The following is a 286819-nucleotide window of genomic DNA, read 5'->3' as shown; positions in this document are numbered from 1 at the left end:
CTTTCTGCTTTTTCTCCATGGGTGGAGAGAACACTTTGAAGTACAAAACTAAGAGTAGAGAAGAAGGACCATTAACCGGGTGCAAATCTTTTCCAATCTTACATGATATTCTCTAATAGCCTTTGGACATTTTTTTTTTTTTTTAAATTTCCATGTTGGTAAACAGCCAAGGAATTCTATCATGTGACACAAAATGTATATGTATGTGAGTGTTTCTATGCTTTGGCCCAGGTGTAGTTCTTTATGTGCTAAACTTCTGCTTGATGGTACATCAGCTGTTGAAGAAATATATTTCCTTTTTCTAATCATTACACTTTTTGCTGCTATGTTTTTAACAAGTGAAATGGTGACATTGTTCATTGTTATGAATTCTTTATAATAGAAGTGTCTCTCAGAACGTATTGTGGTACAGAGTACACAGCTATTGAACAAATTGTCTCCCAAAAAGCTTGTCTTCAAAAGTAGGGGCCCAGGGATGAGCAGTGGATGCAGACATATGGATGAGGTATCCAAAACAGCATGCAAGGCTGTGGTAGGCTCGGTAGTTTCATTACTGTTTTCATACACATTGTTGGAAAAGGACTTTTACGAACTGCTTTGGAGAACGATTATCTTGAATGTTCACTGCAATTCATCTGAGGTGTGAAGTGCAGCATAAGGAGAAACATCTCAGTTCACAAACAGATTTTTGGAAAGCAAAGACCTTGGCAAAAAACTTTTCATATCTGTCCTTGAAAAAAAAAGTTACATTTAGACTCTAACTAATGTGTAATTTTACTGAAAAATGTGGTGTCCATTTAATTCTATGTTTGTTTTATAAGGATGTTCCTGTTTAAGCTTTGAATATTACTTTGATTACTTTGATTATTGTAGCATTTTATAAACAGATATAAACCATCTTTCTTGACCAGGGCAGGCATGTCAAATATGTATCTTTTGGCAACAGCTTTCACAGTTTTACCTAGCATTTGAGAAAGTGCCTGTCTTTGCAACACAACTATAGGCAATGGCCAGTTTGGCCTCATCCCTTCTATTTTGCTTGTCAGGATGAGTTCAGCTCTCAGGGTATCTTTTCCTGTTTTCTCTCTCTTTTTCCTTTTAAAAATATTTGTAGTTTAATCTAAAAGTATCATGTAATGATTATAATACAAAAAACACTTCACATTTTCAAAGAGATAAATTACCAGGAGTTCTATTAATTTCTCTTGTAGTTTTATTGGGATTTTTACAGATGTATACTTCAAATATGTTATTTTCTTTTCAAGATCAGTATTGAAAATCTTAATGATTTCAGAGGAGCTGTGAAAAGAATCTTTTATTTTACCCTCACATCTCTGTGACATACCTGGGGAATTGCTGTTCTACCTACTGCTGTTCTATTACCATTTCACAGATGGGCAGAATACTGGCATACAGAAGGTCAGATGGGCTCTCAATATTTGTTTGTATTAGAAATGAGGTGTAAAAACAGTGGCTGCAGCCATCCCCTGACCATGCAGCATGGGTGGAAGGGAGAGGCAGCTGCACAGCTGAGATTTCAAGAACTGAACCAGGCGATGTTAGTGGAAAAGATGCAACTTCTTTTCCCAATTTTCCTTCTGATAAATTTATGCCTGGATATAAATCCATTTGAAGGAAGCAGTTGTAGAGAACTGAGAAATTTGTGGGGCATTCAGAGATATGTGAGATGTGTTAAAATGAAACCAACCCTGAAGGGCCTTGCAAATTAAAGATATTGATTAGAAGCTACATTTTCTTATTTATACAGTGGGCAGTTTAAATATTCAGATTTCACACACAGAGAGGTTTAAACTGCAAATGCGAACACATTGCCTTGATATAGCCATATCTGTATAAGCTTAAAAAAAATTAAAAAGTCAAATAAATTGCATGTTTGAGGAGTTTGCATAGGAAAACCTGATGGGAGACTTTTGGAAAAAGTGTGTAAATCGTATGTATCCTACTTTGTCTGAAGCAGATGAAGTGAAGCAGTGACCTTTGACTTGGTCCATTAAAAGGATAGTGAGATCCTGTTTCTGTGTATGGAAACTCTCTTATTCTCAGTTGCTTTTCTTGTCATTTTTTGTCCTGTGGAGTGTAAAATTCACTGTTTTCAAATGGCCAATCAATGCAAATAAATGTAAGCCATTTATTTACAATATAAACATTTGTATTTAATTTGCTGAATTATATCCATTCCTGCTAAATGTAGTCAAATGCTTCTGTGAAGATTTTATATGTGTTGAGGTGAAAGCTGCTTTAAGAGTCAGAATAGAGTTGACATGAAAAATATGTTCAGGCCAAAAACTGGTTGTGGAAATGATTTTAGGACTTTCTGGATCTGTCTTTTTTAGCCAAGCTAAGTTAGTGGTGATAGATATGTTTATAGTAGCTTTCAGAATAGCTTCTGATTTCTAATATGAGAAAGGAAGAAAGCAAGTACTCCCATGAGGTCTCCTGAGTTGCTGTTTCGATGACTTAATAGTGCTCAAATAGTCTCCACTGAGGGATGAGAGATTTTGCTGTTTAATACCAGCAGTGGGAATATGGTTCCTAGTGAGCAGATAGGGAGCACGGGGAACAGCAAAGGGGCTGGGCTCAGACATTTTTAGCTGCTTCTTTTTTCTTTTCTCCCACCAATAGAAGTTTGGAAATGTTTTCAGTGTGTTTTCATAATTCATTCTTGTCAGCTTCCAGTTTTTTAAAATTTTTGCTTCTACCAGCAATTTATAGGATGTATCATCAGAGCTGTTATTAATATGTCAGTATATGTTACAGGGTAAAACTCGCAGTGATTCACTGAGACTCGGATTTGAATGCTGAAAGGAGTGAAAAGTCTAGTGAAAAGTTTCCAGGTTGGGACTAGGAGGCTTATCTGTATGTATGATATGTATTAAATCATAGAATCATTGAGATTGGAAAAGACCCCCAAGATCAAGTCCAGCCTTTGACTGATCACCACCATGGTAACTACACTGTAGCACTTAGTGCCACATCCAGTAATTTCTTGAACACTTCCAGGGATGGTAATTCCACCACCTCCCTGGGTAGCCTGTTCCAATGCTGGACCACATTTTCAGGGAAGAAATTCTTCCTGATGCCCAGTGTGAATCCCCCTGGGTGCAGTTTGAGGCCATTTCCTCTTTTTCTGTCTCTGGTTGCCTGGGAGAAGAGGCGGGGACTCTCACCTGGCCACAGCCTCCTTTCTGATAGTTGCAGAGTGGTAAGGCTAAACCACCCAAATCCTTCAGCTGCTCCTCATAGGAGTTACTCTCAAGCAAGACCTCTCATCCACTTTGTTTTCCTTCTTTGGACACCTTCCAGCACCTCAATGTCCTTCTTGTAATGAGGGGCCCAGAACTTGAGGTGTGGCCACGCCAGTGCCGAGTACTGGACAATCACTTCCCCAGACTTGCTGGACACTTCAATGTTTACAGCATTACAGGGGCTGATATAATCAATGTTTCCTCTGTGTTTAAGCATAAGACTTAAGGAAAGTATAAGACACCCTAATGGGGTTCCTGCTCAGTGGGCCAGCTGCCCTTTATAAAAGGTTGAGAAAGGGTTGTAGGGTATGAAAAGCTACTCAGCACTGAATGACAACTCTCAAGCCTGTTCATGCCCCAGCCGTGCCAGAGCTGGGGAGCAGAACTATCTGCTTTAGCCTTGCAGCACGGTGCTACAACAGCTGCTACTCTTCAGCTGACTGGTGGTAGCTTGTTAAAATGTGTAACTCCAGTGTTTATGGCTGTTTGCTTATATAAACAGAGTAAAAAAAGACATTAAAGCAGTGTAGTATGAAACCAGAACCTGGAAGCTCATCAGAGCTTCAGAGCTTGGTCTCTTTGTCCACTGAAATGAAAAAGGAAAAGGAATATTGTGAAAGAAATATGGAAACAGCTTGGGTGCTTGTGGGATTTGCAGGAAGGACCAGGTGATTTCTCTATAAGCATCCAAGTTAAACCAGATTCTGATGAAAAATCATTATAAAAGCAGTAACTCTTCTTGGATGGTTTTTGTTGCAAATGTCATGTCTTTAGTTGTCAGTGATGGAGGATCCTTTACCTTGGACGACACTGTATTTTTTGGAGATTGCTGAATGTTCTGTTTTAATTAGGACTCTGCTAATGGTTGTTTTATTCTTTCTTCTGTTGATGAAGTGTTGCTTTGCAGGAAGCTATGTCTGGTGGGAAGCAGGTGATGAGTGGGGATGTGGAGCAGTGTGCTATTGTTGATTGATGGCTTTTATAAAGATAAAAATCAAACTCCTGGACTCTTCAATAGTTACCACAAGCGTAGGTGCTTTCAATATTAAAAAAACCCAAGACTGGGTAATTTTTTTTTTCTGAAGATGCAGATTTCTATCCATTCAGCAGCTGGATCAAATACTTCTCAGGTCTGGTTTTAAAAGCCGTCTACCTGAAAAAATGTGAAAGTCACTAGATTGAGACTAGAATTGGTTAATTTGTATTTCATAGACTAAACTACATTTCAGGGGTTTGCTGCCACTAAGTTTTCCAGATGTTTTCTACAACTTGCTGTTTAACAACTCTCTATGTGAAAATCTCTTTGTTCTTTTCAACAGTTTCTGCTCTTCTTATGCTTTGTGTACAGAAGAAGAATACTGACCATATTATGCTTGAATTATGTCATTTTTTTCTGTAGTTCCTTTAGAAAAATATTTAGGGTCTGATAAACTACTTTTGCTAAGATTGCATTTTTGGTCTGTTTGCAGTATGTTAATGAAAATCTCAGAAAATCTCTGAGGTGTTTAGTACGTTCTTATCCATAAAGTAGACAACAAAACTTTTTATTTCTTATTCCTAAAATATAGAAAAAAATTTTCCATTGTTATTCATGACATAGTTTTAAAATGGCTTATTGGAAAGCCAGAAATATGTATAAGTCAGCTGTACACAGAATAAAGAATTTTTCTTTTCCAAGATTTTGGCCATTCCTACGCTTGGGACTTGTAAGGATCTGACTTTTACTTGCCCAAGGAATGCTTCACATACATGATTATTTGGATTTTTTTTCTGTTAAATCTAACTTTATTATCTTTCTATAATCTGATAGCTTGATTAAATCTTGACTTCTATAGGTAAGTAAAGTAATTTCTGAGGTAAAACTCTTCCTTTATGAAAAAGGATGCTCCTCTGAGAAAAGCAGAATTTGCATGATACTTTTTCAAAGGGCATGCAATTAAAAACAATTCCTACTTGGAAAACTCCACTGAGAAGAGATGACAACAGAACACAAATGCCCTTGTGAGCAATTGATATTTTTTCTAATTATTTTGAGTCAAAGAAGTGTAGTTGAAGAATGTATTATTCTTGGAGGTGCACTTGGATTACATTCCTTCTCTCTGTAAGACGTCCCTAGTATGACTTGGCCTGCCCCTGTGGTGTCAAGTGCAGCTATCCATGTTTTACAGCACAGGTATGTGTAATATACATGCACATTATATGTGTGGGTGTATGTCTGTTACAGTGTTTGCTCTATCCAGGTTATCCCAAGAAAGGAGATTGGGGCAGATAGAATGCAAAGTTACTTTCTAGAGAGGAGGTATATTTTCAATAGTCAAAGTCTAGCAAATTGTGATTAACCTTCAATTGGCTACTTCTGGGGTTTTTCCCTCCAGGCCACTCCCTCCCAAGGCTACGTGCTCTTCCTCTTTCTGTCTGTCTTTTTATTAAATCCAGGGGGAGCAGGGAAGCTATGCTTGCATCTCAAAATTTCCTTCAGTGTTTGTGCTTTTGGTAGCAGTGGCAGAAGACATAGCAGAGAACAAGGACTAGGTTAAGGATTGGTTTGTTCTCAAAAACTTTTGACCAGGGCTAGATGGTCCTTGAATAAAATACTAGCTACTACTCTGTTTTAGTAGTAAAGAACACTGAACTATGCAGATGAATTAATAAGAAGGGGAATAAGAAATTTTTAAGAGGCCTACTGTAGACAGGTCTGGGAGAAGAGAACATTGTTAGTGTTACACTAGCAGATCTTTTACACATTCCATGCTTGAGGTCTAGTTCAGTCTACTTTGGAAATCCAAAATGCTTTTTCTTTTCTTATTCAGTTTCCCTTTCTATTTTATCATAAAAGTCCCTCTTTTTTTGTATTTGTGCTTTCAGACTGTAGATTGCTGTATCTCTTTAATTGTCATACAGCCAGTGTCTTAAAAATTCATTTCTATTTTAGTCACTCACTACGTATCAGTCTCTCCAGCTCTCTGATCGTTTTTGCTGTTTTCTGGACTCTCTGGACTCCTTCCATTTTCTCACTTGGTCTTTTTTGATAGTTAGACAGCTATAACTGCATGTAAAATTCCTGGCAGGCACAGAGGGAATAAAGTAATCTACAGATAGATTTTAACCTTCCTTTTTTTGTCTTGTTGTGTTTGTGAAAACAGCTCAAAACTGTTTTATTTGTACTGCTAGCAATGAATTTATTTTAATAGCACATGCTCTCTCATTAATTATAGCTTTAAGATTTATCAGTATTGTTCATAGCAGCTGAGGGTCTGCCCCTTTTATTTTCTGTAGTCTGCTTCAATTTATAGCTGGTTTTGTTATTTTGTATGTGTGCCTGTGGGTTCATGTTTGTTCCTTGAGTCTATTTATACATTTTCTATGACTCTTTCTATGATTCTCTTATTTTTCTCTTTGAGAAAGAATTCCATGTAAAGACCTCTATCCTTCAGATGGAAACCTGTAGATAATGCAGCTGAAATAAGTCAGAGCTCTGCCTCTTCCAAAGGAACCTTTGGGAATAAGGGCAAAATCAGAGACTTGAATGTCAAAGTATTTAAAGACTGTATCCTGGCTATATATGGTAAAACAGCCCAGGCAATACTCTGAATTCTAGGCCACTCCTGAGGCTTAGCCCACTCTTGCTCTTTGAGGTAGTGTTCCCTTGACATGAGCTCTGGTTCCTAGAAAATCCTGCTCATACTGGGCCAAGAAATGCTCTGAGAATGTTCCTGGGGCCCTTCTAAGGAAGCACCCAGGAGGCAGGGACAGCAAATGTCCCAGCAAAGCACAAGGACAGCAAAGGTGCATTTTCATGTTGGTAACTGTCTAAAACATGTGCTGGGTACTGTGAATGTTTGAATATCAGGTTTGTTAGAGAATATTGGCATATACTGAGAGAATGGCAAGCCCGAGGCGTTTCTTGGATTGTGACTCATTCTGTTTTCCATTTCAGCAGCTCCAGGTTTATATTGGTGCCTTAAGCAAAGATTTTAGATTTGTTTAACTCTTTTAATTATAAGCTTTCTAGTTTACTTCAAATGTTCTAGTAAAAGAGAAGTAAACTAGACTAGAGAATACATCTCTTGAGGACCTTCTGACATAAATATAAAAGTATCACTGTGGTTGTCTGAACACTGAGACCTGGTAGACCAGGGTTGTTTTTCTCTATATATAATTTCTGGCAAGACAACTGGGCTTTTTGTGCTATATTGTCTTTGTCTGTCTAACTCGTTACCATTTTTTTTTTTTGTGTGGGAATGAAATGCAGTTTTGTCAAGCTCATGTTTATTAATCCTGTGAAGCATATCAGTGAACTCATTTACCTTTATAAGTGTCCAGTGTACCATTGAAAATCTGGTTAGCATGTGCTGCACAATATTGTATACATCACTTCCAGCTGTATCATGAAAATTTAAAACTTTTAGAGAGACTCTCCTTTTCTCTCAATTTTATAGTCCACATCCTGGTGGCATTTTATGAGTACCCAAATCCTCAGGAACAGTAAATTAAATCTTTTTAGCCACTTAGTTTTCTTCATTGGTATACCCTTTGCTTCTGGAACTGATGTGTAATAAGGAAAAGCATAGTTCAGCACATTTGGTAGGAAAAGCTATTAGAAGTGTGAAAGCTGTTTTAAATAGACTCTGCTTGTTGCATGTGATGAAATGGATGCAACCTGCATTTACACAGTGAGTTTGAAAACACAGTACAGACTCAGCTTCGGGATCACCAAAAGTCTCATGAAAAAGCAGTATACCAGGATGTTTCTTCTCCTGCTCCAGCAGAGGTATATTTTGCCCAGTCCTTGATTTGTAGTTGGTCAGGTCAGTGGTATGGGTAGGGTCAAAAAAACCATCACACTTTTCCTAGTTCGCTGCCTGCCCATCCCATTGATAGGAAGCAGGCGACTGCTTTCAGTGCTGAGTTGTTTCCTATGATAATTGCTGCTGCTGAAAGGAAAGCTGATGTGTAAAGGGACATGGAAGTGTCCATTACTACCCACAAGGAGTGCACAGGATTAAGTACAAACCTGCCAAGAACTGTTAAAAGCAGAAATAGCAGGGAAACCCATAGGGCCAGGAATTCTGCAGAGTGACTGGGATGTATTTCATTGAAAATGCTCGGTCTGCATCAGAAGACTTCTTGTGATAGGCTGACAAGGAGGGATCTAAAAAAAAAAAATACAGTTGCAGAACAGGGGCTGCGCAGTCAGACTGTCCCTCTAAGAGGTGTCAGAAGGAAAAGAAGTTCACTGTTGCCGGTATTAGAGAGAATTATTCTGATATTTTTAAAAATCCCATTTTGAGACAGGCCTGTGAGAAAATATCTTTTCTTCCCATTTTGTTCCATTCAGAGACATTATTTCCAGATCACTGTGACATGAAAGAGAATGTGTTTACACAGTAGTACAGAGTGCCTCTGACAGAACATAGCTGAGGGCAATGTTATATGGAGAAAGATGCCTCATAAATTCCATCCCATTTCATGACCCATCCAGAAAAGGTGGTTTTGTTCAGACACTGATCAAAAACCAGCTGTCATCATGTAGGCAAGAATGATTAACAATAAACAATGAGAGCATTTACCCAGAGCTCACCAAGGAGTGGGCGGTGGGCAAAAAACTAAGGAAAATTCAGGAACAGAGCTGAAGCTTGACATGATGAACAAAAGCATGTTTTTGTAATAAGTATGCCCTTAATAGCCTAAATAATTTGCTGCTTAGTAAGTGCTCTGTACAAGCCAGTTTGGCAGTGGTTAACGGTGCCCAAACATTCCTGGTTTACAGAGAAGTGCCACATGCCTTCTCTGTGTGCAATGTTTGAAGGTATTGCAAAGTTATTGTCCCTGTAACATCTGCAAACTATGACTAACAAATGAAGAATCAGAAGTACAGTGCTGGCTATGCCATTCTTTCCACTGACAAACTCACTCTCTCTTATCAGCCCTGGCAGCATCTGTGCTCTGGGCATCCAAGTCCTGATGGCTGCAAGAAAGCTGACAATATAGCAAAAGAAGGTAAGCAGCACAGCTCAAGCTGGAGTGGTAGAGAATGAGTGAGAATGAAAGGAAAGAAAGAAAAAAAGCCTTATATCAAAACAGTGTTGTTTTTTCCCTTTGAATATTATAAAAATCTCCTCTAAAAACCTCTGCAGCAGGAATTTATAGAACACAATCTCGATGGAGAGGAGTTTTGCCACTTGTGCACTCTGTCTCCAGTGGCTTTTATATACAATGTCCAAAAGAAGTTGAGCTCTGCCCAAGTTTTATGTTTCCCAGGTACAGAAGTTACAGGAACTATGAATCTTATCTGTGTTTTTTATCTCAGCATGCTTGGAAGAGAGAAGGGGTCTTGGCCTTTGGAGTCTACACATAGCTAAGCCAAATACTTCATGTCAACTCAAGTTCAGGGAAAGAAAAGAGAGACATTCAGCACAAAGAAATTGTTCGCATTCTGGCGCTGACCTTTTGCAGGTGGAAATCAGGGCGGCTCATTCTTTTGAAAGCCTGCAGAATGGAGGGGTTAAAAGGCTGATAGCATGTATCCCTATTCTCTGCTAAGACAGACTTATTTGGTCTGATTTCTCTGTGAGGAGGATTTTAAAGATACTGAAGTAGAGATCCATATGGTAAAGGCTTTTTGTGAAAGAAGTTGTTTGTGGTTTATTAGTTGTGTAATGTAATAATTGAGGTTAACTACTGAAACAATATTTGTTTCTCTGTTAATGGTCAAAGAGTTTGGTAGTGAAAAAAAGCTGTTAAAGTCATTGCTTAATATTCCTTATATTCACATCAACTTTCAAAGCAGGGTGTCAGTTCTGCCAGCACCTCAGTTACAGCCATTGACAGTTACACCTCAGTTACCTGTTCCTGTGCAGCACCTCTTTACAATTTGAAAGGAGGAGAACCAGGGAGATGTATGGTAACTAAAGCAGAAACTCGAGCCCAGGTGGGTGCTGGGCACAGGGCAGCAGTGAAGTCCAGCATTACAAGAGAAACACCTATCACTGAATTCTGGTTTTGGATAGTAGGAGAAAGGGAAAAAGCATTAAGCACTTTTCTCATCAAAACTTGCCTAAGTTAATAGTCTAGTAGATGCACTTTGGAATTAGTGATCTACCGAAGTCCAGTTCCCTTGCTACTAACTACTCTCACTGCTAAGGGATACTGGTGGTTTTTAAAGAGCTCTGCATGTAAAGCTCAGGTTAGATAACAATTATGCTAACATCTGTCTGGTGGTTGGTTGAGAATTTCAATTCCATTCACAGATCAGAATTCAAGATTGAGAACTCAGTGCATTCATTGAGGAAAGGCAATCTCTCTGTCCATGGACCCGATCTACCAGCTCAACTTTGCAACCAGAACAGAAGCCCTTTTGTGACTCTAGCAGTGCACTGTGCACTTTTGTGACAGGCAGGTAATTGCTTTGGGTATACCATTAGATAAAAATTTAACAATTTTTGACCAGATTAGAGAGATGTAAATATTGGTGGATAGGAGCTGGCCAAGTGCTGACCTGCAACATGGTTATTAATTAGGATTAACTCCAAGGACTTAACACAAATGTTCAGCCATTGCCAGGAAATCATAGTGGCAGATTCAGGGGTGGCTGTTATGGTTTCTGGTTCCTCTGCGCTCATTTGCACCCTTATTTTTAGTGGTGGGGTTAAAGTGTCATTTTGTGGAACGTAAAAATATTTGTTATTTTTTTTATGTGGTTGTATGACACCATTCACACCTAAAATTTGTTTTATGTGGGTTTGATAGATTGCTGTACTCACAGGCTTCTTGGATATTGGTTTCTTGTTAACTCCAGTTGCTTTTATTTGTCTAAACCATTTTGGCTCAAAAATCAGCATCTTATATACTTTTGCTAAAACTAGGTCTTTTTAAAATTTTCAGGGAGGTGGTAATAAGATTATTTGTCTTGTGTGCCAATAACAACCACAATATCCTGCTTCTTCCCCTGTGGTGGCTGGTTAGTGTATTTCCCTGTGATTTTCAGGCTTTAATTTTCAGCCTGAGGCTGAAAAAGCTGAGAACACAGAACCCACAGCTTATTTATGGAGTGGTTCTGCTAACCACAGTGGCATTGTACAAAGGTAGGCAGCACTGCATACTGTTCTACTCTCAAAACTATTAATATGTGCTGACTGCAAGGATATCTACTTCGCAAATTGTGAATATTTTAGCTGGATATATACCAGCACAGCTAAGCCAGATAATAGTATTTTTGGGTGAGAATAAATGAATAGGAAAAGCTAGATACCAAAAGTATTCTAATAATATACTGCATTATTTTAACTCACAGAGGCAGCTTTCTGTACTTTTTTGTTTAAAAATTTAGCAGAAGGATTTGCTTAGACTGGGAATTTGTCTTCCTGCTAAAAAAAAGGGGAGACAAGCTATGCTCAGCTCCTGATTTGAAACATCTTCAGAAACAATGATAATTTTAAAAATGAACTAAACCAAATATGTTTTCAAAATTCTGCCTTTCACAGTATGAGCAGAGTTGTCATTACTATGGCTTTTATACCTGGGTGCCAAGATTTCCTCTTGGCCAGTTCCTTAGCATCTTGTTTTACAGCCTCTTGTCACCATGCAAGGAAAAAGAGAAAGCTTATTGCTCCTAATTCCTTGTTAGAAGGAAGAGAACATAATTGTCTTTACAAGGGCTTTCCCTCTGTTTCATTGCATCAATCGAGAACTTTGTTGTCTCCCAGCAAAAAAGTATATTATATGTGTTTCATTTTGTTTTCCAGTTTTATAAAGTGGAGATACATGAAGTGTGTTTTAGGATGGACAGCTTTTAAAAATTGACCTTTTTTTTTTCTTTTTTTTTTTTTTTTTTTTTTTTAAACTAGCAAAGCCAGCAAATCCTAACTGGAAATGAAAATGGATTTCTATAGGTATGAACCATGCCAAATACTAATGCCTAGTCTGATTTTGTATTTCTGTTTACTTTATCACTGGCATGCCACTGGTTTTTGAAGTTACCTTCTGTCCTGCAGGATAAGATAGTAACATACTTCCCTTTGGCTTTTAAGCTGTAATTAGGTTTGGCTTAGTTTACCATTTTAATGAGGAGAACTCCCTACACAATTCTCTGTATCATGAATAAACACTGATTCCTGTTTATTCACACTGAGAGATCTGTTAGTATTTTATTATACTAACATCTGTACCTTGAAACAAAACACACCCATTTTAAAAAATCTGTGAATGAATAGATTTGTAGTTGGGTTTATGGAATATTAAGCCAGTGAAAACCTCAAGGGTAAACAATCAGTGAAAGCCACCTGAGCTTATTTAATTAACACTCTGAAAAATGTGAATCTGTCAGGAGAAGTATTCCTCCATGTTATGACACATTTCTTTGTTCTTCTACCCATCAAGATACAATCCCTACACAATAGGAGCCTGGCTGTTGTTTAATGTCTGGGTAACTGAGAATAGAATAAGGGCTATACTGCCCTCATATTCTGTTTATATGTTTTATATCTTGGATCTCTCAGGAATGTGCTGCAACCCCTATCTAGCCAGCTTAGGTAGGCTGCCTTCCCGTGGGAGCAGCATTGTTGTGGGAGGGACAGGGCAGACTCAGCATCCTCCTGAGTGGGGACTGGGTGTGTGGATCCTGCAGCTTAGAAGCTCTTCTTGCTCCCATGGATGAAACATAACCCTCGTGAGCTGGACACACCAGCACTCTATGTGGGAGGCAGTGCTCATGCAGACAGTGAAGATGTTTCCATCCTGTATTGGGGCCAACAAGAGGAATGGTTTGAATTACAGTTCTTGCATTGAAATGAAGCCAGGGACTATTCCCTAATTTAATGTAATATGCTTGTGTTAAAATTCAGAAGAAAAAGTGCATTGCTTCATGAAATGTCCTGTAATGGAACTATCTGGATTTACCATAGGAGCCATGGCTGTGCTTAAGTGGTAATATCTATTCTAAAGAACCTGCTTTTACCAGACAAAATTTTTATTTAGAGACACCTGAATAATAGGAAAGCATTTTCAAGTGGTGGTATATGTGATATTCCCTAAGAATGCACGTAGTCACATCTGAGAATATTTTTATTGAAATGACAACATTAAAGTAAAATACTGAACTGGTGAATCTTAGAGTGTGAACAGTGGCTTAAAAATTGTCTTCTAGTGAGAAAATGAAAGATAAATTCCATTTACAGGAGAAAAGGGAAGGCTTTATCCAATGCCTTTATTGTAGAGTGTGTGTCTGTTTCCATGAAATGACTTTTGGAGCATCTGGAGAACTATGACATGGATACCTCTGCAGAGCCAACATTCCCTATAAGCATATGTTTAATTTAACGTTTTGCCTAGAACATGTTCACTGATTGAACACTGGTAACGTTATAACATCTGTAATGCTAATTTGTATCTGTGGAACATTTTTAATTGCTTGATAGGAAACAGCCTTGTGGTTGTACAATGTGAGATGCCTGTGTAACTTTCCTAGGGTCCTGTAAAAATAGCAAATTCATATTTTTCGTGAAATTTGGGTGTCTCTTGGGCAGACATTCACTCACTTCACAGTAAATCAGCTCCAGTACCTTTGGCACACAAGAATTTACCAAGAACATCTCTCAGAAAGGTCAGCAAATTGCTCAGTCAAAACCTCTTTCCAATTTTTAGATTGCTCAAGCTTCAGTCTTGAGAAACATTCCCTTGAGTGAGTCCCCTGTTTCTATTAATATTGTGTGGATTTAACGGTGAAGTTTCAGTATGTTTCTTCTTGAAACAGGTTGCTAAGACAGACTATCCTGATTTGTGTTCACCATTTGGACAATGCTTCACTATACACAAGGAAAATTACTTTGAGGAACAGGGGCTGCTGATTGATCCATCACCAATGAGCTGCTTGCCATGAGCACCTATGGCACGAATGTCTCCACCAAGAAGGTGGGTGGCAACATGACTTTATTTAGATTTTGTTCAATGATTGAGACAAATATTACATTTTTATCAATGTCTTGCATGGCAATGAAGAAATCCTGGGTCCCACTTCAGTCAGTAGAAAACACATCTGGCAGTTCAGTGCTGACACTGTAATCATTATTTCCCAATGGCCTGTTGCAGTACTTTCCAACCTCTCATTGTTCATGACTTAATCACTTCCCATCTTAACTATTTCTGCTGCCACTTTTGTGCTCTTAAGCCTCAGAGCTTCTGAGTGTCCAAAGTTCAGAGGCTAAATAATGAATTCACTCAAGGAAATGGTTCCACCCTTCTCATTCACTGTATGCTGGTGCTCCACACAACTTTAAGGACAATTCAGACTTTGCCCTTTGTCTTTCAAACCTTTCCTCTGTAAGCTGAAACAGTCTGATGTCTGTGAATACTCTGATGGTGACTTTTAATGCATGATGATCAAAGGGGCTCTATGCTATCGCATTTCATATGTTTAATTGTAAATAAAAAGTTCCCATGAACTACAAGCATTGCGTTAGGCATCATTGTGAGAAGGAGTTCCCAAGGGGTCTGTGAACATTGTCTTCTACACATGGTTTTCAGGATGGCAATGAACTCCAGATATCATCTGGAAATCCCTAAAGAATTTAGTTTTCAGTGGTATTGTGAAACTATGAGATCCTCTTGGTGGCAACAGCTACATATTTAAATATACACAGCCGTTTCAAACAAAAAGATCGGGTAAAATTGTGGCCATCTCCAATTCAATAATAAAACATAATAATTCAATATTTATCTTTTCCAGATTTGCCTATTGTAAAAGTGGAAATACTATAATCTAACCTAAGTTAGTAGTTTTAGAGTTGGCAGAAAGAGAGGCTCTTCAGAAGGAGATTTGGCTAGTTATTTTAGATGTGCGTTTTACAGTTATAATATCCTTAGCAGCTAATTTATCTCTTCTTACTGTAGACAGTGTAAGGGATGGACTCAGAACACAACCCAGCTCTTGCATAGCTGTTTTGACTTTTGCCTTGTCTTTCCTGGTTTTGTCTGCACAGCTCAGTTCTGCAGTGTGCATGGTGTGATCCTGCCCAGAGACACCTTGATTTCAATGCATGAGCAGGTAGGGAGTTGGGTCACAATCCAGGTTGCATCAACCAAATTATCTTTTCCCTATATTTTGCTTAAAGCAAGTGTAAAGGAATTTTAATACTATTTTATTAGAATATGCAGGAACATCCTGATTCATGGGAAATAACAGGAAATTTTAAGGTTCTGTGTTTACACTTCTAACCACATTTTGTATGATTTTCCACCAAATGGTAAACCTCATAAATGTAAAGCCCTGCTCAAGATACTAACCTTCTTAAATGCTTTAGTGTGAAAACCATTAGCAATTAAAGAGTACACAGAAATTGGTACAGGTTACTTTAGTTAAGCTGTAGTTGCTCTGCAGAACTCTTCCAATTTTACAAATATTTTTAAAATTTAGAGTATATCAGAAAAAAGATGTCACCCATTACAATCAGAACACCTTCTATCAGCGTGTGTTGCACTTCCATTGGCTTTCACTTTTCAACTTGTGTTTCTTGGTGGTTGTTTCTCCCTTACCTCAACATTTGTTTCTTATTTAGGCCATGATTTTGTGAATAAATTATTGCAAACTAGGTGTCAATTGACACTCAAGAGTTATTTTTTGGTGGATACCCATGTGCAACTACCAACCAAAAGTAAATGAACAGTGTTTTATCAAATTTCTAGCAATACCTAATAAATTAATTAGTTAAAGAAAATTTTAGAAATGAGTGAAAATGGAAAATACAAATTTTACTGTGAGAGATTCAGGAGCTATTGGATTATTAGGCTTTACAAAAGTGTTAAGAAGGGGCAGATTGTAGCAGAATGTAGAGGTTCCACTTGTTTCTATCATCTTGTGTTCACAAAATTAGTCATCATTTGCTTCCCCTAGTTTTGCCTTACACAATAGATATAGAGGAATCCACTGGGATAACCATGGAGTTCCAAACCATTGAACTATATTTATTTAGATTACAAAAACAAAAGCAGCAAACCTGACTGATGAACATCACAGACTGAAGGAACAATGCCTTTAGAAACATGCAAATAGATTTCCTTTAATTCTGGAAGGAGGTCTTTGAAATAAACAGGGTGGTAAATTATTTAGACTCTATTTTTTTTTGAGATTGAGCTTACTAATGTTCCAGATGTGAAAGAACAGGAAGTTCTATCATTTCCTCAGAATATGTTGTGTGTGGACTATTATTATAAAACTAAGATTGATAAAATAAGAGGAAAAAAAAGATTCATTTTCTTATAAAAATGTGTTATGGTATTAGTATTATTCATAAGACCATATTTTTTTCTACTTTTTTTTTTTTTAATAACATAATTGTTTTCTCATTTTAAGAATCAATCCAGAAGTAGAACCCAATTTTTACTGCAAGTGGGATGAGAAAACATTAGGAAGGTATTTTCTGAACTTAACTACACTGATTACAACTACAGTAATATTAATGATAAACAGTATTATTTAAATCTGTGTTGAGTATTAATGGTGATTATTAGTACATATATGGAAATATATTTTCCAAATACTTACCATAAAATCTTGTGTGGCATCACTGATTAGACAGATGTGTGATTAGAAAATACGTGCTTGAAAGCAGAAAAGAATAAAATTCAAATTTGTATAGGTAACTGTAGATTTTTTTTCAGTGTGATAGCAGCTAAAGCAGAGCAGCTGTTCATTCAGCAATCTCCCCATTAATTCCTTTTAATGATGAATTTGTGAAGTTTTTCTTGCCTGAATCACTGAACTCTTCAGCGTTGTGCACTTTTCTTAAATACAGACATTGCTACAGTAAACTATTTTCCTATCAATATATATATATCTATGTTTATGTAAACTTTATGTATTTTCCTCAAGAAAAGTAGTTAACATGAGAAATTCTGAATGTCATGTTTTGATCATCCTTTTTAGGGTGCCATTCTGCACTCTGATTCTGGATCTGTCAATAGGAAAACAGCCATGGTTCCTCAGGGGAAAAAAAAGCCTGTTAAGCTTGGACAAGTTAGTAGAGAAAGCAGGACAGGGGAATCTCTGCAGGGACAGCACTGTCTCCAGCTGTCCATGAGATACTGAGTATTTACAGAATATGCAACACAATATGAAAAATAGTTGAAAACAGTGACATTTGGTAAGTTTTGCTGTGCAGTTTTTCACAATCTGGTAATTTTACTAATTTCTAAAGTGTTAAAAAATCCTTCAGGAAAGGTAAAACTTGAATTATGAATGAATTCACGTATCCTGAAGAGCAGAAGAGGCAAGCCAAGACCTTCCAAGGACACCTTTCATTGGATTCTATTTTCAAAAATACTACATCCTAGTATCAGTCCCTGTTTGGTCTTAAAATACATTCCAAATAAATGTTGACCTAGTGAATAAACACATTTCTGAGAATGGTTTCTAGGTAAAGACATGAGAGAGTGTCTCAAACACAGGAATCAAACTAATTCTCCAGTAAATCTTTAAGAGCAGAGATTCCCCTGGGTCTAGTGAAATTTAAACCTTATCATTATTCCAGACAATTTGTGTAATTTAATCTACTGCACAATACTTAGATTTTGTTTCCTGCAAGTGTCATTGTTAATGATTAGACATGCTACAATTGAAGTTATGTGAATTTTGGGCAGTACTGAAGTCATAAGAACTCAAAATCTAGTTCAGGTACAAGTGACACAAAGAAAGATGGGCTGTAGTCCAGCTGTAGTGCTGAGCCTGCAAGAATGTCATCCTGTAAGCGTGACAGCAGCTATGTGACACCACAAATAAAGCAACTAGGTGGAAAAACATCAAGAATAGGCTTCCTAACTCCCATTTGGAGCTATACTCAGCCCTAAATTGCACAGTTCCTGAAAATGAATCTGAAGTCTGTAGTCCTGTTAATCTGTGGGCTGTTTTAGTACAGAAACAAAATTTTATTTTTCTTCACCAGCAGAAACCTCAGCCCAGGGCACTTCTATAAGATAGAGTAGCAAAATGCTTATGTAAACAATGTGGAAAGGGATGTAATAACTCCGTGTTACATTTGATGATATCAGAATATTGACTATGAGGATAAATATCACTTAATGATTTAGGATTCTTTCAAGCTGTATACTTGCCTGCAGAAAAAAATTTGCTTAGAACACTGCAATAAGACAACATATTCATATTTGTCTTGAGTTCATTTCAAAGGGACCTGTGCACTGTAAGTAAATCCATCAATTTACTGAGATGTGTTTTGAAAAAGCTGCTTCAGACAAGCACCTAAAAGACTATCAATAAATTAAAGGGCCATCAATGAAGAGCATATCATAAATTTCTTGTCTTCTAAGAGCTTACCAATAGTCTACTGAAAGTTGTGCTGTGGTAAGGCACCTGTCAAGTGTTAAAAAGTGCCTTCTTGGCATGACAGAGAGCAACACAAAAGATGAAGACACGTTTGGACACCTACTTCTGTCTCAAGTGGCACCTGCAGTCACACTGATCACTCCAAAGACTTCACAAACCTGAAATTGTTCCCAGCATTGCATATCAGCATCACAGCTGCATCCACACTTCAACATGCATCCAGTTACTTTGTGTTGTTTCATAAAATATGAAAGAAACTGGGCCATGGTGACATAAACGAAGCCTAATTTAGGGAAATCAACAAGATCACTCTGAAGTTAGTGCAACTTTTGGAACAAGCTGCTTCCCCAATGGTCCACTTTTAAGAACAGTCTAAAAACAGGAAACTGTATTCTGCAATCCTGAAAACACCTTGGACTATAGCAAGGAAATAAATAGCTCTTTTCCACTCCAAGTTCCTGGCTGTGCTTGTGCGTTGCTTCTTTGGCTGGGCAACAGCTGTGAAGAGAGGAATACCTTCCAAATGCAAATATTGAAATGCCCTTAAGATGTAGACATTTTTATTGCTCTTTGGTAACAGTGCATTCTAGTCTAGACATTAACAATTCAACATAAAGTACATAGTTTACACCTATTAACTAGATTTCTAGTGGTGTTTGGCCTAAACAGGACAGTACCTGGCAAGGGTATAAGAAAGAAGACTTGATGGAAATTAAATGACCTCTAAATATATGGTCTTCACAGAATTACATTTAAATATTCTCATTCTTTTTCCAGTCCTTCTCCAAGTGAATTCAAAAACTCAAGACTTCAAGGACACACAGGCAAAATCCTTTGCTTTTAGCACATTATCTTGGAAAAGCTCCATGTCTAAGACATTAAGGCATGTTTTATTACCATGTAGAAGAAGATAAAACACCATGAGTCAGTCTTCTCTACATTCAATTTTCTTCTTGTTATGAAATGCAATGTTCTGCAAGCACTGAGTCATTAAAAATGAGAAAGATCCCTAGTACAGTATTTGTTAAACAGTCAAAAAAGAAGAAATTATTTAATTTTTAATGGAATTCTAAATTTATTATCTGGTAGATATCCAGATATTTTTAAAGAACAATTGAGAAATTACTCATTAACTATTTTGTTCTGATTAGAAATGGACTGAAATTATCTGAAGAATAATTTCCAAGGTAAAATATGACGTAATGAAATTGAAAAATATCTGAGAAGATTTTTTTTCAGTTGAAACTACTAATGGAAGCTAGACTGGCTTCCAGATTTTTATCCTTCTTTTTGTCCCATTCACTTTATACTATTCACTACCTCTTCAGCAGCTCTATTGAGCTGCAATTAAAAAAAAAAAAAAAAACGAACCAAAACCAAACCAACCAAACATCTTTGCCATCAAGAAAACATTTGCTTTTCATATTTTAACATAATGCAGGGAAGAAAAAGGAGATATATTTAGCTTTAGGGAGTTATTTTTTTTTTTTTTTGCAGAAAGGAAAGTGAAGATCCCATATGAAAATATTTGCTAATCCAGAATGTTAAGAAGACCAAGATTAAGAAGACCTAGGGCATTCTGGACCTCCATCCAAACTTGGCTTTTAATCTCAGGTTAAAATTTGGAAGGAGATAAGAAAGGAATGTTAGTGTCAGTAACTAAAGCTCCGTAGTCTTAACTTCTTTATCTCAGATTTGGTATCAGTTCAATTACATTACCCCAGAAAATGGTAGGGTAACTGTGTGGCTTCTTGATATAAATATTTTGTTAGAGAAGCTGTTATAATGTGCCTTTAGAAATTAGAAAGGGATTGAAACACAGAAATCTGTATTAGCATTTAATCTGGCAAGTGCTAAATTACAGAAATTCTAGAAAATTATCAATTATAGTTGACTTTGTGGCTACTTTTAGGTTTCTGTGAAAGTGAGCCAACTATTAGCATTAATGGAGACACTGCCTCTTCACTGGCTCCCACAGCAAGGCTCAGCACACCAAGGCTCTCACCCAAGCTGTGAGCCATGAAAAAAAAGCTCATATGGTAAGATTCCTATTGCAGGTGCATTTTGCTGATGGATTCCAATCTTCTCCTCTAGCATTCCTCAAGTGTTACCTTAAAGTAATTTCTGGGTCTGAATTCCATATATGCTTAGGCTCATACTTTTGCGCAGTACATGGATGAAGTCAAATAAATTTATGGCAGACTCACAATTCAGGCACCAATGTTTCTTTATAAGCCCACTTTAAGGAACTAAACTTCCCTAGACAATAAATGTCAAGAATGCCTGGGCTGTGTAGATGCTCCAACACTTATCTTAGACCCCAAAGTTATTTGGGTACTTTTAGTGGAATTACAACAGATACCAGGGCCTCAGTTTGTGGTTAAATGGATCAGCTCAGGGCTTTTATCTAAAGGGCTTGATTTGCTAGAAGTGGTTTGAACACTCAGGTCTGCAAGGGAAGAGGGAAAGGCAGTGGCCATGTTGTTCTGAAGACCTGGGGGAAAGCACTTCCCTGGGAAGTGGAAGATCTGATTCAGTTTCCTCCATATCCTGAGGAAGGGACAGCCCTCTCCCAGTCTTTTCCCTAGACAGGTATGGGGTCACACTCCATCCTTCCTATTGCAGAAAGACTACTGATAGTCCAGATGAAGCAAGCATGAACCCAAAGAACAGGCAGGCAAGAGAACCCCCATGTGACTTGTAACGTGTGAGCTGCAGGGAAACTTGGCTTCCCTCTTAGGAGTGAACATGTAAACAGCTTGGGAAACCTCTGATTAGCTGTGAATGTTAAAACAGCTTGGGAAGTGGGAATTGTAGTCTAAGTTACCTCTAAATGAGTAATATGTTTTCTGGGCAATGCCACCACCTGTGTTTTGGGTTGATATGAATGATTCAGTGTGACATCTGCAGTGTGCACTCTTCTGAATACATCATTGTTATCAGTGGGATGAATATGTATGTCCATTTTGGCCCATTTAGCAAATTAGCAAAAGCTTTGAATAATGGCCATGATACAAAAACATAAGATGACTAATCAGTTGAAATTTTTTTTGGCAAGGATGTCAAAAGGCATTAAACATTTTTTAGATATAAGAAATGTAATAAGCCTCTGGACTGCCAGTAAAGGGCAGTGCTAAGGCAAGTGAAAAATAAAATACTTTAATGCTTATTGCAGAACAGAGGGTGCTGAAAGGTTCATACTTCTCCTAAGTTAATGAGATGAAGGAAACCCATGCTGAAGAAAAGAGAAATAAAGTATCAAAAGGACGTCATTTTTGGAGACAATTTATTTGTTGGGATCCATATTATTTTCTTCATCCTTGTCCTTCTTTCCTTCTGTTCCATCTTCCTCACTGGAGTGGAGCAGGAGGTGGTTTGATATCGTGATTAGTCCAGAATATGGAGCAACTTCAATCTTAAATGCCTCTTTGTGTTTATGCATGTGTGCCTGTGAGTATATTAATTCACTTGTACAATATTCCATCTGATGCTGACAAAATACCTCTAAAGGAAGGAGTGATGGTATTTCCTTCTTTTGTTCTTGAGGAGGCTAAGACACATTTTTCTGCACATAAATGCTCTCCTGTTCCTGATGCAATCACTTTCAAAATGTGCTGTCCCACCCAAATGAGAATTGCATCCTACTTTTCTCCTCTGGGGACTGTGAGCTTTAACTTTTAGGGCTTGTCTCTACAAGCACAGTCTTTACTTCCCTCTGCCCCCATGCAGGCAAAGAGATCAGACCATCTGGTCCTGCATCCATTGCACCACCCACAGTCAACTGTTTATGTTGAAAAACCAGGGTACCTCTTACAATTGGATGGAACCTCAAGTTGTGTAGGGGGAAGAGTCTGTAACTTTAAAATTGTGCCTAATAAATAACAAAAACTTAACTCTGAAATTCAGTGTTGTTTTGTAATGTCAGTCTGAAATATCTGTTATCTTTGAGCTCATGTCTCCAGGGACCACAGTGGTAGGTGCTGAGCCTGGGGCTCTTTCTGAGTCAGAAAGGCACAGGGCCAGGAAAAATGGCAGTTCCCAGCCCTTATTAATGAGTGCATGGGGAGATCTTTCTGTTTGCAGGATCAAAGACCAGCTGACACTTGCTCTGGCACTGAGAAGATTATAAATAAGGATCCTGCTTTTGTGAGTTCCTGAGTACCTTTAAATCTCTTTGACCTTGATGAAAAGGAAGAAGAAACTGTAAATATAACTCTCTGAAGATTCTCTGTGAAGTCCTTGCACTCATGTGGGACAGCAGCAACAAATGCAGGAATCTGAGTGTCCCCAAATACCACGACCTCAGGACTCTTACAATAAGACACTTTTTTCCTGAAACCAGCATAATTTTTTTTCTTTTTTTTAACAAAAAGTTGTCTCTTTTTAAATGACCATTGGAAGTAATGATCTTGTGATATGGGTGAAGTTGTATTGAGTACCTTAGATGATGAATGATGATATATTGTATCCTATTGCATAGTTCCTGAAGAGGAATAATGTTAGTTTGTCTATAGGAAGGGTATTGGCTTGGATATTTGTTTCCTTTTCACATTATAAAAACAAAAAATATGCAGATTGGATGTCCATGGTTCACATAAAAAAATGTGCTTCGTTTTCTGTTATTCATTCATTAAGTGTTATAGATATTATTTACAAAAAAAATCCTTGTCCACGGATGAACTTTATGCAGTTTTCTGCTTTCCTGATTTGTGGCAGGAAGCTAAACAAAAGCCTTATCTGGGTTTCTACCAGTAGGGTAGCATACACCCTTTGGTAGCTTGGTGAATTTTTGTCTTTAGTTTATTTAGTGTTCTAATTTTTTTTCCAATTGACTGCCATTGATTATTAACATTTTAATTAGTAATAACCTCATAAATTATTTTTTATTTGAAATGACCTGAAAACAGTAGGCAGAACAGAGACGTAAATCATTCCTGAGCCTTCAGTTCCTTCTTCTTTTGACATCTGCCTTCTGCAAATGAATGTTTTGCACATAAATACCTTTAAACTGCAGCTGTAAGATTTTTTCTAATCTATTGAAGATTGAATGATTATGCATTTCATAAAAATGCTGTTCAACTTAGTTTTTTAAAGAAAGAATGTTTTTTTTAAAAATAAAGTGGGATTTTTTAAATTGTCAACCCTCTTTTTACCAGCAGCAGCTCAGCGGCTTTTTTACTCACCTGTCCTGTGATTCTTTTGCCTTTTTTCCCTCTCTATGCTTACTTCCTGCCTCTTTTCCCTGCCTTTGGAGTGTCTCTATAGCTTCTGCTCTGCTCCTGAAGCCCCTGCATGTGAAGAACTATTGCTGTGTGGGAAAAAATTCTCTTCACCAGGGCAGCTTACCTGGTAAGTGGGGAGTAGTAGCACCGTAATTCCAAAGAAGGGAAATGCAAGCACAGAGGTGGCATTTGGGAGCCGTACAAGAAGTCTAAAGCACTGTGTGGAACCAGACTGACCTCTATAAACAACAGCGAGATTTTGTGTCCCTTCATCTCTCCTCCCACCTTCTGAGAAGATGATCCAAGAAAAAACAGCCGTTATATTGGCAAAGCCTCTGGCAAATTTTGGTTACATCAGGGTATTTGGAAAACTCTGTAGAGCCTGTAAGTAAATTTGCAGATTAAAAATAACATTCTTTCAGGTTCAGCTCCTAAACAGATCAAATTATCTTAATATCTGCCTTGTAAATGTTTATACTGACAAAAATCTGTAAAGTAAAGTTTGAATTGCAAATTCACCTGTATTAAATGCTGACCTCCTGGAAAGACACTTAAATACACTTTCACAAGCGAACCTTGTTTATAGTGCTGGAGTGTATAACTTGGAGGATATTCAAATGAAATTGTTTTGGAAGACCTTTTTGCTTCCCCAGTTTTCTGAGCAAAACTTGCAGCAAAACTATGCAGTCAAGTACAAATGCATTTTTCAGTGGGAACAGTTTATAATAGCTTCGTTCTGATGCAAATCTATACCGGCTTTGCGCTGGTGTAACTGCTGGCTGCAGATGAGCAACAGCCGAGGAGAACACACAGCCAGTCCCTGGGGATTTGAAATGGGGAGAAAAAAGTGATCGTGGTGTATATGTTTAATAAGGCATTTATATAATACTCTCTGTGTGTTTATGCAGTATATATGATTTTGGCAGAGAGATCCTATATCCATACATTGAAGCGCTGTGCATTTATCTTGTGTGGAAGCTCGCTGCTGGCGCTCGGCTCCAGCTGAGACTGGCGGCAGCTGGAAGCAGCGGGCTCGGGAAGGCTTTTCCCTTCTCCCTGCAGGCTCGGGATGCTTTTCCCTTCCCCCGGCAGCCCGGCGGGCTCGGGAGGCCTTTCCCTTCTCCCGGGAGGCCTTTCCCTTCCCCCGGCAGCCCGGCGGGCTCGCTGCTCCGGCCCCGGGCCAGGGTCCGGCCGCGCAGCCCCGGCGCTCCTGGCAGGATCGCATCCATCCCCGGCACCTGCTCCCTCTGACTCCTGCTTGCCTCTTCGGGGGCAGCTGGCCCTGCCAGGCCCGGACTTGTGAAGAATTAAGCCTTTTTCTGCCCTTGAGCCGAATCCATGCCAGCCGGTCTGAGGGAGCTCGCCACGGCTGCTTTTCAAACATCTCTAATATTTTAATCCATGCATAATAGTTCATGTTACTCCAAAATCAATCTTATTCCCCATCCCTTTTTCTCTCGTGGTCGCTGTAGGTTATTTTCCGTTCTCGCAGCACTCCCATCTACTCCATGCTGAATTAATGTTCTGTTTACCTTCTAGTTCAGATTGTTACCAGCATGACCCTGGCCCATACAGTTCAGTGGCTTTTATTAGGTTTAAATCAGTTCTTTAATCGGGCTGCTCATTTCTATTAAAGCCTGGCAGATTGACTTCATTTTTTTCCTTATATCCAAAGAAGAAAAATCAGAAACACCCGTTACCTCTAGCACAGTTACATTTCAAGTAAAAACAGGTTGCTTTTATTTCTGGGATTTCCACTAGGTTTTTCTGTCATAACCCCTGGCTCAGGCAACAGTTTTTTTGGTTTTTTTTTTTTTTTTTTTTTTTTTTTGGAAAAGGTAAACAGACTGTTTCCCCACCTCTCCAAGTCTTTTATACAGACCATAATTCCTTCAAACCTGCAAGATGTGAATGTCAGAGGACCTGGATTGTTCCCACTTACTGGAATGACGCTGCTAATCTCTTCCTGCATCTGATTTATATGTAAATGGAAAGGAGGTGGCTTGTAGGGAGGCCAAATAGGAATCCCTTCTGTTATAGGAAGCCACAGCTGTGAGTCATTCCAAATGAAAAGCTTACTAAAAACATCAACATCCCTAAAATATTTTTTAGGAAAAAAAATGCATGCAAGAGAAAATTAACCTGCTGATTCTAAACCAAATTTTGGAGAGGTTTCCTCTTTTTTTCTTTTCCTTTTTATTTTCTTTTTTCTTTTTCTTTTTTTTTTCCTGGATGTTCATTCCCTTTGCTTGAGGTAATAACAGTGCTTTACTGCAGAAAGTGATTTTAAATTGTACCCAGAGCCAAGTCTTTGAAGTTTAACAGCAGAGCAGAGATGAGTGAAGCTTTCATCTACTGCACACTCAGAGGTCCACTGACAAGAGCAAACACTGCAGAATGAAGGTGATAAGCAGGACAGGAGAATTACAGAGCTGCTATGAAGTTTGTGGCTTTATTAAGATGCCAACACTTACACAAAAAAAAAAAGCCCAACTGCAAATCTTAGTGCCTTTTTACACTTCTGAGCTCTCTCCATAGGTAATTCTATTTACAGTCTCAAGCTACTCTTCTCCTGGGCTCCTCACCCCTATTTATCATTTATCATTATATTTTCCTTTTTTTTTCCTCTTCTTTTTGATGTGGCTACTGAGAGGGCCTGGCTGTTCTGGTGTTCCCCTGCAAGGACAGCAGCAGCTGTGGTTTTACCATTCTGCCTCACTGTTTTGTAGCTGAGTGTTCCATATGTCTGCTTCCACAGGTTTCTGTTTACTGGGTTTATGTTACTTCAGTTTTTGTTTGTTTGTCTCATTGGCCTAGAAGCTTTTCCATACACAAGGGGTTTAGGGGACAGCATTTCATGTGTAGTAATATATATTATTATATATATATATATATATAGTCATTACAATTTTTTTGTTATTTTAGCAGGGTGTGCCCTGACCTTGAACTATGAACAGACTGCAGAGAAGACTAAAACTTCAGCTTAAAACCAAAACTGAAAAATAGCAGGGGAATTCTCATCCACAAGGACATAAGCAGCAGGCTCCATGAAGCTGTGTGGCTCATGGCAGCAATCTGCACCAGCAGCAAGTCCTTCCCCACATAGAGACAGAATATGAAATAAAGCCACCAAGCCTCTGCCTGGGATTTTAGTGCTCATATAGGTATTATGTGCCTGTTTCCTAAATTTGTATTAATTTCCTTCTGCCAGTTTATTTTTTTTTTGTATAGTTGCTTCTTATTCTTCATATTTGACATTATATAAAATTCTTAACTTTTGTTTAATACAATATGCAACCAGGAAATGTCTTATCTTTATAAAGAATAAGAAGTGACTCCTATAAATGTATAAATGTGTTAATTGCAGTTTTCCAGTTCCCTGCAGGGGACTTTGCATGTTATGCAGGAGGAGTGCAACACCTTCCAGGCATTCAGCCAATGTCACCTGAGTTCCATACATTTGTGTAAGTAATCATCACTTGGAAGCAACATCAAAACCAGGCAAAATCCCCAAATAAATAATCCTTGTTTTTTTTCCAGGTTAATTATATATCATTAATCTGATCATTTATTTGGTTTATATTATCTTAACCACCAGATAACCTGAAGCAGAATCCCTCTGGCTGAGGAAAATGAGAGGTCAAATAAAAAACTGTAAATCTAACAAAAGTTTCCTGTGTTACAGCCACTGCCATTTAAGTTTGTTCTAGGTACATTTACTGTTTAAACATCCTTCCTAATTTGATTATCAGCAAGATAAAATGTGGAGTTATTTACCTGCCTTTGTGTGTTGTATAGGTTTGTTTTGGCAACATTTCACAGAAGGCGCATCTTTAAAAACATTAGCGACTGTTGTACAGTGTCTTAATGAACAAAGACTAGATAAATCTAGCAGGTTTTATCTACTTTCCATCTGAATCACAGCTGTAAAAGGAGGCAAACTCAGGACTTTGGCCAAAACTTACTTTAATCTGAAATGGCCAGCAAGCAAACCCTGAAGGTGAGGAATCCAGCCTCATGGTGACAACATGGCCTTGCAAAACCCAGAGGTGTGGTTTGAAATTCTTGTACGTCTCCTTCTTGAACAGCAGTATTGTTATTCTGATCTCAGTTTATTTTTCAGAAGTCCAGTTTAGATGCAATCCTGTAAAATATTTGGGACTTCTACTACTTTAAATTGTTCAAAGAAGCCATGGAATGAAGTTTAGGTCCTTAGAGTAGCTGTTGGCTTATGGTGATGGCAGGAGAGTTGCTTCAGGAACCAAATAAGTTTGTGGCAGTTTTGATGTAATACTGTCTTCTTAGTTATTATGCTGCTCATGCCTGCTAATAATTGACTTTTTTTTTTTTCCTCTTGCTTTTTTTTTTTTTCCTTTCCTGTGATATTAAAGATTGCTTTAGGGTTTCAAGTAACAACAGTTTGCTAGATGTTCTGTTTGTTAAATGTTCTTACCTGGATATTTGGACTATGTTCAGACTGTTCCTAAATCCTTTATTTGGTCATCATTTCCGCTTTGGTTTGGTACTCTCAGTGAGTGATCTGAAATGACACTTTGTCACGCGTTCTGTGGCTGAGCAGTAGCTGTGCCCCAAACAGAAGGAAGGTGTAGCTGGTCACCCGTGGGTCTCCTGCTCCAGATTTGCAGAGCGAGCACTCAGTGTCATCAGCCAGATCACCTGCACAGACATGTTTGTGTGAGAATGAAGAATCTTTCCTGTCTTCAGATTGTCCTGTCTGTATTCCTGCAGTGGCAATTGTTCTCACAGGACAAAAATTTTTAATTAGCTCTACTGTCTTGTAGAATGTGTCAAATCAATGCAGTGATGTATAAGACAGGACATCTACAACGTGCAGCTTTTTCTCATGCTGTGTGGTACATTATCTGGTTCCAAATCTGACTGAAAGGGCTGGTCATTTGTTCTCCTTGAAGGCCTGGAACTTTAGAGGTGGAAAGACAATATGCATTAATTACTTTAGAAGACAGAGGAGATGATCCAAGGGCTGGAGCACCTCCCCTATGAAGACAAACCAAAAGAGTTGTTCAGCCTGGAAAAGAGAAGGCTTTGGGGTGACCTCACATGGCATTCCAGTACCTGAAGGGGGCTTATAAGGAGGGAAAGAGAATTTTTGGATGGGCAGATGGTGACAGGACAAGGGAGACAGTGGTTTTAAACTGAAAAATGGCAGGTTTAGGTTAGATGTAAGGAAGAATTTCTTTACTCAGAGGGTGGTGAGACAGAAACAGGTTGACCAAAGGTTGAAGCTGTGGATACCCCACCCCTGGAAGTGTTCAAGGCCAGTTTGAATGAGACCCTGAGCTATCTGATCTAGTAAATGGCATCCCTGCCATGGCCCCAAGAAAAAAGTGAAAAAGGATCTAAAAAATCCATTTATTTTGTTGCCAAAAATTGTCAATATTTCCACTAATTTTCAATTTCCCCTAACATTTCAAGTCTCATAAAGGTGAATTTCTTTCTCCCCTTCTGTTCTTTAAGTCAAGAGTGTTTGCTGTTTCCCAGCCTTCCAACACAGATCCAAACATTTCTGCTTTTTCCTCTCTATCTGCAGTGAATATGGTAGTTTAAGCATCTCTTCATGACATGCTGGCAAAAATTCTATTGCGCCTGGTAAGATTGATAGAAAATTAGCGTGTAGGTAAAATCTGTGTTAGGACAAAAAGAGCTAGGAGCCTCCTCCTGGAGAGAAGCCTTCCTACACTTGCCCTGCCAGCCCAGACACATGAATGAGGCCTTCCAAGTTCTCTGGCTGGATTCCTCCTGGTGCCCCAAGCTGGGTGACACAGTTTGCAAAGACTCCTCTGTTGCTCTCACATTTTAAATTGCAGGCACTTCAGCCTGACCACAAATGCAGCAGAACTATTCTATCAGGAGTAAAGCAATCCTCCAGAAAATGCCACAGGGAAGCAGCTGCAACAACATCAGTGGTGGTGTCCCAGGAGGGAAGGACCAGTTTTTCAGCAGGACGTGAGTCATATGCTTTTTGCTTCAAAGTGCTTGTTTGAGAATATTGCCCACAGATTCTGCTTCTGACTTTACTTTCTTCCTACTTCACAGTCAAATGTAATAGTAAAATATTCCCTAAACTCTTTGGGATTTTAATTAATGTGTTTGCCTTATGAAAGTAGAATAAATAAGCTGTTACAACTGTTTGTTCCAGTAAAATATTACTTTCCAGATGGGAGGCTCTCTGTTTAGTCCATAGCTTTAAAATCTCTCTTCTGGTAGAGAGATGCTATGTGTAAGTGATGGCTTTTAACTTTCTTTCCTTAGCATCAGTGACTAGCAAAACCATTTAAAAAGGAGACTTCACAAAATTCCACCACAAAAACAGCAATAGCAGCACAATCTTCCAGTCCCCCTGCAGAGCCATGCAGAACACAGCTGCTGCACATCTCCAGCTGCTGCCCTCTGTTCCACAGCAGATTTTTGGGTTTTCTCTTGACCAGCTTCTTGGAAAGATCCTCTTGGGTATCTTTGTCATCAATGAACATAAATTTTAAAGGGATCAGCAGAAATAGTATCAGAAAAATTATTTGGAGCAGAGAAGGGAGAAATTTCTTGGCTGAAGAATGGCTTTGTCAGAAAGGGGTATATAGTCATGCATAGTAACTGCTGAAGAGATAGATAATATGATTTCCTTATACAGCAGTGTGAATCAGAAGTTTTTCTGGCAGAGTCAGTGTCCCAGATTCAATAGCAGAATGCTGGTGGTTAACATTACTGTGAAGCAGACTAAAGTAAAACACATAAACTCTATGGAGAATCTTAATATACTGAGTTCTGGTCACACATTACATCTTAATATTTTGACTTATTGCCATTTTTAGCATTGATTGCTGTAAAACTACAATTTTCTCACAGAAAAGATTAAATAACCCTATTATATATGGCTGTTTGCTCTCTACCAGCTCACCCAAAATGTCTGCCAAATGAGGAGGAGGAAATGTTGCATTTCATTTTAAGTTGAATAAGTGAATTTTAAAAAGTTCAGATAACAGATGAGAATTTTCTGAATGTGGGTCAAGTATATCAGTGTTATTTAGTCCAGTAATGAGTAAGGGCAGAATTAACTGCATTTCATAACTTGTGTATCTGTGTCTATGTGTATCCATGAACACAGATCCTCTGTTGCAATTTTGAGAAATACATGGAATTCCTTCCTGCTTTAAAATTAGTGATGTCTGTGACACATTTATTTTCTAAGTACAGTATTACTCAAGGGCAATGTTTTGCTTTTGCTAAATGTGTGTGCACTTGCTTGCAACATGATCCCTGTCATTAGCAGTGGCTGGAGGCTCCATCTGTAGGAGCAGTGTGCCTGGACACCACTCTTCACTTCAACCACTTCCTTGTAAACACTCCAATGGCAGCAGAGGGGTTGGGTGATTTCTTTTCCCTTAGTGATTTGGTGATTTCTTTTCCCTTAGAGAGCTCAGAATTACTAGTTTCTCACTTTGTTTTAGTGATATAAAAAAACAGAGGTATGGAAGGCTCCAAGCAGTATTATCAGAAATAGCAACATCTGTCTGAAAGCACATGCCTTGCTCAGAGAATCCTAGAATCATACACACATGGAATCATGGAATCACAAAATGGCTTGGGCTCAAAGGGACCTTACACATCATCTAGTTCCCCTTTGCCACTGGCAGGGACACCTTCCACTAGAGGAGGTTGCTCAGAGCCCCCATCTAACTTGGCCTTGAACATCCACAACTTTCCTGGGCAAATTATTCCAGCATCTCACCATCCTCTAAATAAGAATTTATTCTCCATATCTAATCTAAACGTCCCCTCTTTCAGCTTTAAGCCATTCTCCCCTGTCCCGTCCCTACTTGCCCTTGCAGGAAGTCCCTCTCCATCTCTCTTGCAGGATCTATTTAGGGACTGACAGTCTACTCTGAGGTCTCACTGAAGCCTTCTGTGCTCAAGGATGAGCAGCTTCAACTCTCTCAGCCTGTGTTCACAGGAGAGGAGTTCCTATCCTAGAGACATTTGATCTTTGTGTCCCTCCTCTGAGTTGTTCCAACAGGTCCATGTCTTTCTTGTGTTGAGGGCCCCAGAGCTGGATGCAGTATTGCAGGTGAAATACCAGACCAGGTCTAACATATATTTTTGCATTTAAAGCTCACAGAAAGTTTCCTGCGTTATTTTGGTTTCCTTGCACTCTTAATAATTCAGAAATGCTTCTCCTGGGACTGTCCCTAGCTGGCTGGCTGGCTGAGAGTGGTCCTGGCACAGGAAAGATGCAGCTGAGATAAGCAGACTGGGAAGGTTTGGAGAAAGCCTTCGCAAGACAACTGAGCTCTGGCAGCAGGTTGCCACTCCAGGCTGCTTGCCCAGGCATTTTTCAGGGTAATACAGGGGCAGCTAGGGACTGAAGGCACATTCAGGTTTTGCTTTATCTCCCTGTATCAGCATGGGAAAAAATATGGCACTGGTTTAGTGATAGCAGTAACTAAAGGAAGATACTGCTCCAACTGAAGCTCTCATTTCTGTGAGGTGCACTACAAATCATGAGTAATCCTTAGGACTGTGAATTCCTTGTGAATGAATAAAAATCCTTCCTTTGCTGTCCAAGCTTCATGTCAGTCTGGGGCTTCAAGACCATTAGTTGCAAAATGAATTCCAAGTAAATGGAAGGTTTCATTGTCCTTCATTTTCTTGCCAACCCACAAGAAGCCTACCCAGTTTTATTAATGAACTGGAAGATAAAAGAAAAATTAGAAGGTTTTATCTTACTTTCAATAACAAAAATCACTCAATCATTTGAGCCAGTTCTACTGATACACTCTACAAGGATCAGCATGTGTCACCGTATGGAGCAAAATGATGGAGCAGATCAAAGATTTTCCAGTTTCCTTCTCAATACTGAGGAATCATGAAAAAAATTAGAGCCAGATGGTGGAGAGCCTTATGTGTTGGTTTTGTGTGCATTTCCATATAGCACACTGCATGTATCAAGCACAAATAAGCAGCTAAGGGAATGCTACTATATATCTTAAGTTATCTTTAAACCTGCATTTCTGAAAAAATATACCACAAAGAAAGGCAGAACATACAACAAATGCTCTTGAATATTATCTTTTCATCAAGTCACCCAAATCCAAATTAGATTATAGACAAATGTGTTTACTAAATTAAGGAATTTCTTCTAATCTGGCAAATATAATCTGTAATTTGCTGTTTTACCTTCCCTTTACTTCTGTACTTCTTTCCTCTTAAAGAGGAAATAGGAACTCAAGTGGGCTACACTCCAGTGTTTTCAGCATGTCCTGGTGACTGTACAGTTCCACCGAGCTGGGAGCACTGATGTGGCCATGCTGCCATGCACAGCTGATATGGCCAGACACATGCCACCCCTCTAAAGCCCCACACCAGTTTCCACAATCCTCTTTACAGGTCTTTTCCAACCCAAATAATTATTTGATTCTGCAAATATGAATTGCTGTTGGAATTCTGTCACTGCTACTTAAGGGAAAAGGAAAGAGAATAAAGCAAGACTATGTGAGGGAACATTTTACCAGTTTATAAAGGATGAGCTATCTGACAACTAGTTTATAGGCTGTTCTAGATTGCTGATCCTCAGTTTCAGTCAGTTTGAAGTGTTTACACAGTGCAGGTCACCAAATTGCATCAGATTGAGCCATTAGGCTTGGATCCCAGTCTGGAACATTTTGAGAAGAAGACACTGGTGGCCTTTTAAAATCCTATCTCTTGGAAAGCCTTCAACAAGAGAAAGATTCTGTTCTACATTTTTTACATTTAGATCATATCTGGTGTTAGAAAGAGCCAATTTTAAAGACCCACTTGGTTTTCACACATGACACTTCATCAGTCATATCCCTTGCTCTCACAGCTTGCCTTCTAAAGGCTCTTTGCATATGTATCTCCCATGGGTCTCTCACATACCCAAATAGACCACTCACAAAGGGAAGAGCAAGGCACATCCAAGAACAAGCAATGCTAAAGGTCACTGCTTTTCCAGGCCTTGATTCAGAAAATTGTAATTTAGAAATATTTCAGATTCTCCCATTTGAACTTTCTGAACGAAACTTCAAGGAAATAAGATTTGGCACTGATAGTAACATCAGACTGGTGGGCTGGCATATGGACTTCCCACCCACTTTCTCATCACCCTTCTCAGATGTCATGGGACCTGGTGGCAAGGGGATCAGTTGCTGGGGGGCTGGGCAAGGCTGCTAATTCTCTGCTTAGTGACAGAGAAGATGAGAATTTTTGATTCCTTATTCTCAAGAGATGTCATTTATATCTTGGGAAGATCTGGAAGAGTGGACCAGAAATGATCTCTTGTGAAAAGTAATATTTTTATATCATGATGCTCTCAGATGGCTGGCAACTGAGAATTTCCCCTGTGATTGTCACTGCAAGGCCAATGATAAGCCAGCTTAGGATTTTGGTCAAGGGCATGAGGAGGACCCTGTCTTTTACCAGGTCATCTTGGCTTTGTTTTCAGGCCACACTGCTACAGCAGTTCACATTGCACTGCTGTGCTCTAAGAGCAACAGTAACTGCATGGAATAAATATGGTTAGTCCATTGTCCAGTTTCTCTAACAACCACAAGACAGCAAGAGTTGTCTGACTCTCATTAATGTGTTACACTTACGTTGACTGATCCAGACCTTCTGGAAAGGCACAATGTTCTTACAGATCTTTCACTGTGAATGCATATCATCAGGGACTTGGTGAGGGTAGCTACTTTCACCCACATATTTGCAGTGGCATTCACAGGAAAGAGCCTTGTCTATAAAATCATAAGCCCCTATACTCAAAATGAAGAATACGGTACCGTGAAGTTTGCTAAACACCCTTTCAGTTTCTTTCTTCTTTGCTCTGGTTGAATGTTATTTTTGTGTACACAGATACAATAGAGAATGTACTCTGAATTCTGTACTTCTCTTGAGGCCTTTGCTCTGTGAGCAGGTGTGATGGTTTGGGATCTGAACTGAGCTAAAAGAACACATTTGTTTTTCTTCTCATCATTACTAATCACTCTTCAATCAGTCATCACTAATGGAAAGAAACTCATTTAGGATGCTAGACCTGGAATCTCAAAACCTGCAGTTTTGGTTGGCCTTGGTACTTCTGTTCAGTCCTGTTCAGTCTGTGGGACTGTTGTGTTTATAAGTCTACAAACACTCCAACATCAGCCCCTTGCTCCTTCTGTAGAGTGAGTGCCCCCAGCATCTTCCCAGTTACTGGGTACAGAGGGTTTGCTGTCACAGACATTTCTAACAAACATGAGGAAGGACATGAATGCAGCAGCTTTGCCTCTGAGGCACTGGCAGAAATGGAGCAAACAGATGCTGGGCTCCCCTTGCGCCATGCTAGTGGGAGCCAGGCAGCTCCAGGTGGGTGGGGAAGGAGCCATTCCCAAGGGAGACAGGAGGGACAGAGACACCTGAGCCCCTCCTGTGGATTATTGGAGATGAATATCAAGGCAAGTGACAGGATCAAGGTCTGAAGTCTTGCTTCTCGTGGCAGAAGCAGGATATTGGCATCAGCTGAGGGTGCAGGGCAGGACACTGCAGCCCAGGAATGGGCAGGTGCCCAGTCCTTAAGCGAGGAGGAAGCTCCTCCCAGTGCTGCTGCATCTGCTGCAGATTGATGGAAGACCTGTCGTTCTTCAGTGAGGGACTCCAGGGAGAGTGTGCAGGGTCTTGTTATAAAAGCTCACTGAAAGGGGTGGGGATTTCACCTGGTATAAAGCTGAGCAGTTGAATTTTTTATAGCTAAAATGTGACTGATTTGCAGCTGCAAGTTTTCCATGCAAAGCCAAATAATGTACACCTTAGAAATCCTGGAGCTGCAGTGTGTGGCAGGTTTTATAGCCTGTGAGATATGGAAATTAATTACAAACAGGGTTTGCAATTCTTTTGGGGTGGGGAGACAGTCGTGTGTCAACATTTTGACTTGCAAATATTTTAAAATGTCTCACACCACAGAAGAACTAAATCTGATTTTTCCAAGCATATAATTACTTGTTCTGATTAAAGAACACTGCTCATATCTGGGTCCAATAAAAGTGAGTGAACAAAGCAAATAGACATGCAAATAAAAAAGAGATCTGATATGGCGTGGTGTAAAGTTTAATCCAAATAAGGCTATGAATGGGTTCTTCCTAGTGCTTCATTGACAATAAAAAATGTATTTAAGGCAGTAAATGTACAACAGCTGGCAAATATCATGTGCCAAGTCTTATTATAGATTAGTAAGAGAAAACTGTGGCTTATTAAACTTCTGCAGTGATTCCCAGGAGAGACAGTTGGATTTTTAGAACTTCTTTCTGGTGCTACTAAATTAGTACCCTACTTTAGGGAACCTGTGGCCTTGAGAATAAAAGAATACACAGAAATTGTTGTATTGATGAAAACAAAGGAAAAACTAACCTGAGAAAGGCAAATAGCCCATCCCAGCCTCAGTTCACTTAAAATGACTGAGAAGCAGGCAGGCAGGCAATTCATTATGTAGCTCATCATCCTTGTGCAGACAGGAGAGTGTGACAGGCAGTTTAATAGCCTCTGAAATGTTTTAATAAAATTTCTGCGTTTAAGGGCTATTTACCATCTGCTTGCAATGGCATGCATATTAGAAAATTTATAGGTTTTTAAATCTATGTATATGTGATAATACATATTTTTAATTTTAATTAAAAAAAAAACCCAGATGAAAATAAACCATGCAGAGAAAACAAAAAAAATTCTTTTTGTTTGTTTGTATTTTTAACTAATAGAAATAGTAAAACAATTCAAGTTACAACTCAGACCCTACCAGTTAAATGGAAATTATTTTTTTAAAAGCACATTTAAATTTTTGCTGAGATGAGCAGTGTAGCTCAGCCTGCAAAGTGACTGAAGGGATGGATCATGGGGTCACAGAATCACAGAATATTTTGAGTTGAGAGACACCCAAAAGGATCATTGAGTCCAACTCCTGACCTTGCACAGGACAGTCCCAAGAGTCACACCACGAGCCTGATGATGATATGATAATAATGCCAAGTGTATCAAGCAATGAAGAAGTCCCTGTAAGATTTGTAATCAGGTTTGGTTGTGTACAACCTCACTGAAGTCTACATGAAGGTGCTGCATGTAGAGGTAAGGAAGTTCCAGATTTTTCCATGCAATAGTTGTTATGTGTCCTGCAGCTAAGGGAAGCTCGTTAGGTGAACTCTCCAGTGTCTGAATCTGCAGGTTTAGAGCAGTCAGGCTGTGTGGTCACTCAGGGCTGGTTTTGCTTGGGATGCTGTAGAGAGCTGGTGGCCAAGGAGCTGCCTTGGTCCCCTTGGTGGCTGGTGCTGCCTGGGACACTGCCTTTCCATGCCTGGATTCTGCTCTGAGGTCTCACCTTCCTCTTGAGGGGTTTCTTGTCCTTGCTTCTGGTTTTTCTACGGGTTCATCCCTCTAAACTTTATGGTTGTGCTCTGCAATTGTGCTTTAATTTTGAAATGAGTAAACAGCAATGCTGGAAAATTTTCCGGGAGCAAGCCTGACCTTGAAATTTTCCATCTCTTAACCTGGCATCTCTTAACCCCTCCTTTCAGCATGAATATGCCTTGCAATTCAAAGGGTTTTTAGACAGCAATATATGATTATAAAATCTGGGTATCTTTGGTTTTCTTAGATATGTGCACAATAATGAATTGGGGCCCTAAGATATTTAAAAAGTGCTTGTAGCAAGGACTATGTGTTTTCAGATATAAATACAAAGACATGACATGAACATTATTTTATTTTTGTTATTTATTTCCTTTTTTTTTTACAGCTTTACAAAGCAATAAACCCCTAACTTTAGAAATGTGGGTAGGAAATATAAAAATAAGATTCAATCTGAAGAGTGGGCTGATACATCAGATGAGAAAATAATTCAAAACATATATATTCAAGAATAAAAATGAAAGATAATTGAAAAGCAGTAATATAGAAGAGACCTAAGGGTAGCATCAGACAGGAAATTACAAAGCTATTTCAAATGCAATGTAATCATTACTTACATGAAATAATAATAATAATATTTTATCTATCTGACTGAAGATCTCAAAATGATTCATGGGTTTCATACATTGCAATCATTTTTTTCCATCACTGTGAAACTTTGGTCTTCAAGGTGCTTTGTCTTATATTTAATATTTTTGCTCCTCTTGAAATGCATGTGATCATTTGTTACCATATTTTGCCGCTTGGGTTTCTGCTGCAGATGGTGGGAGTCACGGCAGTGCTGCTGGAGGGGTGACAGCAGTGACTGAATTTTGTTGAAGCCGTGTTTGTGTGTTCAGAAGAGCTGCTGGTGGGAATCACCCTTCCAGGGACTTCCCAGTTTCCTTTTAAAGCTGCCTTAGTTTTGCAGAAAACATTCAGTGGGAGCTTTCCCTGGAAGCTCAGTGTCCTGTTCCTGCACACAGCTGTTCAGGGAGCCCTGAGGGAGAGGGGGTTTCATTGGCAGAGATTTTCAAGCAAATACTGGGCTGGTTTGGAGACAAAATGGCTTGTGCCAGAACATTATGGGTTTATACTTGACAAACAGACAAGCTTTGAGCAATTTTATGGCACCTGGGTGATCCATGAACAGAACTCATTAATTAAAAGCTTACCAAAGGACCAATTATTATTATGTATTTAAAAAAAAAAAAAAACACTCCAATTTGTCTTTTTTGGAGGTGATGAACTCTTGCTGGGTATGCTTATTCTTAATTCAATTATCATAGAGCCCTCTTTGCCTATATGGATATCTAAATCAACCACTCAGAAAACGGCACCAGGGTTAGAGGGACAGTTACTACAGTTTCTCTCTGCTACTTCATGGGATTTCAGTTAAGGTATAAGAACACTTTTAAATGCCTTCACTTTCTACAGTCATTCATTTTATCCATAATATTCAAACAATATCCTGTTATCCTTCTCATCAACATTCTATGATTTTATCAACTGGCCTGATTTAGCTTAAATGCATGAAAGTATATTGTAGAGCACACACAGAAATAAAACCTACTCACTTTCTCATGTGATTTTTTCTAGGATTCTTTATAAGCAGAGAAGAACAAGACAGAAAATATGACTCTTGACGAAACACCCAGTGTTCAAAGACAGCAGCTGCATGCACACTGCTGCAATGTAGAGTAGAAGCTGTCAAATGGTTTATTCTGAGGAAAATGATTGTTCTGTGTATCCATAAAAAATGTAAGGAGAAAGATTTTCAAATACCTTTGTGAGTATCTCATCATTCCTCTACGGGTGTGTTCCTCTGCGTGTACCTACGCACTGCTTTCCGTTTGCGTGATGGGGATTTTCCAGAGGGAGGAATTCACCACTGAACTATTTGGATCCTGCAACTGCAGGTACAGCTTTGGATTTAGAAGCTGGAGAGAGCCCAGATGCTTCCAGCTGTCGTCAATTCCTGCTCTCTGAATTGCTCTGGGTGCCTACTGCAGCTGCTGCAGTTAACACATTGCCCTCCTTGATGTTTAGCAAAGGACAATCTTGACACTCTTCTACTGGGCTTGCTTTGGAAGATACAAAGAGTAGGAAAAGTTTTGTCTTGCATGTTGAAATAATAAGGCCTATATAGAAATAGGGTGGCCTCATATAGAAATAGGGTTTTCTGGAGTGCTTGAAATGCACAAAATAGCTATGGAGACAGATGGGCTCTCAAATGGGTGGCCTTTTCTTCTGGAGGTCTTCCAGTGATCTGTCTAGTTCCTTTCTAACCCCCTGAAAACTTGTAGCTGCAGTAGCATTTTCACAGCTCAGGAAGGCATTTTCCTGTTCATCCTCTCCATCACTGGTGACTGTAGAACAATTATCAAAACTCCACCAGTATTCTCTGTTCTCAAGCTGAATTGTGCTTGTCTGTTTAAGTGTCTTCATTCCTGATACAGGAGATACTCCCTATGGCTAGGATCATACATGTAGCATTTCTTTGCTTGTTTCCCAGTTCTCCTATACCTTTTTAAGACTGGGAAATCGGAAGTGTCCACACCATTCATGAAGTGGGCACTGTAAGGTTTTATTCCAGGGACACACAGAGCACTATGATCACCTGAGTGCCCGTGCTCTGTGCAGGGGGCACAACCTGTGCTGCTCATAGAGCAAGCAGGTTGTGCTTGTACAGAAAGGTGTTTAACCCATCTTCTTCTCACAGTGCCCTTGTTGTGGCAGGGTCACTGCTGCAGATCCTGCTCCATGTTAAGCTCCACACTACAACCTAAAAAAAGAGAAGCATCCCTCATATAAAGAAAGAAGCATCATGAGGGAAAACACTATGTCTTTGAAAAAAATTATTTGAAACCTGAGTTTGTGTGGTCAGATAATTTCTAAATTTTCTAAACCACCCACAAAACCACTCACTTCTAACTTCCCTGTGGAAAAGAAGTACTAGGACAAAATGAATTAAGAAAGTGAACTTGACAGTGTCATATTTTATGTCTTTATGTTTTCATGTGTGCATTTTTCTGTTGACCACAAACTATTCAGCAATAAATCACACATCTTGACCTTAGATGTCTTTTCCTGTAAGTTAACCTCTTTCAAGAAATGCTGCACATTGGGCCTGCCTATTTGTTTTATTTTGTTGGTGTTGGTTTTTTGGTTGTTTTTTTTTTTTTTTTTTTTTTTTTCTTAGTTTGTTTTTTAAATCTGTAGTGCAATTTACAGTGTGGTTGTACACTTTTAACATCATATCTGTCCATGTTAGGAGCTTACCTTTCCCCCAGATGGAGGTAATAGAAGCCTGTGGTGAAAGCTTTTAGCTGTCTTTCCATGTAAAAATCAAATGCAATTCACCACAGCAGAGAATCCAAGGCTGTGTAGATGTTAATGTGCTTAACAATTTTCTGTCATCCAAGGCTACTAACTATGTCTTTCCTGCAAACTGCTTACATGTCCTACCATAATTCCTGTAAGGTAGATATATTTATTATATGTTTTATCATCTCAACTTTTATGGCTAGCAGCAATTCAGAAAAAAATGATTCATTTAAACACCTGATCCTATGATAAAATATTGGATCCTACTGAAGACTGTGTCCCTCGAGGATATAAGGCTTCCCAAGATGGCAAAACAGAGGTGCTGTCTCTTCTCCATTGTGACTTTGGATGTACTCATCAGAATTCCCAACCATTTTTTTTTCCTCATTTTTCTACAGAACAAAAAACTAAGGATAATATATTTAAGAGGGGCTGTAAGTGGCATTTTGATGGTAGAAAAGCTTTTACCTTTTTATCAGTCCAGCAGGCCTTGCCTCTTCTCTTATCAAAACTGTAAATAGAAGCAAAATAATGTCAGTGTTAATAATACCTGTCTTTATTAAACTCAGGTTGAAATGGCATGGTTTCCTATTAATGTTACGTAAACACCCGAGTTAAAGGAATACCAGCTAGCAATGCAATGTGAAACACTTGGAAGTTTGGAGCCATTTCAGGGAAGTTCTAACATGGACCCTAGATGTGGAAGATGAAAAAAAGATTTTGAATTCTCCTGTTCAGCTGCCTAAACTCTGCCTAAACTGTGGATGCCCAAACACCACTGAGTGTTGAATTTTTTACTCCAGGGCTCCCCAGGGGCTTTCTGTGCAAATGCAAAACATCTTGGCATCTGTCTCAGGACTGAGTAATTAGTGATTATGTATAGAGAAATTCCTAATGGTATTTCTCTGCTGGGTACTCTCAGTGGGGCATCTTTACAGCCAATCCATGTGTTATGTGAGATGGGAGAAGGCAGGAGTGCATTTTACCTTTCTTCTTTAAACTGTGTTACTGCACAGAGGGGTGGGGGTGAGGAAGAACTAAGAATCTGTGCAACACAGTGTGCGAGAAGCCATAAGGACCAGAAATGAGGTTTTCCCTCTTTCCTGCACTCTAGTTGAGTCATCTTGCTGACAGCTCATTTCCCTCTTTCCTCCTTTCTTTTCCCATGCCTGTCTCTGCTCTTGCCTGCTGCACTACAACTCTCCTTCTCACATAATTCTTTATTACTGCTCTTTCATTATCAGCTCTCTACCATCAGCTCACTGCTTCTACCCTGCCTTCAGATCCCAAGCATTTGAGCAGTGGGATCTTAACATGCACACAGCTTTCACATCCAGACCTATGGGAGTATGAGGAGCCAATGAAAAAAATCACAGTTAAGTCCCAGTAAAACTCTGTGGACTCATGGGAAATGGAATTTGTCAGGGGATTGTAACACGGTGTAGTAGTGATTTTCTAAGGGACTTCAAAAAGTACATCCTACCTCTTACCTTTCTGCTAAATTCACGTCCCTCCTTCCTACTAAGCAAGCAGAAGAATTTCTCAATACAAATACCTTAAAAAATTCTTTAACATAGAGAGAACATGTGTTTTCCCTTGACCTTATCCTGGACAACAGCCACAGCTGGGATTTTAAAGCTTGCGTGTGGAAAATTAAAAAGGGATCAAATTCCCTATTGACTTAAAAGTGCACAGTAACTGCATCTGCTTAAGCTATTGGCAAAACTGGCCTCTCATATCTTCCTCAAAAATATTTCAAAATGATAACACTTTTTAATATAATTCTCAGTATGGTTAGTGAAAATGACTACTTGAATCATGTTGATTTAAGAAGTGTTTGTCACATAGCACTGGCTGTTATGAGTTTTTCTGTAATGGTGTGTAGCAACCTATCCAAAGCACTTTAGCACAAAATGTGTTCCAGACTCTCCCTATTGCTCACTTCTGAGTTTCAATCCATTGAATCATCTCACATGGTATCAGGATGCATTTTTTGCAATCTTCATAATTTTGCCTGCTGCTTTAACAGCATATCCCCCAGTACAGTTCAAGCTGTATGGAATTCAGGAATAGGTGGTAGGACAAGATGACCCATCAGAGATTTGTGCTGAGATTAGAAAACCTGAGATTGTGCAATGAATGTCTGTACAAAACTGTAAATACACAATAATAATTCAGCTGAAAATGCTGAAGTTAAAAAAAAGTAATTAAAAAAAATCTTCAAATCCAATGTGTATTTTTAAATTAGTAACACTTTTAAAAAGCAGCAAAGAATAGTTGATTTTGAGAGGGTAAGGTGAACAGGGAGTGTATTGCTGCTCACTGGGACAGTGTGAAGGTCTTTGGTGAATAGGTTTTGTTCCTTGCATGCCTCACTCAGCTGCTTTCCTGGTCTGGCATAAGTTAGCAGAAGTGGAGCTGCGTGCTTTGCTTCCTTTCCAAACATCTGCCCTCGAGGATGTTTGTGTTTGTGCCTGCCCCAGGAACGCGGGAGCACGGAGCTCCAGCGCTGTCCCCTCCCGAATCCAAGCTGCTGTGGCGCAGCCATCTCCTCCCTGCCTTCCCCTCTGCTCTCAGGGCTGTGTTTTCCTGATAGCCCCAGCGGTGGCCCTGGCTGGCAGCACCTCAGGGCTGTGTTTTCCTGTTCCCTCCGGGCAGTCCCGGCCGGGCAGCAGGACCTCGCTCTGACTCGGAGGGAGAAGGCTGAGTGGCAGAGCCTGTCCCTGCATGGGAAGAAGGCCCTGGCACATGTCAGCGCAGCAGAGGTGTGCTGGCACTTGCACCAGATGCTTCTGGCTCCTGGCGAGGGCTTGCACCAGCACGGCCTGTGAAGCAAGGTGTCCCAACCCTGCAGGGAGGTCACAGAACAAATTCCTTCCTCCGGGGCACTGGCACAGCCTGGCCCAGTGTGCCAGCCCTGTGCTGCTACCAGGGAGTCAACAGACATTTTGCAATATCTGCTCTCAGTCCCAAACCTGGCAACACATTTTATGTACTGCAATCCAGCAGCACTCGGCAAGCTGTGCCCTTGTCTGGCCAAGGCTTTCCCTAAGCAAGCTGGCTTTATGAAAATATTTGGGTGAACTTCTGCTATGGAGTTGGGCTTCAGTGGTGTTAGCTTTGTTTAAATGTAAGAATGTTATGAAGAGCAATGCTGGGCAGAGCTCTGGTGGCCAAGGGGTGTGAGGTGTGTACCAGGGACACTGACGGGGAGGGAAGCAGTGGTGCTGCTGCTCTCTGCCTGTCCCCTCACTACTGCCGATACTTTGCTGTGTTTCCTTTCTGTTTGTTTTTCTGCTTCCCCTCTGAACTTTTTGCATCATGCTGGCTGCTTTGCCGAGCTGAGGCTCAGCCCCTCGTTTGCTGCTGGAGTCCTCCCTGTGCCCTGGTGCACAGGGGTTGAGCTGTTGCCATGGGAAGGGGCTGTTTGTTACCTGTTGCACCAGGCTCCAAAGCTGGTGAGGACAGGTCCCGGTTAAGTCAACACACTGCTGGAAAAGTGCGTGAACTTTTGTGATACACACACTGGGGAAAAAAGAAAAAAAAAAAAAAAAAAAAAAAAAAAAAAAAGAAGGCGGATTTTGGCAGCTTTGAATGCACTTGAACTGGGCAGTGCCCATACCATGGCTCTGACTAACCCGCTTGGCATGGCCAGGATCCCCAGGGCTGGGTTCTCCTTGGAGGTAAAGCACAGCACTCTTGAAGCAAAAGTACCTTGGAGGTACTGGAGAGGGTGGTTCCAAATGGCAAAGGTCAGGCACCTGAGCAAAGCTTTTGTTCATCTCGTGGTTTTCAGGGTGTTGAGGAAAGCCCAGCTGGAGCCTGGCAATGCTCCCTGCCTCAGCCACTGCAGCTGAGTGGGGAGCACGGGAGGAGGGAGATATTGGGTGCAAAAGCTCTGATCATGCTGAAATTTTACCATGGAAATTGACTTTGTGCAACTAATAAGAACAGGAAATACTTCTTGTTTTCTCTCAGGAGGGGAACATTAAGTAATGGCTTTATCTTAATTTGTCAGGCTTTGCCCTAGGGACCAAAATTAAATGGCTGGAAGCCAGCAGAGACTTGAGAACTGAAGCATTAACACTCCGATAAATAAAAAAGAATTCATTTTAATTAGTTTTCCAGCTGAAAAATAATGAAGGTCTTCATGCCAAAAAGCTGTAATGGAGTAATGGAAAGGCCTGTGCTTATACAATGGAGCCTGATTGCAATCTCAGGGCTCCATTTGTATTCATTTGTAGCATGAAACAAAGGAAGGTGTTTGGATTCTCTCTCTTTATATAAAGCCTCTGCTCCAGCACTCTGGGCTGGTCTTCAACCAGGCTTCCCACAGTCCTACTGCCAAATCTACAAAATTTTCCTGGCTGACATTCAGGAAAGTACTGCTCGGGCTGTAGGATGGAAAGTTAAAAGACTTTGCCTGGTTACTCTGAAACACACAAACAGTACTTGACGTATGGCGCTGATTCATCCTGCACAGGCTGTCCCTGCTATGTCCCAGGGGGATACAGCATTGTAAAGTTCCCTGAAAGCCTCTCACTCACTAGTGTTAGAATCTAGTGAGATTCTAACTTGCTTTCCCTTGGAGGATTAGCAGCATGTAGCTGGACTGTGGCACTCCTCAGATCCTGGGTGGGATTAGCCTGGGATAAACAGCCCAGATGCATTTAGAAAAAGCAGTGCTATGGTCAAAAATACCACTGGTTACTGTGACTAAGAGGCTGTCCTGACTGTTGGAGGAGTGATAGACACTTCAGTGCTCAGAGCTCCTATTTCCCATTGCAGAGGACTGGTGGAGCTTGAGTCACAAGCTCATATTTATTTACTGAACTGCTCTCCAATTAGTAACAACAACAACAACGACAACAAAAATCTCTGTTCAGGGAAGCAAATAGAAAAGGAATAGGAAATGTCTCACTGCCTTGAGCAGTCTAACAGATATGCACCTTGTTTATAAAATAACATTGTCTTTGTGAAGTCAATGATCAGCTGGGCAAACGCATCCCTGCCTTTGCCGAGAGATCACCTCCTAGGAAGCAGGACTTGGAGGCTGATTCTGTGGCTGCCCTGCTGCCCTGCTGTGTGCTGGTGTCCAGTGGGGAGGTGCACACTGGAGCAGGGACGGCATGCCTACAGCTGCCTACTTCTGGAGGATTTGTCCTGGAAGGATGACAAGGACTGTTCCACCCCCACCATGCAGCCACCTCCACAGAAGAAGAAATGTACACTGTGCTCTTTGCAGCACTCCTCCCAGCCAGGACGGCCTTGGTTCCTGCCATATGCCTCAGCATTTCTGTTTGCTTCTCCATAGATGGCCTGGATATATAAAGACAAGAATTTATGCTTTGCTCATCATTGCTTCAATCTACCTTCTGCCCACAAAGAGCTATGTTTTTCACACTCAAAAAGCACTTGTGTAGTCTATTGTCAAAATGACACTGAAGAGAAGAGCCCAGTGCAAAATCAGATGTTTTTCTTAACCAGGACCCCATGAGAAAGCACAATGCAAGGTGTTGTCCATACTCAGAGCTAAAAAGCAAAGTGAGTTAAGCAGCAAAAAGCATCAGACTGGCTTAAAACTGAAGCAGTGCTGGTTTTTTAATTTTTTTTTTCAGATGGAATTTTCAGGCTTTAGCTTAAGTTGTCAGACCTCTCTGGTCTTAAACCTCCTCTTAAAAGTGAATTCAGTGTCTTATGGACAAACTACGTAGTTCTGGAAGCTAGGACTCTCCAGATTAAAAAAAAAAAAAAGCTGTTATTGAAACACTGATGTCTGGAGCAATCACCCATTTTCAATTTGTTAGGAGTCACTTTGGATTGATTTTCCCAGCTGCAAGCTATGATGGAGAACAAATACAACTTGTATACTGCTAGTCCCATGGCAAGGGAATAGAATCCTTCCTGTATGAAGCTGCCATGTGCAGAAACCAAGCAGGAAGAGATAATCATCACTTACTACAACAAGCAAAAGTCAGTCAATAAAGAAGAAACCCTCTGAAGGTCAAGAAGATAGAAAAAAATATTTATCATAGAATCATGGAACGGTTTGAGTTTGAAGGGACCTTAAGCACCATCTAGTTCCAACCCACTCGCCATAGCAGGGATGCCACTCACTAGGCAAGGTTGCTCAAAGTCCCATCCAGCCTGGCCTTGAACTCTTCCAGGAATTGGGAATCCACAACTTCTCTTGGAAACCTATTCCAGTGCCTAACCACCCTCACAGTAAAGAATTTCTTCCTAATATGGAATTTAAACCTCCCCTCTTTCAGTTCAAAGCCATTGCCCCTGTCCAATCACTACATGACCTTGTAAGAAGTCCCTCTCCATCTCTCCTGAAGGCCCTCTTTACATTGTGGAAATTGCTCTAAGTTCTTTCTGGAGCCTTCTCTTCCTCAGGCTAAACAGTCCCAACTCTCTTGCCTTCTTTTCATAGGAAAGGTGTTCCAGCTCTCTTTGTGGTCTCCTCTGGACTTGCTCTGACAGGTCCACATCTTTTTAAAGTTGGTGGTCCCAGATCTGGATACAGCACTCTAGATGGGATCTCACCAGAGTGGAGCAGTGGGACAGAATCCCAGAATCCTCAATCTGCTGGCCACAATGCTTCTGCTGCAGACCAGGATATGGCTGGCATTCTGAACTGCTGCACATTGCTGGGTCATGCTGAGCTTCTTGTCCATCAACACTTCCAAGTCCTTCTCCTCAGGACTACTCTCAGTTCCTTCTCTGCTCAGCCTGTACTTGTGCTTGGGATTGCACCAACCCAGGTGCCACGCCTTACACTTGGCTTTGTTGATCTTCATGATCTTCACATGGGACCACCTCTCAAGCCTATCCAGGTCTTCCTGCACAGCATCCTTTCCCTCTAGCATGTCAATAGCACCACACTGCTTGGTGTCATCAGCAAATTTACTGAGCAGGCACTCCATCCCACTGTCATGTCACCAACTAGGTATTAAACAGTGCTGTATTACCAATCCAAGAGACATGAGCACAAAGCAAATAAACAACTGTATTCATAAAGTCAAAAAAGGATGAGACATTAGTTTATAGCTTTACTAGGCTGCATTTCAGTGGGGTGTTTTATTTATTTATTGTGCAATATTGTTTGTGAGTGATGGCTGGTACCCAAAGTTTTGAAAAAGCACCTTTCTGTTTAAAATCACAAAATATGAAAATAAAAGACTGAGCAGCTTTTAAAGGAATAATGAGCATTTAGGGACAGAAGAAAGCCCCGGAAAAACTGTCCTCCTTAACACAGGCTAAAGTGTTTTGTCTCATTGTTTTGCAACTGATCCTACAGCTTGTCTTTTGTTGAAGCACACGCTGAAAGAGATACAATCTTGATTACAGATGTGGACAGATAATTTATCACTTGATGTGATGACTTCTTTAAATAATTATGTGTCCCGATTTTAGACTATTTTTTTCAAAAGCTACATTTTTCTTTTGACTTGTCTGACCTTCTTCTGTTGACTCTTGTTGTGTTTGGCCTCTTAGTACCAGGAATGTCTTTCAGTAAGATGTTTATGCCCATGTGTGGCAAAAGCATGCTGTTTTTTCAAGGCTAGTGTTTCTCTCAGGGGAAAAAATAGAAAATAAGTAATTTTCAAGCGGATTGAACTAACCTGTCATGAGGAGCCTTCTGTGTCATGTGTATGAATAATCACCTTCCTGCCACTTTCAGCTCTAGAAAATCTAAACCCTAAACCAACACAGAAGATGTGTATGGTTGTTATCCAGTCAGTGGCCGTATCATTTAGAACCTGTCTTCATGGATTGAAAACAGACTAAATGCCTTCTACACGATAGAGATCTGTTGACCAAACTGCCTGCTTGTCAGATGTCATAGAACCACAGAAGATGCTGAGTTGGAGTGGACTCACAAGAAGCATCAAAGTTGAACTCCTGGCCCTGCACAGAACAACCCCAAGAATCACAATATGTGTCTGAGAGCATTGTCCAAATACTTCTTGAACTCTGTCAGGCTGGTGCTGTGATCACTGCCCTGGGGAGCCTGTTCCAGTGCTCAACCACCCTCTGGTTGAAAACCTTTTCTGGATATCCAATTTAAACCCCTCCTCACTCAGCTTCTTGCCTTTTCCTTGAGTCCTGTCACTGGTCATGAGAGTGAAGAGATTGGTACCTGCCCCTCCACCTTGTGAAGGCCCTGAAGATAGTAATGAGGCTTTGTCTTCTGTAGGCTGAACAAACAAACAAAATTGTTGTGTTTAAGCAGACAGGTTTTTTATACTGTTTCTACAATTTAACCAGTGTTCTCAAATCAAATGTTGCATGAAGCCTTGTTATTTTATATGAAGGTGTTTAACAACCCAGTATCAAGCACTCCTACAGATCTAAAAACATGTTAAAAGTCAACTGAAAATAGTGGAACAATTTTCGACTTTTGTTTCTTTGTACAAACAATTGCAATGAGGACATCATGTAGCCTTAAATAGAAACAGTCCATGGCACAGCACAGAGAAGGATCATAAGCTTTGAGCCAGAGCTGCTATTTAGTGCTCTAAGTTGCAGCAGTAGAAGTAAAAATATCATGGGTGGTATAAGTCTAAATATCATAAAAGAAAGATTAAGAAAATGGCGTTTTTATTATAGGCTGTTGCTATTGCACTTACAAAAATGGTATTTGACTCAAGACAAGTGTAATGCTGCTCTGGATATTAGAGACAAAATATGGAACAACCATCTCCTAAATAATTGTGATTATCTGGTAAGATATGTAAGTCAAATAGTTAGTTTTGATTTGTAATTGTCATCTTTGTGACTAAAGCAGTGAGTTCCATGGATAAACAATAAATTTCAACACCACCCTCACCTTCTACCTTCAAATTCTTGGATTATGTCAGAAAGCCAAGTTTGTAGGAAATTATATAAAAAGTTCCCAAAATCAAACTGAATAAATGAGAGCAGTGGCAGGCTTTGCTGACATATGTGTCACAGTATAAGCTGCAGTCCAGACAGCCACAATACACAGAGCATCACCATACAATTTCAAAAAGCTTTAAGCATTCACGCATACAGAGTAACACCAAACCACATCAGAAGGCTTCAGGTATCAGTGTCTGCACAGACAGACTAACATAACACCACTTCAGAAGGCTGCAGCCATTTACTCCTCTTGTTCCTTAGCCCAACATTTTACACCCCTCATGTTCACACATTGCCCCTGTGTGCCCTCTGCTCCCTTTGGTGGTTGCTCAGTGCCCCTGGGCACTCCATGGCTCATTGCTGTCGGTGCTGCTCACCTGCTGCTCACAGCTGTGCCCACTGGGATGAGGCTCAGCCCCAGCCCCACTCCCAGTCACCACAAACTGTGTGCCTGCAGCTGTGCCCAGCAGGTCTGTGGCAGGGTTACCCTGATATTATTTGTGCAAAACGCCATGTGTCAGTAAGGTGAAATATTCAGAGAAGGTTCTGGAGTCTTATTGCCATGTGAAGCCCATTATTAAACCTCCACCAAGACCTATGCCAAGGCACTGTAATTCAAAATTCTGTTTCTGGAGTGAAGCAGCCTTCCGGCTGATACTTTGAGAATCAAAAGGAGCCTTTTTCTGGTTCAGCCAAACACTGCCTTCCCAATAAATTGATGGCAGCTACAAAGGCTTTTGCTCTTTCAACAGAATGTTATGGATTCTGGATCCCACAACACACATATATGAATGACAAGTTTTTAGAATGGGGCATGTCTAAATCATTTACTGTCTTCAAATAGGATGCTAAAAAGTTGAGACAGTAAGCACCATAAAAATAACCACTGAAGTCGTTAACAAGAGGAAAAAATTGAACTGCTAAAGAACAGGAAGTTCTTGAAAATGCTTGTATTTGTAACTACCATTCAAATTAACAGTAGACTGAGAATGTGTCCAGTATAATAGCTGTCAGGAGTATCAGATACAGAAAGGAAAATCTGCTGCTGAATCAGAGGTCTGTCCCAGCAATTTTCAGCATGTCAGAGAATTCATTTCAGTGTTCAGTTTTGCTCACCATTTGGTCACCATTGCCTGACATCTGCAAGGATCACCTCCTATCTTGCAATCTACAAAACAGTGAACACAGTTTTCTTGCTATTGGCACCTCTGTCATAAAGGAACATTCCCATTCAAAGTCATCTGAGGCGCCAGTGTAACTGAAAGGCCAAACAAGTTTGGTGTGTTTGTGGCTGTAACCAAAATGTGTTTACTGGCTTACCAGACCTCACTCTTGTGGTCTTGATGTCATCATTTATAATCTGCTTTTGCTCTGTAGCATTCAGCTGCGAACACTTTTGGCACAATACTTTCATTTATCATGTTTTCACAGCACTTCACAAAATCTTTGGTTTCTTAATGTTTTATTAAGAAGGAAGGAAGAAAAAGACATAATGCATAAAGTGCCAAAATGCAGCATTGCTTAAAATTGATATGAGTTGGTATTTTTAAATGTGAATTTTCTATTTCGAAATTTGTGAATTTTGTGCCTGTGTTCCTGAACTCACAGGTTCTGTGTCTCATTCTGCTGTTGCATCCTGCATTACCATGGGCACTTGGACCTGGACTCATTCTCCCTCTGCTAGCCAATGAGCAGAGGTGACAGGATTAGGAGAACATCTTCCCTAAGATCCTTGTATGATGGGGAGAGGTGAAGAGTGTGCTTGAGTTCTCATGTCTGTCCAAAAAGTCTCTGAGCAAGAATCTGAGGAAATGTCTTACGTTATCCTCTACCACAGCGATATAGTTAGTGAGATTTATGTTCCTGGATTTCTACTACCAATACATAAATATAGTCATAGTGAGGTCAGAAATTGTGCTTGTAATATTTAGAACTTTGGCATCACTGCATAATCTAGTAACTTTAAAAATTTTCAATAAAAGAATGTTTTAGTGCAAAGTTGCTTGGTATATTTATTTGAAAAAGTATTTTGTATTATTGACTATGTATAAAAATCTATTTACAAAATTAAAAATCTTAAAAATACACAAACAAATTATGCTATTTTGAAAGAGGAAATTTTGCTAATTTAATTGAAAATTATTTGATGCAAAATATTTTTTTTTAATTTGAAACTTCAGTTTATAGAATCTAAACTATCTGTTGGAAAAAAAGTTTCCTTTGAGACTTTCAGCTGCTTATATCTATAAGCTTATGGTTTATACTATGGAGAGGAAAGAAATTAGTTAGAAAACCTTGTCAGAGCCACTCTGATAAATTCCTGTTACTGAATTTTAGTCCATGGGAAAGGGAATCTGTTGGGAAAGGATGTAAAGTAATCCAAACCTGTGGCAGTACTATCATCAGTCCAGTGACTGTATGCTACACTGTTTTGCAGGTCAAACTAATCTGTGTAGCTCAGGCTGTACATCACCAGAGGCTCTCAGGCTTGCCATCCATCTGTCAGCAGGCTGAGACCAAACCCTTCTCCAGAAAGTGAACGGATTGCCCCTACGAGCCTGTAACCTTCTGCCAGATTGATTGACTTTGTGTGCTTCATTTGAAAGCAATGGATGAGTTTCCTGAGGCCAGAGCCACAGTCCAAACACAGGAGGCACAAATGGGATTGATGGCACTTTTAGTTAGGATCACAGGACTGATAGAAATTGCAGAGTTTTGCTGGTGTTTGGGAACATGCACGTGGTGAGGATGGGGTTACCAGCTCAGTGTGTCTGAGAACATCTGCTCTGGCTGAGACATCACAAGAAGCATTGCCACTGCCTAGCACTACACAGGTGACATGAGTAACCTGCTTCCCCAGTTGTCCTGATACTGAGGAAAAAGGTACATCCAGAAAGAAAACCAGAACAAAGAGTCTAATGTGTTGAGGAATACGACACTCTGATTATTGTTTTATTTCTTTTATGGAATTGAAATGGTGAGATAAAGTTCAAGGACTACACTCCTTTCCTAATATCCAAATTTCTCCAGTGTAAAATATTTCATTGAAAAAAATCTTAATAAGCTCTAGAGAAAATTTGCAGGTCAGGGTAAATAAACCACAGAAAAAATTTATGGAGCAGGCTTCTCATAATTTGCAGCCTTTAAATCAAGAAAACATTTCTTACTAAAAGATATATGATGCTTTATCTCCAATTAATGGGATTCGGTGCAAGAATTACTGGGTAAAATTTGATAGCCTATGCTATGCAGGTCAGACTAAATGTTCACACTGGCCCTTGACCTTTGCAGCTATTAATCTTTCATGAGAGCAAAGCCATAAAAGACAGATGAATGCAATAAAAGGGAACTGCTGTCTCTGGAGGACTATTCAGAAGGTTCTCTTGAATTAGCTAATGTGAGGAAAAGACGTTTTCTGATAGAAAGGCCTCCAAATCCCCAAAGTTACACAGATTATCTTTCATTTTGACATGAGAGGAAATTGCATTTTCATTAAAGATATTGTTTACTAATATCTTCTTGTTTCTGATCATTTGGAATGTGATCAGAAAGTGGAGAATATTTAATGAAAAATAAGAAAATTAAAATGTTGCAGGGTTTGCCCTTTCAGAGCTGTAAAAAATTTTTATCTCTCAAAATACCGAGTCTCTTTGGTGATAAAGTAGAAATGCTCTCTCTCCTCTGGTGTGACCAGGATTTATAGATGCGCTTAGGACACTGGCTGTCTCTTTTGTCCTCTCCATCTCAATCCAGTGTCCTTGAGGTGGGGTTTGGGTGGGAGTAGAACACAAGTGCTTTGCTCACACAAATCCCCAGCCAGGAAGGCACTGCCCTGTGTTCAGGGAAGGCTCAGGCAGTAGGTGCTCACGTCCTTCGTCCTGGTCGTGATGAGTGGAAGGGCACCTGAAGTGTTGCCCAGAGCACTGTCAGCCATATCCTGAGGAGGAAAGGAGCCTCAGGGACTGCTAGGATGTTTCTTCCCTTAAAAAACTTTCTCATATCTGTAATTAGGGCTTTATTAATTAAGCTGCCTCTGTTACTACTTGTCCCTTTTGTTTTTATTTCTCTGCCATGAATTACACTATAATTTGGATATATATGTTGCAATCTAGAGGACAATCTAGTACTATGGCACCTGACAAGAAACAATGCATCTCTCCATAAGAAGCATACATCAACACCTGGCTCTTGAGATTAATTTTCATCTTCTCATGGAATTTTTATAATTGCATTGAAACTCCTTCTGGGGTGATTATTAAGATTTCTGAATGTAGTGGTACTTTGTAGATAAGTATATCCCAAACTGGTGCAACAGCTGGTTCTCATGGAGCACGTGGTCTGACTAATACACAATTTACCAAATAACCATGGTCAGAGACAGTGCAGGGAATGCAGGTTGCCAGCTGAGCTCATTGTCTGACGGCTGAGGTAGAGCTGAAAGAAGTTTTCTTTATGACTCTCCCATCACTAGCCAAAGACCACAGGAGACAGCTCAGGATTTAGTCCCACCACCAGCACCTTGGGCCCTCACTGATCCCAAGGCTGGCTTTGCTCGCTGCAGGCTCATAACCCATATATCACTTAGGAGAACAAAACCATTCTTCTCTGCTCATCTTGTGGTCCCTAACCACAGAATTTCCACCATGACTCTTACATATATTATTTTCTAATACCTGTGTTGCATTTTTCAGTTGTTACTTAAATAGTGCTCCTCCAGTGAACTGTGCTTAAGGCATTTTGCTGACTCACAGGTAAAGCTTTTCCAACAGGGATGTTTAAATGTGCTGAAACAAGAAGACCATGTTAGGTGAACAGCTTTTCTTTTCTGCCTGGTTTCAGTTCAATTCTGGCTGCAAGTGCACTTGGTACATGCTCAGCTCCTCGCTCGTGTTCCTGCCCTGTGGGTCGCTGACTCACCCTTGCTGGCTGAGTCAAGGTGCAGGAACTGTTACTGAAGGCTGCCAGATGGACTAATAGGAAAAATACTTAGGCCAGAGTTTTACAACAAATACCAAAGCAGTTGAGCCTGTTTTATTTCTTATCCTAGAATAAAAGTTTTCATTGTTGAATCAGCTCTTGCACTATCCTTGTGCTTCTTCACCAAGGTTTGAATCTTTCTTGTTCTGAAACAGAACAGAAAACACATGGCGAGACTGGGGGAAAGATTTCCTCCAACAAAAATTAAGTAATAACTTGAAGGCAAAGAATAAAAACTGTTGCTGTCCTTTCTTTGCAGAATATTTACTTTCACCCTCCATGTTGCCTTTTTTTGATCACCACCTAATTTTGCTCTTCTCCACACAATATGTGGGTGAATGTATGCCTCAGACTGACTGTCTATGGCTTTATTCACATTTAGAGGTTATTGAAATAAAACACATAAAGAGAAAAGTTCTTCAAAGAGTGGCAAAAGGCTGGCAGTATCATTTTTCAGCAGGGTGAGATTTCTGTGAAATGCTTGTGACAAGGCTCTTTCCTCAGAACGCTTTTCATAATGGGGTGAAGGCTCTGGCTTTTCATGTATAATCCATCTCCAGTGATTTGTTGTTCTCCTCTGCAAAGAACACTAGATTTCAGACAGGGCTGCATGAATCTTACCTTGGTTAACGTCAGCAAATAAGCCTGTTTCTTTTTCAACTAAAGACAGAAATTTTATTCCTTAAACTGAAGAGCTGGTAAATTAATAATTTTTCCAGGCTCTCATCCTCTGTTATTTTGGAGCAGTTACACACATATACCAGTGACTTACACAAATAAAAAACAATATTGAAACATGATTCCCATTAATCAGGACCTCCAGATTATTACCCTGACTTTGGTATAGGTCCATGGTTTATAGTGGGCAGAGCCTGAGCACTCACAAGTGAATTTATAAACTGTGCATAAGTCTTCAAAACTGGCATGATACTGTTAAAACTGAAAAACACACATAGCTGAAAGACGTTCCTTGCAGAGAATAAATTCCATGTAAATGGTCTTCTTATGAGTTTACACAAAGTTTTGCAGCATTACATGCAGCATTTGGGCCAATAAATTACATTGGTCCAGACTTGACATGTTTAGAGACCTCTCTAATTATTGCCTTTGGAAAGTTAGGTACCTACTAATGGAAATCTGGTTTGGTTGCAAAAACTGCATGAAAAATCCTGTTATCCTGAAATCAGTGAGGAACAAGAGGGGACAGTTTTCTCTCTCTAAAATGTGCAGCTTCTCTAAAATAAGCCTCTTCTGGCCTTTCCCCCTATGTCACACTCTACTTGCTTGCTCACCTCTCTCATCCTGGCTATTTCTGCGGTACAGACAGGGTGTTTGAACACATATGGCTCCAGTAATCAATGTCTGTGCTTCCCCTGCAGAAACCTGTCACCTAGTTTCTTCCCCCAGCAGTAGCTTGCCCTTGTTCAGAGCTTGGCTTTGTTCTTGAAAGTGCTTGTCAAAGTGAAAAGCAGAAATATGCTCAGGATCTGATCTTCTTTCTGCTCTTCTTCCCCTGCCACTATAATCTGGACTTGAAAATTGTACCATGGATCAAATCTGCAAAAATCCAATGTCAGGTGTGAAAAATATACTTGGTAGGAGTCAGCCCAACTAAAAATAGCAATAAAACCAGTAATATGTAAGCTTATTTTGTTCTATTAGTAATTGGCTTTGTCATCATATTATTCAAAGTTGGCTTTAATTAATTTAATTTTCTTTTCTTCTCTTGAGTATTGCTCAAGGCAAATTGTTAGTACTTCAACACTGCTGTTGCTGCTCCTTCTGTTTGCTTTATAATTTCTTTTTTCTTTCCTTGCCACTGCCCTCTCCTTGTGCCAGGGCCTGGTCTGATCCTTATTAATCAGTCCTTTTTCAGTGTTATGTTTCTGGCAGTGTCCATTCAAATGAGCCCTTGCAATATGTTTCCAGTTCTCATGTTTTCTCACATGTACACTGTGATTTGAATACTCCATATTCTTTTCCACTTTCTTTGCCTACAGCTACAGCTCATTTTTTCCTCTAAATGTTCTTTAACTTTCATCCCACTACTGTTACGTTACAAAAGGATGAATCACATGTAGTGGTTGCTTATAGAAATAGTTTGATAGAGTTTGATGTCATGCTGATCTCTGTGTTCACTACATGTGTAGCAATCTTGTTTTCTCATGAAAGAGTTTGCATTTAATGTTTTAAAGAACTTATTAAGGACATATGGCTTTTCTCTTCTGCTAGACCCTTCAATGAAGGTGTGAAAACTCTTCATTTTGTTACCTTTCTTTTAATTTCCATTGCAATTTCACAACTTCGTGGTACAGAACAATTCAGAAAGCTAATGTCCCTGTTTCCATTTCATTTACTTAAGTCAGGAAAATGATATGCCACACTGTGTTTCCCCCTTTTTGTCCCTATTTAATTTTCTAAGCATCCCAAAAGAATCCTCTTGTCTCAACAAACTGTTCAAAGGCAAGGGAGAAACAAAAGCAAGAAAAAAGAGAAAGGAACTTGAAGGCAGTCAATCAGTTCAGTGTTAGCTGTACATTTTATACTGTTACCACTAGTGAATGTTACTCCAAGCTCTCCTCTCTGATTATTGGGCTTTATTAAGGTTTCTGGGGCCTTGCTGTGTCACACATACAGAGGTGGAATTTACAGTTCTGCAGACAGAAGACTAATCTAGCTAAATTTTGTTTGGCACAATTTCAGTGGGAGACTTTTTTTTCCTTTTTGTTTGTGTGTGTCCCCATGTGTTTATTTTTTCTTTTTCCTTTATGTATGCTGCAGTAATCATTATTCTGCTTATATTACCCTTTAGGCTGCCTCTCTTTGGTTATTGTATGCAGAGATCACTCCTCAGCTTCCATTGATCCACACTGCTCTCCTGCTTTTCTCATTTAGACATTGGTTGCATGTACTGCTTTCTTCTTCTGTTTGCTTCTTCTTGATGGAAGCTGGGGGCTTCTGAGCCACAGACACTCGGTGGTATCCAGGTGCCAATTTCAGCATAGAGCTTGAAGCCCTCCAGCTTTGTGCATTATCTGGATTTACAGTGCAGCTCTTCAGGGGCTTCTGTCATCTGAAACAAATAGTAGCCAAAAAAATTCTAAACCCTATAATTTAATCCTCACTATAAATAACATAGAAGTGTAGGCACACAGTCTGTGGTGATTGGGAGTGGGGCTGGGGCTGAGCCTCATCCCAATGGGCACAGCTGTGAGCAGCAGGTGAGCAGCACTGACAGCAATGAGCCATGGAGTGCCCAGGGGCACTGAGCAACCACCAAAGGGAGCAGAGGGCACACAGGGGCAATGCATGAACATGAGGGGTGTAAAAGGCTGGGCTAAAGAACAAGAGGAGCAGCTGCTTGCAAGCTTCTGAAGTGATATGGTGTTACTCTTTGTGGGCAAATGCCTGAAGTCTTCTGGTGAAGTAAGGTGTTACTCTGTGTGGGTGAATGCTTAGAGCTTTTTGAAATTGTATGGTGATACTCTGTGTATTGTGGCTGTCTCAACTGTGACATAGAAGTATGTCATCATTCGTACAAAGCTGTAAGATAGGACATAACTTTTTCTATTACTGGTATTTTGGGCTTTATCTCTCCCCATTCCCAGGCCTTTTCTAAGTTCAAGTCAGATCCCTCTGTGCATCTCTATGCATCTGTGATCTTGCCCCTGCAAGCACTCTGAGTTTTGGGCACAGCCCTGCTCCTTTAAAGACTCACAGCCTTGTCATGCTCCATCCTGCTCCATCCCAGCCCTCTGTGTGTGCCCACACATCTGTCCAGATATTCCGTTTGGGAGGAGAGGATGGGATGGAAACAACTTTGAAATTTCCAATGAAACGTGGAAAAATGAAGTCAAGTGACTGAGATCAAGAAAGATGAACAGAATAATGAAAATCAGAAAAAGGTTTCTTTTCAGGTCAACTCCTCAGCAGTAAACCCATGGTTTATTTCCTGTACCATAGGTCTCTATACACAGACAAGAAGATGAAATTTGAAATTAATTTAACAAGCATCATTTTATTTCAGTCAGTGAATCACTGCTATCTGCATACTTATTTTTATGGCTGCTTTCATCATTGTATACGTAAACCTCTCATATAAACATGATTTGTCATCACAACACTTCTCCAAGGCAGAGAATGATTATGAGCTTATTGTGTCTGGAAAACTGAGACGCAGAAAAATTAGCCACTTGCACAAGGTTAGGGAAGGATTTCAGACTCTGCCCCATTTCCATTTCACTGACTTTCCTCCCCCATTTTTACAGATAAATATATATATATATATACACAAAATAACATTTCATTCATTTAATAAAAAAGTAGAACTCTTAGTACTGCTGATAGATCCATTGAATTGAGATTCTTGGCATATGAGTCACAAATTACATGTATTATTCAGAGGTTCATAGACAGGAATATGACTGCAGCTTATAACCCTGCTTTCACAAGGGATTTATGCTAATTTGTTCTGATGGAACCACAAGGCAAAAAAGGTAGATATTTATATCTAAACTGATGCTGGCAAGACAGGTGGATTTGGTATCTGAACTTCTCCTACCTTTTTGTGACTGCATAGGCCAATATGTTTCTGTGCTTTTTTGCATATTTCTTTATATTTAATTACATACCCAATTGTCACTGTTACAGTAGCTGTGGAAGATTGAAATAATGGTGAAAGATTGAAACTGTAGAATAAACATGGAATTATCTACTTTTTTACTTCATTCTCCTCGGTCTAAGGAGGAGATTTAGTGCTAAAGATGAAATCACTAAAAAAAAAAAAAAAAGTAGCTTTAATATAAAGTTTCTGGGTTCCCAAGAAAAGTGTCCCAATAAAAATTTACCAAATGTATGGGGCTGTGCATATAATTTTTTTAAGGGCTGAATTACAAAATTTAATCATAAAACCCTTTAACAGGTTCATGCTTTAAGTGGCAATAAAAATAAAATTAAGTTAAAAGATTTAAATAAAAAGTAAACACTTTGTTGGATTAGAAAAATGAATAATATAAGGAATTTTAAAGAAAACTAAATTAAATTCAATAAAATAGGGTAGTCTTTTCCAGTTCAGCACTTGTAACCTTGCTCTCCAAAGTTTACAGCATTCAATTACAGTGCAGCAGAGAACATAAAAGTACCTGCTCTAACCAGCTTTGAACATCAATTGCAGCTCTTCCACTCGGGTACAGGTTGACATTATTCTGCTGTTTAGATTCATGTAAGGCTTAAAAAAAGTGTGCAGGTATTTGTATTCTTCCCTGTTAATGATTCAGTGTTTGATACAGTGTCATTCTTTCTATTTTTCTCATTGGTACATCTTCACCAAAATGGTTTCTATGATTTTCCATGATAAGTCTTGCTGTAAGGGGTCCCAAATGCCAGGCTGACAATATAGATGTTTACCTGGGTATTGACAACTACTTTCATCCATAGGCAAGAGGTTTTTTTTTCTCATTTCATTTTAGTTTACTTTAGGTGACTCTTCTTTTGTGTAATTTCTAAGGATTATCTGTGGACTCTGAGCATGCATGACTGAGGATGTAGGAGTTAATTTTTGAAGTAAAACATAGCTGAATTAAGAATTGACAAAGATTTACCTTATGTCTTTGAAGACTGTTTCTGTTGAGTTGTGATGTGTCTTGGTGGAAAGAACTGTACTTAAAAACAAAAGTCTTACAGCATTAGTTTTGATAAGTTACTAAAACTTGCATTTAGGGGATAAGTGCAGGTGGTGAAATTCTGGCACAGTTACCATCAACAGTAATTTTGTCAGTGACTATAATGGACTTGCAAATTCACCCATTTAAAGAAATGGAATGAATGAACGAATCCTTTTTATTCTTGTTGTCATTATTTTAACATTTTTGTTACATAATATTCAAAATTCTAAGTGACCAGTTAATTTCATCCCGTTTTCTCCAGCCTCTTGGAGGGTACACTTTGCAAGAAGATCCAAAAAAGCCCCCAGTCTTTACCTCTGTCTTTCCCTGGACGAGGCTGCCTGGGTTTCCCTGTTGAGAACCCTCCTGTCCGCATCCAAGTGCGCGTCACCGGGCTCCGGGAGGAGCCTCTGGCCATGGCATGCTCTGAAGGCAGCTGGCCCAGGGCAGGGAGGAGGGAGGAGAGGTGGGTGTTTATTTCCATAGTGGCTGATTTGCCAAATGAAGAACTTAATTATTCATCTCCCTTGGTGAGTTTATGCCTGTGAATAAAGCAAAACTATGTCAGTAGCTGTGATAGGAAGAGCCCCTGGTTCTGGAGAGCAAATGCTGGGCTGGTGCCTGCTCTGGGGCTGTTGAGGTACCCTTGTGTAGCACAAAGGGAGGTTATATTTTTGGGTACATTTTAATTCTTGCTGGTAGTAGTCATAGCCTCGGTGACTCATCAATCTGGCTCACAAAGTAAAAACAGATTTACCCTTTATAGGGTTTGGCAGTTGGCAGATGATTGTTTCCCCTCTATGAATCAGACTTTTATTTATTTAGTGTAATCAAGAAGGAACTGTCTGTTTTGTGACCTTCTAGGTTAGTGAAAGGGAACAAAGGATTTCTCTTTATTATTATTATTTTTTGGCATCATGCAGTTAGCAGAACAATGCAAAACTATGATAAAGAATCATGCTCTGGTTGGCTGGCTGCTAGGACTGTAGCTGCCTGCCACATTATTATTCCAGTTGGTCCGAGGAACTCTTTTACATGAGCAGAAATAAGCTATTTATGACAAATAAAGTGGAATCCATACGCTGTAGAATCAGTCAGGAAACATTGTTCCCTTTTAACAGATACCTAGATAACCATTTAACATTAAGGCACTGAAAGTTCCTCGAATAACTTTGCTGAGCTGGACAAAAATAACAAGAGGCTTTTGCAACATGCCTGGCTATTGGATAGAGTACATCCTGCCAGATTACAGACATATCTCATGCAAATTACAAGAAAAAAAATTTGGATGGCAGTCAGGGACTCTGGTAAGCAACTCAAGGACAGCAATTTGCCTAACAGACCTAAAATACATTTAGAAATTGCTCAATGATATTGGAGCTGAAAGAAATTAGAATAAGCTAAGCATAACTAACCAGAAATTATAAATTGGTTACTGCTTCTTATCCAGATAAGGAGAAAACACCATTTGGAAAGTTCCTGCCATTCCTAAAGTTTGTAATTTTTTTAAAGAAAATGGCTTCACCAGCATGAAGCACACTAATTCACTCCTGGGCCTGGCGCTCTGTAGGAATTTTGCTGAGACCTGTAAATGATCTGCAATATGTTCAGAGAATGCCAACAACTATTATTCCTTACTGGAGCTGCGTTTGTTACATACTTTTCTAAGCTGGCTATTTCTAAACGTTTTTCCCTCCTGCATGTAGCCAGCAGAAGGTTTCACCCGCCGTGGAAACGCTGGGTGCCCCGGGAAGCTGCAGTGGGGCCCTGCAGGCTGGGCTGGCAGTGCCCTTTCCAGGAGGGGGACCCTGGCCTCCCGGGCGTGGGTGGCACTCTGAACATTGCACCCATGAGGAGACAGCTTCTTGTCCTCACCACACTTCTGTGCTGCCACGCTGTGAAGGTTATAAATGTTGTGCTGGTTTATGAAGAGCCTCGGCTAAGGAAGGCTATGCTAGGAAGAAAAGTTAGAAAAGCACTAAGCTCAAGTACATGAAAAGGTACATTGCAAAGTAACCCACGCTTCTTCCAAGTCAGCACTTTCTAGGGTATTAAAAGTCTTCGAGTTTGAGATGGGAAAAAATCTGCATTAGTTTTAAATAAAGCATGACTGCCCAATCAGTTTAGCTGGGTTGGAGGCATTACAATAAGAGCTTCCATGAGCAATTTCCTTCTTAAGAAAGGTCTTCCTTAATTAGCAGATCTCCAAATTACCAAACTGAGTAATTTGTCAGCAAACAGTGTGCTTTGCTTAGCAGTGTATGGTCAGTGAGTGACATAGATGACCAAGGGATGCTGCAGGTTCTTTCTTTGCACTGGGATCTGCAGGCAGGATAAACAATCACCTGTGGGGAGTGGTTTCAGTGGAAGGTGAGTCAGTGATATCTTGACAGCTCTTTCATCACTCTGTTTTTATCTATCAAGGGAGAGATAAAATGATGGAAACCATGTTTGTTGGTCTGAATTCAGAGATGCATTATTTGACATGAAAGATTGATTTCATTTCTGTTGGAAGTCAATGCATCTTTGTCTAGACCCCAATTCATTCTCAAAGCTATAGTGTTATTGACTTAAGAGAAGACATAAAGAAGTGCTTATCTTGAAGAATGTACTTATGGCACATTCCAAGATTCTTCACTCTGACCCTGATAATACCTTGACACACCACTGTGACCACAATTTTACTGTGGCTTCACCTGAAATACTCCCAAAGCAAATGCTCTTGAATTTCACAGTGTGAGCTATCTTGCAGTAAAATGATCATGAATACAGCTAGACCAAGGAGAAAATTACTTGCAGACACACAAGTGTACTTTACTCTTCCAGTTTCTTTTCCTCAGAAGCATAATCCTCCTGAGGCCAGCTACTGTCAAAAATAAAACAGAAAAATAATATGCCATTTTTGTGTAAAGATGAAGTGATTGTAGTTAGTGATATTTATGATTTGATTATAGCTTTCAAGCTTTTTAGTGTTCTTCAAACCTTCTTTTCCCTGATTTTTCTTGTGCCATGTGAGTGCCAAGACACTGTTTCTTAATAAAAAAGATTCTAATTCACATAACGCAAAGAAAGACCTTTAGAGTTCATAACCAGATGCCGAATAGAAAGAAGACAGATTGTTTTTCTTTTTCATTTAAGTATTTAAATTTCAAAGTCAACCTAAAAGTTTATTTGTCCTTCCTCTGGATTTGGGGTCTCTGTATACTAAGAAAAAAGCAGACTCGCTTCCAGTGAACCATTCTGTGTATATATACAAGATAAGCAAAGGGTGGGGGAAGCAAGCTATTGTTAAGGATGTGGAAATTAAACTTAAGGGATTAAACTTCCAGTACTTTCAACACTTGGTTGTACAGATAAGGTACCCAAGAGGGCAGAGGCAGCCTGCAGGAGAGCTGGGAACTGACCCCAGCTATTCCTCAGGAGGGGACACAAGTGGCATCAGTAAAAAAAAAACACAACAAAAAACCCCAGCACCCAACGGTGATAAAACAGCTGCAGAGCTTAGTACTGTCTTAATGAGTCTTACTGTGAAAAATCTCGATGGACTGCCACAATTGTCCGTGGTTTTGTCTCTAGGTTAAGGGACATAGATGAGAAACAAAGAGCACAGTTATTGTTCTTCATTAAATAGTTCAGCTTGGGAACTGCTTGCCACAGGGTTCTGTGAATGGTAAAAGTTTACAGAGCATTAAAAGGAAACTGGACAAGGCCATGGGTAAGAAATCAGTAAATAGAAAAATTAAGAAAATTAAATCAGTAAATAGTAAATTAAGAAACACCCAACAAAACCAAAATGAAGCCTACAACATACCCATATTGCTCTTAGGGTTTACTTTTAATTGAAAATTACTCAAGGGTGAGAATGCATTTCAGTGATATATCTTCTTTTTCCTTGTTCCCACACCCTTCCTTAGACACTGCCTTGTGGTCACTGCTGGAGACAGGATGTTGGTGTAAATGGGGTTTGTTGTGACCTACTACCACTGTCCCAAGGCCATAATGTTATGGGGAACATGTTCTGGCAGCAGCTGGAGATCTAACCAATGAGCTGTTGGAAGTTTTCTTAGATGCTGTGTAGGCTTTGTGGCTCGTAAGTAGTTTCCAGAGATGCCTTTTCCCAGAATCTCTTGGCCCTGCAAATAAAGCAGTTCTGCATGGTTCTATCTGCTTTAGACTCTCTGTGAGTCAGTTGCTGGGACTGTAGCTCATGGAAGAGATCAAATGCCTTGTAACCAAGGGTAGGCTGCACCACGCTGGAAATTTTTTTCCTCAGTATACCCCTGACATTTCTAAAATCTAAGAAATGGGTCTCTACAAATAAACAACATCTGTGTGTTATCAGTATTATCCATCTTCAAGATGGAACACATTCATCTGGGCAGTTCCTGAAAGCCCTCCCAGGAATATTTCAAATCCATTTTCTAGGTAAAGCAAACAGATATTTCTGCCCCAGCCCTGCATCCCACACTGACTCCTGCATTCACAAGAGCCCCAGTGACCTCTCTGGGTCCATACAGGCTAGCCAGACCGCAGGGCAGTGCATTACCTTTTAGAATTAGTACAGTATGGTTCTCAGTGAGTATACTTCAATTTTGTCACTTCTCCCAACAGGAAAATTACATTTAAATTGGCATCAATTAATAAATTGAAACATACAAAGGTCATTTAAATGAAAAAATGCCAGGTATCCACATAAGCTCAAATCAGATACATAAGCTATCAGATGAGAAACACAGGTCTTGAAAAAAAGGTGCATCAGTAGCTTTATTTCAAAAGAAGGCATTTCTGTGTGATTAAAAGAAAGACCTAGAGGTGATGTAAATAATTTGGAATAGTTTGTAAATCAGCCCCACTGTAATAATATATTAAGAAGAAATATGTGTGAATTGCAATGACTTGTATAAATATAGCCCAAAATTGTGGGTAAAAATCACAACAATTTAATCAAACTGTGGCTCAGACTTACACTGTAATACAATTATTTTCCAGCCGAAGAAAGAAAAATGTAGTAAAAGGGAAAATTTTGCCATTTCCCCCCCTCAAAATCACTGGTGAAAGAATCAATAGCTCTTCAGGCTCCCATTTCTAATTCAATTTGCCTTCTTGATTGCAAGATATTACTGGCTTTCAGTGATCTGCTGGAGTCTGACTGCTCCAAGTGTGATCCTGGCCCATTGCAAATGCAAAGGAAACTGGGTTTATTATAAGCAGTCACCCATGAAAATTGGGAAGCTGCCTGTTAGCAATGGGCTGGCAGCACATGCACAGCCACGGACAATTAAGGTGTGTTAACTCGAGCTTGTGAGAACATATGATTAAAATGCCTTCACTGCACTCAAAAATATGTTGTGTCAAGCTTGTGATGAGAATTTTATTTATTGATGCTACATGGAAATTAAAATAAAGCCAGGTACCACGCAAAAGTTTTCATCTTCCATCCACATTTCACTCGTTCTAGATTTTTATGATCAAGCTTTCCATTTCTTCCTTTCAGTACTTAGTGCACTTAGATATTATCACAGTTTTTAATGGTCTTTATCAGAATTCAGAGAATCTCAAGACCACACAAGGAGGTCTTTGGCAAACCTTAACTACGGAGTTTTCCACAATGCTGTGTGGCTGCCTTTTGATGACCTTTAGCTTTAGTTGTGATCCACTTGTTGAAAAAACTTTCTGATATGTAAGAATGGAAGTGCTGTGCTTGCTTTTTTTTTTTTTTTTCCTCAACAAATTATTAATTCATTTTTAGCTGAGAGTCCACATCTAGATAAGAACTCCACTCCTAACAGGCTTCTCACTGCCTGAATTCTTTCCATCAGAGAACTAGGTATAAATTTCTCACTGTGGGTGTGACAGAAATCTGCAGATACAGTAATAGATAAAAAGAGAATAAATTATTTCTCTCTGACAATTTTGTGGCCAAGTGATTTCATTCTTGTGTAATATTAAAAAAAAAAAAAAAAGTTCAAGAGGCTGGTAGCATTTATTTTCTCTTCCTGCTTACATGTAATAACAGAGGGACACAGACCTTATCTTTGCATTCAAATTGTGTCAATATTTTAAGCTGACTAAATGAAACCATTACAAATTCTGCAGAAATGAATAGGTAATTAGAGTGAACTACTTTGACTCTCAGAAAATCACATGTGTAGTCTAAGCCAAAGGGCTACCATCAGGAGAGAAAGAGAGGAATGAGTGGGAAAAATTCAGTAATTCATAAATAAATGTCTAAAATAGAATCACCCTCTGGAGATGCTTTTACCTCCTCTCTTTAGAACGAGGCTGAGCTTTGATGATTAGCTTCAGATTGACATCTTACTGTTAAATGGCTAAAATTAGGTGACATGAACTTTATCTTGCCATTATCTATTTTCACCCAATGCATCAAAGCATTGAATAGCAATCTTATGTAAAAAACCTGCCATACATCTTTTTAAATGTAGTGCTGGGTCAGGTCAAGAGTGCTCATCAGTTTGCAGGATTAAATACTGTATCTCTAATGTTGTTTAGCACTCAAAATTCCTATCAATAACATGGCTCTAATTTGCAGTTACAACTTTAAAATATAAGGACCAGATTTGAAAGGATTTTTTTGCCACTTGTCTAATCTGCCTTTACCAGAGGGAAGTGAAGGTGTAGGAAAAAGAGCTCGCATACCTCACATCTGGCTGAATACTAAGCATCTGAAAGTTATTTTCTTTTGTTATCTTAAAAAAGCAGGAAAAGGGGAAAGCAGAGACACTGAAGTGGGAATAGATTGAACATACAATTATTATGTTTACACAGTGATATACTGTGCTTGCTTTACGCACTTACCTTAGGTGCAATTAAGGAAATGCAAGTTTAGGAATCCAAATTCAGTTACAGTCAATGGGAAGAGACACTCAAAGGGACAGCGGGAACATCAACATTAGCTGCCCGCAACCTCCAATGTTACCTACTTTGCTATTTAATTGCAACATTATTGCCTGGTTGTTTCCTGGCAAGGTATAAAGTACACATGGAAAAATTAGATATTGAAAGAACAGAGAGCACCTTTTTGAGCCCGTTTAACTCCCCTGCAAGCTGGCAGGCAAACCCTGCTTTCACTGAAGTCTTGTGTCTAAGCAACGCAAAAATGTTTTTCAGGCGGTATTTACCATATTTTACAGCACTATTTCACAGCAATCCAGATAAGTGGCTTGCATAAACTGTGTAGCAGTTTGACTGTGAGAAGCTAACTCATAGAGACTGCTCATGTTCATATCACAGAGATAAAATAGAAGCTACTAAACAATGTTATGCCTTGACTTTGAACATGGTGAGTATAGCACATTATCATCCGGCAAAAACAAATGTTGAATTTTTGACAAATATTCAGGAAATTAAACTTTGACTCAATTAGCCATCCAGTTTAGTTTCCAAAATGACTGGAAGAGTAAACTACTTCTCTTGCCTGCAATACTGTTGTTTTAGGCCAAGGAGAGGATTGGCTTTAGCAGCTCTGCTCTGACTTTTATTATATTGTTTGACTCATTACAAATCTAGTCAAAACAAAGCAAAGAAAACATTTCATAGTTTGAAGACTATTACATACTTGTTCGCTGCTAATATAAAACAGGACTTTGCGTTTTCTTCTCTGACTCTAGTTGCCACAATATGTGTTTACCATTGCTGCTCATTCAAGATGGACTCACATATTTTGTGAGCAAATAGCTTCAATGTCACCATGATAATTTATGAAAAATCTATTTGCTTAGGATTCTTCTTGGGAGAAAATTTTTCATAAAATATCATGGTGACACTTCACTCTGAGAAAAGTCCTGCCTGAGATGGTGGCCTAAATCTCCACTCTTCCACCCATGGTGGGGAAGTGAAATGTCTGCTTAAGTTGGCAGATATTGACTGGTCAGTGTGCTAGGGATGTGCTGCAGAAAAAAGGAAATTTTCTGAAGGATGAACTAATTTTTTACACAAAGAAGAAGAGAAATGACTCCCTCGATCTATTTGTTAACATGAAGCATTATTTATTAGTCTAAAGATGTTACCTTATTCTTATGTGCTTGCTAAAGTAAACTATGAATCTTGTAATAGCTCCTTGTAAGACATCACCTAGCACAGTCTAGTGGATTAAGAGACAATTTGGAGACCCAAAAGCAACATTTTCCAAAGGAAATAACTTTTGTCTTCTTTCCAATTCTGTTTTCTATTATTATTCTCCAGACTTTACATCATTGCTTAACTATAAATTGTCCCATGCTACTTTTATAGGCATAGAGTGCACGCAGCCTCAATGTTATGCTCAAAGTAAGCTGTTGCAGTCCCGATAATATGAACATCTATAAAGCTTTTTTATTAACACTAGAGGAAGTGTCAGCTGCATGCAGATACTCTGGACAATGGGTTTTTTGCCTTTTGTCCTTATTAAAGCAAATTGTTCCCTCACAACATTTTCTGACTTAAGCCCATGTGCTGGTTTGGACTGAGGTATGGTGGACTGAGGGATTGTGTTTTAGATTTGTGCTGGAAACAGTCCTGATAATATCAAGATGTTTTTGTTATTGCTGACCGGTGCTGGTGAGAAGACTGGGGATGCATGGCAAGTTGGGAGAAGGCACAGCCAGGGCAAGTGATTCAAACTGACCAAAGCAATATTCCATACATTGCCATTCTACATAATGTTCAGTACGTAAAGTGGGAGGATGAAGGGGAAAGGGGGGATGTTCACAGTGATGGCATTTGACATCCCAAGTCACCATTACACGTGATGGGGCTCTGCTCTCCTGGAGATGGTGGAACACCTGCCTGCCATGGGAAGCAGTGATTAATTCCTTGTTTTGCTTTGCTTGTGTGCACGGCTTTTGCATTCCCTGTTAAACTGTCTCTATCTCAATCCACAAGTTTTCCAGCTTTCATCCTTTTGATTTTACCCCCTATCCTGGTAGTAGGGCAGTGAGTGAGCAGCTGTGTGGGGCTTGGTTGTTGGCTGGAGTAAAAAAAACAATGCCCCAAAAGAAAAGAGCACCTCAAAAACCTGAGAACTTCCCTCCTGAATTCAGCATTGGCAATGCCACGTCTTGAGTACAGTTCAGTTTTGGGCCCCTCACTTTAAAAAGGTCATGGAGACACTGGAGCCCGCCCAGTGAAGGGCAATAAGGTGAAGGGTCTAGAAAACATGTTTTATGAGGAGTGGCTGAGGGAGCTGGGTTTTTTTAGTCTTGAGAAGAGGACACTCAGGGAGCAGCTCATCACTCCCCTCAGCTACCTGAAAGGAGGCTGTCATGAGGTGGTGGCTGGTCTCTTCTGCTTGCCTGCAGTGAGAGGAAATTGCCTTAAGCTGAGACGGGAGATTCAAATTAGATGTTAGAAAAAAAATCACTGTTGGGGTGATTGGAATAAGTTGCCCAGGGAGGTGCTTGGCTAACCATGCCTGGAGATGTTTAAGAGGCATCTGCATCTGGCACTGGGTGATGTGGTTTAGTGGGTACAGTGGTAGTGCTGGGTGGATGGTTAGACCGGAAAATCTTTAAGATCTCTTCCAACTGTGATCATTCTGTGATTCTCTCAGTCAGCTGAATTGGCTGCTGATTGGTATGAGCAGGCAGCTGGCCAGGTCTCACTTCTGTACCTTCCCTCTGAGAGGTTTCCTGTATGGGTCACTATTAACAATAGAAGAGGCAACGTCACTGGCCTGGGTGAAAGAACCATGCTTGACCAAAAAATTACATCTCCACATTTCTTGTCTGTTTTCTGAGGAGTGAGGAATCCTGTGAATGTAATTTGCTAGATTAGATGATGCTGATGATTCAGTGTTGCCTCACTTGTGGAGGTCAGCCCTATCACTATGAATGGAAAGTGAAGGATATGGGTTAGCTAATGGGGTGGGACTCTGACATTCCTCAGAGGCTTCTAATTCCTGTCCTGTTACTGGAGTCCCTAGAGAACCCCTCCCAAAGAGCTCTGTTTTCCTATTACCTCTGCTAATGGGACTGGGACCTGTGTACCACCACGTATGAAGACTGCTGGCAGGCTCCTCCGAAACGGGAGTCTAAAATCCCACATCCTATTCCCTTTCCCTACTGCTGTCAGTAGGGACCCGTTCTTATCAGTTTGAAAGATGGAGCACTTGCTGATGCAACCTTTTCCTGCACTAATGAGATTGCCCACCCATAGATGTTCTCTGAATGATTAGTAGTGCAGACTAGTGTAGTGCTGCTATAGCAAATAATACTTCTAATCATGCAATCCTAATGAGACCATTTGGGATTTTGTTGGATTAAAGGATGTTGGGTTTTTTTTAACTTTGATTTGGTTCTTTATTTAAATGTTGTCTTCTGGTAAAAAAATAAATAGCTGCAGTTAACTCAGTATACAAGTTCAATTGGCTGAATAGAGAACTAAAATTTACCTGCAGTAACAGCATCAGGGTATTTCTGAAATAAAAGACACCACACCTTGAGCCAAGATTCAGAGCAGGGGAGCTGAGTGGCAACATGCAACTAGAGCCTCAAGGCCTACATGTAACAGCCAGATCCTGTCGGCCAAGCAAATTTCTATATTGAGTTCTGTGAAAGTGGAATGTCGAGAACACAGTCACCTGGAATAAACATTTACTACCTTTCATCTTCAAGTTATTTTAAAACTATTAATTGATTTCAGAAGGTTCCAGAAACATTGATGCTGCCATTCTAATTAAAAAAATTAATCCACAGAACTAGAAAAGGTTTCACTTTCTCTAAGTGATTAGCAGTGAGAGAAAGAAAACCCAGCCTCAAGACGATACCTCAAGATTTCTGGTTTCCAGAACCAGTTTTCAGTAAAAAAAAGTTTCATCTCCTCCAAGCCACCCACAATGTACTCAATACTGCAGTTTTGCTTGCTAAGTAGAAAGAAATCCTCAGTTTGGGGTATCACACTTGGGTCAGGTTGGGGTGCAGCACAGCCCTCTCTGGAACAGTGTGTGCCTTCCAAGTCTGGTCAGACACACGTTGTACAACTGTGCCTCAAGGCAAGTGGCAGTGGTTTACATTAGGATCAGAACTGGGCTTGGGACAGTGAGTTCAGCAAGCATGAGAATAATGCTTCTTTCTTTAGCCATCTGCAGGCTCCACCCCGTTTCTCAAAATTGCTGAACTATTTACAAATGTTTAAGGGAATCTCCGTGTGATGTTTACACTGCCATGCATTTCAGATGCAGGCAGAGCTATGCAACCAAGACCCACCCCAAAGAAAAGAGCTGTGCTGTATTGTCATAATATGTACTGGTTCTGCTCTCCACTACCATACAAGGCACTTCTGCATTCCTCTACTTTCATTACCTCCTAAGTTTTCCAGATCACTGCCAGATTTCTTAAACTTTATGGAATGATTACAGGCTTCCTAAATATAAAGCCCAGATTCTGTTTGGCAGTTTTGTATGGGAATTTCAAAATGAAGAGAAAAGGTATTTCAGAAAAGACTGTTAAGACCATTTATAGAACTGCACTGCAGTTATACAGTTTACAGATTCCATAAACTTTACTGGTTAGAGTGAACCAGGCCTCAAAGTATCACGGTGAAGTTGCTGTTACAGCCATCCCACATAGGATGGGAATGGAGGAACAGAATGCCCAAGGAATTTAGACAATGTCTGCTGCATTCAGCCAGCGACTGGAATTCGATGTTGGCTGTTACTGCTTTGCAGTCGTACTCTGCAGTCTGCTCAACTATGCCAATTCCTTATTCTTTTAGAAAGAGGTAAAAGGATAAAAAGGATTCCAAGCAGTGCATATTGATACCTTCCATGCATTGCAGTTAAATTAGGGTGGGCTTAGAACCTGTCTCTTTGCTATGATTAAGAGATTTGTAGAGGAATATTCAGTTTTAGAGACAATTTCCCTAATATATTTAAAAAAACCTGAACAAAATAAAACAAAGAAGAAATGGAATAGATACAAGTCCACAAAAGTGGCCTGAAAAACTTCTGAATGCCTGTCATATTGAGAGTTTTTGAAGCGAAAAAAAGTGCATTGAATTCCTGGAATGAGAGAGATGCTGTTTGTATTCTGCCCACAATGTTCTGGCTCCCTATTCTGAAAGGTCATTAAAATGTTTTCTAAGAACTGATGAACTGTTTACTGATTTTATTCTTACTGATTAGTCTTGATTTGTCTCCTGAATACACCACCAAAATTACTAATTAAAAATACCTCCCAGCTTGTTTCAGCTGGAACTTTAAGCTATGTTGTTGACTTTTTTCCATATTTTCTTTGATGAATATGTGTCCAACTGAGACAAGATAAGCCTCAATAGCTTCCACTGAGTCAAATTTCTATACAAAATAACCAAAAGGTGTCAGTACCTGAACCTTGTCTGTCAGAATGTGCCATTTTTGGGTCCAGAACTTGAAATGCAGTAAAAGTTAGAGCCATAATGCTGAACAGAGGGTCACACCACCAAAACACACCAGTAGGAAATGCTGCAACGTGGAGTTTTCTGCCTGTTCTGAAGCTTGCTAGTGTCAGATAGAAATGGGTGCAGACCACACTGAAGTGTTAGTTAAGGTACTTTTGGAAAGACTCTTCAGACTGAGTCATGTGTGGATGTGTTTGCCATGTAGGCGGTCTGTGTGTGAGACAGAGAAGCCTCTTCTCCTGTAACCTTAGCCAAACTTGGCAGAGGGATAGACATCTAATATTAAGTTCCTAAAAGTTTCAAAAAACTTGCAAAACAAGTTTTGTCTGTTAATGCTGAACCTCTGCTGAGCCTCAGACTCTAAACAGACAACATAAATTTCACATGGGCAAGTAAAATCTAATGAATTCCCTAATCATGGGAAATGCATTAGTCAGAGTGTGTATTAAGCCACAGAAACCCTCGGAGTTCTTGCCTTTATGGAGTCTCTGCTACACAGCAAATGTAGATGATGATAAAAGTCATAAATACATTTATAAGTATGGTTTCCCAATTAGATTCTTTGAAGTCTACAGGAGAATCTCTTGCTGCAAATTAATATAGTACAATTAGATTGTCAATTAATCACAAAACCTCTGGGAGCTAAGCTGCTTTGGTTCAGGTACCTGGAAATGCTTTGGCTGTCGTAAGGAAGATGCTATGGAGCAAAGATCTTTGCTGGAGGGAGAAAGGTAGGCACCTTTTCAGTGGTGTGTGACAGTGAAAGCCAGAGCAGGCCAGGAGATAAATAGAACTAAATTACAACTGTCATTGGAATAAGCAATGACAAGCTGTGACTTGGCTGGATGAGGCCCTGAGTAACAATGTACCCACAAATTTTATCCCACTTCCAGCAGAGGATTGAACTGGATGACTCCTAGAGGTCTCTTCAGTTTAAACCTTTGTGTGATGTTATGAGCCCTCAAACACTGATTTCACAGCTGAAAGATGGATACTTTATTTTGCTTTCATGTTGCTCTATGTGCTCTAATTCCTCCTAATGAGATGTGAAATTCCTCAGAATCAGATCTCCTTGCTAGGAAGAGTCATAAAGCCAGCCTGAGGCAGCAGACTTCAGCACACTGCATCAGACCACTAGCACACAAAACCACTTTTGCTTTATTGAAATGAGGCACACCTATTAATCACCATACAGGTGTAACACATAACTTTTTAGGCATAAGTGTGCAACATTAGGAGCATGGATTACTGCTGAATCACAGAATCACTGAATGGGTAGAACTGGAAAGAACCACAGGGGTCATCTTGTTCAACTTCCCTGCTCGCAGGGCCATCCAGACCCCATGGCACGGGATTGTGTTTAGGTGCTTCTTGAATATCCCCAGTGAGGCAGACTCTACAACCTCTCTGAGCAGACTGTTCCAGTGCACAGTCATCTGCACAGTAAAGTTCTTTTTTTATATACAGGTGAATATAGGATGCACTTCCTGAGCATCAGTTTCTGCCTGTTGCTTTTTGTGCTATTGCTCAGCACCACTGAGCAGAGCCTGCTTCTCGTGCCTTTGACACCCTCCCTTCAATACTGATAGACATTGATGATGTTCCCACTCAGTTGTCTCTTCTCAAGGCTGAAAAGTCCCAGCTCCCTCAGACTTTCCTCATAAGAGATGCTTCAGCTCCTCAGTCAGCTTTGTTGTCCTCTGCTGAACCCACTCCAGAAGCTCCACGTCTGTCTTGTACTGAGGAGACCAAAACTGGACACAGCACTCCAGATATGCCTCATCAGGGCTGAAGAACCACCTCTCCTCATCACCTTGATGTCATCTTGAAGTCCTCTTCTTCTTATCTCACAACCTTGATTATTGCAGCCTGGTTCTTACCCTCAGGGTCTGACTTCTACCCATAGCAATTAAACAGCATCATCAATTTTCCTTTTCTAGAGTAACTGAACTTCAGCACTCCATATTTTTTAGCTTTTATTAGTAAGCCAAAACTATTTCACAGTCCTCCCATGATTACATGGCTTATTATATGCTTTCCCTCTACTTTCCTGCTCTGCTCATGCTAATTCTAAAATATCTTCCTTGTGCCTCTTTCTTCCATCCAAATTCCTGGTCATGCTCTTTTCCAGTTCTGCACTGCCTTCCAGACTTACTCCTTAAAGCCTTCAGAACATCTTTCAGTTCAAGACTTATTTTCCTGCTGTTTCCCGGAGCCGTGCCCTGTGGATGCAGCAGCCCGTGCGCTGAGCGCAGCACAGACGGCATCTGCTGGGGGACTGAGGAACATCAGGCGCCTGCTTCCAAGAATTCAGTTACTGCCAACAGAAAAATCAAGTCTTGACTCATGTAAACAACTCAGGGCAACCAATAAATAGCCTCGATGCTTTATTGTGACACTAATTTTTTTTTTGACAAATGAAAAGTTAACAAATATATGAAGCTTGACTAGTCTCTCATAAACTGGGTGCAAAAGTTTTCTGTGACAATGCTGGGCATGAATCCAAATCTGAACAATGCTGGGCTTAATTTGTAGCAGAAACATCCTCTTGTTTTTTCACTTGTTTAGCGAGGAGGCAAAGGGGGAAACTGATCTGTAACACTTTGTCGTGATTGCTCATAGCAGTCACCGAATCCAACATTGCAGCTCTGGTGGTGGCACCCTGAGGCAGGGATTGCCTCCGTGCTTGCCAGAGATAAAACCTGTCTGGCTCAGCTTTTGTGAGCTAGGCAGTGAACACAGGGTGGCAGTCTACAATCTGAGCCTGGCTCAGAAAGTTTGGACTTTTGGTCCCTAAAGCTCCTTTACCCGTCGTTTTATGTTAATAAGGACATGGAAAAAATGAACATGTTATTTTTAGTACTTGATGATAATTAAATGATATGTTTTCCATTTAGCACTTACTTCTAGGGCCTCTTTGGCAGTACACTTTACTAAGTACCATTTTTTGGCCTTATGCTTAATTAACAAACTCAATTTACCTTTTGGCAGAAGGATTGAGTAAAGGCAGAGGTAGAAGGCCCTGGCCCATAGACTTTTTCAGCCTCAGCACTTTGAAGAAATAACGCAGGAGATGCAATGAGTGCAGAGGCTGCAACTTTATACCATTAATAAGCAGATTTTGTCTTTGCAAGACAAAAATCACCAAATCTGCTTCTGTGTGATCCTACTCACTGCTGAATGCTAACAGTATAGCAATACAACTACAATGGTGTTTTTCAGTTAACATTAAAAAACATTCGCTTTTGTACTGTGTGTAGTACTAGCTACACATAGTATCATGTGTACTTTAGGTTGACTATGAAATTCTTAATTGCTTTGGTCTACCTACAATGGATGATATGAAGGGTGCCTATTTGGAGCTGACACCACAGCTCGATGGCTGGGATATTCTCCCAGAAGGTGAGAGGGAGAATTTGGAGCTAAAATGCTTGAGGACAGCCTTGTATCCAGACTTCCCACTTTTGGAAGCAAACACTTCATTCTTTCAGAGACACAAAAGAAGGTGAACAAATCTTGCCTGTGTTTCACACTGAAAACAAGAAAGAAAATAACATTTGCATTCAATGGAGACTGATGGGTATGTGACAAGCAGTTGGAGAGTGTTCCTGTCAGTTCTAGGATAAAACAGGGCACTCCACAGTCCTGACACACGGAGAGGTGTGGAGGCCTAGCAAAAGATTTTCGACTGGCCTCTCCTACCCTTTTTCACCACTCAAAAACATTCATGTATATTGATGTGAATCGGACTGGAATCTTCTCTGCCAGTGTTTTGCTTGGGCTGAGAAAGGAAGACTACTTGGCACACAGAGGACTACTCTTGTGGAGGTGTTTTTTAAGATTGCTTTCCACTGAGATTCAACAAGGTATGGGATGCTGCTGTGGCAGGAGAGCATGCCCAGGACCTGAGGACACCCTACCTGAACTCTGAATTTCTGCCCTTGAACACATAGTAGCTCCCTTCAGCCTGCTCTTAGCACAGCCATTGTGCCCCTGCTCCTTTGCAGAGCTTGCTGCTGGGTGAATCGCTGACCCTTTCATGGACTGCCAGCCTCCTTCCTGCCACCCATTCCCAGCTCTAGCATCCCAAACCCATGCAAAATTGATCAGAGGTTACTGAGCAAAATGTTACCATTCTGCCACTCCTCCCTCACCAGTTCTGGGAACAGAGGGTCTGGAGTGTCCAAGTACTTCTAGTTCTGCAAGCAAACACTTCTGTGCTAATGGTCATTACTACTACAAAGTCAGATAATTTTGCTTCACACCATTAACTCTCTTCAGATTCAAAACCTATGATTCTGGAAGCAAATGGAAAGTTGCTGTGTTGGTTGCTCTTTAGCATGTCTTTTAATACATAAACTTTAGATTTCCAGAGGTAAAAGATTAAAAGATGTTTTTCTTCTATTTATAGCATATGTATAACCATACAAAGTTTGAAATGTAATCCAAATCTCAGTAAAATTAGATGATTCCCACCATGTATAAATATGTTACTAATTCAAAGATGTGTTTCCTTAGCTTTGTTCTTTGAAAGTTTTTGCAAAGCTTTTACCAGCCTCAATTTTACAGACACACAGGATATTTCTTCCTTAAATAAAAAAGATTTAGCTATTAAAATGACTGCTTATAACTCTTTCTTACCAACAAAGTTCTACTCTTCAGCAAAGAACTTCAACATTCAAGAGAGGACAAAATTTTATCTGGAAAGTATATATTTTTATTACTGAAGTATGCAAAAGCTTCCAGCTTCTATTCTTAGTTTATTACGATAAATAGGTCCAAAGGGACTTCTAATAAAATAGCTAAAAAATGCAAGAGAAAAAACCCCAACACTTTACTGCCAATATTTTTATTATGACAGTGACAGAATGAACTCTCCTTAATGCTTGTTTTTGAGCTCCAGTATGTTGACATATCTTTCAGCTAACACAAGAAAGCATTATCTGCAGGAACATTAATTCCTTTTCAGCTCATTACAAGAACAGCTCAGCACTCCTAATCATCTCTGACCTATTGTGAAGTCACACAGCACTATCTTTACTCTCTGTATCACATGTATGTTACACCTGACATTCTTAAGACATGATCCTTTTCAGTTACTGCATGAACAGAAATTAAACTTTGGATACCCCACAGGAGAAACACCTAGATGCATCAGGTTCCAGGGAGGGGAGCCAGGGGGATCAAGCAGGCAAGGGAAGATACTCGAGTGCCAGCTAGAGCCAGCAAGCCAACATGCTTCAGAAGAGGCCTGGAAAAAGTTAGTCCTAGATGATGGACTATTGAAATTGTTTGGCTTGACATAAATTTTCTCAGCAATTGTGTCTTGATGGAATAAGTAACCCCTGAAGTATCTCCTGCTCAGCTTTGTAAATGAAGGTTATACAATAATAAATTTTAACAAACAAAACTGTTCGAAACAAGATTTAAAGGGAAAAGTATGACTGCTATCAGTCCAACTAATCACATTAATGAGAAAGCTGTTGCACAGCACGGCAAGGAAAGGGCAAGGAAAGGTGCAAAAGATCTTTTCACAGTTCTTTATAAAAGCTGCGTCTTTCAGCAGATGCAGCTGACTTTATGTTAGCAAGTGGCTGAGGACAGATGTACTCAAGACACATAAACCCCAGTAACTATTAAGCTATCTTATGGACAACCATTAAATAAGACCTTATCCCTCCCCCAGACACCATTCTCACAGCATTTCCTGTACAGGTTAAAGTACATAAACTGGTGCAGGTTAAGTAGCACTTACATGGAAAAACCTTCTCTTACTGAGACATTCTGGTGTTCCTTGGTTTAAACCTGCAAATCTGGCAAGGATACAGGTTATTGGTATGAGCTGAAATACATATACTTTTTGTGCTGCCTGAGGATCTCTGAGAAAAGCTGCACAGGCTTCAAAGAACATGGATGTAAAGTTTACGACTTGGACAACATATAAAAATCCCAATGTATCTCAGTGGGTCTTATTTTCACAGGACTCAAAGGATCATAATGAATTTTACTTTCTTGACACACTGCCTCACTTGTATAGATTCAAAACTTCCCATCCAATGTCTCAAAATAGTTTATGTGAACAAAAAAACACTGAATTCTGAAGTTGTGCATTTGTTGGAACAAGACCCGCTGTTTTGCACCTATAAGCATATTAACAATGTCACACAAGACAGTAACCACTGCACAATCATACAGGTCTTCAGCTTTTAGGAAATGATGTCCAAGCTAAAGTATAGGAATATTGCCCTTCCTCCTTGCCTCCCCTGAAGGGGACTGAACAAGAACAGAATTAGTAGACAATTTAAAGTGAAAACCACTATTTTTATTTATAGGTGCTACAATACAATCACCATAAAACTTACAAGAACCGAACATAAGACTTGCATAGACTTTTCTTTAAAAATTAATTATTTTATTATTTTTTTCAGGCCAAAGATTCCCCATTCAGTGTTTGGCACAAAGACATCTAAGAAGCTTCGCTGTAGGTCTATAATTATTAAATACAAGAAAGAGCCACACATTTGGTTTATCTAGTAAGCAAAGCTAATACACAGCTATGAATTTTTTCACTCAACTACTGGAAGTTTTCTGGGAAAGATTTCTTCATGCTTTGGTTCAGAACTTGTAAATCAAAAGCAGGACCCATTTGCAGAAATACATTCTTGGAAATGCATACAGTACTATGTGCCACATTCCTCTTGATAGAAGGCACAACTTAGGAAAGGAACATTCATGATATAAAACAGAAGCCAGTTCTGAAAGGCTAGAAGTGACACCCACTACTTCTGGCAATTTTTTTTTTGCTCTGAGCAAGACCCGCTCTTATTTTCTAACACCAACAACCCCCACACGCAATCTATAACATAACTTTAGTATTTGTAAAATTAAAGCTTTTCCAGGCATGAACAATTGCAAAAAAGAAACATGAGCCAACATTTTTCTACTGGTGGAGTTACTTTCAAAACTAGACATGAGAAGTTACTATTGCCCAAGAACTCATGTGTCAAAACCAAAGAAATTACTGAAGGCAAATTTTTTTAAGTGTCATTCTCCTTGCATACTGAAGTCAGGAAAACAAAGCTGTACATGGCAGTAAAACTGATCATTTTGTCTAAAGTGCTTGATGAAAGCAGAAAACCTATAAAAATTATAAATTAGTGAAACCAGAGGTGGAAGAGTTAAATTTATCATACAAAACAAGATAAATCGGAGCATTTTCATATTTTCTTGTTCCATTAGACAAGATACAGCAGAAAGATTCTTCACAGTGAAGAGCTCCCTTAGAATGTATAGAGTTGGTAACACATTTTTTTCTTCCATTTCTGTGATATGAAGTAATTTGAAGTAAGACTCAGAAACAGTATTCCAAAAGAGAAAATATTATTATAGCTAAGAAATGAGGATTACATAGGAAGCTTTAGACATTTTAAAAAAATCTTTGGGAAATGCTATTTAATACTTTCAATAATTTTAAATGCCCTGACACTATATATTTTACAGTAGAAATGCAAGAGCCTTTGGAACACAGCAATACTTGATTAGTTCTGTGCATGCCTACTTTTAGGACATCATCTTTTCCTTACATCCCACTGAGCAGAAAAGCATCCCTTCCACAGATATGAACTTCTGGCCAATTAGACACTTGCTGCAACAGGAGCACAAGAAACATTCTCGCTTAGCATGCCAGTTGAAGTTGTTGTACGTTACACGCTGAACCTCCGGATCTATAGCGTTGCGACAGCCTTGGCAGATCTGTTGAGAAATAAAACAACACTGAAATGAAGCACACACATGCTCTCTTCAGGTGCAATAAAACCTGGAATTCCTATATGTTTTTGGAGGACAGAGACAAGCGTTAAAAGAAGCCTTTAAAAAAAAGTCTCCAGCTTTAGATTTTTTTCTTTATTTTTGAAGTGTTTTGATTAGAATTCAGCTGAGGGCACAGAATAATAAAATGAACATGCAAGTTATTTGCTGCTGGGACTAAGCTTAGACAGTTATGATGATTAGGATTTCCCACTACCCAAATAATCATAAAAAGCTTTTATGTCAAAAGGCACAGATCTTCATATATTAACCTAAATATGTGAAGAGATTAGCTGCAAGTCTTCCTGTGCATTGATAGCTCTGTGCTTATGCCAAATAATTAAGGGTTATGAGAAAGTCCTGAATGCAATTTATCTTAAAATCTGGTTGTTCACAAATTATAATTTAGATTGAGAAAGTTAAAAGAAAAAAACTAGCCTCTCCAAAAAAACAATTCCTCACACCTATCTCATAATATTATTTACTGCCAACTAGAGATGACCATTTTTTTTCTCTATTCACTATATAAATCACCTAGGTGCACATTAGACTGAGCCCCAACTAGTAGCTAGCTAACTTACAGATATGAATGGACCATCATCTCAGATTAGTTTTCAGCATAACCACAAATCAAGAACTACCATTCTTTTCCAAATTTCTAGTTTTATCCTGTCAATCACTCTCCTTTTTAACAAGTGTGTGTTGAAATAAATGAAACACAAGTACCTGGACTGCAGTATTTAACTACAGGCCTTTAGCAGCAGCTGAAGTTGATTCCCACCAGGCTCAATGAACTACAATTGATGAGAACTAAACATTTAGCAGCAACACTGATCTTCACCTACTTTATTCCTTCTGTTACCAAATCCTGCTTCACCACTGGCTACGTTCAAGGTGTTTTACCAATAGGCTCCCCCCCTCCACCCCAGCAGCGGCTTTTGTTCAAGTTTATGAAGTCACAAAACACTTGCCTGCCTAAAGTTGTGGGTTTTGGTTTCTTTTTCCTGAAGGGAAAGATGACTGACTCAAGCCTAAATATTCAAATTATACTCTTCAGATACTCCCAGACTGAGAAGAAGTAAGAGTTTGAAGCTCCACAGACTTATGTTCCCTTCCTTCACAACACCAAGACACCTGTAAGGACCTTACTTACCACAGCATGGTTCTTCATGTAGCAGGATTTGCAGACTGGCTTGTCATTCACTGTTATATAGGTTATCCCGGCCAAAACACAATCACAATCAAAACAGCAGAAGTGTTTCAGATGCCAGTTTTGCCCTTCCGCGAGAGTATATTCATTGCTGAATATCAGCTATGAGGAAGATACAAACAAGTGTACAAGTAAACAAGTACATTCATTTCAACAGTGTACCTTTCAATAAATCTAGCCTCTGCATGTTTTGTGATTTGCAAGGAACTCCCAGTGGTTCCACCATTGTTTGTTTCCCAAGAGCCTCCATGCTGCTCCCAAGAGCTCACAGATGCCAGAGATCCCAGGAGAACTGTTCCCTGTTGCTGCCCAGGGTCAGTTTGACCTTAAGTGCCCCTGATTAGGAAACAACTGCATAAGTGTGACTTCTTGGAAGAATTTGCCCTCACATATCACATCCTATGTCCCTATAGATTGTGTAAAATCACCACTAAATCCAAAGCAAACTATGGATTTTCTGAATGTGCAGTGTCCATACTGGTTTCAGTTCTTTGCAACTAAAATATCAACTATACTGGTGAAGGCATATCATCTTCCTGCACTGAAATGTTTTAGTAACTCCTAAATACTTATCAGGGAACAAACTTTTGTGCTAGAAGAAAGGACTAGGATATTTCCTACCTCATCACATCCAGCACAGCGGGGTCTTTCACTGTCACAATAATGTCTTCCACAATACAGGTTACCATTCTTCCAGAAATAGATCATGTCTACTAGAAGTTCACCACAGGTGCAACAGACGAAACAACCTGGATGCCACAATTTGTCATATCCAGCACGTTCTGCATAGACAGCTGGGTCACCCTCCTTCATGTGTAGTTTGCAGTGATAGCAGGACTGGAAAGAGGTTATTACCAAGTTAATTAAGTCTTTGAGAGCTGTATTTATAAAAATTACATACTATCGATATTTTTAATAAGTTCCATCTTTCCAGACTGAAATTCAAGCATTAGTTTAATCCCACAAGTAGACAGCAGTGGTTGAGGATATACCTGTAGTGTAGTTTAGGTTTAACTAAGCCATTCAAGAGGATGCACATTCCACTGTCATAGCATTAGTGCTCCTTAAAAGGTTTGTTGTACTTTGCTGTATTCACGTTCTGCAATTGCAGTCCAGTGTTTAAATAAAACAACAGGCAATTAAAATTCATGTTATGTTCTGTAAACCTTACATGCTTATGAACAAGGACAGAATAATGATCCTCCATGCAAGCTAACAACTATGACTAGAATGCATGACAAGGCAATGGCTGTACTTATAGGTCATGAGAAGACCAAGCCATATCTGCATCACTGGTGGGGAAAATAAAAAATTAGTGAATATTTCAAATTGATTCTGTTTAAAGCTGTGTTCTAGGGATGCTAGTCACTCATGGCTGCTGTCCAACAGTCTGTTACTAATGATTTTAGGACAGGAGAGTGACTATGGATAAACTACAAAGTACACATAAACAGCTACACTACAAATAGTTCCAGAGACTTCACAATCAATGTTCTGCCCTATACCTGCCTACAGAGAGGGTCGTGTCATCAAGTAAAAAAACACATGATTTATGTTTCTGAAGCAAAATTTTTTTATCTACAGTTTAATCACCAGTTTGGCATTTCCTGCACTCCAGCTGGTCTGTGGACTGGGCTGAACATCCTGGGAAGGTTTTCCTCTATGACTCACATCAGCCACAAATGGCTTTGTGTGTTCATATAAAAATAAAATACATATAAAGTGCCATGGCTACAAGGCATATTGATCAGATCCCAGATGCCTGACAATTTCAAAAGATAGACAGAAAGCCGCCAATAGAAGAAGAATTTGGAACAAAACAAAATGCGGAATGTAGGGAAATTAATGAAAGGGAAAGTTCAAATATACATGTATATAGAGGTTTTGACCTTTCTACTTTAGACCTCACACTCCAAGAGAAGTCCACTGGAAGGTTAAGAAGCTGCCTAGACCCAAGTCTAGGCAAGGTGATTCACTTGCCTATCATTTATACAACATCTCTAGCTTTGGTAGTTAAAAGGTACATAAAAATTTCCTTCTTTACAAGATGAAAATATGCTAAGTACCTATTTTTCTTTAATGCAGGTTTCAGTCATGGTGAAAAAGCTTTGTATTTGTAAACACAGAGACAATTATTATAGGTACATTTACATTCACAGTGGAGGTATATTTACATTGATAGTGGAGACTTGGTTGTTAGCGTTGTTTGGTTTGCTTTTTATTTTTTATCAGGTTTCAAAGAAGTGCAGTCTATTCCTATAATGAAAGTTAATTTTTCAAGAAATTCTTTTTAGCACAGCTACAGGAATACAGCTTTCATACTCAGTCTGAGAAACAATGTACAAGAAAATCTGATGAGCAAGAATGCAGAACCAATAAAAAAAGTGTAGACATGGATGGCATTCTTCTGCTAAGTATTTAAGAGCTCTTCTGTATCAATTTATGCTGAACTGTCAAAAAGCAGTTGAGATAATGCTAAATCATACAGCTGAAACAAAGTCTTGTTGCAATAATTAGACCCCTCCGCCAAATACTTGAAAATAACATATCTAAATCCTGATTATTTAACCCAGTGTACACTCAGCGCCTAACAACAGATAAGAAACCCAAATGTTCACTTATGCTATAAAGCACCTACAAGCCTCTTTCTAAATCACAGCCCACAGTGATAATATATGCTTGGCTTAAACTGCAGGAAGAATACTCAGGTATTCTGGAGTAAGAAAAGTTTGGAAGTGACGAACAAGTGTAATGTAAAAAACAAAGCACCTTCTGACACAATTACTCAAGAGGACAGAGTGCCTCCTGCTATTGACTTATTATAGTCCAAGGCAGTTTGTCAGCAGGGCACAATGCAAGATGTCATTTCTGTAGGTCTTTCTTGAGGAGATAAGTTAAGAATTGCTACTGTGAAACTACACTAAACCAGCAGGAAAGGCTGATGTAAAACAAAATGACAGTAACCTAATCAAGCCATAGTAAAATAACTTGTTTCTTAGACTCTCCATAACAAGACAGTGACCAAAAAAACCCCCCAAAAAAAAACAAAACCGTACAAACAAACAATAAACCCCAACAAATAGCTACAGGTAAATGGCACAGCTTGAGAATTTTTTGGGTAAGTGGCCATGTCCAAAGTTACAACCTAAGTGCTGATTTTAGATTTCACACCAATAGTCATATATACTGTCAGTTCAGAAACAAACAACAAAACCACATCACTCCCCTCAATAATACCAAAAGCTACCATTCTACAACCAATGTTAAGGAAACCTTTTTCTGCATCTAGAACTTGTATATTAATTTTCTGTAAGCAACTGGCAGACAAATGTTTTTAAGGATTCATACACATATTAGCAACATTTCTAGAAATCAACTTATAGTAGAGCTTTTGACACTTCTAAGTAATGTCTACCTCCACTAAACTGATTTAATGTTCCTTCAGTAATCCTATCCCTATTTTGAATTTGTAATTGGTAGTTGAGGCATGTACAGCAGTAGTTATGTCAGAAATACTTGATTAAGTATATAATTTTTGAAATATCAATGAAAACTGGATAGTTTTATATACTTTGTTTTTTGTTGAGCTATTAGAAGGAGAAATCAGATGCCACAAGAAAAAAAATAGATAAGAAAATGGAGCTGAATATGAAAAGAAGGCTAGTCAAAAGAGCCATTGTATGGTTCAACTTGTTAGACACAGGATGGAGACATGTTACTTTATTATACCCGAATTTAATTTCATTTGAAACACAATTTGTCAAGTGGGTAATTTCAGTGCTCTTATAAAAAAGAGGAGAAAACAAGCTTCTAAAATTAAACTAACTTTTCAAGAGGAAAAGAATATAACAATTAGTCCATAAGATGACACAAACTTTTTGATTATTATTCTGTAAAAGCCACCCTAATATACTATCTCCAAGCTAACATGTTTTTGCACTGAGGATGAAAGTGTCACCTAGGAAGTTACTTGCTGCAATGAATTAAATACTATCAGAAACCATGGCTCTATGCAGACATTCACAACATTTTCCAGTTCCTTCTTTCCCTCCCCAGATTTTTTGCTATTCCAAAATAACAATCTAATTGGGTTAAAATGACCAAATAGAAGGTATATCAGATGATAATATACCTTTATATATACACCTTGCTTTATCTTTCCCTTCTTATACTTACATATTGAGATGCTTTTTGATTTGGGGACTTTTCCATTGTTCCAACAGCAGACGAGGTACCTCTGCCACCACCATTTTTCAAGTTATTCTCATCAGGAGCTCTCACTTCCACATCACCAGGGAGCTTGATATCTCCTACACCAAGTGCCTCTTTTTTGTACTTCTTCACAAATTGTTCCATATGCCTAACTTCACTGGGGGAAAGCTCGTGGCACTTTGAAGGATCCTGATCGTGAGCAGGCAGCTGCTTTGCCAACTGCTTCTTCCTGTATTGCGCGCCTTCCGAGCCAGCAACAGGCTGCTTCTCCCTGGGCAACATCTGCATGTACTGTTTAGCCTGAATCAGGAGGAATTACACATCAGATGGCACTTCAGCTACAGACCCATTCTCATAAGCAAACACAACTGAAGTAATCTCTACTGTTTTTAGCGACAGTCACATTTGTCAAAAACAAGATTTTTTTCCATAAACATTAAGCTCCTGAAAAAGTAATAGAGATAAAATACAGCAGATGCATTAACTGGCTTCTTCCCAGAGTAAGAGAAAGACTCCTTTTTAAGCCTTTTACAACATACAGAAAAGAGTTATTACTTCTCTGAATAAATAACATTTACACAGTACCTTGTCTCTATCTATGAATACTGATCATGAGTACAGTCTCAGAAAAGTAGAAACTGAAATAATCTGCTTGGGACATCCAGCCCATTGAAGAAATAACTCTAGCTAAATTAAGAGAAAAAATAAAAACCCTAGTTTAAATAAAGCAAAGACGAGGCTAAAAATCAAATTGGTAACTGAATGTTAAATAAGTCTTAGATGCACAAGGTTTGATTAATTCACCAAAAAGGAATAATTTGAGATAATGGCATTCTGGCATGGACTGCACATCATTTTGGTACAATAAATTAGTACTCAAAGTCTGAAAAGTGCAGTAAGATCCTCAGAAGGCTATCTACCATCTCATCTACTACAGCTGAAAATATACTAGAAGAGAGCTGCTCTTTCAGATGTCAACACTGACCTTGTTCTTGCCATATACAGTAAAAGCTATAAGCAAGACTAAGTGTTCTCCTTAACTTTAAACAATGATATAAATTGATGTGGTGTTGGGTATTGTTTTGGTTTTTTTCCCCTCTAAGCCTACTCTCCATGCAAATGTTTCAACTCCATTAAAAAAAGAAAAAAAAGAAAATAAAAAGAGAGCAAGTTACAGAAACTGGATTCCAGGGACTTAGTAGATAACTCTTAATCCTACGTATTAAAAAATACCTTACCTCCCCAGGTTTTAAGAATTTCTACAGACAAACATCCATAAAGCAAGATGACAGATCCAAGACTCATTAAACAGGCACCATATTTTCAGTTTGAGGATGAAGAAAGGAAGACTGCAAGAGGCAAAGTTATCCTTCCAGTAAGCTCTACTACTGTATCTCCCACCAACTCTTGCATTGAACATGACAAACTGTGAGCTGGACTTACAAGTGTCTGATTCTGAACAGGAGGAGCCCACTCATAAGTCACAGTATCAATGGTTATGTTCTTCTTGGCTGGCACGGGGCTGGTCAGTATCATTACATTGCGTTTATACAGGGGATTGCCATCATTCTTCAGCTTTGCAATGAGGGTTGTGTATTTCGTATCCTCAAAGAGTTTCCCCACTTTCCGATCTTCCTCACTGCTTGAAGGGATATCATGCTCCTCCTGGCCACATTTGCAGTTGCGACATATTTTCCTGAAATTCATGGAAACAGCAACAAAATTACAATCTCACACCATCTGGGTGTGTAGTAACATCACCAGGAACCCAAACCTTTGTTTTCAGTGCTTTGTTTAGGAAATATACACTTTTTCTGTCGTATATCAAATACCTCCTTTATGTGTCCTGTTGTATTATTTACATTATTTATTTACAGATATTGTCAACTATACTAATGCATTTTTAATATGAAGCTATGTAATTTCTTCAGTTACATCTCAGTACTGATCAAACACATACATATCCATTATCAGTCACCTACCAGATTTATTATAAGATAACTCAATACACCAACATGATTCCCCCAGCAATCATTTGCTTGGGATTTTAGTTTTTCAATTGCTCTTCAAACATTCAAAGTTACATGCACTATACTATTTTCTTCATATGTATTTCACTGTATGCATGATATTTGGTTATCACCAAGTTGCTATTGCCTGGAAACAAATATTTCCAAGAAAGGAAGAAAATGCATACAGACATTTGAAAAGTATAATTGCACCAAGTTCTGTTCAAAGCACACAATTTAAGAGAAGATGAAAGAAAAGTTAAAGGCTTATATGGATAAAGGCTTTCAAAACAGCTCTGAACCAAGTCAGAGGTACTCTGGCACATGCTGTAGAGAGACTTTTCACAGAAAACAGCCTTAAAAGGTATAAAAGTATATCTACTTCCTTGGATATAAATTATATTCTTCCATATACAACATATTTCAACTGCTTTGGCTAACGAGTATTAGAAAGTAATTTGTTACCTTAAGCATAATTAAACAATTCACATATAATGAACAGAACCTTGGATTAGACATGCTAGTTCTTTATTTATTAATAGCATCTCCAGAACTTCAGTTCAAAGCAGTCAGCCAGAAATCAGTGAAATTAGATATTAACTAAAGGTTCTTATTACAGACTAAGAAAACATATCAACCTTCTAGATCTCTAGAATTTGAAGAGGAATGAGCAGTGTTTCACCCCATTATTTATCCTTCATACAACAAATAGCATAAACTATTAGCTATAAAATGCTTCTGAATTCTGCCTGCCAAAACTCATCATTGTTCTGCACCTTGCTTTATGCAGTCTTGAAGGCAAGTTAGGTACCGTAAGGTATGTCATAGGAACACAACAAGAATATGCCATGACTACAGCAAGCCCCTGAGGTAATGGGAAAGGAAGGAGAACCTGTAATTGGCAACCTGAAGTGATACACAGCCAGCCCCAAACATATGCTCTCTACATGAACACCAGTTTAGAATGTGGGGTACTAACGTTTCAGTGTGTGGTGGATGCTGCACTGGTCATTTGGATACACAGAAAACATACACTGTGGTAATTTAAGTTATAAAGCCCCCTCCAAATAAAAATACCTAAACTCTAAAAATGAGCCCCTCATGCAAAAATAAGAATGTTAAGTAGAAGTGACTTCACTTTGCAACACAAATACCTAAAGAGATCGCTGACTGAGATGTAGACTTTCAGCTTTCAACTCATTTCCACAACAGGAAAGATGTACAGAATTTCAAAGCTGATACTTACCTGAACAGCTACTATACACTAATCACTTTGCCATCTCCCAGTTTACCAATACATTCAAGCATGAACTAGCATTTCCCACTAAGCTTAAAGCTTTACTGTGCATCTCAAGCACTTGAAACATAAAATTTTTCAAGCTCTTCAACATCTGCCTACACAAGTCCTTTACATAGCTAATACTGAGAGACTATTTAATATACTAACAAAGCAATTCATATTCACTTTGCTCATCTTTTATGGCATGCATGTGATTATACCTTATTACCAATTCTCAGTCATATCTTTTTTGAGATCTAGTACCAGGTGACAGAATCAGACCTTGCTTTTTGCAGATTTAGTGATTTATGTCATGACCACCATGAAGCTTTATGCCTCAAAGCATACACGCCACTGGAATGGAAGTAGTTTGTCCATCCAAACAATGACACTAAACACTTTATTTACTCTTATAACTTAAATCTTTAGCAAGAGTAGCCCCCAGTTTTAGTCTTGTGTCTTATAGGATGTGATTTAATAACACTGGTGAAAACCAGACATTCTTGGGCTCCCTGCAGAGACTTATGCAATTGAAGTACAATCATGCTGTCCAGAACTGCTCTGCTTGCAAGACAGACCTCAGTAAGAACAGTTCATACTGCTGTAGTGCCTGTGTGGTCACAACTGCCACATGACACAGGCTGTACACTCTACCCCCACTATGGCATCCAACCACAGTAAAGCAGCATTGACAGCAGTGAGAGACCAGATCACCCTCTACAAGCTGTGGTGGAATTCATCCTAAGACTTTCACGTGTGCTGGAAAAGCCACAAGAGCACCTTATTTTTGCTCATGTTACGTCATGAAACTGCATATCTTTCTCCTAATATTATTCCTTCAGAATAGCTTAGAGATCCTGTTTCTACTTTCAATTAGATGAACACTGTGACTCAGCTGCTGTTATTATTCTTGGTCCCACCTTGAAGGCTTAACATTTCACTGACTGCAGTATCTGAGATTTTTTTTGCTTTCTTCATGAAGAAGTAGTGGTGAAGTGAAAGCATGTCCTTAGGTCCTTCCTGGGACTCACTGTGAAAACTGGCATAGAACTACTGTGCTTTATACTTGCATTGAAAATAATGAGGTATTCACTAATCTTCCGCACTAGAAACCCACTGAAACTAAGAATTTGAGTCTGTACATTTCAATCTAATCTCCTTGCTCCTTCAAAATTAACTGAATAATTCTTTGCCAACAGTTTGCAAGAAGCCACCACAGAGGCTATGTTACAAGTGGCCTTGGCATTAAAACTTGTGTACCATTATGCCTCTGAATACAGGACAAAACAATACAGAAAAAACGTGGAGAATGCTGAGTCACAACTGATGTCAGCATATCTTAGTAAATCAAAGGAAAATCCTCATGGCTGTTGCCATTTCCCATGCTCCCCAACGCTCCCCCTGGACCTCAGCCATATGAAGATGTCCATACAGGTACTAACAGTCCAAAAAAGTATCCTGTCCTGATTTATAGTCTTTCCTCTTGAATAATTTTCAGCACTAGAAGATATCCAGTTGATACATATGTAACTGTTCCTGAATAATACTGTTCACAATTTAGTCCTAACTCCTTTCACTAGTTGCCACAGCACAATCCTGCTCATTAGTCACTCACTTTCCCCTCTGAAGAAGGTATATGGCCAATGAATTCTCTTTAGAATAGACTGGCTGGTAATTTTTTTGACTGTATATTTTGGAGTATCCAGTATATAGTAAGGAGGTGTGAGGGACTCCTCCTTATGTCTTCACAGCTCTCAGGACCTCATCAAAGCACAGCAACGACCTGTCATCCCCCCATCTCAGCAATTTGAAAAGCTTTTCCCACTCAAAACATGGAAGATCGGGAGAAAACATCAAAATCTATGGAATAAAAAGTTGGGTATCACTGTAAAGACAGGTATATTAGATAATGCCTTGCTAGCAGGTCTTCAGTAGTTAGAAAGAACAAGGAAAAAAGGTATGGAGATTCCATTCTCTCTAGTGATGAATTCCTGTGTCCTGAATGTCTACTGACACGAAGGATCAAAGAATTTCAGCTCCTTCTCCAAAATCAAATGTAAACCATCCTCCTGATTGCCTACGTTTTGGTGTACAGAGAGGAAAAATAAGATGGATCATGATCCTTCCTATGCTGGCTCCTAGTGACAGGAGACAGCAGCTACAAGCACAGAGAAATCCTCAAAGACCTGGCAAGTCCTGAGGCTTGTGCCCCCCATGCAGAATGACTAACCTCCTCCTAATCAGAATCAGAAATTGAGATGGTCTGAATATCTCCAGTGAGGGAAACTTCACAACCTCTCTGGGCAACCTGTTCCAGTGCTTGGTCACCTGCACAGTAAAGAAGTTCTTTCTCATATTCAGGTGGAACTTCCTGTGCAGCAGTTTCTGCCCATTGTCTTCTTGCTCGGCACCACCAAGCTCAGCATGGCTCCAATCTTTTGACACCCTCCCTTAAGATACTGATAGACATTGATGAGGTTCCCTCACTTCTTGAATCTGAACAGGCCCAGCTCCCTCAGCCTTTCCTCTTGAGAGAGATGCTCCAAGGTGCTCCAGTCCTTTAATCATCTTTGCTGCCCTCCACCAAACCCATTCCAGGAGCTCCATGTCCCTCTTGCACTGAGGAGCACAGAAGTGGACACAGCACTCCACATGCAGAATGCACCCCAGGACACCACTGGCCTTTTTGGCCCCCAAGGCATACTGCTGGCTCAGGGAAAGCTTGTATTCCACAGGATGCCCAGGTCCTTCTCCACAGAGCTGCTTTCTAGTAGGTCAGCCTTCAGCCTGTGCTGGTGCATGGCATTATTCTTCCGAAGGTGCAGGACCCTGCATTTGCCTTTGCATTTCAGATGGTTCTCCTCCACCCATCTCTCCAACTTCTCAAAATCCTTCTGAAGGGCTGCACAGGACTCTGGTGTATCAACCACTCCTCCCAGCTTTGCATCATCAATGAAATTACTGAGAAGGCACTTTGCTTTGTCATCCAAGTTATGATTTTATGATTCCTTCTGTTATGTTTTTTTGCTATTAATGTAGCATCTAGTAATTGCCACTGCTTTGAACTGCATTTCACTGCTTCCCTGTCGGCTGCAGTATCAAAAAAATCTTAAAAGCCAACTTACGGCTCTCCCTGCCTTCCACATACTGTATCTGTGCAGAGAAGCCACATGATGAAAAAGATCATTCCCAAGCTTAAGAGTCTTGTTTTCAGAGATTTATTTTAACATCTTGGGAAGTCACATAGGGGACAGTTACCACTTTCTGGTATATATGTAACCAAGATAAATCAGAACCTTCTCTTCTGTTTTCAGCAACTTCTACTCCTGTCCCATAGTTCCCTCTAGTGGGAAATACATTCCCAAAGAGCAATATGTAACTGAGTAGTGATCTCTTACATCCAGCCTGACCCACTGGACATGTGCAGAGGCTGTTTTGCAGCCTGAAATAAATCTAACACCTAAATTAAAAAGACCTTCTCCACCTTCTGCTGCTGTTATGCTTGGACAGAAGCATGATTCTAAAGACAATTTTTAAAGCAAAAGCTATTAACACACTAAGATAAACCAGGCAATTGTTAACCATTCAACTACCATTGTAGACCACATCTCTCATTTTATTCATTTCCTATTCAGCTTGCAACACTGAGGCTATCAGAACTTCAAAATTTAGGAATAAATTTTACTAAAGACTTGGTTTACCACCATTTCTATACTAGCCTCAATTTACAGTTCTGCACCTATAAAACCTGCCCATACAGTGTGTCAAGATTCACAGCATAAATGTCTTAAAACAGCATGTTTCACCCCAGGAGAGATCTATTCCAAACACTCCCAGTATAGAGAAGAAAGGTGTAGTAACTCCTCGTAAAGCCCTGCTACTCAATAGGTACACTTGGGTTTTTTGTGCACTTTACAATCTGACTCCCCAGAGGAAAAAACTGAGGGTCTTTTGTATGGAAGTACAAAAAAAGAAATGACATGTTGGCTCTTTGAGGAGCAGCATTTTCATATCAGACCAGGAGCTGCGCGATGCGCGGACGCCCCTCGGCCATCCCCAGGAGAGGGCAGCGTCAGCCTCGCACAGCCTGCAGCAGAACCGCGCCGGCACAGCTGCGCTACTGCCCCGCTTGCTGGGCTGCATCTGCCTCCTAGGGAGGTCACTGTCTTCATAATGCCCTACAGAGCTGTGCTTTGGCCTCCTAGCTAAAACAGCCCTGATAGGGCTTGCTAGTACTCGGCACTTCTGGCACAAAGTCAAGGCTTCCCGTTTCTGAACTCTGCCCCCACCCCACCTCAGCAAGTGGAAAAGCTGGGAAGGGGCACAGCTGACTCAAATTGGTCAGTGGGGTTTAAATACTCTATAATGAAAAGTGATAAAACAGAAATAGAGGATGAAGACAGCGTTTCTGACTTCTTAAGTAGTTACTGCTTGGAGACTGGCTGGGCATCAGTGTGCTGGTGGGAGATGGCCAGTGATTCCCTTTGCAGCACTTGCTCACCCACCACTTCACCTATTAAACTGACTATTTCAACCCATGAGTCGCCTCACTTTTGTTTCTCCTTTTCTGTCTTCCACCCTGATGTCTGGGACAGAGAGTGAGCAGCTGGATGGGTGTATGGCTGCTGACCAAGGTCAATCCCTACCTCCAATTATTCTCCCAATGTATAACTGTTTCTCTAATTACAACTCTTACTTCAACATTTGTCTTTTACAGACAAGTAGCAATTAAGTAAGTGGGTAAACTTGAACTGATTTTGATTATTCATGTTATAAGACAATATTCTGTCCACTTGTGCTAGTAGTTTGTTCCTACTTAAAACAGAGTTTCAGATTTAAAGGCTAACAACTAAGTAAAAAGATATTTGGGATGCAATGTGATCCATTTAAGTGGTGGACTACAAAAATGTATCCATCATGCAAAGCATATTAAGATATTTTTCCCTTTGAAAACTATTTATTCAGTAATGAATTAAGACTTCAGATTCACACTCTGTCCCCAGTAGCAGCTCTGCTGGAAAAACAGCTATTTTCCAACCCATTCTTGAATTCTCTCAATTGCTAACTTTTTGACTGTTTCAGAGGTATGTGCCACATTTGTCTGACACTTAGATGAAGCTTCTCAGACTACCTCCAGCCACCTTATTTACCAGGTCCATCCTATATGGCTATGTTCTGATGAGCTATGTTTTCAGCACCTGGCACAATGAGCCCTAAACACAGGAAGACAGTGCAATATGGATAAAGAAAAACACAGGCAATAAAACCCCAAATACACACGCAGAAGAAGACACATTTTAACTTTGCAATCATACTATGATTTAAATAAACCACTTTAGCCATTTTATTTCTTTTTATTCCAAATTTATTTATGTTATAGAATAACCTAGCAATTACAAAGTGCAACACTGGCAAGTAAAAAAAAAAAAGAGAGAAGGTTAACTGGACTTTTTAGCCATTTTATTTCTTTTTATTCCAAATTATTTTATGTTACAGAATAACCTAGCACTTACAAGGTGTAACACTGGCAAGAAAAAAAAAAAAAAGAGAGAAGGTTAACTGGACTTTTTCCTCCCCTACTTGTAATTTCCCCATCTAGTACAGTGACTATGAACAAAAGAGCTTTCAGTAGAAAGTAACACAATTTCTCATCTAACAATGGATAAACACTATTAACTGTTGCACTTTTTAAAAATTCTTTTATTGTATTACTTACATTAATTCCATTTTATTTACTATTACTTCTACACAGGACCCCTCAGTGATGCAGTGGATATTGAAAAAGTCCTTCCATAAATTATTTCTTTGATCTTTAGATGATCACATTTACCTACTAGTGCATAAACACTTCTTGATCCATGTCGTTATTTGTAAGTTGTTTCTAGTTGTTTCTATAGCTACATATTACAGATAAGAATATAGCTTCTTCATTATGTATCAACTTATAACACTTTTTTTGCTAGGTTTTGGGTTTTTTTGCCTGATTATTTTCTAAGCAGTCTCATCTGCAGTTAAATATTTGGGTGAAGATGTAAAATTTCCTAGGCCTTATCAGCACCTGATGTCACTACAGCTAGCATACAAAGGTTACCTTATAAGACAAAACAAAATTCTACTGCAAATGCAACTTTCACTCCAGCTAGGTAGCACTGGTTAAATGCAGTAATTTTCATTGATAGCACGTGCTAGTATTATTAACAGCTATTCTTCTGTTCTTTTCAGGCTTTTCCCTTTGAGAGGGACCTTTTTCCTAAAAAAATCAGAATTACTAAGCTTCATCTTAGAGCATGCCCAGTATTATGAGTGAACTGGGCCAGCAATACATAAATGCATTAATATACATATATACATATTGTTTCAGTAAATCCAAAAAAGTCTTAATGAAATAGAAAGTTTCTGCAAAAGTAAGGACAGACTATTTAGTGCGATCATCAACTCACCGATTTAGGAACAGTACACCATCCAAAGCTCAGTATTACCTAATTTATCTGAATTCATCTGACACACACAAGTGACACCTCCTCCCTATCTAATAAGTTGTAGGTGTGTACAATGTTGCAAATATTTTCAAAATAATTTTACATAGGATCTCAGATCAAAGCTTATGTATTTGGTCAGGAGTTGAAAAGCATTTTATTACAGAAATAAAACACACTTCTTCCCTCTCAAGTCTCTTAAAGTAAGGCTAAACATTTTTACAAATCTACTTCAATTGTTTAGTCAGCTAAAGCAAATGCTGCAGTAGAAGTACTACCATTCACTTCAGGGCAGATAAAATGGATGTTCACAAGTGATTAGATACACTGTTGTAATGCATCTGAGAATTTCTGGCCCTGAACCATGTCAGCTTTTTAAAAACATCTTAACAGTTTAATTGAGAGAGAGAACAAAAATGGTTACTTAGACATTTGCATACATATGTCAAGGTCTGCAGCGCTGAGTCACAGCTTAGGATACATTGGGTGTCACTTACCTCCAGTAGTGAAGCTCAAATCCTTCACACTTCTCCTTGCATTTTAAGCAGGGGGCACCAAATCCTTCCTCATGGCCCAAGCCCATCTGTGTACAGAAGAAGATGACTACAGTCAGCTTCAAGTATTATGGTGCATGAACGATCTTACCGATGCCTTTATAATCTGCAATCAACAGCTAAAGCAAAAGATTAAGCATTTGACTAAGCTGACATAAGGACAGCATGTGGGGCACTTACCTTCCTATTTTATCTATATAAGTAGCAGTGGTCACACAAGCCTCTGCACAGGACTGAGCTAAGCAGGCAGAGGCAGCCTTAGTACTTTTCTGGTGATGTTTCTCCCCAGCCCAGCTTGCTCTACAAACTTCACACAAGAGAAGAAGCAGATTTTTTGCAGCATTTCTTTAACTCTAAGGCTGTGAATCAGAGTAAGTGAGGCCAGAAGATGTCAAGTCAAAGGACATTTAATCCAGCTATCTGGACAAAGTGATTTACAGTATATGACTTGGCAAAATACAGGAGACCAAGAAATAAACAGACCCCAGATTTATTTGCACTAACCTCAAATAAAGAAAACAACTAAGTGGCTTGTCTAGTATTTCCAAGTATATTTGAGGCTACTCTGACAGTGACTGAGAGTAGCATATACCTTTTAAAATTACATTTCAGCTGACTTTCTGAAGGGGAAGAGAAACAGCACAGTTACCAAAATCAATGACCGGAAGCGGTATGTAAAGGGTTTCAAAAGGATGGATGACCAATTCATAATGCAGAGGAAATATCAGAGAATACAGACAACAGTGCAGAGTAAAAATATTCACACAATATATCAACACATCAGCAAATTTAACTGAGTAACAGCTACTTGTAAGTTTGAGGTGATAAATATGAAGCACGATAACTTACACATTCAACTAACACAGTAAAATTAAAGTGGCTCACTCCAGCCCTTTAAACCTTTGAGGAACACAGCTTTCAAAGGAGACAGATGAAGGACCATGGAAATGTGGCCACAGCTGGGTATACAGGCTCATTTCCAACATGCAGAGGAACCCATCCCTACACTCCATGCAGTAGGAGGAGTGCTCCCAACTAGCTGCAGGTAGAAACAGCTCGCCTGCAGTTTAGCTTTTACCATGAATGGAAACTGAGCTAGGAATGACAAGTTCTGGTACTAACTTTAGTTCTGGCAACAACACAATGCCAAAGTCAATTACATGTTGTGATAGCATTTTATTATTAATTTTTCCATTTACTGAGAGAAATCATACTATTATCGTTGTATGTACAAGGATATAAACCAGGTCAACTTTTCAACTTGGTTTCTGTCCAAAATAAAGAACAGATTATTCACAAACCACTTGTTTAATACAGAACACATGGTAAAAATGCAGGGAATACCATGTTTTCAGTTACTTTATAATTAAAAGAATCACTGCCTCAACAATCATCAGACACCCCTGAGGAAAACTACCCTGAAGATCATGATCTCTTTAGAAGAACGAGGTATGTTGGCAGCTATTAAGCTACTGCAGGGATGGACAGAAGGTCACAACATTATTTATTCCATATCTGGAAGATGAAATATAAGCTGGCTGTGATCATGGTAACATCTTCATCAACCTAAGGACTTATGAAGTTCACATGTTACAGGTACTAACCTGAAACTTACCAGTAGGTAAGAAAAATAAGCATAACTTTGAAGATTAGGTTCTTCATCAGCTACACTTTTGAGCTAATTGGTTAATAAAAGTTTCACTGAAGATGAGCATTTATAGGACACTTCTCTGGAATTCAGAGATCTCCCATATACACACACACCCCACAAATCACAAAAAAAAACTGAGCACTCTTCCCAATTCACACTCAAAGAGAATAAAATGTTGGCTAGGATGTTTTCTAACGGAAAAAAGGAAGATAAAGCAACACAAAACAACTTTTTTTTTTGGAGGGGGTGGTAGGGGAAGGAGAGAGAGAGACAGGTTGGTTTTAATTTGGTGTTGTTTGTCCTTGTTTTTAAAGTCATCCTCTCTAAAAAGTTGTTAAAATATGATTGCACTGCCCTAATAAACACACAAAACTCCCCCAAAACCCCTATCTCCCCCCAAAACAGACATTAACTCATTCTCTCTCGCTGTTACTTCAGTTACAAACTGGCATTACTACTTTATGCTCAGGCTCTCCCTTCCTTCAAAAAGAGTGGAATGAGAAGAAAGGGAAATAATCAAACTCGTTAGTACTGTAATTATATTTAGAAACATAGGATCACTTGTAACAGTTATACTATTTTATACTACTGAGGAATAAGCTTGGCATTTCAAGAATTCCCAAAGCAGCATCTGAAATTCAAGTAAGAAATATAAAAAAACTGCAAAAAACAATTTCCAAACCTCCCAACATTTAAGGGTTTATTTAAGCTAAAAAAAACCCAACCCTGTTCAGAAACAAATTAAGGGGAGGAAATATGTGATGTCTAAATGCTCCACCCAGAACATACTCTCTCCAGACTGCAGGGACAACAACCAGCCAGCCTACTTGCACTTTCACAGTCAGCAGTCTTAGTGCAGATTTCTTTAGAAATACAGCATTCTATATTCCCTCCCCAGAAATAAAGATCACACCATTATGTAAATGCTTGTGTAGGTCAAGACAAATAAATTGAACTAGCAAATGAGAGAGACTTGTTTTGAAACAGGTTTTTCAGTTTGCTGTGAAACAGAAAGAAGGGAATTGCCTTTCTGTACACAATGTCTGGGCACCTTATGGAAAAGGTTTAGCTCACGACTGAAAGGCACACTAAAAACCAAACTAGATGTGACTCTAGATGCACACACAGCCTCAGCCTTTGTTCTGACAGAGAAACTACATGGCTGCTTGCCAAAAATTAAGATATAAAATAGCCAAACTCAAAAGCACTGCAGGCTATTGTTATCCACAAGTCAGTGCATTACACATATTTCTCCAGAGTCCTGTAACAGGACTTCCTTCATTGTAAGAAAGGAACAGTCTCAAATTATTTTCTTCTTCAGCAGCCAATTCAGCTGTAGTTTAGGAAATTCAGAAAGCCTAAAACTTCAGTGTGATGCTTCTTTAGAGCTATCCATATCCATCTCCATGTCTTCTGCAGAACATGGCCAGCTCCAAACAGAAGCACCCAGAGATACAGAGCAGGCTGAGCCCTGGAGAGGTAATGCATGTCTGGAACAGCAGGGAACCCATTTTACCCATAAATGGTGTTATGGGAGCAATAGCACAGAGGTCAGCTGAATCCTGCCAGAAGGAAAGGTTCCTGTCCATGTACCACCATTAATTTTCATTTTACAGCAAAAACTAACCAAACTCATCTGGTATTACCAAAATACCCAGTACTGATCTAAACAGCCTGAGTACAGAAGATTATATAAGTATGACTGAGATCATCCATTGCACGCTGCTTTCAAGATGACATAGTACCCAAGGGCAAAAAACTTTAAGTGGTCACAGCCAAGTGACAATTAGTGAAAGACTGTCCATTTCAGTTCACACAGGAATCTAGTGACAAAAGCCGGCTGACTTTACAGTAAGGAGGGAGTCATGCATAGAAGCTTACTATCATCTTAAAAACCCAAATGATCATATTCAAGTGTCTAAGAGTTTGTTCACAAGTGTAAGAGAAAGAGCAGTTCCCATGAAACAGTTTAAACCTGGCTTATCTGAAGGGTATATTCTTGAGTTTATTGAACATTTCTCATCTCCTCAGTCCCACCACGAGACCAGAATTAACTCAGGATTCAGCTGCTTTTCCTTCCTCACTCCAAGAGGACTCCTGTACCACCAGACAGGCGAGCTTCACCCTGCCACAGACAGTAAGACACAATACTTGTACTTAGCCTCTGCAAAAGATGAAAAACCCTTCCAGTGTTACAGATCCCTCCAGAATTTGAAAGGATGTGGCTATACAGTGAGAATGCTGTCATTAATGGATTGCAGCAATTAACAGTGAGCCTCAGATCAGAACGAAATCCTCTTCACTATCCTTTTTGTAGAGCTTTCTCCTGTGCTTGAAGGTGCTCCAAACACTGAATTGAAGTGATCCATGCTAAAGCTATTCTTAGATTTATCATAAAATCCTAGGAATGTTCTGGTTTGAAGACTAGTTAACTATTGATCTATTTGGATGTTTGAGTGGGAAAGCACCTGTAGAGAACAGATTTTTAGTACATCTTAATGTGCTTTAGGCACTTTCAAAGAAGAGAAGGTAAAGCAGGAAGGACAAACAAAAAAACCCCAAAACCAAGAAATCTCACTGCTGTGCATGCTCTGTTGCGGAGATCTGATCTCATATCACTATATTCTGTACCATCAGAAGTCTTCTCTAGCAGGGAAACACAACAAATGGAAAATTAAAATAGCATTTAAACTTTAAAAACAGAAGAGCAATGATACTTCTTATGATTACAGAATGAGAAAAAGAACAAACCACTACAAAAGACATAGGAATATCTGGACAATGCTCTTAAAAAAACTTTGGCACACACTGTATGAGAAGGAAAAAAAAGAATTCAGATCTGTAACAAAGAGCAGTAGTATCCCAGAAATCACTTTGTATTTGTTTTTAACACGTCTATTAAAATTGATGGCAAGTGTGACCCTGGGGTTTTTTTATATGTGTTTTGATTTAGGGAAAGGTTGACTGGAATTAAGAACCCTGGGTACAGAAGTCCATTTTGCACAGGAAGAAGGATGCCAAAAAGTGGTTCCATCCAAGAAAAATATTTGGAAGATGATCTAGACAGGCAGACGAATAAATCAAGGAGCTGCAGTAGCCTGATACCACAATAAAATAAATTTCTGAGACTTTCGTACTATCTTCTACTAAATATCAAATAGCTCAGAATTTAAATATTTAAGACACTGCTACATAGTGTACCTTCAAAAGGCTAACAGCTATCAAAGACAGCTCAGCTGGATAGAAAACAAGTGCTGTTTATTCACGAAGTCCAGCATTACACTAGCTAAGTTTGAATGCATCTGACACACACTATAACACGCTCTGTAAACCTCCAATACAACACTATCCATCATGCAGAACTGCAGAGGCATTTTCACAATACCCCATGTATTTTGTTTGGATATCAACACTCATACCCAGTTGTGTCCTCTAACATTAGGTTTTGAGAGGCAGACCTGGATGGAAACCTACATTTTTTTCTTCTGCTTTTAAAAGCTGTAGTTAGACAACCTCACAGTGAAAACAAGGCACAAATAAAGAGTTAAAAACAACAAAAAAATCCCCAACAAAACCAGGAACACATACACAGCAGTACTGTAGTACAGTTAGATCTGGTGTAGTCTGGAAGTGTCATGAGAGAAGCCTCCTCCCTCCTTTAACCTGTTCATTTGACCACATTTGAGATACCAGGTAACAGGTGTGACATGCTTTCATCTTAACAGCTCTGCTCATCCTGAAGGTCTCCAGGACCTAAAAGAACCCCACCAACTTTGGTCATCAGCAAAAACTATATATGAGGGGGATTTGTACATACACATCCCTATAAAAAACCATGCACATATATATATACACACACACACACAACCAATACACATAAGTATTAGTTATATATAAATGAAACATACATATCTATTTAGATTGTAAAATGCAATTTTAATATATACTACATTATAGATATTTACATCTACATCCTTAAAACTTTGTATCTGCTAGGAAGAAGATAGTAAAGTTGCATGACACGTTCAGTATACTTTCTTGAATTACAAAAAGTAATTTTAAGCAGCTTTTACCAATAAAATTTCATTGAAAATTGCTACTCACCATTACTATTACTTACTTAGAAGAAAATAGAAACATTTTTTTTTTCCAAAACAACTGCAGAATCAGATCTTTGTTACTTTTATGACAGAATACTCTAACTCAAAGTAAGTTAATTTTCCCCCTTGCTGCAAAATACTTGGTTTATAATTATACCCTATTGAAGAAACTTTCATCTGATCTTAAAAGTCATGCAGTCCTGCATTCAAACAGTTTCTTGACTTGCTATTCAGGTATTTCGTGATATTTTATAGTCAGACACCTGGGGAGTAATTTTGCCAAAGGAAAAAAATGAGTAAGAGTCAAAGTTTAGTTTAGCTGTGCCATATTTGCCAAACTGCTATCCAGGAATGTTGGACAAAAAATTTCTAGAGTTGTGGATTCAGAGAGGCGATCCAAAAAATTATTCATGTAACTTTTTTTAAACATTCATTGGGGGAAAAACCCTCAAACCTCACAACATATGCAGCAAGCAGTTTCTTTCTGAACAAAACTGAAGTAGTTCTTCTCATATCTACATAAATTATTTCATTCTTCCACTTCCAGGCAAAACTCACCCCTGAATAAAAGTATACTTCCTTGATCTTACTATACATATGAAACAGCAAAAAAAGATCTACTATAATGGGTTTCCATAGCAGTAACACCAAAACAAACAGTGACCTCAACAGGAAGTGCAGCCTAGCAGACATTACTAAATCATGCTTTGCAAAACACAGAAAAGTTGACTTTGCTCCTATACATACTTTATTCACTGTTCATTTATCAAAGATCATTACAGTTGATGACTTAGCAATGTCTAAAACATTCAGTGTTTGGTTTTCCAACTGTAACAGAACAAACTAAGTCTCACGTCACTGAAAAACAACCACAAATTCCACACTAGAGAAGTTGCACCTCTTCCCCCCAAACTGCCCTGCCTCTTCTCCATTGCAGGCAAAGTTCTTTTTATAAAGCAAGTATTATACTGTGAAAGTTTATAGAGAACAGACTCACTGCCAGATTCTTATTTTCTCTAGTGAAGCATGAGACCGTGCTGCCAGCACGGCTGAAAAGCAGGACCGTGACCTACTGATTCATTTTACCAAGTTCACAGAGGTGGCAGACAGGGCAGGAATCCAGGCTGTTAGAACAAAGTTCTGCTAGAGTATTCAACACAAAGCATTAAATCTTTATGTTCCCTATAGCCTCAAAGCAAGGTCTGAGAACACAGCATATATTGTACTGGGGAGAAACAGTGGTCTGTTTCTTGCACAAGTACTTTTCAAGCTGGAGCTCCTGTCCTTACCCTTCAGCTCTGTTGTGCAATTGTTTTATACAAATGCTATCTTCAGGATCCTCGAATGCAAGAGCAAATCTAATTCCCCCTGAGAAAAAGGGGAAAACTGTACAGTTTCCCCTAAATTTGAAAGGAAAATTGTAATAGACCAGGAAAGTCTTAGCATTCACAAGGCAGCTAAAAAGACACTATTCACTGCCTAGATATTTGCCAGTTACTTAACAGCTCTAAAAGGCATGGTGAACTGACTACAAAATTTACATGACCACACATTTGCATATGTTCTGCATACATATTGCTCAGTGCAGAAGGTTCACGCTGAGATTTCTGTTTCTGTCAGGCTGTGGCTGTCCAGAGCCCAGGATTCAGACCAAGCGAGACACCTGGCTACACAGTACTGATTCCTTTGGCCACTTATTAAGACAGCAAGATGACTTTTACAACACATGAAAGAAACCAAACAGAAGAGAAATTAAAAGTCTGAGCCAAAGTAACTGTGCCCTTAAGATTCCTTCAGAAGGGTATGTTCAACAGGGCTGCTGCTTTTCTGTCATGAGACAGACAGTATCTAAGGTATCCACTGCTGAAAGGATGGGTTAGAAATTGTGGCAGGTGGGGCAGTAGTTCTTCCTGCTGAAGAACAGGTACCTTGTTGGAGTCCTAGTGGTCTTGTACTGGAGGGAAGCAATTCCAATCAGACCAACTGTGATAGTACTGCTACATTTGGAGAAAAAAACCCCACCAAACCCAGTATCAGCAATGAAAACAGACTTTCTCTGAGTGTTTTTTTCTTTTTGTTCACACAAACCTAGACATGTAGATATAAATGTATGTATTAGCTTTCCAAACAGACAATACAGAAGCTCAAAAATGAAAAATGGACTAATGGATTACTGACACTTAGAGAAATCTTAGGAATGTCACCTTGGAAACTTCATCTACCAGGTTTCCCAGAAACAGAAAACATTCCATTATATTACTCTGTACTGTTCTAGATTAGCAGTGTGGGCAGGGGAAGAGGGTTTTCTACAGCACCAGCTGAATGTCTGAGCCTCCACACCACATACTGCTCCAACAGGCATTCATTTTCTTCTGCTCTGCTGAACACCAGGGCTACAGAATAGCCAACATCCAAACTCAGAGTTCAAAAATGCAGGGGAATTAGTTATCTGGGGACAACAAGACAATTCCTGCTTTCTTCTGCCCAGTGTTATAGGAAATTCCTGTCCAACAGGCAGATTAACAACTCACCACTCCATAATATTTACCAGCTTATTTGCCAGGCAACAAATACATACAAGTCACTACAAAATAAAAGGTTACATAAAGTACATTTTGTAAAAGAACTCAAGCTATTTTGCTCCAAGGTGCAAGACAAAGATAGGCGAGAACTACAGAATGTGGTAAAGCAACCCATTGCTGCTGATGGACTAAAAATCTGATACAGGCATCTCCACCTCAGGACAAGTTTCTTCTAAAAGCCAAGTGGTTCACTGGTTTTGATAATCTTGACTTGACACTTCTCAGAATGTTCTTCCAACCTTGCAAGAAAGAAGAAAGTTCGCAAAAAAAGAGGAAAGCAAAAAGATAATAAAACAAACAGGTTGAGAATTGGAATTAAAGGACAGAAAAGGAAGACATGCAAGTTGACATGAAACCGTTATTCTATTCAGTGTACCACATTCAAGAAGTTTGGATTGAATAAATTTTGGTAGTCAAAAAAGAAGAGTTTTGTACCAAACTCACTGGTACCTAGTACCCCTGTAGGGACTTTCAGAGAGCCAGTTCTCCCTGTAGGGAGTTTCAGAGAGCCTCTTCTGTTCTCTTGGAAAATGAGCTTCATCCAAGTTACAAAGAGAAAGAAGATGAGAAGATGTGAGCAAGAGAGTGGAGACAGCGCAATAACAGACATAGCTTTCTCAATACACATGTAGCAGAAACAGAGAAAATGTGATGGTTTTCAACCATAGACATCTCTGCATATTTACACTAAAGCAGAGCAGAACAGAAATACTACTTTCATAAAACAGAGCTTTGCTGATTTCTTTTGTGACACTAGCTTTTGTGTCTATTTGAGCAGGTTCAGAAAAGTCTTCAGTAATCTTCAAAGGTGATGAAGAAGAGAGAGAAAAAATGGCAAAATAGTCAAATTTAAAACACACACAACTACCCAATAATTACAGAGTAATTTCAGAATCTTCAAAGGTGATGAAGAAGAGAAAGAAAAATATGGCAAAATAGTCAAATAAATTTAAAACACACACAACTACCCAATAATTACAGAGTAATTTCAAGCAAATGTTTAACAGCTACAAGTTCACTTAAACCAAGACTCCATTATCAGCAGAATTTTATCAGTCATTTCATACCCCATATTTATTTTCTCTTTAGATTAATAAATTCTGAATTAGAATGCTCTATCTTCCACAAATATGCATCTTCCACCTCCTGGACTTCAAAAACCTTCCAGCAAACAAGCTCTGTGATGACATCAAGTTTAAATTTTAAATTGTGCTTAGAAAATACAAACAAATCTACTCAAAAAGCTTATTTTCATTTGCATACAAGGAGTCACAGAAGGGGAACAACCCTGTGCGCACTACCAGCTTCTAAAGACAGCAATAGTGTTTAGCTACACACACCTATACGCTGGTAATGACTGGGGGTTGAGATAGGCAGTTCCTCCAAAGCAGGATCCTCACCCAAGGGACACTATCACATGGTGACATCACTTGAAGCCAGCTGTAACTCAAGGCCACCCATTGCTAGGATTTAGCCTTAACAGGTAGCTTTCCACACTGCACAACTACTTCCACGCCTGAGACAGTTTCTAGCCTGCAAGCTGGAAAAGCACACAGGTATATGAAAGTGCATATCTGTATTTTAAAACAAGTTGCTAGCTTTAAGTAAAACAATTCAGGAATAAACTCCCCACACATTCATACAAAATGCATTTCAAAAGACTACTTTTCACATATCAGTGAAGGTTATATATAGATTTAAGCCATGTTCACATATAAAACTCCTTTTTCCCTCATCAAATAGTACCAAAACAGATACTACAAATAAATTTTTAATTTTAAAAAAGTAAATGCTTTAGCACTACATTTAATTTGTGAAAGAACTAGAAACAAAGACTTAAAAGAGTATCCTATATGAAGTCAGTTTTAAATGGTTAGTTTTGGAAAGAGATTCAATACAATTGGATTACCTATCGCTTTCTTTTACTTACCTTTTGTTTCTTGCCAGTTTGATACAACTAACTAATTAAAATAAAGAAAAATCAAGCCCAGGCTTCTTGCTCAAGCGGGTAATCCATAGGAACGCTGATAACACTTGTCAGGAGTCAGTCAGATCATAGGTCTGAAATTAATCACTAACATAACCACAAACAGAGACTTGGCTGCTTGTAATTTAAGTTTCATACCTACATACACAGCGCACGTACATGAAAACAACTATCAGATCTCGGGGGGGGGGAGGGACCGATCACACGTTTTGCATGACAGAACAGCGGTACGTCCCCACCAGGGGCACCAGCTGCGGCGACTGCAGCCCAGCCGTGTGCGCACGGGGTACCGGCAGAGAGCCCTCCTGCGACGGGGCCCGGCCGGGAAGCGCCGGGAGGGGCTGATCCCGCACCCGAGGCGCGACCCCAGGGCAGCCCCCGCGGGGGCTGCAGCGCCGAGGCGGGTCCGCCGCTCCCCAGAGAGCGGACAGCGGCGTGCGCAGCAGATATCCCGGCGGGCAGCCCCCCTTACCTTCTTCACTTTATTCTCCAGGTTCATGGCGGGGCGGGGCGGGCTCTGAGGCAGCTCCCACGGAGGAGTCTCCGCTCGCGCGCTCCGCGACGCTCAAACTTCCGCTGCCCTGCGGCAGTGGCTGCAGCCGAACAAAGGCCGCGCGGCAGCCAATCCCCGCCGGCCGCCGCCGGCCCGGCAGCCAATCCCCGCCCCCGCCCGGCCCCGCCCGGCCCGGCCCGTTTTCCCTTCAGCCCGGTGGGGCGGGAGGTGAGGGCGCGGCACAGCTGATGCGGCTTCTCGCCGTCAGGTACAGACCCCTGCAAACGCGGAGCCTCCTGAAGTTTGAGAAAAGAGGAAATCTTGGGCTATAATGCGAGTGTGCCCTTGAGGCCAGGAGGGCCAGTGGTAACCTGGGCTGCATCGGGAGGAGTGTGGCCAGCAGGTGTTCCGGCCCCCTCTGCTCGGCCCTAGCGAGGCGACATCTGGAGCGCTGTGCTCAGTTCTGGGCTCCTGCTGGGCTCCTCAGCACAAGAGAGACAAAGAGCTACTGCAGAGGGTCCAGTGAGGGCCACAAAGGTTATTTGGGGTCTGGAGCATTTCTTTTATGAGGAGACACTGCAGCAGCTGGGCCTGTTTAGTCTAGAGACCACTGAGAGGGGATCACATGAATGCATATAAATATCTCGAAGGCGCTGTCAGCTGGATCGTGTCAGGCTCTTCTCAGTGGTGCCCAGTGACAGAATGACGAGCAGTGGCTATAAACTAAACCACAAAATGCTTCACCTCAACGTAAGGAAGAACTTTTTCACTTTGAGGATGACAGAGCACAGGAACAGGCTGCCCAGGGAGGTCGTGGAGTCTCCCTCCCTTGAGACATTCCACCTGGCCACGTTCCTGTGCCACTTTCTCTACGTGACCCAGCCTTGTGAGGGAAATTGGGCTAGATGATCCCCAGAGGTCCCTACCAACCCTAACAATTTTTCTTTTATGAGGAGACACTGCAGCAGCTGGGCCTGTTTAGTCTAGAGACCACTGAGAGGGGATCACATGAATGCATATAAATATCTCGAAGGCGCTGTCAGCTGGATCGTGTCAGGCTCTTCTCAGTGGTGCCCAGTGACAGAATGACGAGCAGTGGCTATAAACTAAACCACAAAATGCTTCACCTCAACGTAAGGAAGAACTTTTTTCACTTTGAGGATGACAGCACAGGAACAGGCTGCCCAGGGAGGTCGTGGAGTCTCCCTCCCTTGAGACATTCCACCTGGCCACGTTCCTGTGCCACTTTCTCTACGTGACCCAGCCTTGTGAGGGAAATTGGGCTAGATGATCCCCAGAGGTCCCTACCAACCCTAACAATTCTGCGGTTTATTGACTTGAGGAGGAGCAGGAGGCAGCAGGGGCAAGGTTCTACCATGGCCCGCCCGGCCGAGCCTGCTCCCGAATTCCCAGCGCCTTCCTGGGCAGGGCTGTGCCCCAAGGGCTGGCTCCCAGACTCCACCTTCCTGCCTGCCGGAAAAGAAGTTGAACTCTGATCCCAGTCTTCAAACACGTATGCAGTGTTCAGTCCTGTGATGCCACTGATAATAGAAATTGTACTTTACCTATAATGTATATGTGATGCAAAATGACAAAAATTTGAAGCATTTGCAAGACTGAATACTTCCATAAATATTTTAATGTTTCATATTTCTTTTATCTTTGGGAAAAGTAGCAAACATTCCTACAGACTTTATACCTACCCTAGGAAGAGATGGTGAAAATTTTGATAGATTTTTTTTTCATTCATTTGCAGAATCTAGTGTTTTCTTTCCACAATTACCAACTTTTCTCAAGTTGATCTTAGGTAATTTTGTTTCTTCCCCAGAGGCCAGAGATAATTATATTTCAGCATTTAATTTTTTTGTCTGACACCACTTGTTGAAAGATGTTTGCAACAAAGCAAAAATGTTTTTGTTTGCTTGTTTGTTTGTTGTCTGTAAGCAGATAAAAGCAAAACTGACTTTTCTGCTAGGACTGGCATTGTGGTGTATGCCATGGGCCAACATTTCCTGTAGGTAAATCTGTGCAGCAGATCTTGACCAAGAAGTTCAGTAAAAGACTAAGAGAGGGTGGGTCAAGCTGTATGATTAGAAAAAATGACAGAACATAGTCCACCAACTAATACTGCTATATTTAGAGGTGAACAATAGGAACTGTTGCATGTATTTGGTTTGGTTTGACATTTTGGTTTTCATTTCTGGTTCTCACTCTGTTTTGTTTGGTTTATTGGTTAATTCCTGGTGGTTTGGGGGTTGAAAGAGAAGGGGAAGTTAAGAGTGCCTGATGTTGGTGTACCTGGGACCCTATAGTTTGAATACCATCAAGCCTCATAACTTCCTCAGGCTAAGGTCAAAGGAGTAAGCAGGAGATTGTTCCTGTTCAGTAAATGTGCTGTTGAATGCCAACAATTACAAGGACTAGATAGGTATTTTTGACCATACTAAGCAGAGAAATGAAACCATCACAGTCATCACTGTATGCTTTTCATTTGGGAATGGATGTAGGAGCATATTTTCATTCTAGGAAACAAAAAAGAAGTGAAAGAAAATCTTGTATGGTTTAAGTGTATTTTGCTTATCGTTATCTTTCTGGATATAATAGTATAGTAATGGTTTTGATAATTTCATTTTTTTTTCCCTACTAAGCTATAACATTGCTAGCTAAGAATAATTTCATTTGCTTATATTTTTCCTAAACTTCTTGAGTTGGAGATGCCCTGGTTGTGATTTGTGCATATTTCAATTGTGAAATATGTCATATTTCATATTTAGTGCCAGAATATAATAATCTTTTAACAACTCTCCTATCTGCAAATTCATACATGAAGCCTACAAATTCATCTATCTAAGGAAAAATGCAGACAGTAATATAAAACATCTGGTTTGCAAACCAGCAGGTTGCTGTTGGTACGCACTTTCTCTGAGACCTAGATCAATAAAGGATGCATTTTAAGATTGTAGCTGTTTTCTGTGTTTTCTATGGCTTTAATTTGCCTATTCCATGAATACGATCCTGTATGACTCTTCTACTTAAAGATTCTGAAGTTGCCAGGAGAACAACATTGACATGCCAGGGCTCAGAGCTCGGCTTTATTATAACTGTCTGGGAAATATCCAATACCTGTTTTAAATATTAGTATTATTATTTATAAATATAGTATAAGAGCATCTTGTATCCCAGCACTAACTTTCCCACAGCAACGTTCATGAAGCCAACAGGCAGATGGGAAAAGGCTAATACTTCTGCCATATACATTTCTGGGAACAAGGACAGCAGAGAGTGGATGGTCTGTCAGATAATTTTCCTGGTTTTACAATTTTCTTTGCACTCAGAAACTATAATATAAATGTAACCACATTTCTCCAAACATTAGATATGTAGATTATATAGGTGATTTATATGTCCATCCTCAGATGGAAGGTATCATAACTGAGCAATGCTGAAAATTTATTTCCAGTAAAGCTGTTATTTAATAAACAGTTCTTCTGTTTAAACTTTTCAAGCAAATACTTGAGACTAGCTTCCAGTTAAATTCTTCTGGTTTTGCTGTTTTCTCAGTGTTTTATATGTTAGAAGAAATGACATTGTGCTTTTAAGATCTTTTTCTGTAAATACAGTCTGAAGTGTGATATAAATGTAAGGAGTCTGTCTTGCTTCAAAGTGGCTTAACACACTAATTTAGTTTCAAAAAAGCATTTCAGTTTGAGAAGGGAATAATATTTGCGTTTCTTTATCCATCTGAATAAAACAAAGGAATGTTACATAAAATGTCTTGTGGCAGGTCTAATAAAAACCCAGAAGGGAATTTGGGTGCAGAGATCAAAAATTGTAAGTCTGGAGGCAGTACTGATTATCTGCTTACCAGGTAAGCATATACATGATTTTCCATTGTACTTTAATTCTTTTGCTTTTCACTGTCTCAGATTTCAGATGCTGTGAGTGTTAATATTGACACAGTCATTTTGATAATTGTTTCATACTTCATCCATTGTAAATCTAGAAACTCAACTTCACTGTATTTCACTCTACAGAGAGGCTTCTTATGAAGAATGTAGAAAGAAGAGGCTCTGCCCCACTTTTGCTATAAAGCCTGAGCAGATATTGAACCTTCCCCCAAGTCAGAATACAAAGTCTTAAGATTTCATCAGTGTGATGGGGAATCAAACTACAGCTTCCATCTGTTAGGACTGTGGCCTGCCTACCAGACTTTGGCTACATTGTATTAACTATGCTTTTAAAGTAGTTCCACTGTACAGACGAGAAAAAGTGCTCACTGAAGCAGTGACAGAGTGGATCTGTCTGTGTGGCTATGCACTCCCAAGGCCCACATTGGCCAGATGTTGGGTAAACTTAGAGATTTACAGAACAGGGCTTATCCAAAGAACCCTTAACACAGGCTACAGTCATGCTCTTTCTTGTTCTCCCTGACTGTGCCTGGGACTTTTCAGTTCTTGAAACAGTGGCAAAGCAAAATGGTGGAAAAATGTGGTGTAGCTTGATGATTATGACATTTGCTGGGAAAATCAAAACTTCCTTCAACCAGAAGAGGAACTTGAACTTTCCCACTTTGTGGACAGTTTTAGGAGCATAAAGAGAAGGAGAGAAAACAATAAAAGAAAAACCTCTTCTGTAAGGAAAGAGTAAGCCGTGCTCTTTTCTTTGAAAGAATTTCCATAGAAGGAGTCTCTGTTTCCTAACAAGCAGAGTTATTTTCTGTCAAGTATGGGTGATTCAGCTAAGTTGGGAGACAGCTGTTTGCTGACTATTTCTTTTTTGCTCAGTATGCTTCATGGCTTGGAGTCTGTTCTGAGTTATGGGACTGCTCCATGACCTCTATACGCCTTAGGTCACCTAGCATAGAAACTAAACATGTCACTTTTTTTTAGGTTTCCAAGTCAATTATTGGATATAACTCAGATATTATGTACTGGAGAAGGGAGCTAATTCTTTTAATTAATCTCTGATTCTCAGTCCCAGTTACAACATGTCTAGTTACAACCTGAAGAAGGTTCCTGCATTATTAAATCTCTAATAGAGGTAAATTTACTTGGGCAAAAAAACCCCCTATTGACACCTACTCAAACACTTACTCAAAATGTATTATAAATTATAAGAAATTAAATGTATGGTACTAGAAAAATACTAAGTAAAACCAGAGATGCACTTCTTGTACCTTGAAAAGCTTATTATAGTAAGTTTCCGTACTTATTCATGGAAGAAAAAGGAGCTCCTGGCAAAATTCAAAGATATAAAGGGAGTTTATAGAAGGTGGCAGCAGGGATGGGTAACCTGAGAGGAATACTGAGGCACTGTCTGGTGTGCAAAGATATGCCTATGAAAGACAAAGCCCACTTATAGTTGAATCTGAGAAAGGATGTCAAAAGAAGAAAGATAAAGTTCTTGAGCACACAAGTAGCAAAAGGAAGAGTAGGAGAAGTGTGGACATGCTGCTGAATGGGGAAGTGGCCCTGATTGCATGGGACATTCAAAAGGCATTGCCATCTTTACCTCCGTCTTTACTAATAAGACTGGCCTTCAGAAATCCCAGATACCAGTGGGAAAGACTGGAACAAGGAAGACATACCTTTGGTGGAAGAAGGTGAAGTTGGGGGATACACAAGCAAGCTGGACATATGTAAGTCTATAGGTCCTAATGGGAGGTATCCATGTATGCCAAGGAAGCTGGATGATGCCATTGTGGGACCAGCTGATAGTTTTGGATTCATCATGGTGACTGGGAGAACTGCCTGAAGACTGGAGACAAGTAAATGTCACACCTATCTTCAAAAAGAGCAGGAGAAGGAGGACCAAGGGAACTACAGGCCAGTCACCCTCACCTTTATCCCTGTGATGTTTGATGGAGCAGCTAATCCCAGAAATCATTTCCAGGCACATAAAGAACGAAGGTAGTCAGCATGGATTTACCAAGTCATGCTTGACCAACCTGATATGATCCTGAGGTGCATCCAAGAGACAACTGGCTTGGTAGATGAGAATAGCATGCCTCATTACTGGGGCAGAGCATATTCACAGCAAGCTTGCTGATGATGCAAAACAGGTGCATGTGACAGACACTCCAGGGGGTCCTACTGCCATCTAGAGAGATCTGGACAGGCTGGAGAAATGGGCTGACAGAAACTTCTTGAGATTCAACAGGAATTGCAGAGTCTGCAGCTGGGGAGGAACAACCCCAGGCACCATTGTCTGCTGGGGGCTGAGCCACCGAAAAGCAACTTTGCAGAAAAGGACACGGTGGTATTGGTGGACACCAGGTTGATCATGCACTAGCAATTTGCCTTTGTGGCAAAGAAGACATAGGATATCCTGGGCAGCAGGTTGAGGGGGTGATCCTTCCCTTCTATCCACTGATAATGCCTTATTGGAAGTGTGTCACAATCTGGGCTTCCTGGAGCAAAAGAAACAGGTATACTTTGATTTGGAAGAGAGAGCAAAAATTTGGTGTTAATCTATTAACTACATTGACTTCATCTAAGTCAAAGGGTTGGGTTTTTTTGTTTTTGTATTTTTTTGTTTTTTGGGGGGGGTTGTTTTTGTGAATTATATCAGAGGTCTCTCATTATCCAGAGAAAAAAAATTTGAAAACTGTGGTTATTTAGAAATTTTATGGCAAAACAGTTTTTTTTATTTTGTCATTACAACAGAGCAGTTCTTTGAAATCAAAATTTTCTGCAGGAGTTCAAATACTAGGAGTGGAATTTTTGATGACATTAGAGAACACACAAAAAAAATCCATCTCATTAGGACTAAGGTATTTACATGAGTTGCAGAAGTGCAATATCTGATGCTGCTTTGCCTAGGCCACAGTGTAGAAGACTGCAACCATGGGGAATACTTCCACTCTGGGAGTAGTTAGTTCAAAGGCTGTTTCTGTCAGGTTTCTCACTTGGAACATTCTTGGTTTTGTTCCAATGCAATGTAAGATAGTTTTTTTATTTATGCTTTCAAAAAAACTGTGGAATGGAACTAATTTCCTATACAGCTCTGCTGACAATATAATGTTATGAGCTCTTGTTTGGCTTCTTTCCCGTGCAAGAGAGCTCCAGCAAAGGTTCTGTGGTTCTCAGATTTTCCATTAGTAATAATTTACATAAAGATTGTATATGTCTAGAGAAGGGTAATTTAAGTACCATCTGGATAGAATCACAGCAACTCTTTTGCTATAATTTGTATTTAATAAGTTCAGCCTATGGTTGGAGAGATGATGTCTAATGCTATTGAAAGAAAGTAGTTATGGTATATGAGATCATGCTTTTATGACTGCAGATGCCAAGGAACATTAATAGGTAATTGAATTCTTTATGTGTCTGTTCATAATCCAGTATCCTGTGATACTTGCCACCCACATCTGAGAAAAGCAAGCCTGTGAAGTCTTAGGAAAAGGGCTCTGATGATCAGACTTTCTACATACCAGCCTCTTTTCAGAGCCATCAAAAAATTTTCTGGCTTGGTTCTGCAAGCACTATTCTTTTTCTATTAAATGGACTGAAGTTGTCATTAGGGTCATAGGTCTCCAAGCTGTTACTTTGATAGATCAAAGACTTGCTTTTTTTACTGATCAAACCTACTGTTAGCCCAGCCAAAAAGGTACCGACTTGAGATCTTACTCAGTAACTTACAGGTTGTCAAAGGACTAGGTTTCAGGGAATATGATTTATTGTTTCAGATGGTATATATGGTATACAGGAAGAAAAATTAAAATTAGCACAATTATCTGAACTACAGTGAGTAAACTCCCTGCTTGGGCTTGCCACTTCTGTTTTTATCAGTCCTGGAAGACTTTCTACTGCACTCTAATCCTTCTTCATATAACAATGTCATAATATAATATGGCCTTGATAGGAGTCTAGCATTTGCTGCCTCTATTGAAATACAAGTTTAGGCTCTGATCCTTTAGCAGATGCTTGCTGAAAGTCGTACGTCAGCCACAGAGATAATTTTCCTACATCTGTGCCTTCATTTAAAATGAAAATACGTGGTATATAATTCACTTAGGCCATTTTATTCTGCTGTTTGTCTTGGAAGCTTTGGGTGTAGAGGTTTTCTGGCTCTGAAACAGGTGAAAAGCATGGCTCAATATGCAGGACTGCCGCTGTTGTCTGAAGAATCAGAGTGAACTGCTTTTTCAACCAATAAAAAAGGTCTTCAAAAGTTTTCAGAAAATCTGATTTTATTTCCTGTGACAAAGAGCCTACAGAGGCATAAGTTCTGCCACAGGTGGATGCTTATATTTGCTTACTGAATTTGGTCTTTCTTAGGGCTTGTCCTACAAGTAGTTTGCCTGTGCTTTTAGCTTTACAGAGCCACATGGTGAAATTGACTTTAAGTGGTACAATGACTTGCATACCATTAACAAATGGGAGAGAAATAAAAACATTTTCACATGATTAAAAAAATGTAGTAAAGGTGGCTGTGTAGCTGAGGAGCAATGAGAGAAGACACCTGATTGTATCTAACATCCATTTCTGGCTAAAGCAGAAGTTCTATATGATTTTTCCTTCTTCCTTCATTTCTGCCCTTTGCCCAGTCTAATGACCTTACTTGTCATCTTTGGTTCTTATCTGATTCCTTGAGTAGCCAGTTCAACTCTGTAACCAGAAGAAATGTGTTAATCTTGTCATTATTTAATTTTCTGTCCTCTTAATGAGCTGAATTTAGAGACCTGAACTGGCAATGGAAAAAATCGAACATGAGAGAAAGCAGGAGAGGAGCATGATGGTGTAGTTGGTAGCAGAGAAGTTCTCGTGGAACTTCAAAGTGAGGAGACTGATAATGGGAGAAGTCATTGCAGAAGCAGAATTGGGAGGACTGTTAAATACAGCTGCGAGACAGCTTTGTGACAAAATTATGTCCAGAAGGGATTAGGGATTAGCCCTTGCAGATGAATAGGTGGAGGCAGGCATGGGGGGCTAGCTGCTTAGGAGCACTCTGGAATTCCTGTCTTCTGGACAGTATCATGGGGAAGCTGTCTGTTGTTCATACCACAGACCAAGAAACAAATTTGATTCCCAAAGATTATCAGCAAGTTTGCACATCTTCAGCTACAGTACTGTCTAGATTCTGACTTGTTCAGTAGGAACTAGAAAAATTACAACAGTATGAAAGCTAAGAACTGAAAATTGTTTCATTCATTGGTTCGAGCATTTAGTACTAATGAACAATGAGTATATTGTGTCTCAAAAGCTGGATAGAATATGATGCATGAATGCTGAGGAAAACAGAAGCTGTTGAAGTTGTATCTCATTTTAAGTTTTTCACTTGTTCATTGTCTGTATGGTATATTTCTTCTTTTCTGTGTATAGTAGGCATGAAACATTACAATACAATTTATCACAGCTGTTTTATGTATGCAACAACTGTACTCCTTTACTGGTAAAGACCACAAAACATTATTAAAAATATATGAAATTCTCCAATCTGATGAACCATGTTGTTCATACAACATGGTTCATCAGATTAGAGATTTTCATATATTTTCCTCATTCTTCTCTATGTATGCCTTTTTTCTATGCTTTGCTGCTCTGTTATTTGGTTTTCATCTTCTTCCCACTCCCTATATGGAGCAACTGAAGTCTTAGTTTACTTTTCTCATCCATGTTTTGCCTTCCATTCTCAAAAAGAGTATTTTAATATAACTTAATAGCATTTTGTATTTGTCTGTTACTAAGGCAATGTATACAAAAAGGTACACAAGAAAAGAAAGTCAGACTTCAGTGTGCCCATGTATGTACCTACCTCTCAAATGTTTTTTTCATTCATTTCATTGCTTATTTTTCCACCAGTGACAAAATACAATACCAAGAGCCAAGGCTAGCCAGTGCTTCCTGGTACAGGGTCTATTTTCAGTTTGTTATAACTTTATCAAGCATCAGCCATTCGAGATAAAAGCTTTACTGCTTCACATCCTACCCAGTATAATAGCATAATTATTCCATTCTTCTTCTAAAATTTGTTGACTGCTATTTTTTTTTTGTGGATGTGGAACATCAGAGGAGAGAAAGAAGTTTATTTGATTTCCTGTTAATGCCAGATAATTAAGATGTTTCCTAGAACATGAATAGTGAAGAATATTTTTCTTTCTTTTGCCAGAGCTAACAATTCATATACCTGTTTCCTTGAAAATTTTTCTGACAGCTGGAGTCTCATTTTGGAGGCATTTTGAATAGAAGTCAGTGGCTATATTCAGCAAACAACCTAAATGGATGTACTGATCTCTTCTTGGATAGTCTTATGTTTAGGGCCTTCAGCTGTACTTGAAGTATGGGACAGCCTTGTCTAATACTTTTTATTTTTATACCAACTCTCCCACACAAATCCTGTAACCTCAGATGTTATGAAACAGTCTGTCTTATCATGTATGTACTTGAAATATTTTGTATGGAACAGAACAGCGCTTTGAAAAGAAATGTTCTTTTTCTAATACATCCCTTTCTGTGCAGAATCCCTGCTGTGAAGAGGTAACCCCTGCTTTGGGATAATTACCCATTCCATTTAATGTGGAATAATTGTTAGTCTAGTCACACTTAGGATATATAAACAGGGCCATTTCTATATTCCCTGGCAACTTTAATATGCACTAGTGGATAAAGTTTGGGAAGAAAATATACCTTTCTTTCCTGGTTTTGTAAATGACCCCTGAAAATGGCTATTTTTGTTTGGGTTTTTTAATAAAACCTATTTGTCAGATTCAGTCCAGCATCATAGATGCCATTACAGAATGTAAAATTGTTTTTTTGTTAAATTTATTATTCCCTCCAAAAGTGTATCCAACTATAATTCTAATATTTATAATCTGCTCAATGAATACTTGAATTTTTGCAGAAAATAACTCTGGGATTTCTCTTTTCATGTTTATTAAAGAACAGATGAATTTAATTATGACTGTATAATTGTTATGATATGATTATTATGATTATTAGAGAGAGATGCCTCTGCTCAAATTAAGATGTGAGACCATATGCCAAAGCCAATAGTACAGATTTTATTTAACTGTAAATGTGAAATAGAGAAAGAGAGAAAGAAATAGAAAAGAGAGGGCAGGATGGAGAAGGAGAAAGTAGAACTTAAGTAGAAAGAGTCACCACCCCTGTGGGTCCAGTGGCGTCCTGTTGGTCCTTTTCACCCTGAGCTTGTCAGTGTTGGGGTCCCATGGAACACAGAGTTCTGTGGATAAATATAGTTCAGGTACAGGTGGGAATGCCCAAGCACCTCCCCTGAGGTGGGATGTTTTACACTGCCTTTTGCAACAATGAATCTGTTGCAAGGTGTGAATCAAGTGCAATCCTTTGGTGGAAGGCCTCAGGAATGAGTAAGGAGCATGCTTCCTGCGTCTTTGGTAGTTTGTGACACCTTCTAGACATGACAGCTACTGCTCACGTCAGGGCAGTTGAATGTCCTGTGAAAATGTGACCTGGGAGGGTGGGAGGGAGAGTTTTACAGCTGGCCCAGCTTGTGTAAGCTAAGACTGCTGGCATGGTAAAAAACACTATTTTGTCTCTGCTGGGTCTGCTTCTTATCTGGCCCAGATCTCAGCTTTTAGCCTTCAGCCGTGGATTTTCAACCTCTCTGTTTTATGGAGACCAGAGACTTTGTCACCACCTCCCCAAAAACTCCCCTCCTGCTTCCCCTCTGTTTGTGGGAGGAGAGCATGCAAACCTGGCCTCAGCAAATGAGTCTGCGGGCTGTGGCCTGCCCAGCCTTGTTTGCTCCTCCTCAGACCTGAGATACTTGGACAATAGTGTGGCTTTTATCTTATCTGGAGTTCCTGTCAGGTGGCTTAACTCACTGTCCACTTTCCTGAAATCAGAAGGCATTCATCTGGAGGGTTGAGCTTCAGTGGCTGCAGATGAGCAGTTTCTTCTTTGCACAGTTTGCTGCAGTGGGCAAAGTCCTTTGACGGTCTTAACAGTGTTTAAGACAATTATAATTTTTAAATCTCTTTAATAATAATAATAATAATAATAATAATAATAATAATAATAATAATATTCGCATTTGAAAAATGGTGTTCTCAAAAACATGTCACAATTTGGTAGCTCAGTTTGAAACCTATCAATACCATGTAGTTTAGCAACCATTCACTCTAAGCTCAGTAACCTGAAAAGGACACATGACTCTGAATAATGTATTGGGGATAAAAATTTCAGAAGTAGAGTTAGCTAACTTAATTTCTTGAAAAATCTGTATCTCAGTATTCATGTCTAAAATATGAAAAATAAGTCTTCCTTAGATCCATATGACCTTTAAAAAAATTGATTTAAAAAAACAAGAATTCAAGAGCTTTATATGCAGCAAGGGACAAACTTAATTAATACCTGAAATAGATACCTTGCTCTGGAGCAATTAAATAGAGATTCGGTTTCAACAACTTATTGTTTTCTGATTTTAGTTAAGTCAAATAACTTATATTTATTAATTTCTTATGAATTACCTTATCTTTCCTATTGAGGGGATGCCTTGTTTAAACCAGATCATTCACTTCAGATTTTGATCTACTGGTACTTTTAATAGGAGTTTTTCTGTCACCAGTGTGCCTTGCATCTGGTAGCCAGCTACATCAAACAAAAACAAATTGTTTTATCAAGCATTGCTATGTTTTCAAAGGTCTGCTCCGCCCTGAACATAAAGATTCTACTGCTTTTGGCAGGAGAATGCTGAATTTTCCTTTAAATTCAATTTGCAATTCAAATCATGTCTTCAAAACAGGATTATCAAACATCAGGTTCATGCAGAATTCCTAAAACATCTTAATGCAAGTTGGCAGTTGCTTATCGCACATTATTAAGCAGTTTTCAGAAATCACAATGTTGTCACTGTAATTAGAAGCCTCTTTATATTGTACTACATAAGTGGCTTATTAATCTGAAAGGCAAGTTATTAATAGAAGGGTTTTAATTGCTGTAATTACATTAAAAGTAGTCTTGCTCTAAAGCCTGAGAAAGCTGTAGCTGCTTTACAGACTTCTGTGTCTTTGGATGATCATTATGAAATGCCAGTGATTTTAAATTAGCTTTCAGAGATAATTATTATTTAAATTGTAAACTCTGTATCACTTCATGTAGTATAGCCTGAAAATACCTTCTGCTTTGAGATTCTAATGTAGCTAAGGATAAAATTCTACCAAGACTGCCATCACAATTTCAGGGGCTTTTTTGTGTGTGTGTGTTTTTTGGGTTTTTTTTGAGTATTAATTAATGATTGTTTCTTTTTTGAAGGGTAAGTGAACACAGATTGTAATCTGGGCATAACTTGGGGGTCAGCAAAGGGAAAGTGAAACTGTTCTAAAATAATTATTTTTTGTAAGTATTTTTAAGGTTCTCGCCTATAAAGAAAGTAAGAATTGAATTTGAAATTCTTACTTTCAAAGCCAGATCAGATTTCCAGAGCTGCTGCTGCATGGATTTGCAGTTGCAGAGTGGGATTTGCAGTTGTGTTCACTCTCATTCATGGAGACATTACCCATGATTTATCACAGCATACAATTGATGGAGGAGAAAAGAATATTTCACAGTATCATTCAGATTGGAAGGGTGCTCCTGCTCATCTACTCCAGCCTCTTGGCCAGAGGATTAACAATATTGCTCAGGGCTTTGTCCTCTTGGGTCTTGAACATCTCCAAGGATGGATGTGCCACACTGGCATGGGTGGATTTCCTGTCTATCATGTGGCTCTGAAAACAAGGTAATTGGCACCACTCAACAGGTATCTAGAAAGCAAAATGGAATGAAAGAGTGAGGATGGTAACTTCTCTTAAGGGTAATGGGCAGCTCTGGCAGTGCTGTTCTCTGTTCTAGAAGTGTATTATCCATTTCATTTGAAATTGCGTACAAATAAAAGCTCCAAGATGTGCCTTGCTTAAAAAGCTCAATTTTCCTAAAGCATTATTATGTAAACAGTTGAGTTTGTTACACCTCACATGGGGAAAAGGGAGAGATATGAGAGAACCACTGATACAAGATGTAGTACTATGAAAAAAAACATGTTTTCCGTTCCCAAAAAGGCAATCCAAAGATCTGTTTCTAGCTCTGAAGTAACTGCATGACATCATAGAATTTATTTCTGTCATTGATTCATAGAAGTGCTGAATAAAGATGTGTTTTTCTCATGCCATGATTTTATTACATGTATAAATATTTCTGTATTCAATTTATAAAACAATTCAGACCACTGAGGTTTTTTTTAGGTTTTATTAAACCATTCCCTAAATGTGAATGTGTTAAAGCATGAATATCTTCCAGTTGCCTGAATTCTTGATTGTATAGAGAAGACATTTTATTGCTTATTTTGCTTTGCCGTGAAACAAGGTTGATTTATCTTTTGAACAAACTTCAAAGAAAAAATTACAGTGCTAGCTAAAGGTCGGAGTTCTTTCATGTGGAAGCTGTGTTGGTAAATCTTCTTGACTAAACCAGCTCAGTTTTCTGACAAGTTTCTGATATTGTATTTAATGATCTGATGTGGGTCTTGTTTAATTTCTTGTACTATTTTAATTTAAAGTAATGTATAGTCATTAATATTGGTGCATTAATTATGACAAAGTAAGGTACAATCTTATTGAATCAGAAAATTGTAAAACCAGACGGCTCATGGTAATACATGAAATGCATATAAAAAGGATGTTATTTTGGAAGGTCAAAGGAATATCCTGACATTGGGTGTTTCTTTATCAACGTAGTGTTCATTGATCTCTTTTGTCTCAGCTGACAAAATACAATGTTCAGTCATTGTTTATGGAAGCAGAAACAGGGAAAACAGTGCCTACTGAAATGCACAAGAACTGAGGAGAAGCCTGGGAATAGGAAACACCTGTGAGAAAGTCAGGAAACAGTAAATTCAATGCTCCTCGCTCATTCACAGGCAAGGGAATGGTGATAGTTGTTAAAGTTGCATCTATAAACCCTGTGGACTGAGACAATGTGGTCTAGTTCAGGTCTGCTTCCACTGTCTGCTTTGTCTTGCTGTTATTGGATGTCCACAACTTCTTCATTCATTAGTTTGTTGATGAAACCAAGGAAGGCTCTGGCAACTCATAAACGCAAGTCTTCTGCCTTGCTTTGTTTTACAAGGGGAGCAGCTTTTAACACAGTTTGATTTGCAAAACTCCAGATTCAGGTTGTAGGTAGCAGGCATAAAAATCACCTTTATTTGGAAACTGAAGAAACAAGCTCTCACTGTTAAATATAAACTGCAGTAATGTGGTTAGGCTAGCGCATGCTATGACCAAAATTAAATATCTGCTATAAGCACTTAAGTTTTGTGTGTGTCTGTCTGTGTGTGTGTTAGTGTGGTCTATGAACAGTGGGTGTTATGGGCTAGTATTTGTACAGGATCAGAAAATATGATGAAATGATGGAAATATCAGTGAAATATAGATTCAGTGAATCAAACACTTGCAGAAGTACCAGGTGAATTGTATGTGTACTGAGTTTAGGAATATCTATGCAGAGGGGGAAATACCCTTTTGAGGGAGCTTTATTTCTCCCTACAACTACCTGAAAGGACATTATGGGCAGATTGGGGTTGATCTCTGCTCCCAAGTAAAAAGGGCCAGAATAAGAGAAGATGGCCTCAAGTTACACCAGGGAAGGTTTAGATTGGACATCAGAAGAAATTCCTTTACTGAAAGGGAGGTCAAGTATTGGAACAGGCTTCCCAGTGGAGCAGTGGAATCACTGTCTCTGGAAATGTTCAAAACACATGTGGGTGTGCTGCTTGGAGACCTGGTTTAGTAGAGGACTTGGGTGCTGGTTTAATGGTTAGGCTCAGTGACCTTAAAAGTCTTTTCCAACCTAAATGTTTTTGTGATTCTATAAGTACCTGGGATGAGTGTGAGGCCAGACATCTAGCCATTACTCTGTGATTTGCAATCCTTTACAAATGTACAGTACCACTGACTCTGCCTGGACATGTTTTCAGTGGAAAAAGATTAAATATAGCTGGGAACCCCCAAACATATGGCATCTTGTTTCCGGCATCAACCAGATTTGAAAAACAGGACGGGGCTGGTAGAAGGCACTCGTTCAGACTTGTCAACCCCACAGATATTGTGTTTCAAACATAGACTTGTAGATGCAATGACAATGACAATATTTCGTATACAATTCAGCTTGTTCATTTCTGACAGCCAACCTCTAGCACACAGATGGACAGATTTCTTAGCTGTAAACATATCTGTGAAAAGTAACATATTTTCCAAGCTGCTTGAGAATATATGCTTTCTGGAGATACTGAGTATTAAAAAGGCATGGGGCTCAGTAATGTGAAAACTTAGGGAAGGGGATTTTATTGCAATGAGCTGTTACATAAGCCATGTTGTTAGTTCTGCTTATTCAATAGCCAGAGCACTGAGGTCAGCTGATGTATCATGAAAAGAAGCTACCAGTCAGTTCACAGTGGGGCACGTTCTGTCCCTTCATTGTGGGAGGTTTTATTATTATTTTTTCCCCCAAGGTTCTAAAGATCATTTAGTTTTACTTTATAAAATATTAAAGCATCTGATTTACACAGTGAGAAATAATGCTTTTTAAATAAGAGGAATACATATGCTACTGGTGTACTACTTTTTAATGTTAATTGGACGATGAAGAGGTGGTATTAAAACACATCAGTAGCATCAACTGTGCGAAAGAGCTGACAGTTACTGCTCTCATTAAAAAGGAGTTTGCTGCCACCTTATGGGCTTGTGAAGTATTTATTTTCTAAAAGTAGTGCAGCACTATTATGAAAATTCTTTAAATTATTTTCTCTAATCTGTAGATGATGAAAAAGCCTGTCCTGTCTAGGGTCTTTTTTTTTTTTTAATTTTAAAGTCTAAATTCTTTTTAATTAAAAGCTGCTTAGTTTGGTCCTTTATAGCTTAATCTTCTCAGAAAGTATTAACACTGCACATGACATAATCTTAACTTTTATTAATTTCAATTGTGTATATTTTTTGTATGTTATGAAAACCATTAATTATTTTGTGGAAATTATTTAAGATCTTAAATTAATATTTTTAAAACCCCGTTAGCAATCTGGATGACAGGCTTTTAACTTTCCAACCACTATACTGCTTTACACATGTAGGCTTATCTGTTGATGGCTTCTATATCTTCTGAAGAGGTATTGGCCTTGCCATGTACTCTGGGGTGCCATACATAGGGAATACACTTCTCTCTCAGCAGGGGTCAAGACCATGTAAAACTTTATTCACATTATAAACAAATCCTCATATTAAATAATAAGGTTTTTCTGTGTCTTTCAACATACAAGTAACTGGTTCAGTAGAAATCACGAATCAAACAATCTAAGACTTAAAGCTACAGACTTTTTAAATGCAAGGGAGGAAATATCAACTATAAGCAGAGCTGAGTTCTTGTATTTCTGTAAGTATGCTTCCCATTAAAGACAATGAACCCCAGACATGGTACTGTTTTTGACAGCTGTTGGGGGGTGTTGATCTGAATATGGAAAAGATTTTCTGTTATACAGAATTTTCTGATCTTTAAGTGCTCTGTGTTGTCTTAGAATAGACCAGAAGGTAGAAATATTTTGTAGAAAGAGATTACAGAACAGTAAATATGCTTCTAGTTTAGTGCATTGACCTCATATGGAAAGAACTCCTGCTTCAACAGGTTTTTTCATTTATTTATGGAAGCAGAAACAGCTTCTGTAAAAAAGTTCAAGTCAATGTTGTGTGAGCACTTCTTCTCACCTGGGATGCAAGAAGGTTTGAAAGGAAGGCTTCTCTGGTATTGCAATTTACACTTTTCTTTGCACAGAAATTTCATGAAAGCTGAAATGAAGAACCTACTGTGCCTAAATATGAGTTTCTTTCTGGAAAAAAAATCTGTAGTAAGTCAGAATTTTCTGTTGGGCTGCTTTCCTTGGAAAGTCCTCACCCAGATTAACTTACAAGCAAGTTTGGGATATTGCTGGGCTTTTCTGCAAATCTGAAAGAAAATGGGGTAGATGGGGTTGCAAAAAGTTGAATTGCAGGTGACTTCTTTTCACTTCGAACGATTTCCCTATCACTTTCTTTTAAAACCTCATTACTGTACTTTTTCTGGCTTGAAATGGACCAGCAGGGGACATTTCAGAAACATTATGTAGGTGACAATTTTGATAAAAGAATTCTAAAAAGGGATATAAGAAAGAAAATGCAAACGTTTGATTTTGCTGCGTTCCCAATTGCAGCATGCTCGTATTCCCTCTAGTGGCAGACTGCGGGCTAGGGCAGGCTGCTGCCTGTGCTGAGCCCAGTGCACACTGCTGCAAGATTGCTCCTAAATATCCCGGGGTGCCTCACCCCTCACTCCCTGTGTGAGCTCCCACTGAAGGCAGAACCCTAAGCCTCTTCACCCAGTGTTTTCAGTGTCTCCTTCATTGCAGCAGGTTGTGCCTGGTGAGGACAGTGGTGTTAGGGAGCAGTAGAGTTTGCTGTCTGTAGGACAAAGCTGCCAAAGTCTTACCAAATATGGCCCATATTAAATACACTCAGAGATGGGAAAGAATCATGGACGTCACACTGGTTATAGAAATATATTCTTGTGTCTAATGCTCTTCCATATCTTTACCTGGAAGGAAGGTGTGGTGGAGTGGGTGGTTTGTTTACAGCTTATTTCAGCTACATGAATTTCAGGAATAAATTTTTTCCTTTAGCTACATGATAAGCCTCATGAATAACATTGCAAGCCAAAATAAGATAACATGAATGTCACTGTATAAGTTTAACTCAAACAATCTCAAAAAGTAATTATTGTTCCTGTTCTAGCATACAGTTATTTATCATCAAGAAGGAACTTATTTGTGATTAATTTGTCATTTCCTTGTCAATACATGACCAAAGATAGAATTGACTGAGTGCAACATGGCTTTTCTTCTGTTATAATTTTTGGTCCTTCTCCTCCTAGACTAGGATAATTTGGAAATCAATGGAGAGCACATAGAAATATTTTTTAAGAAGAGGTACATATGGGGCATGTGTTAGTCAAGGGAACTAATACAGGACATCAGACTTAGAATTTCCTTGCTGAAATTAGGTATCCATCTTTGAAGGAAAAAGTGGGAGAGATAGTTTACTTAAGGCAAGCATATAATCAGTGTGGACTGGTAGATACGTACTGGAAATGTCCAGCTATTGCAGGCCTCTCTTTATTCTCTAGACAGGCAATCTCTAGGAAGTGCTGGGGAGGTGCTCTCCATCTTGCATTCCCCTCTGCCTGTCTCTGTTCTGAAAACAGAGCCTGTGGCAGCACCCAGCCTTCAGGGTTTGTGTGGAGTTTCTGTGTTCTTTCAGGTAGTTTTGGAGGGACAGAGGTCATGGATGCTTTGATAATCTCTTTGTCTTGGTAATAATTCTTTTTTCTTCTATTTATTTCCCTTATCCTATTTGCTGTAATTATCACGCATTTGGTTTGAAAATAAGCAAATCTGTCTCAAAACATTTCTAATGAAAGCAGTGCCAAAAAATGTTGTATCACCTATGTTCTCTACATTGTGGACTGTTAGTTGAGGCTACACGTCTAGATTTTTCTTCCTTCTTAAGTTTTAGAAATGCTATTTCCTAGCATAAGGTCTCTTCTGGAGAGACAGGCACACACAGTCCCATCAAGTAGTGGCTAGGATGCTGAGACACTTCATCCTACTAAATATTCCACTTCTCTGTAATGGTCTGCAGCATATTTTCTTAATCCTGAGTGCTGAGTGTACAAATATAGATCCAGAATAAAGCATTTTACAAGTATCTAGTGATTTTGTTTTAATTTTGATATAAACCTGTAAATTTGGAAGTAGCTTTTTACATAATCAGACGACACAATGACTCAGCAGTTAAACCCCAGCATCTGTTACAGCAGCACCTCTTGGGAGTTTCTAACAAGAACTAGGTTGCTATCTGTTTATAAATCAGTCATATTGAATAAAGAGGAAGTAACCAGTAAGTCAAGTGGGGAAGAATAGAAAAAATTCCTTTAACAAAGTAGGTAGTAACTAAATGTCCATAATATGTCCTTCTTCTAACTTCAATATGATTACTGAGACAATAAAAAATTCTGGACAAAGAGAAAAAGTGGTCAGAACCTTTGTCTCAGAGAATGCACTAGAAATGTTCTGTCACAGCAGCCTCTATGTAATATTACAACCTAGACATTCTGGCTCATCTCTACAGGCTTACAATACATTGTGATGTTGTATGTAGGATTGGACACAAACCAGATATGTTACGAAGAAGGAAATTGTTAGGCACTATTAACAGTATCCTCAGTTCCTGCCATTTGCTGATAATCCTTTTCAGCTTTTTTTGATAGCTGTTATAGTATGAGGATTTACTTTGCAGTGAGGTTAATCTATAGAAAAGGGAGATTTGAGGTTGGGAGAATGCTTCCTCTTAGAGTTCTTTCACAAGATTGTGCAAGCCTAGTGGCAGCTTGAGGCACAGTATTTGTGTGTGTGGGTCGGAAGTTGGGCATCTAGTCAGGGAATTTTCCAGTGAAGCAATATAATGAAACCGTGGGAGTAGAGAAGGGTAGCATGGATGCAAATAAACTAAAATTACATCCTGGGGGTCTATAACTCACATTCAATCAGATTTTGTGATGTATAATGTTAAGATGGGAATGTGGCCTCCAGTGCACTCTCAGCAGGGGTTGGAGGAACCCAGGTGGTTCCTGTAGAATCATGGGGTTCCAGTCTGGCCTGTGGAAAGGTTGTGGCTTTGGCCTGACTAACAGCACTGCAAAACTGCAAAACTTTGTCAATGTATATATTGTTCACTTGCCCTTCAATGTCAAAACTCAGAAACAGCAAAAAAACTGGGTGTAGCAAAGGATTTAGAAAACAAATATGTGGTTATGGTCTCTTGACCTTTGGATTTGGATGTTGTTGGTAGGTGTGAAGACCTACAAAATGGTTTGTATGTCAAAACCTGTTGATCCGCATTTAGGGGAAGAATAGAAGCACTTGAGCAGGGAATTTCCAGGACAGACAGATTACTTCTTATAAGCATACTCTAAAAACTCAGAAGTTATGAAACTGGAGGTTCTGAAGAGCACTGAAGTACTAGCAGCTGGTAGGCTTCTACAACTGCATATCCTAGAATTTTCTAATGTGGCAGCATATTTCACAAATATGAATTTGCCCTGATCATACTATATCTGATGTTTCTAAGAAACCCTCATACTTCAGAAGTATCCAGACCTGAGTACCTTTTGAGTATTTTGAAGCATATATTAGGTTCTAAACAAAGGAAAAGATTTTGGGAAAATTTTGTCTGGAAAAAAGTTTCCTCTGGAAAAGATAACATGCCTGAGGAAAAAGCATATGGATGACAACTTTGGAAAAGTTGCCAGAAACTCAGAAAAGTGGTCTGTAAACATCCATGAAGTGATTAGTTCTTTTCTAGTCAGAGATGCCTTTTTTTTTTTTTTTTTTTTTTTTTTTTTTTTTTTTTTTGTGTACAGTACATATAAGATTAGTGAATAAATGAGAGTTGACATCAAGAGTTTATTTCCTGAAAGCTCCTGAATTGGTTAGAAAAACATCTAAAACTCATAAAGACAAAAATATATATTTCATCACCAAATGCAATAGAGGAAAAATTGGATTTGGAGCCATTTGCAGAGCAGGAAATATGTTTTCCATCCTGAGTTTTAATTATGAAATTGCAAATGTTATATTCTGGGTCTAACCATCACAATGCATGTTAAGCATACCCACATTTTACTGAAAAATTGATCAAATATTTTTGTCTGGAAAATGACACAAAGTGTGTATTGATTTTTCTGCAACACTTAAAGTGATTAAAGATAAAATATTAACATCTTTAATTTTTGTAAATACAGTAGATTTTGTAAGAAAATAGTGATCAACTGTATTCCTTTAAGTTTGTGTTTTGGTATTGAATAGCGTTGCTATTTTTTAGGCTAACATGTATTTGGTTTTTTATCATATGCAGCATTTAACACTTGATAAAAGATACCGTGCCATTTTTCATGCATTCAGCAGAATTATTTTAGAGGAGTAGCATTTTATAAATATTTCTTGTTTCTAATCTTAATGTAATATCCTGGCATTTCTTTGAGAGGCTGACAGTAGTCAAAATAGTTACACTTATATATTAGTCATCACTTAACATCTCTGTTTAATAAATGGGGAACAAGTTTTCTGTAAAAAAGAGGAAGTAACTTTGGTTCATATAGCATGCCCTTGTCTAAGGCGAGAAAAAGACACTCATTTAGAACTGAAAGAGAACACGTTCTGTGTCTGAAAAGCCAATACAGAAAATGCATACAGCAAATAATGTGCCTGCAGCATTACTAAAGGTAATATTTTTTCAGAATATTTCATCAAGAAATAGAAACAAGTAAACAGACATTAATGATTGAAATATATTACTTACTGATTAAAATCAAAAGAGATAGCTTCACTGCAGCAAGCTCTGGCAGCTAAAATGTTTTTCAATTATGTGTTTGTATTACAGTGATGTCCAGAGGTGTTCTGAATTGGCTGGAGGTCATTGTATTGGACAAACAGGAAAAGAATTTAATTGCCATAAAATGTTTTGTATCATAGTTTAAGGTGCTAATGAAGTGAGAAAACGAATGTGTTAAAGGAGAGGGTAAGGTTTACACCAATGTGTTTATCTGTTTTATGAAGATGCTGTGAAGTTCTGTATTATGTATAAATTTTGCATGTGATATACTGAGTACACTGATGTTACTACATGGCTATTTTAGTGTTTCCAAAGGTTGGTGTTCAGACACAGTTCAGGTGTTCTTGGCTGAACCACATTCTTAGATATATGCTGCTAGAAATCACAGTTGCAGCAGTGTGTGCAGGTGCACTCCTCAATACTTGGTGCTGGCTGGTGCTCAGGCCTGAGTCAGCTTCTTGTCCTCACTCCAGCTGTGCATCCCCATCTGTGCTGAGGGTGGGAAAAGGGAAGAGCAACAAGAGGAAGAGCCGTGGCTGTTCCTGTGCTGCTGTCCGCTGCATTCCGCAGCTGGGCAAGGCTGATGGCTCGATCCTGTTCAAGCTTTTTAGGAGGACATGTAGTGATAGAAGAAGCAGGAGTGGCTTTACATTTACACAATTGGTTTAGATTAGATATTAGGAAATTGGTTTAGATTAGATATTAGGAAAAATTTGTTTATTGTAATGGTGGTGAGGTGCTGGCACAAATTGCCCTGAGAATGTTGCCTAGAATGTTCAAGACGGGTTGAATGGAACTTTGAGCAACCTGGTCTGGTGCAAGGTGTCCCTGCTCAGGGCAGGGAGGCTGGAACTAGATGATCTTTCAGATGCCTTTCAATCTACACCATTTTAAGATTCTGTAAGCTCTGGTGCTGTCTTTGGGGCTACACCTCTCCAAATGAATTTTTCTGGAGGAAAGACTTCCAGCCACATAAAACTTATTGTGTGGAGGTGAAAGGATAGTTAATGAGCCTTGATCCATCTTCTCTTCATTTTTTGTTGTACTTTTGATGAAAGAACAGCAAATCTGCTGTGGGATTTTGAAAGGCATAGAATATGATGCAACAATTTTACACTCAATTAGACTCAGGCACACTGAAATCCTCTCTTGGCTACCAGTAGTAGATATAAACGAAAGATGTAGAGTTGTATCATTCTTGCTGATGTTGGTTGGAAGTTTTAGAATGGCATAATGACAGACACAGAGTGTTATTTACAACTTGTAATAGCTGGCCTGGATACAAGGTAGTAGGAAAGTAATCTCTGACTGTCAGAAGTTTCTCAAGCTGAGGGAAATGAAGCTAGATAAAAGACAGAGAAAAAAATCAAATGAAAGCTTGTTCTATAAAATCTCTGATGAAGAGGAGGTAACAAGGTCCTGATTCTTCTTTGGTCAATTTAAACTTAAAGTCCATTATTAAAAAAAACCAATCCAGCCTCCCCCCCTGCCCCCCCAACCCCAACCCCAAACTTGATGTTTTCTTGGCATTCAGATTCTGCAAATTTGACAGAGGCAGGAAGCCTATTAATGTGCTGCTGCCCCCAGGGTGTCCTTAGAACTGGATGTCTCATAAAAATATACATGCTGAACAATTTATCATTAAATGCTAGAATTGCTTTCAAAAATCTGAGATGTTTTTTCTTTCCTAATAGTTACTTCCCTCATATTTTCCAAAGTACTTGGATATATTTTGCAATTAATAGCCATAATTAAAAAAAATCTTAGCTTCTCAATGCATCTGAAAAGCATTATCTTTCCATGACATACCTTACCATGATTCAAAGTAACAATTTTATTATTTTATTTGGCTAAAAATTTATCAATGATTGTTTCAATTTATTTATCCTTGAAAGGAGACTTCTTCCAGAGTAAAGCCCCAAAAAAGGAAGGATGTATTTATATCTACTTATGTTTTAAAAGATCAGTGGAGGAATTTTAAAAGTAATGCAACTTTAAGCTATGTTTATTCATATTGCATAAGTGCTATTACTGACATAAGTGGAGCTACTCAAGAAGTGAAGCACTGTTAAACATGAACAAAGACATCAAAACCATGCACAGAATGTGTGGAAAATATGCAGTGTTCTGTAATTGCTCAGTTTCTGGTAATGGCTCTCTGTATATGGAACAATGAGTGTTTGGTTTTTTTATCATAGTTTTTAGCAGCACAAGATGACAATACTGAAATCTCCCACATCTATATTTGGACCATACTTCCTTCTTTCAAATGTCACTGAATATTTTTAGACATAAAGAAAGGGGGATCTAAATTCTTTCAACATACTGCAAAACATGTGATGTTTAAATATGCCCTTTTAAAACTGACCCTAAATGTAGTTACGATTCTCCACCAATTCCTACCGGGGAAATAAGTCCTGGAGTCTAGAGGAGGACTTGGCCTCCGAAAAGGAAATTTCTCTCTTGAATCCAAGGGTTTATCTTCCCAGAGTGGAGATGCCCCTCCACGTGTGTGCCATGGCCACAGAGGTTTAGCCTGCACTGACATTGTTGTGCTCCCTGCCCTTTTTGTGCATGTTTGGTGCATGTGCACACTGTGTCAGCACTGAGCTCAGTGTCACCCAGCTTGTGATGTGTGTTGAGTACCTGGAACTGCATAGGCAAAGAAGTAGGCAAAACACAGGTGTACAGGCACAGAATGCATATACTCATCTCCATGTGTGTACAGGGTGCAGCACGTCCAGCTCTCTATGGCTTTGGAAGGAGCTTTGGGTGAGAAGTGTCATGAATCCTACTTTTCTCTTTGCTTACCCTCAATGATCAGGAGCCTTGTCCTTATGGTGTAAGAAGGAAGCAGGGTTATGTATGCCTTTACCTGAAAAAAGTCTGTGCTGTTAGTTGGAGAAGAGATTATTGCAGGACTGGATGCTAAACAGCTAATTTAAAAATGAAGTTTGATGTAGATATAAGAATCTCTTTTAATGTCATGTATTTGAATTCCAAAATTGTATTCTTTTTCTTGCTATTTTTGTGTGGACTAATTTTTTTATTCTTAACCACATTTTTGTCAGTAGGTTTTTCCATAAGATTGTCTCTATGTTGTGTTTGAATGACTCACCATTGTTTTGGGATCTTTGTGACCCTTTTCAGTCTAACTTTTGCAGTCTAACACAGAAAGTTTCTGCATTTATGTTGCTTATCTGAGAACATGCCAAAAATAAGTTGCTGTGTTCTTTGTGAGACTAAGGCTTTTGTGTGGTAAGGTAATATAGGGAAAATGTAGGAAAGAGAAAGACATAAAGAGTCTGGAAGGTAGAAGAAAAGCTAGAAAAAAGTTATTTTGTGTATAGGTGCTGCCTGACTTATGTAATAAAATAGCATAATGATAAACTGTGAATATGTACATAAGATATGTTTATCTTATATCATAGATTTTAACATTACCATTTTGTTTTAGCTTAATTTTACACTCAGTTTTCATAAATAAAGGTATATAAATAAATAGCAACAAAAAAAAAGATAAGTATAATTTCCTTATGCAAAGAATTTAGCCTGGTATATGCATGCCATTTTTTTTTTCTGATGAAATACCAGTTTTTCTTTATTTTTTGTATTTCTATGTATTTTGTTCAACTACTCTCAAAATTCTCAGTGACTCTTTGTTAGGACCCAAATGTGTTGTATGTGCCTCCTTCCCAGTGTGAAAATTGATAGTGGTTGTTTCATGCTGTGGATGCTGTTGCTCAAATACAACAGCTGTTTAGTGACCAGATCCCACTCTCTAGTTAATAATGGAGAAATATCTATGACAGTTTTATTTTATCACTAGAGATTAAGGGTGATGTCTGTGTTTGCCCTGACTTGTGGCTGTCTTTCACTCTGCCACTTCCAAGTCATTCTGCCATTTTAGAAGTCACTGTCATGTTCTTGCCTAAATACTCCCATTGACTTTTTTGAAATTAATATTTCCATAGTTAAATTTCTAAGTTTGGAAATATCCCATTGTTTTCCTGTAGGTTGACCTTTTTTTCCTTTTTGTAACATTGTTACTGATGCCAAATGCTAATTTGTAGTTATTTAACTTTTTCCCTTCTTCTGAGCAGTCCTACTGAAAATACGGCAGAACGTGACTCCTGGCTTTTCAGAAATTACTCAGTTTTCTCCTCTCCTGATTGCATCAGTTTTACTGCTATGAGTTTTTCTGTCTTCTCAAATTTCTCACCTGCTCATGACACAATCAGAAAGATGTGATAAAGATGGCACTTTGTCCCTTTTTCAGTGTCCTGGATATGGCCTGTTCACTGGAAACTCTCTTTGCAACCGCAGCTATCACAGTAGCGCTCCTTTGGTTTTTTTTATTTTCCCATTCCAACTAAATTTTAGGGAAAAGAGGGAAGACAATAACCTAATTTGAAAGTACATAAGGAAGCCAGTGATGGAGGAAAAATGGAATGGCTGAACCAATTAATGTCTCTTGAAACAGGTTTGAGGGTAGGATTCCATGTTGGCAAAATTTTGTTCTCAGAGCGTTATTTTGATAGAAAGTGAAACTACAGTGAAAGTGCAGATTTAAGACGTTTGAGGTATAAAGTCTCTGGCGTAAAAAGTTGTGTATAGTATTTTTTCTGTGTGAGCACTTGAACATCATGTGAGTGAGAATGACTCAGAGCTGTCTTTCCTCAACTGAATAAAATATCATCACATTTACCAGTAATATGTACCAGCCCTTTTTGGTAAACTTAGCTTATTTATTCTATAGTGTGGCAGGTGTTAATGTCAAGTAAGAAAGCGAGTATAATTTATAGAGGAATAATATTGTTTGGAGGTCTGCATGCTGTTAGAATGGTTGAGATTAAAAGAAAATAGTCACTGTCTTAAAAACATGATGTGCAGCTTCTAAACAATACTTACTGTTTCTAATAGAGAGACATATTTGTCTAATAACATTAAATAGCCAGGAGAATTTGCATCTTATAAATATAATTATAAAGATTATAAATATACTGTATAATATGCACAATTTTAATATATGTTGATATACTTTAATATATGATATAAATATGACTTAAATATAAAAGTAAAATAAAAGGAAGCGACTTCTGGGTTATTAAACATAGTAAAAAGATAATAATAAAAACTGAACTTATGTGTAGGCTAAGGCCTATACATGTTGCCACTGAGAAGTGTCTAGTTTTGTGTGAAGGTATTTCTTTTATTGCAGCTTTTTTAAAAAAATATATAATACAAACATCCATCAGGAATAATATGGATACAGTTTATCACATATCAGATCTGGGGAATGGATGACATGGCTTCCTGATGTCAATTCAAGTTTTTTTGTTCCATGATTTTGTGGATGACAGGCTCTAAGGTTTCTGATTTTTGTTGAAGTGTTGGGAATTAAATTAGTCTGAAGAGCTTAAATAAAAAATAGAGAAATTACTGCATGTGCAAGACAAACAGAAAAGGTCAGATATTCAGAAAGAAAGATTTAAAATCTGCTTGCATGAACTTTTATGCAGATTTTTAAACTCTGAACTTTTTATATTCTTTTCATGTTTTTACCTACTAATCTGCCATCTTGCTTAGGCTCTAACAGCAGAAAATCTGGCGGCAATCAAATGTATGTGCTCTTCATTGCATGCTTGGAAAAAACAATCTGGTAGATTAAAACCAGTTGCAAAAGAAGAACTATGTGCCTATGAATTCTCTAACTTTCTGCTGCTTCCTGGGAGGGTTATTCTCTGGGATGCTCTGAGCATCCTACCCAACTCAGTTCTAGTCTTTTCTATAAGCACCACTTTCCCCATACATTGATCAATCATGGGCCAAGTCACAGAGTATCACTAAATTGCCTTCAATATGTATGGACTCTAGGGATTCAAGTCAGGAGGTGCTTTATTTTTTGTTTAGTTTTCCTCTCTCTCTAGCTTTCTGTGGTTCACGTATGATGGCATTCATTGAAACTGGTGCTACCCTGTCAGTGAAATGGCAATACCAGCTTCCTTTAAAGGGTGCTTTTTGTAACCCCTTCATGCTTCAAATTGCTCTAGGTGCCTGTGCTCACTCCCAGCAGGATTCCCAAGCACAGCTGGGTACAGCAGAAGCACTATCTTTCTTTCAGAACGACAAACAGGCCTATCTTTTTGCATCAATATTCACACTTTGCATAAGCTCCTCAGAAGAAGATTTCCATTTTTAATAGTTTTAATTAGCATTTATGAAAAACTGGTCTCACATGATATAAAGCAACAGATTAAATTTGTTAAGTGGATAATAATAAAATGTGGGTTGATTTGTTTCACTGGAGTTTAAAAGGCTTCTGCTCAATGGGGCCTCCATGTTAATTCATTAAGCATGCTTTAGACCTTATGGAGATTTTTTTTTAAATTTAATTAACACAGATCAAACTCCCAGGAGATTTTATGTCCTCCACAGCAGTGTGTGATAGAGACAGTAATTTAAAACTTATTTATAGGTCTTTGTGTTCATTTACTTGAAAAAGGGATTTAAAAACTCTATGAAATCATTCTAATATGGCAGAAGCTACTGAAGAACTTCAGAGTAGGAGCCAAATGTGCTTATAAATGATGGAAGAGCAGTGGGTAAGACTGCACTTCAGAAGTCTGTTTTTTTTTTTTTTCCTGACAGTAATAATGGCTAGTCCCTGCTAAGGAAACCAATTGAACATTTTGTCCACAGATGTTTTAATCCATGATGCATAAGCAGGCCCTTGAGTTGGGTCCCAAGACCTCTACCCCTCCTTCTCACAGTGTTCATCAGTGGGCCTGGCTGAGCTCTATCTCAGTGTAAAACATGGGATGAAAATCTGTGGTGTGGTTAGGGCAGTCTCCTGGGAAGTAAGGTGTTGTTGGTTTCAGCTTCAGCAGCCTGAGGAGGTCCTGAACTGGACCTATTACAGTGCTGGAGCACTGTAATAACATCTTATATTTTCTTAATAAAAAGAAATCATGTCTAGAGGCTTTTTTTTTACTACTCTCAATGTGATTACTGCCATTTTTCATTGAAGTCAGTGATTTCCAAGTCTAAGAATGCATCACAGATCAGTTCCCTCCAGTCTGTTTTTCATAGTGTTGGGTTGAACTGTGGTATCCAGCTTCTACATCTAAATTGTTTCTCAGGTGCTTTGAATTAGAATCAGAGGGGGAAAAAATAAAAATCACTTGTCTACAAAAAATAATGAGAAGTAGAGAGAGAGATTCAGAGAGAGAGAAGTAATCATTGAGGAATATGATAGCAAAGAACAGGATAAATACTCCCAAATAGATTCTGTAAAGCATACGAGAACCATGGAAGGAGATCTCAAACAACTGTGCAGTGTCTAAATTCTCCTTTATCATGTGTCCCATCAGGCTGCTTCTCTTCCCAAACAGGGTCTCGAAAGAAAATTATATGATATTGTAATTAAATAATATATTGTGTCTCATACACAAAGGGCAGAAGAAGATCAACTGCATACAGCATTTAAGTTGTTCTTCCAAGCCAGGGACCAGACTGATTCTTAGTGGAAGCAGATGGAACGAAATGAAGATATGCTTTACTCAGGAAGTTCCATAATATCACGTTTTAAAATCCTTTAAAGGTTGTCTGGGATTCAGACAACCTTTTGTTCACCTGTGAGCTAGACTCCCTTGACCTCCATGGATATCTGGTCAATATAGTCAGAACTGCAAGGAGAGTGATTCAACTGACCAGCTTCTCCCATGGGATCTGAATTATTCTTGTGTTGCTGCTTTGAAATCACTGACTGTAATGGAAGCTTAGATTCCTAATGCAGTGAGGATTTCTTCATAGAGGTGCTCAGACTGGTGTCTCTTAATCTTGAACATCAGCAAAGAGTCCTCTTGATAGACATGATTTTTGAACAGTTGTTTCCTGAAGTACTTCTGTAGCAGTGTTTTTAATCTATGTGTTCTGGTGTAAAAGTAGATGAATGCATTTTTTTATGATGAATGGTTTTTACATTTTATTTTATGATTGTACTGATGGTTACTTTATACTCTTCCATGTTCAGTAAAGATTTTTCAGTAGTGGGTAGAATTCTATGCATGCTAAGGTGTTCAATGATGAGAATTTTATTATTCCACTGTGCCAGCAATTCTCCAAGAGGTGCTGATGCTATGTGACAGTAATCAGGCAGATCTGTACTTCAGTACCGAGATATGGGGTCACTGTCATTCTGTTTTCTTTGATCATTAGGAAAACCTGAGCTCTATCTCCTTTGTTGTTTTAGTCAGCAACAAATATATAATGTGTGGGATTGTGCAACAAATACAAAATGTATAAGATTGTGTTTGAAGGTTGCTGCTCCCTCCAAGTTTTATTTTTTACATCTCAGAAGTTAATATTAAGTTGTTATTATTGTTATTATGTCAGTGTTATGATTATTATTCTGATCTGTTGCACTTTGCAGATTTCAGCAATATTCCTAGGGGATTTTTTGTGTTGCATACCTTAAAATGTGCAATTATGATCCCAAGCATCATAAGGATTTTCTCTGTGCTCTGCCTTTCATAAAAGCATTTATTTTGTCTTTGAGTACTGCTTTTAGGAGCTCCCAATGATTACTGTCATTTCTTCTTCACTGCTTTTAAGTCTTGGGAATGTTTTTATCTCCATCCAAAAAAAAAAAAGGGAAAAAAAGTGAAATGAACATCTTTTTAAGGTGTTCCCAGATTGTGATAGTTTAATACAGGGTCTGAGGCCTTCCTTAGGTCTAGCAGAACATCTGGTGGTCTGATAGATTTTGTCTTAGAAAAGAGAATTACATCCAGAAGAAACTCCTAGCAAGGTAACTAAAAGAGCTGTTAAAATTGAACTTTCAAGGGAAATACAATTTTTTAAAGCCTAAACTTTAATTTTAAATAATGTATTTTCCAGAAAATAAAATTCAGAATCCTTCAGTTTCCCCAACATTCATACTTATGAATGAGAGAGACAGGAAAACTTTACCAACTTCTGTACAACTGATGAAGAATATTCCTGAATCTGGGCTTCTTATATCCATGATCAAAACATGGTCTGTTCTGGAAGAGTATTACATCTGACAGGAGAAAGAGTGTTGGTTCAGACCATCTTTCAGGTTGTGTTAATAACATTTTTTTTTTCTGAAAACTTCATTAAAATCCTATGCACAGCAAGGTTTTTTGAGTTTCATCTTTCAAGAACATAGGAGTTATAAAAAGATAGAATAAAACTGTGGAGTCTAAAGGGAAACTCACACAATCCCATCTGAACTCTGTGCCATAATACAATTTAATGTCTCATAACATGATGAAATAGTACTGTTTTAACCACAAGAGTATAGTTAGGCAGCCTTATTAAAATATACAACATATAAGTATAGTTGGGAATTTTTGAAACACTGTCTCTACAAGTGTTTATACCGGACAAAATGCCACTCATTACAAGAAATATATAAAGTATTTACCACCTTTACATGTTCATATTAATAATTTTTATTTAACCTTTTATGATGTTTCAATATGGGAAATTAAAAATCACAAATAGTAAATGATATTCCCAACTGCCTCTATATAAGTACAAAAATTCTTCTGGTTCAGCAAATTGTAAGGAAAGACCACTTTCTCCTATTTCACAACCTCTGGATCAAGTAAAACATTCTATGAGTTTCCTGCAGGAAAGGCCTTAGGCTTATACATGTGTCACATATTTATACAAAATGAACTTATGTTGGAAGTTCTTCATCCAGGACCCTGGAGCTGTACGTGTACATCAACCTGTGCACGACTTTAAACACAATGCATTGTTAGCTAATTGGCCTGTGAATGGAGTTGTGAGTTATGGTAATCTCAATGTCTTTTTTTTTAGGGTGCAATTAATTTAACTTAGTATTTTCTTGGTTTCTAACTTGTAATTTTTGAGCAGTGAAATAGTGAGATGGTGAATGTTCTTGGAAGTAATGTACCCCCTTTTTCCAGACTTCACATCTTTTGCAGAGGGACAGACATAACAGGCAACACTAACCTTTTCCAATATTTGTGTAGTATTTCCAGTACTTTTTTCGCTCAGTGGATCAGCTGCTTTTCAAGTTTTATAAATCATGACATGCCTCCTTCCTTTTGAGGCTCCTTGAAATGCCTCTGTAATTTCCAAACTATTAGCTGGAGGAGCAGAGCAACTACTTAAAGGGAAGGTTTTGGTAAGTGGGACTGAAATTCATCCCATCTAATTTTCATCGAAGCATGTTAAGCATTCAGTCTAAACTTTTGTCTAGACTTCCTCTCGAGAGGATGGGGGGATAAGAAGTAGAAAAACTCCTCCCAAGGTGGGTAATTTTATCCCCTGAAGTTTTAAAACAGACATGAAATGAATAATTTTCTATGTCTCTATCAAGGAGCCTAGATGGCGAGCTTAGACCACACATGAACTTTCAGCAAGATGAATGTAGTCTGGAAAAAGATGAGGAAATAAAGCAGAGCTCAGTGCTGTAGAAGAGAATAATGAGTGGGCTTATGTAGTCAATGAACTTTCCCTTCTTTATGGTATCAGGAACTTGAACAACTGAGAAAGCATATGGCTTTCTAACAGGGAGAAGACAAAGCAGAGAAGTTGGGAATGTGGAGGGGAAAATTTATGAATGTAACATATGACAAAAAGAAAAGCTGAGGTTTTTACCTGTCCACCAGATATACTCTATTGGATATCAAAGGGGAGTTCTGTCTGCAGACAGGAAAAGGTAGAAGAAAAGAGATGATCGGATACATTTGGCAATATTTCCCCTTGATGTCTGCAGAAGGGGAACCCCCAGAGAGCTTTAGTCAGCGTACCACGTGAACTTCAGGGAGGAAATGTTCTCCTTTTACATTGTCAAATATCCCTTGTGTGCAAGTTACATTTTGAACACTCTGAACACTATTTCTACCACAAAAAAAAGTCACACAAATTTTACACTGAATTAATTCAGATACTCTGTCCTAGTTTTGGACAAAATCCAGACAATCAAAGACCTCAGCTCTCAGTTTTGGACATATTGGGATGCCTCTGTGAATTTTAGAATACAGAGGGGGTAAAAGTGAACCCTTGCACATTATTTAGGGAAACCTCAACTCCATGGTAACTTACTTCACCCTGTTTGTTAGCCAGTATAAGATACAGTGAGAATTTATAAATAAGACTAGCTCCTAGAAGCTGATACTCTCTCACAGACTAACACAAAATTAGGACGGTTGCATATTGTCTCTGCTCTGCAGTCAGGGATGCTCAGAGAGGCAGCTCTTCGGGGAATTGAAGGTAACACAGGAAGCCAGCAGTAAAACTTGGTTGCTGACTTTTGGACTAATGCCCAAGCCACTTGTTGCCATTTGTTTAGCTTAATTTGCTTGAGGCCTAAGTGAAGAAGTAGCAAACTGATTCTACTTCACAAAGTTCTTTCACAAAGTGCTGACTGCATCTAGTTGTACATAGAAGGGGATACACAATACTCCAGTTGTTAAAGTCACAAAAGACTGAAGGAAAAAGAACCAGGAATCTCATCTGGCCTATGTTTAGTGAGGTTGGTTACCTTTTCTAAGATATTTGTGACATCAGTGTTCCTGTGTTTGATTTTTCTGCCTAAGCAAGAAGCAACTGGGGTTTCGTGTTGCTGTGGGAGGGTGAAACCATTTGGTGAGTCAGGGTGATCCGAGCAGGAGCAGCTCTGCTCCAGTATCCCTGTGGTGCAAGGTGGGAGCGAGGGCGGGTGGAGGGGCTGCAGGCTCCCCAGGCCTGTCCCACAGCAGGTGAGGGGCTGCAGGCTCCCCAGGGCTGTCCCACAGCACATGGAGGGGCTGCAGGCTCCCCAGGGCTGACCCACACCACATGGAGGGGCTGCAGGCCCCCCAGGGCTGTCCCACAGCACCTGGAGGGGCTGCAGGCCCCCCAGGGCTGTCCCACAGCACCTGGAGGGGCTGCAGGCCCCCCAGGGCTGTCCCACAGCACCTGGAGGGGCTGCAGGCCCCCCAGGGCTGTCCCACAGCACCTGGAGGGGCTGCAGGCCCCCCAGGGCTGTCCCACAGCACCTGGAGGGGCTGCAGGCCCCCCAGGGCTGTCCCACAGCACCTGGAGGGGCTGCAGGCCCCCCAGGGCTGTCCCACAGCACCTGGAGGGGCTGCAGGCCCCCCAGGGCTGTCCCACAGCACCTGGAGGGGCTGCAGGCCCCCCAGGGCTGTCCCACAGCACCTGGAGGGGCTGCAGGCCCCCCAGGGCTGTCCCACAGCACCTGGAGGGGCTGCAGGCCCCCCAGGGCTGTCCCACAGCACCTGGAGGGGCTGCAGGCCCCCCAGGGCTGTCCCACAGCACCTGGAGGGGCTGCAGGCCCCCCAGGGCTGTCCCACAGCCTGGCAGCCCAGCCAGGGCAGCTCTGATCTGTCCTGAGAAGGTGCCAGTCCCCTGTCCTCATCCCTGCCTCGCTCCTCTGCAGCCCAGAGGCCAAGCCACAGAGCTGCATAAGTGGGAGGTGTGGGAAAGTTTTCAAACAGTGAAAATTCACTCCTGAGTTTAGTGCCAAACCCTGGGCACAAACTACTGCAGGTGACAGCAGTCGGGAACTCCTTGTGGGCCAGATGCTCATAAGAGGACAGGAAGCTGCTGCAATGGGGTCAGTGAAGATTTTCCCTGGCATAGGGGAATTCCTTTGCTGCCTTTCTCCATGAAGAGAGAAAAATCAACAGAAAGTTTTGAAAATACTTCACTCTAGTCTCTTTTACTCTACTTTTTACTGCTTGGTATTTGCTTCCCTGAGTCCTGTAGTACTGTTGTAGTACTGTTGTTTCACCATTTTTTTTTTTTTTTTTTTGGAAAGTACTGATCATCAGGGCTACAGAGAAAAAACTTTGAGATGAAACACCTGCAAATTAGACTCTTAATTGTTTTTCTTTCTAAAATCAAACCCTATACAAACCCTGCAAGATTTCTGTCATAAAAAAAGCAAAAAGAGCCTCTCAGCAACCTTCTCAGCCAACTCACCTTTAAGACTCCCATTTTTCCACTGTAAGATTCTTTCAAACCTTTTACACAAAAGAAGAAAACAAAAAAACCCCAGACAAAGTCCCCTGGTAGCAAAGAGTATCTGACTCTAGTTCTGGAAGGAACAAAGTTACCTAACTAACCGTAACAAATGTATGGCAACAAGAGCACTGGGCTTTGTTTCACTGTTTCTCACATCTATTCATTGTTTGTATTGGCAAAATTATGCCTTTTATTGTCACTGTGAGTCCTGGTGGCTCTGCTGCTGAAACCACTGGAAGGTTGTGGGCCCCCAGTTGGTGTTTACCATCATTCCTGGGAATGAGTGAGTTGCAGAGTACCTGCTTTGGGGTTTTTCTTTCTCTCTGGTACAAAGCTGCTTATGTAGACAACACTAACATTTTAGCTGATTCCCTGAGAGTCAGAAACATGCTGCTAAATGGTTCTAGTTTAAGACCCCCTGTTGCCTTTTACAAATCCTAATTGCATCCCTCAAAACAAGAGCCACAGCAGCCCACTGCAGTGCTGTGCTGCAGCAGCGCTTACAGCTGAGGGTTTGCAGAGCCCAAAAGCCTCGCAGAGCTCACTGCATGTCACAAAAGGCAAAATTAGTTCTAGCTCAGTTTACCTGTCTTAAAAGTCTAACATGAAAATATTGTTTCCAACCTGCGACATTTTGGGGAGGTGGGAAAGGCTTAAAATGATATTTATAGTCATTCCAGATTTTGGTCTGATTTTACTTTAAAGATCCATTAAAACTCAAATTAAGCAAGACTCCTGCTGTTAGCTCAGTCAGCTGTGAAGGGTTCTGTGAAACTCTTACACATCCTTTGAAAGTAACTGAGTAAGAGGAAAAAAAACCTGCTAAGGCTTCCCTTTTGATATAGAAGGATTTGCACAACAAGGATTTTCATTTGTTTTGAGACTTTGATTACTTAAATATTTTCAGAGAAGAAAGCATACATGATTCTTAATTTCTTCCTAAATTGGGAAACTGCTATATCTTAAGCAGAGAATTAAGTTGTTGTGTTCTTCTTAAGTATCTGTGTCTTGCTAATCTTCCAGATAAAATGAACTGTAGAGTGAAAGTCATTAATCATGATATCTTAATAATATGCACTTCAAAGGAAGTATCTGCCCTTTCAGATTACGAATATTCGATCAGTGGAAGCCAAATTTACTGTGACTGGCTGGGGACATCTAGTGGAGAAAAAGTAAAATACTAAAAATGCCCGGAACTAAAAATGCTGTTGCCCTAAAATCAAAATCAGGACTTTCACTACTGAACAGGAACTCGCTCTCTTTAAACCATAAATTAAAAGATTCTGGACAAAATAAAATTGTTTCCTATTTGTAGAAGATTCAATTGTGTCTTCATAGTTGTCTTTAAAGAATACATTATAATTAATTTAATTTCATTATGAATGCGGGAGGTTTTTTTTCCCCCCCCTATTGTTTAATTTATCTGGCAAGTAAATTGCTTACATTTATTTCAGATTCCTTGCCTAACATAAAACAAAGATTATGTTTGTCACATAATAGTTGCCAACTATTTTATTAATTTTGAGATGTTTGGACGGAAGTTTTTATAAGAAGTATGTACAGGTAGCTCAAACATTCCTTTCTTAAAATAGAATAATAGAATTTAGGTTTTTTAGAATTAAAGCAGTCAATTAGGTGGATTTGTACTACTTCTACTACCAATGTTATTGCATTTCATCTTTGACATTTTTTATATGACCTTACAACTCAGTTTGGTTTTGGAACTGTACTGCCATACTAGCAAGGAAAATGCTTACTTTGACTACCTCAAACATAGATTCGGAATCCTGAGTCTTTCTCAAGGCAGTTTTAAATCTCCAGGCAGTGGATATTGACTTGCAAGGACACCTCTGAGAGCAGTATTCCTTGAGATTGGCCAGTCAAAGGAGCCTGCAGGTTTTAGAAGCTACTTGGGAGTAGCCTCAAAACAATTTCTGACATGCCACTATGATTATAGACAGGCCAAATAATATTTAATAAACACAATAACCATCCCCCCATCTATCTCACTACACTTATATACTCAATTCACTTAGAAAGAAACCCATACAGGTGTGTACAGGAAAGCTTGTAATATGCTAAGTCACTTCTTATGGAAGCAGTGTGAGACTGGTTTCAGGAGCCAAAGCCGAGGAAACCACCTAGTTCCAAGCAAAGTTTCAGACTAGAACATATGGGAGGGCAGGTGTTATGGTATGATCTTAGAATTCTGGAGTAGCTTGGGTTGCAAGGGACCTTTAATGATCAGCTAGTTCCAAGTCCCCTGCCATGTAGAAAACCATAATATGGGATGCAGCTAAACTGAGCTGTACCAAGGACCTGTAGGGAAGTAGTACACCACCAATATGTGTTGATTTACATTTCTATTGGTGAAAGAGAGTTATATTTTTTGCCAATAGCAGCAGTGGTTTCAGACAGGGACACTCAGTAATGCCTCTGTAAAGATGCAGGGAAACACAGCTTGTGTAACAACCACCTCAAGGAAGAACTGGGCTACTCTGGGTCTGAAATTTGAGAGAATCAGGAAAGAGCAGCTCCTCAGAGATAATGTGCAAGCTATTCTACTCAGTCTATACTATATTATTCTCAGTGCATCAAAAGACCTTTTGATAAAGGAAAGGTGCCACAGATTTTTAGTTTAGCATAGAGTTTTTGAGGTCATTCTTCAGAATGGCAAAATACTGAAGAGGAAAAGTCAAATAAATGCACATGAACCTTGAGCCTTAGCCATTGGGAGTTATTCTAAAAAGCTGTCTTCAAGAAGGCAGGTAAATTGAGGGAGTCTATAAGCAGAAGGAGGCAGGTAGATTGAGGTTATCCATAAGCAGGAGTAAAACTTCCTTAGAATTGTAGAAAAGTATCCTTCCTCTCTCCAAATCTCATTATAATCTTCTCTCCCACAAATTGAGTTACATTAGCCAGGTTCTCAACAGTCCTGACTACTGTTTTGCAGAGACTAGTGAGAGCTATGTGTGGTCAGGCACTATTACTATGGAGTTCTACTGTAAGATCAGCAAAAGAAGACACTCAACCTTTTGTGCATTGGAATCTATGGGATTGTGATAAACTGTTCCTTTATCTGCTATTTGGTTACAGGAATTGTCCTCTGAAATCTTCCCTTCATTTAATAGGCCGTGGGTAAATAGTAAAAGCCTCTTTGGAGGAAGAATCTATACTGAAGGTCTAACAGCTATTTAAATTAAATTTTAAGCCTAAAAGAAATGTAAGATTTGCCAAGATTCTGCATCATACAGCTAAATCATACAACATTGAAGTCCAGCTCTCACTCCAGTGAGAACCAGTCCATTGGCATCACTAAGGAGCTAAATACTATGTTTTGGGGACTTTTTTCAGATGTTTCACACTGAGACAGTTTAATTTATAGCGCTGATGAAACTACATTTGAATCAGAAATAGTTTGGGCATGTGTGTGACAGGATTGGAAAAGAAAAAATTCATCCTCTGTTAGACAAAATCACACCAGAGTTTTTTTTCCTGGCTGTGAGCAGAGTCCTCTTGGATCAGTTGACCTCTTTAATAGAAGAGTCTGTCCTTCCATTAAATCAAAGGGAACAGAAGTCAGTCCTGTAAGCAGGTGGTTGTCTCTGGGTGATGTCCAAGGTCAGACTTTCTAACTCTTGTCTGAGTTACTGGGGAAACTGCCCATGAAATTGGAGACAATGTGAAGGTAGAGGCTAAACAAGCTGTTCACTCCCCTGCTAGTGTTACGAGGACTCAAGACTAATGTGCCTTTGTGAAAACAGAAAGGCTTAAATTCTCACTCTCAGACTGATGAGATTTTAGACAAGCTGCACAGTGCATTCTTCCTTATGGAAGAAAGTTAATTAAGTGCTACTGCCTTCTAGGCTCAGTTTCAGCATTGGGTGAACCAGCTCATTGCAGAGAAGATATTTGCTCAATGATACATCAACAGCATCTTATTTCTATCAAGCAAAAGAAAAATATATTCCCAGGGGTAAGGGTGGCTTGGATCACATTCAAGATGAGGTGCTGATTGCAAAAGCTGAAAAACATAAAGTGAGTTTCTTAGGACTGGTTTATTGAAGTGGCACACGATGATTTAAAGCCACATGGAAGATAGGTGGGATTTACTGAGGTGAGGTGCTTATCCCAGGGGCATGCCTGTCCCCTTTTAAAACATTGAAATTGTATGGGAGATCTATGCCCTTTTAAAAAATGGTTGGCTTAGGCAATAAAAAGACAACATTTTCTGAACTTGTTATTTTAAGAAGTTTTTACATGAAAATTAGAGTAGCAATGCATAAAAATCCAGGTGTTCTAAATTCAGATTTTAACTAAACTTCCAGACATTTCTCAGTCACAGATTTGTTGAAGTACTGTGCTGTGGCAGAGTGCTGTGAGGCAAAGGAGATAATCAATTATGTACTTGGAAAAATAAGAAAAAACTTGCTTGACAAGCAAGTTACTCACAACTTTTGAAAAAGTGGGCCCTGCATTTTTTAATTCTTAAAATATGAAAAACCTGACAATATTTTTGTCTAGTCACTATTTTTTACCCTGTTCTGTTTAGAAGACTCACTTCTAATATTCTAGCTAACTGGTCTGAAAAATCTGACCATCGTTACTACAAATTTCTTCATGTTCCTCATGTCATAAAGTTTTTTTGGAGATGCTGCATAGATTTTTTTCAAGAATAAATGAAACAACAGTCTAGTGAAATCTTGCTATAATAAATCAAGATAGAGTAATTAGTATAGGACAATAGTGGGAAAATCAACCAAATAATGTACTGGGGATTTTTCAATGCTGTCATTCTCTTTATCAAACCTACTCCTTAACACCTCTAACCAAACGTTTCCAAGCAGCCTGTTCTAATAGTTGACCATCTTAAAATCTAAAACGTTCTTATTGATAGCAAATCTTAATTATTTTAGCTTTTATCAAATCTGCAGAGGGCAGACTTGATAAAGAACAGTGGGTTTCACACTATCTTTTAAGCCCTTTCATATACTGAATGAATATTCTGATCTCCTCTAATTTTTATTTTTTAAAATAGAATATTTCTTTTAACAGACCTTGGAAGTAATATTTCCTATCTTTTATATTATTAACTATTGGACTGTTTTTCAAAGAAGAAGTAATCTCTGTATTACATTACAATACCCAAAAATAAGCACTCTAGGTGATGTCTCCTGCACTAAACAATTCTTGTGTATGTGATGCTCCTCAAAGTATGTCCTTGAATGGCTTTTTACAAGGTATCACATTCTTGGCTTAAATCAAATGTCTGATTCACTGAAAGCCCAAAGCCTTTTTTCAGTATGGCTGAATAGTCAACCATTTCCCTATTGTATTTATCACTTGAATATTCCTTACTTAGCACTTAGCCTATACTGAATTTTACCATGTTGATTTTAAGATGTGCCTTTTGTTTATGAACATTGCTAAAAAAAATTTAAACCAAGTTCTGCTGAACATTTGTAACCTGTTCTGGTTTGAACAGCTCTGCAAATGTGACAAATGTGTTCTCTAGTCAGTCATCCAAGACACTGAGGAAATTACTGAATGCAGCCTGCAATGGATGTCTGCAGCCTGTCACTTGATTTCTTCTCACAATTGGGCAGATAACTTTTAATAGCTACATTGTGAGTGCATTTTCTTGGCTAGTTACACACCTATTTACCAAAGCTTATCAATTTGTACTCTGTATTTCTATATTTTGTGAGCAAGAATTGTATCTAAAACAGTGCCAATAGCATTACGAAGTGTACTGTCTACCAATATCTGATCAAATCTCACCCTTTGTGAGTGCTGAAGCAAAGATTATACTAACTTTTCAGACTTTACTATCTGGTATTCTATTTCTTTCCTTGGTAAGTACTAGGCATTATTTTATTGCTGTCCTCCCATTCCTAAACTGTTTTTCTTGTTGAATTTTTTGTTTATTGTTAGATGAAATTAATTTTTGTTTTGATCTACACTGCATGTTATTCCTTTATAGTCTTACATGTTTGCTTGTAGGTCCTAGTTCCTGCTTGTGTATTTCTTACTATATTTTTGTTTATATTTAGATTTGTTTGCTTTCCTTTTTCTTTTATTGTCTCTTAAAGAGCTTCTGATAGAGCCATATTGGTCTCTTATTGTGTTGCATGTTTCTTTTACATCATGAGAGTCTACAATTGTATCTTTAATATAGTCCCTTTCAGTAACTCTGAGTCTTTTTTTTCCCCTTTTGAATAACTTCCCAAGAGACCCCACATTCCAGTTCCCTCAATCTGATGAATTCTGCTTTTTTAGGACTACATTGTCCTTATTCAGCTTCTCTAATTCCTGCCTTTTTTAGATTTGTGAAGTCTAGAGTTTTGTAATCAGTTTAACCAAGATTACTTTCTACCTCAAACTTCTCAACCACATCCTCCCTATTAGTTAGAACCAGTTGTAAAAGAGCTGCAAACAGTACCTTCTTCCATCTTCCTAAATGAAAATTTTTCTCTATATGTTCTGAAACCCTACTGGACTTTCTTCATCCTGACGTTATTTTGCAGCACTTTTCTGCGTATGTCTCAAGCCTTCCAGAACAAGTAAGAGGGCACCCTTTGGATGCTTTTATTATTTTCAAAGAGAAAAAAAGGGCTACCCCAAAATGTACCAAGCCACACACTTCTAAGTCCATCTGATTAAGTTATTTCTGGCATATTCCTATTACGACATTGACTTTATTATTATTTTTTTTTTCATTTTAACCTTTCTCCTTGAGATGCTTAATGCACCTCTCACCTCTTCTGGCAGTTGAGCAAGGATCTACATTTTTGATGTACAGTGCGGCATCTACTTCTTTTTCCCTAGAGCCTGTCTTTCATAAACAAAGTGTTCTCCTTTATCCCAGCAGTTAGAGGAAACAGCATGGAAACACAACCATTACTGAGCAATCACAGGCAGCTGCTTTCTCCAATTGGGACTGTTTTTGTGTCATGTTCAATAGCTACCTCAATAACTCTAGTAGTTCTAGTGAAAAAGATTTCAGAAACTTCCTCAGTTTTTTTATTCACTTTCCTGTGTTTTTTCATCAGGAGGAAAGGTTTCAACAATCTTGAGGCTTAGTAAAGTCGGAAAATTAGTTTATGGAGCAAAAAACCCCTTTAATTATTTACACCATACACAATTGTGGTGAATATTCCATCCTTAAATCTAGACCTAGCTGGTATGGATCTGGTCAGAAGATTGTATAATAAATGGGGATTGTATTATAAATACCAGATTTTAGGTGAGGAAGGCATTGGAATTTTCCAGCAGAGTGAGACTGATATTCTCCTTTCAAAATTCCAGCCTATTCCTGCTGAAGTGGGCTCTCTTTAGCTGTGAGCAAATTTATTCCCAAAGCTACAGAAATCTTCATAAATTTGGTGCATCTCTCTAACCTAGTAGGGGTTATTTAGGTTGCTGTGAACAAGCCACACCAAACCTGACATCATCCTTCCCAACACTGCAAGGACTTTTTATAATTTCATGATGGAAAATACAACCTCTCTCTGTCTGGTAAATAGTTTTAATCCAAACAACAGGGGATGACAGCTACAGAGTTTTCTTGGGATTATTGCATCATTACGGAAACAAATTCAGAGCATTTATCACAGTGTCAGAAGTTGTTCATGGTGTCTCTGATTCACTTGCACTGGAAAAACACAGAATCATTGAATGGTTAATTTGAAGGACTTCTGGCAATCACCTAGTCCACCTTCCCTGCTCAGAACATAGTGAGCTATAGCACACTGCCCATGGAGGTGTGCCCATGGATTTTTGAATATCTCCAAGGATGGTGACACCACAACCTCCTCAGACAACCTGCTCCAATGTTTGAACAGTAAAAAATGTTTTTTTTTACATTTAATTGGAATTTTCTATATTTTGATTTCTGCCCACTCTCTCTTGGTCCTGTCCCTGGGAACTACTGAGAAGTCTGGCTCTATTGTTTTACTCCCTGCCATCAGGGATTTAGACTTCTCTAGGCTGACTAGTCCCAGCTCTTTCAGCCTCTTCACCCATCTCATCATCTTCATGGTCTCCTGCCTTGCTACCTTCAGTAAGCTTGTGTGTGTCTGTTTTACCCCATGTCTTCCTTCTTGCCCATCTTTGAGGTTGACATTTGCTTTCTTATTGGAAAGATGATCAAGAGAGGCTTCACAAATTATGTGCTACTAAGTCACATGCATCCATGTGTTTTAAATGTTCCCTAGTCTAATCCTCCTCCAACAAGGGCAAGTCTTGTTGCTCCAAAAAAATGCCATAACAAGAGTTGCCAGAGTGTGATGGGGAGCCAGTCTCATGTATACAGCCCATGTTAGAGATGTGTTCAAAAACCAGACTTTTTTTGGCCAGGATCCACTTTAGTGTAGGCCATATTATTTATTTCAGCCTTACTTTTAAAAGCCAAACAGAAATTCAGTCCAATGGAAGTTCTTTTATGAAAAACATAAGCCTATTCAAAGTAAAATACATAAAATATGTCCTCTAATAAAACATTCATATAAAGGGGGGAGGAGGAGTCGTATTATAATATGAAATTGTCTCCTGAGGAACATGCTAGAAGAACCTTAACTTCATTCTGAATAGTACTGAACAAAACATTATTCTTTCTGTAGAAATACTGGCCAAAATGTATCAGCAAGAATGTACTTGATGACAATTCACTGATCCATACAAGCGCACAGAATACATACAGCTAAGTAGGGAAATTGTGAATATAGCTCTGTCTACTTATTTGGACTTCTGAAAAATTTAATTGTTATTTGCATGTCTGTTCCTCTTACAGTGCAAGGTAGAAAGATTTTGTGTAAGCTTCAGATTATTTGGATTTGAAAAATTTACACTGAGGGTAATGCAAGAGTTGGCTGAGGATTGCTTTTTTTTTTTTTTTTTTGTTTTTTTTTTTTTTTTTTTCCCTGCAGCCCAAGAAATCAAAACGAAATTCCAAAAATAATCTTTTAGATAAGAACATCATCTCTTCAGAGCGTGAATGTCCTTGCTTTGTAGAATACACAGCAGCAACCAGGAATGTTTAGATGGCTGTGGCTTCATTTTCTCCAGATGATGGAATGGTTCATACTTCAGGAAGATATCCAGTACAATATTAAATAAATGAGTGAAATACATGCTCATCCTCAGTTTTCTCATGTGCTTCTGCAGGTGAATAGCCATGACTGGGAGCTATGGATACAGTGGATGCTGCTTTGGTGTTGTTACAGTCTTTGCCATCATTCCCAGAGCCTGTGACTACCCTTAGTAGTTTGGACCACAAAGTCCTGGAATCAGGTGGTCAGGATGGGAGAGCAAGAATGGTGATTTATGGCAGACTTTCCTCAGGGGGGGTGGCTATCTTTCCAGATGCCAGTTTGCAGTCTCCAGTGGCAGCCTGCTGGCACTCCCTCTGTTCAGGGGGTCTGCTCAGGCATGGGATGGGCCCTTGTGGACATATGCCCACGCAGGACACAGGAGTGCAGGGGAAAGTTCTGGGCAAGGATTTTCCCATTTTGCAGTTATACCTGGGCTCATGAGTCAGAACACTGAGCTTTTCTCTAAAGGCAAGATTCAGTACTTTATCTCCAAATGGTTGCTGTCCTCTATCCTGACTAAAAAATGAGATGCTAAAAGCCTGTCTTTACTTGAGCCAAAATCAAAGGAAGTAGAATGAGGGTCTCTGTGAGTTTAGATAGGTTTGGATTTACAAAAGGCATACTTTGTACACCAAGTATACATTACTGATTAAAATGTACTGATTGAAAAGGAAATACAAGTAATAATGCCATAAGCTTTTATTCAGAAGCTGTCTGAAAAAACAACACTTAGTTGTAATGCAAATATGCCAACACATGCAGCCTTTCTTTCCACGTACGTATTAAAAACTATTGCCCTTAGACACTCTAACAATTTGCATATACGGAATCCACTATGTAGAGCAAAAATGACTTGCATAATGAATTGAACATGCACAAAAAAGAACGTGTACAAAATAAACACATCAACTAGCTGAATACTAATTACCTATATGCAAAATCTGGAGACACTCAATATGCAGAACCAATCAGTTATCACAGTGAACACCTATAACTAATTTCCTCCAGGAAGAAAATTTTCCATTAGCTTTAGTGAATTTATACCCATTATAGAAAGGTTGTAGCTAAATAAATATTATTTTAGTTTAATTGGATTAAAAATTAGAAATGCAAATTCTGGTGCACCATGTCTCTGAGTCCTTGTCTCCCTTTTTATGGTAATACCCTTCTAATGGTTTAAGCCTATGAAGAAAAAACACTGAAGATTTTAACTAGCAGCTTTGCAGGGGGGCAGAAAGGAGCAAAGAAGATTTAGTGGTGAAAAGAGCAAATAAATAGGTGCTCCAAGATTAAAAAGAGGGTAGAAGTGCATGCTGAGCTGTTGAAAGACCTCTCTGTGTTTAAAGAAAAATATTGTTTGGTTCTTTCACCAGTGCATGATCAAAATAAGAGGTACAAATTAGTTCATGGCTGCTGAAGCTACAAAACATCATGCAGAGAGCTGTCTTTGGGAACGTTTTAATGAGGAGAAGAGGTCATCAGACTGTGACATTGCTTTTCAGAATTCTTCAAGAACAACACAGACTTCCTGTTCCAAATGTGGTAAAGAATAAAACAACCTTAGTAGTAATCGTACAACTTTTGAACCGTGTTCCTTGGAAATACTGTACCGTGCTCATTTTGTAGCTTTAGTTAGCTATCTCAAAGGAACTCTTCCATATTTTCCATGTGCTCTTATTTCAAAAGTACAGTGAAATGATAGAGCTTCAACAAGGATTATATTTATAAAATAAAGTTTTATTCAGTCTTCTAAAGAGATTTTAATGTTTTCATTGCTCTAGGTGAAACGGTACACTGTGGGTCTGTTCATTAACATTTAGCATCAGTGTAAAAATCAAGGATTACCACATGCAGTTTGAAAGGACATCCAAAATGACTTTGAAATTAAATTCACTACAATCTTAGTTTTGCAGCATTTCAAACATGATTTTAAAATGTATAAGTTAATGGCATTCCAGGTCAAATATTCCCAGGTCAATAATAAGTTCAACATAGAATGTCATTATTTAAATTTCTGACATACTGTATATGCTGACTAGGATTGAAGAAATCCACTGTAAATTTAATAAATAAGACGTGTACTACCATGCATTTATTGTAAAATAAGCTTTCTTAAGGATATTTAGAGAGACTATTAGCAAAGAGAAGATACTGGTAAATCGAATAATTATTCTAAGTTATGGGTATCTCACAGCTGGAATGGCATCAGGATTGCCAATAATTATTGAAAAAAGGAAATAACTAGCAAATGACAAGAAATTTTACTCCTGATAAACAATGAATGAAAAAGAATGTGAAAGAAATAGATATTAAAATAATGATTTCTAACCCTCCTTTACAAAGGTTTCTAACAGTAAGAAAGAGTACAAATATATGTAAAATAAGGTTCATGAATCAGGTACTGTAGTTAATAATTTGGCTAAAAAAATAACTTATGTATTCATTAAAACAGTAAAAGCTATATAACAGGCCTTTCTATTTTTAGAATGATTGAAATGAAATTTCATTTGGAAAAGCCCTTCATCAGCAACATTCATTTGGAAAAGCCTTTATCCTCAGCGACAATGATATAAAGCTGGTTTGGATGGTATTGCATGTGGCATGGAAATTTTGTTTTCTTCCTTTTGTCGCATGTCCTTTAACATTATAGTCACTATGGCAAGAGAGTTAAGGACAATATAAACCATAATGAACAACACCTGTCCTTTCTTTTTCCACTAAATAAAGGGGTAAAAAATATTTGGTCGCTGTCTTCTGTAGTCAGAAAAAAATTTCTACTGAAGCAGTTTCTCTTTTTTCCCAGAACACTAGTAAATGTCCACCACATGAAGTACGCCATTCTAACCTGAAGAATGAAAGTCTAAAGAACCCCCATATATCTATTTGTTAACAAAGATGTGTTGTCATTCAAAAATACATTTTAGTAATAAATATTTATTATTATGCCAATAATCTTACAGCTTCAAATATTAGTTATTGCCTGCTCATTGCATTCTGCAACATTCTTACATGAATCTGCTTACTTAAGCATTGGTTTTATATTCTGTGGTATTGTTTCATTGTCTTTTATGTGAGGTACTAAATAGGCAGCTGGAAATATTTTAGTTGTCTGTTTCATATCTAAAAAATCCCGATCAAATTTTTCCCACAAAGTCTAACAAGTTTGTTGGTTTTCAGTTTAAACCTTTAATCCTGTTTCAATGGATTGATGTCTTTTTCCTTGATTTACCAGATTCTTCTGTCAGTGATTAGGGCTTGGGAGTTTGGACTAATCTGAGATTTCTCCTCTTTTGTATGGTCATTCTAGTGCCCATTATTCTTGTCTTTTTTTTTTTTTCTTTTCCAAGAATACCACTGTATTCTATTCAATAACCATTGCTCATTGAAAGAAGATGTCTTAGATAGCCAATTAGCTGTTATGCATAGAGATTTTAACCAGCATGGCAGCAGTATTTGTTACAGGACTGTAAGCAAAGCATTGAAAAATAAGTGTTTAAAAAGAGAGGGGAGGAAAAGGAGATTCTGAATTTCTGAATTCTGCTTTCAATTATCCCAAACTACATCTAGAGCAATAATGACAAGTGCGAGTTTTACAAATCAACATGATAGGAGAAAAGACTCTTTGATTCAGTGAATAAGGTGTGATGCAGAAATCCTGCAGCAGTTTGACTAGTAAGTATGCTTTTATAATTAGAGTATCAATGATTCTCTGACTAAAGCAAAAGTGTTGTAGGGTTCTTTGATAGCAAATGTGGGCAGCTCTTGGAAACTTTCATATAACTGTCATAAAACAGGACTACTGAATGTTCCTAAACTGAATGCCATCAAATCCCATTACTAACTTCATTGACTGCAACAGATTTCTAGTGTCTTCTTGTGACATAAATATGCAAGTTTTGAAAAAGGCCCCCACATTTAGAGAGAGTTATAAAATAAAGGGGTATAATCTAGGAAAAAATATATCTCTTACATATCTGTATATGTATTTTCTTCTGTAATCAGAGCTTAAACTACCAGTCTTCTGTTAATGTGGTTTCTTGGTAAAGAAAACAAGCAAAACACACAACAACATACAAAACAAGTATTTTAATTTTTTTTTTTGTTTACATAAAGTGATGTAAAATGGCAAATATATATCTTCAAAATGGAATGATCCATAAACTAAGATATCTGTAAGATTATTAAAGCATCATGGTGTAGGTGTATAACATTATGTGACATTAGTTGAGTATTTATTTGTAGTTCTGTTAGTGAGTATTAATATGTTTATGGCTTTCATGCATATATTTTATAATTTTAATCAAAATGTATGAACTTTTTATCTTCAAAAATATTTAAAAAATCTTCAAAAATATTTTATTTGCTTCAATAAACATATTTTTAAGGTTTTAGCAATATTTTGAAAAATTTATATATTTATATAACTCTTCTGAATATTTATCTAACATCAATTGTACAGAAAAAAATTGATTTTTATATCAAAATTATCGAATATCATTTGTATCAAAAGTCTGCAATATTTCTGAAGTGGACTTATGTGCTATTTTGGGCGAGCTACTACAGGAGATTTTGAAAAAGAGAGGTCAATCCCTATAAAACAGAAAAGGTTTCTCAGGACTTTTCTATTCTAGAACATGGTGTTTTAACACAGAATTTTCTATTACGAAGCTACTCTAAATGTCTAGTGGTACTGAAGGAAATGTCTCTTGGTACTGAAGTAGCTGCACTCACTTTTCAATACTGCTGGGTTAAATACAGTACATCTTGTTGGATTTTCCCTTGAAATGTTAACTCAGTGAAAACAGAACATTCTCGTGAGCTACACCTGATGGGTCCTTGGCAAGAAGATGTATATACCTATGTACCATTGTGCACTGCATTATTGTGCTGTGCATGATTTGTGTTCTTGTCAGGACCTAAGAAAGTTTTTAGTGAGTGTGAGGCATACAGAGGGACAATCTAGGTGCTGCACACCATTATGGAAATATTTAAATAAAACAATTAGCTGATTATGTAATAACGTACCACTGCTGCCATAGGGAGCTGTGAGACATTTTACATTGCTGAGTTATTGTTTGAATGACAAAAACCCTAACACTGGGTTTCATTGCAATCACCATTCCATGGTGCTTTTAGCAGGATGAGGAATGCTGAACTATACCCTAACTGAATTCCAGATGAATTTGTTAGGTTCAGCACATCCATGGGGTTTCTCACTCCATAACCTATTGCACAGTTCTGCTTTTATCTTTAAAAAGCTGTCATGTGTCACAGGTTGCAACCTTCTTATAAGGAAATTCTTTGTACTTGGGAGAGGCCATTTATAAATGTGTTTACATGAAAAACACATTAGTAATGGGTACCTTGAGACAGTTGAACAGAGAGGATCCTAAGTCATAGGATTCTGAAAACGGTAGCAGCTGTAATTAATATAGAATAATCCTCAAGAGCTCAGCAACTGATATTTCTTCCAGCTGTTTATATATATATATATATATAATGTGTGTGTGTGTATATATATATACATATATATATATACATATATATATATATATATATATATGTTTTAACCCAGATGTTTATTTTTATGACAACAGTGTATATGTAATCAATCACTTAATTTCTGGAGTGCCAAGCCAGGAGCACTAATCTCTGGTTCTGTCAGCAGAGAATGGTTGGGATGGCATTTAGTCTTCCCTTGAGAGTAATTCTTCTTGTCCTCAGGACCCTCTGTGCATTCCTTCCATGCAGCCCTGCAGGTTCATGCTCAAAGACTGAAAGGTGAAAGAGGAGAGGAGAAAATCTCTCAGAAATTTCACAGAAGCAACCTAATAGACAGTTACAGCATAGTGAGGCAAGGGCAGCACGTTGCTTGAGGGAGCCCTGATATGTGAAGGTAAATGGCCTTATCATTGAGATCCAGTAATTTAGGAGGCCAAACTTCCATTTCATGGCAGTCGTGAGAAAAGAAATTGTATCCCAGAAGAAGAACAAGAAGAGAGCTGTCTGAGTAAAAAGTATTGGCCTGTTATCCCTGCAAGTCCAGCACAAAAAAATATTACTCAGGAAGAATAAGTGAGAAGAGAAAGACCCAGAGGGAAGACAAATAGTGAGACAAAAAGAATGCACAAGATTCTCGTAACTGGTGTTATTAGCCTAATGCTGCCAATTTCTTACTCAGACTGTTAGCTTAAATGTAGTAACTATGCATCTGTGGTGGCATTTATTGAAGCTTAATCAAGGAGATTTAAAATCCTAATCTTAGGACTCAGGATTCATTTAAATATTATAACTATGGGTAAGAAGAAGCTTTGATCCTTTTCTCTAGCATTTTGGGTTTCACTTCTTATTGCTGATGAGTTGAGAGAAGTTCTACCTTGCACGTATCACATCATGTACCCAGTATGAGAAGTCAAGTGACATTTGCTTATATTTCTTTCCAATCTACTGCAAGATATTTTTCCTACTTACATTAGAAAAAAGGTTTCAGACACTTTTCTGTTTCTCTTTCTCTCAGATTGCAGACACACATTCTAGTTTTAAAACTGGGATATGTGCCTTGCATGTAAACCCTTGTTTTGACTATGAGTGATATGAAATTATGTGTGGGGTCCACAGTCCCTAAGTCCTTTCAGCTCCATGGAGATAGGCATTTTTATTCATATTACATGAGTCTTCTGGAAATGAGAAGGCAAAAATAAAGCTTGTGAAACAGGAAAAAGGCAAAACTATCAGGTTTTTCTCACTCTAAAACAGTTTTCTGTAGTTACAAAATGATAATTTACAATCTTGCCCAGGTTAAAGTTTGACAGTTTTTGCAGATATTATAACTATCTAGTGAGGAAGCTGCACAACTGCATATATAACTTTTACAACATCATAGATTGAAAGAGAATTATGAGAGATCATTTGTCCTGAGAAGTGATCTCTGAATGTAGGAAATATATATCAGCATTTACTTGATAACATAACTCAGCACTGGGACTATCCATCAGTGTCCCTCACCATACCAGCACCTACTATGAGGAGCAAGCCAGCAAGGCATAACAAGCAAATATATTTTATTTTTCAGTACAGGACATCCTGAAAAGAGTGATGCTCAATGTCTGAAGTTATTGCATTAGAATGAAAATTATCCTGAAACCTACAGGAGGGAACACATGGGCTGCATTAAAAGACTTTTTAAAATATCTGTGTATTTTGGTGAACCTGACAGAAGCATCTGTTGTTTAGACTGTCTAAACTTGTTAACCATATGATTGTTTCTGACCTATTGACTGTTTTAGTTGAAATGTTCTCTTTCCTGGACAAATTTGGTGTGTATATTTCTGTATAGAAAGCATGTCTGAGAGCAAGGTTATGGACAAAATACACTAGGTTAACATTAAAACCTCTTCCAGTTTTCTATTGGAAAAACAAGTGCTCTACCATGAGGTAAAAATGGTATTTTACCTTTGCCCAGCAGGCTACTGAGGATCAGAAAAGTCTTGTGTATGTAAAACATAATGATGATGATGATGGTGGTGAATCATTATGTCATATTATTTGATTCAATAGTTGTAGATTACATATAATTTCTTGGGATTAATTAAACTATAGCAAAAAATCTCTTGTATTACTTTAAGCATTGCTGCAGCAGATATTTGCAGAGATTGAGAAAAAATTTTTGCCCAGCTGATCTTTTGCCTGCTGAAGGTCACAAAAGGAAGATCAAAGAGATGCTTCATCTTCATTTCCAGGACTCCCCTTGGTACAGGGACAGGGAGATGGAGAAGAACACAAAAGCAGCAAAGTCTCTTACTGAAAAGTTGTGAAATATCAGGAACCTAAAACTGGGCAGCAGGTATTCACACTCTCTGTGAAGACTTGTGTGTTCAGGCTGTTTGTGGAGGAATTTTTGTGCTCTTCATCTGATTTAATATGTAGCAGCTGTGCTTCTGGTAACAGGTCTGCTGCACACATTGTTACAGACTTCTCCGAGAAAATGTAAGACTGACAGGATTATGCCTTGCTCTCAATTTGTGTGGGTGGATGCTGCAAGGCTAGCCCAAGGTCTAGATCATGAAGACCTGGTATTTTTTTCCTATAGAAAGGTCACAGTTAATGTATGAGAGTGCCAGCCTCCTTGGGACACCATACCATAACTATTCATGTCATAGGCAGTTTTTTCAGCTGTGTATACCCATTTATCGAATGTGTTACTTTCTCTTCACTTCCTCCCTAAATGCTTAGCTTAAAAAGTTTAATACATGGAGGAAAAATACAACCAGATGTATTTTTCTCATATGCAGCCCATAACAAGTAGTGTGATTGTACATACAACACAGAGATTTTTGTTAGTATTATGTGCTTTTTTTTTAATGTCTCACTCCCTCAAATTTTATGAATACAATAGTGTCTCATACATTATGGCATGCAGAAATAAAAGCTTCTGGCTCTTCTGATACTGAAAACACCATGAATAGTTAAGAAGCTTAAACCCAAACAATGATTTAAAAAAAATTATGTCATTAAGTACCATGCTTTTTGTACATTATTGAAGTCAATGGGTTCATAGCACTGTTTTAGATATACTTTGCATAAGGAGAGACTGTCAAACATATCTGATCTGAATTTGCATTCCACACAGGAATAGATAGAATGTATTTTCATTAGAGGGTCCTTGGAAATTGATTTTATTCTTCGTTCATCTGAAAGACAAATATTCTATCAAAAGTCACAGAGAACATTGCCTTGCATTGCCTAGGGGGTACTGAGGCTCTTACTGGAGGGACACCAAAGGACTGCAGAAGGCCCAGTGTGGGTGAGGCAGCAGTCTGAGGTGTGTGCTGAAGTCCTTGGGTGGAAGTGGAAAGGAGTGTACCACAGTCATGCCTTTTGACTGCAATGAGATGCTTCTGTGCCTGTGTCACTGTGCTGGCAGTACACAGTTCTGATCAGGGTGCCTGCAGACTGTCAGCAAAGTGGTGTACCTTGTGAGGTGAGCTCTGGGGATGAAGATGGAGAGGGCTGCATGGAGTCTTCCTCGGCATCTCTAGTCCATATTCAGTCCAGGCATTTAATGGAAACTGATCCTGCTGCCTCACTGAGACAAGAACTTCACAATGTGGTGGCACAAATGTGGGCTGAGAGAGAGGTTACTTCTTCCATCTGTTTGGGGTGGACAGGATTCTTGTGTCTTGACAGTATAAAGTGTACCAATCAAAGGAGTTTGTGTTTATTTCTTTATTGTTAGTATTGATTTCTGTTATGGAGGCACACTGTTCTTCAAGCATATATCCTTATAGGCTGTATTATACATGTTCACAATTTTATCTTTTTTGAACACAATTAGTTGTATTGATTAGTGGGTCATCTAAATGGAACAAAACAACCCCACCTAAATTGCAAAGTTGCATTGTTCATCTTGATTCCAGGTTGCCAATGAAATTTGTTTCCCTCATCCATCCATTAGGAGCCCCTTCCCCAGGGCTGAACTGCCCAGCACAGTGGGATCACCTGCTCCAGAAGCCCTCACATGGAAGAGTTGCCATTGTGCCGGTAATTTTTACATCTGGTTTTGGCTCTGGGAGCTGGAAACATAAATCTCAGCATATAAACAGAGTTGTCCCAAGCTGAAAAGTAACTTTTCAAATCAAAATACGCATTCAATGTCAATATCCAGACTGATGATTTATGGCAAATATGTTATTTTTAAAGAGATGCCTATACACAGTATTCATAGTCCCTAATGTTTTCATTGAGAAAATTGGCAGTACTAATCAGCATTTGAATATACTGATTGGCCATGTGCAGTTCTAATTTCCACTTTGAGAGCTATAAAGCAATGTATTGCAGGCATGAACTGTGGATTGTTGCTAATCTGCAGGATACCAGGGAGTAATTAAACAAATTATTGCAAAATTACCCAATATGCAGATACACTATTGGCAAAAAAATAAAGAAAATAGTATTTTTTTAGAAAAGAAAATATTGACAATTTAGTTTGTTTTTCAGGATAAGAAATTGAATGGTCTTTGATTCAAAAAACAGAAAATACTCTCTTTTTTGGTAGTCTGGTGAATGGATTAATATTAAGGACCTCAGGACAAATACTGTTTGTAAGGAACACCTTACAAACTGGAAAATGCTGTGGCAGCTGAGGGCATCTAGAGCTGATGGTTCAAGGTTCTCTGTTAGCTATATTATAGTCTCTGATGTCTGTTATTGTGTTAAAATATCAATTTAATGAATTATTGGGATCTTATATCCTGTATTCTTGAATGTGCCTTTGATGCTGAAGGTAGGAAGATGCACTGAAGAGGAATTTTCAAATCCCCTTGCTGACTGAAGAGCACATGTCCTTCCAAAAGGCCATGGAACTTCTGTTACATAAACACTCTCCTCAGAATTACACCACAATGATATATTAGTTAATAAATTTAGATTGTACATTGATGGTGGCTCTGATGCATTTTAGTTTAGGTAGAAAATATGCTTGTTCTTACGTGAGTGTGCATGCACACATTCAAAAAACACAGCCAAAAGTTAAAACAAATAATGTCACAGAATACAAGTGGGTATAGGCTATTTCTCATTAAGATAATGCTGAAAAGGTGAAATATCTAGTTGTTATACATTGGAAAAGAGAAAAAGTAGGTGTTACCTTACGGAAGACTTTGTTACTTTACCCTATGTGCTCCTTTCCATGTTCTCTCCCTAGAGAAGCTCTTCTCTGTTTCCTCATATGAATGCAGTAAGTGACAGATGAAGCTAGCAGCAAATCACAGGGCTTTCTCTTCAGCTTCAGAAGGAGGCAAAATAGGGTGGCCACATGCACAGACACCCCCACTTCTGAGTGTCATGGCTGGAGACTTACTGATGCTGCCCTTTATGTCTTTTTACACTTGTGCACTAGGCTGGACAGTTCTGCAGAAGTGACACACAGCCTTTATGGGATGTTAGCAGTAATATTTTGCTGTCCCATTCACATGCTGCAAGACTGACACCCAACACAGCTGAACACACTTCTGATCTAGAATGGAGGTGGGAAGCCCTCAGGGAGCTCCAGGGATGGTGCTCAGACTCTGTGTTCACAACAGACCCAGGCCACAACAGATCTTGATAACCACTGGCTCCTATTGTGTGTCATCACCTCCTGCTTTCATGACAAGAAACCCTAATTGTCACCAGGGTCACCAGGTTTTTCCTGAACATCCTCAAATGAAATAGCTTTCTTTGGTTCTAGGTTATTTCTCAAGTATTATTTTCTAATACTTTTAAACAGTAAAGAAAAACTAGAAATAGCATAGATAGACATCAATGAAACTATTGGTAGGAACTTTTATTCAAAAACTTGTTTCTATGAGAATGGTAGTCAGGAAAAAAGTTTGTGCATGAAATCCTGCTACTCCCTTACCTCTGAGACTTGCATTTTCAAAAAGTTGATGGCAGGGGACTGCACATTTTCTTTGCTGCTACTCCAGCCTGATCCCTCTGCATTTTGCTTTTCGGTGTCTTAAAATTTAGTTTTCTGTGCAGTCATTCACACTGAACCCTGAAAAAAAGATACTTATATATTCATAACAATAAAAGAGAAAGAATTTCTTGCCTTTTATGGGCTTCTGATATTTTATTAGCCAGTCTACATTCACCCTCACCCTTACTGGTCTCCCTGTGGTAGCTCTAGCTCTGCTGATCTTGTAGACAAATGATGGAAGCATCTGACTTAGAGCCTTTTAGAATCAAAGAAGATTGAGAGGGAAAAGACCTGCTAGGTCATTTTGTCCATCCCCTGCCAATACAGGATCATGACCTACTGTACAATAGCTTCACTAATGTTTTGCCAAGTCTCAATTTAAACAAATCAAGTGGTGGGGATTATATCACCTTATTTTTTTTTTCCTTGGGAACACTATATCCCTGTTTTTCCATATTTTTTTATGAAGAATTGTTGTGATATTCTACTTAGTATTCTTAATATCACCATAATTACAAGAATAGCTTATTTTCTTCTTTTAATAGTTGTTTCTTTCTTGGCATGCATGTTTTAAATATATATTTTAAAACATATATTATATATTTGATTATATATGATATATTTTATTATATATATAATATATATGCTAAAAGCACAGTATATATGGTAGAATTATATATGTTAATATACATTAGAAGTATTTATCATGCAATTCTTTTCAGCTTTCTTCATAGGTCAGATCCTAAGTCCCTAATTAATACTTGCTCTTTACTTTCATTTAATTTCTTTCCACTTTATTAATCTTTCTGGTATAGGCTGCTCAAAATGGTATGTATTGCTCATTAGATTATTCTAGGTGTGATTCTTAGGTGTTAGTGTTCTACAGCAGGGCTTTTTCTGAGTCATAATGTGATGCATCAGGATTTGTATTTCCAAATTTCCTTAGTGTTCTCCCTTTTACCTAAATGCAGCTATCTGACCAGTTCTCATTCCTGTCTTTTATTGCATAAATATATCTTTTCCACATTTCTGAAATTCTGTTTTAGTGAATTATCTTTCCAGATCTCAAGAAAGCCTTCTTGCTCATTATCTTCATCACTTAGTATTTGAATTCATCCTATTTATTTCCTTATGGCCTTTTTAGAGTGTAAAGTTCTTTCCTTTTTCAGAATTTCTGAATCTTATGTTTTTCTCAAACTGGAAATTAATAAAAAAAGCAACCAGACTTCACATTACATAAAGTATATTGAATTTTTGAACATCAATCTATTTTTACTGGAGTGTCAAGGGCTAAACTGCTACCAATATAAATATATGTTTATTGGTTGCCATTGATACAGATTGGAGTTAAGGCTATAATGGATTATATTTGAATATTTCCAAACCAGTATATATTTCTCTTTCACTTGAACCTAACCTTCATGCAAAATTCCTATCATACTTTTTGCTTTGAAATAATTTATATGTAGTTTTAATTTTAACAGAGCTTTCAAATATTTTTTTGTTTCCATTGGAATTCTTTGAATTGGTGGTCTGACTAGAAAATTTTGAAAGCCCAAAACTATAAAGAATAAAAGAAAAAGATATTGCATGATTTAAAAAAAAAAAAAATTCCTGGTACTACTTAATCACTTTTGAATAAAGCAAACTGTATTTGAAATTACTGTAGAAATTAATAGGATTTATTATTTACTTTTTTTAGGCTACTTGTAAGATATTGTGCAAACCATGTCAGTTAAGTTGGATTTCAGTTTCAAAATATTATTTTACCTTTTTTTTATAATTGTAAAACTGCAGAGATAAATGAATATTTTATAAATGGAAGAATGTTTGAAGTTTCTGTATGTCCTTTATACTTAATGTTTTTGTATATAACTGTCTTCCTCTTTCCCCAATAATGTAACTAAAAGATCATAAGTATGTATTCCTTAATAAACATATATTCCTTCACTGTCAAAAGTAGCTCCAGGCAAAAAAGTTGGCAAGTAAAGAGTTAACAAAAAGGTCAATGAAATGTGAAGACATCTGGTCCTCAATGTGTACAAAAATTATATTTGCAGCTTTTAGATGTCTTTTATGTTTCTATTGCGCAAAAATAGATTTTTTTTTGATTGAACATTTTCAGCCTTCCATTGACTGAAATAGATGACTGCCTTAGGGCATTTTTGGAAGGAAAAACTGAAAGAAAAATGACTAAATTCCTTTGTTCAGAACTGCTGCTCTGCATATCCAGTAAATTTTTTAATACAAAGACATATCAGTCAATGGGGAGTTTAGTTTGCAAAAGGACTGCAAGATTAGGTTTTTAGTATGCAAGTGGGACCACCAAACAGGCATGATAAGACTATGGTGACCAGGAAGGGGCAGGTACAGCCAGCTTCTCATTTTTCATATTTCAGAACTTTAGAGGTATTCACATTGAAGTAGTCTCTCCAAAATAGGAGAGAGGGCCGGGGAGGTAAGGAAGCAAAATGGTTCGCACTGAGAGCAGCTGGGAAGCACCAGCTGGTCCCATGGTTAAGGCAGCCTGATGCTCTGGCACAAGAGCAAGGTGTCTTTCTGGGCACATGGGAAGCCTTCAGTTTTTGCTGAGCTTTAGTCTGGAGCTGACTATGCACGTACCTGTAGAGCTGGTAAATAATGCAAGCACAATGGATCAAAGCCTGTGTATGGAAGAATTCTGTGGCTAAGGAATGACATCAGCAATTAGGAGATATAGTACTTTCTTTCATTTTATTTTTGAATCAGCACAGATGTGTTAGCTAGACTGTTCCTCAGCTTTCCCTCTTGCTTGTATCTATTAGAAGAGGGTGCTGTGAGAAGCGGTGCTGTGGTTTTTGTGATATATGTAACATCAGAGCCTTAACTGAAGGTGCACTAAAAGAAAAAGCCAGATCCTTGTTCCATCTGTGGCTATCTGGGAAGCAGCTTTGCAGGGAAGGTCCTGGAGACTCTGGTGGGCTATGAGCCCATAGCATACCCTTTCAACAGAAGGAAAGTCCAACAGCCTCTCCTTGGGTGCATCAGAAACCACACTGCATCTGCATTAAGGGTGATCCTTTTCCTCAGTACTGGAGAGGCCACAGCTGGAGTGCTGCTCCAGCTCTGAGCTGCCTAGTACAAAAGGTACATGGATGTACTAGAGTCAGCAAGGGGCCACAAAGATGCTGAAGGGCTTGGAACTTGTGACTTATGACACGGTGGGAGAGCTTCCATTGTTCAGCCTGGAGAACAGAAGGTTCAGGATGACCTTCATGTGTGTAAACACCTACTGGATGGGGAAGAAAAAAGGTGGAGCTAGGGTCTTAGTGGTGCCCAATCATAGACAAAGAGGCAATAGGCACAAATTGAAATGGGTGGAATTTTAATTCCTCATAAGAAATATATTTTTTTAGTGTATGCATGATGAAACACTGGTATAGTTTGCTTGGGAAGGCTGTGTAATCTCTGTCCTTGATGATTGAAATTCAACACAGCCCTGAGCAACATACTGTGGCTGATCCTGCTTTGAGTGGGGTAGCTGGACTAGATGATCCCCAGAGGTCTTTCCAACCTCACCCATGATGGGATTCTGTGGTTCATCATAATAAGCTCTGCTGAGGTCATTAGAGATTTTGGAATACTTCTTTACTCTTTTTTTCTTTTTCTTTTCACCCCCAGGGAAAATCATGTCATCAATAAACAAAAGGCTGCTCACACTGTGGTGTACCACTTCCCTCACTTTGCTCTTTGTTTATCTAATAGTGCTTTCTGCCAGGGCCTGGGCCAAGGAAGATCTAATGTCTCATGCAGTTCATATTATATGAAATGTTCACACTGCAGTGAATTAGTGAGTGTGTTCAAGTCTCATTGTGTTTCCTGGGGCAAAGGCAGCATACGCCACTATAAACGTGCTTTTATTTTAATGGGTTGGAGGTTGATCCTGCAATCACTTTCTAGTGTGAGCAATTCTGATATAAGGTTTTCTTCCCCAGAGCTACTCACTTTTGAAAGGGTGACTCTTTGCAGGAACCAACCGTTGTGTTGTATGTAGCAGTTTAGAAACTGGACTGTGAAAATATTTCTTCTTCTAAACACACAATGATAATGTGGATGGTTGTTAGCAATGCAATTCCTCCAGCAAATGGGAATGGTTACTGCATACAAAATCAGTTTTTCTTTCATTATTTTTCAAGCAGTTACTTAAATATATATATAGTATCTGCTATAGAGCAAGTGGGAAACAGAATGGGGAAAAATGAAGGCTTCTCATTTCAATTGTGATCCTTTTTTAAACTGGCAGTTGTTCCTGTTTTCATGTGTTTGTTTCTACTTTAATGAGGATACCAACTTTCATCCAGTGAGATGTGTGGGTCACTTTGTTAGCGCACTTGCACACACTAAGGCAACACACCAGCTGGAAATTTGGACTTTTAGCTGAATTATTTTTCCCCAGCAAATGGCTTTCCTTTTGACATATTTTAATGTACTTGCACACTGAGAGGAAGAGTGGGTGAACAGAAAACAGACTGTTTTATTAACCCAGCAGTCACCTTTGAGATTCATACGTGTCCACTTTTTTCTTGCCTTTGTACCTAATCCCAAGAGCCTGGTACCTGGCTTCCCTTGGAATAACAAAGTCAGTCACAAACCTCCAAACATGATTGTTAACTGAATGCCAACTGTTTCTTCTTATCTTTTTTTTTTCCTTTTTTGTTTTTTTTTTCTTTTTTTTTCCAGTACTGTGTTAGGGATTGTGTTCTTATGGGTGCTCAATAACCATAATATTAATTTGGATTTATACTGAAGTTTTGTTTTGCTTTTGTGTTTTTTGTTTTTTTTTTTTTTTTTTATAGTAGATGTACATTGTTCAAGAAATTAAATTGCTGCTTCTGTTTTGTGTGTGTGTTTTATAGTGAGTTTTTCAGCTCTGAGAATAGTGGGAAAGGAAGAAATAAAGCAATGCTGCAGGCACTTACTGGACTACAGTTTCAGCTCAGAGGAAAGCTACAGGATAAAAAGTGGCCAGACAAGCACCCTCAAGAAGAAGCCCATGCACATTATTCACAGTGTCATATGCCACTTTCACAGTATCCTGCTTTCAACGGATTTTTTCCAGTGGGAACACACTTTTCATCAGACAAAGCTCCAGCAATCTCAGAGGTACCTGTACTACCAGTAGATATTTACAAAGCAGATTTCAGAATGCTGTGTTATCTGCCAAAAGCTATTCTTAATTGTAACACATTTAGCTCATTTTGGAGTGCACCTAAATGAAATCAGGAGAGAGGTGAGGATGAAGCTGCTGGAATTACAATGTTCTAAAAAAATAAATAGGGCTCAAGCAAGCAAATACCAGGGTATTAAACTAACTAAGTCTTGTCCCTGTGCTGTCTCAAATCATGTTCTTCAAATCATCAATCTTTGGATCAACTCTCTAATGGTCCAGGGCTCACAATTTGTACTCTGTATTCCTCTTGGATAGTAGAATGTCTCTGGGGTTTTCTTTCGACACCACAATGCATTTCCAGACAGGTTAAGATCCAGCCAGTGGGCAGTGAGAACAGAGTCCAGCAGCTCCATGTTTGCTTTCTTGCTCCTCGTCAGAGCAGGCAGCATCTCATGACAGGGGCAGAGAGGATGCTGCACCCTGGTAAATCTGTGCCTGGCAGAAAATGCTTTGGCACCAGCCATTTGGGAATGCACTTTTTACATGCACTGTGTGTTGACAGCCTGAGGCAGCTCTGGACTGAGGTCTGGTTCCCCATCTCCAAGGATGGGTGATGGGCAAGTGCTTTGGTACAGTGGCTGCGGTGTCCAGGACAATTTTGCACAGGGTATCTTCTCCTTGGCCTTGGCAGAGTGAATGGAGGGGTGCAGAGCTGCCTCACAGCCACATCGCCTCTTGTGAGCTGTGAGCTACTGAGTGGAGGATAAAAACCTGTCACTGGACAGATTAGATGATGCCACCATATGTCTTTCTATTTGAAAGTAGCTGTGGTATTTTAAATACCACATGGTGGCAGCTGTTGATAAAGGCTGGTACTAGTTTGTTTTTCATTTTTAAAACTGAGGAATTATAAATTTCAGTAAGTGGAGCAGCCAGGTTTCAGACATTTCATATGTGTTACATCAGGAATTTTCTGATAACTTCGTATCTGATGCACTGAATCTTTCTTTCCTAGTTTGCAGTGGGACCAAATATAAAAATATAAATAGAGGTTCAAACTCTGAATCCAACAATGAATATTTTAAACCTTTCTTTGACTGCTAATAAACTTTCCTTCCAGTTCTCACCACCCCCTTTCTTTTCTGGGCTCCCTCCACTCTCCCGTTCCTCCAGTATACTTCAATGTAGCCTGAGGAAAAGAAGTTTTAGAAAAATAATAAAGTTTTTATTTATTCCTTACAGCTTTTCTGCCCCTGTGGGCATTTGTCTGCCTGTCTGGCTAATGTGCTGTAATGAATCTGCTCTCTGCCGTACACACACATATCGTCCTATCAATCAGGGAGAGGAAATGCTGAGTATGGTGAGCACTAACAAGCACTCGGAGGGGTCAGTACACCAGTGCAATACAGTGGCATGCTACTTTCCCTACAGGCTGCTTTAATTGGGGGAACATAAATGAGGCAGCATGTGGCTGGCACCATATTTTCTTGCCAATCTCTCTGCTTTGGCAAACTGACCTCCTCTGCTTCACCTTTCAGGGCAACCCTTTGGTTCCTAGCCCCCCTATGATTCCTGCTGCAATGCAAGTCCCTCTCAGCCTTCTTGGAGCCTCCGGGTCAACTGGAGCACTGCAACTGCTGGAGGAGCTTGCTTGCAGAGGCTAGAGGGTGATCAAAGGGTGCTGCAGAGCCTGTGAGGATAGCATTTCTTTGCAGGTTGGAAATCATGATGCAAATAGAAGTGGGAAAAGACTGAGAAAAGGGGGCTGAGGAAATTTAAAGCAAGGGGGAATAGGAGTGAGAAATGGTGAAAGAAATAGGAGATAGGAAAACTGGAAGGGCTGAGGAAAAATGCTGAGAAAATAAATAAGAGGATAGAAGAAGATGAAGTAAAAGATAAACAAGATGTGGAAAGTCACATATTACTGAAAAGCAAGGCTCAAATAAAAAAAGAGAAAACCAAAAATATTCCTGAACCTAAATTGGGGCAGGTAGGAAGCAACACCTCCAGAAGAGATCAAAGAAGATTGGGAGACTGGAGGTATTTTTCATGACAGCTTTCAGAATCTGGACAAGAAATTGTGTCCCATCTATAACTAAGTAGAAATGTTTTAAGTTATGTACCTATAGGTAGATTGACTTCTAGACATGATTCCTTTTCACCTTTGTGGGATGCCAGAATGCTGTTAAGGACCCACTGTCATTGCCTTGTAGCAAGACTTACTGCTACTGAGTACCTCCTCCTTTCTACTGGAGGTTTGTCAGCAAAGTCTTTGTTGGCTGTTTGGAAGGAGAAAGGGATTTGTTGAGAAGAATGGAGGGATTACAAAACTCTGAGAGGCAATAACACGTAAAGTGAGATCTTGGGGTTAACAGCATGTAAGGATGGAGACTTCTACCTTTTGGAAAGTATGAAATTTTCTTTGCCCAGAAGTTCTTGTGTTCACAGATGTAGCATGTTTGAATGGCAGTCAAGTGATAAAAATATCTTAAAGCAGTTTTCCATTGCCCAGAGCAACCAGTGATGGGGAATCCATTTTGGGTGAAGATTTACCGTAGAATGCCATTGAGAACAGTGTCTTTGAGATCAAGGGTTTGGGAAGTAGCAGGAAAGGGTTAGTTTGGTACTTTAAAATCAGTAGCAACGGCCCAAGAAAGAGTTTGAAGACTGAGACCTCTCTTTGTGACACAAAATCTTGAGTCAGATTAATTTTTTGAGAACATACCCTCCAATATACCCAGCAAAGTTATGTTGTGTAATGAGTATAAATATAAGAGTGATGTTTTACTGCGTATACTGGGAAAAGCTCTGCATAAGAGTCAGCCTGTTAACCACTTTAAAATCCCCACTCTACTATTATTTTCGCAATGAATGGCTAGGAAGGAGAATATTGTTGCAGTGACCTGAGACACTAAGGAAGATTGAAGATAAACTTCTCACAAACATAACATGACAATAAACACTGTCTATAAATGGCTATATCTCTTTTGGAAATAACTGTTTTAGGCTGCTGGGACTTACTTTTACTACTTTCTCTTTTGAAACCTTTCTGCAGGCAAATTTTGTATTTAAAGACAGAACAGGTCCAGCCCAGACATTGCTAGGAGGGAAGTCATGGGTTTTTAAAAGTATCCTGAAAGCCACAAATGTCATTAAATGCCTTTAATGTCCTGTGCTGCCTGCCTTATATCTCCCATATAGGGAGTCTCAATTACCCAGTGTCTGCTACACTGGCATCTTTCCAGTTTCTTTTTTAGATGTGCTCTCTTGATTGCAGCAACTCCTGCACTTCATACAACAATGCAAACCCTTCTTAAGCTTGTATTTTTTTTGGTGGATTGGTGCACAATTGGAAGGATTTTTTGACAGATTAGGAGACACTGTGAAAGAGAGAACAGAATGGCAGTTTTTGACTTCTCCCACCAAAAAAATATATAATTTAAAAGTCTGAAAATGCACTCTGTGTCCAAGAAGAACCACTTCAGATCCATGTACATATCCCATCTGCCTCCATAGGCTCACTAGTGCCATTTTAGTGCTTTGCTCCAGGCCACAGCTGCTGTGTAAATGACGTAGTAGCAGCACAGAGAAACACAAGAATGCTTAAACTAGAATAGAGCAGCTGTCCATAAAGCTTAATAATCTGTTTCAGAATACCTTCACTGGGCTCTCACCTATCTCCAGAACAGGTGTCTGCATCTGAATTGGATGCCTTAGCAATTTTTGTAGCCAGTGGAGCAAGTGGACCCATTTAAGATCCAATTTATCTGGCTTACTTTAGCCATGTACTTTGAAGTAAGACAGATTGTACCCTCCAAGTGATATTTTTATCCCTGTTGACTGAAAAAAATCTAGATAATTAGCTTGGGTGTAAGTATCTGCGTTTTGTCATAAACACAGTCAAACACATTCCATCTCTATGTTTTTTTGCTTCAGAGAAAGTATAGAATTCTCAAAATTTCTTGATTCTACTTCGAATTAGCTTATAAGATAATGCTTGAGGGTTAAAATTTAATTTTATGTTAAATTACCACAGTATAGTAATTGAGGTTGTTATGCTTAAGTCTTCCTAGATCTTTTGCTGAAGCAGCTTGTAGTAGCAGGGCTGTCTGTCTCTGCAGATTGTTTCATGGCAGTCACTTAAAGTATGTTAATTTTTAGTTCTAGGGGCTATAATATTTTTAATTTTTAAAATAATACTTTCATTTATTAATATTAAAAAAATACCTAGATTTTGTATTAGTATTACTATAATGAGAAGAAGTATATAGAAAAGAGGAATGGTGGAAAATTATGTGAAGGGGTTCATAAATAACAGGGAAATGGGAATTGGGAAAAAGAACAAAATGCAATTTGGAAGATCTAGAATGCGGAGGAGCAGAATGGAGACCAAAAGAGATGAGTAAGTGGGAAATAAATAGAGAGATCTGTGTAAGATCCTCAGGCTCACTCATTATTTTGTAGACTTTCATAATATCTCTTCTTCTCTTTTTCACACTTCACAGGTTTAATCTTTTAACCTTACAGTGTCTAAAGTGCACAGTCTTTATTCTTTCTCCCATATACCTCATAATTTTTAAAAATTTTTTTAGACATTTTTATTTTTGCTATGTCTATTCTTGCACACACCTCTGCACATCTGAGCACAGCTGTTAACCCACTTCTGTGTGATAATTCCTGTGGTATGGAAATCACTGATGTCACTGCAATTCAAAGAGTATGTTCAGCAGCTCCATTGCCTTCAGCAGTTGGAGTGAGCATTAACGCTAAATCAAAATTTGATTTTTGTCTCAAAATTAGAATTGCAGGTAACAACCTTTTAAAGACTTGAAGCTGTCTATTGTAAGGGTGGATCTTTTTAAAGTCTGCTGTGATTCTTGATATGAAGGAGGCAAAGTGTGGAAGACAGATGTAAGAAGAGACTAAGCCATGATTTTATCACAGGGTGTTCTGATTTCTTCCCATGTGTTCTCAGCTCAGAACCCTGAGCAGTACTGAGCTGTCTATCCACACTTGTACATTTAACTATGCTAGGACACATCCAGGCAGTCCTACTGTTAGGAGAGTCCCTGGCACAGATTTAGCCTATGCCTGTGGATGCTGCCCCTCACTGAGGCTAGGAAGTTACAGGGTCCTGGGATAATTCATAATCGGCATTTTGCAAACAGCTACATTCTTCTAGCTGTCAAAGGCTTCAATGAGAAAAATATGAACTCTTCCATGACTTCTGGGCTCAGTGTCCACCACCATTCCTAAGCGTATCAATTTTATGAATGAATTGTAACTTGAAAGGGTCCTGTTAAACTTTTCTTTTGACAACCCTGTGCTGCTCAATGGGTGCAAATAGGAGAGGAACCCATTTGCAAGAGATAAGCTTTTTTTTTTTTTCTTTTCCATGAAGAATATGAAGAGGTCTCAAACAGAATTACCAGACTTTGCAATTGTAAAGTGGAGAACTTTATGATGCAAACACTGCTATCTCTACCTTGAGGGTGTTCGGGCTTTTCCAGAGTTAATGAAAGGAGGCTCATTTTCTTGTCAGCTGCAGCAAAGAGAAGCTCCACAAACTGGAAAGAGATCAGCATTTTTTTAAATGCTGGCCCAGGATTAAAAGCATAACAGGATTCCCAGCTTCCTACTGACTTCAGTGGGAAGGTGAGGATCATGATGGGAGTTAGGATTCCAATATAAATCTACACTTGACTTGACAGTCATACTATTCCTGAACGAACAAATGGCAGCCAAGGAAGAAGTAGTCAAGCTGAAGGGTCACTAGGGAAAAAAAAAGGAGCTTTAAAAGAGCAGCGCTAGTCTCTGTGACAAGAGTTATAGTAACTGAATTTTGAAGAGACCTGACTGAGATATTAAGTATTATACACCACATTAGCAATTACATAACAGATAATATTAATGACACTTATACAAGTGTTTGTTAAACCAGTAATTCAGATTTAATGAATAATCAATGGCCTTTTTTATAAGTGGGAATCCCATGCTTAATTTCTGAGATTAATCTTATTTAAAGGAAAAATTGTCCCTCTGTATAGCTGGTAGTGTTCAGCTTAAATTAGCAACTGCTGAAGTGAGTAGTTGAGCTTCCTCTGACATTTATTAGGACCAATGCATAAAGGCTGTACTGTGGCAATACTATTTAATTGTCAAGGCAATTAGTTGCCACTTTGGATATCAGAATTGTCATTGACTTAAAAAATAAGGAAAGAAGACATGGCAGAAATATATTTTTTTTTTCTAACTGAAAATTGTGTCTGAATTTTATATTAGTCATAGAAGTGAGAACTGATGGCATAGATCAGACCTGGACATAACAGGGGAAAAGTTATAATCTTAACAACAGTGACTTCTAAATTTTATAAAAAAATATGTAAATCACTGGGTGATGCTAGGCTAAAATACCCTGTAAATGCACATGGCTCCCTTACCTCCCTCGAAAAATCAGGATAATTTGTTTTCTTTTCAACAATATGAAGATATTTAAAATAAAACAAACAAAAACACTCATGCACAATTCTGTGAGCCTTACATTTGCTCTGAAATATGTGTAGATCTTCTTAAGCAAATTATATGTGCATGACTCTTACCTTTTACCATAAGAGTTTTCTTAGTTGGAAAAGGATTCATATAGTTATATTCTTTCATTATGCAAGTAAACTGGCCACTGGCTGAGTGAGAGAGTCCTCTTCAACTGTGCTCATTCTTGCTCTTTTTGCTCTCAAATGTTTTCTAGAGAAATTTGAAGTCAGTTTTGCATATCTGCTATTAATGGTAACAGAGTAAAGCCAGAAAAATGCAGTGTAGAAATGGGAGTTCATTTTGCTCAAGGCTCTGATCAAAAGTCTGGAAGTCTATACTCTGGCAGCTTGTACATTGGCTGGCCTTTGGATTAATGTAGGAATGCAAAGCTACAAGTCCTTAATCTTCATAAAGAATGACAACCATCTCTAAATGGCTAGAGCCTGCATGTTCATCCCATCCTTCTCTGCTCCTCACCAAAGTGCAGTTTAGTGATTTCATTCCTGTCCAGATCAACTTCTATTGTCCATATTTTTCATGTGTTGGCCATTTCTGTATCTGGACACATCAGAAAAGTTATTAGGTAATTGCTTTATAAAGGGGAAATTAGGGAAATTTTAAATCAAACTCCAGGAAGAATTAAGTGAGATTTTGATTTTGGCTAGGGGGGACATCTCTGGGTTTTGTTGTGATCTGTCTGCATAGAGGGAGAATTCTGCTTATCTCAGCTGCCATTTACTAGCCTAGCCCTAGTGGCAATGTATCTCATCTATTCTTTCAAGAATATTTCCAACCATCTCCCAAAGTTGAGTATGTTTACCACAGAAGGTCCTGTCTATTTTCTGAGCAGTGCCAAACAAGATTATGTTAATTAATAGCTATATTATAATTTAATTAGCTTCCATACATTATTTATTTCTGAGCAAATGTCTAGAACTTGTGGAGACCAGCACTTCAAAACTTGGGAAAGTAATATTTTTTTTGGACGTGGGACATTAAAAATTTGAGCTACAAATAAAAGATTGAATTGTTAAAATATATAGATCAATTGATTTTGGGTTAACTTCTTTTGTTGGAGTGAACATATTGAAATGAATGGAAGCTCCAGATAGCCCCTACAGGTAGTTGAAATCAAACAGAAATATGATTGTAATAGTGTCAAAATATTACATTTTATCTGCGGTTACCTGCAAGTCCAGCAAAACAAGAGAGGCTGACACCAAAAGGATTTAAGAGATCTCACACTTTTCCCATCATGGTGTTTCAGCTCCTTTTATTCTAAACATTTGTGGATCTCTGTTGTGGTATTGACTACAGTCTTTCCTCATAATGATTGCTGCTATATCGACTCCCAGGAAATTTTTTCCTGGTTAACTTAAGTATAAAGCAAACCTCAACTTTACCCAGGAAGGTAATTTTTTTTTTTTTGTTTTTTTTTGTTTTGTTTTGTTTTGTTATCAGTTATTATTCTAGGGCCAGACTTCTGAAATATGCAACAACTCATGCTCTTTTCAAATCTCTGTAGCATCTTCCTGTCCTATTTTGAAAAGGAGCCCTTAGTCATTCTCTGGTATTTCCTGAAGTGCATTTTTCCAGAAATGAACCACATGGTTATTGTCAACAGAAACCTGGGGTCAACCTTGGTCTTGATTTCTCCACTAGCTGGATGGAAACAAAAAACTAAACTTGTTACTTCCATCTGTCCTGACTCACAGCTGATTCTGTATTGGTTTAGTTACACTTCAAATGTTCTGCTGTATGAGCTTTGACCAGTAAAACATGATTAAGTATCTCATATTTTCCTCTGAGAAAAGAATATAAACAGTTCTTTGTAACTGGCATCTGTATTTTTTGATTTGACAGGGAATTTTAGGATATTACAATTTTTTTTCAGACATCAAATGTATGCCTTAAAACAGTCATCTTCAGTTTGGGACATTGTATCATTCAATGTAGAGGTAGTTACTCAATATGCAGGGAGAATGAAGTCAATCACTGCCCATCAAATACAAATACAAAATAAACCACAAACAACCCAACATGAGTAAAGAAATCCAAGAATTATGTTCCATAAATTCAGTTGGCTACTCTTCATTCTGTAGTATAGAAACACTTTTGTCCATCTAACACTTTTCACCTAATATTTTATCCATTCTCAGGAGACAACTATTTGAACGCAATAATTGAATCTGTGAGATTGCTAAAACTCACAAAGCCGAGAACTGTAAAAAGTGGTAATAGAGAAAACTCTAATAAAGAGAATTAGCTTTGGTGCTCTACAAAGGAGAATACCTGTTGTGAATTGCAGCAACTTTCCAGTGGCCATAAACATAAGGAAGAAAAGGTACGCTCATTCTACAGCCATGATAGTTTTCAAAGCAATGCTACCTGCAGAGGTTGTCAAGAGAGCAGAAAAACCACAATAACCCCCACATCTCTAGCATTCCACATTCCACTTATTTCACCCAAGGCTGCATATTTATTTTGAGATTAATTTGGTACATGCAGTGTACGTTTGCCAAGTTTTTTTTTTTTTTTTGCTATTTAAATCTTCAATTCCAAAGCTATGTATTAATCCTATTACTGCTAATTGAGAGAAGTCTGCAGTCTTTTTGAGTTAGGTGAAGTTCAAGTTGTAATTGGTATCAAAGAAAAGCACAGAGTAAGAACTGAATATTAATATTTAACTCTTGCCATTTTATTATTTCCACTTGAAAATCACAGCAGTGGTTAAAAGACCTTTTTATGAGTTCATGAGGGTAGTGAATTGGAGACTATGGGATGAGATTTTTCATTCATGCAGGAAGATTGACAAAAATTGCTTTGTAAGAAATGTAAATGAAATATTATACTGGGGCCCAGTAGTACTGGTTATAGCCACAGGTTTCTTAGTATTCCCATTATGAAATTTTCCTTGTAGGTTAAGTACCTGTGCTGTAAAATTTTGCTCAAGGTTAATACAGCATACAAGATTCTAACCCAGGAGCTATTTTGTTCCAAATCTTCCATTTAGCCTTTTACAGTTAACTGTAGTTTTAGATGATGTTTTGAATTTGAGCACTTTTTAAATGACTCTGCTTCTAAGGCAGAACATCTCATAAGACACGCACACAGTGGTGGATTAATTAATTATGATGGAAAATAAGGACAAAGACCAGCCAGGACAAAGATGATCCCTTTGATATCAGACCCCAAATCAAGTACATTTATTTGTACATTTGTTCAAAGACACAAATGGTGAATTTTTTCAAAGGTCAAAGAAATTAAAAGAAAAATGGTCATTGACTTGGTGGCTTTGGAAATAATTTCTACCCCTGACTAAACAGTATTTGGAACACCAGTTAAGAAAGAATTTCTCCAAGTTTTATTTTATCTATTTTTCAGAATTTTATGCATTGGTAATTGCAGGCTCTCTCTTTAATCATACCCATAGAGAGCATATTCACTCTTATACCCTTGGGTCTGCTATAACCAATCATTTGAGATCAAACTGGTTGGAGAACAGAATGCAGGAATCATTTCAGAACTGTATGTTGTTGAAATATCACAAAATCCATGTGAAAAAAGGTGTTTGACAGGAAAAAATTGATAAGAGGTAATGTTGGAAGTCAGAGTAAACAAGCAAAGAGATCAAAACATGGGAAAAAGCAAAGAAGATAAGAAAAATTAGGGAAAATAACACTGAAACCAGCAAAGTGGACACAGCTTGAAATACTGCATTTCCACCACTCACTTTACATTAGAAATGACGAATTGTGGTAACAATTGGTTGAAAGTGTTTTCCATCCTATGAATATTGAAGTTAGTCTAAGCTGATCATTTGATCATCAAAAGCTGATCAGCTGATCATCAAAATGCATACATAGCAATAATAGCAAATCTGGTTCCAAATTGAGATATTTGATTCTAAGCACTTGCTCTGTGTGCTATGATTTCAGACAAACGCAGAGATAATCAAAATTTTTTTATGTATTTGCAAATTTTCTCTGTTATGACTTTATATTAATTTACTTCAGAGTTTGTTACTATCAAAGATCTTGCAAGTTAGACCAAAAGTGGCTCCGTGAAGTGGCCTGGTAACTTTGTGAGGTGCATTGACACAACTGTAGTTGCACTCAATTGCTTATGCAGAAGAAAACTCAATTGCTCTCTAAAGCGAACGAAAGGTTTCTTTTGTTTTATATTTTTCTTCTGGAAAAAGATTATGAAACTGATACTTGGGTTAGAACTACGTGATAAATATAAGCTTACATCTTTCATTAGTGCTGTTACAAATCATAGATATATTTCTAAAGAACAAACTCCACTTTTTGTTTATATCTGGACCATAAATAATTGAACTGTGTCCTGCCTTTCTAATATTGAAAGAGGCAGGCTATTGTTACAGAATAAAGGGTGTGAATAACTAAAAAATAGATTGCATTAGGTCTTGAGATAAACTATGGTATCTAACACATAGAGAATGAAGAAAAAATGTTGCTACTACAACCTCCAACTGACTTAGTGAGAACTTTGCCTTGAAAAATTTAATGGAACTGAATACAAATAAGCAATGCCATCCATTTTGTAATATTAAAAATGTGGATTTTGTGGCTTAAATGATAATATTGATAGTTAAAATATATTTAATAAATAGTGCTTGAAGAATCAATTAATTCATTCAAATTCCAAGATTGCTTCCCTCTAGATTTTTTTTCAGTTAGTAAAAATGTCAACAAGATTTGAATACTAGCATTCAGTTCATAACTTTTGGGGATTGGGGGTCATTGACTCCAGCATCCTTTTCTATATATTTATGTTAGGCAATTTTCTGGCCTCCACTGACATTTTGACAATATCGTATAAATTGTAATTTTCACCCCTCACAGTCCAGCTGTGAGGAAGGTGTCATATCTTGCAAGTAAAAAATTTAAGTTGCAGAGACACAAATTTGTTTCCTCATAGGCATCTAATTATTGTTCATTGCCCAAGTCTCCTTCTGTGATGAACCATAAGATAGGAGCATGTCCAGAGGAATGAAAAAAAATTCCTGCTTTTAGATGAAGTCTCCCGGGGGTATCTGAAAGTGATTCACTTCCTGGAGATTCTTTCTCTTGCTATTGTCCAAAAGACAGACTTTTTCATAATGTAGACTAGAAAAATGCCTCTTAGAGATGAATGTCACTTGTGATGAATGCTCAAAATTATCCAGGGACTCAAGTTCAGGTGGGAAATTGCACCTGAGTCTTTAATGTCTTTGTGTAACAGGTAACCACGGAACTATTCTTCTTGCAACCCAGATGATCTTCCTCTAGAGACTGAGTCCACTTCTCTTATAGCCAAGTGAAGCATGAAGTCTTTTCTCCCCTTCAAGTCAGTAATGTGCATTTCATTCCTTCACAGCAGGATTACAACAGATACTGCTCTACAAATGACTGTGAGATGCCAAAGCATCTTTTAGGATAGTGATATAGACAGCTTTATGACCTGCCTGACATTGTGCTCATCTTACACTGACCACTGATAGTCAAGATTAATTGGTCATGTGATGTCTTCTCATATCAAACATAAAATAGTTCATATTAGATGTTGTGTGTTAACTATCTGGTGTAGCCACAATGTAAAATTTTTCTACAGTAGTTCTGAAATAAAACAAATATCACTTCCCTGCAGGCTGGCTAAGGATTGCCTCCTGTAAGCCAAAAGACCTGTGATCAATTTCAAAACCCGCTGATGGCTTTTTGACTTTGTTGTGCTTAACATCCAGTGTACAAAAGCAGAATTTTACATGAAGAATCATTCTGTGTTCAGATAGAAAAACAGCTTGAAAACATTTTTTAAAGCATTTCAGCCACTAATGCTTTCAAGAGACTTTGCTTGACCAGGCACTCCACTGATTTGTATTTAAAGCACTATTAAAAAAACTGTGGAAGGTGGTGCTATGGAAGGTATTATTTTGGATCATAGGCAATAAAACTTAAGGGGAATCCAGGTCTTTAGAGCCCTGTGTCTTTTTGAATAAAATTGACCACATGTAAAATAAAAAAACCCCAAACAAAACCATGAACCTTTTCTGTGCTCTTATTTGAAATCTTTATATCAAGTCAGGCCTCAATGTGTACAGAGCTATTTTAAGCACAGTTTCTACCAAAAGAACTGCTGATGACATTTCAGAAGTGATTCCCTCACTGCTGTGCTCCAGTTAATGGGCCACTCTTGTGATAGCAGCAGTATTGCTTCTAAAAATGTGATGATCTGCTGCAGATAGAAACATCTTTTTCTGCATTATGCCCATTGATTAAAAAAAAAATACTAAAACCTTATCCGTGGAACACAGACTTGGAGGAAATGAGGCCTAACTGGACTTTATTCTCAAAAATAATAAGAGATTCTACTAGAAGGAATAGGCTCTTTTCAACCCTTTTTCCCTGATAATTTGGTATACTTAATATACAAATATACCTGTGACTTCCTGTAAGCATAGATATACCTGCTTAAAAGCCATTCTCTATGTATGTGTGGAAGTGGCTAGACAAATGTCAAAAGCTGTGAGGGGTGGTCCATCGTCACTTCACTGAATATGGCACCATAAATATGCATATGAGCGCTGAATTAGTGCTCCCAAATGCCTGCTCCCTAAGAGTCTAACCTCTTATTCATAATGTTTCATTACAGAAATAAACACCTGGTAATCAAACAGACAAGCAGCCTATGATTGCTGTTGAGGTAGTTGTGATACACTGTTTAATACATTGGCACTAGGTCAGGTCAGCTTAGATGAGGCACATTAAGCTGATATTCCCAAAAATGCCTTTATGATCAGGAAATGCAGTCCCCATGATTTCAGTTAATTAGTGAATGCTGAATTATATAGCAAACAGGTGAATATATATTTTTTGCTTTTCATCAGTAATACCTAAACTCTCTGAAGTGTCAACAATATTCAGCTACTTAATCTGAAGAACATTATCAATTAATTTTTGTACAATTACTCTTTTCACAGTTGGAAGATGAATGTGGATTTTCTTTTTAGCTTCATGGTGTTCCTCCAAATATAAGCACATTATTTTATGCAGCTTCCTTGCTGCCAGTGTTAGCTGTATGCAGTGATTCAGTTCATTGGATTATTTGGTGGCTCTGTAGTTCATAATGTGCATTAGCTCTTTCAGAAAGTATTTCTGAAATACTCGCTGAAAAAGGAATATGCCCAGGTGAAATATTAAAATGGTGCTCTTCAAGACTTCCACAAATACAATATACATTTTTAATTCAATGTCTCAGTATGCAAGTCACTGCAATTTCAATTTTTAGATATTAGTCAGAAACTAGATTTTACAAGACAGTGATGCTATAATTTGAGAAAACCCTACTTCAGAAACTTAAAAAAATGATTGGAACTTCTGTTCACCTGCTTGAAATTCACTTTAGTGTAGACTGATTCGGGTCTGATTTTCAAAAGGTTTTACACTTTGTTTCCCCTCCATTATTTTTAATATCAGTTTTACTGCATCAGATTTTTTCTCCTTGCTACCCCTTTTCTCCTACATGCCATGGCTTAAATCCTTTTCTACCTTTGACATGTGCTATTTACTACATATTAAACCAAATGAAGTTATATTCCCTATCATACCTGTTTTCTACCTTTCAGTCAAAATTGGAAAGTTGTTTCACAAGATTCCTTCACATTATGAGAAAATACAATATTTTTTAAAAATAATATTTGTTGAAAGAGCAAGAGCATTATTCCTTCCGTACTGTCTCATCTTCATATCATTGTAGATGTGAGGTCTTGTAATTTTTCTGGGATCCAAAGGATACCATTGTGACTTAGTAACTTCTGTGAAATCAGTTGAGAGTTTTGGATTAAAATTCCTAAAAGTCCTGCAAACTCAGAATCAATAAATATATTTGATCTTGTTTTAATACTGGAGTATACTGTAGAAATCTAGATTTTCTTGTTATCTCCTATACGGTGAGTGCTTACTTAGGTTGTTCTGTATTCAATAAATAAAAACCTTTTGAATATGCCTCAGTGTGAAACACTGTTCCAGGAAGCTCAAAGTGGCAGCCATTGCTTTCCCAAGGCAGCAATATTTGATTATTTTTAGCATAGCTTCCTAAAGAAATGTGGCACGTTTTGATGGCTGTTTCTGTCTGTTTGCTCCTCATAAACCTTCCTTTCCTTCCATCTCAATGTTTTTACTCCTGCAGTCCAGTTTCAATAGAACTGCCTTGAGGTGTCATGGAAATCCACAGGCGGATAGGGAAAAAAGCATAAACTGTACAATGGGAAAAGATAGCTCTTAATAAGTCTGCAGAGTAATGAGCAAGGGCAGCAGATGAGTGGGGATGCTTGGGTTTATGTGGGCTCAGGGGCCCGTGTGCTGAAAGCTCCCTTCCCTGGCAGGAGACATGATCACCTCTCGGAAACTGCAGTGCAGTGATCATGGAAAACAATCCAAAACGGGATAACTTGGAGTCTTGGGAGAGAAAGCTTTAGGGGAAATATAACAGAAATCTGCAGGAAACAGCAGTTTATTGGTTTCACTATTAATAGGAGAGCTTGTTCATATGGAACATTCAAATTATACTGTGTAAATGTAAAATTCTCGTGATAAGACACACTATGGCAATATTTTATTTATCATATTTCAGCTCACACTCATTTTGAGGCTTATCCTCTGTGTCTATTTCTGCACTACATGTTTTTAGGGTGGCGTAACAAATCAGTGCTTCTGCCTGGTGTGTTGAATTTTGAACCAGGTTTTGTATTTGTTTGCTAAGCTTACAGTGTTCCAATAGATACCCTTTTTATCTGAACACTTGAGGTCCCTTATCTACTTCAGTGAAGTCCTGTTCAGTGCATAAAAGTTCATGGAAAATGTATAATATTGATGATGATGATGATCATCATCATCATCATCATTCCTGTAGGCAAAGCTCCTAATCAATACCAATAATTTAAAATGAGAACAATAGGCTTTTTCTACTGTTCAAAAAAGATACCCTGCTTACTGGAAAAGAGAGAGGATCTAAAATAAGATGCTATTCCCAGGGAAAAAAACACAATTTGTGAATTGTATTACTGAAAGTAGAAAGATGAATTAATGTGACTAATTTCAGAATCAATCTTGTGTATTTAACACACAGCTGGCCTTGGTCTGCAGCATTTTAAATTAAATGAAGAAATAGTTTGATGGAACTCTTTATGTATTTTATTTATCACATTATTGACAAGAGATCTAACTTGTTTCCACTTTGGAAAAAGAGGTATTTTTTAGCTTAATGATGTTCAGTTCTTACAGGGTTCAGATGCTAAGGTTAATCTACCACAGCGACATATTTTACATAGAGTTAAGAATCTAGTTCAGAATAGCTACTTTTTCTCTAAGCAGTTTTGTTGCTGTTTGTGCTTTTTTTTCAAGCACAAATAAATTGTTCTTGTAGGCAATCAACTCCTATTTCTCTTCCCTCCTGTATTTAATATCTAGTGCAAGTTCAGCTTATGTCGTGATTCTTGGTGGCCTTTTATTAGTGTTCTGATGTAGAAATTGAATATTAATCTATAAGCTATAATAATATGAGTTCTTGTTCCTCTTGATTACTCAGGAAGAAAATAATTTACATTTCATACAGGTTTGGACATAGAGAAAATAATCTAGAAGACTTCCAAAGTTAGCTACCACCCGTGATTTGGGACTTCTGACAGACCTTTGCACTGGGCTGCTCCTGTGGAAGTTGTAAGGAACTGATATTGACTTCAGCTACAGAGCTTTTTCAGAAGCCTCTACTGTGACTGAAACAGGCTGTAGTCAGAAGTTATTGGATAATTCTGATTTGTTCCACCAGATCAGTGCCCCAGTGTGCAAAACATTATACAGACATAGTGAACTACTTCCTTAAGGGCCTTACAGCTTTAAAAGGCTTTATTGACAGAAAGCACATCTTAAACTTTAAAAGTTTCAATGTCAAATCCGGCAGTATAGAAAAAAAGTGGAAAGGATTGCAGTAATCATTCAGTGCAGATACTGAAGTTGCATGTTTGTTTAAATTCTTTTGCTGATATTTAACTTTTCTGCATTAAAAATAGTTGAAGTTACATCTGAAACAAAATGTTATCAGTTCTCTGAAATAAAGAGCCATTCCTTAGCTCTGGGGATCACTTCAATGATATTGGGGGTTCTGGAAAGTTCTAAAATATTCCTGTAAAAATGAAATCTACCTGAAAAAATTAGGTCTCTGTACAAAGTAAATTTAATTGGCTTCTTCAGTGTAGAAAACAATATGTAGAAATTTAGGAAACTGGCACATAGAAATTATCTTGTGCATGGAAACTGTAAATTCTCCACTGTCTTGCCCGGAATGGGTTATTTAATCTCTGCTTTAAATGCTGCGATGGGTTCCAGCTGAGTGAGGTGTCAACTTGTGTGGTCAGATACCCCTGAAAATATTGGTTCAATTTAACAGCATTGTAAGAATTGTAGCAGATATATTTTTCAAGTGAGAGAGGGGAAACTACTGGGAGAGAGCAGCCACATGCTGGAATGTGTCTAGTCTTCTGTGAGCAGCATCCTAAGGTAAGATCCCAGAGGACCAGAGGTCTTCCTACCCTCCTCTGCCTGGTGAGAATGCTCCTCAGCACAGCTCCTGATAACACAATATATGATGGCTTCCCTTTATGTGGTATACTCAGCATTATCAAGGCATTCAGAATTTGGAGGCTGGATTTTACAAAACCAATTTTGGTGGCTTATGGATTTAGCATAAATCTCTCTTTTAAGGAATGATTATTTGGGAATGTTTTAGTCTGTTGAATTTTTTGACTGTAGTATCACAAGCCCAGCTCTGCACCATTGATGTAAAGTACTCTTCTACTTTGGATTTAGATAGCGTTCTCCTATTTGTATAAACAATATTAATTTTCAGATAAAAAAATAAAATTACAGTTCTTTCAAGAGAAATTAATTTATACCTGCTTTATCTGAATTACATATTAATGAGAGAAAACCTTATGTTCAGGCTATATTTAAGGAGGAAAAAGTAAATTCATGGAGTACGAAAGTTCTGTATTTTCTGCATGGACACAACTATGAAAAGTAAATTACTTCACAGACCTCTCTGGTTTTAGTTTGGATGCTAAAAGAGCCAAGTTTAAATGGAACATTTAATAAGTCTGAATTCATAGATGATGAGTTTGCATTAGTCCAGCCAACAGGTCAGTCTGTGGAGCATGGTCGGAGGTTGTATTTTGTTTAAACAGAAATATTTTGCACATTGTTCACCTGAAGATGGAGCTTGAGTGGTTCTGAATACATATGCAAAGTATAACTTGTCACAGAGCTGTGGTTAATAACTTTCTCTTTGGACTTTGTACAGGGGAAGAGGCACCATCTTAAGCTTATTTAGATTCTTGTGGCAGAAAAATGAAATCTATAAACAAACTTTCTTTCTTTCTTTAATCTTTCTCAACTAACCTATGCTCCTGGGTGTTTTACAGATTCTAATGTAAGACTCCTGTAATTATTGAACTGTTCTTTTGACCTGGTTGAAGGATATTGGATTTCTCTTATCTGCAAATGGAGATTAGCAGTCAGATCACCTGAAATGCTAAAAAACAGATTTATTACAAAACCTTATTTTTTCTCCCTACCTTGAACTTCAGCATTCATATTTCACTCATTGTATTATCTGTTCAGGGGAATTCGAGGATGACATTCCTGGGATAAATTTTTAGTATGTGCTTTAAGGTCTCCAGTACAATTTTATTAGCTAACTGTTGTCTCTGGAAAAGAATAATTACATAGTTGGATAATTACTGAGGTACTGCTAATGATAATTTAAAATAATTAGAGGGTGTTCTCTGTGGCTGCTGTTTCCTGGTTATTTCAGTGACTGCTTTCTTAAAGGACTTCTTGCCTGTGCATAATTCAGCTCGTAGTACTCTCTGAGGACCTCTTTTCTTTACATTCCAACTTTTCAGGTAAAGCCATTGATTATACAGTTCCCAGACACATAGGAGTGTCTGTGAGGACCTGAAATTGCCTGCAGTGCAACTACCTAAAAATAGGGTATATCTAATTGTGATTAGGCTTGGTCCTAATTCTGTCCCTTCTGATTTGTGCCCCCAAACTATAGTCCCAGCTTACTAATTTTGTGGGGTTGTTGGAGCAGGAATGTGGGTATCTGTGGCAGAAGAATAACAAACATATAATGAGTGACCAAGCTGAGGAAACAAACATAATGTTTCCCATTTTGAATGAAAATGATGAGTCCTACGTTGCTTTTCCTGAAATTTGAACCCATCAACCCTGAGCTCTGACCTCACAGAACAGGAGGTTTTATTTCCCTTTTTCGTATTCTCATAATTAAGATCCATTCCTTCTTTGTTACAAAATTTTGTATATGGAAATATTCCTAGCACTAAGACCAACAAAGAAATGAGATATTTTCGTTTTGTTAACTAGAAGACCACTCCTAGAAATTGTCTCTTAACACGTAAAGTGGTATCTACCTCTCAATTTAGCAAAGATCACTTCTGACAGAAGTGAAGAGTGGGTAAGGGCACAGAAAAAAATGAAAATGAAAATTAAATATTGTAAAATAATTCTTATTTCTACAAATGCAAAAAGAGTACTAGACACCATGCTTGTAAATAAAACGACAGGCATATGAGGAGGAAAACAGGGTCACTAGGGCCAGTGATCTCCACAAAGAAAGAACAAGACAGTTGTAAATGTTATCTGTCCAGTCCAGAAACCTTCTTCAGTCTCTGTTTACAAGCCTGAGAAAAACATTTTAGGCAAAGCTTTAAAAGAACCTGGAGGACTGTACAAAAATGCCAAGAATTGGATTAATTGGCATAATGCAAGGTGGCTGGGCACAGCTGGGGAAAGTGTCAGTGTAGGGAGAATCCCCACCAAGTAAGACTGTCTGTGCAATTAGCTATCTGAACTCTAACCCTTCCAGAATAATTAATGAATAACAGAGGGGATCAAGACAAAGACACAAAGTGATTTGGTGGGTGCTAGCAAGTAATACATCAAAGAATGCTGGTAATTGGCCCTGTGGCTTTCATTCTTTGCCCTATTTCTTTCAATTCATTGACTCAAAATAATGGGTTCAGGTTCATTATCAACAGGTTTTAGCTGCAAGAGCACAACACTTCAACAAAGCTATGATTGTAGCAGTGCTGGTGGCTAAGCAAAAGTTGTAGAGTGTAGCACACTCCCTTGAAAGGGAAAGTAGCAGCATAGTCACAGGCTTTGTCTTACATGAAACAGTTGGTATCCACGAATTTGCTCTGAGTTTTCTAAGACTTGGCGTTCGCTGAGGTTACGATGCTGGAATACAGCTGGTATGGGCAGGTAGGTATAACTCTGCTCCAAACACTACTACGGTAGCAACACCTATGTTCTGTTCCTTCAGCTGTAAGACATGAAATAGAATTCCTGACATCATGTGTCACATGTACATGCCATTATTTGCATACTAATGGAGACAGTTTGGAGACAGTTTTCTGTCCCTGTTTTGGTGGCATTGGAGTAAAGGGAAAATTAATTATTTTGAATCCATAAAAATATCTTTCTGATCTGCAAAATTTTATTTGAGGTTTTGAGTTTGTTTGTTTGTTTGTTTTCTGAAATCAGAAATGGAATCTCCACTGTTCTGTTTGTTTCTAGTGCAAATGCTGTTGTAAAAGGTTGATCTAACTGTTGAGGATGTACTTAATTAATTAGAATGGCTTTTGATAAAGAAAGAAGAAGAAGCAGCAGGTTATTAGAGCAGTCATCTTCAAAGAGTGAATGATATGTGTTTTTTCTCTGCTGTAATTTTGCCATGGTCATTTCGCCCTATTAAATTTTGGTATTTTCTAACCATTTCAGTAAAATACAATTGCATTTGTGGTTAAAATCTGTGTGTCAGTGTAGCTAAAAACGGACCTCTTGGTTTAGTATTTGAGAAATTTGACAAGTGGTTTAAATTTATAAGCTTACTTATAAGCACAAATGGGTGTAAAATTATTTTTCTTCTTGGTTAATCATGTTATTCTGAATATAGCAAGTACAAAAATGGTATAAATGTTTTAAATAGAAAACTGTGCTCCTTATTCTCATACACAGCAACATAAAAACTTCCCATTTCCTTTGACAGTCTGTGAGGAGATAGTCTGCAACTATTTTCTGTTAGTCTTACAGATTAGATTCTGATCTCCACTGTTGATCTAAAAGAGCTTGAGTGATTTTTATGCAAAATTTCACTTCAAGAGGACTATGTTTATGATTGTGAAACCATACAGTAGAATATTGAGTAATAATAAAGTTAGATAAAGAGTTTCTGATACAACTTGTGGCATTTCATTTTCATTTTAGTCATATTTCAGAGAATAGCAATTATGTATTAAATATTCAAATACATATGTGAATTACCAGTGCATAAATGCAGCTCTAAATGCAACAATGTGGTGCATGACAAACAGCCTCCACCATTTAAGTGCAGTCATGCTGTTTGAAATAATGATGTCACTGATGTGTGCGCAGATGTTCTTTGTTGCTGTCTTCTATTACGCGGGTTCCTCCATTACAACATGTGCATTATCAATAGCTTTGCTTGTGCTACAGGCAAAAGTACTGCAGTTTAGGAAAGGCTTTGTTATTGCTAGATTGAATAGTTATCTTTTGATAAATTCTAAGCAACACTTCCTGGAATTTTAAAAAACTTTAAATGTTTGTTTTAAAACACTGCTTTGCGCTGGGAGCAGTGCTCCAAGCCGAGTGTGACAAAGCTGTTAGTCAGAATGCTTGCTCTCTGCTCTTTGTGATTCCAAGTGGTTTTGGCAGAGGTTTCTTGTGAAAATCCCAGCATGACTGAGATGATACATGAAACACTTTGAGAGCATTTCAGAATTGTTAAGTTCAAAATGTAGTTCTTTCTGAGGCTTTTCATAGCACCGAGGAAGTCTTTTCCATCTGTTCACACTAGGACATGAATGCCATGAATATATATATATATATATATATATATATATATATCTTCAAAATAATAACTTTTAAGGATGGCAAAGAAAGAGTAAACTGTGATTTTTTTAGTCTTGCCACTGTTATATGTTGTTAAAATAAATATTTAAAAACTACTTGTATTGTGAAGAGCCATGCTCCAAGTGCCTTCTGTCATGCATGTATTTCAAGTTCCTGAGTTGACAAAATACTGATTGATCTTGTCTCAGAGGTTCTTACATTTTTTCAGAAAGTTGCTCCTCTTTTTGTATAATTTTGCCTTCAAGTGAATAACAAGACTTTGGGAGAGAAGGAAAATCGTTATTAAAAATACACACAGACTTGATCAAAATAACTTTGATGGCTGGAATGATGAGTACAGCCATTCTCTTCCTTTGACAGATTTTTTTTTTGTCTGAGATTTGAGGGCACCAATATTGATTTAGAAAGCTCAATCACTCAATTTTAAATGAATTGGAAACTTTTCCATTTTCTCACCTATCAGCCTCCATGAAAAAGGAGATGCTCTTGCAGGGAAAAGTGCTATTCTCACTTTGGATATCACAATGTGTTTATGATGTGGGGCTTAACTAACAGCTCCTGTTTATGTGACTAGGAAAGATAGACTATTTTTATTTAGGGTTGCAGTTTTGACCGTAGCAGCTGGCTACAAGTCTGGATCCCAGGCTGGACTGTGGGACCTGGACCCCCTCGAGGGCATTCTTTCCATCAGGTACCCTCTGCTTTTCTTCTCCCTGATGGAAGTGACAACAGCAGAAGCCTGTTCCCTGCTCTCCCTTTCCTGCAAGTAGCTGCATTTCAGAGAAAAGGCAGAAAGCTGCATGTGACTGTGCAGCAGCCTGAATCCTTTTGGACCACAGAAAGTTTTCCTGAAATGCACAGGGAGATGATACTTTCTATTTATGATTATCAAAATTACTCTTATGAGGTAAAAATGGATTTGGTTTGGTAGCAGAACTAAGTGTAAATGGGAAATGCAGAGGAAGAGGAGCTGAGGGACAGTTGTGTCTCTCAAACATGCTCAGTTCCTGTCTTTTAGTGAGAACAGGAACAACTCCAGACTTTTAAGGACGTTTAGCAGATGAGAATTAAAATACAACTCATTGCATTGCTTTCTAATAGAGAGTGCACAAAGCCTGCAAAAGAGAAGGGAGTCTTGGTTGCTGAAGGTCAGTTCGTGTTTCAAAGGCTGACCTCCTTTGAAAAGGGTCTCTCTGCCTGGTGTTCCCATAGGATGGGACCCAGGGGCTGGATTCATGCTGGCCTGCGGTCAGGGAAGTGCTGAGCTTCCGTTCAAATCACTGTTCCCTGAAAGAAAAGGCACTTCAGCGCAGCCTTAGGTGTCTTTGACTAAGATCTGGATACTTTCTGAAGCAGGGTCTTCATTTGGCTGATATTATGTGCTTGGAAATCTCAAAGGCTGTAAACTTTGCAAAATCCAGATTCATCTTTGCCGTATTTTTTTTATCTTAACTTGGTATGGTTTATTTGTCACTGCACAGGGCCTTACAGAAACTATTAGCAAATTATGGGCTGAATTGGTCAAGAAAATAGTATTTTTTTTTTTTCACAAATCTCTAGGTACCATAAAGGGAAAAGCATAGGATGGCAGTAACTAGACTCAGGGAATACAATCTGTGTATCTAAGCTTTATTCCTAAACTTTCATATACCAAATTTATTACCAAGTCTTCCAAAGGTAACAGTACTCACCATGACAAAGCCCTTTGAGATTTTTAGGTAAAAGGTTTATATAGCAGGAAGATATTACGGTAATGACATTTAAATTTAATTATTACTCTAACAGTGATTAAAGGAAATGTTTTTAGCTTTGAAAAGGAGCTGACCCCTGTAGTCAATAATGTTTGTACCTCCTTGCACAGTGTGTGTCTTATACAAAAGAATAAGAAATCATGTCTGGATCTCAGGGAAAAGGATGGCAGGATGTGGAAGCGCAGAAGGATGCTGAAAAGAATCCTGACCAGCCACTTCTCATGGAAATTACTGAGGTGGAAGACAGAAACAGGGAGCAATTGGGGAGAATGTTTTAGATACTAGATCTGCTAATGTGTCTTGCCCAGCTAAGAAGAGTGTGGCTAGCCCATCTCTCCCCTTCCTCCTAGGGCCAGGCCTTCAATTTTTTTGTGCCCTTTGCCTCCTGGTCTCTTCCATGGTGGTTTTTATACCACTTGCCAGCATTTTTTTCTGGCTGGAAGTTCAAAAGAGTTTTCTCAAGAAAAAAAAATAAACTTCTGAGAATGTTGTCTTGTTTGTAGACCTTTGAATCCATCTAAGATTTTCAAGTGCCCTGTGGGGATCTAGGCTGTCCCTGTCAAGAGTAGAGCTCAGGGGAAGGCAAGTGCATGCCTTATTATCTCTTTTTAAGTTTTGCAATGATGTGAGGATAGCAATGACATCTTCAGCACTTAAGAAAGCAGCTCTGTTTCAGTGTCCAAGTGTTATGTATCCAAGTGTTATGCCTGTCTGAACAACTTTTGGTATTGGATCTCCTCCCTGCTTGGTGATATCAGAAATACTATTAACTTCTCCCAGTGTTGTTGCTAAAAATTGTGAACTGCTGTTTGAACCTCAGCCTCCTTGTGTTTGGTTTTGTGCAATGCAACAAAAACTTGTTTGCAAGAACTTTCAAAGTATTTTTGTAGCTTTCAAGTAAGTAAAGAACAATTAAACCAGGAAAATGCAAGCTAATTGTAGCTCATTTGTCATTACTGATGTCCTCCAAAACTTGCCTCTCATGAAGAGTTAGGTGAATCCTTTAATATTACACAGAGAATAATACAGTGTGAGGGAAAATGCAGTGGATGCAGCTCCTATGTTGGAAAGTGTTTGAATGTGAAGATTCCAATATGCCCATGGCACTTACAGCAGTGTTAAAACTAGGCTTTCAAGAGGTAAAAGTGCCTCCCTTAAGGCTCTAGTATATAACTACTACTGTAAGAATAAAAAAAAAAAAAAAGCTTAGGGGTCTTAGCATGATTTCTAGTTATTCCTAATTTGGAGGAATTAATTGCGTTATATGAGCCTATCCTGACCACAGAATTTTTTAATCACAATCTGAGGTAAATGTGTCTTCAACACCTTATAAACCAGAGTTTCTCTACAAAATACAGAAAGCCTTGATCCATATTCAAGTTCTTTTCTTGAGTCTCCCTACTGTGATGAAAGTGTCATTTCATCTTGTATTAATTTTTTCTAGATATGTATATCTTATGAATATTATTATGCTATAGCTTCTAGGGCAGGTTTTCTCATATATTTTTCAGAATTTTAAATACCTAAAACTTCCACATCACTTCAAAAAAACGTGTTTGTTTGTGAGAAGAAGGTGGTGTTGTGCAAACTTTGCCCTGTCTGTAACAGCTTATGAAAGTCAAATACAGAAGCAAATTTTTAGTAGTTCCTTAAGAAGGAAACTTTGTCCCCACCCTTCATGGGAAGGGAAGCAGGAGCTGTGAAACCCCTGTGCTTGCTTCTCTTGGCATTACTGACCTCCAGCTGTACGGTCATGTCTGCCCCCCGTGCTATGGCTGAGGAGCCAGGGTGAGTACTGGGAGAGGCCACTACCCACTTCTAGGGATTATTCTACTGCTTGGTGCTGGGGAAAACCAGCTGGCTGGAACTAACTTGGGTTCAGGGACTGCAGGAGAGGATGCAGACTTTGCAGTGGTGGTGGCAGCTCTGGGGAGAGCCCAAGAATCCCCCCAAGCCTGGCAGGCAGCACCCGCCTGTTGAGCGAGTGTGTGTGAGAGCAGCAACTGCACAACAGGGCTCGGCTGTGGAGTCATTAGCAATCAATTGCAGTGCTTGTATCTTAACTGCCATTGATGCTGCAGTGCATTTTTGTGGCAGGAACTGCTTGGCTGAAAAGTTATTTCAATGCCTTCTGTATTTGGACCATATTACAATTAAACCATTGTACTTCTATAGCCATAGTGTTGTACCGTAGCTGACAGATTTAAGTTAGACCATTAACTTAATAAAATGCTTTCTGAGGACACAAGAAGACTTGATTTCACTGTTCTATAAAATCAAACTTGTTGTACTACAGAGAAGAGTACATGATTTTTACTGCTTATTTACACAGAGCTTCAGTGGAGTTCAGTGGAAGTTTTGACGATTAATTCAGAGCAAGGTTCTACTCAAATAATATTCACATGAGAGCACACTTTTTCATTGTGCAGTTTTCAGCTTTCACTGATTCATTTTATATTTAATTATTAAATAATTTTGTAGAACTATAGTGACTTTAACGATTGTATGTACAATGTTAAGTTTGTGTTTATGGATATATAGATAACTAAATTCATTCACAACTAAACTCTCTGCCATAAAAACTTGATTTGAAATATAGGCAATTTGTCCCCAGGGGAAAGGAAAATAAAACCCACTGATCTAAATCAAAACCTTAATAATGCCCCTCCATCCCCCTAACTTATAATTACAATTTGGTATCTAAAGAATTTAATGATACTTGGTATTTTTACCTCCACAGGCATGGACAAATCTCTCAAATTTGGATGGCCAAAATATGAATGAATTTTCAAAGCCTGAGAGTGGTTTAAGAGCATGATCTACAATAAGATCAGGGGACAATGGCATTTTTTAGTCACTTTTGTTGTTCTCACAAGAATATCCTGAATGTATACTTTCACATCAAAGTCAGTATGCTTCCTGAAATGCTGAGCAGAGCGACTGACTTTTGGAGAGCTATACATAAATGTATCCTGGAATTACTGTGGCAACTGACAAGACTGAGTGCTAATTTAGATGCCTAATTTTAAATCAAGATTAACTTAAAAATTCCACAGTAATTTATCTCAGATAAAATAATAAAGCTGCTTCTGGTTAGCCCATTTAATCTGTGTCATTCTAAAAGACTGACATGTGGGCTGAGCCAGTGGTTGTTGTGCAGAAGCAAGATCTAACACAGAGCAATTCACTATTTAAGATATAATCAGGACACAACTCCCTAATTTATTTTAAAATCCAGAGTTTGCCTTCTGGATCTGACATGATTTTGTATGAAAGAAACATAACAAAAAAAAATTAAAGAAACCATAACAATGTTTTATTTGAAGCCATAATTTTCTCTTCATGTTAACCTGCTACATGTTCCCCAAGGTCAGGAACGCCCGACACCTCTGCTGAGCAGGAGATGACAAATGTGACCAGGATCTGTGAGGAATAACACTTGCTTACTAGAGACACACTTCTGTATTCTCTCCAGAGTGACTGGTCATGTTGGGTGAATGCAGGTGTGAGGGTGTACCTCGTTGTAAATGTAATGTATTTAAGAAAACAAAGGTGCAAATCAGAAGTTTCTAAACCAGGCTGGTAAAAGGCAAAGTTTCCCTTGAGCTGTGTGTTGTCCCAGTGTGTTTGGTTTTATCTGCCACTCTAAGCTGCTCCACTTTGATAGAGTTGTATTGCCAGTACACAAGACAGTGAGCTTTCCCAGGCAGTTGTTTTCCCTGCACCAAAAGCTGCCGGAACATTGCGAGGATCCTTTGGCAAAAAGGCATAGGAGGGTTGTGCCGTGAAGCCGCCTTGAAGCAGTAAGTGAGGAGCAAGTGAGCAAGGGGCCAGGATTTATTTCACAGTCATTCTTTTTTGATGGGAGGCTTCTTGGAACTGTGCCAGTACGTTGCCCATCTAGATGAAAGGTAAGCAGTGCTGGTCAATATTGTGGTTACATCTGCCTGTCACTGGCCTTGTACCAATGGGACAGATTCTGCTGAGCTGTGAAAGCACAGGGCTGCTGTCAGCACTAGGCTGTTGTCAGCACAAGGCTGGGAACTGAACAAACTCTTTTCTGCAAGCAATAATTATACCACGGTTCAGTAAAGGAGCACTTGCAAAGCCCAGCGGAGTGAAGCACAAAATAACCTTGCTGATCAAGCAGCCATACCCGTTGGGATCTATTAACTTTTCATCTTGGCAGAGACTACATAGGTGTGTTCAAAACCTATTGGTTTGATGTTTATTTCAGGAAAAATTAAGTTAGGATAGGGGAAGTTGCTTCTCAAGTCTCAGGCTAGACATTTTGCAGGAAGTACTTATTGTTTTCCTCAGTTTCACATGTTTCAAAGCCTTGCTTCTTCAGAATGTGTTCAATCCAGCTGTTTGCCTTTACACAAGTGGGATCCCTCTCTTCATCTGCAATGGCTGCATGTTACAAGTCTTTAAGGGATGAAGTGATATATTGAAGTGAAAAATAATTTCCCACTTGTTTTGGTATTTAATGAATTGTGGCTTTGAAATCAAGAGCAATTCTGTTCAATTAAATTAAGTCCAACCAAACTCAGATAAAACTTAGAGCTGTATTAAATCTAAATGACTATACAAGCTGTGTTAGAGGCACTTCACCTGCCTGAAGGATCCAGTCCCTCAGTCACTGCATAGGAATACACCCTCACTGTCCTAAGGTAAAGTTCTTCACCATGTATCTTGGATCAATTTTAATCCAGTGTGTGTTATTGATTTTGTCATACTGCTCTGAACTTCCTTGTTAAGTCACAGTCTTAAGCAATAGCTGAAAGTTTGGGATGGGGGAGGGGAGAACAAAGCATGGGATGAGACTTGTCAGATTTCTCAGCCTATTCTGGAAAAGGAAGTGCAGGATATTTTGCAAGATAATCAGGCCTTCAAAATTTCAATGTGTTTTACAACAAATTTCAGAGACTGTTTAAGGGAAGCAGTGAGTCAAACACAATTCTACAGCAAACCAGTTCAGCAACAGATTTTGCTGCATATGCTCTCAGTTGTACTGATTTGAAAATGGCCAAATAAACGGGAAAATTTGGTTTTTAAATGATTATTATATGAACTGATCATGACAGTGCTTTAAGTGGAAATTCAGAGTCTCTACCACATAGTCTGTGGATTCAAAATGTGGAAATACTTTTGATATCACTTTGCAATTTTTCTTTTCATAACTTCCATTCTGTTGACAACATAACTTCCATTTCTCTTCACAAATTCCATAAATGTAATCAATATATGTGAGAAACATGAAATATTCTTTTATAATTTCTGCTGTTTTTTGCAGAACTGCAATTGCTTTAGCAGCATAACAAACGGTGTGCAAATGTAAATGCAAGCCATCAGTGGACTATATTGACAGCATTCAACATGAGATGTGTTTCACACTGGGGGAAAAAAGGACAGAATGCAGGAATAATATGAGAATAATTTACAAACATGAATGAGATGGCAGACTTAAAAGGAATGATGTGGTGAATGAAATAAAAACCAAAGATATTTATAAAGTTTAAAAACATCTGCAGTCCAGGTGTTTACTTACACAAAATTTAACCTGTGAATCAAGTACATGTTGCCTCCCTGTTCTAAAGTGAATCTTCTAACAAAAGAAGTCAATCTTCTTTTTCATCTCAACGTTCCTAAATCTTCAGTCTCTGGGCTTGACATCTATTTTAAAAAAAGGACTAAAAATAGGAAAGTGAAGTATAATGACTTTGAGCAATAATGGCATGACTCAGACTACTTTTTCTTAGAGTTTACTGTTAAACTATGGATGGACTCTGTTCAGTTTTAGTTTCTAATACTAGGCTGTCTTTCTGGCAGAAATTCAGTAAAGACAGCTCAAATCTTTGTTGTATAAATTATGGTGCCATAGAAACTTTAATTAAAGAGGTTCAGATACTCAGCTACTATATCTCAGTATTCAATGAAATGAGTTATAGTAAGTCATGATCTCAGACAATGTGACCAGCATTCAAAATAGGAAGGGTCATTTACCTTATAGGAAGGGTCATTTATCTTACTCATGAGATACCTTCAGAGCCATGTAATTGACAGCATCTGTAGCTCAACAGCATTAATATATTTAATGATGACAAAACAAAACCTTTCCACTGCAGTGTGAAAAATTTTCAACTTCTGTTTCCAGAAATGTTGCAGGACCTTTGGGGTAACATAATTCCTGCTGCTTTTTCTGGCTGGTTTAGGCCCCATCAAGTAGTAATGTCTTGAGGTGGGTGAAGCTGGGACACAGTGAGAGTTTCCTGTTCTCTTTAGGGACCTGCAGGCAACTGAGATTGGCTCTGCCACACTCCTGTCTAATGTCTCTGGGGTGCTTTCTGCTCCCTGCCACACTCCTGTCTAATGTCTCTGGGGTGCTTTCTGCTCCCCTCAGAGCGGATGATCTGGTTGGTGCTCAGGGCACCCACGAGCTGTTTAACAGCTGGAAAGAAAGTTACTTTTTCTGAAAATTAGTCCTGAGAAAAGACAGAACCAAAATACTGTCTTTTTCCTCCCAGGAGTAAATAATTTTGAGAGAGCCTGGGCTGCCAGAGGTAAAGGGAGGGTATGAGTTATCTCAGTGCCTACAGATGTTTGATCAGGTTTGCAGCTTCTCTTGCTTCATAGTGAAGTCTTTGACAAAAGATGTCCAACCAGTTATAAACACCAATAAGAATTTAGCTTGTCTTTATAGTTACTAACATGATAGCACATTAAAATACCTCTACTTTTTAACCAAACAGAATTAATCAAAATTATCTTTTTCTTTGATGCACATGAATCCTGTTCATTCTGCAAAATGCTCAAAGGGTTAAATTAAAGATGAAATGGAACACGGAAAGATGCAGAACATCCCTCTCCTTCAAATCATATTTAAATTATAAAAAGCCTTTTTACAATGTTAAAGTCAAAGTGTAGATTTCCTGTTATATTTAATAATGTAACTTCTTCATACATCATGATAAAACTTTATTCTTGTAAATTCCATTTCTGGAATTACCATAATTAATTATGTTAGAAAAAAATGGAAACAATTTATTTTCTGTTTGTTTGAGTCTTGTTTAAGCTGACTGTTTTTTATGCACAAACATTTTTCTATCAGTATTTTTCAAAGGACTTTATGTTTAAAGATCTTTCAAGTTAATTCTATTGGTTCATTATTTTTCTCCACATTGCTATTTCTGATTCATACCATTTCAATTAGATTTTATTTTAAGCTATGTTACATTTTTATGTTAGCAGACTGTGCCTGAAACTGCCAAAAAAAAACTGTGTGTCACTGAGGACAGTCATGATTTTATATCTGTAAAATGTCAATGAATTTATTAGATGAAATTCAATAAGATGGCTTCAAATATATACATGTTTAGCAGCTACTGAAAGTCACAATTGTTGTTTTGCTCATTTTTGTCAAACAGGACAAGGAAAAGCATGAAGGAAAAAGAAAATATAATATAAATATTGTTTTTCAAGTTTTTTGAGCTTTACTTAATATGCCTACAGATGTGCACAATTTGTGCAAGTGAGGAACATTAATAACTGAATGTTATGGAACATTAAAGTAAAATGAGTTCCGAGAACTCTTATTTAGAAATTCCTATTTTACAACTACTAACTGTCAGAATAAAAAAATTAAATTCAATATTTCAATGCTCTAGATGTCTGTCTGTCTTTCCCCTGTGCTCAGGAACAGAGCTCTCATTTGGAAGGGAGGATGGTGAGGGAAAAGGAGAAGCAGATATCTTCAAGTTAGACCCTGCCTGATCAGCTGTAAGACAACTACATCCATTTATGTATGCAAATTCAGAATTCCCTCATCTAAAAATGAAAATCACACTTTGCAGGGAAAGCAGGACTTCCAGAGACAGTTTTTTTTCATAAACAGCAGCCTATCCACTCTTTTTTTCTAGAAGATAGGAAGCCACACTTAAGTAGAAATCCTTGTGTTTGTGTGTTTATCATACCTCTTGGATACATTTAGAAACAGCAAACTTGTTGATACACTTGTTCTGAGAGTGTAAAACTTCACGTAAAATTTTGATTCTAAACTAGCCCATAATGGACAGTATTAGTTTTTTTTTAGTCTCATCCTCATTGAGTATTATTGTTTCAACATTCCTACATTGAAAGATGCATGTCTGCAAATGTGCAGTAGTTTTGAAAAATTGTCGATGTTAACCATTATCCACAAAGCCCTACTGTGCAAAGCTGCATGAGGTTGTGTGGATTGTAGAGGTCAGCCCTGGTAACTGAATAACTGGTGTTCCAGGTGGAGCCTGAGGTGGGATGCAGGTGTTGTGGTGTCTGTCTGATCTCTTCCTACAGCTGTCTCACTTTCATAGGCAAAACAATTTGCACACAATAATTTTTATCTGTTAGAAAAGTTGGACAATTTGTGCCAGCCTGCAGAATGGCTGGCTATTATAATGCCTGATTTTTTATTTTTTATTTTTGTTAACAAAAGAGCTCTGAATATTCTTAAAAAGTTGACATTATTTCATTAGCTGTTGCCGGTCTATGAGTAAGCCTACTGAAAAGAATATCGTGTTCTCTGCTGGATATCTCCATGAATGTTTCTAAAACATGACTTCCCACAAGCACAGACAACCATATAGCAAGGCAATTAACAGGCATGGAATGTGTATTCCCAGATTGTTTCTGTTCTCTTGTTAGTTCAGAGTTGTATTGATTATTACAACTTTCATAAAAGTGTAATGCAATAGCAATCAAGCACTCCAAAAGACAGAAATAGGTGTTAAATTTCTCATCCCTTTTGAGTTCCTCAGTTTTAACAAAGAGGTTTATATATTGGATTTTTACCAGCATTACAGAAACAAATTTCAGAATTTATTCCAAAATCAGAATTTCACTATAGAAGCCCCAGATATTCCAGCATATTCAAAAAGCAGGAAATGTGACAAGTTGTATTACCACCACATGGTGGTTACAACTATTGGCTGATTATGCCTCCTGAGCAACCTCATGATGTGGGATGTGATGTGGGACAGAGCCTGAAATTCCCTTCCAAGTTTTCAGTAGAAATCAACTGCTTAGCATCCCTACAGCACCCTACCCAGAGCAACACACTCATGGCACATCAGCGGGGGATAGAGCAGACATGCAGAGGGAGTTTAGTGATGCTGAACTTTTGTTAGCTATTCCTGGCTCTTCCTGACTGGGGTTCAAGGATCCTAGAAAACATAACTGTGGTAATGATGATTCAGCATTCAGGAACAATTTGACAGAGCAAGACCTAGAACATTTTTTTGCATGGACATAAACTAAATGGAAAAGTGTCTTATTAAGGACATTATTTATTCTCATGCCTCCCTGTATATTGTCTTACTGCTATTACTGCTATGAAGGGCAGTCTTGCTCCTAAATTCTTGACACTGTAACTAAGATTAGGCTTTTAAAATACATACATTCATACACAGATCTATCTATTTATCTATCTATCTAGATATAGATATAGATATAGATATATGTATGTATGTATGTATGTATATATTTATGGGTGTGTGGTGTGAACATGCACATAAACTAGGTTTTAATCTTAACTGTAACTGAACTAGCTGTGTAGGAACTCTTAGCTATTTTAGTTGTAAAACTTGTGAATGTTTATTATCCATCAATGCACTAAGCATTATTGCATATTAATGGCAGCATTATTGAAATGTTAGGAGCATTTGAGGGACTTGCTTGGACCAAAAGCTGTGGTGCTGGGTGCTGGGCTTATCTGGGCCTTGAACTGACCACTGCTGCAAAGATTGGGAGCGGGGCCATGTCTTCCTGGGGTGGATTCATAACCTATATTTTTTCCTACACTAGCCTGAAAAACACATGGATTTGAACACAAGAGGCAGCTGTGCTCCACACAGAGGTTAAGGGTCAAGGTGAGGTCACAATTTAGTTGTGGAATTTATAATGTGGTGGTGTTGCTTGTATAAACATAGCTTTTAAATTTAAGTTTTAGGGTAAAAAAGGAAAAAAAAGAACAACATTTCCCTAATAAAGTGAAGCCAACTTAGGGACTCTTGAAACATTTTTTGGGAAACAGTTGACAGATATTTTGTGGACATGCTCCACCATTTCATGACAGACTTGTTCTGAGCTACTAGAACTATCTAGGCTTCTTATTCGTGAGGCCAAGTCCCAGTAGTTTCTTACACAGCCCTCATGTAGGTACAAAAGTGAAAGGGAAGAAAAAGCCCAAAATACATTTTGTGTGTGTATTGAAGACACAGACTTTGAAAATTATAAAAAGTGTATCTTGTCATCAGGTGTAACTGGGCTTGGCCGCCTGTGGCTCCACTGCAGCTGCATTAGATGACACAACTTAAAGACCCATGTATAAATATTTTTTTTCTCTCATAGTTTTGACTGCAAAACCACGGATAAACTCTTTCTTTTAAAACAAAGAATGCATGTAAAAATGTGTCCCTATATTAATCAGGCATACTGTTGAATTTGATAGACCTACCATTTGTACGCTGCGTATATTGTTGCTTTAATGCATTCCCTCACTACTTTGATAAAAGCCTTAAGATGTTGCCACTAGTCCTTTGATGTTTCCTTCTGATGTTACAGTACCTTTTTTTTCTTCTCTTCCAAAAAATCCGTTTTGCATAAACATGAGCAGAGAAGACATTTCTATTTAAGGATAGAAACATCATGTTCTATCCATAAAAGGACAAAATGACAAGCTTTATCTAGAGTTTTATATACTCTTTTGAAGCCCTTATAGATGAAAATATTGTAAATATTTTAGAGAAAATATGATAATATTTCATTAGTTAAAAAACAAAATAAAATCTCGGCTGCCATGAATTTTCTTGTCACATAACAATTAATTTTCTAATAAACTGGAAGAATAAATCTTACAATGGCAAGAAAGTATTTACCTGTCTATTCTTGTCCATAAATGGCCCATTTCTTAACAGGGATTTATGGGTTATTATGCAAGAGAACAGACTGAATTTTTATATTTAGCCTCAAAGTCTTCTCACATTGTATTTTAAATAATAAAGTTGCTTAATCTGTTTTTTGTTTTTTCACTGCAAATAAGTAAGATATTAATATTCTTGGTGGTGGTGGTGGTAGTAGTAATAGGTGTAGAAGAATAAAAAATGTTTCAGCTCAAGATCCCAGTGAAGAGGTGATGACATTGTCCCAAGAGGACTGGAATAATTGTTTCCCTCAGAATTTTCCAAGATGAAAAAGATATACTAATAGTGATAAATAGATACAGTTATTCAAATTTATCACAGAAAAGAGATTCAAAGTTTTGCTCAAGGCTGTATTGGGAAAATGTAGCAAGGGCAGGGAATATACAGCACTCTTGAGTGCCAATCCACTGTAATTTAATTTACTGGCAAGTATGGTGGAAAGAGTGATTTTCCTGTGAATGGCATGACTGTTTTGCTGCATTCAAGAAGAACCTAGTGTAGTGGAGCCACATCATGGTCTGGTGATTAAAAAATGTTAAATTGAGCCAAGAAATGCCAGTTGTCTTACTTCTTCCAAGACATACATATCGTTTATTCAAAGCTGCATGATCAATTCTCAGCAATGTAAATAGGGATAGAATATTACTTCTTTTTCACAAAACTGAAACATGGTACATTTCTTAGACTTTTTTCATAGCTCACTAATGCAGGATACTCTGGAAAATTACTGATTAAAGCTTCAGTCCTACAAGCAATTGTCCATATGACTATTTTCCCTGAAATCAGTGAAAGCCCTTCACAGGATACTCTAATGGAAAACTCTAAGTAGTTGTAGGATCAGAGCCTAGAAAGGTATTAGCAAGGATAAGGATATCTTGTACCTATAAGCAATGATAAAACCAAAACCGACACTTTCACCATCCCACCTCCAACGAGATGGATGGAAATAGAGACAAAGTAAGCTGCTACTTAACAGGGAAATTTGGTAATTGGAAATAAGTAGGTAAAAAACCCCTCCTATTTACCTGTGGAATCAAGAACTATGCAATTATAAAAAGTTGTAGAGGAACAGAAAAATGGAAGGAATAATTGAGAATTAATATTTATTAAATACATTGATTTCTTACCTGTCTCAAAACCACTTACTGCTTTTGTGTCCATCTTCTGTGTTCTCTGTGTTGCTAAAGCTACTGAATTCAGATATAAGAGGAACGAAACACGGGCTGAGGACTTCAGCATCTGTTGATCACTAGTAGAGAACCCCTTGACCACCCCATTTTTCATCTGCAATACTCTATACACCCTATTTTAGTACTGATTGATTTTACTGTTCATCTGTAACACAGAACATGTAATTTGCGTCAGTGATCAGGCTGTACACAATCTCTACATGTGATGGGTTATATGTAGACTTCTATTTCCTGTGGCTGTGGAGGACACTTGCTGCAATTCTCTTGCTACCAACCTTTCTCTTTTGCTTACCCTCCACACATTATCTTCAGAGACAGTGTCCATGTCTGAAGCCTACAGTAAAATGGCTTAGAATTTTACTGTACAGCAGCCATGGGCACCATGGATCATTTTAACTTGTCTTTCTGCTGTGCAGACCTTTTTTTCTCTATCTGTCACATCCCAGAGTGCCTTATATCAGGCCTCCCAAATGGTGGATTTTTAAAGTAGGTTTAGAAAATTAATATGCATTTTTACCTCTCTTCTAAGACATACTTCTCTTTACTGTGGTCTAAATCCTAGGACTACTGGACACCCCATACACTGAAACTGAGATCTCTAAACAGGAATTGAGATTAAAAATGTTAACTGGAATTTTCTGTGACTCTTTATGAGTCCTCAGCCAAAAAACAAATTTACCAGGTCGCTTACTGCTCAGTATTTGAAATATAGTTAGTAAAAAAAAATAGTTGCTGCCCAGGACTTCTCTTCCATGTGACACTATTGCCCTCCAATCCACAGTAGCTTTTACACAGTGGACACTCACTTTTCATACTTGTTTCATACTTGTCTTGTTTATGCGATAGATAGGCTGAAATTTTCTTTAATGAAGCAATAAAATCTTAAAATTATTTGCCTGCCCATCCTCTGTCTAGCCAAAATTTACCACCTTGAAGTAAACCTTAGCAACAAAACAACCACATTGTTTGGATCCATAAGATGATCAAAACCCCCACTGGGAGTATGACTGTTTCTTGTTTAGCTGGTAGTCTTTTGTATGATCCCCAGCTCATGCTGGCAAAGAACTTTCTGGCTGATATAGTCCTGTGGTGTTTTGAGCTTCATGTCTAACATCAAGACCCTTTGTTCTGTACAAATACACAGAAGTCATCTCTTCTCCAGTTTTTCTTTTATTCTGTTAAGGCTGTTTAGTTTTCATTATGATGACAGACTAATCTTTCTTTTCCTTTACAGTTGCTGTGGTTTAACCCCAGCAGGCAACTAAATACCACGTAGCTGCTTGCTCACTTCCCCTTCCCCTGCCACCCAGTGATGGGAAGGGGAGGAAAATCAGAAGGGAAAGAAAAGAAAAAGAAAATACAACTCATGGGTTGACATAAAGAAAGTTTAATAATTAAAGCAATAATTTAATAATTCTAATAATTGTAATAGAAAGGAGAGGGAGACAGGGAGATAAAACCCAAGACAAGTGATGCACAATGCAGTTGCTCACCACTTGCTGAATGATGCTGTCTCTGAGCCACAATTGGCTCTCCCCTGCAGGTAAATCTCCCCAGTTTATATACTAGACATGGTGTTTTGTGGTGTGGAATATTCTTTTGGCCATTTCATGTCAGCTGTCCTGGCCATACTCCCTCCCAGATTTTTGTGCAGCTCCTCACTGGCAGAGCACGAGACTGAAAAGTCCCTGGCTGAGAGTCGATTCTACTTAGCAACAACTAAAACATCTGTGTATTACCAACATTATCCTCAGACTCAATCCAAAACACAGAACTGTACCAGCTACTGAGAAGACATTTATCTCAGCTGTAGCCACGACATTAATTTTATTCCTCTTATTTTCTTTTCAGGGGTTTTATTTTTGCTGTCAAGTATTATAGTTAGGAATAGAGGGAGATCCAAAAAACCTTTTAAGTGGAAAGTGATCTTTATGTTTTTTCTATTGATTTGTATTCTGATAGCTTTTTATGAAGGCTTTTTTTTTTTTTTTTTTTTTTTTTTTTTTTTCTGCTTACATTATCAGGTTAATCTAGATGGTCTAAATTTTGCATTTTTAATTGGTCATAGTGTTTTCCTCTTTCATAATTGTATTAAAACCAGTTTTTGTTTTGTGGCTACTCATCCTGAGTCAGCGTATCTTCCTCTACCAGCTACTCTGAACATTGCCTCAAAGCTTCCCAGTAAACAGGAGGATAATGCCATCTGCAAATCTCAGGGGACTTGAGTATTCTTTGTTGATAGTACTATGCTTAGTTTCTTATTCAAGATTTATAGTGACCTTACAGGGTAAAAGGGGTTTGCTGACTTAACTGAAAAGAACCTTTTCATTTACCTTGTTAAATACAAATTTCCACTGAACTACACTATAAATGGTTTTGAAGAGAGAAAATCAACAATAATTTAAATGGTATTTTGGAAGTGAATATGAAACTTTAGTAGTTTACATGAAAATCATTGAGAATGTAGTTTAAATTAGCTGGGCTGGAGACTCATGGATTAATGTGACAAGCTAAATTCTTCTGCTGTAAAACCAGCCATCAGGAAGGACAGCAGCAATTTTACACTTCAAGTAGTGGGATTTTGTAATCTTTAGAGAAGGATACTCCTGCCTAATAAAGAGATCATCCTGACTAATTGTGGGCTGTGCACCCATGCATGTATGGTCAAAGAAGCAATAAAAAGGAAAGAAAACCTCAGAGATCAGCACAACTACAGTCTGAAGCCATGTTTACCTATGCTGTACTTTCTGTTAGTTTTCTGTAAGAAAGCCTTCCTCACTCTGACAGGCATTTATCCTTATGTCTGTTAATTCAGTAGGATGGTCCTGAGGGCCAATAATGTAAGGATAAAATCTGGACTTGAGTGAAAAAAATAAGAGTATTACCAAAATTTAACTGTCTTAGGTATATGCTCTGCATCCAGCTAACAAAAATGTGATGAGCCTGAGTAAATGTCAGTGAATTCTGTTGTTAAACTACTTTGAGACAGTGCTGAATAAAGTGTGATTGTGAACCGGGTTGAGAGTAACTCTAGTGTTTGTAGTGTTTGATGTTGAAGATAATTATTGCATTCCAGATTACAATAATAACAAACGACTACGATGGGAAGAGTTCTGTGTCACAAAGCATTTAGGCTTTGTGGGCTTTTGAATGGCAACAGTGATGACAGAATGACAAAGAAGATTGAAGGAGACTGCTAACATGGCCATACTCTTATGCTATTGATTTCTTCTAGCACATATTCTTCAGCTAATAATGCATATAAGACACAGATAGGAAGTTTCTTTCCTTTAAAGTTCTGTATCGTTTCTTCCTCTTTAACTGAAATTCCAGCCAGAGTTAAGGAAATGCCCTTATGAACCTTTTCCCCTTTCTTCCCCTCAAACTGACTGGATATACATAGACATCCATTATTCATGGCCAGATTTGTACTAGTCTTTTCTTGTTTGCTGTTCTGTGTTTGGGTACCCAGGCTCTGGGGTGATGCTGTGGTGTCGAGGTGATAAAACTGATAGAAATCCAGGCACTGCAGGTGGGTGATGATGCTGGCCAATCAATATTTCTGTACTTTTAGCTTCCTGACAAAAATCAGGCTGATTGATTTATTTTGTGGGTGTGATGGAATCACAGTTTTATCTGCCAGCTTCTTAAGCCAGACCACAGAGACTTTGAGCATTTGCCTCAAGTCTCTCTGTACCATGGCCTACTGATTATGCTGCAAAATGCTAATTAACTCACTTGATAATTAAATAAATTTTTTAATACTAATAAACTCAGTTGCTAATTCTTATCATTAACATTCACAGCACACCATTTTGTTGCTGTGCAAACACTGTGACGTTTTCCTGCTGAAAGTTCTGTGGCAAAATACTAATGACTCTTTATAATAGCTATCGTTATTAAGTATTCTTCCTTTCAACTAAAAATATTTCACACAGGTACATAGATATCACAATAATTTTTCTAGGCAACTCTAACAACTTTTTAAGTTGTACATTCCTTTCCACATTAGGATCATTTAATTTGAAAGACTTGTTCTGTACAATACAGCTTATAAATAATGCTCTTAATAATGGCTTACCAGTAGTAAGCTTTAATTTGATATTCACACAGAACTCTCATTTAAACTAAGTGGGAGTTTCTCTTGATTAATCCCAGTAAAATCAATCATCTTTTGTTAATTAACATTTTTATTTAGTGGCTATTAGTTGGAAACTGTTAAGTAGTTTGAGCTTAGCCTAATATTTTTGGTCCAACTCCTATTTTACAGTGTCTACTGAGTGTAAAAATATTTGTTGTACCTAAATCAAGATGAAAATACTGTAGAGTATAACTCTGACACTGAAACATGTGATTGTTTCTGCTAGGCTGACTTTTGATTCTATTTATGGTGTTTTACAGCAGTTCTGGTTCTAAGTTTGTTTTTTTTTTTAAGGCTGATTTCAGAATGTAAAGGCAGAATTTTGATCGGTTGCATATTAGAAATGTTATTAACATTTTATCTTTTTTTTTTTTAACTAATTGAGTTAGTGCTGAATGGAGTATATTGTGAACTAAGATTAGTTTAAATACACATCAAAAGGCAAGACTGTTTTCTCAGTTAAGTACTGAAAGTACCAATTATCCTATTTTTGTGAGCTTTCCTGTCAAATGCAGAGTACAGCAAAACTTAAGTGTTTGGAGCTTTGCATGCTGTAAGTGTTCCCCGAATAAATTTTTTGCTTGCCTTGTCTTCAGCAGATGCTCATCAGTTTTAGTCTGAAATGAATATTTTCTGACCCAAACATACAAAATTATAATTAAACAAATATTTCTCAAAATCAATTACAAATTTTTAAGCAAAAATTTATATTAATGATAACTTCTGGTAATATTAGGTGTTTTTTTCACTTACATCTAGGCTCTTTATTTAACTCTTATTTTTAAGAACAGTGACAAACACAAATTCTTTGAAGTTATTAAAGTATTTCAAGGCCACATACTTAATGCATTGTAAATCCACTGCTACTACTCTCAGTCCATAAGTGGAAGTGTATTGCTAAAAGGGTACACAGATTTCTGACTGATGTTCAGGTAATGAAGTTAATTGTTGCTAACCCCGTGAACAGCATGTCAGCAGCATCCTTGGGGCATGAAAACACTCAGACTCATTGCCACTTACAGCCAGAAAACATATTTGGACACAAAATAGGCCAGGTAGATTTTTAAAAAATTCTTTTACCAGCTGATAAGAATTTTCTTTTTTTTTTTTTTTTTTTTTTTACTTTTTTTGTCATATAGCTATCATTGAAGTGCCATTCCTGTTTTTGTCGGAAACATCACCTACTGCTGTCAGCTAACCCAATCTGCTCGCTTTGTATGAAAGCACACTCTGTGGCCAGATCCTAAGCTGGTTTAAAATGATGTTGCTGCCTTGACTTCACAAAAATCGTGTTGTGAAGCTGAGCCTAAGATGCCTACTTTGAAAGCTTCCCCCCTTGCCCTCTTTATCATTCTGAGGCTGAGGAAATAGAAATAGAAGGAACATTTCTCAGACTGAAGCTAGTTTTGTCTGTGCCTTTACAGAAGCTATAACCCTTCACAGGCTTAAAATATCTTGTCCAACAGATTAGCCTCCCTGATGCGACTGTCTCACCAAACCACCTTGTGGCACTGGCTTTATTTCCTCTGCTCTTGCAGTACATGGGCTGGGGGGTGAATATTTCTTTACAGTTTGTTTTCAAAATGAGGGAGGATTGAAACACACACACAAAAAAAAAAAAGGGTAGTAATAAGCAGTGCTGTCATCTGGTGGCGAAATTGTGACCACTTTTAACAAACTGACCATGCTTTTCAACCAATAGGCTCTTCTTTTTTTGAGGATGTTGATGTAGTCCCCTTGGCATACATTCATGAATCTTTCATATTAGAACAAGGCAAACCCAGTGATTTTATCCAAAATGACTAAACTTTTTAAACTTTATTTTTGTGGAAGAAAAGCACAGCAGAAGTAAGTTTACTTGCTCAGGCTTTGAAATTTTCTTCAGCTCCCACTGCCAAACAAATGGAGTCCAAAAGAATGAGGAAGTAGGGACAAAAAGACATACTCCTCCTTCAGACACACACTCAAATGTGAAAGTACTGGTTTCTGCTCTTACAGTTTTACCATCAGTAATTTTCTACCACATTTCTACCACAGATGTCCATATCTTTACATACCAGGAAAATACACCTTTTAGATCTAGCTTCAAGGACTGTTTTGCTGGATGTAACTGAACAAGAGGGATATTATTACCATAACTTAATCTCAAAAGATACAGTCTGCTCACCTGGGGAGCCAGAAAAAGTGTACAGCAAACAATGACAAAATTGTTACTTGATGATCTTTCTTCGTACTTTTTAAGGCTGACTATTTATGAGTTCTCTTAGCTTTTAAAGTGAGACAAAATTGAAAAAAATTATAACTGCCACATGAAAAAAGTAAGAAATCAAAGAACAAACCAAAGTATTTCAAAATTTTAGTTACACATAAATGTAGTACACATACCAACTGCATTTCTCCAATGTTAGACCTATATTACACATTTTACAGATGGATAACAAAATAGACTTTATGGGTGTTCATGATACAGTCATCTTTTGTTTTCCCTGAGTGCTTTCATTGGAAGTTAAATGGTTAAAAATGCTGGAATTAAAATATAACTTTTGTGTCTGCAAGAATTTTCCTGATTGTCTATTATCCTGTGTTATTGGTCCTATATTTTGGTGTAGATTTTTTTAGATGTATGACACTTACCAGAAAATCTTGAACTTCTGAATAAAATACAACATTCTGGTTACAGATTTCCCATGCTGTAACTGTAATTTCTATGGGTCTGTGCTAGTCATTAGAGTTGACAGGTACAGAACTTTTAATGTTGTTATTTGTTTCTCCTGCAAGGACTGAACAACCCACACTGATGGAAATTCAGTGACACTAACATTTCTAATTCAAAAGGAGTTGATTGTGCATTCTATATTCAGAATTGATTTTCCTTGAATCTGGTAGTGGTATGCTCTTTTCCATTTAATAGCAACTTAGTAACTGACCTAATTTGAATAACTTCTGGAGGCAGAGACAAGTAGTTAAATAAAGGCATCAGGACCTAGCTCTTTAAATGTGGCTCGCCGTACAAAAAGTTTCTTCTCATTCTTGAAGTACTATAGTCATATTCACTGTCCTGTAATAACACCAACAATAAAGAGGAACTGGAACACTAAAGATTTATTATATTCACAGATTTCATGAATCAGTGAGAGCACGGACAAGGTCACCGTGCAGAGTCAAAGTAAGGATATTAGCTGGGGTTTCTTAATTTGATTGTGAGCCATTGTTATGCTTGTGTAGCCTATTCCCTGTAGTGGTTGGTTTCATTCACAGTTTAGATTTTCAGCTTAAATTCCAAGTTAAATCAAAGGGATGGTTTTATAAAAATACTTCCTGTAGTTTGCTTTGCTTAACTTTATAAGATGTTTTTATAGTGCAATGTTAAAAACTTGATTCTTTTCTACCAGTGAAGACCACAAAGTCATCGAGACTCATTGTTATTTTAAAACATGACAAGCTGGCCTTAAGACCTTAGGGATCCTTTCTTCAGAAGTCAAGCTGGTGATGGATAAGGAGCCATCAGAGCTGTGTGTATCTTAACTGCAGGAGTTCAATTAAGAAGCCAAGAGTGTCTCAGGTACACGGGTGCAAATGGAAGTGCTCTCTTTGATAATGCCTCTGTAGTTGCTCAGCACAGGTAGTTGGCTTCCCCCAACTCATTTCTGATTGCACGAGAAGGTTAGCACAGAGGAATACCTGAAAGGACTGAGCTCCATCAATGCTCAGTGAGTGCTAGAGAATGCCACAATGGGGAAATGCTATCAAAATCCCAGTGCCTGCATGGGGATTTGTCAGGAAATGGTTAGCTGTAAGATCTAGCTTCTATTAGCCACAGCCCTGAGAGCTCTGCTCCCTTTCTCCTCCTGAGAGAAACACTGCCTATGCTGTGCGAAGAAAGTTTTCTTACCCAGCACTGATTTCTGAAAAGTCTGTTTTGCAGTTGTTTTGCTCCCACATTCCTCTTGCTTTTCATAATACTTGGAAGTGCAATGGAAAATTTCCAATCTCCCACCCTACCCCACCTTTATCTGCTATTTTTAGATGCTGAGATGCCAAAAGACACAAGTAGTCATTGTTGAAGAGATGGTCTTTGTCAATGAACTTTTAAATGTTTCTTCTTCAGTCCCTTCACCCTTGAAAGAATATTCACAAGTTCCTGATGAATACGGTGTCAAAGGTTAAATAAATGAAAAATAGTGCATTAGAGTCACAGGAGAATATTTTCTTATCTTGAAAGCTACTGTAAGGCATCAACAAAACACAGCTGTAAGCTTCTAGACTACATGTCTTTTGTGTTCTTTCTTCATGCATATTAATAGGAAGGTCTCATCTAGTCAGATCAAAGTTCCTATAGGAAAAATATTCACATTTAAAAATTAATTACTGTGTTTAGCTTAAGTAATTAATTGGCATAATCACACTTGCTTTTATAAACTAAACATTAAAGTGAACAGCTACAGTATTTGGCGATAGTCTTTGGGATAGAACAGAAGTGTATAATTCCTAAGTTAAATTGAATTTTCATTTTATTATTAAATAATTTTAATAATATTTTTTCCTCAAAAAGTTTAACAAAAAGAGCAGGAAAAACAAACAACTGATATTCATTTGTAATAGATGTTAAAAAGGATTATTTCATAACTAAAAATGCTTTTTTTTCCCTAACCTTTAAAATACATTTGAAAGTACTAAGATACAGAGCAAAATAGTCTATGTTGTGACTGTGTTTCTTATCTTAAAACAGAATTAAAATTTCTGGGTACTTACAGAACATTTTAATAATTAAGAGTGAATAATTAAATGCTTATTTTCTAGTACAGTGGCTGAAAAGAACATGAAGTCCCATCACTCATTTGCAGAGAGGTGCTGTGTTCAGGATTGATGATGAATGGTGCAATCCTATCAGGGTGAAAAATTTTTCTTCAAAAGCTATTAAAAACACTGAAAAAAATTAATATCCAGTACAAATTTCAGTGAAGTCTGCTGAGTTCTGTCCAATATACTATAATCATCTTTAAGCATATTATTTTGTGGCAAATGTTTAAGCATTTATTAATTTCAGAGTTAATTTATATCAAATGTTATCATTAAAACCCCATAAAATCTAAACACAGCAAGAGTTATTAGACCCCTCATTCTAATTCTTCTAAAATCATGGACTTTTATATTGCATTCAGTTATTACCTTATTACTCAGCTTTGAGTTCAGAATATGTTTGATAAAAGTATACCTTGGACTTGGATACTCTATCTCTCCCAGAAAATCATCAATGGTTTGTTTGAAGAAAATGGTAGTTAGAGCACTTCCTTTTGAGTACTTCACTCTTTATGCACACAATTTCTGCTATGTCTCACTTCAATTTGTGGCTAGTAGCTCTTAACCTTCTTTTTGTGCTAGCTTTCACATTCAGCATGTCCCATGAATTTCACAGTTTTTTTCACAAACTGACAACAAGAACATAACTGAACTTCTTTAAGCTTTCATTGAAATACCCTTTTCTCAGTCTTCAATTACTTTCATAGTCCTTTTCTACATACTTTGTATTTTCAGCAGAGTTTCAAAAATATTTAGGGTAGAAATATTTTGAGGCTTCCATTATTAATCTCTCCCGAGTCATAAAAAAAATCCAAAAAAAACCAACAGAGTAAAGCTAGGCTCCTATTCACTACCTTCTTTATGCATTTTTCCTTTCTTCCTATAGCATCAGTGGGACACTCCTGCTGAGTTGCTGGCTTGTTATTACCCCAAGTTCTTTACAGACTCATTGCTTGAGGTGTTTACTTCATTGTTGCATCCTGTATTTCTTCCTCCCATATACGCAGATTTGTACTACTTTGACTAGGAACACTAGTCTAAAAATATTTGTGCTTTTTAGTTTGTTTTATTTTTCATTAGTCCCAAATCACTGATGGTAAAATTGAGTAATACAAGATTGAAGAGCCCCTCTTTCTGATCAGCCAAGCCTTTGCTGATCACTCTCTTATGTGTGTCTGTCAGCCAACACTTAATCCAGTTAAAACATGCTTTATTGATACTGTGCAGTGCTATATTTTTAATTAGAATATTGAGTGATACTAAGTCAAAAGGCACACAGAAGTTGAAGTGTATTATACCTACATCGTTACCTTTGGCAATCCAACTTAAAATCTCATCAAAGAGCAGAAGTAGATTTGTTTGACAAGGCTTATTTTGCACAGAACTATGTTGACTAGCATTAATTATATTCCTATATTTTAATAATTTATTAATTGAATCTCTTTCAGTTTTCCTATTATTTCTCTCGGGAATGATGTTGGGCTAAGCAGCCTGGGAATACAGATGTCAACTTCTTGCACTTAGTGGAACAGCAAGAAAGATGTAGCACTGCTGCTTAATGGAATATCCATGGCATTGTTCATTCCTTCTTTAGGTCCCCAAAATAGGTATTTTTTCTTAATTTTGATATGCTATATATTCTTTTACAAGAAAAAGGAAAATTCCATCAGCAATTTGTGAAGTAAAACAGTTTATTAAAATAAACTACCGAAAGTCTCCCTATGTCATTGTGCAACATATTAGAAATGAAAGCAAACTTAGTGTGAATATGGGAAAATATGTTACACAACTGTACTGCAGGGTTACAACATGATGAAGTGTGCTCAAATTAGAAAGAGCAATTGAAGAAGTCTGAATATGCATCTATAATTCTGAAAGGCTGTTATGTTCTTGTTCCCAGAACTGGCTTGTCAGTGAGATATAAAATAGAAATAGGTACAGTCAGTTTCCTGTGCATTAGGATCTTTTTCTGGATTACAAAATCCATCTCAAATTTTTCATTTCTGTTTTGGCATTGTAGAACTGGTGGAGTTATAATATTTGCATTTGTTTTGGATGCTTTTGATTCCCTTCGTGCTTGAAGTTTCTGGTTCTGAGTAGACTTTAAATTCACTGTGTGAAGCCAGGTGTTAAACAAAAGCAGTACATAGAAGGGAGTGGGTAATCTATTAACTGCTAGATTTTATGCTGTCCTTCATTCCTCAAATAATCTTAGACAATTAGCATTTAAAGTACATGGCTACAGCTGCTGCAAGGCAATGTCTGGGAGGAGAACCAGCACTTCATCTGCACAAATTATCACCTTGTTACACTTTGCAGATGTGGTATCAGGAGCTCTTGGCAGGAAGGGCCAGGTAAGCGACTCCACCATGGGCTAGTGCAGATGTACCAGCAGAGCAACACTAAGGGCTGGGCTGTGTCTGATGTTTTTCTGAGTCAGAGTCTGGATCATTAGGTGGTCACTGAGTGCCTATTTTTTGCTAGATTCCTAGAAATCAGGCATACCAACAAGCAAGGCCATCACAAAACAATGGGATGGCAGAAAGGCATTTAATAGAAAATGGTCTGCTGAGAGCTAGAAGATCTGCTTTAGCAAATCACACTGCCTAATTTTTGTCACAGATGTGAATCCAGGTTCTCCAGATGTGCCAGATTATTGGATGCACTATCTTGAAAGCCATTTCAGGGCCTTCCCTTATGCTTGTCTGCTTTAAACAAAGGATTAAATATTCATTGACCCACAGAGACAGAAAAAAAGAAGGTAACCCTATATTCAGACTGTTGTGACAGGAAAAGGTGCATGAGCATCAAGATCTCAATCTTAAAATTTCACATAAACTCTGGTAAAATATTGTCACAGATTATGGGAATTCCTCAAAAGATTCTGAATGGAAAAATTGGTCTCCTGGCACTGTTATCCTGGAGGATAACATATTAGGATTATTGTGAAAAAAGATAAAAGTTCTACTCTGGAGAATCTTTTTTTTTTCTTTTTCTTTTTTCTTTTTTTTTTTTTTTTTTTGAGAAGGATTATGTTTTGTGGATCTAAAACATGCCCATGATTAAGGTCTCTGGGTCTCTGAGCAGCTAAGTTTGTACTGATCCTGGTTATTTTACTTGTGAGATTACTTTATGTGGAACTGATCTTTCAGTCTTTTGCTTTTTTTGCATTTATTTCACTGAACTTCTAACCTGACACCATCCTTCTTTCACCAGACTTGATAATGGTTATTTATAGTTTCTATGTATAGACTATCAATTCAAATCTCCCTGTCTGTTTTTAGATTTCTTTCGCTTCTTCAGTTCTCAGGGCCTTGTCCAGAAAAGTGTTGACAATCTCCAAGGATGGAGATTCCACAGCCTCTCAGGGCAACTGGGCATGCCAGTGCTTAACTGCTTCTTGTTCATCATTAAAATGAAACTCAAAATCCAGTCAAAGTTTAACATTTTCAATTTTTGCAATACTTATCTAAAAGTGTTAAAGTCATCTGCAATATTCAGTAAATCTAAGTTGAAACTTACCTTCATACCACTGATAAAAGATAAGAGAAATCATGCAACGTCCCAATGGAGAATAAATCAGTCATACTTAAAAATGAGACACTGTATGATCTGGTTTTATAAAATTATGAGGATTTGAGTTTTTACTCCTAGTTCAGACATGCACAGTTTTAAAAATAAGTTCTACGTTTAGCGAGCTGGCTTGCAATCTCAATATTCCTTTGTCATTGCATGAATTTCCCCTCCCCCCACCCCACTTTTGTTGTACATTAACAATATGATTATAAAAATAGGTTTCCCATTCTGCTTTGTCTTTACATAGTGATTTGAGTTTAAAAAGTGCTTTATTTTAGCAGTGAGTATTAAGACTTATTTAGAATACATAAAGATAAAAATCAGGGCATAGATCTACTTTTAACCTCAAAGATTCTGCTTTGCAATGGCTGTAACTGGCACAGTAAAGAGGTGGAGAGGTTTGCAAAACCACAGCAACATAGATCCTGTCAGCAAAGCTTTAGTTCTTTTTCTGCCTGTGTAAGTTCAGGACAGGATACAATCACTGAAAGATTATCATACTAAATAAGCACTTCTGATAAACTGTTTTTAACCTAATCAGCAGTTAGCTGAATGTCTTACAGAGATCTTCCCTTTGCCCAGTGGGATGGCCCTGTGGTGGTTCACTAAGAAAACAAGATGCACAGAGATTTTGGTCTGCCACTAGCAATCTGGGGCCCAGAGGAAAAAAAAGCAAGCCATTGACTTTTCAGCAGTTTTCTCGTAGCAGACCTATAAAAATTCCTTATTAAAAACACATTGAAAACAAGGTAGTATAGATCTTGGACACTGCAATTTTCTTGTTTCCCATTTGATTTGAAGGTATACGATATTTTTGATTTTATGCTTCAGGTAGGCCTGTAGAAATTCTAAGGCAGAAATTCATTGCTCAATACAAGGAGTTCATCAGCTTCATTAAAGATAAAAAATTAGTAGGGGTGAAACGCAGTAAATGCAATTGTCTCCTATGTGTTGATCCAACTCCCATTTATGCCACATAAAGAATTTGTGTTTTCAAAGCTGTTCACTGCAGAGTTCTGCCCTGCTGGAAAGAGATCTCCATCAGTTTAGGTACTGCAAGGCTCTGGGTAGTGTCACTTTGTGTGGATTCTGTCCGTGAGTGTAGAGTCCAGCTCAATCATGAATTGTCCATGGGTGCTTCTGAAAGAGCAGCAGACAGTGAGGGTGCACAGAGAATCCTTCCTCCAGCCATCCAATGGGACATATTTGTTTTCCCTTAATATATTTGATTTTGCCCAAAAATAATATTATGGTTAAACTCGCATGTGATAGATGTCATTGGATTATCATTTAAGAAAATGCTTGAGTATTTAATTTTCAATATGAGCTTAAGTATGAAGGACTAAATAGATGCATAAGTATCTGAATTATTTATGATTTTACATGTATCCTTTAACATGATAAATCAGAGCTTAAACTAACAGTGCATTGTGCACTTTCTAAAACTATCACAAAAATCTAAGTTAAGACAATTTATGTGAGTAAATCCCAAATATACATGAAAGTTTTGCAAGCTTATATATTATGCATACCTTCCTAACATAAATCAGGGGGAAATACAGTGTATTTAGGATTTTATACCAATATTTTAATGTAATTTTATTTAATAACTTCAGAGTTTACATCAAAATAATTAATCTCATATTCATTACTTCATGGCTTAGTCTTTTTTATAATAATGGAAAACTATTTTAAAGAAACATAATTAAAATTATACTATAATGATTATGTATGAAATATGTATGAAAACATGACTTCTTCAAATGAAATTTGATTTTATGGCTATCTATCTCTGCTTATGTATTTTAGGGGAATCAAAAAGAACTTTGCTTAAATGACTAAATATTTTTCAGAAAAAAGTCCTCAATGTTTTCAAAGCAATTCTTGCTATTATTTAACAAATATTAATCATGCTTACAGAGGCCACTTGAGAAAAATTTATATAAGACATTTTTTACCAGTCATGCCATAGGCAGAGAAGAGAGCCACAGGGCTGAAATGCCAGTAAAGTGTTTGTATGCAGTGCTCCTCTGGTAGTTAAACTGCAGGAATGTGACATTGATCTGAAATGGGAGTTGTTTGAAGTAGCAGCTGTCAATCTCTATGATCAAAGGATGGCCCAAAGTCTTAATCAGATATTTTGGCATGACCACTCAGTTTATGAAGCCCAATCCACTAAAAAAGTGATCTGTCCTCAAGAGGCATTTCAAGAAGTCTGCACAGCTTGTGGATAGTGAGCAGTCATTCAGAACTACAGCTTGGACTCTATTGCCAAAGTGCAGCAATGCCTCATTTTAGTGACTACTTATCCATCAGGATTGAGGTGGGAATGAATGTCTACTGCTGTTATTATTTAAAATTGGCTGGATGATATTTCTCTGTGCATTTATTTACTCTTTCATGTACAAAAGAGTCAACATTATTTTAGAGTTCATATATGCATGTGGATTTGATTGCAATGATCTCAAGAAAGATCACTTTTAGTTGAGAAAAATGTGCAGCATATTTCTGGTCTTTTCTCAGGAACATGGTTATCTTTTCTAATTCTGTTTTTCTTTATAATTATTCAGTGTTTGTTCAGCTGCGTAAGGGGAAAATGGTAAAGAAATAAAATATGTGTCAGTGTGTATAACTGAAAAAAATTAACAATTCTATCCAAGTGTTATTAAAGCTGAATCTATTGATTTGAAATATTTTTAAGTGAGCATATGTATAAATACTGATACTAATACCTTGAAACTTCAGCAATTATTTCTCTTCCTTCCCAGGTACAAACACACTTGGAAAATCAGTCTAGATACCACATACAGCAGAGCCAGAGGCACCAGGTGAAGCAGTACCTGACCCTTGATGCCAAGCTGTCCAGCCAGACCCTCTCGCTGTCCCACTCTCACGCGGTCCAGCCGGTGGGGGTGAGCTCAGTCCTGCGGAGCGGACACATGGCTCCAGCCAGCGGCTCTCCGCACAGCCCTGTCACCAAGCTGCTGGCCCTCGGCGGCCAACACGAAAATGCGGTAGGGCAGAGCTGGATGGAGAAAGGGGAACTGGGCTCTGTCTACTTCCACAAAAATGTTACATCACCCATGCTGCACTAGAAGTGGGCAAAACATGACTTTCTTAACTTTCGAGGGGTTATGGCACTTGCTTTCTGTATCCTTTTGAATTATGTGGGTTGTTCCCTCGTGTGCCTGTGAATAGCTTACTGCAGGATCAAGCTTTTAGACTGCTGTCAGATAAAATGTACTGTTGCATCTTTTTACATATACATCATATGTTGCTGTACATTTCCTGAATATGCACTTTGCAAAGAAAAACATCCTTTTTCCAGATGGCAGTTGTTTCTGTCTGAAGGTATTAACCTAGCTGCATAAAAAATGTTAAATACAGATCACCTTCAATACATAACTGAAAAAATCACTCATTCATTTTTCAGTTAGCTGCTATATTTTTATGTGGGTTATCTTGAGTAAATTGGCAAAGATATGCTAACTTTAGTACCACCATTGATTTTAATAGAGGTTCAGCTATAATACAATATCAGATCCTTAGCCAGTATGAGATGTAGGTCATTATGGCTTTTAATACTTCAATAGATTTCAAAAGAGACTGTTTATTGGGTAAGAGGGGAATTCCTAGAGAAATGAGAAATGGAGATGCTGTATGTCTTGGACTTTAATAGAACAGAAGAATCTTACAAATACACCATGACTCATTCAAGCATTTGGATCTAACAGAGCTAAGCATGAGGGAACCCATCAAGCTTCTTGGAGAGTTCATCTGGGGCCCCTCCATTCCTTCTGCATTGACAACTGACATTTCAAGTCAGGTTTATGGATTACTGGAGCTACTTTAAAATGCTGTTTTAAATGGCTTTTGTGGACACCTATGTGACCACCTCCAGGCTAGCAAAGTGCAGTGTGCTGAAACCGTTCTCAGGCATTTTGGGTCTGATCAGGGGCCTGCCCTGTACCACTCTCTGTCCTGGTAGAGATGGGAGGGTGATACCTGGCACTGGCAAGATCCTGGCAGCTTTGCAATGATTTGGACAATCTCATCTCAGACTCAGGGGGATGGATGGCTGTCACAGTGGAATTTCTTAATGTGGGTGTGCCCTGTGGTTGAAAGCAGGCTATAGATATATTAGCAAAAAATACAGAGCCAACACCCAGGTTGGTGCAATAAACTGCACTCTTTCATATTGCTTAATTGCCAGCATTTCTTTGTATGATTTTGGCCCTGATGATGCTTTTCTAGATAAGTCTGGGCACAACTGCTGGCACAGTAGTTCTGTGTTCTCTGGTTTTAGAGAGGGAGAGGAATGAATGTATGAGCTGTGCTGGGCCATGTGGCCAAAAAAATGTGTGTTGAAAGGTCCCATGTCTTTGTGATACTTTCATTGCACAGGACCATCTACAATTCCTTCAGCTTCCAATAGCAGCAGATAGTAGAGTTAAAAGTGACATGCTCATCATGAGATCTCTCCCAAAATTGTATTGTGAATGAAACCAGACCATAATTATCATTGAAAACTCATGCTGCACTTTGTCCAAATCGATATGTATCTATAGGCCTTCAAAGTACTTATTGTTTCATACCTAGTAATTATTGAGCTATTCCATCTACCTCAGCAGTTTTGGCTCAGATTAGATCAAAAGTGAGACCAGAAGGCTGTCTGGAACAGTATCCAGTGTACTGCTAAACAGAGAAACCTCTACCTGCCCAGGAGGGCAGCATGTAACACCAAACCTTGAGTGACTCATGCCATTGCAGAACCACAGGTTCCTTTCAGGCTTCCTGCACCAATGCAGCAATGCCCTGTGGATATGACACATTTGATCGAGATGACAGGTCACAGTTACAGCTTAGCAATGCACTCCTGTCATCTCCTCATGGTGCTGCAATAAGGGGTTAAATACTGGTGTGGGCTGGTGTTTAAGAGAAAGATGTATCTTGATAAACCACAACTGTTTTCACAAGAAGTAAAAAATGTGAATATTGTATAGAAGTGTTTGAATTGTAAGGCAGAAACTTCTGTAATTGTTTTATTGTTATAATAGATATTCAAGATTAATTCCTCTATATTTTAAAAATAACATTTTTCCATTATTATTTGTACTGATTTGTCTTAAAATATTATTTTATCAGATGGAAGAAGTTATTGAAGACATAATCAATATGGAATCAAATTTTAATGATGAAGGGATAGGTTGTTCTGAAACTCCTTTACTAATGCAAAGAACTGTAAGTATTTTGTTGACTTTCATCTTGCTTTTTATACTAGAAAGATTTGAGTGATTCAAGCACATCACAGTTCAGAGACTAAGGAATAGTATCAGTGGACTGTTCTCCTTTCTCTTCAGCTGATTGCTTTTTTGTCAATAATTATTACAGAAAAGGGCATCAGTGTGGTGAGACACAATTGTTTTAAGTGGTCTGAATAGCATTTGGAGTTCTAGCCCAGTGAAATGTCTGGTGCATAACCCATTGGAGTTTCTGATGTCTGTGCAGTTCTAAAAATAATAAAGATAAAAAGTCTCTGGACCCTAGAAGGCCAGGTTTAAAGGTTTAAAGCCTTGTTTGAAGATCATTCTACCCCAACTAAAAAAATTTCAAAACATCCCCATATAATAGTTTCTATGGTACAGTTGTTTCTCCAGTGCCTTATCTTGAAGCAAGGCTCTAGTTCTGGATTTTCATACAGACAAGTTGCATTCAGTTGAATAATTTCAAGGACGAATAAAAGGAATGTTACTTTTTCACAAGAATTAATGCAACAAGCTTCAATTTTATGATGTCTCTTTGTGAATAAATGTGAGAGGACGAACAAAGGCTATTTATGTTTCCATATATGTTATATATTTGAAGAGGAAGGATGGAGCTTTTCTGGACACAAAACCACATAGAGTGTTATTACTTATGGAAGTAATACATGTCAATACCTGTAATGCACTTTACAGAAGGATGTATATTGTCCTTTCTACCCTTTTTAGCTGATGTCCAGAACTGTTTGTCCTCAGGGCTTTAAACTGTACACTGGTAAAGGGGAACTTCACCCTGATGAAGGCAGAAGGGTTGTCACAGGCTTTGACAATCCACCAAGGGCACATCAGAATACAGTCAGGTGCTTCCTCTTTATCTCCCTCTCCAGGAACACTTTTTTCTTATTTACAGAACTTCCATTGCTCCAAAACTACCTTAGGAGACAAGACTCCTGTGTTGCCCATTCTACAGTCCAGCATTAATGCCAATTAACATTTCCATGAACACCTGTTATTTGCATGCCAACTACAGAACTGTTGCAGCTGGACTGATTTACACATATGTCTGTACAGAACATAGCAAAGAAATGGTCCCTGGGGAGTGAATTAATATTTTGGCTCAAATTAATGTGAGGCAGGGGAGGATAATTTCTGGTATGATAGCGTGGGATGGTGATGAGAGGCATGAATTCTGGGTTTTGGGTGGAAGTCATACTCCCTTCAAAACCTTTTAAAATTGGATGATATTAATCTGTCCTAATTCCAGGTTCATTAGCCCTTATCTTCAGCCTTGAAGGACATTTGTCTCTAAAATTTATTGAATACCTTACTCTTGATGAGGAAGGAAATATGGAATGTCTTTTAGACCTTGATGGTATTGTATTTACAAAGATCTGCGACTCTTGAAGTGCCTCTGAGACAAGTAATAGTCTTTGGATTTTCATTTGTGCTGAGGAAATCAGCAGGCTGCTAGGTAAGCCAGGGAGTAGCACAAATTTCCAAATTGCTCTGCTCAATACAGTGGCAAAATAAAGCCTGCCTTCAGCAAGGCAGGCAAACTGCATCGGTATGAGGAAATTGAGGGGTGCCTCTGTTTCTGCTGCTCTCTTTTAGCATTGTGTACTTTAAAAATACACAAAAGAATTGGCCATATGGAGATGATTTCAGGCATTTAGCTCATACCACTTGGTTTTAAGCTATCTTTCAGGCAACATCCTAAATCTGCCAGCAAATTTTGGTCATGAGCTGTGCAATAGAAAAAGATAGAGACACAGCTAGAAAATAATTTTTCTTTATCTAATTTGTCATTATCACATTAAACATAAGGAAATTTCTTTATCTGAGCCAAACATATGTATTACAAGAGTATTGGACTAGGAGGCTTGATCAAGAATGAGAGAACACCTAATTTCCCTGAGATGTGCTGGGTTTGTGCTGCACTTCAGGCAAGAACCCATAGTAGCCCTGACATCTGCACAAGGTTCCTGCTGAGGTGCTGACACAAACATAGAGTAAGTGGGATTACAGGTGACACTGTGTTGCCTCTGTATCTGACTGATTTTGGCTTTCTCTTTAAAATTCTCCAGCATAATTCCTAAGTATTTCTAGAATTCTTTTTAGACTTTCCTTGCTTGGGATTGTCTTGATTTTGCAAACTGTTCAGAGTAATCTCTTAAATTCTGAAATGGGCTGACTTGGTTTTCAGAATGCAGTAAAAGGCTCAGGTATTTTTTCAGCAAAATCTTTTCTTGAAAAAGATAAATTTGTGATGCCGCTTTTCTGTCTCAGTGTTCTCAATGGCTTACTCAGTGGCTGAGCAATTTTTCCACTTTCTACGGTGCAACCTGTTGTGTGTTGCAGTGAACTAATGTTTACTTCAGTTAAATGCACCCATGTACCATTTTAATGGCACATTAAATGAAGACATTGAATTCTGTGAGACCACTCATGTGAATAATTGCTCAAAGGCTCATTGTCTGACCTTGAATTAATGAATTGCAGTTATGCATTAGTAGAATCAGAGAAGTGAAAATAAGAACATTCCTCCATCTCTCATTAATATAATTACAGCTTCTGAGGAGTGGATTATCTGGCTTGTGTTTGGACTCAAATTTATAATTTCATGAAACTGTCTGGTTTTGGGTGGTCACTTAAGAATTGCTTAAACTAGGCAATATTCTGGCTGTCTTTCTATTGCTCTTCAGAATACCTTAATGGCAGAAACCTACTTTTTAAAACAATCTTTTAGAAGTTCAGTTAAAATGTATGACCAGTTTTCCCTACATGCAAGAGGTCTTGATTCCTCGGAAAGAATTTGTAAAACAAATTTGTTCATAAAGCATAACAAATAAAGTCATAACTATTCTTATGAACTTTCATGTAGTGACAACTGTTTGTTCATTATGGAGAAGGTAAGATTTAATTAAAAAAAGACATAATTGAAGATGGCATCAATTTAAAGTAATTTTTCCTTGTAATAATTTAGTTTTAGGAAATTTTAACTAACAGACAGCAGAGTATTTGTTTATTATAAGACAATATTTTTTCTCTAAGTGTCATATCAGGAGCAGCAAGTTTGTTCCTGACAGTATAAGAATCATTAAAAAAAAAAGAAACAAATAATGCATGACTGAGTTTTAGAAGTAAATTACTGTCACGTAGGTCAGATATGGTGACAGACATTTGAAAAGTAAATGCTTTTCATTTTCATCAGAAGTTCATTCAAAATCCTTACAGTCTATTTAACATTTTGTAGTAAATTTAAAGTATATTAGTACTTCCAAATGTTCAGAATACAGGAAGTGTAGATGTTTAGGTCTGTTAATACAAAGTGCATGTTATACCACCATTTATAGTTTAGGGCAGGTAGTAAAAAGCTCTGCTCTATATTGTGTTTAATACCAGCAAAGAAAAAAATTTAAGAAACATATTAAAGCAGATGTTCAGAGCATTAGTCACAGAGAAGAGAGGAAAGAGCAGAGTTAAAAAATAGGGTCACTGTGCTTTTCAAGGTGTGATTTAACAGCATGTGATTTTATTAATCACTTCTTTGTACTAAATGTTGTTTTGTTTTGATAATATACATATACAGCCCTAGGACTCACCAGTAATCTACCAGTACCCAGTAATCTAGCAACCACAATGGAGATCTGTGAATAAAAATAGTTGGCAATTTACCAGTACTTTTATTCAGAAAAACCTGTTGCAGTCCAAATAATCACTGTACAACTGGGATAATGCTCACTACTTGACATGCAGTCCACTAAAACTTATGGCAAAAGCATTAGGAGGCTTCCTGGTTGAGACTGGTTGAGTGGTTGACTGGAATGAGAATAAAGTGAGAGGAAGTTAATGTTCTGCAATGGCACAGGTCTCTCTTGAACAGACCTGGGCGGCATCAGCAAGAAAAATAATTTAATCTTGTGAACATTTTCAAGGATTCTAAGTTGTCTTTTTTTCTGGTGCACAAAACATGAGCTTTCAGCACTGATTTTGAAGAAGCCTGGGGCAAGAGGCTCTGTAGCAGTTAGATCGCTGGCAATGAGACCTAAGAAGTAGTTGCAGAGCAATGCTTCAGGCACAGCACTACCATGAAATTGGATTTCAAAAAGCCACCAGGAGAGGCCCAGCTGCTGGTATGCTGAATCAGTTCAGCTCCATGTTGCTGGAGTAGTCAATTCTGAATGACTAAACTAAATGGAGCAGTTAATTTCAGATTGGAAGAAAATGGAACGCCACTTCATGGAAAACTTTTTATTCAATTTTTTTCCCACATCCAGTACCAAATAAAGCCAAGAAAAAATTGTTTCCATGTTGATGTAGGAAGAAATTATTTACTGTGGGAGTGGTGAGACATTGGAAAGGGTTGCCCAGGGAAGTTGTGAATGCCCCAACCCCAGCAGTGTTCAAGGCCAGGCTTGATTAAGGCCTTGAGTAACCTGGTTTAGGTGTAGGTGTCCCTGCCCAGGGCAGGGAGGGTTGGTACTGTATGGTCTTTAAGGTCCATACCAACCCATTAGCATTCTATGATACTATGATTTATTTGTAATATTTAAGAAATGTTTTCTTTAACTATCCCCTTGAATGACCTTAGCAGCAAGAATGTTGAGAAAAGAAGAATTAACCCAGTACCAGAGAAGGGAAGCCAAGACACCTGGGTGTGATGGAAGTCAGGGGTTGCGCCAGCTGTGAGCTGGGGAAACAGCTGGGCAGGGGAAAGGTGGCAATACTCTGTAAAGGTTGTGCCTTGCAATGGGTCACCTCTTCAGGGATCTTCTGAGGCTTCACTGCTTCACTTTCATTTCATATACTCATAGTTCACTGTTCTACCAAGACTGGGAGCTACTGCTTATTTCCAGTCTGCTTGGGAGTCAAGTCAGTGGGATTGCTTCACTTGTGCCACTCTTGCAGGAAAAGGGCTTGTGGAGAAAATCCTGCCACTACATGGCTTGCTTGTATTTGTTTTGCTCCTTTGGCATTTGGAAAAAAAACAGGTAGGGAGTAGATCAGGATAGGACAGATAGATGTTTTCCTTCTTTAATTTTTATGATTCTATTAACTGCAGCTGGTATAAATTCTGATTAAATCTGTTAACTCTGCATTTGATTTTAGGGAGACACTATTTATTGGGAAAAGCATAGTTCACTCTGTCTGCAAAATCTCACTGCTATTATAAGGTCTTTGAGATCACAGTTTCTCATCATGACATTAATAATTTGTATTTGTATTAATTATTTGTTAAATATTGATGATGACCATCTGGATGGATTGCAAAAGCTGCCGTCTGTCCCACTCTCAGAAATCATACAGAAAGAAGAAATTCAAGTAGGTATACTCCAAAGTATTTTATTCAACAAGCGCTGCAATTATTCAGTCATGAAATAAAACCAGCTTTCCACTAGAGGTGCATGTAGCATTGCTGATCTAGGCAGCCCCCTACTGCATAATCACAAGTACTTTTTATTTAGTGAATACTGGTGTAATTTGGCAACCCTTATATGTTGGTAAAATCTGCTAAAGTTCAAAACCATTTTAGAGAAAGGGCCAGAGTAAACATTAACAACCTCATTTGCTTAGGTTGGCTAACTTGAAAAGGCTGCATAACATCAATGAAAATGCTTTGTCAATCACATTCTACACTAGATTAGTCTTAAAGTCCAAGGAAGAATCAAAGTTCACTTAGGTATATAAACTTCTGTCTAGCACTCTCTGGTATCATTTACAAGTTTAACAAAAAAGAAAAATGAAGGAGAAGGAACAGTCAGTAGCTATTGAGGAAATTATAGACGCCTCAAAAATAAAACTGGTGAGCAAATATTTTCTTTGTCTTCCTTCAATACTATAAAAGTGTTAGGTAAGAAATTGTGTCTTTCAGTTGTTTCAGTTGCAAAAAAACTAACTATGAAAAGCACAAATTTAAAACTCCTCAGGCCTGTTTCCTGCAGCTGGAAGTATCTTTTGTTATCACTGCCACTGCTGTTTTGAATGTTATACAAATGTCAGATGAAGGTTTGCTTTTGGTATTTCACACAATTCAGTAGTTTGAGGTGGAAATGGGCAGTGTACAGCCCTCTTGCCTGCACAATTTACCTCATGCTGTAGGAAAGGTCTTCACAGAACAGAGTATGCATTACTTTGGGTCAGGACTAAAACTGTGATCTACTTTTACATAGCTGCAGCATTCAAAAGCTGTGCAAAATTACCAAAAAGCTCAGCTCTGTCTCTGGCACGCTAACATGCCAATGTCTACTAATCCTTCTCTATTTTGGGGGTAGAACTCTGGCTGAAGGGAGCCAAAAGACTCACTCTTCATGCAACTGTAGTAAAGTTTCCATAACTCTGAAACTAAGGGAAAATTTCTTTTTTCCTCTCTGGTTTCCTCTTTCTAAAAGGTAAACTAACAGAAATGAAAGTATTATTCAAAAATATATAGTTGTTTGTATGCAAGTACCTTTTACAAACATGATCTTTATCTCAGACCTTTTGTTTTACAGTAGTAAGAGAAAAGGATAGTTAAAACAGATTTCTAATTTCCCAATATTCATTCCTTATTCATTCCAAGCCCATGTGCAGCAGAATCTGCCAGCAAATTCCTGCTGTTTGGGGCCACCAAGAAGATTTTGTTTTATCCCAAAGCCTGTGCTGCATCTTGTGTTGCTCTCTGTATACAGCAATGCAAGGCTTGAAGTCCTTAGGACATGGCAGGCCATCAAGAAGATTATATTTAGCTCACTGCTGTCTGCAGCATACAGGTTATGATGCCTTCTGGAGAGAAACTTTAGGAATTTCTGTCAATGACATTTACATAGGTTGAATAAAAGACTTGTGAGCTCAGAGGCAACAAGGGTGGCTGCTTTGTTCTCCAGAGGCAGTCAAGCTTTTTACTGCAAGACAAAACTAGCTTGTGGAAAATAAGGATTTCTCAAATCCATTTTGATAAATACACTTCCAAAAGTACAGCTTTAATGATCATCTTAGCACTTGCTTTTCCATCAGCCTAGGCCTTCAATGACCTTAATATATGTGTAAAGTAGTTTATTAAGTAGCTGACTTAATAATAAACTATATTTAAATTTATATTTATACATATTTATTACACTAGAAATATGCATTTGTGAATTTATCTGAAATCAAACACTACAGAAAGGATTTTCAACAAAAATAAAATTCTGCATGGTACACCCATGTGGAAACACTAGAACACAGAAACCTTACTACAATATGTTCAGAGACTTAGGTGTTAGATGACATCTCAGAGGACATAATATAAAGCACAAAATATATAGAGTATATGATATAGTATATGATATAATTAAATGTGTTTTTCACTTCTCCCTCAGCCTCATTTTTCCCTTTTTTTTGTGCTTTTCACTGTTTTTAGAGGAAGGATTTGAATGATTTGATATATGCATTTACATGCTGTATCCAACAAAACTGAAGTAAGGTGTAGCCAAGAATTAGTGCATTAGCTGGTGTTACTTGTGAAATAATAGTAACATAGCTAACAGATCTATCATTTAATTGGCATCTTTTGTTTTCAGAACCTGGGGTTTAGTGGGCAGTAGTCTTATGAATTGATTTCCAGCTGCAAGTTGGATGATGACATTGTCACAGCATCACTTAACTTCTGGACTGTGTCTGTTAATTTTGTGATCAGAAAAGTAAGAAACAGCTAAAAACATACAATTAAAAGGTAGTAATTGAAAGAGCATATACGTCATGCAAAGGGTTGGTTCTCCAGAAAATTCCTTTGCTTGGTCATATTTGATCAGACATTTATCTAGACAATGGACTTCAAAGTATATGATCAGGGCAGAAATGTACTATGACTGGAATATGAAGAGAGTTCATTTTTCTCTGATGAATAATGAACCAATTTGATGATCATTATTGGACGATAAAAAATGAACCAGTTTTCATGCATAATATATAATATCTGATATAATGTATCTGAACATTAAGTCCCTGGTTGAGGATTGTGTAATTATGAAACATGTTAAAGATAAATATAGAAGGGGATACAATTTGTTCAGATGAAAACAAATCTGAGAAGGATAGTATTTTCTGCTAGTCTCTTTGCATAATAAAAAGAGAAAATGGAACATTTTTGAATCATTATTGGTGAAGACCATTTGTACTCAAATATAAGTATTTTGCATTGCAATTGCAAAAAGGACCAAGAATATTTAGCTTTAAATGGGATCTTCTAGATTCTGAGAACAGTATACTACAACTTGTTTAGAAATTGATACTGCAAACACATCCTTATGTTCAAATTTCTTCAAGCAGCACAGCAATTGAGAAAGAAAGCTGCGCACTAGTCTTTCTAGTACTTGTATTGACAAGATTATGCATCCTGTCTGCAATAAATTTGAAAAGATGAAAAGTGCCAATTTATTAAAACTCACATTGAAGATACAAGAACTGCCCCAGTTTTCCCCTTGTCAAAACCTGCAAACTCCAATTATACCAGGTGCTGTCATTTAGAAAATGGATTTGTTAATACGTGTCAATATACATTTATTGATCAACGCACTATATGGCCAAATTCAGTGCACATTTTGAGTTCAATCTGTGAACTTAAGAGATTGAAAAAAGGTTTTGTTTACCTGTCATGAATAAATTGCAAAGGCATGACAAGCAATCAACTGTGTTTTTATGTTTGGTACCCCAGTATCACGAACACAAACTTTTATGACATATATGAAATGAACTGTGGACACAATTCCATATTGAGCTTTTTGTATTTGGGATGCATATATGGGATAATAATATAAACATTGTGCAAAATTTCTATTTTTGTGGGGTATTTTTTTTCTCTAGTTAAAATGATTAAGCAAGAAACACATTGATGTGTGCTAAATTTTTTTGTGGCTAAGAAGAAGTAACCTCATTTTACAAAATTGTTCCTTGAAGTGTTGTTATCACTTAAGCTCATGAAAACATAATTTAAGTGGGATATATTTAGGGGTCGGAAATGATAAAATATTGCACTAGTCTTTTGTTTTAGATGCAGTCTGAGAGAGTACCAATTTTTACCAAGAACCAAAACAAATTTTTTCTTGCAGATACAGTACTCAGTCTTTCAGGTTAGGCAGCTACATAGTCTCTCTCTTCTTGTGACAGGTAAAGCCACATGTGTTGTTGTTCCCTGTTAAGTTTGCCAAGCCTGCAGGTGCAGTACAGGCCAGCTGACCATGTGTCAACAATCTGAGGGACAATAATCCTCAGAATGGTCTGGACGGCACAGCAGCTGCTGTGGAAACATGCCACACACTGCTGCTGCAGGAAACAGGCACACTTGGTGGGTTGTTTGTCTGCAGTTATTAACCCCAGAAAAAAGGATAGCAAAGGAAGTTCCTGCTAGCAACTTGCTTCCTGCAACTTACTCCCCACTTGCCTCTTTTCATGAGCACTTCTGATCCAGGCAGAATGAAGGTGTGTGGTAGAGGCAGTCTGGTCCTGACCTCTGTCCTCTCTGGGGACATTCTGACCTTTCTAATCACAGTCAGGCTTGTGCATGTGGCTGTGAGGAAGTGAGCCCCTTGGAGAAATGGCAGCTGGATAACAGGACAGTCTATCCTGTTGTCTGTTTGCACGTTTGTCGCCACATGTCTCTTCACAGAGAAAAGCAAGGCACAATTCTTCCCAAGAATATTTCTGGGTTTCACATTCTCTGAACATCAGAGAAAGAAAACACAGTTCTTATCTCTTTTGCTGTGCCTGTGCTGTGCCAAAGCAGAATGCAGTAAGGAGATAGTTTACCCAGAGTGATGGTGTTTTGTTTCCTTGGCCTACCAGGAATGAGCGCATGTGTGTGCGCTGGGACTGTCGGCGGACAGTCATGAGACACTCACGAGATTCTGTGCAGTTGAGAGCAGAGTTGAGTGCTTGGCAGATTCAGTTTAGAAGTAATGTAATATAGTGCAATATAGTACAGAATAATATAGTATAATAAAGTAATTAATTAGCCTTCTGATATCCATGGAGTCAGATGTGTCATTCCTTTCCCACATTGGGGTTTGCTCTAAATACTATACGTGTTCCTCAAGGGAAAACAGGCTAGCTGATTAACTGTTTTGACCTGTCAGGACAGTCCAGATATCTTTGATGAAGGGCTCTTGATATCCTATGGTTTGGCCATTTTAGACAAGTAGAACATGTCAGGTGTCTGCTTTTTAAAGATAAACACACCCCGCATCATCCTTGAGTAGTGACATCCTTTGGATGTATGGAGAGCTGTTTCCTACTGGAATGAATATTTTTTAGCTAGTCCTGCATATCCAAGGTTTGATGTTGACAACCTTGTGTATGAACACATTCTAGTAAAATGCAGTACAGGTTATTTAGAAAGTAACAGAACAGAATTCCTTCCAGGCTAAGGAGCAAGCTAAAGAGATAATAAAGTATTTCTATTTAAAACAAAAAAAGATATTAATGAAGTTTACCAAAAACCAATCCTTGATCTCAGTTTACTTAATATTGTCATTAGTGATCTTGGAACAAAAAGATACATTTATGCTGATGAACTTACTGAGGTAGCAAAAGCAAAAATATTACCAATACAAAGAAGGATGAGAATATCATAGAGGAAGAATTATATGACTGTGATGACAGAATGGTCTAAATGGAAGGAATGTAATAGTACTGAGTGGAAGGTCATTCATTTAAATACTAATAACAGGAATGTCTGCAGTAAGCTGAGAACTCATTAACTGCAGATGACAGAAAAAGATCTAGTTACATTAGTTGTTCAGGGGATAACTAAAAGCCATCAAAATGATGGGGCTGCATAAAGGAGATAAATATGATCTTAGTATCCATCATGAGACTGATTTCCAAGAGACATGAGGAAATATCCAGTATCACTGGGCACGAAACTCTTTGAATGCTATGGGCAAAAAAGGTGTCCACCCTTCAAAAAAACTAATTCAAAGCAGAAAAGGTACAGAGAGGCTCTTGTTAGAACATATCATTGCATGGGAAGTCTGTCTGAAGAGTCATGATCTGTCCAAATTAGCAAAGCAAAGTCTCAAGGGAGCTGTGTTCACTCCCAGTAGCCACCTGGGGGGGGGCGGGGGGGATGTTAAACAATGACATATGTCTTAAAGGAACACAAAATAAAATAAAATTTGTCTACAAATGGAAATAAAAGATAAGCTTTTTGACAATAATTTGTGATAATTCAACTTTTTAAAATACTCCAAATAAAAATATTTGTATGTGAAACCTAATTGATTTTAGACAGAGCATTATTGGCTCATGAACTAGAATATGTAAGGATATGTTAAATTAACTCAATATCCAGGAAATTCTTTCTAGTCTAGACTGAAATTTTCAGCAGAATTCTCAAATTAAGAAAATTCTAAAAAAGCTTTAAAAGCTTTTTTATTCTAAAAAAGCTAAAAAAAAAAAGGTTTGGAAAAGGGTTTGGCTGTTATTTTCTAGCTGTGCAACACTGATTGTGCTACAACCATGAACCTTACAGACTTGACTTTTACTGTAACGCAAACACTTCACGCAAGATTAGCCAAAATGGAAAAATACTTAAATAATAGGTGATCGTGTATGTGAGCACTGTTGTGGCATAGACCTGTTTAGGGACTACAGGCACAGACAATCTGTATTCATACATTTTATTGCTGCATTCAAAATCCTTCTCTTGGGAGATATGGAAATGCTATTGGTTTAAGTCTTCCTTAAAATTACATGATGTTTACAAACAGCAATTATACTATAAGATTTGGAATACCACATAATTTCCTTTCATAAGGCAATATCTTTCATGCAATGTTTTCCTTTATAAAACCCCCCAAACTTGGTATTAGATACTGCAAATTGTGAACAAAGCTGTCCATTGCTAGTCATCCATGCTGTTAATAAACCCTTAGTATTTGCTACACAATCCTGCCTGCACAGCAGTTCAGACCCAAGTATTGGACATGGCAATCTTCTCTCAATGAGACTTCCATCGTACTTCCCTTGGACACTGTCAGCAAGCACAAGGTCACAGGCCTGTGAGGTGTATTCACTCAGGTAGTCCGGCTGAAGTTTGCTTTTATAATTGGTCTAAGCTTCAAAGTTGAGTATCTTTCAGGACTGAGCCCCATGAATGGAAATTCTCATGTTCCAGTCTTTGCACACAGGCATTGAAGATCCCATGACACTTTATACAAAAGGAAGAATGTTCACCCCAGTGTCCTTGCCAAATGCTAACTTCATTAATTACAGCCTGCTTTCTTCAATGCTCCTTGCAGTTTTAATTAGAAATTGTATTATTCTCTTCCTGTACTACATTGTCACTGGTTATTCCCAGTTAACCATTTGCTGTTCTAAAGGTTGTTGATATTTTGTTCAAAGCTGGTTGTATTTCAGAAATGGGAAAGATGGCATATTATATTCTGCTATTTTTAATATTTCTGTCCTCAATCCTTATGAGGCGCTTGCATTTAAATTCCTAGATACATGTACATAAATATAAGTACCATGAAAGCAATGTTTGGAAATGATGTGACTTACAAGGACTTCTCAGAACAACACAGGTGTGAACCAATATGACACCTGCAAGAGAAATAATTTGCTGGTACCTAGGAATTTTCATACCCAAATGTCTGTGTTTCCACATCTAAATTGAAAACAAGAACATGCTTTTGATATGCTGGAATCAGCTGGGTTTTTAAAGCTGTTTCACAGCTATAGTTTCACAAGTGCTATAGAATTGTAAAATCATCATTGTATACATATTGTATAATTGTGCAAGTGTAAGTGATTTGTACATTTAGGAACATTGTGTTGAATTTTTGTGAAATTATGTGTGTATGTATATATATATACTTATCTTTTAATGTAGGCTTGGAAGGTATTTGAAGTGTCAGTACTGCAAAAACTTTCCCTGCTTAAATGACACTAAAAGCAATAAATTGCATTACGATGAATGGAGTTTAGGTACATATCCAAACAGCTAGATATATTTTGATTCACAATTTCTATAATATATTGTGCTATATGTTTCGATTTTATAATTTGAAAATTACTTGCTTACAGATGTCTACATTTCTAAAAGAACTTCCTGTTTTGTCAGACAAAAAGTATGTTTCCTCATGTTGTATCAAAATTGGCCAATTTCTACTATAAGATTGCTCTCAGTGTTCAGTAACATTGGTAAAGAAATTCCTTGGAATTTTCTATGTGTGATATCAATGCAGAGCAAATTCAGGTAGAAAGTTACAACAAAATACTTTGACACATTTTTTGACTGCATATTATAAAAGTCTCTGGTAATCAGAAAAATGATTAATTTCAAAGGAAGTCTTACTTATGTGATTTTTAAAGTAAGAGTTTATTTTGAAATTTCCACATGAGGAGCCCAGTGAGATTTCTTGAGAAGGTACACATAGGAGGCCTGCAATATTCACCCCAAATTTTCTTCAGAGTTATGAATAAGAGACAGAGATCATTCAGTTCCTTTGGACACACTCAAGTGTCCAAAACAGGTCACATTAATCACTCTCTATTTCTTCTCCTGATCTTGAATCCTGACACTGAGAATTATTCCTTGCACACTAATTCATAGCAGATTTTTTGTGTCAACTGTGAATGAGTGTGTCAAAGGGAGACCACGAGTGGCCATGTCCACAAAGCCACTTATCAGTCATAGTGGCCATTGCAATATAATTCAGATTTCTACTGAATTCACAGAAGAAAGAGACAGTTGATAGTGCAATTGGCACTAACATTTCTTGTCACCTGCATCAAGATGACAGCCCTGTAGTTCCTTCATCTTCCTTCTGGCCCACCTTGTAGATGGGCATCAGGTTTACTCCAATAACTGTGACCTCCTCAGTTAGTCAGGACTTCTGGTAAATGACTCAGAATGGCTCAGTGAGCTCTTCTGCCAGCTCCCTCAGGGCCCTCAGGTGCATCCTGTCTGGCCTCATGAACCTGTGTGTGTCTTAATGTTGTAGCAGGGCACTCCCCATTTCCCTTGGATTGTGAGGTCTTCATTCTGCTCTGTCTCCCAGGTCGGGTAGCTGGGTACCCAAGGAACAAGTAGTACTACTCTTAAAGACTGAGGCAAAGAAGGCATTAAGTACTTCAGCCTTTTCCCAATCCTTTGCCACCGTATTTTCTCCCACATCCAATACAAGCAGGGAGATTCTCCTTATCCCTCTTTTTGTTGCTGATTTGTTTATAGAAGCATTTTTCATTGTCTTTTACAGCAGTGGTCAGATTAAGTTCTAATTAGGTTTTGGGCCTTCTAATTTTCTCCCTGCATAACCTCACAACATCGTTGCTGCCCTCTTGAGTTTCCTGCCTCTTCTTCCACTATGCTTTTTTCCCCTCAGTTCCAGCCAAAGCTCTCTGTTCAGACAGACCAGCTATTCCTCAGTGGCTCATCTTTCACACATGAAGATGTCTTGCTCCTGCTCCTTTAGCATTTCCTTCATGGTCTCCTTCCTGGACTCCTTTCCCCTTCAGGACTGCCTCCCAAGGGAGTCTCTCAACCAGTCTCCTGAACATGCCAAAGTCTGCCCTCTAAAAGTCCAAGTCTTGCTGACCCCTCTCTTCACTTCCCCAAGATATAAAAACTTTGTTTTTATTGTTTTATTCTATTTATTGTTTCATGATCGCTGTGCCCAAGGTGGTCTCCAAGTGTCACATCTGTACAAGTGCTTGTCTGTTCACAAACAGCAGATCCATCAGTCACCTCCCCTAGTTGGTTTGCTCACCAGCTGTGTCAGGAAGTTAGCTCCAGAGATCCTGTCACACACTCCAGGGATCTTCTGCACTGTTGTTTCCTCTAGGCTGTTGTACTTGCAGACAACACCTGATAATTTGGAAGTCCCCCTCAGGAACAAGACCAGCAATCACAAGACTTCTCTCAGCTGCTTATAGAATATTTCAGTTGCCTCTTCATCCTGGCTGGGTGGTCTATACCAAAGTCCAACTGGGAAAACTGCCTTGCTGGCCTTCCCCTTGATTCTTACCCATAAACATTTAACCTTAGCATCCCCATCATTAAGCTCTAGACAATCAAAACACTCTCTAAAATACAGAGCTACCCCACCGTCTCTTCTTCCCTGCCCATCCCTTCTGGAGTAATGCTTATGTGAATCCTTTTAATTAGTGAGATGATAGGCTTGTAGTCATCAGTAGTTGAATGACTTGGGTTTGGGCTTAATTTTCATCATCTCTATATGGAGTGGTGATTCTGTCTTCCTAATGGCTGGTAAATATTGTGAAATGACAAGGGGAATAATCCTGGAGAGTATCTGCATGAAGCAAAGGTGATATGGTACATTTGGCAGAGACACTCTGCAAACAGAATTAGACAATTTAGGGGGCTGGACAGTCAGTGCAGGAAGTTTAACAAAAACAGATCTTGAATTCTGCACCTGGGATGGGGCAACCCTGCATGTGTGTACAAAGTGAGGAATGAGATGGTGGAAAGCAGTGCTGCAGAAAAGGGACCTGGGGTCCTGGTCAGTGGCTAATTGAGTGTGAGTCAGCAGTGCCCTGGCAGCCAGGAGGGACACCTGTGTCCTGGGGAGCATTAGACACAGCATCATCAGTGGGGCAAGGGAGGGAATTGTTGGGCAGTTGTATGGAATTGCCTTCTCCAACTGTGTAATTGAACTCAGCTGAAATGTCTGTCTGTGTTTAAAGTTGAATTTACTCATGCTCTTTTGAACTATCACACAATTTTGAACTTTGAGGTGTTTGAGGTTGGTATTATTTTTTCCTTGCCAGCTAAATTGGCCAGGCATGAACTTTTCTCTTGGATTTGGGCATTGTCATTTAAATCTGTAGCTTTGTGAATAGACTTGAGAAATTTAACTGTCTTTCAAGGATAAATTTGAATTTCTGTCTGAAAATTAGAACTAATCAATTAAGTATCTCATGTTCATGTTAAACTGTGGTTTACAAGCCTGTTTCTTCCATTAATAGCATTAATAATCTACTAAATTGAAGGTTGCCACCAGTTTCATGCAAATTATTGAACCTATGTACACAGCTGTGTGAACTACATAAATGGATATGTATTTCTCACTTGTAAGATTATTTATTAGATTATATTATTTTCAGTGGTTATTATTTCCTAGCATTTCACAAAAACAGTAGCCTAAGTCATACAACATCCTTGCAAAAGTCCATTGGAACCTGGAGGTGTAGGAGTCACACTGACTCTCAATTTTTTATGTCATTCTGTTTTCATATCATTTGAATAAACCAAATTCATTTACATGAAGGTAGGAAGTAATTAAATATGACGAGAGCTAATAGGAGTTCACTCATGTAATGTAGTTATCCTATCACTGGAACAAAGAAAATGGAAAGGTAAAACTGCAGTGAATTCTGTAATACTTGTCAGTTTACCCCTCGAATGAAACAAAGGTACCTAACGTGAGAATGCTCTTAACATTCAAATCCTGCATATTAAACATAGCTTGTTCTGAGTAATACGCATCTGAATTCCAAACATTCTTTTAAAAAGTATTTTCATTGGGAATGTATAAGCAGATTTTCAAAACTGACTTGGTGTTGTGATTTCTAATGGTATTCAAGAATTTTCATTTTTCCTAAGTAATAAAGCTCTAGTTTAAAAATGAGCATGTTATTTCTGTGTGTTCAATCAGAATTCTGATTGCTCCATTTCATAGTATGTAATAGAACTAGAAGAATTTAACTCAAACTAGATTGTCAGATGATCTAGTAAAGTTATTAGTTAATTTAACAAAATCGTTATTTAAAAATAGAGCTAATTTAAAATTTCAGTTTTAATATAAAATACAGGCAGCACTGCCGTGGAACAACTTCACACTGAGCAAGTAATTCAGAAAATTGTCTCCATTCAAAGTAACTTGTGATGAAGCTCACAGTCTCTACAAAAAGAGAAATTACAAAAGTCTGAAAAAAGCTGGTTCCCAGCAGACCTATGGTTGGTGTCTCGATGACCTGCCTGGAAAATTCCAGGTTGTTTCAGGATCCATAGCTGATGGGCAAATCTGTGACAACACATTTTCTTGTCTATGGAAAGCAATTTTCTTAAATGACTCCTAATTTCCTTTCATGCTTTTCTGTCTCAAGTCAGTGGTTGTATCCACTTTTTTTTTTTTCACCCACTTTTTAATCTTTTTTGGGTTTTTGGTTTTTCTTTTGTTTACTTTTGGATTTATTTTCTGTTTTCTTGGTCTTGTGGACCCAAACTCAGTTTCTAAACCCTTGGGTGTTGACGATAAAAAACCCCAAAGATGTCAGCACAAATTTTATATGCATGATAAAAAAACCAAAAAATGTTTTTGTTTTACTGCAAAGGATCAATGCTTAAAGGTTGGTCATAGGGTCATAGAAAATGAGCAAAGTCTGAACTGTTCTTCAGTAAACTTTTGCATATTTTATAGTTATTTCATATGTGGAAAGTTATTAAAACAAAGGTAATGTACAATTACCTGAAATCCACATACTTTAGCCTTACTTTTCTTAGTGTGCATTCTATGGGCTTATTTAGCTAATATCATATTATATTTTTTTAAGGGAATAAAGATACTGGTATACATGGTTATATGTTATGCATGTTGAAACCATTAGTTTATCTGGTCTATCCTGACAAGAGTGCAGTTCCTTTCCTCAATGCATATTCTCTGATGTTCTGTCCACTCTAATTTTAACTATTACATATAACTAGGTCCCTCAATATATTGCTAGACCAGGCCCTGTATGAAGTACCAATCCAGAGGTGTGGTTAAAAAGTCATACTGGGGATTACGGTCAAAATCAGCATAGTAAAGTTGACTTTTGTATATAATGGATATTTGAAGTGCAGACATGGCAACACTGGATTTAGAAAATGCAATTTGGAAGCAATTGAAAAACAGACACTGTGGCTCATATCTTGCCAGCACTGTATATCTGAAGCCTGCAAAAATGGCACCTTAGAAAAATGGCAGACAGTGATTCTTTGCTTTCAATTTTAGTTAATATTGGGTAACAGGAATCCTTCTCATTAGATATATGTATATATACTCCTTCTAAAGAAAACCAGACTCATATCCAAAAATACTTGCTCCTTGCATGCATTGTTTTTTTTAAAAAAATCTATTAAGTATTTTACTTATTTTAATTTTTTTTCCTTATTCTTCTTTCCTTCCCTACCCCTCAAGCTATCTAGCAGCATTTTGGATATATATAACAGTGACCAGGGAATGGCACCAGCTAATATGAGTCTCACAAATGCTTCTTGCCCAGCTAATCTACCAGTAAAAAGGGAGCTCACAGGTAAAAGGACTCTGAGATTTTAGTATATAACTGCATAAGTGATGGTGTGTGTCTTAAAAGTTGAATCTTATCTGTGAAAAAGATATCCATAATTAAATTCCTGAGAATTTTCAGTCTGTGGTTTCATTTAAGGAAAAGAACAAAGACAAACAAAGAATCTTTTCTTTCTGTTCTTCTCTTTAGAAATTCATGTTTGCCTCCTGTTTTTATGAACAGCATGCTTCTAGAAAACCTTAATATTTTAGAAAACAGTATATTCTTCCACATGTTGGCTTCTGACCAACAATATAAATAAATTATCGTCCATTAAATTTGTCCCAGGGTAGAACAAATAGTTCTTTTAATACCTTACAATAAGGCTATTCAAGGTAAAGTTATATTAGTGGATTACAAACTTTAAAAGTTACATTCATTTTATCCAAAGAATGCTAAAAAATCATGTACAGTTTATTAATGTCTCTCAAAGGAAACAGTGAGTTTATTCAATATCTTACAAATCTGATTAACTCTTGCATTATGGGATATAGAAAATCCATATTCACCTTAGTGTATTGCAAGTTTTATCCTGATGTAAAATACAGGAAATTGGAGAAAAATACCCCTCCACAGCATTTCTACATTCTTAAATTTAAAAAAGTGCCATAAAAAAATGTTAAGCAACCTGCCAGGCTTGCTTAAAATTTAGTACTGGTAGAATAAAGATTTGCCTATGATCTGTTATAATAATAAAAAAGTAATGCAGTAAAAGGACTGGAAGTCTGGTATTTGTGACAAGAGGCCATTTTCAAAAGATGAAAGAAGTACTGGAATTGCATTTTAAGGACTATTTTAATAAATGTTACTTTCTGTCAGAAGCAGATACAAGAGCAATGGCAAAGGAGAGACAAAAAAAGGATAACCACAATCTCAGTAAGTATATGTTCATCTGTTCATCTTCCATCTCATTAAATGGAAAGCATGGAGAATGCCAAACCATGATACAGTAGCTACCACATCTCTGCTCTTCTCCTAGACTCAGACTGCAAAACCAGCTGACCATAAAGCTTTCTTGCTTGAAATGAATTACTGTCTCTGAGTTTTGTCTTTCAAAATACTTTGCATATTGCAATTAATTTATTTCTATATAATCTCCTGCTATTATTTTTTTCACAGTAACACACTTTCCTTGGTGTTTTCTCTAAGAATTACAGTGCAAAGCAGACAAGAAAGGAGGCAGGTTATGAGAAAAATAACACTGAAAATGCAGTCTTCACACCTTTTTCACTAAAGAGCCAAAGCAAGAGGCTGTATCTCTTTATGGGTGATGGGGTAGGAAAAAAACTTGCATCAGACAACTTCCAAGTGGTTGCTAAGCTCTTAAAGTTATTGAAAACAAAGGACATCAGTGCAGGGCTTTATGAGACTCACCAGTGTTCTGACTCTGCCACACAAGCCCCATAACCCCTGTCATCTGGGGTACCCTTCTGTTTTCTTTAAGGATAACAGTGCAGATATGTACAGAAGATAGGCATGTTGGTTGTAGAGGAACAGTCTTAAACAGTGAAATTCATAGTTCAGTGTCTAAATATTAGAATTACAAAAAAAAAAAAATTAGTTTATATAGAATAGGAAAAAAAACCCCATCAGTTTCATTACTTGGAGATTGCCTATAAAATGACACAATTTTTCCCTCTAAAGCATAATTTGAAACAAAAAGGCTGCAGGATTCTGCAGGATTTCTTTTTGAAAAGTGTTGAATAAAGTAGTTTAAATTTTCAAGTTCTCCTTTCGAGTTCTTCCAACAGAAATAGTGTGGGAGTTGGATTCAATAATCCTTAAAATTCACTTCCAACTTGAGATATTCCATGATTCTATGAATTTAAACCTAAGTTAGTAATTAATTAATAGTCACTATTTATATCTTTATTCTCTTACTTCTGTCTTGTTTCTCTGGCTATTTGATTTTCAGTAATCAAAGAGGGATTTACGGCTCGCATGAAATTACATACCTGAAAGTATACATCCACTGGCAAAATGTGCTAGCAATCACTGTGGACAGTCTTCTGCTACTTAGAATTTCCAGAAGTCATTCTTATGTCTGTCTGTAATTTTTTTGTGGGTTACAGGCAGACCATGAAGATCTTTAGATCCCATGAAAAGGGATTTTGATTTAAGAAGTGGAACCCCTTCATGCAACAGGCAGACTTTAAAACATTACTTTATGTTTCCTAACTTTGGGGTTTTTTGTTTCCAAGCAGAGAATCTTATATTATAATCCTGTTCATGCAGTTTGAAAAATAATTTTCTGATTTGGCTTACGTATAATTTGATTCTTGAAATATTCCTGATAACTCAGGATATCTCTGGAAAAGTTACAGACACACATCAGGAAAATTCTATTGCAACGTTTCCAAACTTAAAAATCTCCCTCCCTAACTCATTGACACAACTGGAAGTTTCTTTTCAGGAAAAAATGCAAAAATATAAAGAAAAAGGAATTCTGCAAGTGTTCCCTTGTAAGGATATTTTTTCTTTGCCTTGTTTTATAGCTAATGCTTAGTTGACTACTTTCTGATGAATATCTTACAGAGTTTTCCGCAGTGTAAATATTAATTAAATAGCAGCTATTGCACCACAGGACAGTATAGTTAAAGCACATTCTTCACGTTTGTTTGCCATTACATTTTTTTGCCAACACAACTGAAATATATATTTTAAATTTTTCGGTTGCTCTGTGTTTTTGTACACTGGGCTCTCCTCCAAGAACCAGCACATTCATTCCAATGTGATGCAGGGACTCACTGAGCATTACACTCAGGAGGATTATAACACTGCCTTCTGAATATGTGAATTATCACAAAAAAACCTGAGATGCTTTAATTTGTTAAGTGAAACTCCTGTTTCTGTAGAAAGCAAGACAAGATAATGCACCCCTCCAAGGTAGAATACTTAATCAGAGTAAATAATAACACTCAGGTTGTTCCTGGAGCTTGAATCTGTTAGGGAGGAAATAGCTGACTGCTACATAAACCTAGGAGCTTCACAAAGACAGGAAGCAAACCATTTTACATGCAGGAAGAAGAGGACTAAAAGTGATCCAGGTGGTGGGGCTGAAAGTGACGTGCTCATATGACTGTGAGAAGATTGAAGCCAGCCTTGGAAGACCCACTAGGATGCCCTTGGCTGAGCACTTATAACTTAGCTCTACTGGGCTTTTTGTATTTATATTCAAAATTTGGCCATTAGACTTTAAGCTCACATCTCCAAACACAGAGCATGTACCCATTCTGCCCATGTGCTAGGCTGGCCAGGGCTGGGCTGACAGAGTACAGTGGCATTGGCATATTGAACCCAAGGTAAGGTCTTCCAAGATGTAAAGGACAAGAGAAAAAGCTCAGTGTGATGTTAGTGATGGAGAAAAGCTGAATCCTGCTTATTCAGTGAGATTTGGATTGAGTTAAAGTGGGGGCAGTGGACAAAAATGTGAGCTGACACCAGTAGAACAGCAGCAGAGACTGCTGGTCTCTGACACCCAGCAGTACCCTAATGGGAATACATTCTCACTGAATGCACTTCCTGTGTCAAAATTATATAGAAGTAATTCCCCAAAGCAATGAGATGTTCTCTGGACCTATCCACTAGAAAAATAGGAAGTTTCTGAAGGATCACATACACCAGCCTGGACACCAGTACAATGCTGGTAAAGTGAACTGAGAGCACACAGAAGGGGTGCTAATTTTAAGAGATTTATTATCTCTTTTTTTCTTCTAACTAAACTACAAAATGAACCAAGATACCCTACATAGCTTGTCTTAGGACAAACAGAAATTTAAATTAAAAAATTATATTTAATAGTTTAAACCATCGGGTTTGGTTTTTTTTCTTTTCATTTTCTCTATGTTTTAAAAATTATAATAAATATTTTTCATGCTGTCCATCACCAAAGGAAACAGAGAAACAGATGTACAGGGGTGAAGTGTTTTTGGGACATAATCTTGCTCTGTGTCAGTGAGGGGATACAGTTGTAGTTATGTACTCTCTGTGGGTTTAAGTGCTGGTAATGGTAAATAAGGGATAGTGAAGTTGCTACCTTGTGATTTGTAACCGGAGTTCTGCCAAAATATCAATTTCTGGATGAATTGTCTTGTGTCTCTATTGGATTCACCAGCAAGACTCCACCAAGCTGAAATCTCTGTTCTGTGGGAGCATGGTGGAGAAAGAATATATAAACATCAGGAAAAAAGAAATGTTAGCTCACATTTAGGCAATATGTGACTATTTCATTGTCTACAAATCTAATTGGTAATGGGGGAAAACCCTGTAGTTAAGGTAAGATACAGATGGTACTAATTATAGACTTTGTCCTGGGAGTAAGTCAGAGACAGGTAGGAGCTCATGTTGGGACTGCTATTTGAGGAAGATTTTTTTCTGTATATTGACTAACATGTTTTTAACTAATTAAAATGTTTTATGTATAATTTCTCCAAAATATTTCAGCATAAAAATAGTAAATGTTTCTTTTTAACAGTTGAGAGAAGAAGAAGGTATAATATTAATTACCGAATCAAGGAGCTTGGCACACTCATCCCCAAGTCTAATGATCCGTGAGTTCAACTGTCTTTCCTATAATAATGTTTATAGTATTAATACAGGAGAAAAGAGACAGTTGTGTATACTGGCTATAGGATTGAGAAATGGGACACAAAATCTTCCATACCAGGTCACTGGCTCAGATCAGGCTGTTGAAGTAACAAAGCTTTGACAGATTTTTCGTGCATGTTGAAAAACTTATGTGAAAGCATAATAATGTGAAAGCAATTTCAGGGTGTTTAAGAGAAACTGCCACTTAAAGGGAAAAGAAACAAACAAATAAACAAAAGATAAGCCAAACAACAGAAAGTCCATCTCTCTGTCCCTGAGCACAATTGTGTGGTGTCTCTGGAGAAGGAAGTAGAGGTGCTTTCAGCTCTTGCCATGGCCCTCTAGTGGGATAACACAAAATTTATGTTGTCACTGTCTGCCCTCTAAGAGAAAAAAAAAAATCAATTTAAGAGTCTGTAGACAGCACTTTTCAAAAGTCCTCAACTCAGTGCAGGGAAAGCACCAGTCCTAAATTGCAAGAATAAAAGTAATAATTGCTATAATTGCCATAATAATATCATTTTATACTAATGCATATACTTACAGAAACACAAAATGCATATTGCTTGAACAATATGTGCATTCCCTTAAAGCTTATATTTGTCATCAACAGGAAAAAAGCTGCCTTGGAGAAAAGCCCATTGCAGGATTAACAATAACAATTCAGAGTGATTTTTAATGCAGGACTTTAGCCTTAGATTTCTCTTGTTGCTCAGGGAAGACTTAAGACAATGCAGCAGCATGATTGTAACTTGCATAAAATTGATTATACAGATTTTTTCTTTATCATTTGCATGTCAATACAGAGTGCATGATACTTCAAATGAAAACAGCTATTGATATTTCAGCTTTTTTAACCTTAGGACTAAGAAACTTTTGATTACATTAAGGATTTCTGCAACAATACAAAGCTGTGTGAGACATACACAAGTAGAAGGTTGGCTTTATTTGAAGTGAAGCCACCAGAGAGAAAGTTAACATTCTGCATCCATTTTAGAGAATTCACAAACTCAGCTCCTTCCGTAGCACCCACCAAAGATTGGATAAATGTGCATTTTTTTTGTTATTAATATGGAATTAGGTGTTAAAGCTGAATTAAAGTAAAAAGCACTTTAAATACCTAAATAAAGTTTTGGATGTGATCCATTGCAAGCAGAAACTGATAGAAGTGTTTTAATTTTGCTGGTGCATCTTTCAGTATTCAATACCATTTGGGCAAGTAATGGAAAGATTTCTCAGAAAAACAGTGGATGGCACTGTTGGTTTGCAGCTATAAAGCAAAAATAGAAACTGGTTATACTGCAATTAGAGATGGGCATGGGGTACAAATTCCAGTTGCATTTTTTGATTGCCTATAAAGGTGTTTCACTTACATGTTTTGGTCTGGATTCAGGTTGACTTTGTGAACTTAATCAAAGCATTAATACCTAGACTAATCATGTAAGCTGTTCTTAAAAATGATTTACCTGGACCTGCAGTTTTCCTCCAGTAAGTGAATGATGGACTTCACCCTCAGTTTTTGGTGTTGTTGCCTGATGAAAAAGGTTCAGGTACAGATTCTGAAATCATTGCCTTATCTTGTTTTAGTTTGCAAACCCATGACTGAGTTCAGCAGTGTGACCAGACCCAGAGTGGTTTATGTTTACAAAAGCACAAGGTGAACTTAAGTATCTCACATTCTGAAGACTGCTGTCTTCAAAAGGCTGATAATCAGTACTCCTTTGGAAAACAGGCCTACTGAAAAGCTTTTAAGTTGGTGCTAAGAAAAAAAAAAAAGGCATCAAAACCTGCAGGGTTTTTGAAAAATCAGTTTGCAACACAATTTTGCTATAGCAAAAGGATAAATTAATTCAAAGAAATGTAAGTAGGTTTTTTTTTTTGTATTTTTTTTTTTTTTTAGGCAGAAATATATTAATTTGAACATGTTGTTTTGTTGGCTGAGCAGATCAAAATTGTTATTACCTTTCGGTATGGTCTTGTTTTGCCAAATCATAACTCAGCAACCTTATTCTTTCTTTCAATACTTGCTTTTTACTTCATAACACCTTACTGTGCCCCCAGTCTGCCCCCTCTTCTTTGAAAGAAAGAGATTTATCATGGCTTACAATACTTTATCTGTAACACTTTATCACACATAGCATTTTGCCTCATATTGATTTTAGAAGATTCTTCTTAAAGTGGAAACTTAGTTGTAAAAGGAGAAAGCTTACTGATGCTTAGACTAATGACAGTGAAGAAAATCAGCCTCTGCACTGAAGAGCAAATACTACTATAACTAAGCCATTGTGGTGAGCATGCCTGTCCCAGATGGCTTGCTTCAAGAAGATTACATTCAGAATCAGAAACAGAAAAGGACATTTTTTATGCCATTTGGAAACCTTTTGTGATTTATATTTCTTAGAAGTGCTGTGTGGGGGTTTTATTTCACTTTTGTTTTGTTGGTTATGTAGTGAACTTGTTTGGCTCCTGCAGAGCTTCTGCAGGGACTTTCTTTTGACTGGATTAAACCCCTATTCTTTTCATTTTTTTGTCTTTTTTTCTTAATTTAATGATGAAAAGGGTGGATTACATTACATAAATGAATGGGTGTTTTAAGTTCACTTCATCAGCATTAGAAAATGAAGATAAGTGTAAGTTACAAAGAACTATGACTCTTTTGTTTAACTTTCAATGCTTAGATATCCAAGTGCTAGATGATTCAGAAATGCAAATCAGTTTTAAAGAACAAAATTAAAAGATAGAATTTAAAAATGCCAGAAATAGTCATATTTTGCTGAAAAACTCATAACCTGCTCCTTTAATTATACCTGCCTTTCTATTTGTATTCAACCTTCCAGAATCAATCTTTTAGGCAGTTAACAGGATCCCTTATTGTGATGGAGCCTGGCAATGCCCACATAAGAACAGGTTAATGGTAGTCGGACTTAAATTGCCAGAAAGTTACATGAGAAAAAAGAATTCTAGTAAAGTTACAGCGCTGGAATGTTATGAGAACTGCTGAGGATTTGGGCAGAAGCAGTGGGTTGCTCTCACTCTCTCCTTTTTGCTCTCTGCATCTACCTGTGCCTGACCTGTGTGCTGTCTGTGGACAGACCCTCTAGCAGCCAGCACAGACACATTTTTTGCAAAGGAAATCTTGTGTACACTCATGCTGTTATAAAGTGGAAACTTGCTGCCTCTTTCAGAATAAAACACTTCGCAATTGTGCAAGTCCTCAAAACAAGTACAAAGTCCTTCCAAGTACTTCTTTGAGCAAATTTTTTCAGTTTAAAGATAATTTCTCAGAAACAGGGAAGGAAATGTTCTGCAAACATTGCAAAGTTTCAACTTTGCAAATGTATTTGTTATTAGTAACTGGCCTGTGTCTGGCAAACTCTGTAACTACCACACTCTCAAACACTGCTTTTACTAATTAGTTCTGATCTTAGATGACCAGGTGCTCCCATCCTACAGGAGTTCAGCTTCTGTAAACTAGTGAAGATCTTTTGACTTCAACAAAGTTAAAGTTTGAGCTGAAGATCAGTCTCTTTTCCATGTTTAGTTTCTCCAATATAAGAAACTCTACTTGGTGAGAGTTACATGTTTTGTTCTGGGCATTTGAGTTTGTAGAGATTCAGATGATAAAGTTAAGAGGAGACAGGATTCAGAGACTAATAAAACAATGTGTTTTTTGCTTTTTTTTTTTTTTTTAAATTTTCCATACAAATCTTGTTATTTTTGGTAAGCATCTGTTGATTAAACTCACTAATATATCTGTGGATTGCTAGATACTTCAAATTACTCTACCACACAGACACACAGGAACAAAGAAGCAATCCTCCTTTGCAGAGGCCATTTCCGATGACCAGATTGACAAAACATTTTACTGCTCTCAAATGGCTTGGCTTGAATGCAAAATTTCCCATGTATTTCAGTATTTACAGGATAGTGCCATGCATGCATTTAATAAAAATTATGGCTACTAAGAAAAAGAAATACTAAAAAAACCTAACAATGATAAAAAACTGAAAAGCAAAAAAACCCAGTCTAAAGCAAATTAATAGAACTGAAAGATCAAAATGAAGAGAAGAATTCCTGCCATATCTGAAGATCAGTAGGTCTATAGCTAAGTTTTTAGAATCAAAACAGTTAAGAATGCAAGTATTTTGTCTGTTTTCATACAGAAACTTCCAATCACAACTGCTAGTGATTCCTCAATTTTTAAAGGTTCTATAAATGTCTTTGTAGGGCTTTTGATTTCAATTTTTATCTCTAAGCACAATCTACAAATCTCTAAAAAGCAAAACCTACTATTTCCTAGTGACAATTTTAGAACTTTTCAGGTAGTTTTATTTACACCCAATTTGGAATTCATTGTTCTCAGAGAAATAACAGAAACCAAATAACCATCAGAGAATTTCTGAATTCCTCTTATTCACTTCTTGTCCTTTGAGTTAATCCACTTTCAAATGTTGAGTTGTTTTTTCTTCCCATCATAGATGAATCTGCTTGCCTGCCTGGTATGTAGAGCTAGATGCACTTCAGACTATTAGTATGCAGGAATCTCACCTTTACCAGCCCAAATTTGCCTCCATCCTCACCAGTTGCATTGTTGCTCTTGCAGCCCTGCACATCTGCATAGAGCCTCTGCTGCTCTGCAGTACTGTCCTGTGACTGCTGTCTCTGGGCTACAATGAAGGAAGAGTGCCTGTGATGCAGAATCAGCACACACACCTTCAGGATTTTCCTTAGATCCTGGTAAAGAGAGACACGAAGTGAAATACACGTTGACTTCTAAGGTCACCAGCTGTTCCTTTGCTATGTTGCCTTCAGACACTGGAAGGTTCAACTTCAATATTCTCCATTTAATAAGAATATTCTTCATTTAACCGGTGTATGTACATATGAGGAGTGATGTAGAACCATATGTGGGGTATGCACACATGCACAGACACATACACACGTGTACACTTAAAGAACAGTCTCTTAAATAACAATAGTAACCTTTTCATTTTTATTCTAGCTCTCCATTTCAATTTTGCCTCTCAGATCTGTAAATATTACCACAAGAGGTATCTATCCATATGTATCTCATGCAGAAGCCGACCAGGTCCATCTCTCTGGCAGTTTGAATCCAGGCATCAGTCTTTCAGTGAAGATTTATTCAAAACTATGAAAAAAATTGTCATAGAAATAAAACCAAAAACTATCAAGGAAATATGAACGAAAATGTTTCTTACTTAAAAGTAAGCCATATCACAAGATGATATTAAGTGTAACATGAAGGAATTTCATCAAAAAATATTCCAAATACAGTCATGAATATATGACTTATTCATATGTCAATCAGAAAAAACAACCAAAAGTAATCTTGTCTGATTTTGAATTCATTACATTTTTTGTGAAAACACTATGAAATATTTTCTAAATATGTGATATATTCAGATATTTCTGCTGCTGTTACCTCAATTATTTCCATTTTTCCTCAATTATTTCCTCAGTTTCCATCAATTTCCTCAATTATTTCCATTTTTTAGCTAGGGGTTTATTTCTAATTTCGTAGTACACTATTTTTAGGTTCGGACTATCAGTTCAAACCTGTCTTAGTTTTGTTTTGAGCACTTATTAGAGACTAAACCTCCTTGTCATGGCAGATTGTGTTTCTCCATATAGCATATATAGCTCATACCTGAGATGGGAGTGGAAAAAGTTCTTGTCCTGCTAACTTTATTTATTTTATTTAACTTCTTTATTCATGAGTGGTCTGGCACAGACAGTCAGACCCTTTACTCCCTTTCAAACTCCACTGCAATTTAGTCATAAACAGGGACCTTTCAGCATTTTACCTAACTTTCCAGAGAGGTGTGAAGAAAATGAAACTGTGACATGGTGATGGCAGTCAAAGATTGTCCAGAAAAATATATATACTAAAAGCTTCCTTTAAAAAAACCTTTGCAGTTTGAACATAGGTAAGCCATTTGAGAGGAGAAAGTCCTCTCCTGGGAGGGAACATACGGGATGATGGCAAGAAATTCTGTCGTCCCACCTGCTCAAGAGATACAGGGACAGGAAGGAGAAGGCAGAGGAACTGCCAAGAGATGATTCAGCCATCATGGGAGGGATGTATTCCGCTCTTGGCTCCCAGTCCCACCTCTCCTCTAGCTTTTTGACGAGGCAATGTCTAAATCAGAATACATACCCAATTATGTTTTGTCTTTGTAGACAGTAGGATTATAGACAGCAATTATTTTCTCTCTGACCTCCTCAACCTTTAACTCCAAAAGCTGTGCATTTCTGGCCTGCAGCACTGAGAGGAGGCGAGGTCCCTGTATACAGGAGCCTCACAGTTTATGTGTTGTCCAGAAATAACTGACATCTGAATTTGAGTGCTCTTGGATCAAAAAAAGTGTTACTCCCAAATCTCTAGCAAATTACCTGAATTCTATAGCATGGGTAAACACTGTGATGCTTTATTGCGAATAATTTTGTGTATTTTTCTTAGTGTCTTAAAGTTATCAACTCCATAAGGTTTTGTCCATAGTAAAGCACCTGGGAAATCTCAGTGGTCTGGGTTCCTAAATCCTGTACCTGCCTGGCTTTTGCACTGTACCTTCAGAAGATAAATAACTGCAGAAATCTCTAAAGGTGCTTAGCCTCATGAGGGGAAGTGGAGGGGCAGGCACTGATCTCTTTGCTCTCGTGACCGGCGACAGGACTCAAGGAAATGACACGAGGTTGAGTCATGGGAGGTTTAGGTTGGATATCAGGAAAAGGTTTTCACCCAGTGGGTAGCTGAGCACTGGAAACAGGTTCTCCAGGGAAGTGGTTATAGCTCCATGCCTGGCAGAGTTCAGGAAGTGTTTGGACAATGCTCTCAGGCACATGGTGTGAATTTTGGGGTGTCCTGCGCAAGGCCAGGAGTTGGACTCATTAATCCTGATGGATGCTTTCCAACTCAGCGTATTCTATAATTCAATGAATGAGGGAAAGTGATAATAGCTGGGCTTATTTTTTTTCTTTTTTTTTTTCTCCATAAATGACAGCATGTACGTATACGTCTTCAGAAGAAGTATTGAAAAAATGCTTGTCTCTCCCAGCATCACATTCTTATTTGTTCTTGCAACAGTTTTGTGTTGGTTTGGGGCCAGAAGCTTGACCAACCTTCTGCTCAGCCTAAGCAATCTTGCGGTGAAGTAGATAGCTTGGATAAAGCTCATATAACTAATATTTAATGCAGTGAACCCATCCTGTGTCATAAAATACTGAAATTTATTAAAGTTAAATATTTTTAGTAAAATTAATTCTTGTTCCAAGACCTTACTTAAAGGAATGCATGAAAATTTGATAAATGGATACATGAAAGTCTTTGGATAGTTTAATTTCAACAAGTGTTTGGTTGCTAGTGAGGCTGCTTGTAAGCTGTAAGTCAAACCACGATTTCCTAAATGATGCATAGGTTTAATCTAATTTTTTTGCAAAGCTTTTCTTTTGAGTTGGGGTCTGCATGTAGCTGTAGATTTTAACTTGTTTCTTAAATTGTTTCAAGATTTTTGAACATGATTTTTGTCATTCCCTAGTCGTTATGGTTATGAAAGTGTGATTTTTCTGGTCTGTCATCAATGAGGAGTAGCATTCAGCACAGATCATTTTTTTCCCTACAAGCATAAAAGCAACCTCATTAGTAAGTCAGGTAAAAGGAGTAGTATATTCAAAATGATCTTTAAAAATTTAGGCTTAAGTCCTCAGTAATGTATATTTCCTAGTTCATTAATGCAGAAATACTGCACATAGATTTTAATCTCAGAGTTAATAATAAAAGCAATTTTCACTAAAAATATAAAAACTGTAATGGTAGAATCATGATATTGCATTTAGCTCTCCCACAAAAAGTCACTTTATTACTTTCTTTTGACACTTATTTTCATTCTGGGATTAATTTTACTATATAAGGGCTTCTTAACTATTCTATTAAAATTTCCATTCAGAAGCAATAATATCTAAGAGTGAATAATAGTCATGTAAATCATTATTTCATATTAATGTAAAAGATTTTGTAAGTTCTTATGAATTCTGCTGACATGCACAATTGTGAAAAGGTTATCTCTACATTCTGCAGTGATATGCGCTGGAACAAAGGAACTATTTTAAAAGCATCGGTAGAGTACATCAAGTGGCTACAAAAAGAACAACAGAGAGCCAGAGAATTAGAACACAGGCAGAAGAAATTAGAGCATGCTAACAGAAGACTTCTGCTCCGAATTCAGGTTTGTATAAGTGTTGCCATGAACTACAAAGCTTTCTCAGTACTTATCCTCCATTAGATTTTGTTAGTCGATATAAATTTTCTTCAAATTATGTTTATTAAAAAAAAATTTACTTTACCTTTTTATTTCTGTGTATATGGGGGAGCGGGTATTCTTTAGATTTCTAGGAAATTTGTTTGATAATTATACTTTACATAACATAAGTAAGTAGTGGAAAACTGTACAAACAGTTTCATTATGCATGTGTTAGAAACAAAGACAAAAAAGGGAAATAAGTATATTCCTGCAGCCAAAAATCAATACTGGTCACAAAGTTCATGTTTAATTTTTCCTTTCAAAATATTTAATGCATTATGCTCCCCTGTAACACTCTCTTATATTATATCTGCTTTTGTCCCTAAGAGGTAGAATATAGCCCTTCATGGCTTAAAAAGCAATATTCTAATATAGACCACACCTATGGAAATGGGAGGTAGATAGGTAGATAGACATAAAACCGATCATCTTATATATGCTGGTTTACTTATGTATCTGTATAATATAAGCATGATCAAGTAAAGAATCTTTTTTTTCTCTGGATAACAGTTTTATAATGAACTATCAAGTTGCAATATTTTTCTGCTACCTTCATTGGATTCAGTATGCAATGGTTTTAGAGAGGCTGTCCTACCTCTTCTGTTCCCATAGAATAGTTGCTTAATGACAAAAAGGAATATAAAAATACTTGACAATTTTTCTTAGATGAAAAATTTAATATTTTAAAATTTAATCTCAGAACTGGGCAACAGGTGTAACAAATTTTCATGCATGATTTGTGTACTTTCTGCAATTGTTCTGAAGAGACTGATTTCTCTTTTAAAACTGTTGTCTAATTATTTTTGTTTGAAATGTTAGGAACTGGAGATCCAGGCACGTGCGCACGGCCTTCCCATCATGTCTTCGCTCAGTGCTGTGGATTTAGCTGCGCAGGTCATCAAGCAACAGTCTTATCCAGAGGAGAACTCTGTAGACTACTCTCAACAAATGCCCCTGGTACATGGACAAAATTCTGATGTCTGTGATGGATCTACAGCCTTTTCTGATCCGCTTTCACACTTCACGGATTTGTCCTTCAGCGCAGCTTTGAAAGAAGAACAACGACTAGAGGAAATTTTATTGGACGACACAGTGTCGCCATTTGGAACAGACCCACTGTTGTCCTCCACATCTCCAGCTGCATCAAAAGAGAGCAGCAGGAGAAGCAGCTTTAGCACAGATGATGGAGATGATTTATAAAAGCAGAAAGGGTCTCATCCTTCTCCAAACACTTGTTAAAAGACTTAGTTAAATGTAAGCATGGTGTTTGCTCTTATTTTAAGGAGAGACACTGTAAAAATCAATTACTACATGACAAGGATTTCAATCAGCCCTTACTTCACAAGAAAATAAGATGGACATGAAGCCATACCACTCTGCCCCAAATTCACCCTCTGTTCACAGCCAACATTTGCATAAATCTCTCTTCACTGGGAATATTGTTACTATCACTTCATGACTTTTATCAGTACTATGAAAATGGTTACCAGAAAAGGAATACTCATGTTGCAAAACTGTATTCAAACTCTTTTCAATCTTCTTACACATTTCTCTGCTACAAATATGAGATTTAGTAATTTGCTAATTTCGTTATTTTTTATAACTAAAAATTCTACAAAATGTGAAGCAACAGAGAACTATTTAAGCTGGGAACCGTAGAGATGTTACAGGTTTTAAAATCCAAAAATGTCAGACGGTAATGCTTTCACACAAGCATGAAGTTTAAACTGTGTGGGCTTCCCTTTAGAAGGAGAAAATCCATTAAGCTTTCTATGGAATGCCTTTAGTTTTTTTTTTTTTTTTTATTTCATTTGTAGAAAAAGAACACTCTTTTAAGTATCTATTTTAATGACATAGAAGAAAAATGGAAACTAACATAATGACAGTGACTCAAATGGACTCAGACAGAAAAAGACACAGCATTGCAGCAGAAAGACTGTGTGGATATACAAGACAGCACAGACATTCCACGTTACACTTAGCACAATTTAAAACAAGCACTACTTGTGACAGTGCTATGTCAGCTACTTATTCCAAGAATATCCAAACTGTGTCCTTTTTTATATGGAAGAAATTGGAATTCAGATACAATACTGGGCTGCTGGATGACACTTTCAGTGTCCTTTGACAGCACAGTGAGGTTTTTCCAAAGGGACTCTATCTGTACATGTGCTTTTGATCCATTTGGAAGCAGAGGGAAATTACAAGATTCCCATTCCATGCACTCCAAACAACGAGAATTTAATTTCGTATTTGGCTTTGGACTCCCTGCAGAAAAGCTTGAAAAGAAGACTTGTCAAACTGAAGGCAATATTCAGAAACACTGATGTGATGCACTACCTCTCATAACCAGCTTTCTAGGAGGGGGCATTCAGAAAACTCACTTCTATACATAGTGAAATTCTGGAGAGTGATGTACGCTCCTAAAGAACATGAAGTGCAATCATTCCAATTGTAATATTAAAACATAGGAAAATAAACTGGAACAGGTTCTTCATAGCTCTTCCTCAATCAAAGCCAAAAGATCCCATTAGGGAGTAGTCATGGTTTAACCCCAGGCAGCAACCAAGCCTCATGCAGCCACTTGGCCACCGCCCAGCCAGAGTGATTGGGGAGAGAATTGGAAGGGTAAAATCTGGAAGGCTCAGGTTGAGATAAAGACAGTTTAATAGGGAAAACAAAAGCTGTGCACACAAGTGAAGCAAAACAAGGAATTAATCACTGCTTCCTATGGGGGGAAGTCAAATGCCATCACCCCAAATGTCCCCTCTTCCTCCTTCTTCTCCCACTTTATATACTGAGCATGATTTGATACGGTGTGGAATATCCCTTGGTCAGTTGGGGTCACCTGTCCTGGCTGTGCCTCCTCCCAGCCTCCCATGCACCCCCACCTTCCTTGCCGGTGTGTCAGTGTGAAAAGCAGAAAAGGCTTTGGCCCTGTGTAAGCCCTGCTCAGAACAAACAAAAACATCTCTGTCCAGCACAAATCCAAAATACAGCCCCACACTAGCCACTGTGAAGATAATTAACTCTACCCAAGATGAAACCACCACAGGAGTTCTGTAATGATTCAAAATATGTTTCAAAAGTGTGTATTAGCCTCACTTTAGAAGTGTCACAGGTTTGGAAACAGTAAGAAGAGATTAAAGTGGACTACATTTTGCATGAACATTTTAAGTTTTTAAAAACATACTATCTAAAATGAGAGCAATTGTTTCTTACAATTGCCTCTTTTGTTATTGGTACCTGGGCCCTCCTCACAGTCATTGTGAGGATTGTGCTCCTGCCAGGCCATAGCACATGCCTGACCAACCCTGGCAGTGTCACAGTAGTTTCATAACTGGAAAATTAGCAGCTGGATAATAAATCACACTCAGATGTCTGTGAAAGATGATGGTGTATCCAGTTTCACAAGAATATTTATAACTTAAGGAATCTCAAGGTTCTCTATGAGTTTGTGCAAACTACCTGGATGTGAGGTGACCTGTAAGCACAGACCTGACCATTAGAAGAGGCTTTGATACACACACACATCATGGATAAAAATCCAGACAACAGACACATTCTGGTAATTTTCTTTTGTTTTTGTTTGTTTATTTTGTTTGCCTTTTTATTTGTTTTGTTTGGTTCAGCTTATTAATTTTGGTGGGTTTTTTATTTGTTTTGTTTTGGTTTTTGTTCTTTTTTGCACTTTTTTTTGTTTTTATGGCACATCAGAAACACAAACAACTATTAACCAAAGATAACTGGATATAGGACTGACCACCATTTCAATTGGGTTAATTAAAAGAGGAACCACTTTGTTGTAGTTTTGTCAAAGACAATTGCTAATATTGACACCTGAATACAAAACATGATGAATTAAAAGTAACCTTTATGCCCATATTATGTCTAGCCTAGTATGAGTATTGTCCATTTCAGCAGATGAAAGGAAGGGTTATTTGGTTAATATCAAATGCCATTTGTCCTTGTACTGCAGTTTCTACTACATTAGTTTTAAATACACCAGTGTGGATTGCTCATAATGGAGAAAAAGAAATTAAATATTAATGTATTACATGATTTTCCCATTGAACTTTTACATGTGAGTTAGACCATACTTCTGAACTACACTGATTTTAAATAACATCCTGAATTTCATCACTTTTATAAGCACTGTTCTAAAAAAACATTATAGTGCATCCATTAAATTTTTTAAAGTTGATTTTCATTCTTCTGACTATTGCTTCAGTCTAAGACACCAGAATTTTTCTCCCTCTTCTTGCATGAGAAACTTAAGATAGTCAATGCTCTTCTTGCAAGGCACTGTATTGCATCTATCATTTGACATATTCGGGCTGTCTTCTTTCACACAAAACCCTCTGCTCCCTTGCCCAAAACAATAAATGTATCAATCCTCCTAGGTGCTTACTATGGCAATGGTATTTCACCAACTTTGCATTTTTTTCTAGTAGGAAGTAATCAAAATTAGTATTTCAACTAATAATTATAACCTAGATTACAGGCTCACCCTTGAAATTTCATTTTTTTTCTAGTAGGAAGTAATCTGAAATTAGTATTTCAACTAATAATTATAACCTAGATTACAGGCTCACCCTTGAAATTAAATGGTGGTACAGATTGCAAAACCAGACTACCACATTCTGGGAATTAATAGATGCTACTGAAGGTATTTAGGAGATGCATGTGCTGGTAGTCACATCCCAGACGTTCTGGAGTAAACACCCCCTCTCCTACCACAGGCTTGGAAACAATGCTGTGAAGTTGAGAGGATTTCTAGGGCAGAGCCAAGCCCAGTCCTACCAGCTTCTGCGGAGGAAAGGGATCTCATAAGTACAGTGACAAATCCTGACATTTCTGTCAGGCAGAATTTCTTTTCTGTCCATGTAAGTTTTATTGTGCTGAGTTGTGGTGCAAGAAAAATACACCTTTTAGTTATTTCCACACCCTTTAGTTTAGTTACACCCTTTAGTTTATTTCCAGGAGATTTAGTGAAATCTCGTGAAAGAGATGCATAATATGCCCATGGCTCTGGACATAGAAAAAAATTTGAAGTCTTACCAGATCTTGATCTCAAGCAGGGCAGTTGGTAGAAGAACTGGCTATTTTTGTCAAGATGCATTAAATGAGGAGGTATTGCTTGTTTTCAGCAACAGCTGTTCAAAGCTGGTGGACATATTCCTACAGAATCCACAAAACACCTGACTGATAATTACACAAAAGGAAAGGGAGTTGAAATATTAAGATCCTGTTTAATGCATGACATGGATATAGATATTATACTAAGAAAAGAAAACTAAATTATTTCTTTGTGCATAGCATGGATAGTGTGAAAAGGTACAGTAAGTGCAAACAGTTTTAACAAACAGAAACACAGTTGCTTTATATAACAAAATAACTAAATATAATTCAGTTGCTTAATCTTAATAAGAACATTGATATTATAATGCTTTCTGAATTTAATAGAACTGTATATATAAATGGAGGATGTAAAATCATTGTAATTTAAAATTATGTTAAGTCTCTTAGATAAGTAAAGGCATTTACATTGCTATTATGAGACTGTAGAATATTTTTATAATAATTGCTATTTTTCATTGTTAACCATATGGTATCTTGTTTTCTAAGTCATTGTATGCAGACAGAATGTACTTTATTATGCACTATATATGCAATCTTTTTACAATTACATTTTATACTTGCTGGCATTTTATGTTTATTGTATGAATATAATTAAAGGACTGAAATGAAAGCATCTTTTTATATGTCCCTTGTGAAACTTCACTGTCCAGACCCTCAAAAATGCCACCAAAAGGCAATCTAGTAACATCCAGTAAGAACATCTGAGATACCTAACAGACAAAATGCTTCACAACAGCTAAACATTTAGTCCATTATGATACATCATTATCCAGTAGCATCCCATTAATAAAAATAATTGATACATTCTTTAATATGGTCTCCTGCCATCTGCTTATTCCTGCTGCTAAGGCTTTGATTTATGGAAAGTGTTTCCAGAATGTTGCAAAATTGCTAGCAGGCATGATGATATCAGTTAAATCACTAAGAAGCTCTACAAAAACCTTTTAATGTACTAGATGTTCCCCAGACAATCTAGGATAAACAGAATATTGTATTTTAAGATGTAAAACATTTTTTAAAGCTGATAATTAGGTAGCATTTGGCACTAAAAGATACTCACTTAAGGAAGTTAGTTAAGGATTCAGATTTCATTTTAAATTCCTAATAGCAAAAGTGCTGCCTTCTTTAGAAGGTATGTGGTGCTTTCTGTGCATGAAATGATGCAAAAGTTGTTGAGTAGTAATACAAATTTCAACTAGTTTTGTAATAGTTTATCATTTCCAGTAAAATAGTGCTCATTGTTTGTGTACATCAGGTAAACATTTTATTTGTACTAAAGACTTCTTCAGTCTCTTTATTTTGTCAAATCATTAAGACACCCCATGAGTATTAAAACTGAATATTATTATAAATGTTATTTAAAGTTCAGTGATTATCTATGGACGGAAGCTTTGCTTTTTTACATATTTATTATGTACTTAGGATTTGACCATAAAAGGTACTCAGCTCCTTTGTGAAGGGACTGAAAGCCCCTACTTTGCTTTGTAGAAAGCCAATGCTTATCCTGTTTAGGACTCAGACACCTAATGACTAAATAAACAACATCAGAAAATAAAATCAGAAGTTATTTTGGAGAACATAAAAGCCCTATTTGATATACTGCTTGATTAAAAGTAGTGACGTTTGCCACTGACAGACAAACAGATTTAATGTCAGCATCATTTGTGGTGACAACCAATGGGAGATTAGAGGAAAATATATGAAGTTGTGATAATAATCAGATCAAAAGTCTAATTATAAAGGAGACTGCAGCAGTGAAGTATGCCAAGGCTTATTGGTTAAATCACTGGTACCATCAAGTTAAATATACACCAGATTCATTAATTGGCAACCACAAGACAAGTGTTCTATATTCAGAGTGGTGATGTTTTTGATATAATCCACCACATTGTGGTTAAGTATATGATTCATGTAATAAGAAGAAGGTGCCTCCAGGCTATTGTTCCTACCATGGATTAAAATTTGCATATTGCTTCTCCTTATGTCAAAACATCTGGTGCCTGCAAATGCTAACATTTCGTTAAAAAGTTTCACAAGATAGGAAAAGTGGATTGGAAACCTTGCATGTGAATCATTCAAGCATTATAATGGAATAAGAAGCTGAGTTATGAACAGGCAGATTAAACAGTAGTATAGTCAAAGAGATTCATATGCTTATGAGTTCAAGACAACACTTTGTATAAGAAGGGGAAATGCCTCAAATCACAGAAATAACCAGTGAGTTTTTTTCAAATATCACTGAGATATAAAATCTCAGTCTCTCCAAACTGCATTTTCCTGCCCAAATAAGATCCCTGTATCTAAGCATATGTACTTAAGTCCTAAGATTGTGTTTAATACATTAATTTTATTCATGCACTTTAAGATGTTGGCATCCTTACCTGCCAAGAAGTTTCCTGACTCTTATATTTACTTTCTTATTTTACAGCAGCATATATCAGGGTTAAATCTCAAAAGATTTCTCTCACTAATTATCTTAATTATCTTGCCTCCTTGGAAAACCTGTTAGTCCTTGCATTAGCACCTAGACCTAGACTTGAGACCTTTTCCCCTAGATTTGCAGGAGGGACTTAAGATGTTAATTTTCAGTTATTGAAATTTTGTGGGAGTTTTTTTTTGTTTTTTTTTTTGATGCTAGGTTGTCAAGAAAGCTACACACCACACATTGCTGTGATTAGCAGACACATTACTGTTGGAAACTTTCCTCTGTGTGAAAGGAGGCAATAAACAGTGTTTTCTCTGAAGGGCCTCAATTCGAGTGATATCATATCTATTAATTTTCTGGAATCAATGCATAAATATTTCTAGATGGATGTCTTGCTTGCAAAAGAAGAACCATTCAAAAAGTAGCTGCTCTTCAAAGTGCTTTTGAATTTTTAAAACATACTCCTTGGATTAGAAATTCACTTTCAGGCTTCTAGAATTCTAGAATGTAACACTTATGTAGCCTGAGTCACCACAAAATGATACCTCTGGCATGTCTCAGGACCACGTGTTTGTGAAACTGAGGCAGCAGGAACAGCATTCTGCAACCAGTCCCACTGCCAGAAGATTCAAATGAAACAAGTCCATCTCTCCAGGTCCCATCTCTCCAGGGAAGGACACCCCTTCCCTGTCTCACTTTTCATCTGGATTTCTTCTTCAGATGGCTGATCACAGAGCTCCTAATTATCCTGCCTCAAATCCAGAGCTGGGTCACTTTTCAATCCTGCTGACATCCAACAGGTTCAAAATCTGTAAGTATAATACTGACATTACACAATCTGGTATTGGCCCATGATACAAGCCAGGATTTGGCAACATGCTTGAGCTCTTCCACAGACCTCCCAGACTTCTGAGCCCAAGGAGATTTGAACAAGAGGGCAGCCAAAATCTCGGACCAAGAGCACACCCCTACAAATCTGCTGAGAACATTAATTTTGTTAATGGTGGTTAACAGGAGTTTTGGTTGGTTTTTATTTTTAAGTATTTTACTGAAAAACATGTTTGTGCATTGTATTTACTTCTAATGAGCCTGTCTTCAGTTCCCAAAAAATTCAAAACAGTTTAAGTTTAATACTCAGAATTTGACAAAAATTGTTAGCTAAAGTATTTTACATACTATTCCAGCAGTAGGTTAAGTTAATGTTTATTTTTAAAGCATAACATGACAACCTTAAAAGTTCTTAACATAATATCTTTTTATCAATTAGTTTTTCTGTGACATGGACACCTCGTATCATCATTAGGGAGAGGAACCTCAAAAAAAAAAAAAAAAAAGAATTTCTACCGAGCCACTTGGAAAATAAAGGCAATAACAAAACTGATTGCAGAAATACCATTCCATCATTTCCTCTGGAAAATAGTTTCTACTGTAGAACAGTTAATATACAGAGCTAGCTTGCTATAAAAATAAACTGACAAAAAGCAATTTAGTCTTACTGCAAAGTAAAGTAAGCATGGTCATTTTTAAGCATGGACCAGAGAACTGGCTCCTGCAATAAGCACCCAAGGGTGGAAATTTACACTCAAAATTACTTTAAATTTGACTTGCTCTTTTGCAGTGAGTAGAGAATCCTTCGGGCAAGTGAAAGCAAAACACGAGACAACTGAAGTTAAGGAGCATGAAAAACAAAGGAAGATGCATTTTTTGTTTCCAAAATGTCACAAATGGTATTTGGTACAGCCTAAGGAAGATCTCTGCTCAAGGGCAAATATCAGCCTGAGAAGCAGGCAGAGGAGTACCAGGCTGGGCTCTGGCAGAACCTGTCCCTTCCCAAAGGAAAAGAAGGGAGCTTATTTCAGGGTATTTTCTGCTTTCACTAGGGTAAGTTATGAGTACCCCTTATTGCCCACCTCTAACATTATTCTGTCCCTCCTCAAACCAGGACTCATTCTGAAAGATAAAAAATAAATTCTCCCCTCCCTTCTTCACTGTTCCTGTCTAAGAGGCTGGTGGAAGTGTGAGGAGCATCAGCTCCTCCTGCTTCTCAGGGAGCAGCTGCAGCTCCAGGTGAACCTGCCAGAGCAGTCAGTTGTTTAACATGCTGGTAGTTCTGAAAGAATGTGAATACACTACTTGTAACAAGTATTTATGTGATTATTTCAAAAGGCGAGATTGGGTTTTTATATATCTTGATCTTAAAACTACCAAGAATGGGAATAAAATAAACATATTTGCCCTTTAAGCCTTGTTGCTTCAGAAGAACTAATTTAGTTTTGATGCTTACTGGATTGAAATCCAGTAAGAAATAGATATTTGCTTCTCTCAGACCCCTGAAGTCCCAAATTGGATGGTTGTTGGCTTCAGCACTCATTGTTGCTAGGAGGTGCTCATGGCCTGTTGACAGCCTTGCTGGTGGGTCCAGATTTTGCATCAAGAGCATGTTGGCTTAACAGGATTTCCTTCTAAATAAGGGTTCATGCTTGCACTTTCAAAATTATTGTTTGGATAGTTAAGAAAAATGTGGTTATTACTGCAACCATCAGCCTCATGTCCTGTTTTGAACGGTGAAGTAAGGCAGAGAATTAAGTAAATTACACACTAAAATATTTGCAAAAATGTGCCTATTTGGACTTTCCCCTTCAAAGTCCATTTCCTGAAGCAGATGTCTGAAGCTGGAATACAGGCTATGAATTACTTCATTTTGGAGAGCTAAGTTCTCAAGCAAACTGAGAGCAAGTGATTCTAGACTATTCATAGACTGTTTCAGTGTGATGGCAGCTTTTTAATTTTTTTTCTTTCTTTGCTTAACTGTATTGTAAAAGTGTTTTTGCCAGATGCCAGTAGCAGCCAAATAATTTAAAAGTAGAGGCAGTGATGTGGTTTACAGCCAAATCAGGCATCTGGAATATATGGAAAAATATGGACACAGATTTTGTGTACAGAAGTAATTAAGGTCCTAAGTGTCCCCCTCAAATTCAGTCTGCTGGTATGTGGAGCTAAGATGCTACCCAGAGAGCAGCAGAAGAAACGGATCTTATAAAAATCCTTGCAGCAGTATCATGCTTTCCCAGACTTGTTTCTTTTCTTATTTATGAAGTAACTTCATAAAGTTACATCACTTTTCTATTCCATTATTAGAGCACATCTGCTATCAAGAAGGCTGTGGTAGCCCTGTTCTCATTTAGTGCAAGGTCCTGCATTATCTCCTTTGTCTATAAAATGCAGGGATACTTAGGTCTGTATTATAAATAATAATACCTGTATGCAATGGATGATTCTAATGATGTAGTTGAGTTTCAGGTTTTTACTGCCATTCATAAACTGCTTCAGCAGACTTGTTGTAATTTATGATATCAATAGAGCCCCTTAAATTACATCCTAGATTCTGCCATGTATTGCCCTATGAAAGAAAATGGCTTTGTATCCAATATCAGTGTAAGAGGAGTGCTAAAGGGAGAATGAACCAAAAGTCAAGTGCCCTTTATTGAGAGCGAAAATTGCCTTCATGGTGTGCAATATGTGAGAACTGAACACTTGAAAACAACTGCTGTAATCCTCAACTTAACTGTTTGCTTTGTAACTGTGTGGAGCTCCCTAACACTGATATGTGATAAGCTTGTCAGAGTCACAAGAAAGGTGAGTGCATCTTTCACCGTGCTGCACTTTTTGGACCCACAGCTTTTAACTCAGAATGTCAGGGTCAAAACAGCGGCTGAACATTTTTGAATTGTCCAGTCTGATTCAGGATCTTCTATGTCTACCATGCCACGACCTGTTGGGGGGAATCAGGGTTCCCAGGCCGAAAATATTAATCCTGAAGCCATGTTGCCCAGAGTAGTGATGGCCCTTGTAAAAGAGCCAAATATTCTTGGCAGCAGCATGAATCTGCACTGACAGTTTTGAGTGTTTCCAGTCTTGACCCACGTACAAGTACAAGTTGTCTTGTCTGCCTTTGTTAGGCAAGGGGATAAATCCCAGTGCACCCATTAGAAGATGGATCACAGCATGGTAGGCTATTGCCTCCACAGTTTTTTTTTTCTCCCCTTTATTCGTCTTCCTCCTGTAAAACCCTCTAAGGAGGTCAAGAACTGCAGGTGGTGAGGGGACTCTTCAAAACTAGCAGAGAGGACTGGCCAATTTAGCACTGAGTTATTTTAATTCAGGTGCTTTCTTCTTCTGCAATGTGTAAACCTTCCTTGAGCAGAGGACTCCTGGGGGTTGTGGCTGGAGGGGATCCATTACTGTCTTGGCTCCATCAAAGCTCTTCTGGGGACAGGGAGGTGACGTGGAGGCACTGAATCTTGCTGGGGGACAGCTCATGTGGTTCCCCACCACATGAATGCTTTCATTCCTGTCTAAGGAATTATAATCCACCGCTAAAAATCAACAGAAAATGAAGTTTTACAGAAGCTATACTTACAGAACCAGACAAGCTTCTGATTTCAGAACTGCAAGCACATTCAAGCTGTTTGTGTTTCAAAAGCCATTTGTGTAGGATATTAAAGCTGGATTCAGAAGAAACACTATAGCCAGGATACTGTCCAAAATATTTGAAATGTTAATAGGATTTTTAGTAGATGTTTTACTATTTGCATGTACTTTTAATTTTTCAAAATATTTAAATGAAGTTTATCTTGATTGTTATTTCTGAGGAAAGACAACTTTAGAGAGGTTCTTCTGCACAAGGTGCAAAACACAATCTTAGCAGATTTTATATATGGAGAGAATATCTTGTAGTTTTCAAGGGTGTTCAGCTGATAATGGAGAGGGAATAATCAGATTAATTTTGTCTAAACAACAAAGGAGACATGAAGAAAAGTCTTGTTCTGAACATCCCATGTAAGTTTGAAAATACTTTGTCTTGATCTGAACTTTGAGCATTAAATATACTGACACCGTGAGATCAAAATGCAGCAGAGGCAAATAAGACATGGCATGTGAAAATTTCTTGGATTTTTAGATAGCACTCTAATTCTATTGTACCTTACAATTTTTATAGCAGAACATATCAACTCACAGGAATGTTATCTAGGCTACTTTTTATTGCTTTTACTGTTTTATTTCTTTTTCTTTTTTTCAGTGCAATTTAATTCTAGTGGCATTGTGTAATTTTCATCAACAAAAGAAATTAAATGTATACAGTAGAAAATGGATCCTGGTTTAAAATGCTCCAACCTGTCAGATGTCCATTAATCTATATATATTCCGTGTAGGAAGTAGAGAGCAATATGAGTTTTCACATTCTTTGTATTTAATATTTACCTGTGGGCATGTATAAGAAAATTCTAATAAATCCACAGCTACTTACAATCTACAGAATGGGACTAACGCTGGTAGTTGATGCTAAACTGACACAAACCAGATATTCTCTTAATGTTACTCCAAGGAATTTTAAACTGACTCTGTTAAAGCCAAGGTTATTTGCCTTGGGGATGCCTAATGGAAGGGTTATTATAACACTGTCCACAAATAGGTGTCTTGAGAGAGCCAGGGCCATAATACTTCATTGACAGCTAATAGATTGTGCTATTGCTGTATCATAGCCATCTTTAAGGCCAAAGGTCACACCTCTTCCTTAATATTTAAATAAAGATACTTGACTGGAGCAGAAAACAGCTTATTGCCAGTGATGGCTGCTGCTCAATTTACAAGAACCTTTACAAAGTCATGCTAATTCCTGGCCTCCTTAGAATGCACGATAACCTTTCATAAATCCATCTTTTCCAGATGTCCTTGGAAATGACAGTTATAAAACTACAAATGATTTGTAATGCAAAATGGGACTGACAGACTTGGATATTAGTTCTCAGTGTAGTAAAATGACTAAAGACTATAGCTAACAGAAGACTTAAACTGCATCAATAAGTATCTGCCAAAACAGCTCATGAGTATCTTCAACATGTTCAGTAAAAGCTGCAAAATAAAGAGTACTCATGATTGTAATATGACAAGTGGCAAATTTCCCTCTAAGGGTCTCAGAGCAGAACTTTGTATCTGTGGGTCAGTCTGGAAGGCAGATTTTGAATTGCTCATGCTTCCATTTCAGCATTTCATTTGTCTGTATCTTCTCATTCATGAACAGGACTTTTCACGAACCAAATACAGGTTTTATGAGATGAAATTCTATTTACATTTGCACACATCACAGTTCAAATTGATTATAGAGTCTTTTTAAACTTAGAAAGTGCTGCTGAAAATACATTTTGTTAAAAAATAAATACTCATTCCACCTTTAGGGAGAATATCCTCTTCAAGGTTTTGAAAGTATATATATAACTAAGGTTTCTGAGTTTCACTAAAATACACTATAATTTATATTTATGAATAATTTTGTTTTCTGTTACTACAGGGGAAGCTTTATAATACAGGAAAAAAAAATACCTGTATAAAGATCCATGAATTTTTTCAATAATTCCAGATGTCTACAGAAATCAACAGAAATAACATTCATTGTCAGGGTTGTCTAGAAATGCAGTCTACTAGCTAAGGCTAAAATTATTTCCTATTGCTTAAAAAAAATTAGGAGGAGACAAACCTAAGTAAGATAAAGCATTAGGGTGACAGCAGCAGCGCATGGGACCAGCTGTAGGAGAGCAACCTGCATTATGGCTACTATTCCTGACCCTTCTCTTTGATTTTCCCTCTCAGTTTCAATGTACTTGCTCATTTTTGTCTCAGATCCTTTGTCTAATAGACTCTAACCCTGGGAAGCATTAATTTTTGGAACTTGGAAACATTCATGGAGTTAATAAGATGAAGTAAATAAGAAATGTTATCCATCAGGATAAGGACGTATGTTATTACAAAAGTAATTTTGCTCTTCTTTCCATATTGTTAAATCTACCTGGGAAAATAATAATATATATTAGAACAAATCACTTAGATTAATTGGTCACAAAAGTGTTCCTAGCTTTTGTTCATTTGGGAATTAGTTCACAGTCCCGGTTTCTACAGTGGTACTTGTAATTCCCAAGTTTTATATGGATTATCAAAATATATTTGAGCCCATTGTCTGTTCCCATATGTTTTACCTCACCTGTACAGTTTTTCTTTCATCCCAACAATTGTTTGCCAAGACATAATTATTCCTGCTCCCAGACTGAATTAGTGAAAATTATTAATCAGTCACTCTGTAGTTTATGAAGAAAAACCTAGTCATATAGATATTGAGTGGCATTAATAAAGAAATAAATTTGAAAAATAACTCTTCAGCTTTCAATCTATTGTTTGTGAGCCGTAATCTTATTTTTCTCCTTGCTCTATTTTGTTTATTTCCATTAAAAATTCTGATTTTGTATTCTGAAGCTCAAACACCATCTCTATGATGTCACCTGTTATGGTGAGTCAAGGATGTAAGGGAATAAATCCTGTGCAGTAATGACTTTCCTCCATCTATTTACGGCTTTTGGTGTAACTCTTGGGGGTCTTGTGTGCAGGGCTACGAGCTGGATTCGATGATCATCGTGGTTCCTTCCAGCTCAGCTTGTTTCAGTGGTTCTGTGATTCCGTTGATCCAGCTGGGAGGTCTTTTCTCAGCTGTCACTATTAGTCCATTCTCACTGCACGTCCTTTCCCTTCTTCTCTGGGACCTTCCAGCTTGCCTCTCCACATAATTTATTGCAAACCATAGCTAAACCAACAATGCCAAGAGGAGGAGGACATGGATTTTGGCAGGTGCCCTGAGCGTCTGAGGACCACCATGAATTTGGAAGGTACGAGCATGCTCATGAAAGAAAACAGTGTGTGCTGGCATAACCTTGTTTGCAAAATAGCTACAGGAATTTGAGTTGAAGCCACACTTCAGGCGTTGGTAGTCAGTCTTCAGGCTTAGCAGGAATTCCAATAGTGGACTCAGGTGCAAGGAAATCCAGGGTCACTTGAGTGAAGCTCTGTAGAGGCTGTAGGGAAGGTGAACAGCAATGGCCTCAGAAACAGCCACACACAGCTTGCAAGCAAATGTCTCACTTCTGTGGTGCAAGCATGTGAAGCACGTACAGACCAGGGAGACAGAGGAGCAGAGGTTTGGGAATGCCACAAAATACTGCCCAGATGTTTAAAGATATTTTTTAGGTGTGCAATAACACTAATATAAATTTAATTATTACTGATGCATTCTTTCATGTTTACACTGGAATATTTGTGCCTGGTGGTTTTAATAGTGATAAAAAGGATAAAATATTTTCTAAGTGTTTTCCCTGACAATTCAAGTAATGACAATATACACGGTTAACCTATTTCCCCAAAAAGTATACTCCCTTGCCTATTCCTCTCATTTGAGGGACATAAGAACACGGTGTTTGCCTTCACAGATGTTTAAGAAAAATTTACTCAAAAAGTACGAAAATTATTCTCTGTTATCTTAAGTTTACAAAGTCCTATCTGTTTGTATCATCAGAAAATAAAAAATAAAATTGGAAAAAATAGCACAGTGAGAGAATGCTTTGGTTTGGGATTCCTAAATTCCAGAAAACAATCTGTGAACTTGCCACATGTACTTGGAGATTAAAAAGAAAGGGAGAGAGTATTGGATGGCTACATATGAAATGGTTTTCTCTGCCAACCTGTTCTAAACCAGTAATTCAATTTCAGTAAGAAAATTGAAACCATGTGCCTCGTTGTTGGAATGATTGGTAAATTATACTTGGTTAACCATTTTCTTCCTGCTCATCCCCAATATGGTATATTTCCTCAATTCTTAAACATTTTTGCAGGACTAGCAATGAATCTTTTCATGTTTAAAAGATCAGCACATATTTTATGCACAAAGATTGCAGTGCCAAATAAATTTCTGCAGTAGACCACCTGCAGCAATACTCTAAATAATATTTAGAGAGGAGTCCACCTACAGGGGAAAAGTAGCCCAGACACCTATCTGATCAGAGATGATGAGGCAAAGATGATGAAGTTATTCACTAAAGTGGACTCTGTAGTTCTTCTGCCATAAGCAATATATTCAAGGAACTGATTGATAAGACTTGTTTTCATGCAATAAACATTGGAAGGATGAAAAATTAAAATTGAAGATACACCATATAAGAGTAAATGTGATCAGAACACAAAACCAGGTGGCTGAGAGGAGATAATACGGCATATAACTGTACCATTAACTTGTCTTTTGTCCTGCAAAAGGAAAGAGAAAACAGGAAGTTTAAAAAAAATTGAGGTTTTCCTCCCTTTTTAGTGTCCTTGCTAACCCAAACCACTATGTACTTGTTTCCTCAGTGATGTACTGTTGTAACCTAGAAAACAAAGCTATATGAATAAACTTTATGTTATTAAAATGGAATCTATTAGAAAAGATAAATGCTCTCATTGCAAATTCCAAAGTGCCAGCTGTCCAATTCATGGTCTTGCTGAAATGCCTACACACAAGTAACAAGTGGGTTATCCCAGCAAATTGCTGAGAACTGTTGGTAAAATTCATGAAAGAACTGTGAATAACCTGTGTGATGAACGGGGTCAAGAAATCACATCCTCTTCATATATCTGAGGAGAGCTTAATTAATCCAAATGAAGAAATTAAAGGTGTATGAAGGGGATTAAGGCAAAAGCTGAAAATAAAAATAGATCTGCAAAATGTTAGATCTCTCCTAGCCTCAAAAGAGATCAATTAAATCTTTACAAGAGAAAAGGCACTGAAGAGGTCTCTTGTGAAGCCAGCAAAAATCTGAAGTGTAATATTTTGGAAATACCATAAATTAGGGGGAATACAATGTGTTATTTTTATATGCTGCAGAACTCCACAGCTACACCTCCTTTTCCTGTTAAAAATGCTACCCAAATAGCTTAATACTCAAAACTCTTTGACACAGCGTCCTGGATTTTAACACCTTCTGCCTATTGTATTTTCCATGTCTGCAGCACTTCCAGAAGTCAGTCCCTTCAGTGTTATTATTCTCCATAATCAGAGAGGAGTGATTGATTCCTTTATAAAATATGTGTACCACATGGCAGACTGGCTGGTAAACATTGTGATAGTAAACAGGCCTTCTCTTTAAACCTTTATTTTTGAGAACCCTGCACAAAGAGTTTAAATTTCTGATTAACTGCTTGCTCCTTCTCTAATTAGCATTAACACTAAAAACACTATTCACTCTTCATATTTGCTCATCTCCTTATCTTAGATTAACCACTGTTTAATATGTGGTTAAAATTATTCTGCACATCATCAACTGATCTATGTGAAACAGCACAGAGAACAAAAGAAGCTTAATCTTCCATGAAGCTTCAGTCAAGTGAAACTGTACATAATCCAGAGACAAGTTTCTTTTAGATAACCTGCACTTAATACACAGTGCATGTCCCTTCTCTCTCTGCCCTTGCACTATTTTCAATCTGCTTATTAAAACAAAAATAACTCTGATTAATATTATTAACATTTTGCTAGATTTCACACACTTTGGGCCTCATTGTGCCAACTCTTTGCAATGGGCATGACATGACAGGTGAGCTGTCCCATGGACACAACACCATGCTTACAGACATGGCAGCAGCAGGATCAGTACATCCAGAAGAAAGACTTTGTGAAGATGAGACTTTCAGCAGTGACTGTAGCTGCAAATGCATTGAGACAAATAGTTGTCATTTGGGCTGCTAAGACGAAAAAGAAATTAAAAAAAATAAACAAGACGCCTCCCATAAACAAGTAAAGCAACAGGATATTAATATATGGAATTACTAAGGTGTGACAGCACCTTCTTATTGGTAAGAACCTAAGTTGCATCACCTTTTTTCCCCCAAATTCCTCACTTTAATAGGTCAGGGGTCTCAACAGAAGCAGTAAAACAACGCAAACTTTCTCTTGCTTGAAATATTCTACATTTTAAAAAAGTCACATGAGATTTATAGCAACTTTAGTTTCCAATGTCACGTCCCGCAGTGCGCCGCTGCATAACGCGGTAAATTAAGGATCTGAAAGGGAGAGAAAGGCACTTTTGTCCCTTTATCCTGTGGCGGCAGTGGGGTGCCGGCGGCCATTCCCACCGAGGACCGCAGTCCCGTGCCCGTACTCCGCACGGCGGGGAGCTCGGGGGTGCGGCGGGCGCGGTGCGGTGCGCGGAGCCGCGCGGTGCGGGCGCGGGGCAGGGCGGTGTTCGCACGGGGTGCTGCGGAGTGCGGGGCGGCGCGGAGGGGAGCGGGGCGGTGCGGGGCGGCGGGAGCGGTGCGGTTCGGTGCGGTGCGGTTCGGTGCGGGGCTGTGCGTGCGGGGCTGTGCGGGGCGGCGGGAGCGGTGCGGGGCTGTGCGTAAAAGGCGGTGCGGTGCAGGCGGGAGCGGTGCGGTTCGGTGCGGGCTGTGCGTGCAGGGTGGTGCGGGCGGTTCGCAGCGGTTCGGCGCTGTGCGTTGCGGTAGGGTGCGGGCAGTTCGGTTCTCAGCGGTGCGGTGCGGTGCCGCGCCGAGCCGTGCGGCGCAGTGCGGAGCAGTGGGGGGCGGCGCGGTGCGGGGCGGGTGCGGTGCGGTGCAGCGCCGTGCGGTGCGGTGCGGTGCGGTGCGGTGCGGCCCGGGCCGGGCCGGCGCGGTGCTGCCGTCGCTAGAGGTCTCTCTCGTCACAGCTTTGCCGCCTCTGCGCCCGGTAATTATTTTACTCAAAGGAACAATTCTGCCTTTTCGATCGGAATGCCTCATTTTAAGCGGCGTGCTAGAGAAAGATATAGTGCCTCCTTAGGTTGTTCTCCCGCTGATGAGTAGATGTTGGGTTGACTGAATGAATCATCCTGGATATTTTAATACACAATGGATATACCTTAGCAGAGAAGTTTGAGCTTTCACCTTGGCTTCCAAAAGGTTGAAAATTTGACCAGATAAGACAATATGCCCCGGTAAAAAAGGGTCTTACTATCGAGAGAAAGGAAGCATGAAACTTCAGACTCTTATGAGGACACCTAGGATCTGGTATATACTTAGATGCCGTAATTGCAAATGTGAACGATGTTGCAGAAATTTCTATTCCTTTTTTGGGGGGGGTGGAAAAAAATAAAGGCATATTTTTCCCTATAAGTTGACAGTAAAGTTCTAGTGTATAACTACTTCCACTTTCTCGTGCATTTTTCTTTTAATAAAAAGTGGGATATTGACTATGGTAGTCATCCTTTTTACTGTAACCTTATTATGAAAAATGCCCTATCAAACTTCTTTGTTTACTATGTTCTTAATGTTTTCAGTGCTTGGGTGGTGTTGTTTTCCTTATACTTGCTACACAGATAAGGCACAACACTATCAAACTCACTTAATGTTATGTTAATAAAAGCAAAGGCTGTGAAGCAAACAGAACAAAATGCAAACATAAACCCATCCCCATGATCAAGGCAGATTGTATTTGAAGAAAGCACAGCAAAGCAAATTGATGTCAGCTATGAGGTAATACAAAGATCCATGGCATAGCAAGAATTTTCTGATTTCTAGGGATGGTAGAGGAAGACAGGTGGAGGGAATCTTCTTAGCACAGGGTGGGGAATGTGGGAGGTAAAGAAGAACATACTGCAACAAATCATTGACATTAACATGCTGAAGGTAGTCGGAATAAGGGAGGAGATTCCTGTTAAACAGAGAAGGAGACACTGTGCAACGGTGGGGAGGAAAAAAAAAGGGGTTTGAATTAGCAGTAACAGGATGATACAACATGACCAAAATTGGGAGACAAAAAGAAACCCAGAATACTCTATCAAAAATACTGTGAACTGAGCGAGAAAGCACTGTAAGGAAATGTTATGGGGCCATAATCATACCATTCAGGCTATGCTGAAAGAATTCAAGGTGAGGTCTTTTTCCTACTAACAAACTGATAAGTGGAGTTACGGTGTGAGTACATATTCCCCACAATATCTTATTGGGATTGTTAAAACCTTAGTGTAGGTCTGGATTCTGATTTCACTTATACCACTTCCACTATAGTCCAGCTGGAAATCTCACAGGAGTTACTACTTATTTACAGTCCTGTGAGATCACACTTGGGATTTTAAAAAGCAACGAGGTTCTCAGTATTCCTTTCATGATTCCAAATTACTTGTTCAGCGACCAAAAACTTTTTTTTTTTTCAAAGATTTTAAAGAGCCTTATTTTAAATTTCCAGCTCCATCTTCCTCACTGCTCCCAAATTTCCAGAGTGAATGTAGAATACTATCTGCCCAATGTTGCCTTGTGGCATTCTGTTTGTCTAAAAACTGTACATAAAACTGTGTAGGTGATAAGCAGTAGAACATCATGCACTCATAATTCTTAGGATACTTATGGTGTTCAAATCTTTAATAGACCAAAACCTGGACCGTGATACTGCAAGGCTTTTGCAGAGTCAGACACCAGACCAGGCTCTGGTAGGCTGATACAAGTTGTGAGGCTGTTGGTCTACTTTATTGAAGCTGCTGGTGTCTGATGAGAAACTGTTATTTCATCACTACAGAGGTGACCTGAATTACTCAGTTCACTAACTTGTGTGTTTAAATTTAGGTGTTCAAGTGAAGAAAGAAGTAGATTTTTGAAATCAGGGAAGACAAAGCTGAGAGTAAAACCACTAGCTTGTAGAAGAGAATGATCATTAAGCTTGGAGCTTTTCTGCAGTGAGCACCTTCTTGATGAGCCAAGAAGAGAGGAGAGGCAAATCCCTCCTTCCCTGACTAATGGAAATCCTATGAGACTGAGAAGTTTGCATAGTTCTCTGAGCCTAGTGGCTGCAAGTGTCTTTCCATTATGTAGAAGGAAGGTTGTGATAAGAATCCTTCTTCATCTTCTCCTTCTGCAAGAGGAGGTCATTTTTGTTTTGAAATCCTGGTAGACATTCAATGCAGTTAATTTCACCATCATTTACAGTAGTTCCACACGGATCATTGTAGCCTGAGGGCTATCATTACTGCTAGGGCTTACAGAAGGGGAAAGAAAGACCAGATTCATTATTCATTTGTACTGAAGGGAGAGGGAATGAATCCAGAGAGACAGAGTGGTCACACACAGAATCCGGTTTTCCCCATTCACAGTGTGTTCACTGGGCTGTGCTGCCTTTGGTGTGCATCAGGGATAAGAAATACATTAAGTACAAGTGTCTGCCCAATAGGCTGTGTAGCTCTGGCCCATCTCCTGGGGCAGAGCAGAGCCACTACTGCTTTGGAGCAGGGACTGCAAAGTGACGCCAGAGGCTGAGGGCCCAATCCTTCCCTGTCTGGGGAAACATCCCAGCCTAGTAAATGATGGGGAAGGGCTGCCACATCTGCAGCCAGAGCTGGACACAGCTGCCATGCTGACACATAGAGCAGCATTTTCTTCAGCTCATGACCCAGAGTATGTGCCCCTTATTTTGTCTCATAAATCCATTGCTGTTAACTGCTGCATTAAATAGACCCATGACCTCAATATTTTTAGTTCATCTTTTCCTGGACTCTGGCTTGGCTATTACTATAAATTAAGAAAATAAGAAAGGATTGTATTATCTCTGCAAGTGTCCTTGTTCTGCAGACCCCTTACCTACTCTCAGTAGTAGCTACAGCTTTCAGTGAGCCTGAATCTGTGATTTCCAAGGTTTTGGGTTTTGGGTTTTTTTGGAGTTTAGGTTTTCTGTTACATATACATAGGGCAAAACATACGTGGTCAGCATGGCAGGTTTATAGATGATGTTCTTTAACAGCAGTGCTGACCAAACTGTTATTCTTTGTTACCTTTTTTTGGAAGATATTTCTTTACATGTTGGTCCCCACAAGGGTTTCTATATTGCTTCTTCAGGAGGATGTTCCTTGGAATGTTAGACCCCACAATGGCTGTGGTGGAGATTTCTGGGAAAGACTGTAACTGCCAATGTTCAAGGGCGGCTTCTGAGAAGAAGGCCATCATGTATAAATTCACTTTACCCAGGGTAGAAGGTAGGCCCTCTCTCAAGTTGCTGTGGAGAACCTGTGTGGTCTGGAGACATGTCTGCATTTTGTAAAATAAAAAAAGGAGGAGAAGTTTGCAAATTAAAAAGCTCAAATGAAAATGGCACTGGGTAGGGAAAAACGTACTTGTTGTCAGGATCAGGTCAGGTATTCATCAGTGACTTCCTTACTGAAGTATGGGTTAAGTTTTACAACTACCAGCCTAGAAAAAAGTCTATGCATATAGAAACTTTGCCTTGGAAATACTATGTGTAACCACCAAAGGTCCAAGATCCAATATCTATGGAGAGCTTAAGATAGAGTCCACCTTCATCCATCTTGCTGAAAGCATTACAAATTTTTGTACTAAAAGAAAATAGATTTTGTCATTGACATTAATTGTTAGTGGAAGTTACCCGTTCTGCCTCTGCAAAGCAGAATATTGCCTTCTGGTCACACTGTTAGGATTTTGCAGCAGATTGGAAGGATATTGAAGTTTGCTTCACAAGGGTATTAATGCCAACTATCAGTCAGTTTATGTATAGGTTGGAAGAAGTAGTAAGAGAATAATATTACAGCTGAGATCCACTGTGAATATAAGGAAACAAAATTCTCATTATATTAATTCTGACTTAAAGGCAGTATTTGGAGATGACATGTTTCCCTGTATGAATTGTACTGTGGAGGCTCCTTACCCATCACTTTGTATTGTTTTCATGTTTGGGATATTATCAGCCTGTTGGGTTGGCATTAAATTTATATTTAAAGATAAATTTAAGAAGGAAAGAGAATCAGACAAAATGAACTGCTGAATTCCTATAGAAACATCTCTCTTCAGTTCCATTTCAATCCAAAAATGTATAAAGAATGCCAGAATACTTATTTAAACTGTGGATATATGTCTGCACATTTCTTGGCACTGAGCTTTCAAAAAAACTCTTTGTCAGTAGCCATCTGATACATAAATGCCTTTGTTTACAGCAAAATGCTGGCATAAATAAATAGGAATATTGAACCAGAACAACTGCCTTTAGCAGCCAGTGCTGTAAATCATACACAAGCTGTCATCATGAGTTGAAACACGTCTGCATACTTAGTACCATGTTTAGCTTGCTTAATCAGAACAATATGTAAACCGTTAGTGCATGAGAGCTTGCCAAGACAAAAATTATTTACAAGTTGCATTTTGTGTTTCTGGAAATTTTTAACAGAGGAGAGGAGAGGAGAGGAGAGGAGAGGAGAGGAGAGGAAAGGAAAGGAAAGGAAAGGAAAGGAAAGGAAAGGAAAGGAAAGGAAAGGAATTTGTTTTCATATTATAAAAAAATGAATTGGTTATAATAATCAAGCAAACACAAAATGTTTTCCTTGACAATGCAATAGTGTGGACCAGATCCCCAGCTGATGTAAATCAGGAGTCAGCAAAGCTGTACAGATCTATACCAGCTATAATTCTGCCTGTTAAGTTTTTACTTTCACTTAAATTAAGAGGAATATAAACAAATAGTTAAAAGCCACATGTATTTTTCAGCTTGTTTCCATTCACCAGGCTATGGTGCCTTAATGCCATATATTCTGACCCTAACAGTCCTTTAACCTGTGGGTGAGTATAGCCTTTAAAGAATATGTACACTGGAGCAGATTCTCAACTGTATAGACTGGATGTTTGATTTGAATTGCTGTTACTTTAGTTTGTATTCCCAAGTCTTTGTTTACAAGAAACACTAAAATCCTTTTATTTGGCTGAGAGTAGTAGGAAGTTGGGCTGCCCATGATCATCTCTGTACAGCCCTCTGATGTTACCTTAAATGCCATCTCTGGTTAGGCACTGGTATAAGGATTTTCCTGGAGACCCTTGTGTTGCTGTTGATGGGAACACTTAATAGGGAAATACCTCCAGTGACATAAGGTTGTGTCTTTGGCATTGCTGGGGGATGGTGATAAGGACTATGTGTGCTATTAGCAGCAATGCATGAGACAAAGTGTGTCTACAGAAGTTTGTGATGGCCCTTCAGAGTCTGAGTAAAGGGATTACTTTGCTGCCAGAATAGTATGGCTCTTGTTTCAGGCAGGGGTTGTTCTCCCGAGAGATGCAGCAATGCTGCAGCCAGGCTGTGGAGCAGTTCTACCCCTTGGTAAAGCTGAGCAGATAAAAATGGACTAGAGACATCCAGCGTGCATGTTCTGGCTGTGCATCAGCTGCTGAAGGAGAGCCAATATCATCACATTTAGGGATGACAGGGTCAATGACATGTCCTAGTTCAGCCTTTGGAGAAGCACCATGTATCCCTCTGCACAGTTGTCCAGGTCAACAAGAGGAGAGCAGCATTTAGGCTTCAGATTGGTTTGCCTGGTGTTGGAGCTTGGAGAGAAGTGGGAGGAAATGAGATGAAACTTTCGTGCTGTCATCAGCTGCACAAGGACCAGGCATTCATCCCTACTCAAAATACTATGATCAAGAATACAATTTCCACTGCTATGTGACCTGAAGAAAATTTCAATAACCACTCTCATTTTCACATGATAATTTTTCATCTATTTTTATGGACTATAAAGAGACAGAACTTCAGCACAGATTCCTGCCTTGAGTATTTGCTATTTACAAATCAGATTTTCTTTTGTTTCTGAGCGTGCTGTTCCAGCAGAGAATCCTTTGTAAATCTCTAATTGCTCTGTAGGCCACACACTATCTGATCCTGGTGGTCTGTGAAGAACAATAAAAGTAGACTTACAATAGCCTTCTTTAAATAATGCTTGGCACTTGACCATGAAAATTCATGCATTCTGAGGTTTCCATTTATTAAAAATCTAGCACTTTTTATTGAGAAAATTAATGGTTCAAAATCACAATGAAATACCACTATTACAGCTGATCTTACCTAGAAAAATATGGCACTAAACCTAATGAGAATGAACTGCTCTCTCTCCATTTTGCATACACTGCTGACATCCATATGTGGTGTTACAAAAACTGTCTTTGGCCTTTTTAGAAAAATCTTAATGTGTATTTAAATGAAAACATAAGTGAGTTACAATCCTCTGAAGTACTTTATTCAGTTAACTCTTTTTCTTTCCTCAGTAGAATGATTTGAATTATATTGTTTTGCTTCCTGAAAATATCTATGTGATTACTGTGATGATGCCATTTGTGCCACTCTGGGTACATTTATGTCATATTTTTCATTTATAAATCCTTGTTTCAGATTTTTATGATTAAACCATTAGGAGACCAGTCCTGTAAAAAAGACTTAGACCTGAGCACAGGAAAAAAACATATACACGTGCTTAACTTGAGTGCCCAGCATTGTCCTTATAGTAAAGTTAAGCATGAATGCAATGCTGTGACCTTCTCTGTTTTGTTAGACAGGCTAACTGCAATGGGACAACTCAGTTCATGGAATTAAGGGTGGGTGTATTGTATAAGTCCAAAGCTGGAGTTTTCTCTGGGATGAAACTATAGGATCTAAAGCTCAAATGTAGCTGGCCTAAAGAAAAAAAAAGTAAAAAAATTGTTTCAGTTGTTATGATGCATAAATGAAATATATGGGAATGGTGTTATGTTAGATGCCTTTTTTATTTTATGAAACAAAAAAAAAAATTAAAATTACATTTTTCAGGTCATTAGTCTTTTAAAGGCAGAGAAGTTTTAAGAGCTATTGTGAAAATGCCAGATAACTCATATTTATTTCAACTGGTCATTTAAACGCAGATACACCCAAAACCTAATTTTAAAAATAATATATTTCATAACTGCTCACAGATTGTTCCGTATGTGCAGCAGCCAAATAGACATGAAATTCTGAAACTGATTTAATGGAGCAGTTGTAGTCTATTGGGGTTAAAAATCTCCTGTCTGCAGGAATTTAAATATGCATTTAAATAATAGCCCATAGTAATTCAAAGAACTCCTATGCTGTACAGAAGAAATAAAATAGTTACTAATAGGAAGTCAGCTAAGTTATCATAAAGATATTTGAAAAGCCCCATGGCATGTGGGTTCATAGTTTGGGGAACAATGCCACAGAACACCACAGCTCACTCCTACCTGGGCTGTCTGCTTGGCTTGCAAAGAGGAGATTCAACAGCCAGATTTTTAGCCTCCTGCTCACATTCCTCTGTGATTATTCATTCACACAATGAGTCCTATTAAAACCAAAGGGACTCCTTGGGAGAATAGCATTACTTGCCTGTGGGTAATGGGTTCTTGATTTGACTCCAAGAAAGTAAGATTTAGCAACATTGTGCTGCCCAGCTGTGGTAAAGTGTTTTGGCCAATTGACTTATAGTCTTGGCAAATGAGACATGCTGAAAGGCATTTACACTGCTTCCAAATTAGCACATGCTTGATCATCTCTGTTTACCAAAGAGACTGTCTTCAGTGGGGCAAATATAGCAAACAGAAGGTTATAGCCTTTGACAGCATTTGTGGATGCAGTTTTCATAGATTAATATTCCTACTGTTTTCTCCTTCCTGATATATGACATAATTTAATGGCATCTCTGAGCTTCTGTGTATTTTCTGTTCTCATCCATTGAACTCCTGAGCTTGCTAATAAACAGTCACACAAACATCTCACTGATTAAAAAGACACTAGTCACAACAGTAAAGTTATTTATAAGTTTAAACCCATGAAGAACTGTGCCTGTAGGATTAGTGCCTTAATTTAATTTTTTTTGTTGTTTGTTTAATATTTAAAATTGATTTAAGTAGTTTTTTGTCATTATGATTGAACACAGGTGAAGAGAACCATTTTTGGATGCTTATCTTCCTTTCATCTTTATTAAAGTTTTTCTTTTATTGAACTGGAAAAATACTAAACTTTTCACCTTAGACAGCAGGTTGAAGCATGACATTGTAATTGTAATCCAGATGGGAAACACAAGAAGATGGATAAAAGAAAATGAACTGCAAAGGAGCCCAAGCTGAAGAGGTTGACAATGCTGTAATAGTACCTTCAAATTAGTTTCAAGCTGTTTGTTTTTGCACTGAACACAAGTTTCCATTGTAACATTTTTCTGTATGAAAAACTATGGTGATACTTTGGTTTCCATGGTGATGTTTTTCTTTTGCGTACATATTTATCCTCAAAAAGCAGGAAGCCTACCCCTTTTTCTCTCTTTTAGCACTTAATAATTGAAGTCAAAGCTGATTTATTTTTTATGTCAGGGTGTCTTAAACACATTCCTCTATCAGTGAAAACTCCTGCAGTATTACAGTCATTTACGGTAAGCAGTTTATTCCAAACACTACTTCAGGAAAAAAATTCCAGGTTTGAAATCTTGAGATTGCCCTGCCTTTTCTGCCCCAGATTCAATGGACTCCGGGGGGTATCAGGGCTAAACTTTCAAACTCTTTCAGGGCGCAACGCCCTACACACAAAGCTTTTGGCTTCATTAATATAATATGCAGGAGATGCATTTTTGTTTCTTGCCAATGACCACAGAATACTTGGAAGAGCAAAATGTCTTATGAAAGTAAACTTTTTGGAAACAGAGTGGCTCTGTCTTCACCTGGCTTGCAACACATTGCATTTACAGAGCAGCACTGTTATTTTTGACTCCTCCACAACAGAGCTGAAAATAGTAAATAAACTAGGACGGCCACTATGTCAGTTTTTCTATTCCTCAAATCCGTCCTTCACCTGATATTTTGTGAGCATTTCTCAAGTGAAAAAAAGTTAGAAACTCAATCCAAAACAATTTTTCCATTCTCAGGTTCCCAAGCTGATGCATTTTATTAGCAGAGCTTTTTATGTTAGAGAAAAGATACCCTGGTGAAATATGTTGTCTAATTAGTTTTGAATCTAAAAGCACCAAGGATATGTGACATAATTAAATATACAAATGCTACTTGAACCTAAACAGCTCTTACAGAAATTGAGGTAACATCCAAATGATACCTTCAGAAATGTACTAAGTGGCAATGAACAAGGTCTGGATGCCATATATAGCATCTGGAGTGGGTGGGTCCCCCTTAGGTGATTTAGTATGTGTCCTTAGTATTTGCAGCATTCTGCATGATTCCCCGTGTTTCCCAGCAAAACTGAAAACAGGATTCTCTAAATCCATGATGAACTGGTGCCATAAACCAATGCCAAGATGCTTGGCCAAACTGGTAGAATAGACTGTGATTTGGGATGATGTCACCATGGTGACATGGTGATGAGTACGCTACACAAATGCAGCCATTTTTTAATTTAATGGTTCTGAGTCATTACAGCATTACTCCAAATTCAGTGGGCTTTGTAAGTGCAATGCAACTGGAGATGACTATCAAGAGAATAAGAATGAAAGAGGCCTTAGGGAGAGTTGTTGAAAAATCACAGGTACTTCTGTCACTGTTCCCTTTCTGGCCAGCAGAGCTGAGCTGAGTGACGGCCAGGCCGCTCACAGCACAAGGGCTGCAGTGCTGTGATGGGAAGGGCATGGCCAGCACAGCAGGGTCTCTGGCCAAGGACCTGTTCCACTACCTCTTGTCAATCCTTCCAGACCTCTGGAGATGGGAGATACGTGTGGTTAAGGAGAAATGCTGACATCTGCACTGCACTGATGGAACCGCTGCACAGAAGAGAAGAGGGACAAGATTCCTTTGCTTTTCCCCTCAAACATCTCCTTTCAGGTGTAGGACGCTGAGGTGAACTCCTCTTTCTGAGTGGCCTCTGTGATGACTCTGTCTCTTTATGGTGCAGCTCCACTGAGACTGGTTTTGCTCTTCTTTGGGGATCAAATACTCTAATTTTTTGTTTGTTTGTTTATTTTTTGTGAATTCTTGGGAGCAGAATTTGTATACTGTTATGGATTTAGGAGTAAAGAAACAAAAGCTTTTGAAAACAAAGATCAATCATCAGATTTATACCAAAGTAAAAAGACAGCTAGACAAATGCACATACCTATATACATAGTTCTCAGCCACAATAGTAGCAATATATTGATGGACAATGAAGAAGTATGGAATATCATTAAATGTTTAACAGACCGAACACAGGATTAAACATATATATATATACTTCTATATATAAAAATGGTAGAATATATGCATGTGAAATTAGCAGCTGAGGTTTCTGAAAGCAGCGTCTAGGTTAAATTTTATAAAACTTTTTGAACTCATCAATAGTCTCAGTTTAACTCTCTCCATTCTTTGTTTTCATATAACCTAATAAAGACAATATTTTTGCTTTGTGGTAACATGTTGGCTAATGATACATACAGGTAGTTCAGTCTAAGCCTTGGGCATTTCTTCTGGATTTATTTATCTTCTATTGTAGAGCAGTGGTGGTCTTTCATATATGCACTAATAATGTTTTCATTTCTAAAATGGAATGCAGACTTTCACTTGAGGTAAAAGATCACAAGGTCAAGGAAACTCAGAGATTAGATCTTCTGCCTAAGTAGGCTGCAACCAGTAATACTTTGGAGATCTTGATAGCTAATGTTAATACCCTCCCACAGAGCCAGAGGCCGAGGCCTTTGAGGAGCAGCATTTTTCTGAAAACTGCCTTCTACAATTTCTTTCAATAACCCACTCACACCAGTGCAACCACAGCTACCATAACTAGCTGTTGGGTAGTTTCAGGTTCACCTTACAGCCTCAGCCTGATCCAGACCCTGTAGAGAGGGATGCCATTCTGCCAGCTGGGCACGCACACCTCCTGCCCACTGCTAATGGAAATGCACTGGTGGCCATGGAACAAGAAATGCTATTAAACTCACTGGTACTATAGGCAGGTCAAACACGTCATGGTGATTTTTAGTAGAACAAACTCACCTATCAACAGCTTGGAAAGGAAGAAAGTGAAAGCAAACACCTTTGAGACTGGGCTGTTTGGGTAGTAATGTCCCTAAACAATTAAGTCTGACAAGCTGCAGAAAATCTCTGGAGGTAGGTTAACTCGTGAGTTTTGAATTAATTGGTGGTTACATTTAATTCATTCAGATATGATGAGACTAAATTACTAAAAACACTGGGGCTAATGTTGAAGTATTCTTTCCTAGGAAGACTTTTTGCACCGGATAAATATTGAGCATCATCTCCATAATCTGCACGTCATTTCCGAAAGGAGTCCAAGCAGATCTTGTTTTCCTCTCAGCTCCCATACTGTTCTTTGGAATTGAAACTTGTAGGCCCTGTTCAGCCTAGTCTACTTTTGTGCCTGTGCCTAAGTAAAGAATTTGAATTTCATCTTCCCTGTTGGACCATAGTGTCTGTAACAGTTTAAGACAATAAAAAAGGCAAAGTAAGTGGAAGAAGTTGCATCTGTTATTAGAGAATCAAGGACAGTTGAAAGATATCAAAGATGTAGAAGAGTTTCTGCTACTTTTACTTTATTTCTTACAGAGCAAACAAACCAAAAAAAAAAAAAAAAAAAAAAAAAAAAAAAAAAAACAAACACAACCCACACGAGAAAAAAAAAAAAAAAACCAAAAAAGAAACCAGCAACCAGCAACCGGAAAGTATATTTTAAAAATGAGAAGGAAAAGATTTGCTTAAATGATCAGCTTTTTGACTGAAGTATTTTGACTATTTTACCTGAAATAATGTTTCTAGTTTTTCAGCTGGAAACAAATGTTAGTTTTGAGCAATATCATTCTGCTTCATATTTTGAGAGCTGCATGGAAATGATAGTTCTTAGACTCTTACACCCTCCTTCTTCTCTTTCTTATGGTTTACAGTTAGACCACTTGTCTCATGATCAGCAGTGGCCACTCCTCAGTAATGAATTATTACAATACTCAAGAGGGAATTTGTAAATTCCCCAACTGGCAAAACGCCCCTGTTGCTGGGCTTTGTGTAGGAATTTTTCTTTTTGCAATGCTGAGAAGGGAAAACATTTCCTTTCCTGTGGTAAGTCTGCAAAACTACTTGCTCACTCCCCTGAACTTCCCTGTGTCTCTTTGCAGAAAGATCCTTCTTTGTCTTGCAAGGTGCTGTGTATTTTGTGTGGTCCCCTGGTATCCCTGAAATCTTAAATCATCTTTCTCTTGTACTGAAGGACACGTAAGGGATACTGTGTGTGGTTTTTTCAGCTGTGTAACTCTATGCAGATCACAGCGGTGTCATCCAAACCTGCAGCCATTTATTGGCTAAACAGGAGTAAATGGCTTCTATAAATGGTGAATGAAATGGAGACTATTAACCTTCCTGGAACCAAGTCCATGGCTACAGAATGTGTGCAGCCTGATGGAGATGAGAAAGACAAAAAAGGATGCCTGAGGAAAATCAGTGGCATTTATTTTGTTACAGTCATAAAGAAAATGGAGCCAAAATCAGTCACTGCAAACCCAGACAACTTCAGACTTGAGTTCTGATTCCAGCCAGTTTCTAAAAATAACATGAAAGCTGTGGTGAAAACTGATAAAAGCTTGGAAATACCAAACTACAGCTGGTCACCGGGCTTGATTCACTGCTTTATTAAAGCCCCTTTAAACGTCTTTGGCAGGGCAAAGGGGCTTTAAAGTGAGTGTGAATTATATGGTTAAATACTTGCAGGTGATTTATCGTAGCTTGTATTGCTGCATAGGGTATGAAATATATATTTTCTAGTCCTGTTTTCCTGAGTTGTGCAGGTCCAAGGAACTCATGTGTTTGCAAGATAGCTGCAGCTGGAACACACAGAATGAGGCATGCTGTGGGGGGCTCAAGCTTAAAAGAAAACCTCAGACTTCTCAGTATAGAGGTTTGCAATATACCAAATTATATTGACATTTACATGTAATTGTGTGCATTAAGTACAAATTTAAAAAGTTAATAAAAAATTTAGACCTCATTCTATGTAGGTTTCTAAGTCTGGCAACAGTAATTGTACATTTATACATGAAGTTAAAGATATATACTCTTCAGAGAGGTTTATTTAAAAGCTGGTCTATAAAAGCTATCTAATTAAATTATTTCGCCTTAGTTTTAACATGATTAAGTAAATTGCCTGGACAATATTTTTCTCTGGGTTGCACCCAATCCAACTGAATCACTTTTAAATAGCTAAATTGGTGATTTTCTAGATCAAGGGTTGTATTCAGATCAATGACAGTTACTTGTGTATATTGATTACTAACCATGTCTATGAAAATATCATTTGTTACTTCAGGAATGATAGTAGAAGGAACAAGCTAACTCCAAAATGAAAGGAGATCAATGTGTTGTATGTAGATAAAAAGAAGCATGTTACCTGAAAGAGCATCAATTTTTCATGGACTGTGGACAAAACACGAAAGAAAAAGGAATTCTGTGGGTCACGCACTTAATTTCTGAGGTCTTGCATTATTTTCTTCTAGCATAAGAGTGAACTGAGTTCATTTTTTCAGTCACAGAGAAAGAGGAAATTCTCTAAGCCATGCTGGAATACATGAGGGCAGATCCATTAAAAGTGAAGATATGTGCTGTGGTATTACACTCATACTCAGTGGTTTAGAAACAGAGGCTGGTGTAGCATGTTATAATTTGTACTCCTAGGCAGACACGCTAAAGCAGCCAGGGATGAACACCGTATGCACATATGAACACATAAACCAATTGTGTCCAGGCCTCCAGGAGAAGCTCACTTCTTCCCTTTTCCTCAGACATATGGAGTTAGAATTAAAGTATTCATATTTTAAAATTACACCTAATAATAAAAGTGTAGCATATTGGAATAGTAATGACAAACATGCTTCCTTGCAAGCATGTATTTCTGTACCTTACCCTACTCTGAGCTTAACAGTGAGATGGATTTGCAGATCATGGCAGATTCGTTTTTCTGCTGTAAATGTGCAGTAGAAGAAGGATTTAGTCCACATGTCAGCTGCACTTTCTGCAGTTTAAGGAGGGATGGGATATTCTACAAGGGAAATGGATGTGAAGGACAAAGTACATGTTGTGCAGAGCTGCTCTGCTGAAGTGCAGAGCAAGCCGGGGCAGGAGACAGAGTTTGCCAAGCAGAGGAGCTGCAGATGTCCTGGAGGCACAGTGGGGGACCCTCAGTCTCTGCAGACAGGTCCATGCTGCCAGCTGGCTCTGGGCAGTCACAGGGAAGCCCACTGCTTGCTCTGCAGTGAAGGGGAGAGAATGAAGGAGTGACCTCATGTACCTGGAGAGTGGTCTGATGGAAACTTCCCAAAGCCAAATTTCATAGTGTTTTGGGACATGACTTTTCGTCTGTCTTAGTTGTCCTTTCTGGTATACAGGTGGCAAACTCCCACAGGTTACTAGACCAGGAGATGATAATTCTTCCTTCTTTTGTGACACTAATAAAGGTACTAGTCTACAGGGACCTAAGTCATCCCTAATAACCATAATTCCCTGATGAACTCTAGACTTACCTACTGGGGTCTTCAGGAAGTTACTCAAGCCTAAAGTAACAAAATTTTTTTTGTGGTGCTCTAATCTTGAAGAAAAGTATTGCAGCTATTATAATCAGTGAAGAAGTCATGAACTGAGAGTTTAAATTCTTAGCCTGTTCTAATTACTTTTCTGTCTGATCCTCTGACATTTCTGTAGCATTTCTTTCACATTGTGTTGTTGTGAAATGTATAGAAAACAGTGGCAAAAGATCTGCTTTCTTACTTTTGCATGAGTATTCCATTATTTCCCCCCTCTAAACAGGGAAGGGAAGGGAAGGGAAGGGAAGGGAAGGGAAGGGAAAACTTTCCAGAGTGAATTTAGAAATATTGACTGTTGTCTGAGCTTAAGGTACAAGATAAAAGAGAAAATCTTTTATTGATTCCACATTATTATTTTGTCCTGTGATTCTGTAACCACACTTGTGGTATTTTAATTCCTTTTTAAATTTATCATGATAAGTGAAATTATAGGTGCCATTAAAATCAGAATAAATGGAATAGTTTTCAGTCATATATTATGAAGGATTTCCACTCTACAAGATGACATAATCCTAAACAGCTTGTACCTCTTCTCAGATTTGCTTTTGACAGTGACAGAAAAAATACAGAACAAAAAATAAATACAGGTTCTCTATTTTATTAGTGAAGACAACTGTGTAG

General features: G+C 38.1%; 2 protein-coding genes across 3 annotated transcripts; one reads left to right on the top strand and one right to left on the bottom strand.

Moving 5' to 3' along the window:
- Window positions 1–78832: 78832 nt before the first annotated feature.
- On the bottom strand, window positions 78833–106967 carry TES (testin LIM domain protein). The gene is made up of 7 exons (XM_041471588.1): window positions 106841–106967; window positions 95992–96077; window positions 87174–87426; window positions 85695–86030; window positions 82140–82355; window positions 81462–81620; window positions 78833–80254 (listed from the first exon to the last, which is right to left on the bottom strand). The coding sequence occupies exons 1-7, from the start codon at window positions 106865–106867 to the stop codon at window positions 80063–80065; spliced, it is 1269 nt and encodes a 422-aa protein (XP_041327522.1). The 5' UTR covers window positions 106868–106967; the 3' UTR covers window positions 78833–80062.
- Window positions 106968–167810: 60843 nt separating this feature from the next.
- Window positions 167811–253888, top strand: TFEC (transcription factor EC). Of its 2 annotated transcripts, XM_041471510.1 has the most exons (8): window positions 167811–168011; window positions 218748–218993; window positions 221125–221220; window positions 239399–239513; window positions 240366–240422; window positions 244021–244096; window positions 252229–252376; window positions 253271–253651. In XM_041471510.1, the coding sequence occupies exons 1-8, from the start codon at window positions 167811–167813 to the stop codon at window positions 253649–253651; spliced, it is 1320 nt and encodes a 439-aa protein (XP_041327444.1). The 2 variants fall into 2 exon arrangements, with proteins under 2 accessions (XP_041327444.1, XP_041327445.1); XM_041471511.1 differs by lacking the exon at window positions 167811–168011 and having other exon boundaries at window positions 240369–240422; window positions 253271–253888.
- Window positions 253889–286819: the final 32931 nt, after the last annotated feature.

Source organism: Pyrgilauda ruficollis, unplaced genomic scaffold (assembly GCF_017590135.1).
Source record: "Pyrgilauda ruficollis isolate IOZ18807 unplaced genomic scaffold, ASM1759013v1 scaffold27, whole genome shotgun sequence".
NCBI lineage: Eukaryota > Metazoa > Chordata > Aves > Passeriformes > Passeridae > Pyrgilauda > Pyrgilauda ruficollis.
Note: the sequence above shows the minus strand (reverse complement) of the source record. Positions and strands in the feature narration are given on the sequence as shown.

What these genes read in the sequence shown, in the direction of transcription:
- TES (XM_041471588.1), bottom strand. Translation starts at nt 106,867, where the DNA reads ATGAACCTGGAGAATAAAGTGAAGAAG. An exon ending in GCTGTGCTGGATGTGATGAG is followed by an intron (nt 81,621 to 82,139) that starts GTAGGAAATATC and finishes TCTTCCTCATAG; the next exon opens with CTGATATTCAGCAATGAATA. An exon ending in ACATGAAGAACCATGCTGTG is followed by an intron (nt 80,255 to 81,461) that starts GTAAGTAAGGTC and finishes ATTTCTCAACAG; the next exon opens with ATCTGCCAAGGCTGTCGCAA.
- TFEC (XM_041471510.1), top strand. Translation starts at nt 167,811, where the DNA reads ATGCTGCAGGCACTTACTGGACTACAGTTTCAGCTCAGAGGAAAGCTA. An exon ending in GCGGCCAACACGAAAATGCG is followed by an intron (nt 218,994 to 221,124) that starts GTAGGGCAGAGC and finishes TTATTTTATCAG; the next exon opens with ATGGAAGAAGTTATTGAAGA. An exon ending in CTTTACTAATGCAAAGAACT is followed by an intron (nt 221,221 to 239,398) that starts GTAAGTATTTTG and finishes CTACCCCTCAAG; the next exon opens with CTATCTAGCAGCATTTTGGA.